Raw genomic sequence first — 269,437 nt, 5'->3', positions numbered from 1 at the left:
CTGTGCACCCTCCTTGCCACCCTGAAACTCTACCATTTCATGGTTACTGCAGCCAAGGCTACCTTTGGGATTCACATTCCCCACCATCCCCTCCTTGTGGATGAGGACAAGGTCCAGCTTTGCACCTCTCCTTGTTGGTTCTTCTATGTCTTGGAGAAGGAAGTAATCAACAGTGCATTCTGGGAACTTCCTGGATTGCCTGTCCCCCCTGTGTTGTCCCTCTAACAGGTATTGGGGTGGTTGAAGTCTGCCACAAGGACAAGGACTTGTGAACATGTGGCTCTTCGTATCTGTCTGTAGAGCATGTTATCAGCTCAATCTTCCTGTTTGGGCAGTCTGAGGCAGACCCCTACTATAATGTCACCAGTCCCTGTCCTCCCTTTAATCCTGACCCATAAACTCTCAGCCACTGTGATAATCTGGACCATCAGCACTGTCTTCTTAAACCATGCAGAAGTTGCTTCATCCAGAAAGGTCTCCAGCACAGGGTGTCTGCAGTCACTGTGACCTGGAGCACCTACCGCCAAGAGCTGAAGGGTGCTGCCTACTGATGTGTCTGAACAAGAATTTGAGACTGTGCTAATGCCATAGCTACCTGTGCGATTTTTCAGGTGAAAGGCCAGAGATCTTAAAAATTAGATCTTGCCTCACTGCAAAGGAGGAAAAAGTGCAGTGGTTTCTGCTGGTTGTATGTGGGAAGCAGTATTGGTTCAGCATGTTTGTTTTCCATTCTCTGTGGAAGGCTTTGAGTCTTAATTTTAGTGGAGATGAATGGAAAACAAATAAATAGAAACAGTGGGCGGAAGACCAAGCCCATTCAGATGCAGCTGATACATGGAAATTAATAACTGGATGGCTGCCAGGAGGAAGAGCTGTGGTTATGTAAACTTTTTTTTCACAGAGCTGTGATTTGGAATGCACTGAATTGGCTCACAATTCCTTTCTTGGACAGTTAACTGATGGAACAATCCATTAAGTATTTGCTAGGGCACTTGCAGGTGTCTGTTGAGTTACATATTATTCTGTCCAGCTCTGCAGTGTTGGTTTTGAGCCATGCCCATAACAAAACAGGTACCCTACAACTACAAGAGCACAGGGTCTGGGGGCAGTCACCAAGTGCTCCAGGGGATGGAAGCTGTCCCTCAGCAGCCAAGCTCTGGCACTGGAAATGGCCCAGAATCTCCAGATGAACTTCAGCAAGCCAGGTTTTCCCTTCTAAATACCTAACTCCTCTGTGCACATCATCAACCCCATGGCCATGCAGCCTCTGGCCCAAACTATTTTGATGCAGAAACCTCTGTTCTTATGTTTATTCCTAATCACCCTTATTCCAACAACTCCTTAGTGCAGGGAGATGGTCACAAAAGGGTTTTTGCTGAATGTATCTTACATAAAGAGCTGAGCCCCCATGGCCAGTGTTAAATACCAGGTGAATTAGAGAGCCATCTTCCCAAAATGCCATTTATTGTAATGGCCTGTGCCACTCACTGCCAGTGGAGTGGATAATGAACTCCCCCTTTGGAATATGCAATTTGCTAAATCATGGGGGTTTTCAAGTGAACAGAGAACCTAGTGGAAGATGCTGTTTTGCTGGAGGAATTCAAGTTGCTGGTCCAGCAGCACAAATTCCTCTGCCCTACCACAGCCCTGATAAAAATGCTTTGTTTTACTTTGTGCTTGTCACCAGGAGATCAGAGTCATGTCCATTTTATAGGTCAGGGAAACTGAGGGAAGAGAGCCATGAGGGAACATGCCTGTGGCTGTATATAGCTGTATAACCTGTCACTTGTTCCTGTTACTGTCCCAGGCAGAGCAAGCCAGAAAGGGGCCACATGCTGGGGTGGAGCTGGGTGATGTTCTTAAAAGCCAGTTTGCTGTGGCCAGTTCAGAGCCTGGGCCCAGTAAAAGAAATTCCCAACCTCCTCTGATGCCCTGCTTGGCTCACAGTGGGAGGGATTTGGCGTAGTTTGACTCATCTTTTCAAGTCGTCCTGCACCACGTGCAGGACATGTTGCTGGCATTTTATTCCACTGCAGCTCCTTCTGGAATAAAATACTCTGCCTTAATAATGGGAACAGATATAGACAGCTGAACAGAAGCCACCTCCAGCTTGCTACCAAGTGAACAGTCCTGTCTGCATTATACAATTACCCAAAAAAAGAATGTAGGAGAGGCCATGAACTGTGATGGTCCAGTCCTACTCCTGCTTTCCTGTTTGGCACAGACCACAGGCATGCCCAGAAAGCCTGGAGCTGTTCCATGGGCATAAACCTGCCTAAGGTGTTTACATGGGTGGTCCAGCCAGGCAGGAAAGAGGGGCAGAGTTTGGTTATACCCAGCAGGTCTGGACTGTGCCCCTTTGGGTAGCAAGCAGGCTTGACTTGGCAGGCTGAAGACAGACCCTGCTCACCCAGAGGAATTCTAGGGATGCTCTCCACAGTGGTGGGGTGACATTCCTGGAGGGTACCTGCGACAAGGCGAGGGGCAGAGGTGGAGCCCAGGCTGTGAAGGCAGTGACTCTCAGGTCATTAAATATTGATGCTGTCTAAGCCGGCCTGTGGGGGCGATTGAGCTGAATTGCAGGTTTCTGTTGCTGTGATAAATTGGACCAATTTGTCATGTGGTTTTGTTTCTTCCCTCCCTTAAGTAAAGCTATACAGGAGCATTATTGCTTATGGCTTCAGCAGCAGCACACAATCTGGAAAACAAAATCCTCTGGTGGATATGGATAAAATGGAAGCAATGGCAACCGTTCTTCTGCCAAAGGCACCACCAAAGTCATGGAGCTGGATGAAGGCAGCAAAAAGAACAAAACAAACAAACAAAACATTACTCAGCCCTTTCAGAGACAGAGACAAAGCAGTGTCCTCTGCTGGCTCCTGCAATTGAGGAAAATTCCTGTTTATGCAGACAGATACTTTTTTTTTTTTTTTTAGCTTCAGCTTTAGCTGTAACTGGACTCTGCAAACAACAGGATGTTCATCTCCAGCAGAGACACAGGCATACACTCGAGACTGTGGTGCTAAATCCAAGGGCGTCTCCTGGCCTTTCAGACTGGCTGTAACAGGAGCTCTGAGCAAAGGACAAGAGATAACCCTGATGCTATTTCACCCCTCGCCTCTGAGTCTTCTACTGCCCATTTCCATGGGAGCAGAATCTGGTACAAACATCTGCTCTCCACTGCAGAGTATGACATATATCAAGTACAAGGAAAGACAGAAGCTTTCTCCAAGTAGTGGAATCAGGTCTATTTATAAATTACCACGCATTGGAAAAGGAGGCAGCTTGTTGCAGGGGCAGCTGCAAAGACCATCCCAATAGGTCTCCCAAGTTCTCCTTATCATCCTTCTTTACAGCACAGTAACACCAGGTGATCCCCCAACCGTCCTTGTATCCAGTGAGAAACCCTTTAAGAACAAGATCGTTTACTGACATGAGCAATATATGGGCCCAGACTGACCAAGGGGAACTAAAGGACAGCTGCCTCCTGTCCCCTCTCCCCTCCTCTCCCTGAAGGCAGAGCTGGGTTTACCCTCCATGCCTTCTTGGAACAGAATGGCAAAGTCTGGCAGATGAAGACCAAGGAAAGGACACCACAGCTCTGGCAGTTTTTCCCAGTTGTGCCAGAGAACATCTCTGTAGCCTTGAGCACATTCTGTCTTTTCCTTTGACACATGAGGCTTACTGAAGAGGTTTCATATGGGGTTCTTTTTGTAATTTAAGAGCCTTCAGTGGAGGATGCCATGACCCCAGTGCCACTGAAATCCCGTTCTACTAAAGTTAAATAGGAGTTTGACGGACCCTAGAAAGAAAAGACATCGTTGTATAATCAGGTGTTGTACACACGGAGTTCAAGGTTGCTGTGCTATCTATTCCTCTCCACAATCAACTCTTCTCAGCAGAATTTAGTTCTTCTCTAATGCCTTCAAACAGAAACAATGCCTTTACTTAGCCTGGATCACTTAAAAAAACACATGAATATGAGCAATTCTGATCAGGGACCCTCCTTTTAACATGTCTCCCCAGTCCAGAACCTCCCTGTTCAGAACGAGATGAACACACGCACACAGGTATAAGTGGTAACAAGACCCAGCTCAATCTAGCATTACATGATAGAGCCAATGAGCTGCGGCACTTAATCCTAGAAACAATCAGCATAACTATTCATTTGCCAAGTGCTTACTGACTGAAAGGGAAGAGGTTCAAGCTGCCATGGTTATCCCTAAAATGAATGGTCAATTAAAATAGTTGTAAATGCAGGATACAATTCGTTCCTGTGCTCAGAATAGGGATACATGGAGGCGTTACCACTGCCTTGGCTTTATTCTCACAGCAGCTCCCCTCTTTCCAGAGAGACTGCCCGTCACGTGTAAGAGCCTGTGGAGGCTGATGCAGGAAGATAGTCAGGAGAGTCACCAGAGCCGTGCTTGCTGTAGGACAAAAGAACGTGGCGATCTGTGACCGGAGATAGGGACTCCCGAGGTGGCCGGTCTAAAGAAAAGCTACCGGATATGGAAAATGAGGGATCCCAAGCAGCGTAAGAGGAAGCCGAGGGCTAATCGAAGCCCCGCTCGGCACGGCACTCTGGGGAAGGAGGGGCGCAGGGCTGGGGAGAAGGGGGGGCGCCGAGAGACGAACGCCCTAAAGCCGAGGCTGCGGGGCCGCCTCCTCCCGGCCCCGCGGGGACCCCCCGCCCTGTCCCCTCAGCACCGCCCGCCGCCGGCCCCGCGGGGACGCCCCGCTCTCTCCCCTCAGCACCGCTCGGGGCGGGGCCCTCCGGGGACCCCCCGCTCTGTCCCCTCAGGACCGCCCGCGCTGTCCCCTCAGCCCGCTCGGGGCGGGGCCCTGAGGCCGGTACCTCGCCCGAGCCGCGCCCGCCGTTGCCGTGGCGACGGGCTAAGCCGGGCCTGCGAGCGGCGGGCGCCGAGGGGTCGGGCCGGAGCCGACCCGCGGCTCGGCGCTGCCGGGCGGGCATGCACAACAAAGGCGGCGGGCGACGCGTCCCGGGCGGGCTCCGCAGGTAGGTAGGTGCGGGCGGGTCCCTCTCGGCAGCCAGTCCCGCAGGACGTGTCCCCACCGCCCTGCTGTGAGGGGAGAGCGACCGGGGAGCGAGCTCCGTCTTCATCCTCAGCCCCGGCCCCGCCGCACCTTGCGGGCGCGGGGCTGCAACAAAGGCAAATGGCTGCGCGGCGGGGAGGGCTGCGGGACCGCTCATGGAGCGCTTTATGATTTATCTGTGCGCTGGGTCTCGTTCCCCGGCTCCAGCGGAGCCCCTCGGGTCCTACCGGCAGCTCGGCGCCCAGCGCGGAGAACGGGAGCGGGGGGATACACGCGCTTCCCAAGCCCTTCCACAGCTGCCCCGGCTGCCACCTGCTCGCTGCCGGGGTCCCGCATGTGCCCGCGCCCCGCACTCGCCCGCTCCTCGCCGGCAGCGGGGGCTCCGCTGGCGCAGCGCGGGCCGGAGCGCTCTGCCCGTGCGCTGCTCCGGGCGAGCCCGGCCGCTGCTCTCGGCTCCTAAAACTGCACCCGCAGGGACAGAGAGCTTTGCAGTCGGCAGGATAGAGCCTTGGAGATGCCCGGGTGCTTTTGGTCCTGTGCAAGGTGGGATATCGTGTGCTGGTACGGTATTAGCCTGAGTTCAGTCGTTGGAAAAGGGTGGCTGGGCAGCACTTGGCTCTTTAAATCTGCGAGGTCCCAGTGAGTCATTTCTTGATTAATTTTCATGTGATTTCAACTCCAAGACGCATTCTCCCAAATTCATAATAGGTTTTGATACCGGCGGTGCTAGCAAGGGCGTCTCTTTGAATCCATAGAGGTAGAAGTTTTACTGCATTATTGAAAACAGAATTCCCTGGAGGAAAATCTGTAAAATCTGCTCCTACCATTTACATTTACACTGCAGCAAAGCAGCACTGGGTGCATCTACACTTTAGCCTTTCCTCATTTCCTAGTCATTGTTGCACTGAAAAGCATTATAAACAAATCAACTTGTTTGTTGGTATTATAGTAAGGCCTGAGGGCTTGGTAATGGTTTCTTTCACTTGTGGCTCTCAACATGCTTCACAGACATCAATTAAGACTGGGAGCACTGCTGCAAATCTGGGGAGGTTTTATTGATCCCATTTTACAGATGAAGGAGCAGATAGAGACCTAGAAAGATTTAAGTCAAATCCAGAACCTGAGCACAGATTGCAAATCCCCTATTTAAGGTGCTCTTCCCCACCTTACTTTAAAAAATTTTCTCTTAATTTCATTGGCTGCTCCATGAGATGTTTTGGGTGCTGTCAGCCACAGACACTCTGGGATGTTGAGATACTGTTCTTGCATATTGCCAAAAGTGATGTGCCTTTAGTGCCATACTGTTGAGAATAGTGGTTTCTGAGTAAAACAAGTCTCTCTTATTTGGTTTGTACTGAGCTAGAACCCAAGAGCTCTATCGTGAACAAGGAAGTGTTAGGCAAGACATTGTGCAGCCAGACAGCAAAGCATGCACAGGGCTGATGAGCCAAATACCGGAAAGCCTGGGTGTTTGCTGTGGTTTCTTTGGTAGCCTCCCTCAAAAAGAGATGTGGTCTCTCTTCACTATGGGTATATTTCCAAAAGCAAAATAAGTCATTCCTATTGTGACTGCAACTGTGAAGACTCCAGATCCTAGCCTGGTTTTTGAGTCTGTCCACTTGCTTTCATGGCCCAGACAGGAGATGGACTGTGTTTGAAACCTGGTTCACATCCTTATGCATTGCTTATATTGATCTCCTTTAAGGCCTTTAACCAGAGAACCCCAGCTGCAGTCTCAGATTTAAGGCTTGCCTCTGTCTGTGGAGCACTGTACAAGATAACAACAGTAGCCCCAAAGCATTTGTAAAGTTTTAAGCTCCTTAAGCTTCATCTGTGTAAGAAAAGCCTACTGCAGACTAGGTGATGATGCACAGCTCCCAGTAGTCACAGAGGAAAGTGAAAAGAATCCTTTTATGGATTTTCTGAGTTTATTATCCATTGCATGCTTGCTGAGTCTGATTTAGTCTAACAAGATAGTCTGGAAATCCCAGTTTCTTAATATTTGAGTTTGTAGGAGATCAAGTTCCACTTCAAATACAGCTCCCCCAGCCAAAAAAATTACCCCCAACTTTAAAGACCTCAGTGCTGCAGGTGCAAGAAGCATTGCTGATTGATGGCAGGCAAAATATGACATCACAGTTGGTTTCCTTGCCAGTGTTTCAGAGGACAGTTCTTTTAGAGGAGAGACAGCAAGCATAGCTCCAGGGCCTTCATAGCTGGGCATCAGCCAATTACTGTCATATCAGATTAGCTCTATGGCACATCAGCACACGTTTGTGTTAATACAAATGCAACATGACTGTTCCATAGTATTGATGGAATTGTTGTGTTTACAGCCCTATAACATGACTAATTGAAAGGGGGGTTCTGATTACAAAACCATGGACTTTGAAGGTGATTTCTTCTGCAGCTTTTAAATGGGCCAGTTTGGAACTAAGAAAATAACTACTAGAGGACATAACCCAGTTTTTATTTTCCATTGATGCAGTTACCCTTTTGGTTTGGCAGGTGTTTTGGAAGAAAAATCCTGTTTCACAAAAGAAACAGGAAGATTTTAACAGGTTTTTTTCCACCTTGCCATGATCCTCTTCTAATACCGTCTGTGCTGCTGTAACTGCTTCTTGGCCTATGACAAAAGCTTTAACCTGCCCGTGCTCTGCAAGGATGTAGCCCTTGGAACCAGCCTGGAGATTTCCTCAGCTGCCACTGCAGTGAGCACGTTCTCCTTGTCCAGAGCAGCTTGGTAGCAGCAGTCGTGGGTGTTAGTGAGATGAAGAGGCATCACATGCAGCACTCCATAGCCAGGACTGGAAAGATGTCCACAGCTCGATGAGTTTCCTGTTCCCGTGTCACCTGCCAGCATTCAAAATATGCACCCATTTGTCTCTGGGAATCAACTGGGCACCTCTGGCCAGCATGTCCACAAGTTTTGCAGTCCTTACTTCATAATTAGCCCAGTCTCAGCTTCCATCTGTTTTTTAGTTCACAGCAGCTATCACAGCTGGTTCCTGGCAGCCATTATCACCTTCTAGCACAGGAACAGCTTTAACTCTGAGTCTTGGGAGGATGGACAGGTCTGGCAGGATCAGTGAGATAAGGAAAAATAACAAAGACGTAGAAAACAGGTACATGAGCACAGAGGGGGAAGGTGGACTGAGAATGTATGTGACAATGAGTGAAAAATGAAGTGACAGGTGGGAGGCACCACAAATCCTGAGTCTTTGTGGGAGTCACAGACAATGTAGGATGTGGAGGGAGTCAGGGAGCTCTGCAGCATGTAGAAACAGGGTGAGAGATCTCTGCTGCCAGGGACAGATTGCATTACAGCTGCCAGGCCACTGCCCAAGCTTCAGAGCTGTTCAGCCAGCCTGAGCCACTGCACAGGGCTGTGCAGCATTTGTTATTTTCCAGACATCCTCCTGTAAGCTACAGCAACAAAGGGTGAGTATCTCCAGGAACTGTGTGGGAGTGCAGAGGTCAGTAACCTTGCCCACAGTGCCGTCCCTGCTAGGGAAGGGCCCTGGGAAAACTGGTGGCACCACAGCAGGCACCAGCATCAGCTACATGAGGAGGACTGATTTGCTGCTCAAGGACAGAAAGGACAGTGGAAAGTCTGTGATTTCAGGAATTAGTTATGGAAAGCTGGGATCCTCAGGCTGAGGTAATAAGAATAGATGGAGAATTAGGCAATTCCCATATTCATGAGCTGACAGACTGCAGTCCCTTTGCCAAGGCTGTATTAAAATACACCAAGGGGCAGAGGAGTTTTCTGGCTTTGCTAACAGCTGCTTCAAGGTGAAGCACAAGGGGAAGAAAAAATCTCCACTGTCTGCTGATACTCACTTTGCCATGTAACTTCTCATGGCCTATAACAACACAGGGTCCTTTGCAGACCTTTTGGAATCTGTGTTTGAACAGTATCTTCACATTCTAGAAATGAATTGTTTAGGAACTCAATGGTACTTGTCCTAAGGATTTCTCTCCAGAAAGGGGCTAAAGGTTCTAAAGCTTTTGAAAGAAGCCCTGTCCTAGATGGGAAGTCAAGAAGCAGCCGTAATTTTTTTTCTTATAAAGAAAAAACATGGCTTTGTGGTTTTAGCTAGAGAGGGTGTCTACGCCCTTGCCTTCCCTGCTGTTGAAATGCTTAAAGATACGTGTAAGCAAAAATCCATTTTCCCTTTGGGATATGAAGCTTCAGCAGATGGTAGTGGGAGTTTGCAGGCTCGTTTCTTTGTCAGTGCTTGCAGAAGCAGCCTGACATTGCACTAGCTGTGGATGCAATGCTAGAGCTGCTCCAGTCAGACACTGTGCAGCCCATCCTGTGGCTTCCCTGGCGTCTGGGAGCAATGCTGGCAGTCTCCTGTCAAAAGTACCACACAGCAATCCTACTGTTTCTGTAGGCATGTTTAGGAAGCCAGTTAGCAACTGAACGATGACAGTGGCTTTGACCACAATCAAGTGATTCACAAGACTCAGACTACACACAGCTGAACTTTTCATGCAAGGTTCTTCCCTGAGGAAAAAGGGAATTCAAGACCCTCAGACACTGAGCAGAGACAGCTCCATTCAGACCTAGCACAGAAGTGATGCACATTAGTTTCTAGTGTCATAGCCTGTTGGAGCTGTTGTGTCAGGTTTATTTGCTGGCTTCTTAGTTTGTTGAATGGACAACTTGCCTACCATTCCCTCTACTCAAGACCTTGCTTATCTTAAGGATTTTTACATCTCCAGCATCTTTCTCAATAAATACACCTTGTAGAGAGGTCTAGAGGCAGAGCAGTGGGTCAGAGTTTGGCTGGAGCGGAATTAGCACTAGCCATGGCTGGTACTGGTTTGAAGCTGAGCCCCTTTGACCAACAACATATCAGTGCCTGGAGATATCAGTCAGCTCTGTGCTGAAATCCTGCTGTCATTCGTGGTGGTGTGGCTGATCCTTCCAGCCTGCTTCTGGGAGTAGACAGAAGCAACCCCTTCCAATAGGAGGTCTGTCTTGAAAGACCTTTTCCAAGAAAGTGCCTTGTAAGAACCAGGGAGGTAACTGCTTCTCATGAATGATCGATAGAGTTTCACTGCTAATCTGTGCTATGGTAGTTTAACCTGAAAAAAACCCTTCAGGCCTGAACTGAGACCTCTCAGTTACAAGCAGATGAGAGCACTCCCTCAGGAGTCCTGGTTTGCGGTACTTAACTGTTTTGCACTGATGTGCCCCATTTTTTACCACAGCTGTTGCAACAGCTCTGTTCTCTGTGGACAATCAGGGCTCAGGTTTCCACAACACAAGATAACCTGTCAGTAAGCCCCAGTGTGGCACTTCTCCTCCTATTTAAGGGCTAGATACAGCTTTGGAAATTGGCTCTTTATGATTGAAGAAACCATACCTGCAGTGGGGTGACCTCACAACACAGTACTTCAGCTTTCCTAAAAGCTCCGTATCACTGAAAACAAGCATCAGCCAAAGTCACAGGAGAAAAGAAGAACAAAAAAGAAAATCTGTTTTTGAAGGAGTAATGGGTAGGCCATGGACTCCTTTTTACTGATAAGCAGCCTCTGAGCTGATCAGCTTTTAAAGATTAAGGTGCATAGCTTGATTGTTTGATCTGTCACTGGAGTTTCAGAGCACCTTCCAACACATACAGGAAGAATCAATGTCTCATTCCTGGCTCTGAGAACCAGGTCTGCTAACTCAACAGCCAGTCCTGTCTCTCAGTGATGATCTGCCCTTTATTCTGGGTTCTCTTCTTACCTGGGTACCACAGAGCCATGTTCCTAAGGGAGACAGTCATTGCTTGTCTACAGAGTGCTGCGTGTAGTCTGGTCATATGCAGACAGTGGAGCAATAACTCTGCAACACTTTTTATTCTGGCTCTCAGCACACTCCTCAGGCTTTTCTTCATTACAGCAGTAGCATGACGTAAATCCATAAAACAGAGCTAACCCAGCCAGAAGCAGCTGCAGGCCCTAGCATAGCCCACAACCACATCAGCAATCCTGTTCATGCTTACAGCAGTGCAGCATGCATTAGTGCATACCTTAGATATGTTTTTTAATAGGATGGCTTTTGACCTCCATAGGAAGGTGATCCCTACTCCCCCTGGCCTGTCCAGAGGGATGAGTGTCAGAAACTTTATTTCCTCTTTGCCTAAAAGCCATTTTTCTACCTGTATCTCACCTCCTATAAAGGCCATCAGAGCACAGTCACTTTTGAGTGAAGTAATATTCAGAGCAAAACTCCAGTTATACCTCAAACTAACACTACCTTAAAGAGCAATCTCTTCGAAGAATCAACAAATCAACTCAAAGTTGTTGTAATTGGAAAGGCAGATGAGATTGCTGTATCTGGAGAGAAGGTCTGCTGTTTTCAGATGGAAATTAGAAAAACGAGGGAGGTTGGCCACTAGATAGGTTCTTATTAAGGGGCAGATTTCCATTTTCCAGCGTTTCCTTGCTGGATTGTTTTGAAAGATGTGAGCACCTGTTTTTGGTGAAATGTTGAAGCACATTCTGTGATAACATGACTGTGACTTTCAGGGTGCTGAAGACTTTGGAGAATGAGGCTTTTGTGATGTTCATTGGTGAATCTGAACATGGTTACAGATGTGGATATGTGTTAATAAAGTTGTTGAACTTTTGAAAGGTATACTGAGGCAAGGCCAGGTCAAGTGAGACCTCCACTTTTCCAGACAGTGAACAAGATCATGGTGTATCTGGTAAAACAACTCTTAGTCCCTGGTTCCGCCTGCAGGACTATAGTACGCCAATTTGTAAAACAGCATTAACAATTCACTTTGCATTATCTCTGTATATTGCCATATGTATTATATGGTAAACATGTCCATGTGGAAGAGCCCTCAGCAGCACTATATGTGTGCAGACTGGTGTTTGCCACATGTGGTATTTAGTAGCTGTGTCATCCTGCTGACATTGGCATAGCTTCTGTGGGTGGAAACCATGCACAGGATGGGGTGACAGGAGATAAGAGATTCATAAAGGTGAAAGCTGGACAAGCATGCTGAGATGAAATCCTTTGCTACACACCATCTATAGGACTTGCCCAGACTGATTTGTTCCATCCAATACCTCCCTCTGTTAATGGCAGTTTCCAGCTCCTAAGCCCTGTGAGCCAAACTTTGCATTTGCAGCCCCATGCCACTGGCTGTCACCATCAGTTGCCTCTCTGGGTGCCAGTGTGGCAGCTGCACTGCTGCCTCATGCTGCAGTGCTGGGTCGCTGGACACAGTGCTGTGTGCAGTGATGAGGAATGTCCTTCACACATCTCCTTCAACTCAATGGAAATGAGGTGCTCAACTGAGTCACGACAGCACCTTGGCTGTGGGGCAGTAGGGCCTTGCACAGGGTCAAGGTACTGAAGTTTGGGCAGTGAATTCTGCTTCAAGTTGAATTCCTTCCTTATAGCACAGCTCCAGCTCATAATTAACACAGGACTGGAGCAGAGCTGTAATGTGAGTGCAAGTGGCTGTGGCTTTGGGGCACGTAATAGTCCTCCTTCAGCTTCTTCATCAGGGATGTGTGTGGGTCAAAGGATAAGGAGTTTATAGGAAAGCACAGAAAGATGGGTTGAGAGTCTTACCAGGCAACAGGATAGCAGAAGGTGCTCTGTGGCAGGAAAAGGCATTTCTTTAGCACCTAAGAGAGTGTGTAGCAGGGGCAGCTGTGCTTAGGCATGGGGAGGAGAGAGGAGTGCACACAAAGGCAGCAGGACAGTGCAGGCGAGCAGAGAACAGGCAGGATGAGGTGATGGCCAGAGCAGATGAATGGCAGTTGTGTATTGACTTGGGAAGTCTTTGAGTGGGAGCCCCATATACAAATGCCTGGAGCTTTTGAAAGTCAGCACTTCACCAAGCACCAAAGCAGCAGGTGTGCAGTATGACTCCACATGAGGAAGAGCAAGCAGCAGAATGCCTGGCTCCTAAAGTGGTTCTGCTCTTACCCTGTCCTGTCCTCTCTGCCCATTTTGCCATTCCTGCTGCTGTTGGAAATACATAGCATCTGGAAAAAGCAATGCCCTTGTACAGTGCTTTTGGCTTCAGGAGAGTTCCTACAGCGTTGAATTCGCCCCATAGATTTTAATTACTCTCCACTGTGATAGTAATGAGAGCCAGTGGAATTGTACTGATTTTATTTCCTTTTAATTTGTTATGATGCTCTGGATGCAGATTAACTTTCCCAGCTCGATACATATTATTGATTCATCCTGCCTCATGTTGTGGTAAATGGCTTGAAGAGGGATGGGCTGATTTCACTGTCGCTTCTCCTGGTAGCTCTTTTCCCCATGCAGTGTCCTCTTCACACTGGCAGCAGCCAAAATCAGGTATCCTTGCTTGCTTTCTGAGCAGGTTGTTTACATGCATGTAAATGAGGGTAAACACTAGCCTATGGTACTGCTTCTCTGTATGCAATAGTCCAGGTCTCTCAGCTGCCTTTCTGTTTGGTGTGAGGACAGATTGGTGGTCATTTAGTGCAGATGAGCCTACTCCTAGGCCCAGCACACAGGGATGGTCCTCACCAACGGGAACTGTCCTGCAAGGAGAGGAGAGCTGCAGTTAGAGATGTCTTCCAGCAGTGCTCCTTCAAGCACACAGGTGTCCAGGAAGCCTTTGTCAGGGGGCAGTTTCCTGTCCCCATGCCAGCATCCCTGATGAACATGGGTGATGGCCACAAGGCAGTTGTGGGAGCATGGAGCAGCAGGAAGATGCTTATCCTCATAGCCTTCCTCCCAGTGAGGGAACCTGACAGCAAAGCTGCTTGTGTGGGACTGCACCCTACTGAGGGATCCTCCTCCACTTTATTTGGAAAAAAACCCCAGCACTCCTTGATGAAGAGTATTTAATGTCTTTTTTCTTCCTCTCTTATGTCACTGAAGTTATAATGGACGAGAAACGAGCCTGTGTTCTCTTAATACAAAACTCTAACAGAGGTTGAGATCAGAAGGCTGAGACAGTGTCTTGCTGCTTGTGACAGGGATGACTGCAAGATGATCTGCAATCCCATTAGCAGGAATTTGCTCCCCAGGCTCAGTGACGCCCCTGGCTCAGTGGAGCCAGGCTGGGTGTGCCAGTGCATTGGTGCAAGTGTGTGACCGGCCCCAGCCAGGAACCTCCTGCTATCTCTGCCCCACACAACCTGCTGCTCCCAGCTGCTGGTGGTTTTCTGGGCCTGGCTGCAGACCTGGTGCTCCACCGATTTGAGTCAGCTCACACGGCAGTGCAGTGCTTAATAGCAGTAGTGTCTTCTGTCACCCATGGTGTTCCTATCCTACATCACCTTGGATAGGAGAGATTCAAAGCAGAAAGACAGAAGTTGGACTCAGCAGTCCTGCATCCCTCTGTGTGCCAGCCCATTGGCACAGACTGCAGCAGGAAGCCTGGTGTTCCAAGGCTTATCTTAGAAAGCTTCTTCATCCTCAGCCATGTTCAAAAACATTACTGTGTGGTATTCTAACTCTGTGTGTCCTTAGACCATGAGACCTCTGTGCCCCTCAGCAAGTCCAGAGGGGCACTGACTGCATTGCATGAGTGTCACATCACTAATCAGAGGCCTTTGGGTGTCCAAATGCAGTCATGGCACTGCCAATGAGTAGTGCATAGATCAGTGATTATTGTCTGGTTGCTGGTGATGGTTATCAGTGCCTTGGAGCAGAAAGTAAACCTAGGCCAGAGTGGCTTTGCCTGAAATTTAAGTCTGAACAGTCCCTTCAGTTGTGAAATGTTACTTGCTTCTCTTGCAAAACAATCCACCAGTTCTGTGGACAACTCTAATGCACAGGAACATTTAGCACTGACCCTGGATCACTGAGCAAGATAAAGCAGTGAAGAGGTAAATATCAGTTGGTTGTGTCACACAGCTGACTTCAGGATTTATAAGCCTATATTCAGTTAAAGCAACCAGGCAATTAACATCAAAACAGTTGAGTCTGGTCTTAACGTAGTGCATATCAACATGGCTGTTGTAGCTGCAAAGGGAGCCTTAAATTTATCTGAGTGGGTTTGCCTCTTATTTCCATCTTGCAGAAGATGCATTTCCAAACTTTTCTGTGTGTAATTTGTCCATAGAAGCATGGTGGCAGCAATCTTCTTTTTTCCTTGATCTCCAGAGATATTCTGTGCACCTACCTGCCAACATCCTGCTTATGTGGGCCCCTGAGCAGTGAGGAGCTTCTCTCACCAGCTTCATGGAAGATACTGGGCAAGATATTTGGAAAATGCTTTGTAGAAGATCAGAAAATAGCATTAAACAGAAAAACTGAGGTGAATTGGGGCACAGTGAAAAGTCAGATACAGAGGATTAGATTCCAAATGTTATCATCCTAGGGAGGTTGGGGCAGAATCCTGCAGACCCTCAGCTATGGACACCTATCATGCATTAGCCCAGCAGTGTCACCATGTCCTTGTACCTGGTAGCATTTCTCCAGGATGCTTGGCATTTATTTCAGAGGAGCAAAAGCTTCGGGGCCTAGTGATTCACCAGAGAAGGTGCTTATGCTGCCTTAGGCAGAGCAGTACAAATACACATTTTTGGCTTAGTTCCACCATATCCTTAGAGAAAATAAAAAAGCATTTAACTTTTTCTTTTCTATAACTTTTTTTTCACTGTTCAGACTGGGAAATGAACTCTAGCCCAGCTAAAATCAGGTGTATGTTTGAATAGGCTTCAGCTTCTACCCTTCCCCAAAAGGGTTTGCATTGAAATGGTCTTTTAATATCTTTCTGAAAAAATGGGATTGTATTGGAATGAGTAAAAATCTTGCTTCCCTACTTCTCTTGCAGTCCCTACCTCACAGAATCACTTGAAAGGAAACAGCATTTCCTTTTGTGGTTTTCGTTGTTGGTTTGGGTTTTTTTAATAATAAAATCCTTTACTCTCACCTCCCATTGGGAATTCCCTGAAGTACTTCTACCTGAGTGTACCTCAGGGATGATGCCTTGCTTAGAGAAAATGCTAAAAATACCAGCTGGTCTCCTGCAGGAACAAAGCAAAGCAAGCTACTTAGCAACTGCTGTTGTCTGGCAGGTCAGAGGGGCACCATGCCTCCTAAACCAGCTCCCAAGGCAATTGTGCATCATCACTAGTCAGGTACCCTTTTGAAGAAGAGAACAGATGACTGTTAAAAAAAAATGCAAGAAAGAAGAAAAAGAAAACGAGGATGAAAGATCAAAAGCAAAGACAGAACCACACGCACAGTAATGCTGGTGGTGGGTAAAGAGAGGCCTGTATGGGTCATGGACTGGTCTTCTGAAGCCATAGTCCTGTCCTTCCCCACGTACCTGCATTTCCTTGCCACTTCAGAGGGGAAGGCACAGTGTCCCTCAGGGCACATGTCCCTAGGCCATGCCAGCTTGTGCTCAGACAGTGGCTTGGAGCTCTTACTTGAGCACAGGTCTCAGAATTAAGTTAATTTCAGATAATTACACTTCAGTTTTAGGAAACCTTACGTGACTTTTCTAGGTTCTCAGAAACCACCAGGAGAGTTTTTGCAGATGCTGGAAGGTAGTTTTACTTTGACCTCTTACAGGTAATAGAGCTGAAACACAGGAATTGGAGGGTCTTGTCTTGGGAGATCAGGGACCAGACATCAGTCTCATACATTACCAAGTTACAGTTTGTTCACAGCATCTCCCACTCTGCAGCTGTGAGAGTTACAGTATTTGCTTCATTCACACACTTCAGGGTGAGAAGTCACAACTTCAGTTTGTGGCTTCTCCAAGTGATCTTAACATATGTCCACAAAAAGCTCAGGAGTGTAAATCAGTGTCCTGTGACCTCCTGCAGAAAGGCTGCTAACAGAAAGCAGGAAGAGAAAGTGCTGCCTTCATTTCAAGGCAAGAGCAAGTTGGCTTTAATTTTTAAAACACTTTCATGAGTGATTGATGCAGCAGTATTTTTGGAGAAGGGAGGAAACCGACAGTCTTGTGGTGCTATGTCAAAAGTCTCATGATACATCAGAGTACATTTACCAACATACTTCAGACACATGAGGCCTGGCTAAAATCATCTGCTCTGTCTGAAGCAAGAATGGCATCTGGAAGTAAAAACTGAAATCAACAAGGCATCACAATCTGTATTCATTAGGATCTTAAGTCAAAGGCTGTCTTGTGTCCAACTCTCTTAATGACCTAGAGGTGCTGTAGCATCAGCACCTCACAGATTCCTAGGTAGCTGGTGGGGGACAAAGGAAGGCAGTGCAAACCAAAGCTGGAGCTGAGAAAAGTACTGGCTGTGAGGCCAGTTTCCATCATCACCAGCTGGAAAGAGAGAAAGCAATGGACTTCAGGGAGGGTCTATAGCTGTGGATAGTGGAGACCCCATACCAGCAGCTGGGAAGCAGGAGTATGTTCATTACATTAATTGGTTTTTCCTCTTTGTTTATTAACTATGATTTCTCTGACCTCTGCAGGAGGACATAAAGGAAGAGGACTATCAGCCATCTTATTACAGTGCCTTATTTTGCTGCTGCTTTGCATGTTTATCAAAGGTTTTACCTTTGACATCAGTGGAGTTGAAAAAGAGCTCTTGGTTCATCAAGTGGCACCAGATTAAGTTAGCAGGATTCTGTTCCAGGGCTTCTGACATGCTTCCAAAATCCAACCCAGCCACTGCCCAGGCTCTGGGTAATTTGATTCTGCCAGTGCTGACAAAAGCCCTGGGCAGCAGCAGAGATTGTGCCTCGAGATCCATGTACTCAAATAGTAGTGCCTACTTCTTAGCGTACCAGGCTGATTTATTTTCAAGCATAATGATCAGAAAAGCAAGCCAACACCCTCAGACATCTCTAGCTTGTGGTGAATATTGAAAACTAAACCCGATTCCAGTAAGAATTGTGAAAAATGGAGCCATTATGTTCTGCAGAAGTTGATGGCTGAGGCAGAATGTTTCATGCCCTGGCAAATATCAGTGACATCAGCAGGCTGGCTTCCATTTGACAGACGTGGGTGATTTTCGCAGCTGGATGGCCTCAGCACCAGAAATCAGGGCTTCTCACTTCACATGGAGAAAGCCCTTCAATCTTTAGCTACCCAGTCTTTGGCTTCATCTTATTTAAAGATTTTAGGCACTGTGCAGTGCTAAAGAGGATCTTGCTGAGCTCCTATTACCTCAGCAGCAGCTGATATGTAATGAATTATTCAAGACTAGCCAGTTCCTTCATCAATTTTAATAAATCAAGTTTTCCACCATGTTCTCAGCAGTGCTGCCAGCTGGTATATGATGAGGTAAGCCCATTATTTCTTGGGGCCTTTTTCATTTGGTCCAGGTTTAAATACCTGTGGGCCTTGATAATAACCAAGGGATTAGCAGCAGACAGTGCTAACTTGGGGTAGATCTACAGTGAGCAGAAGAGACAACAGAACTGCCCCATCTCTCAGGAGATCACAAAGCTCTGTCTTTGCACAGGGAAGATGGCTTTACCTCTACAGAAACAGACTCAGCTGCTACATGCTGACCCCCAAAGCAGAGTGTAGCCCTTCAGGCAGATGGCCTGGACACCACATTAGCTGAGAGGCACTTCCCATTTTTCACACAGACTCACTCTCATGTAATTGTTCCTACATCTCTAATATTTCTCCAGAGCAGGCACACTGTGATGTTATCAATCCCATTTAGGAAGAACCTATGTGGATCAGCCATCAGTGTAACACATGCACACATTGCCCCACACAACTATTAATGAATGTAGAACTATTAATGTAAACACAAGTAGCATCTCTCCTACACTGCAGGCATCCCATCCAGGCTGCAGATAAACTTCTTCAGAGCAATGGTTCCCACAGCCAACACTGAGCTGAGCTGGTGACTGTTGTTGTCTTTCTCTGAGCTTCTGCTCAAACTCAAAAACAGAAAATGCTTCCTGACACTGAAGAGCTTGTAGCACTTTCTTGTACATCTCTTGAATAGACAGGAACACACTTTTCTCTGTTATCAACCTCAAAATTGCTCACTCTGATTTTTGCTTTTCTCCTGGCCACATAAGAACCAATTTCATAATGGAGTCAAAGGCAAAAAAGTTGCTCTTTGTCCCCTATAGAATTTATTTTTATTACATTGTGATGCACTGCATAAAGAGGTGAGAAAGTAGGAAATGGGTCTTTCTTTTATCATCTGTAAACTGCAGGTCACCCAGGGTAGGGTGTTTCTCCAGCCCAGGTCTAGTAGAGGATTTAGCACTTACGGTCCTTATCCCTCCTGTACACAAGACATGCAGTTTTTACTGCAGAGAATCAGAGCATTCAGCTCAAAGCCATTTCTACTGTGGTTGCATCCAGCTCTGAGTCTTCCTGTATTCAAAGAACTTGCACTGTCATAAGGACATGATCAGATAGCTGCACTTTACAGCACATGCAAGGAAGGCAGAAATCTCCACAGGTGCATTTATTATGTATTCTAGGAGGGGGAAGATGAACTGCTGAGGAGGAGAGAGGCTGGACACAAGCAATGCTAAGAATGAATTGTTTACAGTCCTAGTGATAAATTCAGTGCGTGGATTAGTCCATGAGTATCTTACCTGCAGCAGCTCTGTGGTGCATCCTCTCATGAATGTGTTGCTGGTGAGGCATCCAAGCACAGCAGTTTATCCACAGAGCTGGCACCAAAGTTCAGTTTGATTGATAGATGAAGGCAGACCTTGCTAAAGGAAGGTCACAATTATGAGAGATTTATTCATTTTCTCTTTGGGGATGGACCATAAAAAAATAGCATCTAATTGTGAGAAGCATGAGGTGGCTCCACACAGTGTATTAAATAGCAATAGCCATATATCTATGTTTTGAGAAGTGGGAGGGATGTCTGCAGATCCTGCAACCATTGTACCTGCTGGCTCTTCAAGTCTGCCTCACACAGACATAGGGTTGTTTCCCATGGCTAAGCCATTCCCCCTGATCATCACACCCCGACTTCATTTCTGGAGTTACACCGTGCTGGTTTTTGGACCCAAAGTAATTCAGCTCCTTTATACCGTCATTAATTCTGAAGCTCTTTAATTCTCCCTATGACTTTTTCCCCCCAATCAGTTTTGTGCAATTCTTACCTTGTCATTTTTATTTACAACTTTCTACTTTCCCAGTGTTGACACACATAACATGCTTGTTTTCACTTTCCTAATAAACAAGAGCCCTATTTTTTTCCAAACCAATGTATTTACTTTCCTCAGCCACAGGATTGTGACTTTTTGAACATTTAGTGGGGGGGGGAAGTTCCCAATTATAATTTGAATTTTTCTACTCAAATTTCCCTTTATTACCTGGCTCCGTTGTTTTCAGCTCACTGAAGCTGACATTTTAGAGTTGTAATGAGGGGTAATTGGTTTGCACTGGGCTCTGTTTGCACACAGCAAATGTAACTGTGTAGTGATCATTGGTAACTAAGCAACCAGTTATGTTTTATTTCTGTGATCAATTCCTTGCTATCTATCAAGATTAAGTCTAACACAGCATGTGTCCACAAGGGATGTAATTTGTGGAGTTAAGAACCCATCATCTAAAAGACTAAGAGCAACAGCAGCACAAGGCCCCTGTCTTACTTCTCTGCAGTCTCTTAGAGACATGGAACCTTTTCCTTTCAGTGCATGGGAAAGTTTAATGGTCTTAAAGTCTTGATGGTTGAAGTAGAAGAAGTTAATTGGCTGCCACATTTTATTCCTGCGATTCAGGCAGTGACAGCCAACCTGTATTTACCCTTTATATGTTACAGCAAATTGTTAACATTCAGGTGCTCTCTTCTCTAGTCAGAAGACCAAGTGTGACAGACTTGAGTTGCTTTGCTCCTACATCCTGGAAGGTCACCTGGCAGTGGTCACTGCAGGGGAGCTTCAAAAACTCTTGATTTTCTACTCATTCATTCCATGGGAACATTAATTTCTTCTATTTCATGTGGATAATAAAAGTGACATATTTCTGCCCTTAGCAACTCCTTTGCAGTGTGTGCTTAGAGAACTGCTGCCAGGAGAAGATGGGGCTGGATTTGTTGCGCAAGTAGGGATATTTCAAGGGCTAAGAAAACTCCTTGTCAGGAAGCAAGTAAGGATGGACATCTCCCAGAAGGAAGGTGAGGTAGAAGCTAGACTACAGGGCAGCTTGTGACAGGAACCTTGGAAAAGGGGCACAGTCCCACTGCACCTAAACAGGAAGCGGGGAGTGGGTCCCATGATTGGATCTTTTTTCATCCAACAGGCCTCAGAGAAACCTGTAGTTCCAACACAGCTCTCATGTCACGCAAGAAGTAAAGCTAAGCAGGTCAGAACAAGCACACACACAGTAAAAGCCAAGTAAGGGCCAGGGTAAAGGGCTTAAATGCAGCTCCCAGGCCAGTGGCTGGCAGGAGCAAGGATGGAAGTCCCAGATGAGGGTGGTCAAGGTAATTAGAGGCAGCTGTTCAACAATTCTCAGCCTAAGCTTAGATCTGCTCTGCTACCTAAATTTTGTTTCAGAGGGATCACTAAGAGATATTTCATAGAAAAGTAATCCATGTTAGCTTCATGCAGGAAACATTTTCTTTCCCATCTGGAGCGGGTTGTAACAACTCTTCCACCACTGTTTATCTACAGCAAATGTTGCATGGTGCTTAGAAAGAAATCTTTAGAAGCTCCATCTCCAGACTCAGTTTGCAACATATCCTTGGTGCTGCTTGCTGAATGGAGCCATATGGATTTTGTACTGAACGTTGCGTAAATGCTAATATGCAAGTATATTTAGAGGTGGCATATGGGCAATAGTAAATGGAAATGAGTGGGGTTTTTGGTTCAGATTACACAGGCAAGTTCAGTGAAGCAGATGCGCCAGTGCATTAATCAGGAAGCTTCACTATCTGGAGTCCCAGGTTCAGATCTTGATTGGGGTTTTTTCTGCACTTGCTTGTGCTGGCTGACTTTGTCAACAGTACTAATGTTTGCCAGTACATGTAGAAAATCTTGAAGACTTCAGCCATTGTTAAAAAAAAAAAGCCCACAGTCTGATCCGGGTTATACTGTAGACCAATCAGGGAAGCAGCCTTTATTCTTTGGGGTCCTGTAGGTACAAAGGTAGATGTCAGAGTTATTTGGATCAGTTTAGAAAAGTTATGTCGTGGTCTAGTAGCTGACAGAACAGCCTGCTATAGTTAGTAGATGTAGGAGATTGTTTTACTTTATTTGAATCCTTGCAGAAAACCAGAAAGTCCTGGGTATTTGGGAGTTTTGTGGGCGTCAGTGTCCTCGGTCAAGGAGGGTGACACAGTTCGTACTGGCACAGTGTGTCACAGTTCCTCCTGTTGTGCCTGCCACAATCAGGGAGCAGGAACTTCCCCTGTGCTCAGGCAACAGGTATTTGAGCTGGATCTGGAAGTTCTGGACTGAGTCCCATCTGGCAACAGATGAGCTGATATCTGCATAGTAACTGGCTGTGTTAAACCATCTCCTACTTTACTCTTTTTTATTTTTCAGTGTTTGGGGAATTTACTCATAGAGCCTCAAGCAGAAAAAAAAATTCAAGTTTAGCAGGGATGGAAATTTTTCATGAAGCTGTAGATAAGGCATCGCCTTTGATGATAATTCCACAATTTTATCTGCTCTGATTAAAAGGTTAATTAGTTTTAGACCTCTTATGTACAAAGAAAAAATGACAGCATCCTGTCAGATTTTTACAACTTGCTCAGAGGTTATCTTACAGCTAATCCACTGTGGTCACTACAGTCCCCTCTTCTGTCACAGCCTGATGCCTCTTTTTTAAAGCCTCACCTGCACATTAAACAGCAGCCATAAAGCATTTTGCCTCTGGTCCTGCCAGATGATGAGTCCTTTTTAAAGCCTACTTATTGCATCGCGTGCATTTCTCTTTGCATAGGGGAGTAGTTAGCTTTGAATGTCACCCAGTCCTATAGAGGCAAGTGGGAAGATGGATTATGTTGGCAGCAATCCATCCATCTGTTCATCTGCCAACACTAATGTTTAACTTTCCAAGCTCCCAGTTGTCTTAAATAATGCTGACCTACAGGGTCTGGGGTGGGAAATGTCACATAGCTCGTTTAGTCTTCCATTTCTTGAGTGGTAATTAAACTTTCTGAGGTGTAATAGATACATGGAGGAATTGTTGATGGACAGTACTTTTGAGGTTAAATTCTTTTCTGAGATGGTGTGTTGCATGAAACTCTTACCACAATGTTGGCTGCAGCATCTCCACTGTATCTTCTCAGAGTACTCCTTAAAAAAGGTGTTTACTGTTTCCCATGAGGGATTAGATCTATGCATGGACAATGTTTCCTCTCTTTTGATAGGTATTATGAAGTTGTATCAATAGTGTGTTATTAAAAAAGAATCTGGCTGGTTGCCTGCAGCTCTGCATGGATGTTCTTGGTTCAATATTCAGCACTACTTTGGTAAAATAAATGTGCATGCAAGAACTCCCATCAACTACTATGATCTGTGTCTTATTTTTTCCCAGTTGTGAAAAAAATGAAAGTTAACAAGAATGTAATGACCTTCATTAGGTTCTTGGAATATTTTGCAAAATGGCATGGAAGTAATGATACCTAACTCAGGCTGTGAGAACCCAGAGCTGGTTGGAACTACCAGCCTCAGACCCTGCAGCAAGTTACTGGCATAAGAAATGATATGGAGTGTCTTGTGATTCTGGATCCAGGGTGGGTCTTCATCACACTTAATGTCATGGAGTCTGTATGATGTAGCCAGTATTCAACACCAGCAGCATCAGTGGAGAAAGAATCTGATTTGCTATCCTTCTCCCTCACTCTTTCAGGAAGAGCTGCAAAATTGCTGCATTTATTATCACCATGTTACACGTGCAGTTGCAAACCTGCACTGCATGAAAGTGTGGCTTGCACAAAGTATCCAGTACATCTGAACAAACAAAAACATTTTCTTACAGCTACCTTTAAACAAAGGGGCATGTCCTGCCTCCTCTTCCATCACCTTTCACTATAGTGTAGGGTGTGGCAGAAAGCCAAAAAGAAAGAGTCCCATGGCAGTGTTGGTAAGTTAGAATATATAGATGTGGTTAGGAACATCCCAAGAGTATATGCGTTGGTATTAATCAGTCATAGAATTTGTTTCTTAATGGTGACTTTAAAACATCTCCAGTAAACCATGTGTGGCATGATGTGTCTAGGGGAGACTTGTGTGTGGTGAGAAATCCCATGGATCTGTACTGCCTCCAGTCTGATCTCTCCAAATCCTGTTCCTGTGAGGTCACCTGGGTGTTAATGCCCAGCTGGTGTCAAATACAGGCCAGAGTGATTCTCCTGTCTTGAACGTACCTGATGTGTTTTTAAGTCTTGATATTGTGATCTGAGAAACCTTTGGTGACCAGCTGTTTAGGGCACAAATCACACTTGGAAAGCTGCCCTGTGGAATGTGTGCTTCTCCCAATGTGCTGGGTTTTGTGCCTAAAGACACTTATCCATGCACCTCCAAGTGGAGGGACCCAGAGCTCCAGCCCAGTACAAATGCCGTTTCTGCTCAGCCCTCAGCTGCTCTGGGCAATTCACTGCCTGTTGTGTCTCTGCAGTCACAGAATTGTTTGCAGAACAGTAATAGCTGCAAATGCAGCAGAACAGCACTTCCTCACAGGCAGAGATCCTATTTCAAGAAGCTTTTACATTCCTATCACCTTCTGTCTCCCAGTGCAGTAAACCAGTTCCTGTCCTCATCTGTCCCTACTGGTTTGTGGTGGTACCTCCTTTCTTCCATCCGTAGCACTCACAGCCCTCCATCCCCTTGCTCCTAGCTGGGGAAAAGGCAGGATACTGCAGCTGGGTCTGTGCTCACCATCCTGGCCAGCAGTAGGTCAAGCAGAGCACTTAGATGTGCTAATTGCAAGTCACAACATTTCCTACAGGGAAGACATCAACTGGAGTTTTCTCCAGCCATCAGTGTTCACAGAGCCTCTCATGTAGACAGGCAGGCAAGAGGAGATAGAAAAAGAAAATCCAAGTAATTTCCATAGCTAATTGAAATGGAGGGGAAGGGAAGAGGTGCAAATACAACTTGAAAGGGCAGCCTTTGCCTTTGATAATCAACTGGGAAAAATAACTTACTGGAGCACTGAAGAATATGAAACAAAAGCAAATAAATGATGCTGACTGTCTGATCAAAGGGTTTCTATACAAGAGAGACCCTCTGTCAGTGCTGGACCAGCCTCCATGTGCTTAGGAGCTTTGCCCAGTAAATTTGATGAACAGCTACATGTAATGTACAGAAAGGAACCGAATTTTTCTCTTGGGATCTGTTCCTGATGTAAAGTGCTTTCAGACTCTGTAGGCCATTAGAACTAGGGATATCAAAAGATGCAAAAGAGAGGGGCAGGGTAGTTTTGTTTCAGTTCCTAAGTTCACATGGAGGCAAAGGATCTGAACATACAAATAGAGAGAAAAGCTGACACATCCATTGGATCTGATCTGCCCTGGGGCATTTACTGGTAAAACTATCCATGTAATGGTATTGCTATAGATAATGTTCCCCAGTGGATATTCTTCTGTAATAACTGATCCAAACTAATAAAAACTTTCTGGATTAAGAGTGCCCATCAGATGATGGAGTGATACATGCCTAGAGTGACACTACTGTTAGGAATGAAAGGTTCCTTAGTGAATTTGTATGTACTCCTAGACATAAAGCAGAAAAGATAAGAGTCTTTGCTAAGACAAAAAGCATACTCTGGAATTTGCTAATCATACTAAAATCTCCTCCAAAACAAGGCATCTTGCAGTTTGTGAGCTTAGATAAATAGCATCTGTAGAGAAAGAGGCAGTTCCACTGGAGTTTTATCACTTCTTCATTGATGTGCCACCAACATGAATTAGGAATGATTTTTCCAGAGAAAGCAAGGTCAGAGAGAAATGTTATTTTGGGAAGATGGCTCCTGTGCCCAAACCTCAAGAACACTTGTACAAAGTGAAAATTGTGACTGGAGCCCAGCCTGTCATTTCCAGTGGTCACTCGGTTGGGATGAAAGGTTGCTCTAAACTGCACATTGCAAAGTAGGAAGCTGAGAGAGAGCCCATGACACCACCTTCAAAGAGAGCACAGCACTGAGCCTCAGCGAAATAGAGCAAAAAACTGCAACAGTGGCTTTTCCATCCTTGCAACAGCTCTGGAGAGGCAGGGGGTTCCCAGTGGCTATTGAGGCAACTGAATGAAATTGTCACTTGTGATAAGGCATCCTGAGAGCTGGGGGAAATCCTGGCTCTCTGCCCACTGGCACAGGTCCAAGTGATTTCACTGGAGCCAAGATTTTTACTCTGTGAAATGAATTGCCAGGGTGAAGCTGCAAAAGTAATGCCTAGTAATGAAATCCATTTGCAGCACTGCACCACTGCACCAGAGCCGTGCTGTGAGCAGGTTTGCCCTGGCTCTGGAGAACACCGTGCTCTTCTTGTGGGAGGCAAGAGGTGTGAAGTGCCACTGAATTCATCGAGTATGTCACATAACTGCCCATTTGTGGGCAAACTCACATTTTGTTGACCCACTTTTTTTTTTTTTTTTTTTGCTAGCTTTCCCAGGATTCCCACCAACACCAAGGACTATCCATCAATATCACCATAGCAACAAGAAGTCATTAATGGTATCCTGCCTATTGACAGTCAGAATCTACAGGGTGCTGATCTGGATGGCAAGCCATCGCCATCAGTTTCAATGAGAAAGGAAAGAGCCCAGGGTCTCTGTGGAATCAATCCTTTCATTCTCTATCCTTTGCATCTCCCCAGAGGAGTCCTGCATTGTGTAATGGCAATAAGGGACATATTTCTGCCCTTAGCAAGTCCTGTGCAGTGTGTGCTTAGGGAACTGCTGCCAGGAAAAGATGGGGCTGGATTTGTTGCGCAAGTAGGGATAAATGTGCCTCTCTTGGGTTTGTTTGCACAGGGATGTGATTCTGAGAGACACTTTACATTGCAAATAAGCAACTTATCCTGTAAACCTCCAGGGAGTTCAGAGCAAAGTGGGAGGCTTGGGGGCCATGGGAGGGGAATGGCAGGCTAAACTGTGAAGAGAGATAAAAGACGTGTCATATAATTCTGCTAAATGGTGAAGGAAGGGAAATTCTCAGCAGGTGTAAATTAGCATTGACAAGCAATACTGTTTTACACACAGCTCATGGTCTGGTCCACAGTTTAATCAGCTGAAAAGCATCAGCATCTTAAAGGGAGGGGATTGTTTAGAGAGACCCGTGGGAGGAGTTGAAAATCTGCAAAAAAGAAGAAAATAAATTCTCTTTGGTGGGTAAGGAAGAGCTTGTGATGTTCCTTGGGACTGATGTAGAGGTGGAGCCTGGCCAGCTGCACCAGCTCCATGTCAGGACTCCCACTGCCTTGTAGTGGGTAACATGCAGTGCTGGACCTTCTGAGGATACATCTCTCAACTGAGACAGGTGACAGGCACAGTTCTGCCTGGTTTTCTATAAAAGCCTTGCTGAGTGCCTCCAGAGCCAAAAGAACAAGAAGTGTTACCGCCCGTGGCCATCCACACCCGGCCAGGACTACTGGTGCTGCTGTCATCCACATTTCCTCATGGCAAACCTGCCTCTGCTAGCAGTATGACACAGTGCCTGACAGCTTTGGGATGTAACCAAGAAAGGTGTAGGACAAGATCATATGTCTCCCTCACTGTCCTCAACACCCCCTTCCTACTCCAGATCTCTTTCCAATCTCACGTGTTGCTGGCATGGAAGAGCTCTGCTCATCCACCTACCCTAAGCTTTGGGTAGTGCTGGAATGTCTTCCAGTGCTAAGTTAATGAACTGAGATCAACAGAATTAAGCTGTGGGGCTTCTTTCCCCACTAGTGAGATGGGAGGCAAGGTTCATATTGCCTGGTTGGAAAGACTGATGCAGTAAGCCACTAGTGCAGTCAAAGTTTTTCATTTGTAGCTGTGCTACAAAAAACCATTTTCCTAGTACAAGAAGGGAGTAGGAACCTTCAACGTACAGCTTATTGTTAGAATTAGGGTGTGATTTCTTTCCTGTGCCCTATGCATTTTAAGGATTAGGCTGAGATTCTCAGGACAATCTTAGAACAAGGAAGAAGGAATACCTTCGGCCACCCTGAGGGAGCCAACTGCATAGGACTCTGGTTTTCTGTTGTCCTTCTGGGGCTGGTGGAAGCAATGTAACGGGGCATGGGAAGTGCTATGTTTTGGTGTGCCCTGATGGTCATGTATTGCTAGTTCAGCCAGGGGTGTATCCACCCTGAAAGAAATACAGCATCATTACTCAGGCCCTGCGAAACATGAGATTAAATCATGAGTTAAATGATGATATTAGAAAAGGACTTGATTTTATTTTTCCCATTAAGTGTGACTTGGCATTTTACCTCTTTCTTGCCAGAAAGTGAATGAAAAGGATGAGTTGAAAAGCCAGTCTTCAGTGCACAAAAGATGACAACACTCAGCTTATGTGAAGCTCTGTTGATCTTCCTCACATGCTGCAAGGGGAAGGGAGCAGCCAGCCTTTTCCTGCTACGACTGGCTTGATTTACTTTTCCCTGTCAGTTCTCATATTCAACTGACCCATTGTGCCCTGCTTTTTCTGCACTGTCCCTTCTGCCTTCCTCAAACACATGCAGAGAGGATCAAGACAGGTTTAGATGATCTGAGGTGTTGTTCCCCACCTCATCATTTTTCAGCTGCAGACATGCTCCATCTGTGTTGCTCTTTCCAAAATGATGTGCTGCTGACCACAGCTGGAGGCAGGGCACTGGGCTGGCAGTACTGGGCTGCCTCACAAAGGTGTGTGAGTTATTGGCTGAGCGTAGCAGTGCTGAGCCGGGGCACACCTTTGGTAGGGCGCCAGAGGAGAATGGTCTGGAGCTGGCACTGTGAAGTCATAACTGATGTTGGACCCTTTGCTGGGACTCAGCTTCAAGTCACAGCCTTAACCTTTTCTTCTCCCCACTTCCCAAGAAATAACAAATTCACTTGTAGCCATATTGGAACCATTTCTACAGTTAGTGCTGGCATTATACCTATGCAGCAGAGAGGGGGTTTGAAGGAGAAGTGGAGGTGCCAGGTTGTAAAGTGAGCTGACATATGGCTTTTTAATTCCCAGATCTCACGGGGGGATGGGTAGATTTTCCTGGCTCAGGCTTGCCTCTGAGAACTGCCTGTGTCTTTGCCAGGTATGGAGCAAGGTCAGAGCCTGTGCTCAGATGATGTCTGTTCCTCGTAAGGCCAGTAGTGAGTTCTGTGTGTGTATGCCAGGACCAAGGTGGGTGGTGGGCAAGATCTGCTCTGCATGACCCAAAGCCTGGGAATGCTTGCCTGTGTCTACACAGGTCAGGGGAAACCACCTGGGTCCTGAATATCAGCTAACTCAAGCCTGAGCATTGTCTGCTTGGTTATAACCCTGTGGACTCCTTCTCCAGCTGTAAGAGAGGAGCAGAGTAGCTCCAGAGTGTTACAGACAAGGGCAGCATCTGTCAATCAGATGTACCCTGCAGGGTCATAGGTGCTGTGGGTGATCTGTCCCATGAGGGGACTTCATTGCAAATGGAACTTGCTTCCTCCTGAGAGGGAGTCATCTAAAGGAGCTTTGTGGTCAGCCAGGGTGTTGAGTCCCTGAAAGCTTGGCAGATGGTGGGTTCTGCCATCTCTTGGGATGCTTCACAGCTGATGGTGACAAACAGCTCCAGCTGGGACACTTGATGGAGGTGTCACACTGGTGTCTCCAGGAGCAGTTGTTACAAAATCAACCTACTCAGCCTTCCTTTGCTGCAAGATGAATGTTAATCCTCTGAAGCTCCAGTCCCTCTGCTGCATCATCAGTAGGACTGTTGGAGCAGTATTGTCCAAGAGATTGAGTGGTGCATTGGTGAGACAAAAGGAGGTACCCTTTCCCAAAGCAAGGACTCAAGAGGGAACACAAGTCACCTTGCAAGTATGCTACCTGAAATCAGTATGCTGGAATGCCTGCCCTTGGAGGTAGGCTGGAAGCATCATCTCATCACAGCCTTTTTGAAAGAGGAACACAAGGGGAAAACCATGCTGGGACTCAAGAAGGAGAAGCTGCTCAGACTAAGAGAGCAGCCAGCAAAATTCATCGAAGGCACTGCTGCCAAGTGCACAGGTGTGTGGAGCAATAGGGCTTCTCAGATGAAACCTTTTATGTCAATAAAAATAGTTCCCAAACAGCTTAAAAATCCTACAGAAAAGGAGCCAAGAATACTTAAGTGAGTCGATAAAATTTTGAGAGTAGATTTTCCACTGCCTTGAGACTATTTCAGAGGCAATCTGGCCCAAATAGAAACTCACATGAAGTTATGGTGATTCCTACACTCTCCCTGTTGGAACTGTGCTGATCCTTAGCAGGATGTTCCTATGGTGATCAACAGATACTGTGGACAGATTCTTCTATGACACATCTGGCTGGCACACATGTACCCTTTGGGCTGCTCTGACCAGCCAGCCCTGACTGTGGCCAAGACCAGTTTTTCTGGACAAGTTGTTAACAACAAGTTACTGTGTTGTGTTGTGTTGAATGCAGTGGGATGGAGGAAGACTTGGAGAAGCAGGACAAAAAATCACAAAAAGGATTAGGAAAAGAGATGTGAAAGGAGGAAAATGGCTAGACAATATCACATGGTGAAGCAAGCAGCTCATAACACAGCAGAATTTAATGCCAATGCCCGTGCTCTCCGCAACCTCTTGACCCTGGGCTGTACTGTTTCTTCAGGGGTTCCCCATGCCAAGGTGGCGCTGAGATTTTGTGGTTCTTGCCTATGCTTAAGGTGAGAACACAGACTATAAATCATTGAGCAGACTATAAAGGTTATTGTTTTCACTTTATTACCTGGTTTTGAAATCAATCTGGCAGTTGTTCCTCTTGTTAGCAGTCCTGATTTATGCCATGCAGAGGACAATGAAAGCAGTGATAATACTGTAAACTCCGGGAAAGTTATGATTAGCTGTTTACCCTAGGAAGGAGAAAGAAACCCAGGAAACTTTACTGGTTTAGAGAACTACTGTGGCCATACCTTGCTGCTGCAATTAACAGACACTGTATAAGCTGTGTTCCTGTTTCAGCTGCTACAACAGACCAAAAAAAAATCCAAGAAATTTAACTAGTCACCTTTTCTTCATCACCCAGTTTCTGCAGCACTGTGCTGGTTAAGAAAACAGCTAAGAAGGCAAATACAGCCAAGGCACCTTTCTTTTTCTTCTTAACCTTTAATATGAAAAAAATAAAACATCTGGCATTATTTCCCTTGAGACTTCTGGTGTTCCGCTAAGCAGCTGAAGTGATGTGCATGACGTGGCAGTAAGCAGATCCTGCTGTGACCGTGAGGTTTGCTGTATCAAATAGCACAAAACTCACAGCAGTGAAATAGCCTGCTAAAATCCTTTGTATAGCTCTTTGAAATGTGCTGTTCACATCCCTCTAGCTGGCTGGACCTCTTTAATAAAAGGGAGATTGTAGTCCAGAATAAACTAACCTCAGTTCAGTGCTGCAATTTGCAAAACCTAATGCAGAGACATTAGAATAAAATCTGAAGGTTAGTGTCATCTCTTATTTCAAGATGGAGTAAGGATCTGCAGTTATTCCCCTCCCTTGGAAGCAGGAGTTGGGTGTGATGGCCATGACTCGGAAGCTCATTTGCTTGTGACTGAAATGTTGTAAATGTGGAAAGTGGAAAATGTACCAGTCTCACTTGATGTCTCTGATCAAGCACGAGATGCCAGACAATAGCAAGCTGCTCTCCGCCATTTCATGGAACAAATGTCCTTGTTTGATAAGTCTATAGAGTAAATCTTGCTGCAGGAAACTCTGCAAAGCAGCACCAGTAAACCTACTCAGCCCTGCCAGATTTAGGGGCCTCTTTTCCTGAGGCCTTGTGAGGCTCTGTGATCCCTTGTCCTGATATTCCTGGAGTCCTTGAACATGTCTGGTCTTCTCCACAGTTTTTTTCATCAGCAATGAGCTACTTATCCTGTGCCTGCCTGCTTCATCCTCCTGACACTTTATCTCGTGCTTTGCTGGGAAGGTCAGCCAGGCAGAACGGTTCTGATGTGTTTGGGAAGAAGGAATTTATCCTTCAAGCTTTAATCCTTGAGAAATAAGGTTTTGGGGGGGATTTTACAGGAAAATTAAGGTTCGTGGCAAGTCTCCAAGCAGGCACTTATCAGAGTAGTGAAGAAGTTGATTAAACAGAATCACATGGTAGAAAATAAGCTGAGCACACTTTGCCTTTAGTCTTATGCTCACTTAAGGCATGAGGCTCATAACCACTAGAAGCTTTTCAGTCCCTGAGTCAGGGAACAGGCAAATGTTTCACAGATAATGTGTTGAGGAGCAACGATATGCTGCAGTAGCAGCCAATACTAAACTCTGCTTTGCTATTTGGCCTGGAAGAAGTGACCATTGGCCTGGAGAGCTGCTGGTCTAGAATAAAGCCTGAGCTTTGGGTAAGTGTGGACAGCACTGCCTGGAAGTACCCAGGTGGGTAAATGAAGGAGCGTAGCATCAGTCCAGAATTCTCACACACACTGACTGGGGAATGACGAAGAATGGGCAACTCAGTGCTTGGTGTAACTGGAGGAAAGCAGAGGATACATTAGGGCTGCTGTGTACCTTTAGGAGAGGGTAAATTAGGACCCAGAGTTGGGTCACCATGTAAGAAATGAGCATTTCCTTCCTTCCTTCCTTCCTTCCTTCCTTCCTTCCTTCCTTCCTTCCTTCCTTCCTTCCTTCCTTCCTTCCTTCCTTCCTTCCTTCCTTCCTTCCTTCCTTCCTTCCTTCCTTCCTTCCTTCCTTCCTTCCTTCCTTCCTTCCTTCCTTCCTTCATCCCTCCCTCCTTCCCTTCCTTTGCCTCACACTTCATTGACCTTTGCTAGTCAATACCTGGAATCATCTGCTGTAGCTGTAGCATGTACTTACAGCTCTGAGGTGGTGGGAAGACAAACTTTTAAATTGCTGTGATTCCCAATGTTTCTTTGTTGGTGACCATATAAGACTGCACGTAAATACCATGGGCCTGCAAATATGTGCTCAGAGGTCATCTCTAGCTTATCAACCAGAAGCATATTAACTTGTTTTGGTTTTTTTTTTTCTGTCTCCATCTTGTGCTCTTCTTCAGCAGACTGCCTAAAACAGGCTTGTGCCCATGTTACTTGGGAGCTGAGTGTGTAGGCACATTTTATATCATGGGGTGTCAATGCCTGACAAATGCAGGCATCTGAGCTGAAACTATGATGCAGTTGCTGTGTGCCATGGAGCACAAGAACAGGGGAAGGAGGGGGAAACACTCTGTTTCCTGGTTACAAACCAGGGACAAATTACCTGGTGTTTTGGAGACACCACTGCTTTTCTCCTGCTCCAGGCATCCCTGAGCTGTGGGGGAAGGAGGCTGTGTCTCAGCCAGTCCCCTGTCCTGGTCATGACTCGGGCAGCAGCTGCCTAGGGTGCTCAGTGAAATTAAGCTTAGCTGCCTGACATGCTGTGCACAGCCCTCAGGGTGGTGACGTGGGGGAATGGGCAAGATCACAAGAGTTCAGCTGGAAAGAGATGGTCCTTCCAAGAGTGGAGTGGCAGGGAAGAAAGGTGCTGCTGCCTGAGCTAGCTGTTACCAGATCTCCACAGCTGCCCTGCAGGTGTTTGGGGGAACAGAACTCACTGATTTCTGAGGTTCCCCATCACTCCAGCCAGAGCACCAGACCCCTTGCACACCCACCTATGAGCTACAACCATGTCCACCTTTGTCCTGAGCTCTCCTCAAAGTATCAGAGGGACTTCCTGTGTCAGAAGTGTTTAAACAAAAAAAAAATCGCTGTTCAGAGAAAAAATTCACCCCTGATGGGTGACAAATATTAAAATAAATTATTTTGAAACAAAATTCCCATCTTTCTGCACTTAATCCAGTAAATTTTGGTTCTTGCCTACATGTCAGCAAACTTTGCTCAGCCTCCTCTGGAAAGTCTCTGTCCCCTGCTGTCTCACAGCCGGCTCTGGTTGTTCTCTGTCTTCTCTGGCTCCTCTGCTCTGCAAACCTGCCTCTGGCTCTTGCTCTCTGTCCCTCATTCTGCCTGCCCCACTGTGCCCACAGGAGGTTTTATTCCAGCTGCTCCTTCCCTGAAAGTGACTTTTGCCATCTCATGCACATTTTCTGGAAAATCCTGCCCAGACAAAGCAGCAGCAGGTCCCTGCTGCCTGGCAGTGCTTGCGAGCACTGGCACCTTCCACGGCTGCTGGAGGAATGGGCCTGTGCTGTTTTGCAGTGCAGAGGGGGTACCCTCACCTGCTGGAGGGTTTGAGGCATTCCCCTGAAAAATGGAGGGGTGTAACCCCCCCTGCATGTGCTGTGCACTTGAGCAGGCAGGGACAGAGTGGCCCCTGACCTCCCATGCCTGGCATCACCGTAGCTGACCTGCAGACCATAGAAGGGTCAGGTCTATGAGCCCTGACAGTGAACTTCCACCTGAAGAGAATCATGAAGGCAAAAATCAATTGTCTTCTCAGTGCTGCCCATCTCTTGGTGAATGGTGCACCCACAGAGAGATCCCACCCTGTTGTTTCTGTGCCTGTTTCCTTGCTCTTCTCCTGACTGCTTCTGCCCTGCCTGTGCACTTTCTTCTCTGGCTCCCTTGGTGTCACACGCAGACATGCAGAGCTTGCCAAGCCAATGTCCAGCCCAGGATCCTGCCTCACATGGGCCTTGCTTTCTCTTTAGGCCTTACTCTGTGTAACTCCCTGCCTTGGGCAAGGGCAGCTTTATTCTCTGCTCTCACTGGAGCAAGGGCTGTTTTCTCTTTCTTCTTGTTCTGAAAGCATAGTGCCAAAAGTACGTGGTGGCTTTTAGTCCTGTGGCTGTGACCTGATCGCAGACCAACCAGCCAGGGCATGGCATCCTTTATTAACAGCACTTTCTCACAGGAGCCCTTCAGCACTACCAGGAGCCATGCTCTCTGCTCAGTGACTGGCTTTCACATCATATGATTCTCTCTTTCTTGACAGATTATGTTATAACCTCTGAGCACAGAAAGTCCTGATCCTCACGTTTCTCTGCTGTCACCTGTGGGCTCCTCCAGAGCCGTGAAGAAGGGGGAACTCCAGCCCCACCATGAGAAGACCGGGTGAGAAGTGCCTGTGACATCTTGGGGGACAGCCACATTTTGCGAGCTAGTTTTAGTTTTTATTTTTAGCAGTTATGAAGGATGGAAATTATGTTCTTCATTCAGTGGTGAACCACAGGAGCAGTTCTGCCTTCCTTCTCTGGGATGAGATTAGACATAGTTTCATTAATGCGGGGAAAATATGCTAATTTGAGCCACTCTAAGCAGGGAATGAATCAAGCTCACAGTGTGTTAGCAAGGTTGGCTTCCAGGCAATACTGTACCTCAGACTTCCCCTCAGATAGATGTTTGTTGGTGCATCACATGGCTAGGTGCCTGTGGTGTCTTAGCCTTCGGGGAGTAACAAACCTCTTCATTCCCCTCCTGATCAAGGTGGGTGTGCTCCCTGAATAGTTTGCCATGTGTGGGGAATCCAGCTGCATTACAGGACAAACAGTCTAGGCTGTAACTGGTTCTGTCTTGCTTTACCGAGACCTCTTCCTGTGTGTTCGACCTGGTTGGTTCTTGCCTGGCTTATTATTAAAGAACCGTGCCCCACCATCCCAGCTCTATCTTGCCCTTATGAATCTTAGGCTAACCCCACATCCCCTGCCCAGTCTTACTCTCCTTTACAAATGGCACTCACTCATTCCCTTTGCTTCTGATTGCCAAGGAAGGGACTGGACTAGGCTGTAGCAGACACTGATGTTTTATGTGACTGCTGGCAAGCCCATGAGGCCTAAACCCCTGAAAGAAATCTAGAGTCTCTTCATTCAGTGTAAGTAGGCTCCATCCACTTCCAGCAAGGACTTAGCCACTTAGTCTTCATCCTGCTGGCCCAAACTGGAGTTTAGAGGCATAATTCTCCACTCTGAATATGTGATTTAGTCACTTAGATTCCCTGGGCCTTACAGTGCTGAACACAGCTCATAGGAGGAGCCTTGAAAAGCACAGCTTTCTCTTTTGGGGCCTCCACTGAACTGTCTTGGGAGGATGATCATTTGAACCTGTGGCTAAGGAGTCAGGAGGGTGCATTTGTGGAAGACTGTAAGCTACCTTTGTCTCTGTACTGGAAAGGCCTTGGCAATGCTTGGCTACCATATGCAGTCAATAAACCATATGTATCTTCCTCGTGAAGGGTGAATCAGAGCAATAAGGGGCTGCAATATGACTCTTAGGCAGAAAACCACCACCTGTCAGCCTTCTTTTTCCTGCTTGCTGCTTGAGTCTTCAAGGAGACCACAGTTATGTCATCCTTTCCCAGGCCCAGCATCCCCCTTAACTCATACACTCTTGTCTGCACCCCATTTGAGGGAAAGAACCTCACTATCTCTTGTAAACCTGCCATTTCCTCAGTGCTGCTATGTAAGTAAGCTGAGGCTGCAGCAAGCACTTCTGAACATTTGTCGCTAGAGTTGAGCAATGTTATTGTGAGGGAATTGCTGAGGGTAGGTAGGATGAGCTTCTCCAAATTCAGACAGGTAGTGTAAGGCCATTGTTGGCTTGGCTGGAGAAGAAAAAGCTTTCCTGCCCCAAGCCCCACAGCTCATCGCCCAGCTATGCTGCTCTGTTCCTACACAAGCTGTTGGTGTTGGATTCTGCGTACCCTGGAAGCAGACCTGCTGCTGCATCCTGCAAGTCAGCACCAGGCTGCTTCAGTAACTCATCTTTCCTTCCATTCACAGGTCTTCTACGCATGGCGACTCCACCCATGTGAGAGCTCTCTTATGTGTGTGCCCAGCAGCACACTTTGCTGTCCGTGGTCTGTGGACATTGACTGGCATCTAAGCGACACCCCAGCTCCCTCCTCTCCCCCTAGACGCCACTGTCCTAGAGCCTCCATGTGCATTTGCTATGACATACATCAGTGTTGATGAGAGACAGGAACACTGCCGGGTGATCTCGAGCTGCCAAAATAATCAGCTCTGTGCACAACATGGCTTAAAGGATTTTTCAGTTAGCAGCATGCATCCACTAAAGAACCTAGACACTCATATTTTTTCCGGGGACTTCCACACTCTCGCCTGCCACACAGGCAAGGCACCTTTGGCCAGTCCTGTGGAAAACCGGATGTATCGGAGTGTGGAAAACCTACACTGGGCAACAGTTGCTGACTGTGGGCTGTACTCCCACTGCCGGAGCCTGGATAACGAGATCATCTTTCGCTATAGAAGCACCAATCAGTGGACAGAAGGCTGTGTGGATGTGGCCCCAGTACAGAGCACATCAGACTCTCTGAGAAACCTTTCTCTCCGTGCTAAACAGACATCGCGATCTGCACAGAATGTGCTCCTCCCTCCTTTTCCCAAAGTGCCTCAGTGGCTCTTCCCTTCCACAGAGGAAAGATCCCTACATGGGAATGCCAGAAAAGAGCTGAAGGAGAAGCTGAGGCTGCACAGCAGTAAGGGGACAGAGCCCTGTAAGCCTGTGCGCCCACAGGTGGCCCTGCCTGACCTGATGGCCCAGGAGTGCTTTGAATGCCAGGTGTGCCAGCAGTGCAAGAACAGCTGTGCTGTGAACTGCTGCACAGTTCTGGTGAAACACACTGCTCTCAGGCACAGCCTCACAGCAGGGCAGGGGCTGTCCTTTGCACACACCATCATCAGTCCAGAGGACATCAAGCAGGAGGCTCAAAGGAGGCTTCAGCTCCGAAGGCAGAATAGCTCCCCCAATTTGTCCCTTCAGCATGCTGGGGAAAGCCATGAGATGAGCAAATCCAGAACAGCAGAGACCGTAGAACAGTACAGTGGGGAAACAGATGGCAAAGTCACGTTGGGACAGAGCAAGAAAGGCTGCTGCAAAGGGAAGCTCTACATACCGACCTTTGAGGAGTTCAAGCAAATGAGAAGTAAGGAGGGAAATTCATCTGGCAGCAGCAGTGGGCCAGCAGATTGCTTGAAAAAGGGTCTGCCTGCAAACGAGACACTGGAGGAGGAAAACAGTAAGAATGTTTGTCCAGAGGCTTTAGAGACCAAAGCTGTGAATGAATCTGCTGTCACAGTGGAGGAGGATGATGATGTATTTCATGAAAACCACACCTCTGCTGGCTTTTCCCAAAACCCAGCCACATGGGAAGGTTTCAAGATGAGCAGTCCTGAGGTGAAGGACAGAACCTTCCAGACCTCCATCCCAGTTGCATCACGAGTCCCTATTTGCTCCAGTCCTATTCCACGATCACCTCTACAGGCAGGAGCAATACACAGTGCTGGGCAGGAGATCTTCAGTGATGAGCAGCAGAAAGGAGAGACAAGACAATTAAACGATGTCCTCCACCTTGCAGGGCCGTCACTGCCTTCTGAAGCCCAGTCCTCTTGCTGTTCATCGCTGCTGTTAGAAGCCACAGACTTATCCAGCTATGGAGCTAAGCTACAAAAAATGAAGGATGAATTCATAGGTTCAGCCTTGGAACTTATTAAGAAAAGGTAACATGCTCCGTGGGGTCACCTGAAAGCAGTTTCCTTGTTAATGATCTGGTCTTTCTCCTGATATGTACATTTAATTCCTGTAACATAAATGTGCTGTTGACAGAGCCTTTCATCTTGGAGTCTCTGATAGCCTCTGATAGCCACAACACATCTTTAAAGCTGTCCAGCTTAAATTCCACCTTGGGGGGGATTAAACATCAAAAGGCATTTTCATCTAGGCTTTGCCTTTTTGTGCACCTTAATCCTGTAAAGACAACAGTCATTAGTAGTTCGGGCACCCAGTTTCCCACTCATTTTATTTCTGTATTAAATTGTCAAAATGTCTTTTTTTTTCTTTTTTTTTTTTTTTTTTTCTTTTTTTTTTTTTTTAGCATCTGTTAAAAGTAGAAGACAGCCAAAGGATACAAAGTACTGATGTGATTCCTTTGAAGAAAGATGTAGAGTCTGTCCCACCAGTACAGGACATGGTTTTAGATAGTGTGAGATGCAGCAGCAAGTGCTTTCACTGGCTGGCTGTATATAGTGAACAGGCACACAAGGGCAAGACGGCTGCTCTGACTTTTTAACCCTGTCTTGGAGACCTGCACAGGCAGTGAGTGAAAGTACTTGCAAATACTGTCCTTCTGCCATCTCCCTTTAGGCAGCCAGAGAAAATACTTCTGTAAAGCCTTCCTCCTTCTCCATCCAGGGTTTTTCCCCTTCTCTGGGTAAGATGTTCACAACAACTGCTTTCTCTATCCTGGTTTTGGACACTGCAGTCCTGTTACCTCCCTCCTGCCAAAGAAATGGGGGTCCCTTTCTATGCTGGGTGACACAGTACGGATCAGCAAAGTTCTAGAAGCTAAGAATTTGGAGAAGTTATCACTGTCTTATCACGAGATGAGGCTGATGGGAAAAGGAGGAGTAAGTGTTGGTGGAGTGGTTTGTTTCCATGCACTTGGCTTTCATGGTTGGATTTGCCAAGAATTGCATTAGATTTGGTTCCTGGCTGCTTCTGCAATCCACAGATGGATGTGTGAAATGCCAGGGCATCAACTTTGTATGCTGGCTTTTTATTTCTGGAATACACGGGCTGAGACTGGACTCTGGTTTTAGAGGAGATAATAGTGACTTCTGCATGGGAGTGAGAGTTGTCTGAAAGAACTCAAGTGGGGCTGAAGCCACAGTGACATAAGAAATACTTCTTATAACTTTATAATCCAAAGGAAAGTAGGTGGTGTCAGAGCCCTCAGTGCTTCCCTCAGCTGTCCAGCCCAGCCTTTGTGCTTTTCTTCTACAGTATGAAAACCCAGTGAAGAGGTAGATGAGAATGTTATGGGATGCAACCATTTTAATAGATTAGGCTATTTTTGTCATGAATGTGAAATGAAATAACAGAATGGCACAAGCAGTAAGGATGTAAGAACAGCTGTCTCTTTGCAGATCAATGATTTCACTGGCATCTGGAGCCCAAGCTGCATGCAGAGCAAAGTACAGGAAATGAGGAGTGCATATGATCTTCCTCCCCACTTTTCTCCCAGCCTCCAAACACTTCCTGCCCAGGGCCTTTGTGTGTAGCTTCTGTGCTTTTAATATCCACAGTGGGTTTTGTTTCTGTGAATGTGTTCAGTCTCACTAGTTGGCTGTGTTAAAATCTATGAAGCAATTTTTATTAACACCAAAATGGGAGTTGATCTAAAAATGTGAATGACAATGGTTCCAGTATTAGAGAGGTCGTTTTATATGTGAAGTTTTATACACTGGCCTTATTATTTTTCAGAGTAATAACAATTAATGGTAATTGTTATTGCCAAAGCACTGGTTATTGGGAAACTCCAGTTTCCTTTGTTTAGAAATTTACCATTTTTCCATCATTTTCACCTGAGACTGTAATGTCCGTAAATATTCACTACTCCAGCTGATTTTCACTGCAGAGGTGGGAGATTTTTGTCTGCATTTTGAGTGCTAAATTATGATAGCTGGCATCCAGGCCACATTCTTTCTAAGTCTCAAATGAGATTAGCTGAAAGCTGGGGATTTGGTCCCATTTCCACAGATATTCAGCTCAGCAAACCTCTGATAGAGATGTTGTGATGAAGCATCACAGAGTAAAATAGCTAAAATTGTCTTCTCTTTCTAGTGCTTCTGTGTGTCAGTTTTACAAAGCAGTTTTGTCTGTAAATTAGCAGTCTCCATAGTAATTCATTGTTAATTAGTCAAGATTTATTCAATTGACTTAATATTTTGTCAGTGAAGATTTGATTGTCAGTTTCATAATTATGGTGGCTTTAGCCCCCTTGTGGGTCACTGGATACCTTTAACTTAGGTTGTAGTCCTGGCTGGGAAGGGGTGTTGCTATCTAGGTGAAAATCCTGTAAGCTTTTCAGTATATAGTCCACTTTCTGAAATTGCTTAAGGGGAGAATTTTAAGGATAAGGACATGCAAATACCTCAGGTTTGTGTCTATGAAACTAGGAACATGGTGACAACAGAAGGCTGCACGATTTGGCCAAGGAAAGAAGGCTTCCTGAGAAGAGTGATGAGCTGTATGTGGGGTGACAAGAGGATGGTGGGTGCAATGTGCAATACCAGCTTTCCCTAGCAGAGGACTCCAAGTCAGGAAGGCAGGTGACAGCAGGGAAGGCATGCACAAAAATGTTTCCATTAGTCAAAAAAGAGTCAAGAACATGTGGGAAGGGCTGAGAACTGCTGGCTTAGACAATCATAAAACCATGAAGAGGCCCATAGAGACAGTGAAGGAAAGCAGGTGCATTTCCAGTTGTACACCATCCCCAGTACCTCCACTTCCATGAAATTCAGAGTTGATGGCCAGAGGTTTAAAAACACATTCAAAAAGAACTGGTCCTCCCTGTGTTGGCTCAAGTGCATCACCTCTATTGGGGCGAACAGGAAAAACTGTCACCAACCCCAGGCACAAACTCCTGTCCCAAGAAGTGATTTAATCTGACAGAAGGAAAGATTCTGGAGTCCCCCCTTCTGCCCGGCTCTGTGAGGACAGAGGGGACTTGACTTGCTTGAGCAGGTGGTGGTGTGAACCTGTTGGCAGCACAGATCTCTGCCAGGAGGAGGGCACTAGAGAAGGGGCAATATCCTGTTTTCTTGGCAATGTCCCCTATTCCTCCTAAGCCAGAGGCAAAGGTTAAAGGAGTAGCCCGAAGATGTAGTTCCACAAAACTGCTTGTATCCTCCCTGTTCTGGCCACATCCCCCTGATCACACTCTGATCTAGCGGTGTGTGGAGCAGCACTTGCCCCAAGACCACATGGCCAGTACATCAAGCAGGAGGGATCTAATCATAGCAAGAAGCAGAGCAGTCAAACCAGGGGTGAAGAAATCTCTTTTCACACAATGTGGGTTCTGCATCATTGCTTTTCTTACCTCCAGCTGGCCAGCCATGGAGTGGGTTGAATTTCTCAATCTTCAGTCATCTTTTCTTAGCTAAGCTCTCTGGGTAGTGTTGGCTCTTATTCCCACTGCAGATCACGTCTGGAGATTTTTTTTTAAATATCCCTTTTGGGCTATAGAAACCACAATAAGTGGTGGCATCTGGTCTGTAGACCCTATCAGCAGAGAGCTGCTGTCAGCTTCACTTAGAGGAGCAGCAATACTCTGGAGTGCTTCCCATATTTAAGCAGATGATCTTGAAGCACTGTGAAAATGACAAATGAAAGCTCAGCATCTCTCTTGAGAGTATGTTCTGTGTAGTGGGAGATGGTGTGATCAAGAAGATAATATTCCAATTATGAGCTCTGCTACTAACCTTGGATGCATCCCATTGCCTCTCTGTGCCCCAGCATAGTCCCTTTTCTGTGTTATTTAACCAGGAGCTGTTTGAGCAGGAGCAGCTTTTGGAAATGGTGGTTGTTGGCAGTGGCACATCCTTTTCAAGAGTTTTCTTGCTCCTTAACCTGTGCCTTCCCTCCCATGGGATTGCCCAGCTGATCTGTTCATACTTTACACAGCTCAATGAAACATAGATGAAATTATCTGAGAATAGATGGGGGGGGACTTTTTAAACCCATATAATTTCAAGACTGATTTTAGGTCATAGCTACACAGATAGTTACACACACTTAAGGGGTGGTACCCCAAGCATGGCTGGGGACAGCAGGGAGGAAGGAGACAGGAGCCTCTCAAGCCAGACCAGGGCAGGCCAGCACCGTGGTGGGACTGCAGCCTTGCTGTGTGCCTGTGCTGCTCTTACTGTCGCCTTGTAAGTGCTACAGACTGCTCTGTGCCAGCAGTGATGTTGGTGTCCCCCTTCTACATGCTGGGGAGTGGAGACCTGAAGGGGGACAGCAAAAAGCAAATGCCAGGAGCCTGCTGTTGGCACTGTTGCTGTTGCTGCGTAGTCACGGCTAAACTCTTTTTAACTGGCTGTGTCAGCGGGGAGCTGGAAACATAAATGGCGGAAGATGAAAAAGCATCAGCTGGAGAGATGCAAACCAACTTTTCTGGCCTGACAACAGAGCCAGTTTGTGTTCTGGGAGACTTGTTCCCTCTTCAGTGATTTTAGTATTGGCTGATGGTTTGTTATTGGAGCCAACTGTCATTCACTGCAAGGAGAATGCCCATCTGTCTCATGTGTTTGCTTGTAGCTGACACTGTTGGAATTGCACATTAGCAGTGTGACCTACCAGCATAAGTTCACAAGTGAAGCCTTTAAGAAGAAGCAGATTTTTCTCATAGGAGATTTTTTGTTAAGCATAAAATACATGCAGAACCTGAAATATGTTCCAGACACTGGCTTCCTGTATAGACAAGCATCTATATTCAGTCCTCACAACTTTTCTTTTTAAAGGAATCCAAGTCCATAAAAATTAAGTAAACCGAAAATAATTTAAAAAATAATATTCTTCCTGACAGGCTTAATTATGCATGGAAATAAGATGTCTTAGAGAGTCTGTTAAAAAAAAAATGTATCACAAATAATATCACAAATGACAGCCTGTCAACTACTCTGTCAAGTCAGTGGTTTTGCACCAGACTGTGTCTGTCTGGAGAGTGATGCTGTCTACAGAGAGGGGAACGTGGTGTTGGACAGGCTGCCTGTATCAGCCCGGCCAGGCCCTTGTTAGCACCGGACAGCCGTGAATGAGGACATCCCAGAACTGCCAAGTGAGAGCAACAGACACTGCCAGTCTTTTCAGGTCTCGAGTGCACCAAAAGGCCTGATCCTGAGTTCACTGAAAACAGATAGTATCTTTCCAGTGATTTCAGTGGGTTTGGGATGAAATGAGATGAAAAACAGAGGGAAAACTCCTTTAATCCTCTAATCCCTTCAAAGTATTATGGTTTATAGCAGGTGATTTTCTTCCAGATGAGCCATATAGTTTCTGTGTTGGCACCATCTCCTTAAATAGCAGCAAATATGGATGTGGCCTACTTAGAAAGGAGTGTTTCTGGTCCCTGTGGAGCACCTCATGTTTTATGGACACGTAAATGCCCTGCGAGCAGCCGACACTTGATAACCTAAACTGCTGTTGGCATGAGTGCAGTTACCCAGTTTGCACTGTCTTAACTGAGCAGTGCTTAGAACCCCTGAAACACAAGCACAGTCGTCCATGCTGACCAGTCATGATCCCTGCTGCACTTTCCCTGAACTGTTGCAGATCGTTGTTTGAACCTGGGCATGTTGCTCAGTCTCATCTGTGTCAGGAACAGCAGGAGAACTGCATCTGTGATGTTCAATGGAGTTTGCTTCTTCCCTTGCAGCTGCAATGCTGAGACTGCTGCCAAATCCCCCTCCAAGGGGCGGTGTGATCTGAGGGAAGCTGATCTCCCACCTCTGGAGGACAGCCAGCAGCCCACAGCGATGTCCATGGCAACAGAGACCTGGGAGGACAAGCCAAGCAATGAGACATCCAGTGACACTCCACCTGCAGGGAATGTAAGGGAGAGGAATTCCCCTCTCATGCATGTGTTTAGGATTTTTTCTTTGTTAGAAGCTCTGAAGGAGCCCTTCATTGTAGGAACTGGGCAGGCTGGGAGATGGAAATCTGGTACCAACTCCCATGCTTGATTAAAATCTGTAAGAAACATCATAAGCTTTTTAATTACACTCATAAAACAGGAGTGAGTTTTTTGCTCCTGCCTATGTGCTGCTGCATTTCATGCTGGGGGTTCAGCAGTAACCCCTTCATGGCTTCCAGTGTGTCTGAGGTTCAGACAGATTCCCTCTTAGTGCCCCCTTGGGCAAGCTGCTGGTGCAGGTGGGGCACAGAGGCTGGACTTCCTGACCCTGCAGTGCTGAAACTTTCACAGAGCAGCTGCAAGCAAGCTCAGGTCCCTGAGCACAGACCCATAAGCCAGGGCTGTGCTGTTGACTTCTTCATGGTTATTTGACAGCCGTGATCCAACCACCTCAGAGCTGCTGTACTCAAATCTATACAACAGCAAAGGGAGCGGGGTCCTTACTTGTTAGGGCTGAGCAAGACAGAGGGACTCACGGGGACAGATTTCTTAACCATCATGTATCAGAGCTACATTTACAATCTCATTGCTGATGAGTTTCCTTTTTTCTCCTTTGGCAACTGAAGTCCAGTGTCTGTAAAACCAGGTGCTGCTTTGACCTCAGCCTTGCTCCAGACCCTTTCTTGCCTTTCTTGCAGACCCCCAGTCCTGCCTGTCGCCGATCCAGCTCCGACATTGTCCATGAGAGCACGGATGGTGCCAAGGCCCAGCGGGAGTGCCGGCTGCGGCCGCACTTCAGTGACCCGATGCCAACAGACTCGGTGAAGAGGAAGCAGCTGGAGCTGAAGATCGCGGCTGCAGCACGGCAGCATGCACAGAAGCGCCGGCAGGAGCGAGACTATGGTACACACACTGCACACTCGGGGGCTCATGGGCCAGATGCTGGGCCCTGCTGTGCTGCTGAAAATGTGGAGTAACTCTACAAACCAGGGGAGGGAAGCATCCTGGGTTGTACCCAGGTGTGCAGGAAATCAGGATCTACTCTGCTCTGTCCCTGAGTGGTAGATGGCAGGAGAAGTGGCAGCCCAAATGAGTTCACAGGTAAGGGCAGTGCAGAGATGACAGATCCCAGACTTCACCTGGGAGCCGTTCGCTTCTGACTTGCACCAGTCTCAGCAGCAAAACAGGGTGGGGAGGCAGCTCACAGCCCTGCTTCACCAGAACCAGCCTGTCCCCCCAGGGTTCCTGCCATTCATGGCTGTGCCAGCACGAGTTCCTTGGGTGAGCTCTGTGCAGCTGGCAGTGCCTGTAACGGTTTGTGTCTGTTCTCAGGTCCAGTGGTAGCAAAAGCCAACCTTGGCCATGGTGGCAGCTTTGATGAGACCCGACGCACCCCACGGGGCTCCCTCCGCTCCAGACATCACTGGAGCAACGTCAGCAGTCTGAGCACGGACAGCGGGATTGTTGGGGTGAATGATGCCCGGGATGACCTGGATCCCACTGAGGCCACCCGGACCAAGTCAGCAGATGTGGAGAGGGCAGACAGTGGCATTGGCCAGATGCCAGCCAGGAAGTGGAGGAATAGGGCATCTGAAACGCTGAGCTCCCTGCAGGCCTGGGAAGCTCACCGTCCCTGCACTGACTGTGGAGAAAGGGACCTTCCGGTGGAGACAGATGTGCAGAACTGCAACCAGAGGCGGGCTGATCTCTGCGAGAAGTGCCGCAAACGCAGGACAGAGCGCAAGGAGTCTGTGCTGGAGTTTGTCAACACAGAGGCCAGCTATGGAGAGGACCTGCGCATCATCAAAGAGGAGTTCTACCTCCCCATGCAGGTAGCTGGGCTGCTGAGCCAGGAGCAGCTCCAGGGCATCTTCAGCAACATCCAAGAGCTCATTGACCTCAATGAGAGCTTCCTGGAGATACTTCAAGAAGAGATTGATCAGGCCTTTGACCAGGTATGATGCTGCCTCTGCCCTCTAAAGGAGCTGGACCAGGCAGACTGGAATAGGTTTTGCGTTAGGCAGGCAGCGTAGGTGGAGCAGAGGAACAGGAGGTAGGACTCCCAGGTTATGGTCAGCTATCAGCTATCTAGTCCCTTGCTCTCTCAGCTATTCTGATTTCAGTAGCTCTGTGCCAGGTCACAGGTATTGTACTCACTGTGCTGTGGTGATGCCACTGACATCAGCAGTCTTGCTCATTTATCCCATTATCAGGTCTTAATGGTCCCATTATCAAAGTTAGTTTTAGGCCAGTTGACTTGGTTGCTGGTAAGAATGTGACCATGGAGGCACAGAGATCAGCTTGCTCTGTCTCTCAGGCTGTGCTCTTGCAGCCCTGAGCTGGCTGGCTTCATGCTGGCTTGGCTGTGTTTGCCTTGGCTTGCAGTTTACTGCAGCTTGGCTCTAGGCTGTCTGTGGGGCCAGGCAGTGTAGGCTGCTTCCTGCTCTACAGCTGTGTATGGCTGCTTCTACTGACTCACCATGCCTTTCACAAGGAGCTTTCCTGCCCCACCAGCATGGCGGTCAGAGGGCAGAGAAATAGAAATAAGACTGTGAGGACATAATACACCCTGTTGACTAAGAGGCTCATGCTGGCCTTCAAGCCCTTGCTCTGATGAGCTGGCTGAGCCCACAGGAGGAGAGCAGACAGCTCCTTGAATGTGGAAAAGCAAGCAGTTAGGCCAGCTTTCCTTCCCCTTCCCAGGCACTGATTCCCCCCAGACCTGCAGGAGCTGCCTTTTGACCAGGCAGGATGAGCCCAGCTCCACCTTTGGTCTGGTGCTCAGCAGATGCTGCAGCAGTTCATGCTGATATGACTGAAGGCAGGCCCTGTGGCTGTGCCCCTCCTGAGCTAACTGACCAGGGCTCTATTGCATACTTGCAGGGGGACGATGACCTGATGACTGTGTGCATCGGAGAAATATTCCTGGAATTCGTAAACATGCTGCCAGCCTTTCAGACATACTGTCTTCAGCAGTCCTCCTCTGTGAATATGCTCAACGCTCTGGAGAAGGAGAAGGAGTTGCTCAGGTGAGAAAGGGGATAAATATATTCATCCAGGCTTGGGGACAGAAAGGCAGCAGGCTGATGGTGTAGCCTTTGCCAGCCCATCAAGATCAAAGTTTGATGCTAATGTTCTTCAGTTATCACTGCTCCCTCTTGGTGTGACAACAGTCATTTATTCTCAAAAAATACTCAGTCCTTGGCAACTAAGGCAACCAGTTGATCCGCAGCTGTATTCTGTATTTTGTGCTAGCAGTATCTGCCCAGTGACCAGTGCACTGAACTGTCACCAAATGATAGCTGAAATCAGCTCTCAGTCCTCGTGCTGGAGCCCAGGTTAGATTTCCACTGCAGAAAACCACTTTGTGGCACACATGACTTGAACTTGGTTCCCATTACTAGCCTTGGTCTATTGGGCAATGTCAGGCAAGTAATTTCTCTTTCCACTGCTCAGCCAAATTCTTGTTTAATATGCTTTGTAATCTAATGATGAAAGCTATTACAAGTTAATGCAATCTGATACAAACTGATGTATCTGCCTCATGTTTACGTCAGTGGGTACCAGAGAAAGATCACACCCCAGCTATTTTATGATTTAATAGAAGACTGTTAGGATGTTATGTGCGAGTGTCCCAGGCACCTCATTAGGATTCTGCAGCTGAGCACAGCTGCAGAAATGGTTGTTAGTCTTTAATAAGATGGAATTCACAAGGTTGCTAAAAATGGGGGGGGCTGCAGTGCCCAGCAGCTGTCAGCACCACGCTGTTCATTTGCATTTAGGATTGCAGTATCTGCCGGCAGAACAACCACTGTTTCATCCTGTCTTCTTAAATCCCTGCAGAATATTCCTCAATGTCTCCCAGAATGACAACACAGCACTGCGGCGGATGAACTTGAGGTCGTTCCTGATGGCCCCTTTGCAAAGGGTCACCAAGTACCCCCTGCTGCTCAGCAGAATCATCAAGGCCACCACCGAGTACCACCCAGACCATGGCAGCCTGCGGGAGGCCAAGAGCCGCATCGAGTCCCACCTGGAGCACATCAACATGAAAACCAAGCAGGAGGGGAACACATGGACCCTCCGATCCTTTCGCCAGGACAGCAAGAAGAAGAGGGAAGTCATCAACATCGAGATGAGAGAAACTGCCCTCAAAACTGTCGGTTGGCTGCGGGAGGAAACGCGGTTTGTGATGGAGGGGTCTCTGCAGCTGGCCCAGCCCCCCGATGGCCAGTGGGTGAAGAAAGGCAGCAAGACCCTGAAGTTCCAGAACATGCAGGTCCTTCTGCTGGTGAACATGAAGCGTGTGTCCGAGTCCAGCCTGGATTCAGCTGAGCCAGGGCCTGTGAAGGACGCAGTGCTGGTACTCATCAGGGACAAAAACAACGGGAAGTTCCATTTGCTCAGGGAGCCCTTGAGGCTGAGTAATTGCATCGTCTCCACTGATCCCGACTGCGATGACACCTTCGAACTCATTGAGATCAGGCGGGAGGCGTTTGTGTTCCGGGACAGCGACCGGGCACGGACTCACCACTGGTTCAGGCAGATCAGGCGCTATTCCAGGGAGCTGGGCTCCTGGAAGAAGCGGCGGAATGCGCTGCCCAACATCATGATCAGCACTCCTCACACCAGGCCCTGAGTCCTGCCCGGGCAGGCTTGGCTTGATCAGTGCCACAAGCAAAGACCATCAAGAGCCCCAGTGGCCTGAGCTTGCTCCATGGACAGCACAGGGAGGAGCCTGGTCCCCAAAGACTCTTGGGGACTAGCACTGGAAGCGAACACCATGGCCTGGTGCTGGTCTCCAGCCTCTGGACTCACAATAGTTTGTGGCCCATATACATACAGAGATGGGCTCCTCTTGAGGAGATCACTGAAGGATAATAATTTAACTTGGTAATGTTGCACTGCAGGATAATGATGTATGATGCTTGCCATTGCATGGATCGTGTTGAAAGCCAGTCTTGACAATGAGAGAGAGGTTTCCACTATTGACTATATTTCATCAGCATTAGGTAAAGTCTGGGTACTCAGCAAAATTAGGTGCAGTATTATGCAACAGAGGATAAAAGCTGGAAAAAATTATGTTTTCCACCACTACTAAGGACTGTGTTTCATTATTCACCTCTGTCTATTTAGTCAAAACACTTGTTTAAAAAGAAAGGCCTTTCATCTTTAATCCAAATCAAGTAGGTATCAATTTGCTCAGATTCAGCTGCATGCACACAGAAAAAAAAAAAAAAAAGTAAAAAAAAGAGCAAACACATAAACCCCACATATGTGTAGAACCTGTGGAAGAGCAGCACATCCCCAGTGAGAGTCTGTTATTTAACTGACTTAGGGACTGGAACATAATGCTGCCTCTGAAATATCTCAGAAATATATGTAAATACAACTCTGCTACCACTGATAGTGAATTTAAGAGTTTGCAATTATTTAAATGATGTAATCTAGTGTATTTCAAAATTTAATTGAAAGGAACAATTTACATTGTACTGTAGAGTAACATAAAATGTTTTAATAATTATGTTTCAATTACTTTAGATGGGCATTTTTTTAGTATTTGTATTCTGGAGTATGTATTTCATTTAATATGGGTGGTATTCAGATGAGCTATGTGCCTACATCTGCCCTGTGGATCCCCTGAACAGAATTCAGGGCTGAGAATGAGACTGGGTGAATGGTACAAACCTGCTGCTCGAATTCTCACTAGACAACAACAGACTGGCACAAACCCTCTTGCTCTGGAGCCAAAACTGAGGCCACAAATAACTGCCCCATAAGGTCCAGCCTCTCTCAGTTGCTCAGCAGGGAAATGACTCGAAGTTGAACAATGGTAAAAAGGCAAACAGGGTTTAACCTTTTCAGCCTGACATTAACACTGACTGCTGCTTTGCAGAATGTCACACTGTGACTTACACAGCAAAGGCCAGATTTCAACCTGGAGGCTGAATTAAAGGAGCCTAAATTTTGGCCCATGGATCTGGGAGGACAGCCTGTAAATGTTCTTTCAGGCCCACAGGGTAAAGTCACAGCCAATCAGTATTATTCACTACCAACAAAATATTTTTGTTACAGGCATTTATTTCACATGAGGATTCACACAAACACATTTATGTATTTCTCCAGAGATCAACCAGCATCAAAGGTCACCAATGAAGGCAGACAGAAGCCATCTTCACAAAGGTAGCCCTAGTTCTGTAAAGTCACCACTGACTCAGCATCTGAGCACGTCTCAAACTGTGCCCAGTGCTTTGACCTCTGGCCACAGCTGCCAGGGCTTGTTGCACTGCTCCGGGCACTGCGGCAGACACCACTGACATGTGCCCACTGGCTGTATTTTCTCTTATACCATCCAGCATTTAGTGCTTCATCTTGTCCTTGAGGAAATGGGAAGATTTGCATCATGTGGAGGGTACCCAAGACATGAGCGTGCCCACACACAGCTGAGCTCTGTAGCAAGCAATAGTTGTCTGAGTGATTGCCAGGGTAGCAGCCTGGCTGCCTCAGGTGAGCGGGAATTCCCTCCAGCTCTTTCTAATCACTAGACTATAAACTGTTCCCTCAAAATATGCGCTGAGCAGCCAGTGAAGAGCACGAGGCATTGCTTTTAGTTTGCCATTTGTTTTTCACAGAGACAGATGCCTGAGCAGAGCGCTGCTGGAGGAAGGTTTCTCTTACGCTATCATGGCAGATCTCATCTATGAGCCCTCAAGCCCCATTCACCTCACATGCAAAAAGTAACAGCTTGTAGCACCTTTTGTCTTCTTTCCCAAGATCACAATGGCACAGCCACCTTCTCTTCATTTCTCTGGGGCACCTCTGACAAGAGAAGGCATAAGTACAATAACAGCCCAATTTATCCAAACAGCAAGTGGCTTTCACAGCCACAAAAAGCTGCTACTTGCTGGAAAGTTTTCAATTACTTTCCAGCACAGTGATTTTCTCCACATCAATTCATGCTCAAAACCACCAGTGGACCGTTTGTACAGTCATATCTTTAAATCAAGATACCTTCAGCCAGCCTGGCTGTTCAAAAAGGTTAGAGAACAATAAGTGTACGTAAAAGGTCTAATATTTAGCATCAATCTTATGTTTGGCTGATTGTTCAATTTGTCAGACTCAGGGATTTTCTAGGTATCACAGGAAGCACCTGCCTGCCAGGCTCCTGTAATCATGGCCTATTTCCTGTGAACCAAACTCTCCCCAGAAGAAGGTCCATGAATAATCACCGGGTATTGAGTATATGAGCAGGATGTGTACTTGGTGCTGTAGCCCTGTTTTAAAAAACCTGTGGCCAAGGAACAGTAACTACAAGCCCTTTGATCTGGGACAGCTATGAGAAGCGACAGTGGGATTGGTGAACCTGTCAGACTGGACAGAGGTTGTGCTTCATACACACTCTCCTTTAATGTACCCTGTGTGTGCAGCTGCTCATTTGCCTGTAAATGACAGGTGTTGAAAGGGGACACAAGCAGGGAACAATCCCTGTGGCCCCGTGAGTGCCTGTGCTGTGGGGTGAAGCAGCACAGGAAGGGCAAGAGTGTCAGTACACTGACAAGGCAGTAGATTTCCATAATCCTCAGGCACCCTTCTGAACTAGATGATCCCTCTCCTGGGAAGTTCCAGGTCTTTCAGTATCACATGTACACATCTCACTTAGCGGCCATGGAGATTAGTTGTTCTGTATTTTTCCATTTCTGATTAACAAACTGACAAAATGCTATTATAACCCAGGGTACTTGGAATGGGGTTGTCTGCAAGCCAAGAAAGCAATTATTTGTTCCATGCCGGCCATCCTAGGTCTCTGTAATATTTTTATGCCTCTCACTGTCACAACTGACAATACTAAGATTACTTGTCAAGACTCCTGCCCACTGAACTTACCCAGGTAGTACAAGCAGACCTTTCTGGAAGTACCCCTTATCAGGGGAAAAAAGAGAAAGTTGGTTGATCCCTTGATTATCAGAACTCATAAATGACCTTTAAGAAGAATTTAGTATAAGCCTAACTGGTCATTTATCAGGAAAACAACAAAAGACAGTCTTTATTTTTAGAGTCCATACAGTTTTGAGCTCTGAAGGCAGACACAAAAGATGACAAAACACTGGATTTAGAGCCCTCTATGAGCTCAGGTCCCGAGGAAAGAAGGAATAGCTCCTTTACAAGTCACGAGGCTGGGTGGGAAAGCCTGAAGAAAACACATGGAGATGAAAAGCAAATAACTCAGCTTTAGTCAATAGAGAGCCTCTCCTTCATGGTGTCCTTGTACTTTCCTGGTTGTCCTTACCAGAAGTGCAGATGGGGAAGGGGTGTTCAGTGTGAGTCTCCACTATTTGATCAAGAACACATCTGAGAAGGAGAACCAGCTTTGGTCTGGCAGCAAGCAGTTGTCATTGGAGACTGAGATTGATTTCCGCATACCCCAAATCCTGAAAAAAGCCCCAAGATCACCTCAGATCTCCTGACTTTTGTTACATGTGAATTTATAATGCAGCAGAAGTCCCAAAAATATATATTTTTTTTTCCCCAGCAGGAAATTCTGGTGAATCTTGCACTGTCTTGCTTGCCCCTGACTTGTTCAGAGGGAAAAGTTTAAATTTTCTAGCACCATGTCAAAGATCCCTTCAGGGCTCATGGATGAGGCACCTGTAGTAACGCTCATTTTGTGATGTCTCCTCTTACGTGCATGCTGGGGAACTGGGTGAGATTTAGCTAGAACTAGGCTGACATTCTCTGACTTGAAACTCGAAAAACCTGGAACTGAAAGCAACTGAGGAAACTGTCCTCCCAGAGACAGATAAATATTCAAAGCTCTCACTGTCATTATTGAGTGACCTGTCCCTACAGTGGAGTATGAAGAAGCAAAATGTCCTACTGATCAGGCAGACGAAGGAACTATCTTATTTCTCACATGCTGCTGCTGCGGAGCAATCTGACCAGACACAGGTACAAGCAGTGAATAAAAAGGAAGTTTTTACAGTAACACTGTACAGTCGAAGAACTCCAGGCAAGCCCTAAGGGCGCTCGTTAGAAAAGAATACACTTCCCCTGGGAAGCTGAAGGTGATCCCCTAAGGGAAACCTTCACGATGGAAAGGTTGAATGATAGGAAGAGAGTTCCTGTTTTTCAGCAGAGATGAAATCCACTGCATCCAGTGACAGTTCTTGAACAAGAGAAGATGGACTGCGGATGTGTGACGGGTCACGATCCACATACAGACCCCCAGCATCATCCACATTCACTTTCTGCTCCCTTTAAATTGCCTTGGTGTGCAGTGACATTGCTGGCTGAAAAACCTGGGTGAGACTCTGTAGCTCACTCCCTTTGCAGTGAAATGAAGGCATATTATTTATTCAGAGAGAAAATCCTTGGCAATTCTCTGAAAACGGGAAGCAGTTAAATTACTGCAAGAAAATATCAAACCATTTACAGTGTTACAGCTCAGAGAATACTGAGAGCTGGCACCGCGGGGAGAGGAAAAGTCTCCCTCCAACACACTGGCACAGCATGGAGGGGAGACTGTGTGATGCACCAGGTCAGGAGCAAACACTGCTGAAAAATAAAGTTCCTTTGATCCAGCCCACTGCACAAAGACGTTTGCTGGCACCAGGAAAGGGCAGTCTGAAGGTGATAACGTGTCCTCTAACAAGTGCCAGTGTAAAGAGGTGGCAGGGCTGGCTGCAGTTAATCAATTCCAGCAGGCAGAGCGCAGTTCAAGAGCCAGCCCCAAGGTCTATTGAGCGTCCTGCTCACCCCCGCTTCCCGAACTGTTTCAGGTCAGCACTTTCATTGAGCTGCTGGGCTTCAACAGGCAGGGCTATAAATAAAGAGCCATTAATCAACTATTTAAGTACTCGTTTTTACTGAAATAAAGAAAACCCACAGAAATTACATCAAGATGAGAAAAATCCAAACAAACAAGTTAGTGAATACAAAGACGGTTCAAGAGAGCACTCCCAGGAGCACACTTGAGGCTGAGGAGGCTCAGGGAACAGCCGTGCTGGGTGTTGAGTCAGACTCTCCAGTGCTCCTGCGCTGACTCACTCCCCTCCCCGATGCCAGCACACGCTGCACAGGCCATTCAGCACCAACACGAGTCACTTGTTCAGAGTTCAAGTGCATCTGATTCACCATGAACCATCAAGATTCTGCAGTCCACTGCCATTCCCTGCTCCCCCGTCCCTGCTGAAGTCCTTCTGGGTTTTCCCTTCTTCCCTCTACTCCAAGCTCTGGGACAGGAACACAACTTATCATTTAGGATCAAAGTAATGTGCAGATTCCTTGTCAGAAGGTCCTACAGGCTACTGCAGTGCAGAGAAAGCTAAAAAAGCATCCCCATCTTCCCCTGCTGCTGCCTAGGGAGAAAGTGGTTTTGTTTCCCTTCTCCAGACCCAGGCTGGGAATGAGCTGTGTAGCCTGGCTCTTGAAAACAGAGGCTCTTGCTTTTCCAGAGGACGATGCTAGGCTCTCCTAAAACCTAGAAGAGGAAAGAATGAGGTGTTTGCTAAACGTCCTTCAAGAACACAACACTAACCGTCTCTTTCTTGGGCACCTGCTCTTCACAGAGCCTTAGGCAGAAGGATCCCACACTTTGCACCTCTGTATGCCCTAAGTAAGAGCCTTGCTCTTCCAGTTGTCCCTCCCATGGTACCTGCACCTGTGGCTCAGCACTGCTTCATCTCCACCAGCTCGCAGAAGCCACCAGCAAGAGCTGGCAGATGTGGATCTAGTGAATGGCTGCATTGGCACACAGGATCCCGTGTCAGGAAGCAGACCTTCTGCATGACCAAATGCAACTGGAGCACCTGGGACACAAGTCAGCACAAAGCCTTAACCAGCAGCTGCCCTGCCGCATGGCCTCACACGCCAGGAGTCCTCTAACCTATGACACACCAAACTGATGCTCAGGAAACCCTTCTATATTCCCCTGCTCCCACGAATTTCCTGTGTGACCTTAAAGTGCACAGCTGTGTCTGCACAGCCTTAGGGTGTTGGTTTACCACCCCCCCCCCCCCCCCCCCCCCAATCTCTGGTCTGGGCAGTAAAACTGGCTTAAGCTCCTTCCTTCCTCTCACTGCCACAGCATTAAGTCGAGAAATGAGCAAACACTGGCACAGGGCAAGAACAAAGAAATACTTTGAAAGCTGCTACATTGCCATGGGGCTCAGGAAGTTACACCCTCATTTTCTTCAGCTGTGAAAGGGGGATGTTCCCATCTCCCTGTGTTAAGTGCTAAGATACAAAGGTTGAGGACAAACATGAAAGATTATGAGATGCTGTTAATCTGGCCACTTCTTGGATTGGTAAGGATAAACTCCATAGCTCTCCTATTTTACTTGGTGAAATCGCTTGAAATTAAAAAAAAATATTTTAAAAAACCCAATGAAATCTGTTTGCAGCTTGACTTTGCACTTGGCAGTGTTTAGAAGTGCGCCACTGAACAACTACAGCCAAGGGGAGGAACTCCATTATTGTCCAAGGACAGCTGAAGGTTGAACTGAAATGTTGGTGTTCCAAAACAGGCTCCCAGCAAGGGAAGCAAATAACAGCAGATGATCAGACAACAGGCAGAGGTACCAAGTGGCTTTTATTGGCCAAAAAACCAAGAAACCATTTTTTTTCCAATAAACAAAACAACCCCCTAAGAAACCGAAACACTAACAAACCCCACAGAAACTTCACCGTTCCCATTTATCCTCTGAAGTATTCCTTGTCCTCCTAAATTAGCTGTTCTCCATAACCCTCCTGCATCACCAAAAGCAGGAGAATGGCAAAACTCAAAGTCATTTAGGACAAGAGAACAAGCACATGGGGAGGCATGAGTCTGTCCACTTAGAGACATGAAAGAGGCTGTTGGTGTTTGCAAACATCTTACATACTTACCTGAAAGCAGTAACTTCCCCATTTCTGGAAATACAAACATTTTACTACACAAACTATAGTTTTGTGGTGTTTTGGTTCTTTTTAATCCCAGGACACAGGTACAGTTGTGGCCTGTACAGGTTGTCACAACTCAGACACCACCTGCAGTTTATCAGTTTACATTTCTCCATTCAGAAAAGTTAGAGAAGTTAAAAAAAACCATAAAAATTGGTTACACTGAGTTCTCAAGGCAAATTATCATTTAAAACTCTGCATTTACTCATGCCAGTAAAACAAATACCACACAGAGAAAGCAGGTGTCTAAGAAAACCCTGCTCTCCCTGGTAACTGAAATCTTGGTGGAAAATAAAAAAAAATGAGAGAGAGAGAGAGAGAGAGAGAAAGAGAGAGAGAGAGAGATGCTGGGGTGCAAGACACTAGTTCCAATAGAAGAATTCTCAGGAGTATTTTCACTAATTTCTTAATTACAGGGGGTACATTAACAGAAACCATTAAAAAAGAGATCTGGTTCATAAACAGTTATGCAAATCTGTTCAACTTACATAGGTGAAAATTTAAGAAACAAAAAGGGAAAAAAAAAAGTGTCGTAAAAATAAGTTGGTATTTACACACTGTGTTTCTTAAAAGATCCCATGTGTCTGCACTGAGCTGTGTGCTGTGCACACACTTCTGAGGGTGTGTGAGCAGAGACAGCCACAGCACTTCTCTGACAGAGCAGGAAAGCAACACTACAGAACTAATGGGAATCTCAGCTCATGGAAGTTACTACTATTGCTGCTGTGCAGAGAACGGCACCGTATGTTTGACAGCGGAATTCCACTGCAAACAGAGTCTACTGTCCTAATCTAGACATGATTTTACAAAACATCTAACACCTGTACTACACCTTTTGTAAGAAAATAGAGAGCAGCTTTGAGCTGCAGTTCTTCTAAACTACTGTAGGAAGGCTTCTCTAGGTACTTCCTAAATTGGCAACCATCTGAGGTAAACGATGATGCTGTTCAAACGAGCATCCTTCACTTCTCCCCGCCTGCACCAACTGTTGCCTCCTTATTGAGTCCTCTGATGGACAAGTCGTAAACCACCTCCTCGATTTTCTTGACATCGTATTTCAGGCCATCGTAGCGTTTCCTCAGGGAGTCGTTCTTCAGGTTGAGGAGGCGGAAGCCGGAATCCAGCTCATTGATAAAGGTTGAGATGCGGAGAGGGCGAGAATAGTCCCCAGCTGTGACACTGTTCACTGCCAGCCTGGCCTGCCAGAGGAGACACCAGAGAATGTCAGCATAGCACTCACCCACATCACATCACTTCACAGTCCCCATCAGTTACAATGCCAAGTGAAGCACTTACGTTCCAGGCAGTCAGATTACTTGTACTAAGATCTACCTTACTGCCGACCATAGCTCTGGATTTTCAATCAAATGACTACTTTGAATCTTATAAGTATCACTGAGGAACATGCAGAGAAGCATCTTGCTACAAGTTCAGATCAAGGTGGTGTGTATCATAACCTCCAGGAACAACTTGGGAAAGCTAAAAAATGCATTACTTCTGTTTTCAAGGTCAGTTTCAAACCAAATACATGCATGAATATCTTTCTTACCAGCTCACTGGCCAGAGTTAATACACCAGAAAGATAATCTTCAATGTCCAGGTGAAAGCCCCGTTCTCGATCAGCTTCAACTGAGACAAAAACAAAGCAGGGATGAGGTGGTGCTGAGCATGAGCAAACCCAGCCACCTTAAATTGCATCTGTTTACTGGTGCTAATTTGAAATATCAAATTTATGAAATATTATTACAAACTAAAAGTCAGCCTTTTCCTGTATGTGATGATGTAATTAAAGCCTCTCAGTTCTTGATTCAGCATCTTGTACATTCAACAGGATAACTGGATTTACAGCTATATACAGGATCCGTTTTTCTTACTTTTTTCCAAATCTTTTGCTCTGTGAAGATACAATTCTTTTATGGCAAATAATTTAATCTCTTTTACACACTTTTTAAATACCAAAAGCAAGAAATTAAAGAAACAAGCTCTCATCTTTGTGCTTTTTTTTTGGTGCATTTACACACTTTGAATGAATGACCTTCATTAATGAAGAACTTATTAATGAATAAATACTTCTGTCAACACTAGGTTTGCCATTTCCATCTTCTGAGAATTTGTTGTTTATATAAGGAAATCAAATACCAGGAACTGATTTCTCAGGAAGAAATGAAGTTCTGCCATTTCCCTGTACCTCTGGGACCTACAGTGTCTAAAGTCACAAGCTTTTTCTCTTCAGTTACAATATTAACTTACTCCCAAGTATTTCTGCAACAGCTTCTCGGGTCACTAATGTTTCTGACTCCAGGTAGACTACGAATGCTGCCAGGAACACCAGCCGCTGCAGCACAAACCTCCAGTGCTCATGAAACCTGCAGAAGAAACACCAGGTCAAGGTATCAATAATTAATGTTTATCACTGGAGCGTTAGGCAAGAACCACACATTACGTGTGTGTTGTATTTCTGCCTTAACACATGCACTTTGCAGTATTCTTGGTTTATCAAAATGACACCAGCTAAGAGACATCTCCGTGGTACTCCAGAACTCCACACCCAGGCTCCCACACTGGACACTGACATTGCTTGCCCCTCCCACACTTTTCCAGGCTGTGCTGCCCGCAGACAGCCAGGGCTTTCCCTCCCACTCTCCCTCAGCAGATCTGAGCTGACAAGATTCTTGTTCTTTGAAATGTTCTTGCCAGGCACTGTCCCCTTCTGGCAGCAACAGAACACAAAGGTGACAACTTCATTTAGTGTCTGCAAAACCAAACAGCCATTTCATGACAGATTTAGAGCTCTGCTTCCAGAAATGCCCCAAACCAAACAACTAAACTGAAATTAATGGAGCAGCAAATGCCCTGCTCCCAGATACAAGGGCAGCTCCAGCAGAACACCAACTTCTTAACATTCCCTTTTCCTTTTTTCAGAAAGTTTCTAGAGAAATAATTCTATACTGAGTATTTTTTGTGAAAAATTATAGTGTTTGGGAAAAGGCATTTTTTATCTGTGTTGATAAAAACCTCACATTTTTCTACCATGATTCACTTTTCAAAGAGAAAGAAGCATTCAGCCCATAAATCTTCACATCATTATTCCAAAGCAATGATGCCAAATGCCCAAGCAATTCCCATATATATCTGTGTCTGGCTGTGTATGATCCTGCACACCTGTAATACTGATCAGCAGGAAACTTGGCTTTCAGAGACTCCATCTGTGTCCTCACTGTACCAAAGTGCTCACGAGCCTTCTGACACTTCTTTGGAACTGAAAAAGAAACAGCACAGCATTCAGGGAATGAATACACTCAGGAAATGGATATTTGACAGGCAACAGAAGTTTGTAAACAGAGTTTCCAGTGTAGACACCGCTGTTTACAATTCTGTCTTGTCTGAGATAGGCTACTGACACTCGGAATCAATCTGAGAAGTATTCCTGGTGATACCATGAGCCACAAAGGTAAAGCAGAAAGACTCTGGAATTCCAGGCTGTCTGATCTGCTCTGGGCCTTTGAACTTGAGCCAAGATGTCCCAGCAACAGCCAGATCCCAAGCAATGGAACAGCACTGCACACAGTAGCTGACCCCAAAGGAAGCACACACTCACCAGGCACTGCTGCCAGACAACTCTCACAGTCAAAGGAAAAGCAACTTTTCTTTCTCCATATTAAAATATTGTCCTATTTTTTTTTCTAATCCATCAGAATTTGGTTACATGAGGTGCAACATCCCTTCAGGAAACTGCATTTCCTGCTTTTTACGATGTATTTGAAGATTCTGGGTTCCAGCCTGTCCAGCGTGCGTTACAGCTCTGCAGAGGAACGATCTCCTCTTTCCGCAGCAGCCACTGCCACCTCCCGTCTGCCGACGGAGTTACAGCCCCGCCGCGCCTGCAGCTCCCGCGACCGACCCAAGGGCTCCAACCACAACCTCCCTGCAGCCCTCCCTCCCACACATCCCGGTCACCGGCCAAAAAACGCCGAAGATCAACCCGACAGCCCCTCCTGCATCCTCACGTACAGAAGCCAGGATTATTCACGGAAGCTAAATGTGAAAGCTGTGATGGTTTTTACCAAACAACACCTACTAGGAGTCATGTAAGTGTGATAAAACTTTGGTTAAAAACACATAATTTCTGCTTAAAAAAAAAAAAAGAAAGGGAGGGAGAATGACATGCAAAAAAATCAAAACTTCAGGAGGCAGAACATGGGAGTGCTCCATGTGGCAGCCAGGATGAAAGAACTGTGTGAAGCTCACTGAGAGCTACAGGGTTGCCTCAGCTGTGTGAGCATCACGCGGCTGGGGGAACAGAGTAAGGAACACATTCACATTTGGATTGTGACAAAAATAAACAATCCTTACTGCAAAGGCTCAGACAATGTCCAGTGACACACACACAACCCCCAACTAGCCGTGCACCTCCTCAGGTGTCACCCTGACTGCTACCAGACAACAGCAGCATGCAGCACACACTGCCCTGCCCGGCCTGTGCAAGGTGACATTTCAAAAGCCACTGGTTGTTCAGGAAGCTGTCCTCCATCAAACTCCCAACTATCCCATGGTTTTACTAACAGAGCTGAATTCGATGACAAATTCACAGGTCTGTTACCATGAGTTAACTCTTGATCTATTAAGCATGAACTCATTATTTCTGCAAAAATTGTAAGATGAGGCTTTGGATTTTTTGTCTGATTGATTTCTTGTTTGTTTGTGTTTTTTTGGTTTGGGTGTTGGTTTTTGTTGTTGTTTTGCATTTTTTAGTTGGTTTTGTTGGGGTTTTTTTCTTTAACTATTCCAAATCTCTCCTCAGACTCAAGTTCCAGGACAAGCTCTCTCTAGGAGTTAAAAATCAAGTGAGAATACACTGAATTGAACATGTAGATGTTCTACAACTAAATGCTAGAAAATGACTCTGAAGTTGTTACCCACACAATGACCATGGATTTTCCCATGTTAGAGAACTGAGCATCTGCTTGTGCAAATAACCACTCAGCAGCTCTGATTTCCAGCCCTGCTGGGTTTCCCAGCAGGTGGAACTTGCAGTTGCCTGCACAGGTCAAACCTGAGGTGCTGCTCACTGCTGAACACAGACCCGCTCCGAGGCCAGGGGAACCCCAGTGTGCTGGAGAACCTCACCAGGCTGAAAACAACCAGTCAGCTCTGTAAGGGAGTAAAACAGCACCTGGGGAGACTGGTTCTCTTTCCCTCCATAGGGTGGCTTGCACAAATTCCTCTCAAGAGTTTCCAGTGAAGTCAGAATGGTTGTTCCTTCTCACAAAGTATTAATTGACTGGAAAAACACACAGCTCTTAAGGGACATAGTTAAGTTTATCCCAGTAGTTTCACCAGTAAGCTGAGAAATGAGGGGGCAGAAAGAGCAGATTTGACTCCTGGGCCTGCAGAGCTGCTCTCATGGCCTGGAGGAAATGGGCCAGAAACATTCTGTCCAACACCTCCTCGGCCAGGATCCAGGCTGACAACAACCCAAACCTCCCTCCCAAGCTGCAGAACTATTCCTGCTGTCACTCAGACATCAAGGGCAGGTTCTGCTGTTTCAGACTTTGCAGATTCATTTTACATTTTGCTGCGTTAAGCAGGTTTTATACACACACAGAGAATTTGTACGAACAAGCTTAAGTGCGTTCCCCACAATCCCAGTCCATCCTGAATACCCCCTCAGCGCTCAGGACCACAGCTTTTTGGGGTGTGGGGTCAAGAGATGGGACAGGGACCCTGATAGAAAGGCCCAGCAAGTGAACATCTGGAAAAGAACACACTGCTCTGCACCGAGACAGAAAAGCAGCACGCTAGGGAGAGGAGAAAGGGACAGAACGCTGTTCCACAGTGCTGAACGGCAGCTTTATTACTTGTCTGGCTTGAAACCTCCCAGCTGCGCCCTCCTCTTCCCAGCAACCTCCGGGAAACCCGGAGGCTGAAGGCCCCGGGAGAGGCTGGAACCTGGAAAAGGTGCCCGGTCCAGGGCACCCGCGTGCCCCGAGGGGCGGCGGCGCGGGACTCACTGTGCTGGAAGCCGGGCCCCTGGTGCACGCCCTGCAGCAGCGTCAGGATCTCCCGCGCCGTCTGCTCCAGCGCCTGCACCTCCTTCCGGATCTCCTGCGGGCACAGCGCGCCGTCAGCCGCGGCACCGCCCCGTCCCGTCCCGTCCCCTCCCGTGCCCGTCCCGCCCGCCCCGGCACCTCTCGGATGTCCTGGTCCTGGCCGAGCGCTCCCTGCAGCGCCGCGAACATCTCGCTCACCGACATGGTGCCGCCGCCTCCCGCCCCCGGGCCTTCCGCGCCGCCGGCGCCAGGCTGCCGCAGCAGCGCCTGACCGCGCCGCGCCGGGCTGCCCGCGCTCCGCCTGAGCGGCCGGAGCAGGCAGGAGTGGCGGGAAGGGCGGCTGGGAGGGTGCCCAGAGAGTGCCGATCGCCCGGGGTGCGGCGGGCGGTCTCTCCCGGGGCGGGAGTTTGTCGCCCCGGCGGTGTCCGTGTCTCGGGCCGCCCGCCCGGCGCGGTGGGGCCGGGCCCGGTGGGGCCGCGCGAGGGCCCGTCCGCCCGTTGCTGGGAGACGGCGTCTGGCCGCGCGGCGCCGCCGCGAGCGCAGTGACGCGTTTCCGGCGGCCGCGCGGAGGCGGCATGGCGGCGGCGGAGGCGGCCATGGCGGCCGAGGCGCCCGCGTCTGCTGCGGCCGTGGCGGCGGAGGCGCCCGCGTCTGCTGCGGCCGTGAGGGCGGCGCCGCTCCTGGCGCTGGAGCCGCGCCTGCAGCGCCAGTTCCAGCAGAAGGTGCAGCGGGCCCGCACCAAGCGGACGGCCCAGGTGAGCGGGGCGGCCCCGCGGGACGGGGGGGGGGGGCCCGGCGAGTCCCGGCCCGGGCTGAGGCGGTCTGTGTGTGCCCGCAGGAGGAGCTGACGCCGGGCGTGGTGTTCGTGGGGCATCTCCCGCGGGGCCTCTGCGAGCCGCAGCTCCGCGAGTACTTCGGGCAGTTCGGGACGGTGACGCGGCTGCGGCTCTCCAGGAGTAAGAAGGTGAGGAGCGGCCGCGGGCCGGGCAGGGCCGCGGTGTGGCCGAGCGCCCGCAGGCGGTGCCCGGGGCCGGGCCGGGCCGGGCCGGGCGGTCTCCGTGGCCGCTGGGGCTCCCCCCGGCCCCGCAAGGCCCACCCTGGGAACGCGCAGCGGCCGCAGCGCCCTGAGGGCCGGCGGAGCCCCACGTGGGGCGCGGCGGGGCCGTGCCCGGGGCTGTCTCCGACTGCGGGGCGGCCGGGCCACGGCTCTTGTGGTCCTTTTTTTCCTAAGTAAATTTGCTGCCGTGGGAAGTGCCGGAGTGCACCAGTTCAAGGTACACCTGAAGTGCCACCAGCCTGTTTTAACTTAATTGTTCTTTCGTGTTGAGTAAATCTAATTTCTTCTCATTTGTGGGTTTGCTGTCACATTACAAGACTGTTGTATAAATATGGAACAACAGGGCAGCAGCAATGCAGGGCAGCTTTGGTTTTTTTAGCAAGTAGATGCATCTGAGCAGTTTGTTTTGTGTGCAAATATATATTTTACAAATAATGTACCAATTTAGGACTAAATCTCATGTTTTTCACAATTTCAATGAACTTAGTGAAATCAGTTATGGTTGGCTGAGAATGGGCTATGACTTTGGATGAATAAAATAATTTTAATAGAACCCTTCAGGTACCAAAGCATTGTTTCATGTTTCTCTCTTGTCACTCACAGACTGGAGGCAGCAAAGGCTATGCATTTATGGAGTTTGAGTCTGATGATGTGGCCAAGATTGTTGCAGACACAATGAACAACTATCTGTTTTCTGAGAGACTGCTGAAGTGTAAGTATGAGCTGCAGTGTAAGTCCTCTAGCATGAAAGGGAAACTGGTAGTTATTTCAGTTATCCTGACTGACTGTGCATAGAATCTTAGGGTTTTGTTAGTGAAGTTTTATCCAAAAATATTTTCTGTGGGGATGAGCTTTTCATCATGTGTAAAGAACATGCTCAGCAGGCTTTTGGTCAGTCGTGCTGTTTTTTTTCCTCTGGACTGGTACTGCTCTCAGTGATTGTGTAAAATCTGAGGGTAAGGTTGGGTTTGCTGTAGAGATAGTTCCTTTCACATGGGAACTCCTTGGCTTTTGTAACTGCTGCAGTTGTTGTCTGTAAGGCTTGACATAAGGGGGCTTTTTTGAGTAAAAGACTGATGAAATCACTGAATTTCTCAGTCACTGTAAAAGTAAAACTTTGTAAAGGATTATGAGTTACGTGCTGTTGAAAAACAATTTTGTCTGATCTTTCTGGATGAAACAGTTAAAGTGTTCCATCCATCCATCCATCCATCCATCCATCTATCCATCCATTTCTCTTACTGTCTGAGGACCCAGTGACCTTTCCTGTGTTCCCCAGTCGCTGCCCCAGCGCGGTGTTGTAGCCGTGAGCTGCGCTGTGTGGGTGCCCTTGGCAGGCAGGGGGGCTGTGCTGTCACCCCGTGCCCTGTGCTTGGTGCAGGTCAGTTCCTGCCTCCTGAGAAGGTCCATGAGAACCTCTTCAAGGACTGTGAGAGGATCTTCCGGAAGCCGTCGCAGCCGGCGGTGCGGCGCTACAACAGGGTCCGCTCCCTGCTGGAGAAGGCGCGGATGACCAAGCGCCTGCTGCGGAAGGAGAGGCTGCTGCGGAAGAAGCTGGCTGAAAAGGGGCTCCAGTATGACTTCCCGGGATTTGTAAGTCTGCCATTGTTTCCATCAGTGTGTTAAGCAAGATGTGTTTGTAGGGTTGTGCTGAATGCATGGAAGTGGTGTTTTGTGTGGGACTGGCAGAGGAGCTGGAGCCCCAGGGAGGCTCACGTGTGTTAGGAGCTGTATAGAAGCTCGAGGAATTCAGTGTGGTGCTGTTTCTGGGCTGCACTCTGTGTGCCTGTGTGTTTGCTTGTAGAGAAGTGAACAGGTAACAGGTTCCTTTTCTTGTGTTGGTACAAGCAGTTGGATATTCTGTGGTTTAATACTGGAGTGCAGATCACCAGAGAGCAGAGGGGCTTTGCTGAGCCCTGTGGGAGGGTGGGGGTTTGAAGGTGAGTCCCGAGACCATGACTTGCATCCACAGCCACTGCATGTTCTTCCTCTGCAGAGTGCTTGGGTCAAGTACTTGACTTGTAAGCAATTAATGCTGTTAAACAGGGAACGTTTTAAACTGCACAGGAGCACCTTTTCTTGTGTTGCTTTGGGTGTTCTTGTTCAAACCAGATCACCTTTGTCAGTCGATTTATTATTTTACACATATTTGCTGTAGCAAAAATTTTGTAGATAAGAAACAAAGAAATCTCTGAACAGTTAAGTGGCTGCATCTTCACACAAGTGTGTAGTGATCCACCTGATCTGTCTTTCTTCTTAGGCTGCACAGCCACTTTCCAAAAAGAGAAAAAAAGTTAAAACATCCAAGAAATCAAAACTGAACGTTTCTTTGAGCAGCCAGGTAAGATGGACCAGTCCAGTACCACGTTCATACTGGGGTGGGTGTTTGAAGTCTTCACATGGCACCTTTATACTGATTTCAACACACAAAAACCTTGACACTGTCCGCTTGAGAGATGTTTGTGCCAGAAGTAGCCACTTTGAGATGCATTGACACTCTTGATCGGGGGAGGGTGATTGAATCCTCGTGGTTCCCTCTCATGTGAGAGTATTCAGCAGCAAAGGCTTCTGCTCAGCACGCTGTACCCATCAGTGCCTGTCCCTCACTGTGTCTGCTGTCAGCCTCCGCTGGTCAGCACTCACTAGAGGCTGTGGTAGTGCAGGTGCTGGGGCCAGGCACCTGTACACCCCCTGCACCCTGCTTTACACTGGGATGACACGATCTCCTTGATGGAATCCTTCTGTTGGACCATGTTTCAATGCCAGCCTGTTCTGATAAAAAGGGAGTTGAAGTGTTCATACAGTCTAGTGCTGTCTGTCCCCATTTCCATACTGTACTGTTCCTCCTACCACATGCTCTCCAGGCATGGCATTTGGTGTTTTGGAAACAAATGCCAGGTAAAGTAGCAGTAGGATGAAAGGGAAGTTCATGTCATCAGGACTGAGATTTGGGATATTGACGGTCTAAACAATCTGTAAGGCATTAACATTTCTGTTCTGTTTCATCATTGTTGTGAGTTGGGGGGTGTATGCGTTTGGGGATTTTTATTATTACTGGGTTTACTTGTGATTGGGGCAGGGCTGGTTGTGAGGAGGACAGGATAACTAATACATTCTGTCAACTGAGTTCTGAGGGCTTCTGAGGTAACAAAGCTGGGATGTCTCAGCTCTGCTGTCAACTTCAATGTGGCATTTCTGTATGCCAGTCTCAAATATACTCCTTCACCCCCCACCCTGTTGCCCTGATTCTCTTCCACTTGACTTTCATGATGCTTGGAGTCAGGAAATACAAAGTTTAGAAAGCAAATGTGCATAACAACACGATAGAAAATGTGAATTAATTTCCATTTGCCTTTCACATACACTTCTTTGAAGGTGACACTTCTGTCCAAAGAAATAATGTCTACAAAAGTAGCTAGTTACAAAACAAAAACAGTTTTCTGAAGGAGAGCTGGGCTGAGGTGTGTTGTGGTACCACAGGGGCAGTGACACCTATTTCTGGCAGATGGCTTTGCAGTGAATGCTGTTTTTCTGATCTCTTCAGGATCCTACTCCAGTCTGTACTCCAGCAGTGCTTGAGCGCCGGAAAGCTGCTCAGATGGATGATGACACAGAGGACAATGAAATAACTCTCAGGCTTCCTTCTGCCAGTGTTAAGAACGCCGTGCAGAGACCAAAGAAGCAGCCAAGGCAAAGACCAAGCCTGAAGAAACAGAAACAGACATAAAATTTTTGTGGCTGTAGCCATATTTTTCTCAAAAACTTGAGGTGGAGTTTCTACTGTGTCTGTTGCCCTGGCTTGGTTCATCCTGCCTAGACTGTTTCAGTTTTTCGTAGGCAAGGACTGTTCACAAGTCCTGTCCCTCTGGTCTAGCCATCAAGGGACCTATGGTCTTCTCTGCCTGTGAAGATATTCTTGACTTTGTCTCACAAGTGCCCGTGCTGTGACACAGCTACAGTAGTCCAAAATCTTCAGTTAATTTTGTAACTCATGTCTAGCGCTCACTGTTTGGAAAGAAAATGTGAGCCTGTCCATTCAGAGCTTGCTAATGCAAGCAACTGTATCCTAAATTTATAATTAATGACAGGTTATTAAAAAATACCATTTTTCAACTTTCTTGGCTCTTGGTGATGGTTCTTGTGTTTAACTGAATGTCTGTGTTTTGTGTAAGTTCTCATATATTTGCATTGATTGTGGCTCTCGAGAAGATGCTCCAATAATCAGAGCAGTCTTGAGTTCTGCTGGCAGTTCTGTTGTCCTTTGTCACTGCATTTTACTTTCACTGCTTGCATGAAACAAGGGTATCTTCTGCTCCAGGGGGTGATAAGCACATTGAAATATTGTAGTAACCAGGAGTGCAAAGGCAGGGTTTTGTCAGCAGTAGTATGAGTTCAGAGAATTAAGTGTAGCCTTTTGTAATGCATTGAGATTCATTCTTGTTCCAATTAGCTTGTCATTGCAGATGGCAGGCATCCAGTCCTTGAACAGGCAGTTTGACTGCGTAGCCAGAATTTGGATTTTAATGCAAGTCTGAGTTCTGTGGAAATCCCAGTTTGGGTTCTGTGCACATACTTAGCCTTCATCTTTTGTTGTCTTAAATACTCTAATGCTGTTGGCTGCTGGTCCGGCTTGGCAGAAAATTTTAGAGGAAAGCCCAGGTGATAATAACTGGCTCGCTAGGTGCCTGGCACTAATTCCTTGGCTATTTTAAGAGTTGAAGTCCTGGCGGAGAAAAATTAATCTAAACTATTGGTCTTGCTGATTCTGAGCTATCTGACCTGATCACTGGAATGATCGTAGGGTCATAATCACATTGCCTAGGTGACTCAAATTAGATCATTCTTTGTTGAGGAAGCCACTTGGATGAGTTCATCTTCATAAATGCTTGTCACCCTGGGCAGGCCAGGGGAATCTCTTCACCAACCCACTGGTCACGGACAGTCTGTGCCTTTTACTGGACATGCTGCTCTGTACATCTGCAGGCTTTCTTCCCTGTGTGTTGTTTGATGAGAAACAGGCAGTGCTTGCACCCCAAACCCGTGGGAAATACATGCTCAGTTGAGGTTTGAGATACTCATGACCACAAGTGTTGGCAGAAATTGCTTATCTGTTCATATCTGATGTGCAGCTCTTGAACAACTACCTTGACATCATACCGCAGAGAGCAGCAGAAAAGAAGCAAAATGCACATGCCCAAAATAGACAGTTTTCTTTTGAAGTCCATGTTCCTGACTTTGTGTTGGGCACATAAAGATGGCTGTTGGGTCAGGATGAACTAGAAATGTGGCTGCATTTCTCCTGGTGGGAGCTGAATCTCCTGACACCGGGGGGCAGCACGACTCAGCTGTGTGGCCGTGCCGCACCACAAGAGTTCCTGGGAAACGACGCCTTGTGAGAAAAGTGTTTGGGAGGAAAGCGTCTCTCCAGGCAGTGAGGAGTTGAGTGGCTGCGCCGGTGTGACTCACGCGTCTCTAACACGGCTTGAGAACACCTGAGAAACCTGATGCTGATCTTAGCCAAAAATGCCCATTTCTGTGGTGCTGCCACAAGTGCTCCTTCCTAAGCTGCCGAGTTAAAGCTGCTCTTCAGAAAACTTAATCTATCCAAAGTAACTTCTCTGGCGTAGCTCTACCTTCCCCAAAGCCTGAGCATCTCCATTCCTGTGCTTCCCATTCCAATGCCTTGGCCTGCATTTTGAACCTGGAGTTGCTTACTTGCCACTCTGCTTCTGTTGCTGTGCTCCTCTCTGTGCCCAGTGTTCTGCCCCTGCCTGTGTCCACTTGCTGCTTTCTTCTGTGTTTGACTCGATGGCTTCTCATGCTGCTCGCAATGCTGGGGCCATTCTGTCTGGCTGCATGAGCTCCTGCATGTCCCCTGCATGAGGCACTTTGGCTTCTGGAGGTCTCTTGGAAAGATTTGTGTCCTTAAGGTAAACCCCTGGCTGCTGCTGGCTTTCCAGAGTCACACAGCCGTGTGAGCCTTGATGGGAAGACGTTCAAGAAAAGTGCTTACAATAAGAGTTGCTTCCTGCTATAATTTTCCTTTCCCTTCCTTTTGTTTGTTCATCTTCCTCCAATTGAGATCAGCTTAGATGGCAACTCTGAAAAGCAAGGAAGCAAAATTCTGTGTTGTTTGAGGAAAGCACAACAATACCCAGGCTACAGCAGGGAACTCTCGGCAGAAGGGCAGCTTTTCTTGGTGATAGTTTCTGTTTTTAGGCTGCCTGTGTTATTAATATACTGCTGTCCAGGGAGATGTACGTAAGCAGAAATTCAGACACCTGATACTTGCCACACATAGTTTCCATAGCAAGTGGACAGATGTGCTGTGTCATGAGTTATGCCCCAGTCCCTGCACTGATTTTTATTTCTCATTCTCCAGTAATTTGTTCGTCTTGCACAAACACAAACCTCCTGGCCACTGATTTTAGGGCAGACTCCAAGTTGTTTTTACTGGGATGCTAGGAGTGTTGGGGCTGTGGTTTCAAGGCATGACTTGCAAGTGCTCTGCCTTTCAGTTATGAATGATGTTGTGGAGCTGTTCTGCTGAACACTCACAAACGTATTACTGTTTTCAAGCTTGACAAACTTAGGTGCTAGCCAAGCCTGCTAATTTACACTCATTCATTACAATTTCTCTGTTTTGCAGGAGGGAGCAGGGTTTAAGAGCATTCACCATTTCCTGGCACATGAAATACTGGAAGTAAAAGAAGAATGGGGGGTAGGGAGGGTGGGGGAGAAAAGCAGAATTTGCTGCAAGATAAAACAGGAGAAAGGAGTGATGAAGCCAGTGCTCACCTCTCAAGACAAAGATACTGGTGAATGTGGCAGGGTTAGACTGCTCAAAATTAAAGATGCAGTTTTATATTTTCCTACTTGTTTTGCCTGTTGGATGTGCTGTGCAATGCCCAGGCTGCACAGAGCATAAGGAGTGTGCTGCCATCACGGCCCAAATGCTGGTGCTTGCTCATGAGCCAGGTGAAGGAGGAGAGCAGGCTGGGCAAGTGACGCTTGCTCCTGCCAGTACCAAGCCTGTTTGCTTGCATACCTGGCTTTGGAAATGGCTGCAGCTCCAGGGAGCAAGGCTAAAACCTGTCTGCAAATGGCTCATGGTGCAAGGGATGGCTCTGAGGGGTGACATGCTCTCCTCTCCAACTAACCAGTGAGGAAGAGGGGAGCTCCAGCAAATACCCCTCTCCCCGCTTTCCCTTCAGAGTGCTGGGGCATTTGGCTCTCACTTTGCAGTGTGATGCAGCTAGCTGGGGTGGGCTGTGCTATGTGAGGAGCTGTGCACATCCCTGCCCTGGGCAGGGTGCTGCAGGTGAAAGCTGGGCAAGCAGGTAACAGGAGTACAGTGAAAGTGATCTGCATTACGTGTTTTCCAGGAATATCCACAAATCCTCTTGGACCAGACTCCTCCGTTGTCCAAGATGCTGTTCAAACACATGCTTTTTTTCCTGAGTTTTCCATCTAAACCCCAGATTCTTGAAATGTCTAACTCTAGGCAGCAATAATCTGCACTTCTTAGCCAGAGATGTGCTGGGGACCACTCCAGGGTGCTGCTGGGATGGTGGGGAGGCCATTCTGTGTGTCAGGCTGCTGCTGGCACTGCTGATGCAGGCACATCCCTCCCTGCCTAAGAGCAGCAGCTGTCAGGGCAAGCTGAGGAAATGGTTAACTGTGTGAGTGAGAATTCCTAAAGTGAAACACTTTCTTCTATGCAGGGTGCAGCACGGCCTCTCATCACTTCTGACACCCAGCAATAATTAAACATATGGCACGAACAGAGATCTTGGCTGTCCTGGGAGGCTTGGAGTAGTTACACACCTGTGTGTCCATGGCCAGTAACCATGTGGTTTTCCTGTGCTGGGAAAGGAAAAGCTACAGAGAAGCTCTTCCACAAGTCTTGGCTCTGATCAGGAAAGAAAAGGCTGGTTTATGATAGTCCTCAAATGTGTTGTTGAAGAGAGGCAGAACTGCGAGGACTAACTGCAGAAGTTTGAGACAGTGAGGTGGGGTCTGCAGTGAGCCACAGGCACTGTGGCTGTCCGTTTGATAAATCATGTGGAGACTGGGGCTTGGCCTAGATTTGAAACTTGTTGTTTTAAAGAACAGGAAGGAAAGGAAGAAATCTCGTTTTGATGATAGTGATTTTGGAAAACCCTGTTCTTTTCTGTGTGTTTTTCCAGTGCTGACTGAGAGGAGCCTTGGTGAGCAGGTGCAGACGTGGAAATTGTGGAAATCAGGCTGCTTGCTCTGCAGTGAGGCACTGCTGCCAGTTTCCCACATAGGTTTGCACAAACTCCCAGTTTGCTTGTGTATTGTTTTTTTTTTAAAACAAGCAGGGAAGGAGTTACTTCTGCCATGGTGGCTTCCTAAGGCTGAGAACATTGCAGCATTTTGAGGGTGAAGGCGGGACTTGCCTCTGCTGTGCTTGCTCAGTTACTGTTTCTCACACAAGGCAGCCATGCAGTGGGGAGTGAGCAGCGTCTCTACCAGCTGTGCAGCAGCAACAGCAGCAGCAAAGCTGCTTTGTCACCTGCAGTATTTTTATTTCTGTTGATGTGAGAGCTGGAAGGGCTCTGGTGTGATTTTCTAGTACTGGGGTACATTTGCAGGTCTGTCTGCTAGAAGAGGGCTGGATTCATCTGCCCAGAAGTGAGGAAATATAAGACCAATCTATAAAGTTTTCCTTCAGCGATCTCACACAAAGACATGCTGTTTGTGGTTTATTAACAGGGCAATGCTTAACGTGTGTTCTACTGGATTGTATCCTTAAAAACTAATTCCAGGTTTGGACCTGCTGGAGCTTTGTGACTGGTCTGGCAAGGAGCTATGCAAGTGCGAAGGACTAGTTCCAGAGGCAGTATGGATCCTCCTAAGGCAAATGTGTCTGTTGGTGTAATGTCATTGCAGCCCCATCACATGAATCACAGCCTAAGTTTTTATCCTGGGAACAACTATCCTCATCTTTTTTCCCCCATCAGCTCATAATTTTACAGGATGAAATCCTGCCTGTTAATATATAGTACAGAATCAACCAGTTGGTAGTTAAGACGCATTTGGGGTCGGTGATTTGGACACTTGGGTTTGGGTGGGCTGCCAGTGTATATTTGCTGTGTTGTCATTCAATGTCAGCCCTCCCATTGCATTCTGTAAGAGCTTCTATTAATTTCAGTGGAAATCTGCATTTGGGGTGAAGGGTGACCTAATCTTTAAAAAGGATCTTAATCCACTTAGCCTCTATTGCAAAGCTCAGCATTTTTTCCTTGTCAGGAGCAGACTGCATTCCTAACCTTGATGTGTCACTTTCCAGTTGGCTTAATATTTGAGTGAGGATAAAAGGAAATGTTTTTCAAATATTGAAAGAACCCATGCTGGTAAGCTATGTGCACGTGCGATGTGGAAGTATATTAAAAAAAAAAAAAAAAGGAGATATGAGCATAATTGTGTTTGGATGGTGGAAAAAAGATAAAATAATATCAGCAGATGACTGCAGAGAACAAGCACAGGAAGAGGTAAATCCATTTGAAACAGTGTAAATGGGAAACAATGAGGGAAGTGGAAATGGGGATGAAATGCTGTTAAAAGTAAATTTAAGTGCAAGACAGAATAGAACTCTTGTAAGTTTGACCTGTAAATGTGTCTTCCCAGAGGCCTGAGGGCAGTCAGGAAGAATAGTCTCTGATGCAAATATAAGACCTGGTGCCCATGCCTTGGTAAGACCAGAGCTGATCTTCCAGGCTGCTGCATTAAATCTAGCATAGCTCAGAAAGCATGGGAAACTGTTGCCAGTAGCCTGTGTTGAGTTTTGGAGGGGTTCAGCTCAGGCTCTGGTCACAAAACAAAGGATGCCACAATTAACACTAATTGGTACCTTCCTTGATGTTTGGTCAGGGAGAATGAACCATTCCCTGCCTTCCTGGAGGCAGTCACTCCAGGTCAGGGGAAGAAGCCTGTGGGGATGTCGCATGGCTCACAGGACCTTCCTGCCAACGGGAAATCTCGAATCCAACCCAATTCACACTGCCTGAGGACTACCTGCTTTGTACAGGATGTTTCTCCTTGGGTGGCCAAATGTCTTCAAGGAGTGAACACACGCAGACGAGCCCGTGTGCACAGGATGGGCCTTGAAGCCATTTGCTCATTTCCCTTTAATCAAAACCGTCTGCTCTTGTGTTTTCTTTTCTGTTTGGTGACTGAAGCGAAGCTTCATGTGCCTTCACGTGGGAGTTAAGTGGGTCAGTGGGATGCTTTGTTCGTGGCAGCTCTCACGTGGAAAAAGTCCGATGCAAAACGCTGAAGCTTGGCAGAAAAGTGCCAATTAAAGATAGCGGTGCCGGAGCACATTGTGTGAGCTAAAAGTGCTCAAATCTGGGGCTGTGACAACTGTCATGTGCAAAGTAAAGAACGAGGAATTATTAAACTTCACGTTGATCTGAAGTACTTGTGCTTTTCCTGTCTCAAGTGTTGTTCTCATGAAGTATGGACGAGGAGTTTATTCCGTTTCCCAGGTAAGTGAGGGGTAGAAGAGGTGAGTCACAGGTGAGGGGACCTGTGCCAGAGTGGGATCAGCAGCACTCAGAAGTTGGGTACTTGGACTTCACCTCATGTTGGCCTATGGTATCTGTGCCAGCAGCAGTCCAGCCTTCTCCTCAGTACGGCACAAGGCTGTGCAGGTGTTGTGTGCAGGAGATGTGCCTCCCAGGAGATGGCAGAGGGAGATCCATTGCTACATTGAGTCAAGTGAAGTTGTCCTCCCCCTTAGTCATGCAAGTAGTCAAGTTGGGGCAGCATGTAAAGGAAATGTGGCTAAGTCTGCATAGCAGTGTGTTCAACTTTAGGAAAGCAACTCAGGGACAGCCAGGCTTTGACACTGCTGTCCTCTGCTGTTACGGGCAGCTGCATCATCATACTGTCATTCATAAATAAAAACATTTCTTCTTGAAGCACCAGGCTTTCAGATTCCTGAGCAGATATTGTGCAAAAGTGCCCTGAAGGAGAGGGGAAGAGCAGGTCATTCAGGTATAGTCAGTGTTTCTGCTGAGATAGAGCCAGTCCATCCATCTGCTTCCCACTAGTTTTATTGATGTGTTTTGATTTGAAAGAACAGTGCTTGTAATTGAAAGCCTGACTATCCTTATGTTTCTTTATTTTAAAAAGCTTTCTGACTTTCCTTTGCCCTTACTTGGAGCTTTCTGTGTCCTTGCTGCAGATGTCCATAAGTTCGTCTCTTTTTTCACCTTGCAGATGGGCTGTGCTTTGTTTTGCACGTGTATAAGCACACAGCTCCTTGTGTCCAACCAGACCTTTCTCAACAAGCAGGGAACAGTGTACTTTGCAGGTGGACTGATTAGAGAGATACCTGCAGCTTCACTGGGAACAGTATCCTCCTCTCAGGAGACTTTTCCGCTTCACTGCTCTCTTGTTTTGGAGACAGGTAAGTTAATGGAGATCTTTCAGAAATGAGAGCATACTAGAAAGTACCCTTTTTTTAAGGTATGTTATGCATAGGGATACTGCTAAACGCCTGCTGCTGAGCCACTGATAGTGAAGGCCTGGTCAAGCAGTCTCATGTGATGGTAGCAACTCCTCCAGTGGTTACTTGAATTTCCTCCATTTAGAGAGTCCTCCCTGCACCCCAGGATGAACCCCCAAGGACTCCTTAGCAATAGCACAGTTGTTACCTAACCATAACTTTGGAGAAGCGAGTTATCCCTGCAAGCTGGATTCCATCCAGAAGCTTAGATCTGGTTGCCCTTGGGCTATCCTGCCGTGCCTTCACGGTGGGATTCCATTGGGAACTGTCACAGACGATGGATGTGCAGGTCTGTCACAGGTGTGCCAGAACTAATGCAGAGTGATGGCCCTGGGAAAGCTGAAGGGCTGTGCCGTGGAATCAAGAGCAGAATTAAAGAATACTGAGATTAATATTAGGAAATCTAAAGGGTGAGAATCAGACCAGTGCTTTCACCTCCTGCTTTTAAAAAGTTGGAAGAAAACCTGCAGGCTACAATGTATTTTGGACTTCTTTTCCTAATGAAAACGAGGCTTATGTGACCAGTCTGTCTATCTGTTTCTATTCAGCTGTCAGGCTAACCCCCTGCTTTCTCTTTCTCACTGTTTAGGGGGCAGGAAACAATCTCAAGTTTCATGAGACATGGAGGAGAGAAATAATCATTGCTGGCCTCAGGGGAAGGCAGGAGGGAGCTCGGGCGTGGTGTGATCCCTTGTGATGGAAGGCTGCCCTTCCATCTGCACGGGGATACAGCCCTGGACTAACCCCACCGTGCGCCGTGTCCCCTTGGAGGGGAGTGGCACAGGACACACAAAGGGAGGTAGGGCTGCTGAGAGAGCAGGGCGGATTAGAAGGACAAAGAACACAGACCTGTGCGAAACCAGGCATCATTAGTGCTGCTGCTCATGGAACAACTTGGTTGTCGTGAATATAGGCATAAGCTGTTCTAAAAGTCTCTGCAGGGAGCAAGGAAACAGTCATGCAGTAACAGCAAAAACAAATTCCAAACATTAGAGCTGATTATGTGACAAATTTGTTTCTGTGCAGACTTTACCTGCTTTAAAATAAAACTGAAGAAAACACATAAAGACCGTGTCCACAATCTGTCAGTTGCACAACGAGGAAGCTTCTAAGTTTTTTGCAGTTGTTGTCCCCTGAAGTCCTGCAACAAAAGAGAATAAAAGCCATATTTTCTGTCCAAGTTTTACCTAGGAGGGGAGAAAAAAAAATACTTTAACCTATGCCAGCTGCATTTCTCAGCATTTCTTTACAAAGCTTTAGGCTGCCAAACAGTGAATGTAGAATCACCAGAAGTAAGAATCTGTGAAAAAAGGGCAAACATATTATATCAGAAGGCAGTTTTGGGACATTTCCAAAGTAAATGCCTCTTTGTTGTAATGTGGAAGAGAATAAATTCACAGCAAATGTGTGAAACACAATAAATAATAAATGTATGATACAAAATTATTGATTTCTTACTAACACTAAACAAAATACTGCTTATCATAATTCACTTAACTTACTACTATTCAGTTTTAATCTCATTTTCTTGCTCAAAATGAGCAAGGTATTTTGTGAAGGTATTTTGAGAACAGAGAGGGAACTATCTAGACTCCCTGAGAGAACTTTGCCTGTAGTTCTAGCATACCCAGATGAAGTAGAATGATTGGTCCTTTATTAAGGTACCCATGATCTCTGTCCTCAGCTGCTATTGGGAGACTGCAAAACAGGAGAAGGGCAAACCACCGGAGGAGTCCTGCTTGCAGAACTGCCCAACCAGGGAAGGAAAACACTCGCACATGGCCTGTGCTGAAGCAGGGCTGTTGTGTCTCTACTGTGGGTAGTGCTTAGCCACTTAGGGCTCTCAGGAGATTAGCTACTGCCTGGGGGTGAGAACCATGGTAATTTCTAAAGCTGGTTTGTAATCACCTGCTTTCAGTTTACTCAGAGCTGGCATCCTTTTAAGCACTAATATCCCCAGCTTTCTCTTGACATCTGTGCAGCCTGTTTCAGACTACACTCGGCCTATGCTGATGGCTTCACCCAAAGCAGCAGTTAGGTATTGCTCTGCAACCTGATGGCAAAAGAGAACAAACTGGAAAATCTAGGATTATTTGGAGGGGGCTTGCCAAAAGTCATTGCTGTGCCAGAGCTGTGAGCCAAGGAGAAGGGCGTTATTATTTCACGAAGTTATGAATGAAAATCAATCATCTGTTCCACATGCAGCTCTCCCATGTTTGATGGCTCAGACTGGGTGCTTGTTGGGAACTGCAGTGTTACGGAGGTCAGCTGCCTTCTGCAGTGCAGAGGATGAGAACAGTCGTGGTTTGAGGGGACACGGAAGTTCATTCCCCACAACCAACAGGAGAAAAGCAGTCATGAGCCCAGGGAACAAGATGGTCAAATTCATCTTGGTAAAATCTTCTGCACACAGCATTTTATCTCCCCATCTCTCCCAGTACAGAGTGGGAGCACTGCAATTTTTTCCACGAAGGAGAAAGAATTAGTTGCTTTTAAATGCAGCTTTTTAATTAAGGCTGCACAAACCAGACATGGAGTGGGTCTAGGGGAGGGCAACAAAGATGATTGAGAGACTAGAGCATCTCTGGCATGAGAGAATTGGGGCTTCGGCCTTGAGATGACAGAGGGGACCTCATCCATGTGCATAAATATCTAAAGGGGGATGTCAAGAGGATGGATCCAAGCTCTGCTCAGTGGTGCCCAGCAACAGAACAGGCAATGGGCAGAAACTGATGCACAGGAATTCCCGCCTGAACATGAGGAAGAACTTTTTTACTGCGCGGTGACCGCGCACTGGAACAGCTTGTCCAGAGACAATGTGGAGTTTCCCTCACTCCAGTGCTGTGCCATGTCCTCTGGGATGGCCCTGCTGGAGGAGGGAGCTTGGGCCGTTCCTGCCTGACGCACTCCGGGTCTCTGTGGAGCAGTTCCTCCCTGGGGACTCCCCGAAGGAGGGCAGTGCGCGGTCACAGCCGCACGGCAGCACTGAGCCCTCACGCTCTCCGCGCCAAGCCTGGGGGATTCCTCTCAAAGCGTTTCGGCCTGTCCCCGGCCGGAGCAGCAGCCGGGGGCGCGGCAGTAACTGGAGGCCGGTCAGCGGGGACGGGGCCGTGGCATTCCCGGGAGCACGAGCAGCATTCCCAGGAACACGCGTGCCCGCGCTCCCCGGCCCCGCTCCCGGCGGGCGGGGTCGCCATGGCGACGGGGCGCGCGGTAACGGCCCCCGCGCATGCGCACGGCGCGCGCTGACCTCACCGCAGTACCAGCGGCCGCAGGGCGGCGCCGCGCCGGCGCGCGGGGCGGGGCGGGGCGGGCGCGGGCGGCGCGTGCGCGCTGGGTCCCCCATTCTTCCCGTGGTCAGCGGGGCGCGCGCGCGGCCATGGAGCGGAGCGGGCGCCGCCGCCGCCGGCACTGAGGGAGGGAGAGAGAGGCGAGAGGGAGAAGGGAGCGCGTCCGCCCGGCCCCCGCCCCGCAGGTACCGCCCGCGCCCGCGCCGCGGGGGGGCCGCGGCGAGAAGCGCGGCCGGGGGGCTTTGTGTGCCGTGCCGCCGCCGCCGGGTGACCGCGGGGAGCGCGGTTCGGGGCGGGGCCGACCCGCCCGCGGCACCGGCCGGGAGGAGCGCGGTGCCGGCTCTCCCGGCGGCGCGGCTCGGAGAAGGGCAGCGGAGGGCGGTCCGGCGGGCCCGGGGGTGCGGGGGCTGCCCGGGCCTGGCGCGGGGCCGCCCCTCGGCCCCCCGCCCTGGGGCCGCCGAGCAGCGGCCGTGCCGGGGCCGTGTCGGAGCAGCGGGTCCCGGGGAAGGTCCCCGCTGGAACAAACAGCTCGGCGGACGGAGGGAGGGAGGGAGGGAGGGAGGGAGGTGCGGCCGTGCGGCGCTCAGCGAGCGGCGCCGGGCTTTGCTAACGCCTGAGGCTGCTGTGCTCCCGAAAGCATCGTGTGGTTTGGGTGGGTTCAGCCCTTGTGCTTGGCCCCTTTGTGCACGTGCCGTGCTCTGCTTCGTTCATTCCTGGCAGCATTTTTAATGGAAGTTGGGCCAGAACTGTGAGTTTGTGCAAAGGGATGGGTTGGTCATCGGACAAATCCTGCAGAAATGCTTCAGAGAGATACTTGGTCTGAGTAAATAAAATGTAACTGTGCGTGTTACAGGCCTGTGTGGGCTCTGCTTAAGGTATTTTTAATGTTATATGTCTAAAGATATATGGTGAGGAAGGGACAGGCTGCCTCCTTCCCCGATACGCTGCACAGCCGCCTGAGAAGGTTGGGGGAAACTGAGGTGGGATAACAGGCTCAGGGTTGTCTGGGAACACGCTCTGGGTTGTGGTGGAGTAGCACAGAGGCTCCCCAGGTTTGTGGGTTGTTCTGACCAATAGATCTCTCTGCCCCATGTGGACTTTCCTCGTAAGTCAGTGTTTAGTAAAGGAGACTGAGGTTGAGTAAAGCAGCATGTGCCAAGCCAGGGCTAATAGAGCAGGGATGTGGTCTCCAGCCCAGCACTTGTGCCAGCATCAGAGACAAATACGCCTTAATCCAGTTTGCTGCTGAGCAGTGTAGCCCATTTCTCTGCATCTTTTGAGCAGTTGCATCTCTGTTCTGTGCTCCTCTTGATGCTCCCTGGGCACTGCTGAAGACAAATCCAAGTATTGTCGTTTGATACCTGGAGACACAGACCTGACATTTAGATCAGTAGTGCTTAGATAGTTCTCAGAAAGGTGTTGGAAGTGCAAGTATTTGCTTCCGTGTGAGATTCTGAGTTGGATTTAAGAGGTTTGCAGCCGGAGAAGGAATATGTTTGAGAACTTGCAATACGAGTCAGCTTTCTCTCGATTAAAGGACTACACCCAAGTGCAGAATGAAACTGCAGTACTGTCATATTCAGGGTCTTCCTTGTCGTGGCAACACAGCTTGCTGTGTGGAGCAAGCCTTTGTGCTGCATTCCTGAGCTTGGCAAAGCCAAGCCTTTGCTTGTTTTCTCTGTTGAACCCTGTCAGTGGGAATGAATCCTGGAAGTTACGAGAGGGACAGAGGAATGACATGTCACCATGGGTGATTCTCTCTGTATTTCATAGTCTCACTTGCTTAATTTTTTTTTATTTGTTGCCAGCATATATGGATTTTTTTCATACTGATGTCTTCAGCATTCCTGTGAAGTCCTTAGAATTTGTCAAGCAGCTTCAAAACTTTGTTTCAAGAAGAGAAATGCCATGGCGTTATACACTTCAGCCTTGCTTCACTTAGCTGATAACAAGTGGTATTGAAAGTGATAGGACAGCAAATTTTGGAGGTGGAAATGTTTCTCTACTAGAGATGTTCCCCAGAAGTACAGCTGGAGAGAGTGCCTATGATTGAATGAGTTGGTCCTCCAGGCATCTTTGAACTTCTATAGGAATCTTGAATCTATGCTACAACTTAGGTATTAAGAAAACCATGTATTTAAACAGCAGAAATCAAACTGAAATGATTTTTCTGTGTTTCTCCCGTATTAATCAATCTTTCTCTATCCACCAGGCAATTTGGTCAGGGCTGTTGGATGTTAAGAGGATGAGAGCTGACAGCAGGTCTGGCCACTCCTGTAGTGATTTACACCATCACAGAGGAGGATGGGGGCAAGATGTCCTCTACAGAGGAGCCCTCAAAACCTTTGTGTCAGGGGCAGGTCAGGAGACATTTCAAGAGTCTGGACACAAAATGTTCAGATGGATGAAGTGGTTCCCTGGATGTACCTCACAATTTCAACATGCACGTGTATTTCTGTGGGAGCAGCGTGGCTTTGAAGCTTGTGGACTACCAAAACAGGTCCCTTCTGGCCTCAGATGACTTTGGCTCAGGCTCATGTGTCACCCAGAGTGTCTCATTATCTCAGGCCTTGCCTAGGCTAGGGCTGGAGATCTTGTTGGTGTGCCTGGATGGGGCTTGCTGCTGTTCATGCCTCCTTGGCTGGCAGTTGTAATTGAAGCTTCTCCTGGATTCTGACAGCGCCAGCACACCTTGGAGCAGTGGCTGCCAGTGCAGTGGGGAAAATGCTGGCAAGTGTAGAAAGGTCTGTCTCCTGAGCAAATAAAATCCACTGTCCGTGTCTATTAATTCCTTCAGACTGCGACCTGAGTAAATTCTGAGCAGTCTGACTGTGAGGGAAGGGGTTTGCTTCTTTCCTTGATGAAGGTTGATGTGACAGTGATGTGCAGCTTTAGCTTTACCTTGCTGTTTGATGTTGTGCTTTGCTCAGTTACTCCATTTCCATCACCCTGTACAGTGCTGAAGCTTGCATTACGTGTTTCTTTAGAGCTCATTCAGTGGTTGGGATCTTTTCCATTGGATCAACCTGTTACCAGTTCTCAAAGCTGTGTGAAAGCATGATGTGAGCTGGTTATGAGCTTTGCACTGTGGGGTACTGAGGAGCTGAGCACATACATGTTCCTTGGCATTCCGCACTGCACTGGTGTCTGGCTCTGTCATACATGGGAGAGTTCACTTTCTCCTCTCTTAGGCAGCATTAGCACTCTTACACCTGGAAAAAAAGCTGCACTACAAAACCCAAATGAGCTGGATGTTGTTGTAACTGTTCATGTTGTAGAAGGGCAACAAATGGGTTTTGTCCGAGAGGTTGCAGGTGCTCCCCGAGAGATTTGATCTCAGTTCATGGTTAGTGTTTGAGTTCATCTGGCTTCCTGTTCTGCCCCTTAATCAAATCTCTGCATATTTGGCTCTGCAAGGAGGAAGATGTCCATTCTGTATCCAGAAACAAGTATGCCAAGCAGCAGCCACAAAATTAATTATTAGAGAAGCGTCATCATCATTAGTTTATTGTGAGTGGGAAGATGTAAAAATGTCTAATTTGTTTCCACCGCCAGCAGGATAACAGACTAAACAGCCGAACCAGGCCAGTCCCTGATGCAGCATTTCAGTATTTCAGGCTTTGCCCGTGGCCCTTTCTTTACATTTTGCGTGTAGATACTTTAGATTCCGAGATATTTCAGAAAGCCAAATTGAACCAACAGTAATTTGCCGAGGCGGAGAGCTGATCAAAATAAAGTCAAATTTTGACAAGCGTTTCAAAGTGCTGCTGAGCAGAAGGGAGGAATTGCAGGTGTGTCTCTGCCTGTTAAATGCAGGTGGTTTCATAGGCCAGAAGTTTCTTAACTGTTACTAGGGTTCTGCCCAATTCGTGGTACTGTCAAATAAAACCTCCTCCTGCTCCTCCTTGTCCTGTGTGTCCTCCATCCACTGTTTTATATACCTTATAGTGTCGTGGTGGCTTTCTGCACTCCCCTGCAGCCTGTGCTGAGGGATTTCTTTGGCTGTCCACTTCTGAGCAGTTTCAGGTGCCAGGCTGAGTAGAATCTGCTTATTCCTGAGTGTAGAGGGTAACCCTCCTTTCCCTCCCTGGAGCTGAACTGATTCTAGGTGCTGGCTTCTACACCCCCCTGCTGCCCATCAGCAGTTGAAATCCTGCTGCTGCTGAGTTCTCCTCTCCTTGGCCAGGAGTTTCCATGGCAGCCCAGGAGAACAGGGGTAGGCAAAGACCCCTGTTTTGCCATGCAAAAAACTTGTGCTTAGAATCATGGAAGAGAGATGGGTATTAGCTGGGAAGCCTGAAGAGAGACCAAGAAAACAACCTTTTTCTAAACCTGTTGACCTGCTAACTGCTGCTGTTGTATCCCACAGCCAGTGACCCTTGAGGGCTTGCACCCAAGGTTTGATCTTCTGTATTACTTTCCTGTTCCAACCTGTCATTTTACTATGAGCACTTGTCTCTCAAGTATTTCCTTCTGGGGTAGTTCTGGCTTGGACTTCTACACAAAAATTGTCTTCTGTGTCACTAGCCAGTTATATATCAATAGGAATAGCAAGGTCGTGGAGGACTGGAGTGAGAAATTTATGTCAAACCCCCTGCTCTTTTTAAAATTCAGTTACTTGGATCTTACACCAGCATGTGATGGTGTCGGTGTTACGTCACCCTCAGTTACCACTGCTGCTGGAGACTTGCTTTAGATTGACTCTGGGGAAGGCACTGAATTCCTACCCTACACCTGCCTGGAAGGTGGTATTATACTACTTCTTTCTTCAAGTGATGTACACAAAGGAGATGCTTTCCTTCTTCAGGACTGCCTAAATTAGTAATCTTAACCCGAGGGACTTCATCAATCACAATGCAAAGAGAGGTTACAGGATTCAGATGTTCTGTGGAGCCACTTGTCCTGCCAGGAAACTGCAAGTGATGATGGGTCACTGCTCTAATTCTCAGTGTTCTACTTCCAAACCTTGCTAAGCATTTTACCCACAAGGCTGCAGGTGAAAGTCTATTCTTCCTTTGTTTTTTTCCAGATGATCCAATATTGCTGCTGGATTGTGGCGGAGAGGGTTTGGATGTGACTGGGAAATTTTGTCCTGCTCTCCTAGTTGCTGTAGAGAGGGGGCTGATGCCACCACTGCTCCTTGTGCACCCTTGGCTGAGTCACATTGCAGAGCCAGGCTGGAAATTTTAGAGCCACTGCTGTATGGTTTGTGTGCCAGGGTCCACAGTGTCAGAGCTGCAGTCTGCAGGCTCTGAGATAAGGTTAGATCTCTAGAGGGAGGGACAGGGAGGATATTTTCATACACATAAACCCAAAACTCAAGTACTGTTCACAGAATTAAGTGTCATGATGATTGTCATGTGTCCCTTCCTCCCCACTGGTCCCGTAGGCCCCTAATGAGTTGCTTGCAGTACATTTCCTTGGAACCATGAAATGAGATGTCTACAAGAGGGAGTCTGTACAGAGCAGCTCCTGCCTTTGTGGGATTTTGAGCTGCATCTTGGAACTTAAACTGTTAAAAAGGAAGGAGACCTTGAAAGCTCATTCTAGACTTGTCCTTGGTCTCAGACAAAGTTAAAACCAAACTAATTTCAGAGAGGGGTTGTATTAGGAAAACAAAAGGTGTTAAAGCTCATCACATTTTCCACCCTACTCTGGAAGGGTTATTCCCACTCTGCCAAGTGGTTTCATTAGTGTAGGGTATTGGAGTCACATTGAGGTGATCTGTGAGTTGCCTTGATTTGCTGCAGCTTCATTACTGTGGAGATTTTTTTGAAGATTGTTGCATTGCTGAAATTGGTAGCTCTTTGTGAGGTGTTCAGTTACCCGGGCAGCAATGTAAACCTTTAGTGCAGGCATAAGAATTTCTGTTATCTGAAGCTTATCTCTCATCTTACCCAGGCTAGGTAATGCAACTTTCACGGTCAGCATCTGGCCAAGAAGGATTGTGTATGAGGGAGAAGGCCATAGTTAGGTTAAGCCCTGAAAATCTTACCGCTGCCTTCATTCTAGAAATCTGCTTCAGTTTTCCTGATGGCAGTGCAGTTGTGCCCTGCTGTAGGTTGGTTACTGTTTGTACTTGTGAGGATGAACCTCTTAACAGACTCCGGGCAGGTTTGAAGACCAGCCAGTATTTAGCAGAATCCTAGGAAGCTTTCAGCCAGACCTGGCTTTTCTGAGGATGAAGTGCTTGCAGCAGTAGTTTTACACTGCTTTAGTGTAGCCAGCGCTGTGGAAAGACAAAGAAACCCTCCTTTGAAAACCTTTGAAAGGAAACTGCATCCACCTAGGCAGTGCTTTGCTTATCAGCAAGGTTGGACTGAGAAGTGGTGGCACTGGCACTGTCTGAGGACAGTTAAAAGTTACTGGATGGGGTGTGGAAGGAGTGCCCCAAGTGCCCCAGAGACACTTGGTACAGGAAGATAAGCTGGGGCTGTCCCGCCAGCTAATTCGAAAAGCATGAGTTGTCAGTCTGGAAATCTAAGATACCATCTTTGGATTAGGGGGAGGCTCAAGTACAGGGCAGCACTAATTACTGATTTAAAACAATCACAGTGGTTGTGTAATATTCCCTGGCACTAAAGAAGCATTATTGCCTACTTATGGATACAGGTGAACAATGGAGAGAGCCCATCTGTCAGTTGCGTGGTGGGTGTTTCTTACAAATTCCTTTTGGCTCCAGAAAAACGTTGCTTTCTTCTTCAAGTAGGACACTTGATGTTATACTTGCCACCTCCTTCTCTCAGAGTTCGAACGAGTATGAACACTTTGAGCTGATTTGTTCACCCTTCCACACCCAAGGAAAGAGTAGGTTTGATTGATTGCTTGGTGATTGTAATACTTTGTAGAGGCCTGACACCAGTCCCCTCTGGGGAGGATATAACTGTACTGGTGGGAAGCAAAAATAGAGAAGGGAACAGAGGGCTGAGAGCTTCCACCCTGCAGAGCTGCAATTTGACACTACATTGCTGATGAGATCTCCACTTAGTCTTTGCAGCACATGGTTTCCAGGGGCTGTTCTAATAGCTCTGAATTTCTTGTCCGAGGGGGCTTGGCTGGCAACCCAAGTTAGTTATGTGTTTATACTGCCCACCTTGCAGGAGTGGTGAACTGCTGCAGGTTGGATGCCTGGTTGTTTTTATATTTGAAAAAATTGCTCTATTTGACTAGGGTGGAGATCTGCTGAAGGACCTGAGTTCTGTTGTTGACAGAGGTCTGTCGAATATACCTTGAACTAATTTTAAGCAGAAGTGACTGTGCAGTTAGGTCCTGGAGACTTGCAAAGAAGGAGACTTGCAGGTACAATTGTGCAGCTGCGTTACTTCTACAGTTGTTGGGCTACAGCTAACCACATAAAAAAAAAAAAGGCACCAAAGGAGTGTGGTCATGTTTACAAGGTGGTTACTAATTAAGCTCACTGGCTGGATGTTGAGAGATACCTTCAGGAATATGACTGGAAAGAACTGGTTATTGAGTGGTGCTGCTCTTGCCTCCAGTGATGGTGACTGGCAGCAGGAGGCTTGTCTCTGCATGCTTGTGTCTGGAGCAGTTGTCTGGGGAGGTTGGGGGCTGCACTGACTTTTCTGGCAAATGAAGATGACAGTGAAATATGACAGAGGTGGTAACCTGATGTCTAGAGCAGAAGAGAGTGGAACATCATTTTAAAAGTCAAATAGTTATATTGAAAGAACTCCCAAGGAAAGGGGGACACCAGGACAGTAATAGTGCATTCTTGTGTGCTTCAGATTCTCTTCCTTGCAAGAGGAAGAGGATTCAAAATTTCCTGTGAAGTTATCCTAAGATAAAGTCTTACTAGAGAATTGCAAATCATGCACTTTCACTTAGCCTGGGGTCAGTGATGCTCTCCTAAGTGCTGAAAAAAATTCATTGACTTAGGTACCTGGTTTAATATTGCCACAGCATCTTAGGTAACAAGTATTTTCTTATTACTGTTTGGATTAATTTATTCTATGTGTTGAGCCAGTTGCTTTACTGTGAATTGTATCAGCTTTTATGCTGTTATGATGGTAGTATCTAAGCTGGGTAACTTTGGGCCGTTTGGTCTTTGTCAGCTTTCCCCTTTAAATTCATCATTTTGAGCTCCAAGGTGGCATTAAACATAAACCTTTGTACAGTGGCTTTCTGCTGGATGGCTGTTGACTGAAAATTTGGGTGTTATGCAGCACATAGTTTGGATGGCTTATTAGTGAAACAAAGAACTTTTTTTCAATGACAGAATTGGGGTAGCTTTTTCTCTTGGATTATTTTGTCTACATGTTGAGCCCAGCCTGTCTCTTCGAGGGCAGACTACGAGGTTGGGAGGAGGACTGGAGGAAACCCTTGCTCTGGAGCTTATACTGGCAACCCTTCTCAAAACTTGGAGGGGGTCCAAACATAGGACCTGTGCCACTGAGTTATTAATTCTGAGTTCTGCATGACTGTTCTTCTGTGGGAGGAGGATGTACTCAATATCCCCATCCAAAGTTTTTTATATCTGGTAACACTGGCTACCCAAAAAGTCTGGGAATAGAAGTAGACCACTGGGGCTGAGACTGTGGATGCTTCTTTGTCTAGCAGGTTCGGTTTTTTTGTCAGCTTAGGTCTTGTTTTTCTCAGGTGGTGTTTTTTCCACTTCCTCCTTTTGGGAAGAGGGGAGTCAACAGACTTCCTAACATGTGTAGGATAGCTTTTTTTTTTTTTTTTTTTTTTTTTTTTTTTTTTTTTTTTTAAGAAAAGTGCTTCTTTAACACCTGTTAGCTGGTAGATGCAAGCCACATTGAGCTTTTCCTTTTGGCTTCCTATTACTGTTTCCCCCAGGATTCAAAGATGTTTCTGGCTCTTCTTCCCTGTATATATTTGATAGCAGTGCCATAATGTATAGTGTTCTTTAGACTACAGTCATCAAGGCTGTGTCACAAGTTTGTCCTTCTGTAGTGCACCATGATTCTTATTCTATGCCTTCCTTCATGTGTTTAAAAAGCAAGGAGAGTGGAGAGAAATTTGTTAGTTTGTTTTAAAGATTGTTTCTGTGCTTGTAGGCAGAGACTTACAAACTCTTTAATGAAAACCGCAGAGAAGACAGACCTGAAACTTTGAATGCTTGTTTTTCATGGCAGTATGGCCAGCTAATGGTTTCTGGATGTGTTGGGACTTGCCTCTGTGTGATGTTAATAAAAAGTGGCTATTCTGTGGTAAGTAGCACTCATTCACACCCTTCTGTAATGTGAATTTTCAAGTTTAAGCAAGTTCTGCATTTCCATTTTAAAAGCAGTTAGACTTTCTTCACTATCTATCCAGTTTAACAGAAAAGTCCCCTTTTGAACATGTGTGCGGCTTCTGGAGTCCAGAAACAAACTGCTCAGCTAATTTGAAGGCTTTCAGCTAGAATGTGGTGGCAGTTTAATGCCAGTTCCCTGTCCCTTCTCCAGTAGCTCCATGCTAGGGAGGTGTCCAGGGAAATGATTCCCTACTGTGTGACAATCCTTGCACTGGCTATTCAGACACTGCTATGTGTAAGGCTGTCTCCCTTAAGTGGAATGTCTGTAGCAAAGAGCAAGACGAGCCTGTGCTAGAGGGCAGGGCAGGGGCCAGTATTCAAAGCTGCAGACAGGGAGACCTGGATGAAAGCTTCTGCTGTGCTTGTGCAGTTGTGGAAGTGGCTCTGGTTTTGTGCCTGTGCTGCCATGGCAGTGAGTGCCGTGTCATGAACCATTTTGGTTGAGGGTGGGAAAGCTCAGAGTGATTCTTTCAGGTTTGGTGCTAAATTGACCAACTGAGAAACTGTAGCATCAATAGAAACTGCATTAAAAACGGCAATGCTTCCTTCTAGTTTGGAACTTTCTTTTAGAAAGAAAAAGGATGGTAAGAGTACTGACTGGAGGGTGTGTTGGCAATTTTAGAATTTAAAATCAAATCCTTCCTGAGGTGACTTGAAATAATGGGAGTTTTGTGTGTCCTTGAGATGGTTTAGATTGGGGTAGGGATCACAAGCAGTAATCTGTCACAGGGCTAACTTATATCTTGAGGTGCTGTGTGTTCAATAGCAGCCAAGGCTTCCTTGCTGCTCTGGGGATGAGGTTTTGCTGTCAAGGAGGTAGCTTAGTGTACAAACATGAGCAATCCCTTCTGGCTGAGGGTAGGATTCGCCTGGCAGTTGGTTGAGGTGAGACCATTGGTTTACAGAACCAGTTTTGATCCCCATCAGCCAGCAGTGATTTGAACTGGCTGCCTGGAATGGAGGGAGCTGCGCTCTGGTGACTCCTGCGCAACCAGTGTGGGAAGCTGGGACACGTGTGGCAGTGCTTGTAGGGTTAGGGAAGCTTAAGCCCTCCCAGCTGAATCTAGATGCTGTGCTTGGTGGTGGTGAGGTGTGGCCAAGGAAGATGGGGGTGAGGTAATGAACTGAATAGTCTGCTGTGCACAGGGTGCTTTTGTTTCCAGGCTGGGGTTCTTGTGTGCATCTCATCTGCTGTCAGGTCCACTTTGCTTTATTAAGACCTTTGTGAAGGCATTATTTGCTCAAACAGAAGGTATTTAGATTTGCTGGCCCAGTGCTTCCAATTAGCAAACTTGTGCCTCCAGCTTCCTTCCAGCTGTTTATTGAACTAGGTGTCTGCTGCACAACCTCTTCCCTTACTCTGAGTTTGACCTGCTTTCCTCATGTTGGTGGAAAAAGTAGGGCAGATTTCTAGCTTTGGGTATTGTTAGCCAGGAAACAAAAAGACACCCTGGGTTTTTATCACCCACTTCCTAAAAGAGCTAACCTGTGATGAGGGAGTGCTTCAGGAAGCTCTGTGGTGATGCCAGGAGCCCTGGTCTGTGGGAAGGTGGAGGACAGGCCCTTAGTCTGTTCCCTGGATGCTTGGAGGGATTAGTTTGGCTGCAGATGGAGGGACAAAAAAAGTCCCTAATGAAGGGACAAGAGAGTTCCTAGGGTTCAAGGACATAACCAGAGACCAAACATACAGGTTTTTTTGTTTGGGTTTTTGTTTTGTTGGTTGTTCTTTTTTTGCATAAGCCAAAAGCTTCTGAGGTGATGCTGTGCCTCTGAGTGGCAGCAAAGTCTGGCCTGACCTTCCTTGTGTGTGGCCTTGGTTGTCAGAAATGCATTTAGAGTGTGCCAGTGAGTGCTGCTTCCTGGACATGTGTAGTTGGGATGTAACAGAATTAATCGTGGAAACAGCCTGAGCACCTAGTTTTTGAAAACCGATCATTTTACATTCCTGGAGGCCTGTGTTACTGCTTTATCTTGCTGACCAGCTGATGACATTGAATGCTGAAGGCCAACAGTCAAAACAGGATCCAGACCTCTTCCTGCTTTCACTTAAAGTAGATAGGTTTTCCTGGTGACCTGCTTAAGGATTTTGTCCCCACCTTTTCGGGTGGATGGTGGCAGTTGCAATAATACTGATTATTAATCAACTGTTACTTTAAGCCACACATTTCCTGTCTGTCATTAAAACTTGCCAGGAACCAATGGATAACTGCTATTGTAAAGAATAAGGTTTTTGTCCTGACCTACCTTGTTTGATTCCTTAAAATAGACCAATGCTGCTCGTATCTGACTTACACAGCTTTGCAGCTGTATGTGAATAACCTATTTTGTGACATGCTTTCAATCTTTTATTTTTTTCCCTCCAGTCTTAATTTAACCTATAATACTGTTCTTTTTCATTTCTTTCAGAATGGACTGCTGAATTGGGATTTATTGCAGACTCAACTGTACAGCGCTGCTCGTTGCTTCATCTATTACTAGTTATTTAAATTGGACTTTTAATATCCTGCCAGCTGCTGTCCACACACACATGGTGCATTGTTGCCATTCTCAGAATTGCATCTTTGAAACCCAGGCCCTCAGTAACCTTCATCGAAGAAAGAGGCGACCTCCTGTGTCCATTTGTAGAGGGAGTTTTTGGCCCTGCTGCCCTCTGGCTTTCTAGCTGGTGCTGTATTTCTGAGACACTATGGAGCCCAGTATGGAGTACTGCTTAGCCCAGGTGCTGCAGAAGGACGTTGGGAAAAGACTTCAGGTTGGCCAGGAATTGATAGATTATTTCTCAGATAAACAGAAGTCAGCTGATCTTGAACATGATCAGACTATGCTGGATAAAATGGTTGATGGACTGGCCACTTCTTGGGTAAATTCCAGCAATTATAAGGTAAGACTTTGTCATGTGGAATGTGATTACTGTCAGAAGTTTTGATGTCAGGTGCTACTTGATGAAAGCTGTGTAGTAGACATTCTATTATACTGTTCTGTAAGCTGGTAATTACACTGAATCAGTGATTGTTGTTCCATATCTTGGTAGGTGATAGCTGCTATGATATTGAGGACTCAAGGCAGTAAGAATTCAGCGAATGGTGTTTTAAGCACAAGTGTGTTTACATTTGGTGTTCATAGTTTGTGTTATCCTGGTTTCTTTGTGTACTTTGTTAGCTGGTGGCACGCTTTGATCGTCCCAAAAGTTTAGCAATGTTCATGATTTCCTGCCATACTAAAGGGTTTATCAAACTGGAAAAAACATCTATAAACTGTGTTTGTTTTCACTGTCACTAAGCCTTGCTAGACTTCTTTTGCTGTTTTCTGTGGGCAACACAGCATATCAATTATACTTAGCTCAAAAAAGATAATGTGTGTATGTGTCTTCTGTTGAATTCGATAGCATTGAGATGAGTTGGTAGGACATGGAACTCCACTGCCTTGTTATCCCTGTCATGTTACTTCATTTCCCTTCAGGGTTAATGAGGAAGTCCTGCCACAGCCAGGTACCGTGGGAGTGGGGAGGAATTCTCAGCTGTGACTTGGAAAACTCCTGTCCTGGTCTGTTCATGAGGCTCTCTGAAGAGTCTAAAAGAGTACTGAAGCTATTGTATGGGATGTAATAATGTTCCTTTTTGATAAGTGCTGGGGAATTTCAGAGTGAAAGTTCCTACAGAGCTGAGCCTAAAGATGTTTAACTGGGGGTTGTACTAGAGTTCACACCTGTAGAAGTAAAGGAGGGACTGGCTGTATAGGTTTTAAGTGCTCTGGAGCTCAGCATACTCAATTAAAATTATTTTTAACAGAAATTTTGATTGAAAAGTGGTTGTGACATTGCAGAGTGTTTTGCACAACTGCATTTCTTTCTTTTCATTTTTGTCAACAAGCAACTGTTGTAGAAGGTGTTTGGCATGTAGGGAAAAAAAACAAAACCAAAACACAAACACTAAAAACACTTATACCAGACCACCAAAGCTAATATGGTGTCAGTAGAGGATCCGTTCTGGTGGAACACATGAAGAAATTTTTAGCTTGCTGTTGTGAACAAGCAGTGTACATAAAATTTTCTGAGAGTATTATATATTATTATTGCCCCTTTTTTTGCTAAGTGGCTTTCTCTTACAAACTTCCATGATTCTCAGTGGAAGAGTAACCCAAGCGCAGTAAAATTTAAATTGTTACAAAATGTGCTATTTGCATGGATTTCATAGAGTGCTGTGGATCACAGAGCTGTGCAGTGCTTTGCAATCCCAATATCACACTTTGCAGAATTTCTATTCAGATAACTTGCTCATCTTCCCAGTCTTTTGTCTGTTGAACTACACGCTTACAATGATCTCTGTGGTATTCATTTTCCAGTTACAAACTGGTGGCACTTCGGCACTGCAGTGACACTGTTCCAGAACTCATGCTGCTGAGCTGGCTGTTCATTAATGTGTGTGTTCTATAGATAGCATTTGCTGTGATTAATAAGTTCTAGTAAGCATAACAGAGACATGTCTCAGATGTCTGGAGGGTGTTTTCTCAGTGAATGAGTATAATAGGAGATGTGAAGCCTTTGAGTGGGGCAAGCTGGCTGTGTGAAGGCCAGTGATGTGGTGGAGTCTGCTTCAGGATCCAGCCAGGGCTTAGTGCACCCTCTTATGCAAATCTGTTTCTTTTGTTTTAATGCCTGCATCTGCATTATCCTTGCCTTTTTTCCTGTCTGCTTGTGGAGTAGGCGTTTGGAAGTTCAGCTTTGTCTGGTGAGAGAGAGCACAGGGGAGTTGGTGTCATCTGATGCAGTTCATGGATTAGCGTATCAACTTTAGGAGTGAAAGGGCAAGCAAGCATCCCTGCCCTAGGATAGTCATCTGGAGAGCTAAACTGCAATGGTCTGGTCACAGAAGAAGCTGAAATGTTTGTAGTATGTTTCTCTTCTCACCTCAGTCTCTTCATTTGAAAAAGTATCAGCTTAAAACAAAGACTGAGATCATCTGCATGATTTGAAATTTTCTATATCTTCAGCAGTAAAGTGTGTTCTCAGAATACGAGTGAGTGTGGATAACAAGACCCATTATAATGGGACAGCATCCAGTTGATTCATGACTCCTGCCTATCTAGGACTCCTCTAACTAAACACTTGTGCTTATCACCAAGGAAACATCAGTGAACCAGAGAACGGGCATCTCGAAGGCAAACCAGTGTAGTGTGGGTTAAAAGGAGCTTGAACTGATGATGAAATTGCGCCTTTACAGGAAGGGCTCAAGCTATCTCCCACGTTGGCATAGTCTGATCTGTGTATGTCATGGCCATCATTGACCTTTTTAGGCTTTGCTGTTTTTCTGTACATTGTTTCAATTTTTTCATGTCCTTGCTCTCAGCACCATGACTACAGACAATGGAGTCTTCTTTTTCAAGAGATTCAGGAAAAAAAAGAATGATGGAGGGCAGAAATGCTTTTCTTTGGTTGGTGCTGTCTCAAGTCTGTTAAAAACAGCATGTGTAAGACACAGTGATGCCTAACATACTTCTGATAGCACTCAGTACTCTAAAACTCGTCTAACAAATCATCTTGTGACCTGATCACTGGATCCTGCTTTGTAACAGACAGATGCCTTAGGTGCAGAAGGCACTTGGATAGTTCAGGATGATTTTCAAGTCATGTAAACATGAAGGTGATTGTGTGAAACAAGGCTCTGAAGTCCAGTGCAAAGCCATTTGCATGGCTGGCCATTTGTGCCTGAACTGCACCCAACAGCCATTGCAGACTTGAGTTTTCTCAGCAGGACTTACAGGCATGTAGAAGACATAAGGATGGCGCAGAATGAAAAGATGAATTCTCTTTGAGAGCTCTTACTCCTCTTTGGAGCACAGTTGCTTAGAGCAGCCATCCTGTGTTTGTGTGGGCACTAGGAGTTGTGGATTACGCCAGTGAGGCTGGGGAAGGTATCGCAGGATGCTTTAGACCAAACAAGAATTCTGCCTCTGGTCTGTTTCTTCATTTTGTGCTTTGTTTGCTTGGTCTATACTGTTTCAGGATGGTGGTTCTGCTTGACTCCTTTTCTTCCCCTGCTAAGCATAAACGAGAGTTATTTTGCTGAGCTTTGAATCTCTGAACAATAACTAAGGCCTGCGCAGTGCTGTCTCTCTTAAACCATGAGGCCAGATAGCACAGCAGTGCCAGAGGCTTCAGCATGTCCTCTCAGGTTCACAATCCCATGGTAAGGGGAGAGAGCTGAAATCATCAGTAATCCCTTGGTGAGCCATCTCACTTTGAGCTGTTCTGCAGTATTTAGTAATGCTGATGTTAAGTGTACAGGATCTCCTGGCTCATCTGTGGCTGATGAGCCTTTTTAAGTACCCAAACCGTGACAGAAATTAAGGTGTAATGTAAAGTAATATGTTCCGGATCTTGAAGTAGTTTTCAACCAACCTGCTATTCCAGGAGGTGAACTGAGTGTTTGGCAATGACCTGATTGCCTGATTCTCCTCAACAGTATTGGGAGATGAGGTCTGCTGCACCTTTCTTTTCCCTAGGATGTGTTGCCTGTGCTGGTGAAGTTGAGGTTTCCAGTGGAAAAAGCCCTTGTTATTGCAGGGTTTTTAGACAAACATCCAAGAAGGAGCTTGAAGATTGGTTGTGACAGAACCTTCAAGCAGGTCAGGGTCCAACATACTGAAGAGTGATTCTATTCAGAATTTTCACGTGTTGCAGAGTGTAGGAGAGGCCAGTTTGAAGTGAAACTGGATGGAAGTTTGCAGTAAGGAATTGGATGAATTCCTTTGTATTTTTTCATGCACTTTGGCAAGTAGTGATTTTTTGGCACTGCACTGTTCTCACTGGACAGGGTTTGCTTTCCAAGGAGAGTATCTCACCTTGCATGGAATGGTCCCTTTGTCCTGGTGCAGCCAGGTCTGTGTGAGGCTCTGTGCCCAGCAGCCTGCAGGACTGGGTTTTGCCTCTGAGAGGCGAGTTAGGAGCTGACACGGTTAACAGACCCCGGGGTCTGAGGACACATCCACAGCCTCCTGCTGTGCTGGTAGGCTCGATCTGTCAGGGCAGGGCTGTGTCCTGAGCTTTGTTAGTGTTCATGTATGCAGCACTTCAGATTTGATTTGTTTAGTTCCCAGCTGATTTTGGTGCTGAGAGAGACATCGTGCTCTTTAAAGTAAAATGTAGGATGTTAACGAGAATTTTTTTGATACGGTGAAATACTGCGTGGATATTTTATTTCCCTTGACAAAATTCCTAATAGCATTAGAGAAAGCAACCTTCCATTCTGATCTGTTTCTGGATATCAAGCATTACAAGAGAATGTTTCGCTGAGCTGAAAAGAAATAAAACTTACATAAATTAGCTGGCTTCTTAAACTGGGTATTGAATAATTTTTTTTTTGCTTGCTAATTGAGGGGTAGAACAGATGGTGCAGGCTTAGTTTAAAGTGACATCCATTAGAGTTACTTAAGCTGATGAATGGTTGTTCACTATAAGCATACATTTGTTCTCTATCCCATGTTTATTTTGGTTGAAATTCGGTAGAAGAAATCCTGATTTAAGACATAATTATCATGCATGGTTATGGGTTGATATGATAATTTTGTGAGTGTGTTTTGTTGAGTATTTAATGCACAGAGGGAAAGGACTTTACCATCTGTGGAAGAAAAAGAGACTTGTGGAGGGTTTCTAAGCAGCTGCTGTTGGCTGCTGAGTTTTGAGCTGCTGGGGGTGCATGGAGATCAGTAATGTATACATTCATCTAACACTTTCATCCCTCTTTACCATGAAGCTGAAATTGCTAATAAAATGAATTAAATAAGTTTTGATGCACAAAAGGTATGAGAAAGGAACTATGGAGGAAAAGTGATCTTGAGATCTGGACTTGAGAGTAGAGTCCACTCCTTGCAAATGGTACTGTGGGCAGAAACTGCTGTTGATGACTTCCCTTCTGGGGAAAGGAGTTACCTTAGGAAGGGCTAAAGACTCATTTGGTTTGAACTGCATTTGTGGAGTGTGCCCAGTCCTTACTTTCAGGCTTCTGTGCTGACACATGTTTCTAATAGGTGGGTTTTCCTGCCTTAAACATATGGAAGAGCAGAGTTTTGGCTCCAGGATATCCAGTTTCCTGTAGGCATTGATGTTAATTCCCAGTCCAGCTGATCAGTTGTTTTTCTCTGGGTCTAGTAGCTGGACCTGCCTTCCCAACACTCAACTGCTCTGTGTGGTGATTAGATTGGATTATGGTGCAGCTCTTACCTCTGTGGCAGCAGTGTGGAGAGTGCCACAGAGGGTACAGTGCAGAATAGAAGATTGTAGCAGCTGGAATAGATCAAATTGAGTGCTAGTTTCAGACCATTGGATTCAGGGCAAGGGAAAAATCACCTGCTCTAGCATTTAGAATTTCCCTGTGACTTTTTCTTATACTTAAAAGGTAATAATGCCTGGTGTAGCAGGGAGGATTGTCCTTTTCTGGCTGCAGTGGGAAGAACTCCAGTGGAGCATTAATACTTTCTTGTTGTTTTATGCACAAAGTGGATGTGCTACTGCTTGCATAAAAGGTTTGTGAGCCTGAGTGTACCAAAGAACAGTATCTCTCAGCTGTTTACCGAAGTATTACCAAATCAAATACAAACAATGAGAACCTACAGGATCCCAAGGGAGCATGCAGAATGGAGAGAGAGTGTTGAAATAACTGGGACAGAAGTTTGTTTCTACAGTGGCACATTCAAGGTCTAACCTCTTTTTCACTGGCTTTAGAGCTCAATATCCAAAGCTCATTCATGATGTGGAAGGGAAAATAACCCCATTCCTGAGAAAAAAAAAGGTGTCTTTAGCAAACCAAAGTGTATTTCCTTTGGGTCACTTGTTTCAGAAGCAGTTGAAGCCTGACGTGGAGTCCTCAGGTGTCCCAGAAGTGTCTGCAAAACAGCAGTCTTACAAACCCTAATGAGATGCTTTAAACCAACCAAGACCTTGACATTCAGTAAAACCCCTCCAACCGTTTTCATCTCTCTTGTTTTCACCGAAGCAGCCTGAGTCTAGTTGCAACACTTACATGGTGTTTTAATTAAACTGCAGCTTGATATCCTGTCTCTTGGTGGTCCATAGGGGATGGTGAGAAATAACTGGAGATATGGGATACAAAGTAAAAGTCTTCATTGCGTATCTCCCTGACCTGTAGAGATTTGTTTCCTTGGTTTTGTTTGCTGACCAAATTCAGTTCCCCAAGGATTTTAGTGCTGGGACTAACAAAAGCTGTCTGGGGCTGGTTTTTTTTCCTGTTTGTTGCTGTGTTGTTTTTGTTTTGTTTTTTTGAATTTTTGTGTGCATATGGTTTTGGTTTTGTTGTAGGTTTTTTTGGTGTGTGTTTTTTGGGGGAGGTTTTTTTTGTGTGTGCTTGTTTGGGTGTTTTTGTTTCATTTTTTGTTTTGTTAGATATGTTTTCTCTTGCGTATTTGGTAGAGTGATTGCCGCAGCATTTGCGAGGCCAGGAGGCTCTCGTTTAGGACTGAGAGTCTGGGTCAACACACAACAGACTGAACCATTGTGGTTACTAAATTGAGAGGATAAAGCTATTCCTTTAATGCTGGTGTAGTGTTTCATTTGCAGCACTTCAGTGCTTGTCACCAGGGTTTATTAGAGGTCTAACAGAGTTAGCCAGCTCTCAGAAAACCTTGGTGTGTATTGCTTCACTGCAGGCTAAGGGTCACAGCTGATGCTTTGGTGGAAAAGGCAGATTATTGGGGATTTATTTTCATGGGATAAGGGTGTACTAATGCTATTGTAGAGTGCCTTATTGGGCCCTTCTGTGGCATGTGTTGCACAGTTCTAGTTGCCTGTCTGCAAGGAAGGAATTCAGGCTGGAACAGGTGCAGGGAAGGGCTAGTGGGGTGTTCAGGGTATTGGAGAGCCTGCCTAACCAGAGGAGACGAAGAGGTTTGGCTTGTTTAGTTTACAGTATGAAGGCTGACAGGGAATATGACTGCTGTCTATAAATACATCAGAGGGGTGACCGTCGGGGAGGGGAAAGAACTCTTAGATTTAAAGGGCAAGGTTAGCACAAGAACGAATGGGTATAAACTGGCTGTGAGTAAATTTAGGCTGCATGTCAGATGAAAGTTGCCTGCAAAAAGAACATTGGAAAACTCCTGGGGATTAATAGATATGGACAAGATATTTGGTTTTAGGATAGATCCTGTGATGATTTTGAATGGTTTATGTACAGTGTAGAGTAACAGGATTATGCACAGTGATATGGCAATTTTGTTTCAGTCCTTTATGTGGTAGAACAGATATGCTACTGTGCCTTAAACTGCTTGAACACTTTACATAAAATATTTTAAACAGTGTACTGGTTTTGATCGCCAGAAATCCCACAGTGACTTACAGAGACTGTTCATATTGTGCTTGTTACCTCTCTCTGTAGTAAAATTAGCAGTCATTGATATGTGTGTGGGATCCATCTCCCTTCATGTTTAGTAGGTAGCAGGCTGAGTAGGAGTGAATCCTCACTTTCCCTGACATGACCTGAATGGAAAGTTAGTGTCTGTGCTGGATTTACCAGCACCTTGATTTTTTTGCTAGTCTCTGAATTGTTCAGTGGAGTTTTGTTGTCCTTTTGAATCCTCTTGATTCTGAAAGAAATATTCATCAGCCCCCAGGGTCCTCCCACCAGCACCAACCTGTTAGCTTCTCCATTGAAAGTATGCACATCCTTCCACGTCTTCTTTGTGGGATATTCCTTGAAGTTGTCTTAAAAGCTGTCCTTGTCTCACCCTTTGAACTTGCACATGAAAAAAATTGTCTTCTGAAAGTCCCACTGTCAGTGGGCTCTAGTTGCCTCTGGCTTGGTCTAGTTTTAATTAAGTAATTTTGTAAGCAGGGAAGTTGTATGAAGCCTCATTGCCTTTTTCTTTGTAGATTTGCTAGTATCTCATGCTTTGGTTTTCATCATGATAAGATCTGTGTTTTAGGGGAATCTCTTTTGGTTACTGTATTTGTAAGTGCATTTAATCTTTGGTGTCCCTATTTTCCCTACCGTATTAGGTTGAAGGTTGCTAAAATTGGCTAAAGAATTCAGAAGTTGGGGTGAAAAAAGAATAGATGAATGTTAGAACCAAAAATTAATGATCTCTTCCTTAAAAATAGGACTGAAAAATACCTGATAATGATTTTTTTAAACATTCCAGTGTGCTCTTAGTATTAAGTGCACCTATGGGTTTTTTTTTGGAAGACCAGCTCATGGGACTAGGTAGTCTGCTGCAGGGTTATCTTTGTGTTTCAGATATGCAATTTCTGGCTCTGGCAGCCCTCCTTTTTCAGCAGGTGCATTTTGGAACAGAAAGGAAGCATTGGCTATATGGCAGTTGGATCAGCCCTTAGGATCACGGCGTAATTCAGGTTGCAGGGGGCTCTGGACTCACCATCTAGGTTCATCCCCCATATCACTGTATACTGTCAAGGCGCTAAAACTTGTTTCTTGTTTTTTAGTCGAATTTATTAGCTGGTAAGGGCTAAGTGTCCCAGTGTCAGAGGTGCCTACATGAAGTGACTCCTGTGTAAATATTTTTGGGATGCCAGTGATGCCAGCAGTTTTGTGTGGTGATTCTGAGTCTCCCAGGGTACCAGTAACAGCTTAACTGAGGCTGAGCACAGTCAGCTTGCCTTGCTCAGAGCTGATGGCTGGAATAGTGCTTTTTGTGAGTCTGTATGAAGCTGCCTCATGTAATTGCATCCCGAGTGTTGTCTGGTCTGTGGCCATATCATTAAATGCAGGAGGGAACACAGTGGAGACGTGTAGTCTCAATTTCTCCAAATGAATGTTGCCTCCCACAAATCATTCATTACTTCCTTTCTAGATGAGGTCTCTTTTTTTTTTTTTTTTTTTTTTTTTTTTAAAAAACTAGGCAAAGCCTACTGAGTTCTTCATTTGTGCTAAACATGGAACTTTAAAACAAAGCAACATTTGAGTATTCAAGAATCGGAGTAAAGACTCGTAGTTATCAGACCGTGGAGAGCCTGATAATTTTTTTATAGTGTGGCTGGGATTTTGGCCAGAGGAAGGAATGTATAGGATTGAATCTTCATTAAGTGTGAGAAAATTTTTGTGGCTACTAATGCTTTTTCATCTCCAAAAGTAACGTCCTGGAGAGAAGTTTGTGGAAATGATGACAAATTGCACAGTAGAGCCCCATTCTGAGGTAGAACCACATGATGGCTCAAGGGACCTTAAACATCATCTGGTTCCAGCCCCTCTTCCACTAGACCAGGGTGCTCAAGGCCTCATCCAGCCTGGCCATGCCCTTTGTGTGGCAGCTCTGCACCTACAGGCAGGACAAGCACAAAGGCTGGCAAGGTTTCTTTGGGGTGTGGAAGCATTATGAGGTGAATTGTAGTGGTACCACCTTGCCAGTGTTAAGAGTGTTTGTGCCAGTTAGCTGATAGTTGAGAACCTGGTAGTAACAAGAGGGAAATGAAGTTGCTTCAATTCAGTGTGCTATGAAATTATATTGGCTGAGTAATAAGCTGTATTTACTGTGAAATGTATATTAGGAATCAGCTCTTTGTGCTAATTTTCTTTGTGTCTGTTAGAACTTCCATTAAAAGACAGCGAGTTTGCCTTGTATTGCCATGACTCTCCATTTGACTAATGTCAACTGACACAGTCGTGTTGGGTCTAATTGGAAATCCTGCTGCAAATGGAGGCGTCAGCGCTTGTGCAGTGACATGGAACAAATGTCTGCTTTTAACAGTTTGGGAGGACTTTGAGTCTCACTGTTGGGAGCTTAAACAATGGGTCGCCACTGGTTCAGTGTGGTACAGAGCTGGACATTACAGGCTTTTACTGCTGAACACCCATCACCTGTTGGAGCCAGACCTGTTAATACTTCAATTTCTCTAATAGTTCTGTAAATAGACACAGCTTTAGCTTTTCTATTGGACTAAAAAGTGCATCTGAGTTTTGGAGGGAATTCTGTTTGCTTGTAGCTGATGGGGTCCATCCTCATGAACCACATTGTTTAATCCAACACTCCTCAATAAACTTCGTGTTTGTGTGTGCTCTCATCTGTTTGGAGTGCTGAGCACGTACTTGCAGTACACTCCTACTTTTGTAAATTAACCCCTTAGAGAAGGCAGTTGTGTAGCCTGATTAACTCTGAGGTCCTGGGAGGGGCACTGCAGTGTTGTATCCTGAGGCATGAAGGGCCATCGCTGTGCTGCTGGTGTGTTCATGGCTGAGCTGCTTGACCTCCAAAAGGAATTTCTCACACAGCGATTGGATGTGGCATGGAAGGCTGAAACTGCACACGGGCTTTAGGAGGTGCATGCTCTTACAGATTGGAATTTTTTGTCTTTCTGGCTAGAGCTTTTCTGCCAGGCCTGTATGGGTGGCCTTCCTGGTTTTCTGGTCTGCCCTTTCTACTTTCTTTCCCTTTAGGTCTTTGGGAAGTTGTTACCTGCATAATGTTGCTGGAATAAGTTATGTGAATAAGTTATGTGAGTAGGTCTGCTTGTGAAAGACTAGTAGCTTCAATCCCCATCAAGATCTGAACTTTCTTGTTGCCTTCAAAGAGCTCTGCTTCTTTCTTCATGTTGGTCAGGTCCCATTCTTCCCTTGCAGTTTCATCTGTTTCCTGCTGGAATTTCCTGTTCTATAAGCCTCCTAAAAGTTAATGAGAAGGTTTCCTAAGCAGGAGGGCATGTGTGGAGAAAAGTGCTGTGAAAAGTTGCACCTAGAGGTGGTGTGATGGGAACTGGTACTGCAGATGCATAGGAGGGCAGGAGTTGACATCTTGGACCAAATGACAGTGCTTTGAAGGTGGAGATCTGAAACTTCAATTTGCAGAACAGCTAGAGAGAGATAGTGGTGTGAAAAGAAGGATCATCTATTAAAAAAGGTATCTGTAAGATAATTCCCTTACAGGAGCAGTGATACAAATGGGGCATATATTTGGGAAAGGTGGAAGGGAAAGGGTATGTAATAGCAGAAGGGTGAGCTGCTGAGAGCCATGTGAGAACTTCAAGCTGTTTAATACAGGTGGGAGGGATGGGCTGTATTTTAGGTCTGCATGAAATACTCCAAGTTTAGAGACTTAGTGAACTCTAAAAGTATCTTTCAGGTTTCTGTCAGGGAGAGATCTTAATTGAGTACTAGGTACTAACATGGTCCTTTCTCAGCTGTTGATCCTTCATTGTGCTATCACTGAGGTGTCTGGGGTTCTGCTAATTGATGGCTCTCTGATAGGCATTTCTCAATTTTCTGGTGGCCATTTTCAGAAGGAAGTAGTGCATGAGAATTGTAGCAGAGTTCTGACGCTGGACTAACACTTAAGAATGAGAGTTGGTGACTTTTCTAGGTGGTAGCTCTGTTACAAAACTAGTTCATGTGAAAGCCGGTGTGAGGGTGGCTTGCTGGCTTTTTGGTCTGTGGAAAGCAGGTTTCTCGTGACGTAGTAGTGAAGTTGTCTAGGTCACATGGGTCCCATGGGTTCCCCAGTTCTTTCGGCTAACGTAAAGGAGGGAAATAAGGTGAAGGGAAAGTTGATTTAGACAGGAGAGCCGGGATGAATTGCTGGAATATGTACTTTATACTCTGTCTGGGTCCTCCAGACTTCCATGCGGTGTTTTCTGTGTTTTAACTAGAATCCATATTTATCACAATTGCTTTGCAGGAGTGTGTTTTATGATGATTCCAAGATCACTGGTCAAACATCAGTATTAGTCCATTGGCACACAGGGTGGCTTGGGTCCTGCTGTTTTCATGTTTGCAGTCAAAGTGCTTTGGATGGCTGAGACAGAGAGTGAGAAAGAGTGGGGAGCTGTGCAAGTGTCCGTGTCTCAAAGAACCACTTGTTGTGCAGACAGCTTAATGCCATTAGTTCAGAAGGCTTGGATAAAGCCCTCTGGGGAATCTGAAGGTGTGCATGAGCCAGGAGCTTGGAGGAGAAAGGAGCTGCTGTGGGGAAAGATGAGGGTGGGATAGACTCTGCTATCCTTGTAGAAAGATATCTAATGGTGATTCTCATGTGGCAGTCTGAGAGGAAGAGAGCAGGAGGAGAGATTCTGTTGTGTCTTTGTAAACTGGGGTAAGGGAGGCACAGGCAAAGAGGAGAGGCCAAAGGCAGGACTTTTAGATGGTGTTTATCAAGGATGGGAGTTGAGCCAGGAAAAATTTCTGGGACGTCAAGAAGATGCCCCGAGCCTGTTTATCTTCCTTCTGGTTACTTCATGGCTATTGCCATTGAAGTCTGGCATCTTCAGACTGGGAGGATGGAAACGAAATGTGCTACTGAGGGGTTGTTTTCCAGGGATCAGAGGGGCACTTACGATAAATGAGAGCAGCAGTTCTGATAAGTGGACGTGTGCTAGAAAATGGCTCTACAGCTAAACTTGGCTGAGGAACAATTAAAAGAAAAATGCTCTAAAACCTGCCTTTTTTTAGTCAGGAAAGGTGTGGTAGGGTTGGGACAATAAGAAGTCTGAAACTTAATTAAGAGCCAGATCCTGCTGCCACTGAAGCTGGAGAAACTCAAATTGACCCCAACTGCTGAAGTGTGCCATGTGCAGGCTCTCCAGAGATGGGACATAATTTTGGATGAACATCACATCTAATGTGGGGAAGATCTGTCTATTTTTAGCTCTTCAAATGCTGTTAATAACATGCCTGTGTTATTTGTGTGCATGTTAATAAGGATTAATTTAGAATTGAATTTTGTTTCTTATGGAGATTTTTTTCTGGGAGACATTCCTTTGAGGCTTACCTTTAATAATGGGAAAGGGGGGGGTAACTAATCTTGTTTAGTCTTTTGTTACGGAAGTCAGAGTTTGTGTTTGAAATTTATGATTTTCCACTCCCACTATTTGAAGCTTTTGAAGCTGTATTTCCACGTGATAGCTTCAGTGATTTTAAAGTAACACATTGATAGTTCTTTTTTTAGTCAATTATATGTGAATTTATATCAGAAATTTTGGCTTCTGTGCTAGTTACTTCAGTATTGTGTGAATGTGGCATCTTCTAAATGTGCTATTTTGTATAAAGCTTACACAATAGAAAATGGGGGAAAAAATCTTGGGCTATTACAATTTTTTTGTACTGCCCTAGGAGTGAATATGGGAACAACTCCAGCCCTCTCTGCTTCTTTGCACTATGCAAAAGTGCACCAGTTTTGAAGCTGTGCGCTCTCAGCCATGCGGAACTTGGCTTATTGTTCAGGGAGCTATAAAGGATAACTCAAAGGAAGTGAGGCTGTTGTCTGTGGCCTTCCATTTGCTCTGCAGGGATCTACATCCTTATTAGAAAGTATGTAGATCACTGTATATTTCACAAGGCTGAAAACTACTGCTTGTGAATTGGGGGTGGGGAGTCCTTTTTTGGCCGTTGACAAAAATGCTTATGTTTTTCTGCATTTTACCGTGGTGTATGCAATGTCCGTATCTGTAACAAAAAAAAATTGTTAGTCAGAATTCTTAGTCCTGATTTTCTTCCTTTATTTGATTTGAAGATCTTAAATCAGGTTAAACCCTAATACTGTTTCAGAAGAAATACTTCATAGAAAATAATTGGTTTCAGTGCAGAAGGAACTGTTTGGGATTTCATGGACTGTGGTACATGTGATGTCACATTAACTGATCTAATGAGGCCCTTCTGCCTCTGAAAATCTGTTACTGGTGCAAATAATGTAGGATAAAGGGCACATAGCTTTTGCTGCCTGTATTCTTTAAAATAATGTAGCTTGATGCTAGACAGATATTGCTGTTTTCAATAACTTTTCTTCTCTTGTTCTTGCTGTTTCCTTTGCACTTCCTAGATCAGTGGTGTGGGAAGGATGGTTCCTTCTGCTTCCAGACAGTGTTTGTTTTGACATTATGGGATCTGCTCTTGGTTATTTTGGGGGAGATCTGCGACCTCATTTGACTTGAATAGAATCATTCTAGGTATAAGTGTCTGAGGGGAGCAGCTGACTAAGCAAGATTACAAGCTGGATTGCAATTTTGGAATTAAGGTTTCAGTCAGAAGAGCTGTCCTTGTCCAGAACATTGGTTGCTTGGGTTCATGCTGAGTGCTCAGCGTGGGGTTGTGTTGAAAGATTACTGTTCTGTAGCAAATGTGGAGAGTGAGGTATTTGGAAAAGCTGATCAGCAGATACTTGGTTGTCCCAGGATCTATGGTGGTGTCCACATTCTTGCAAGAACTTGAGGGTGCATCCTCCTCTGAGGCCTGGCAGGGGGGGAGATAAAGATTGAACCCACAAAGAGCTGAAAGAGGTTCTTTGCCACAAGCATTCTCACTGACAGGTTCAGTGTTTGTGGATGACATGCTTAACCTGCATATGGATATTGTTTTCATCTTTGTGCCTGTTTTGAATCTCTGCTGTTCAGTGCTCGTTTTTGGAACAGTTGCATACCTGTAAGATGAATCTTGTTTTTTCCCTTTTATCCAGCATCAAAAGATTAAAAGGAAACTTGAAAAGAAGCATACGTGCTTTTATTTGACTTGCACAGCTAATTTTCTCCTTAATGCTATGAGCTTCAGCTTGCTGCTGGAAGCAAGTTTGCGCACATGCACCAGGAGTCTGCAAAAGGGGAGAATCACAGGGAGATAAATGTTCAGATCCTGGGGAGCTGTAGATTCCTTGTTTCCTTATGCTCTTTTGTTAGTGGTGAGCAGTCAGTGATCTGTCTGCAGTGTGGATAGTTGAGCCTCGTGCCAGTCTTTGGCGTTTTCTAGGCCTGGTGGGTCTCAGGCTGTGGTGGTGGCCCATGCTTTGTGTGGTGCCGTCTTTCAGCGGGGGCTGTGTTTGTCCAGAGTGTTTGGGTTGGAGCATGGACTCCTTCAGTAGAGATAATGCTATTTGATGCCTGATGTCTAAAGCTTTCACTAGAACTAATCTGTGTAGAACTTCCTGAAAGTCCTGCTTGTTATGAGGAACCTCCCTGCTTCTCCCTGATCTTGCAAGATCTGATTTAGAAATATTCAGTGCATGTTTTTTGCTACATATACTGTAAATAGTTGGTTTGGAAGTTCACTGCTTTTCTGATTGGCATAGTTCATGATATACATATCCTGAAAATCTTTGATGCTGGATCAAAAGAAAATAAAATGATTTTGGAAGAATGAGATTAATATAAATGTTTAAATTCTGTAGTGCATTTCATCTGAAAGTATCTGGAATTACTTTTCAGACTAACAAAATGGCTAAATCTGTCACTGAAGCCTGCTGCTCCTACCTGCCTGAACAACAGACATGGCATAAATGTGTTGCTTTCTGTCAAGGGAATTTGACTGGTTTAAATATTGATGCTATGTTCTTTAGTCACCAGGCATGAAGGCAGAGATTGTATTTGGTGCCTAGTTCACAGATAAAGTAGTGAGGCAATAGGACAGGGAAAATTTGGCAATGGGCTTGCCGTGCCTCCCTTCTTCCCACTGAATGGGAAGGAAACTGCTCTGAAGATTTAAGTGTATTTACTGCAACACTGGTAGAGATTCGTGTGGAGCTGTTTCCCCTCCCCGGTTTTCTGTACCAGCAGGTGCATTAGGTAGCTTGGCCCTGGGGGCGCGTTGGTGCTCTGCCCACCACAGCTCTGGCAGTCTGAGGCTTTTGCTTACCAGACTGCTCTGGAGCCTCCTTGGCCTGCTGTGGTGTGACTGAGCACAGAGCCTGGTGTGCAGCACTGTCACAGGGAGAGAGAGATACAGAGCCAGTGTTAGCAATTCGCGTGTACCAGGCGTGGTGGGAGGGAGACCTCCTCTGACTGCATGACTGAAATAGGCTGGCAGGCAAGGTGACTCCACAGTGAAGAGGAAATCCCTGGATATTTTTCACGCTCTTCATTTTCTGGCTTATGTTTCTATGAAGCTGTACGTCACTCCCCAAAGCATGGAGGCTGCTCCACAAATTCCTGTTGAGGATTCCTCACTGTGTGGAAGAGAATCTAGCTGAGTTGCTTGCCAGCTTTGGCCCCTTCCATGTAAAAACATGACTGAACTACTGCAGGTGGGTTTTGTGTGTGTCAGAAGATTACAATTACAAGTTAAAGACCATCTGTCTGGGTTGGTGAATGGTGATGAACTGAGTGGGAACTGTGTTTCTGCTGGTGTAAAGGTTTGCTGGGAAAGCAGGTGCCCTTGCAGGGATTAGCTCCAGGGGAAAAGGTGTTTTCTCTCTTGCTGCTCTGTGCAGGTGTTCTAGCTAATGCCACATGCAGATGCCTCTCGTTCCAGATTAATGATGCTTTCTTCCCCCAGGTCTCAAGGAGGTTGTTTAAAGGAGAGAGAAGTGTATTGACAGGATTCAGTTGCTGAGTCTGGTCTGTTTGCCCAGTTCCTCAAACCACCACAGTGAATTCACTTGGGAGCTATGGGAAGGGCTTAGTTGCTGCTGAGCTGGCAGCTCCTCCAGCAGGTAATTGCAATTGTGCCTCCGGTATTTTCAGCTCTTGGGAAATGACTGGAGGGCAGAACCTTGCCATTCTCCCCTTCCCAAGCATATTGTATAGTCCAGGTTTGAAAGAAGAGAACTTCTCTTGCAGATCCTTGTCAACCAACCTCTGCTGCTCCTAATCTGACCATTGAAGGAGCTGTGTGGATTTTGTTTGGTGTCAGGAAGAGGAGAGTGATTAATAATGAAGAGGCTGCTATTGACTCCACTTGCAGCAAACCCTTCTCCCTCCACTGGGTGCTAAGGCTGTAAAGGGTGGTAGTGATAAAAGGCAGGTTTGCAACCCACAGGTCTGCTCCACAACCAAGCTCTTCTGTGTAGGGAGTCGGAACAGCAGTCCAGTGTATTTGCTGGTGGCTCACAAGATGACGCTTTAGATACCTTGCAGATGCCACCAGAGTTTTTGGCCTTCTTTCTGTCCTGCTTGCAAGTGTTTCCAGTCAGCAAGGAGATGCATCCCCTGCCTGTAGGAGGTTGTCCTCTGCTTAAAGGCTGCAAGAGAAGTGCAGCAGCAGTGCAGAGTGCCCCACTTGGAAGCTGACTGCCTATTTTGTTCATCTGTGTTCAGGGGAAAGCTCTGGAGAAAATTTGTTTAAGAGTTTCAGAGGCTGAATATGAATTTTTAGGAAACCCTAACTGCAAGCTAGGTCATATTTTCCTTGTGGTTTTAGGCTGATTAAGCACTCCAATAATGTGCTATGAGTTTTACACATTAATGTGTAAGACTAGACTGTAGTAACTAATGTGTTTTCGTGGTCTCTGCCTTCATGGTATTCACGCTACCCACAGAAGGAAAAAAAAAAATCTCCTGAGCTAAGGTTTTAAAATAAAGTTTATATTTCCAGGTAACCTGGTCCGTTTAATCTCCTCTCTTGTATGAAGAGCAGTGAGTCTGTTTGCAGGGCCTGGGAGCACAAGTTGTGAACCTCACAGCTGGAGTCAGTGGAGGGGCAGGGCTTGTGCTTCACGCAGGAACTGGGCTCTTCTGGACTTGGATTCAGTATAATCCAAGTTTGTAAAGTCTTCCCTTCTTCCAGAGTCTCTTGTCCGTTCTTTAGGGAAAATGTTTGTTCTTATTAAATTGAGGATACTGTCCTGTTATAGTGATTGGAAAATGGGGGTGGTGTCAAGACACCTGAGGTTAGGGGAGGATGTCTAACGTAAGATCAGCTTGTTTCTTGCCCCTTCCAGAGCCAACAGCTAAAGATGATGTGGTGGTTTTTCACTATATGGTGGTAAGACCATTTCCATATGGTCTGGGAAATGGTGCAAATTTCTTTTTTGACACAGTTTCATGCAATTTAGTTTAAACTTCTCCTTAATAAGTAAAATGCTGCAAGCCTAAAGTAAATTTTCTATTGCTTTGAGTGGCCTGGAGACTTTTTTACAAGGTTTAACTCACTTAGTGTGGCATAAATGAGTTTGATTTAATTGGGAAAGGGCAGGTCTGTGTGTTATTCTGGCATTGGTAGCAGGTCTTGAAAAGCAGCACAACTGAGTCATACTGATATGGAACCCAAGACAGAGCATGCTGAATATGCTAAGGTTGTTTCCTTTTCATGCAGAGTCCAGCATGTGTGTTTTGCCAAGTTAAGTATATGAGTGATTAGAAAGTTGTTCTGAAGAGCCAGAAGTTTAAGACCTATTGATTGCTGTTGAATAGTGAATGCCCCAAATATGAGGAGTTTCACTGGGTCTTGGAGGAGCTCAGCATGATAGAATCCAAATGTTTCCTTGTATCTTACTTGCAGTGAGGAGGAAGCTCTTTCATGTTCTCTTAGTGAGCCCTTCTCTAATATATTATTCCAAGAAATCTCATTATGTACATGGTCCATGTTTCTCAAAGCTTGGCTCAAAGTAAGTTTTGTCAAGAAGAAAATTGTATTTCTGTATACTTTTAAGTTGGCATCATTGGTGTAGAATTTTCTAAGGATCCTGCAGGGGGAAGAAAAGATGGATATAGTTTGAATTTCAGACATAGGAGAAGGAGCCTAAGGTTCAGCACAGCCTTTCTGTACTTCATGACTGATTGTACATTAATCTTGATTTAAGCCAGTATTGGAGAGTTTTATTAACCAGGGTGTCAACCTCACCCTGGGGAATAACTTTTATTAGCCAGTGTCGTGTATTTCTACAGAGGATTGCTAGTAAGAGTCTATCACTCTGCCTTTTATTGTTCATAAAGGATGCATACTAACTAATAATTTACATTGCTGATAATGTGTTTCTAATGGCAAGGAGGAATTTTTGAGGCTCTGTAAGTATTGTAATATCAGGGACTTCAGGAAATAGTCAAATCCAGTTTATTGTTCACAGAAGACAAATGAATGTGCCCGGATGTCTTCTGTCAGATATTTATCCAACCTATGCTTAAAATACATCCTTTGAAGATTTCACAGTCTCCCGAATTAGTCTGCTCCAGTGCCCCTCTGCTCTGCATGTTTAATTTTCTTTGTAGCTAATCTAAAAGGATTTCTCTTTATCCTTCTCCTGGAGGATATGGGAAAAGATGATCACCACCTTTGTTCAAGTCCATGCAAGCAAAATCTCTTCAGTGTGGTTTTTCACTACAATTGTTAACGTGTGCCAAATGAGGCTGGTGGTTTGTGCCTTGTTCTGCAGTGTATTGGCAGGGCTTTGTCTGTGCTGCTGGATCTGGTGGGATTCTGGGAGGAGAGCACACCACCAGAAAGGTGCTAAATAATTGAAGGGTAGAGAACAGCACTTCTCTGCCTGTAAGTAGGTGTGCTCAAAGGTAAAGGCCTTGCTTTCGCCTCCCTTTCATTGAGGGGTCATGTGTCCTTGGAAGTGTAACATCTTCATTATTTAATGCAGATCTAAAGGAAATCTTTAGCTATTTTATGGTAGCTGCTCTGGTTTCCAGCTCCAGTTCTGTAGTAGTGTCATTAACAAAGAGCTGAGGGGAGATGTGGGCTGAAGCTTTAAAGGAATTGTGGTGGGCAGAGATAGTTTTTGTAATCTCTGGGAAGGCACAGCATGTGGCAGGGAAAAGAGCACGCTGGCAGATGGGGTGAGTGCAGCTACAGTCATACCAAGAAGAGACTGTTGTGAGGCTTTCTTGCTGTGGCAGACAAGTGGGTCACAATGTTGATGTGTCACTCTGACTAGGAACTTCAGCTGTGATCAAAAATGTGATGATATGAATTAAGGGCATTTCTGGGAAGGGGACCTGTAGAAAAGGTAGTATTGATCTTTGTGCATGGAGAATTTTGCCCGTGGAGACAGAGGGTTCAGGTCAGTCTCCTGGATGAACTCGCGTGTACAGCCTGAAAAGCAACAGCAGAGAAGAGAAACTGTGTTGGAGGCTGCAGCAGAAATGTCCTGTACCAGTCAGCTGGGCTGTAGTTTCCCTTGGTGGTCACCATGCTTACAGAGTGTCTTACAGTCATCTGATGTACATGGCAGAAGTGATGTGTGGTGTTAATGGTGCTTTAGTTTGTGACTGTGTCTGTTTAATGCTCGTAGTCTTTCCTGTCCATTCCTTGGTGGAGCTCCCTGGTTAGCTCTTCAGCCTGAGGAAGAGTATGCCTTTCACATGCACTGTGCCTGCGCTGCAGTGTGCTGCTCTAGTGAGGGCTTGCAAAAAGCAAGCAATGGCTTTTCGGCTTGCCTCAGAAGAAGTTCTTGAGCTGCTATTTTTGTGAGCAGAAAACTGGTTTGACTTGTGCTGCTCTTTTCTAACTCGGTGAGGAGGGACAGCTATGTCTGTCAGCTCCATGCTGAGCACGGCTGGAGTGGGGCTTGCCCTTTGCTCAGTGTGGCAGGGAGGCAGCTGTGGCCAGACCCACATCACCTGTGTGGGGGAAGAGGCCCTGACCAAAGGCTTTGGAGGGCAGACTTGGGAGACCCATCCTGCCTCTGCTGCAGCTCTGTTTTGTGGTGCCTAGAGTCAACTGGGAGCGCACCAGTTCCTTTCTGTAAAGTCAGAGAATTTCTCTGAGTTCTTGCAGAGACGGTGTAGGCTGGAAGGGTGCTGTTTGCCTGCATGCTGCTTTGTACAGGTGAAAGGAATGAGAAAACCAGTGATGGTGTTGATTGGTGTTACATGCCTTCTCAAACCCTCCTAAGGAGGAGTTTGGCATTGCTTTCCATGGGTATTTTTCCTAGGACCTTGTATTTCTTGCTGGAGAGAAGTGATAAAAGGGAAGTGTTAATGCTGCCGTATCTTGACTCCTAGTCCTAATTATCAAGTGATCAAGAAGAATTTTATGGAAAAGTAATGTAACTACATTAACCTGTCTTGCAAAATAAAGTTTTCACTATCTTGGATTATTTAATGAGTCACTTAAAGAAACCATCAAAGCCCATGTAAGGTCAGCACATAATTGGGTAACTCTTTAAAGAGCATGTGATCTCCCTAGTAGACCGAAGTAGCTTAGTAGCTAAAAATCTGTTTCTGGAATTGTTTTCTTCCCTACCTAATAGAATTTGGGTGACTCTGAATTAAGTCATCAAAAGGAGAGGAATTTTCAGTGATGGCTGATTTCCCTGCCCTTTTTCTGGAGAGAATGTGAATGCAGACAGCTGGCTCAAGGTTCTGGTTCTGTGCTAGTCTTGATGGGTCAGAATCTGGCCTGTAGCAGCTAATCCAAATTCCTCACTTTTGGGTGATGAAAATGTCAAGATGCAGCAGAAACCACTGCAGGGGCTGCATATCTCTTGAAGTTTTCTTTTTGTTGTTGTTTTTGTGGAGTTTTTTGTTTGGTTGGTTGGTTTTTTTAAGAAAGCGTTAGTAAAGAATCTGTGCTTTGTCTCAGTGTTGCTTTGTGGTTGTGGCATCTTTTTTGATGTGTGAATTTGGAGATGAGGAACAGAATGTACATGTGCACACTCAAATCCCCAATCGTTTGAAAGATGGAGGAGAAATCTCTTTAAATGGTGATGTCAGTATATGAGTAGGTCTGCATGGATATCTTTTTCCTGCATCAATAGATCTTAGACTGAACTACATTTGTTACTGGACTGCATGCTGGCACAGTCCCAACACTGCAGGCAGATGTGTATGAAGAAGCCAAATAATACTTCTTTCCAACATACAGTACTGCTAGAGCTCAGTGTGACAGGTTTATGATAGTAATAATGCTCTGTAGTTCCAGAGGAGGATATGAAAACTCATGAAAAACACTACCTTGTATTTCCTGTCTTGCTCTAGTGCAGGAAAGTGCTATTAACCTACAGGAGGAAAAGGATGAAGGACAAGAAGAGGCATAACTGTAGCTGCATCTGCTTCTGAATCAGTTTGTGGTGTTGATTTTGTGGAAGACTTAGCAACTTATCTGCTTGACTTCTCTTACAATGTCTGTTCTTAAGAAAAAGCAGCCACTTGATCTCTAACCTGTACTACAAGCAGTGTTATCTGGAAAGCATATTATGTTTCTTCGTGTTATCCTTGGGCATTGTTGTATTTTAAATCCTCTAAATTATGTTCTCCAGCCTGACATAGTTACTATCTGTGAAACTCAATCTCTAATTCAGCTGAAATAGCCTCTGTGCCATAGACTGCAAGAGACTTGCCAGCAGCAATCCCTCCTCCTTCCTGAATCACTTTGCCACTGACAGACTGATAGCGAAATAGTAATTGAAGCCTATTTCTGTGTGACTTTGAAGTTTTTATACTTTTATCAGATGATGTCAAGTTAAGACCTCCTAGAAAAATGAACCAAAAGCCCAATGCCATTTCTTTGCTGAAAAGAATAACTGGATTCCTGTTATGACTGGCAGTATTTGAACTTGATGTGTGTGTATGTGTCTTGCTCTCTGATCCATATTGCAGATCCTTTATTGGTATGCATGAAACACTGTTGAAGTCCGAGATTGTCATGGTCCAGTCATATAGCAAGAGTCTTTGGGGGCTACAAATTGTTGCCTGGCTTATACTACTGTACATAGAAAAGGATTTAAAAAAATAAAGTAAATTTTTCTGTTTCACAGTCTGTCAGCAGGGTCTTACAGGTGGTGACACAGAAGCTCATTAAACCTGTTTTTGGATTGGCAGGCTGCCTCTAACTAGAATATAGAAAAGTGTCGCAGGTTTTAATGAACAGTTTAAGTCAGTTGCAGCTGAAGACCTATATGTTAAGAATCAAGTAAAACAAAACGCTTTATCTAGAAATGTGGCCTGACTGATGTAATTTGAGCACTGGGGTGGAGATGGTGTTGAACTAATCGTCCTTCAGAAATAACTTCTCACCTGAATTTATTGGTTAAGCTCATTCTTATGCTAAAAGTAAAGAGTTACTGTTTCATTTTACTCTGTTTGGCATGTGCAGTAAGGCTGACTGGGATGGGAGGAAGAAGTCTGGCATCCTTTTCATGTCAGGTTAACAATGGCACTCCGTCACATCCAGCATTCTGTCTGTCTTGTTTCAGAATTCACAAGACATCAGGTTTTGGAGTTCTAAGAGTGACCATGCTTTCCCATCTCTGTGAAAGTTGTTGCTTTATTTAAAACAAAAAATAAAAGTAATGGGACATTTCAGTTTGGAATATGTGTCTCAAAGGAAATAAATCACTTTTGAAGTTACAGGAGCAGTAGGGCTTACATCACTTCCAACCTGTATGAATAAAAAGAGATGAGATGGTGTAGAGTGAAGGGTTTTCAAAGGCTTGGAGGGCACATTTTTAGAGGTGTACTTCTCTCTGGCTGATGCATATTTCAGTTAGGGCTGGCATCTAATTTGTGCTTTAGAATCCCTTAAAAATCTCTTGGAGACAAAAATAAGTAAGTAAATCCACCTTTGAATGTATGTGTGATGACCACAGGGGACAGGTGAGTCTTGACAAACTGCAATTATTTCAGTGTTTCTTCCATAAAACCTGTTTTATGGAAACATCTAGAAAATTGTTGTTCCCTTTCTTCTCTGAGGTGAAGTGTGACTCGAATTCTGCAGGCTACATTTACTCTTCTTCAAAATTTCTTTTCAGTGTTGCTTCAAGGTTTTGTGATGTTTGGGCACAAAATCTCCTTCCTCCCACTGAAATATGGCACAATATCTTTTACTTAGTTATATTAAATTAAGTTTCTGCATTTTATAGAGATACGCTGTGCAATTAACTGCTTGCATGATTATATAGTTGATCCTGTTCAGCAGAAACAAGAAGGCTGGTCTGGTTAGCAAGTGTCCAGTGAGAACAAACCTCTGGGAAAATAACATAATGACAAAACAAGGCATCAGTCTTCTAAAATCATGATAAAAATGGTTATTTAAGCACTCGATCCAGCTTAGCCATTGTTACGTTGAAAATAACGATAAGAGTTGTGAAGGAGAAAAATGTAGTAAAGGCGTTGTGAAAGGTGAGTAGAGCCTGCCCAGGAGGTGCCGCCCTGGTCTGGCTGAGCTCCCCCGGGGTGTCAGCTCTTTGTGTACCTGTGCTGAACCCTGCGTGGCTTCTTTTGTTACACTTACAGCTTCTGTTCCTCTGATCTATTTCATTCCTAAAGGCTTCTGTTTAAGATAATTAATCCAAGAACTAATGATTTAGTTGAACACTTAATTAATACCTTCTTTTATTAATTCACAAGTATTTGTGGAAACCTCTTAACGTGAGGGATGCTTGTTTGTGTAGCTGCGGCACTAGAGCATTGATAGGAGCTATTTGTCTGACTTGTTTAAATGTGTTTCTAGAGCTGGATATAGAAGCCAAAATATATGTGGTTTGTCCCTATAATTTTCCAATTGGTTTTCCACTTGTGCTGTCAGCTGCCTTGTTCTTTTCCCTTAGCAAAATGTTGGCTCCCTCAAGCAGTGCACGATGCAGAATTCCCTTCTCTTCCCTTGTTTGTGGTCGATTTTTTTTTTTTTTTGTGCGTGTGTTTGTTTTGGTTTGGCTGAGGGTTTTTTTTTCTCTGTTTTTGATTTGTTGGGGGGTGGAGGTTTGGTTGTTTGTTTCTTTGGTTTAGGGGGTTTTTTTGGTCTGTAAAATGCTTGCAGTTGAACACGTCTGGAGACTGGGTTGCTTCAGCCACAGGAACAGACATGGAACAGGCACTGCTTGAGCTGTCTTACCAGTGTCAGGCCATCCATGTGAATTTCAAGCTGAATTTTGAACCAGTGACTGCCAGGTTGTTCACCTCGCTCTGCTGTGGCTGGGCTTCCCCAGGTGCCACTTGCAGGAGTTTTTCATAGCAGTAAGTTTCTAACACAACTACAGTGGCCAGTAAAATCTCTCCAGACAGGTTTTGTTGAAGAGTTGTCCCATGGTGACTACTATCACCTCTTTCAGATCTGGAATGTCAGATGAGTTGGTTGATGAGGAGTGGTTTTTGTATGGAATTAGGTTTTCCAGACAGCTTATTAGAAAAGCCACAAGTACACAGCTGAGCCGCAGTGGGACTGCACAGCGCTTGGTGCGTGTGCTGTTTGCTCCAGAGCAGTTCTGCAGACATTGCCAAGGCAAGAAAACTATCCTTGATGTGTGCAGGTGTCCCAGACCCTGGGTACTTGTGGAGAGATAGCCTGCCTGAGATTGCAAAGCCTTTTTGGGTTCCTGACCACATGCCAGGCACCCATGTGGCCCAAGGGTGTGCCCTGATTTAGATGCATTGTGCTTCGCTATGCTGTCATATAATTGAGTATCTGTTGGACACAACTAAAAAGGCGTCTGTTTTCAGTCTGAGGGAGGAAAACAGATGTTTTATTCTCTTGTGAGAGCTCACAGTGATGCATCAGCTGTTGCTCCAGATCTCAATGATGACAGCCAAAAAGGCAAAGGGAAAGACACACAGGTCAAAAGGAGTTAAGGGGATCAACATTAAATAATTTCTCTTTCCTTTGTGTTAAGTGACATGTGTGGTTTGGTTCTGAAGCATGTGGAAAGCATTACCCTCTAAGCTAGAATTAGCTTTTAAATGGGCAGGGACAGAATCTTTTTTCATTGGTTTCCTAGACCAGGTAGATCAAAGTCTTGGGAGAGATTTAACTGCCAAAAGTCAAAAGATATTAAAAATGATGCCTGACTTGATCAAGAACTGTACTAAGAGGTGGATTTAAGACATAGTTGCAAGAGGCATGCATGGGCTGCAGAGTGGTCGAAGCTGCTGAGCCAAAAGCTGTGTACGAAGGTCTGCAGAGTGCTAGGCCTTGGCCAGTGGTGTCACTTCACTCAAATGTCCCTGTCCCTTGCAGGGTCACACAGCAGCTCAAGCAGAGGGTGTATGCTGGCAGCTGCCCAGCTTGCAGATGTGCACTGGTACATATCTGCTGATGTGAGGTCTGGTTCCACCTGCATGGGCACACTCAGGTGAGCCAGGTCAGCACTGGGACTGTCCCCTTTGGTTCTTCTTGTGGCGCTGTTTTTTCTGGGGTCCTGGTTTTAGCTGGAGTATAGCACTGATGGTAAGCCTCTGAAAGTTTTCCCTTTAAGTTTTTTGACATGAATTGAAAACCAGCTGTTCAGAGCAGCTTGGAGAGGGAGTAAGAGAGAATGGCAAAAGAAGAAACCGGTGCAGTCAACAGCTTAGACCGTAGCTCTCAGTCTTCACTGACCTTATTGAACAGTAAGCTGTGGGAAGCATCACGCTGTATGGGCTGTGCTAGATCTTGTGGCTGCTGTAGATGCTGGGTTAGATGTAGCACAGCTGCACCCCTCACTGGTGTAGGAGAGACTGGAAAGTGTTTTAACCTGTGCCTTTAAAGGTCATTCTCTGGGCTTTCTCCGGAATGGGTCAGAAGAGTATGAGTAGGATTCTGGCTGTGGTGTCTCCCTCTGTGGAATTCCTTTTTCCCACTTCTCACCCCTTTCTCTACCTAGCACCCATCTCTTCACTTTCCTGGGCTGTTGTGTCTTTCTGTGGCTAACAAAGGCATTTTAAACCTTTCTTTTTTTCTCAATGGAGTTCTTCCCTGTTGTACCATTAAGCTGTTGCTGGTTGTGTCTGGAGACACTTTTCAAAGGTGTAGGACTGTGTGGTACATGCTGAGCAGGCAGTCTGTCTGTGTAGGGTGGGAAGTGCTGTGAAAAGCTCTGGGTCTTAGGGTGTTTCCAGAGTGTTACAAAGACTGTGGCTACTGAAAATGCTATTGCATTTTTAATTGCATGTATTCCTTTCTTCCCAAACAAGGCAAGAACAAAGCTTCATTAACTGTGATCTAGCAAGAGCTGTCATCATTGAGTAAGTCTCCTACTCAATTCGGCTGCTGCTTACTCCTCACTACAGTGGCTGCTCTGCCTCCCTGATTGATCCCCAGCTTTTTTTCACATTCCCAACAGCTGGTGGGACTTTGGTGTGTCTGCACCTCTTTGGTGCCCTCCTCACGAGGCTGTCCATGCATCCTGTCATCATTGCATTGCAGTATTGCTGTTCCTCATAAAAGCTGGTGTTGAATGGTGTAATCTGGAAGTGCAGATGTTCAGAAGCTTGGGAACTGGTGATCAAGGCGAGTATCTGGATATTTGAACATCCTCACAGTTGTTACTACAATTTGTGAGCCCTAAGGGAGCAGAAGATTGTCGGTGATTATCTGCTAGGTTGTGTGCTTGCCTTGTTTTTTTCCAGATGCTGTCCAATCTCTCAGAAACACTTCTGTTCCAATTTTAAAATGTGCTGACCTTTTCTATTCCTGTAGTGTTAGAGATGGAGTTGGGGTCAGTGCTTCTGTGCTAGGAGCTTTTGAGGTGCTCCAGCTAATACGGTTCTGCCTGCAGGCAGGTTCCCAGTGTGATTTCTCACTTGCTCTGTGCACTGTAGCAGCCTTTTGCTGCTAATGGAGGGGAAGGCAATGGTATTAGGCAAAGCAGCCTGGTCTGTTAATAAGGCACATTGCTGTGCTGGCAATTGATTAGTTGCCATAATAAAGGGTTTCCGTTTTCCTACAAAAAAACGAAACAGCACAATGCAATGGTCTTTTTATTTTCCTTGCTATATTCTTTTTGCTTTTCTGTAATAGACCTCATTGTATGAAGCTTCATTGTGCCTTGAGCTCTGAGATGCAACTAGTTGCCAAAGCTACAAAGAAGTAGTGGTCCTGATCCCAAGGTGATCCCAGGGCAAGTTCTCATCAGTGCTCAGTTATAATAATTTTTCCTTCCTGGCTGAGAAGCTGTCTGTAAGTGTAAATGCTCAGCTGGGGGCAATGGAAATGTAGGAATAGTGGCAGTGTTTGTGACTAAGATATTTAACTGCTTTGTGGTGAGGAACCAAAGGCAACAGCAGTTGGTAGTGCAGGTGTTTTGTTTGGGTGTTGTTTCATGTGAAGACACTAGGCATTGAGCGCTGCCATGCAGGTATCCATAGCTGTGAGGTGCTGCATAAGCAGGACCACCTTTCTGAAACAATGGTGCTGCTGCTGTTTTTCCAGCGTTTGGGTAATTGAGATGTGAAGTAAGTGGTAACTCTGCTTTCAACTGCAAAATCTCCTGTTGTATTACCATGAGTGCTGCTTCCCTGGACACTTAGGAGACTGTAGTTTGGGTCAGTGGTGATTTACCTGCTGTGCTGTCTGGAGCTTTGACCTTGCTCAGGGTAGAAAAGCCTCCTGTACTGTACAGCAGTGACTCTGCAACTTGTGCTTCCCTCCGTCCTTTGGAGAGAGTCCAGTGGCTGCTCCTCTTCTCATCATACACAACCACTCAAGGACCAGTTTAGAATCTTTGCAAAACAGGGTGAATTACATTCCTTGGAACTTCCCCCTTCGCTTCCCCTGAGCAGAAGCTGGGTAGGGAGCAGCGTGATTGAGGGCTGACTTGGTCCAGCTCTTTCACTGGGGACATACTTGTCAGCTCTTCTGCAAGCAGATGTCTGCATTTCAGGGTGCTCATGTTCTTTTAAGCATCACCCTGTTTGTCTTTGTGGAGTTTTTGTAGTGGTAACTTTTTGCTCTGTGGTGCATTTCCTTAAATTGCTTAGAATTTTTCATGGGTTCTACCAAATCTCTGGCTTTTAGATCAAGAGACAACTGAGGGGCTTTTGTTGGCTTTTTTTACTGGATCCAGAAGATATTGGAATTTTTTTGCTTTTGCACAGGAAAGGTGCCCTTTTGTCCTAACAGTAGTGATCAAAATACATCTCTGTAGTGATCATTTCTGACAACCTTTTCTTAATGTCTCCCAACATTTAAATGACCTTAGTTCCCCTGGACTTTATTTCACTCTAGAACTAAGCAATTTAAATTGAGTTGTTCGTGTGTTTCCAGGCTTGTAAATGAAGAAGAACTTTTCAATAACCAGGTTTTTGCTTATTTTACAAATTCTTGTGGTTTCATTGGTGTTTTGGTTCACCTAATTCCATCAGGGAATTTGAGGATTTTAAAGATAATGTCTGTGACAGAATGGATGGTATCTCATCAATCTAGAGAAAGAACCCAAGAATATATATTTAAAGTTTTCCCCCATTCAGCTCTTTGACCATAGCTTGTATTCATGCCAGTAAAAACAGCTACTCTTGCTGCCTTTTTGTTTGCTGGTGTTGGTTTTGCAAATTGATGTACAAAAAAACACCTTAGCGTCTGTGTGAGGATTGTTGGGCTGAGGAGATGGACTCATCTTCCAGTGCAGATGTGATGCTGCCTTGGAAAATGAAATGTTAACTCTTGGAATGGCAGGAGGAGATTGACTATTCCAGGGTGGATGTGGTTATAGTTGTAAGCAGGTGGGATAGGGCAGTCAGCATTTCAGAAGCTGATTCCATGTTTCTCTGACAGGATTTTGGTTACTGCTGTGCTGACTCAAAATACCTGACTTCAAAACTAAATTTGCCAATATCATCCAACTTCAGCTTGGTCTTACGTGCCCAGTTCAGTTGTGAGGGATGTTTCATGTCACAAGGAATTAGGACTGCTCTCTCTCTGACTGATCAGCACTGATCAGACTGGCAGTGATGTGAGCCATCAGTCCTTGCCTTGGACATCTCAGTATGTAATCTGAAGTGTTCTTCTTTTGTTCAAAAGTATATTAAATTTATTCAGAGTATGCAAGCACTTCTCCATGTTTTTGCTTATGAATCCAAAAGATTATCTAAGCAACTGTTCAAAAAAATCCTGGTTGAATACTTAACAATTCTTTTTTTTTCATATTGAGATTTAGAAGTCTTGTCTTCCATTTCCCATCCCTTCTCCAAAAAAACCCTCTCAGACAGACTTCAAAGTGAAATAGCTAAGCTGTGTCACCAGTGGTGGCAATCAGCATGTTGAAGCAGCATGAAGCAAGCTGCTGTCACAGCTGCTGTAGAAGATCTCTCCAGCATTCCCATTTAGGTCCCAAGCTGCCAGGCATGGAAGGTTCAGCAGGAGGCCAGCAGTGTGCAAGGACTTTGTGGGGATGCACTGCTCAGCCCACTGCTGTTTCCCTGCAGAGGGGAGATGAAGGTTCCTGCAGCCACCACCACGTCCCTGCCGTGGCATGGTGCAGTGAATGGAGGGAAGGGCTTGTCACTCTTCTCCCCACCCAGTTTGTCCAGGCCATCAGGGTAGCCTGAGGCTGATTCTCTCTGGTCACTTCGTGCTCAATCAGCTGTTGCTAGATTGTGCAGCTTCTTTACCCTTTTAGGGAAGTGTGTTTAGGTGTGTCTTGTTTTAAACCTGGATGGATTTGTCCGCCATGCTTGGTGACCATGTACTGCTGGAGCAGATGATGGTGGGCTGTCTGCTCTCTGATATGGGGAGCTGCCTGCAAGTCTTTCAACACCACCCAGATATTAAAGGACAGATGCTTTGAGTTGTTTTTTGTTGACCTCTGAAAAAAAGTATTGTCTGTATTGGGAAAGGCTGTGTTACATCCTGGGAGACAGAACAAGAGACTTCTTTACTGGGAGAGATGACCTGGCAGTTGGAGAGGGGCAGTAGAAGGTTTGCTGACAGCCCTTGGCACCTACAGACAGTAGTCTGAGACAAGACAAAGCAGCAGCAGATGCCAAATGAGGTGAATACTGCGTGGCACAACTTGCTTTATTGACTGTCTTGGGGAACCTCAGGAGTCAAATGAACGAAGAGGCAGACCCTCAGGCTGAGGGCTGTCACTGCTTCTGAGATTACTCTTTTGGGGGCCTGTGTAAATAGGAGTCTAAAAGAGGTCTGGAATAGCTCTGTAGTTATCAGCATTGCAGCATTATCTGGAATTTCGGATGGAGAGCTGCCCTTCCTGTGCCTTGGTGTGGAACTGTGCCCGCCAGCTTAGATTCCCTGGGGAGAGGCCTGTGTTGGGATCACAGCAGTGGGGTGGCTGCTGACAGGGCCCATCACCGCCCCCGAGGTTCCTCCTGGACCTTGGTGTCTGTTAATTCCGGCAGAGCTTCAGGAACTTTTCCAGCAGTGAACGGGTGGGCTCTTCAGTGCAGTCAGTCCAATGCAGCCAGGGCTGGAATTCAATTAATTCTTTGTTCATTTGCCAGCCATGCCCTCGGTTGTCTGTTATCTGTCTGTAGCCGATCTGTTGACTCTGTCAATCCATACATGATTTCTACTTTCTGCCTCTGACCTTCTGAGGCAGGTGTCACATTGGGGTTGATAAATAAATCCAGCATAGTCGAGAATAACATCTACTCACCCCAGTTGCTGTTTCCTCAATAGCTGTCCAAGTACCACTGTAATCATTGTGCTAATTTATAAGGACAACAGCAAAAAGTCGTGCAAGGTTTAGCTCATCCTCCTGGCCATATCCTGGGGGTGAACTGCAGGGTATGTTTGCACTGTGCATGTGTTTCCTTTCATGTTTGAGTGATGAGTTCCCCTCACTCTTCCTGGCTTGAGGGCAGTTTGAAGAAGAGATGGATTCCTTCCTCTCCCGGGATCGAATTTATCCCTGGGGCACATCTCTGTAATTGCAGGCAGCACACTTATCTCTGTGCAGGATGCTGCCGTGATGGGACTCTGATCAGACAACTGTGAATGGCGACTGGCACTCAGAGTCCCATTGACTTTCCCTAAAAGCATCTCTCCACAGATGAGGATCTGGAGCCCACCCTCTTGCTGGGGCTCTGCTCCCGGACCCCAGCCGGGAGGCTCCCAGTGAGCCGGCTGACAGAGGCAGCGATAGCGCTTAGGGTAGCTGGAGGAGCATTTGTCAATGGTAGATTAAATCCAGTGTGCGTGATGAATGTGAAAACGAAACACAGCTTAATAAAAGCACGGGGAAAATTCTCCTTCAGTGTATGAATAAATTATGTTGAATTAAAAATTGACGGTGTTGAAGGGTCTGTTGCTGAAAGGGGAGAAGAGTGCAAGGAGCTCTTTGGAGAAGGTGAAGTTGTATGTTGAGAGAAGTTAGGATCCATGGGTTCCTATCTAGGAAGGTTTTTTCACAGGAGATTTGGCATGGAGTAGTCGGCTGTTTCCCCTGCCACACCACGCATAGTTCCCTGTGTGTTACGTAGCCCAATTTGGAGTGAATCCATGTGACGAGGTGAGGGTTTGTGGGCTGACCGCTGGTGCGCGAGTAACGTAATGTGAGGGGCTCAGCGCAGAGCGGCCCCGCGGGTGCCCCGTTCGGGCTCTGCGGGGAGCAGCGCTGTTGATGGAGGGGGGAGGGACAATGGCAGCGGTACCGGGCAGCGGTGCCGGGAGGCTGCAGGAGCGGTACCAAGAGGTCGCAGCACCGCGAAGATCCCACAAGGCGCCGTGGGGTGCCCGGTCGGGCTCGGGGCGAGTGTTGTTGAGGACGCGCCGCGCACACGCCGCGGTGCGAGGTTCCAAAAATTGCGCCGCGCACGGAGCGGGCGCTGCTGTGTTGCTTAAGGCGTTAGCAGGGCTGCTCTCGCCATACGCTCATTGAGCAGCCGCGCAACCCCCAGATAAGGACGGTTGATGGTGGCTGCGGCGCGCCGCCCGTAGCGGAACGCGAACCCCGCCGAGGTCCCGGCGAGGGGCGGCGCGCCCCCGGCCCGCCCGCTGCCCGACGCCCGGCTCGGGGGCGCGCACCGCGCGGGGCCCGGCGCGCCCGGGCGGCTCCGGCCCAGGTTCGAGCCCTTCGGCGGCGCTGCTACCCAGAGTGCTCCGCGCCGGGCTGGCGCAGATTTGCATAGAGGGCGGGGCCGCCTCGCAGCGGCAGCGGCGACGGAGCGCGCCCTCTGCCGAGCGGCCGCGGCACTGCAGAGCACGGCTCCGGTGAGCGCGCAGGTGACGCGTGTCTGCGGGATAGCTGTGCTCCCTGTCCGTGGAACAGGGAGTGCAGACAGGGCTTTGTACAGACAGCTGTGTGTGTGTACAGCGAGTATAGCTATATACATGTGTGCATACACACTTGTGTGAATGTACAGGGACTATAAATACATGTATGCATGACAGTATCATAGAATATCCTGAGCTGGAAGTGACTCCCAAGGATCACAAACTGTGATTCCTGGCTCTTGCATTGGAAAACCCCAACAATCCCATATGTGTATGAGAGCCGTGTCCAAACACTCCTTGGGCTCTGGCAGGCTTGGGGCCATAACCACTGCCTTGGTTCTTTGTGTATATATGTACACTTGTGTGTATGTAGAGGGAGTATTGATGTGCCTATATATGTACATCTGTGTGTGAATACGGGGAGCTGGGCTGCGTTGGAACAGCCCTGGTGGCACCACCTCAGAAGCCTGGGTATCCCTAACACTTCTGGGCGTGATTAACCTCGGTGCTTATCCAAAAACTTTAGGAGAAATGTCTTGCACCAGCACGATCATGATCTGTAGTGTTCTGCAAAGTCTTTCACGTAGAGGCTACACAGTATATTCAGTATGTGACGTACCTTTTTCTGATAAGTAAGCATAGTTAATCAGAGCAGGTTTTCTGATCTGCAGCCTGTCACAAAGCTTCTCTCAAACTAGATGTCTTTCTTTGAATTCCAGTTATGTCATAGAAGTGTTTTGGTTTAATTTCTGCCAGTAAATAATTAAGCAACTTTAGTGCATGCAATTTTCTAATTATAATTGTAATAATTGCCATTAATTAGGAATGCTAGTTACAGCAAATACTGACATGGTTTATGCACATGGTTCATGTACCTTGCACATCTATACATATGAATTTAGCCCTGAGCAGCAATCACAGTTGCCGTGCACTCTTAATTTATTGCCTGTTCTGTGCTTGCAGGTGGTTCTCTTGGGGATTGACATCATCTCTGCACTGGTGTCCCGCTTGCAAGATCGCTTCAAGGCCCAGATTGGCACAGGTGAGGGGTCTCTGTGTGAGTGTCACCGTGATTGTGTCAGCACCTGCACTGGCTGCTGGACTCAGAGCTGTCTTCCCAGGAGAGCACTTGGGAGGCTCCTGGTGGTTTTCAGACTCTGCTGAAGGGGCAACAGGGCCGGTGCCTCCATTGGGCTTTGGTGGGGGAGAGCAGAGGGGCTCTGCCGCTGTTACAGTCTTTTCCTGAGGGAATTGAATGTTCCCTTTTTCTCTCCTTAGTGCTGCCAAGTTTACTTGATAGGCTGGGAGATTCTAAGGACTCAGTGAGGGAGCAGGATCAGACCTTGCTGCTGAAAATCATGGAACAAGCTGCAAACCCTCAGGTATGTTGAACAGCCCTCCACAGCATGAGTGACTGACTATGTAAAAAAAGGAAACCTTTTTTTCTGTCAGAAGGTTTTCTCTGCCATTTTTCTGTCTGAAATGGCTTCATCTCCCTACACCTTGTTATAAGATGTTTGCTTCACTTAGGAAGGCTAGTGTCTGATAGAATACACATGGGAAAATGTCAGTGGATTTCCCAAGGATGGGATGGGTATATGTGAAGAGTTATTGTTCCAGGTTTTTGGAAGGTACTTGCTTTCTATAAGTATGAGTATTGTTTTAGGTAGTGGGGAGTTACTGTGAAGTCAGCCCAAAGCAAAGAATTAGTCAGATCTAAAACTCTGTCTTGCTCCTTTTTTGTCCTATTTTGCTTGGATGGGTGTAAAGTTTATATTTGAGCTCCAGAGATGGTGTGGTGTTTGTCTGCTGGAAGACAGAACCTGTTCTTACCCCATCTCATTTTTTCTCTTTCCTGTCTGCAGTACGTGTGGGACAGAATGCTGGGAGGATTCAAACACAAAAATTTTCGGACAAGAGAAGGGATTTGCCTCTGCCTTATTGCAACACTCAATGCGTAAGTCAGAACCTTCTGCAAACCTGTGTTGTGTACATGAGCTTGCTCTGTGATTCATAATGGTACTTTTTGTTCTTTATTCCCAGATCTGGAGCTCAGAGTTTAACACTGAGTAAGATAGTGCCACATATATGTAACTTACTTGGAGATCCAAACAGCCAGGTGAGCTTTTGCTGTGAGTCACATCTAAAGGTTGTGCCAGTTGCCTTGTTGGTAAATGAGCTAATCGTGCTGCTGGTGGTGAGGTCTGCGCAATGCTCTGCACACAGAACCCTTAGCTGGTTTTGGAGAGTTTTGATTTGAAGTATGTCCAAACCAGCCTATCAGTTACTCCAAGGGCTCAGCAGAACACCAGAATGAATCTGCAGGTGAGATGAACAAAAGAGGGAAACCTTTGTGGGAAGGGAACTCCTGTGCCTTGGAGCCTGAATACAGGGGAGGCTGCAGGGATCCCTCTGGGCTCAGTGCAGCACCCCTCACCTTCAGAGAGAAACCAGTCTGGGCAGGGAGGGCAAATGGGGCCAGTCAGCCTGACCATGTGCACTGTCAGGAGTTGTACAGGCAGTTTCTGAATGGGGGGTGAGGACAATCTGTACCAGGACCTTTAATCAGCGATGCAACACAAATGAAAATATAAGTGGAATAAAATCTGTTGCTCCTAAGTGCTTTTTGCCTTGTTTGGAATTAGGTGCAAGTAGGTGGGGTTAATGAGAAGAGGGAGGTGGGGAAATAGTGTCCAAACTCATTGTGTAATGTGTACTAGCAGTTTTTGAATGATGCTGTTGGTTGTTCTGCCAGCATAGGTGACACATCTATGATCCAGATCTGGAGAGGGTGTCCAGCTGGAAGGAGGTGTGGGGTGTCCAGCTGGAGAATGGGTTTACGTCTGTCTGCTCTGGTGTTGGCCATATTTCTGTGGCTGTCAGGGCCTCCTCTTGCTAAGAGGAAGACTGAAAGTGAAGCAGCCTTCCCTTGCTGCTTGTGCCGGTGCAGGATGGTAAACTCATTACTCCAAGAAATTTAATGTTTAGAGTCCTCTGTAGTTCTGAGCTGGCCCTAAGCAAGCTGTTACTCTCCAAGGAAATCCTGGGTTTAGGATTGGACTTGTTAAACACACAAGTGCCTTGGTCCTGCCATAGGTGAACTGTTGAATGAATTGGAAAGTTGGTGAGAGCACTGAGACATTTTCCCTCTGTGCTGCCTCTTCCTTGTGCCTGGCACATCACATTGTCCTGTAGCCAACTGCAGGGGGAAACAAAGCTGAGCTCTTTCCCTTTCTCCCGGGTCTGGTTCCTCATCCCCAGAAAGCCCGTGCCTGAATTGGTCAGACAAAAATCGCTGTGACAGTGGCCCGTGAAACAGTGCCTGCCCTGGGGCAGGGGCTGCTCCTGGGCTCCCCCGGAGCTGCTGTTGTGCTGCTGGTGCCTCCTGAGTGCTGGGAGACTTGCTGGCCTCGGTCACTGCTGCCCTCTCTTGGAGAGAGGATCGAGAAACAGTTCCAGGTCAAGTCCAGATTTTTTTCTTTTGTTGTGGATGTGGAAGCTGCTCCATCAGAGCCCTTCTCAGAAATAGTCCTTTTGTTGTTTTCAGCTGATGCAATTGAGTAACCCAGTGTGCATCTGGTGTGACAACAATACTCAAACTCTCCTCGTTTTCTCAAAAATAAAATCACTGAAGCTTTGTTATTGCTGTGGTAGACTAAACCAAGTAGGATGGTGGAGTCTTCTTGCCTTGCTCCTTGGGATTTACACAGTCCTGCAGCTGTACCTCTGCTTAATTGTACACACAGAGGCAATCCTTGCTCTGCACAGGCTGGGTTGGGGTCTGCGTGCCCAGAAACTGGGGGCACCAAAGAAGCCCCACAGACTGCCGTGCCCAGCAGCATTGGTACCATGTGGGGCAGATGCACAGGATGAGAGGCAAGAGCTCTGAGTAAGGGCTGGCATGAGTGGGCGGGGTGTTTGGAGGCTGGCAGTGGCCTGGATGGGAAGGCTGCAGAGCAGGAGAATGGGGTGAGGTGGGTGTGAGTCGGGCGTCAGGGTTTTCTTTGGCTAGGAGGCAGGGTATGTGTTTTGACTGCCCTTTGACTCCCACCTGTAGGTGGTTCTAGCTCATCCTAGTGTTCTCAGGATATTGCATGTCTACTTCTGGTGGGAGGCGTGTGGGTAGCTGCTGGGGCATCTTCTGAGAAGCAGAAGTGCACAGCTCTGTAGGTGTTTTTGTAGGCAGAGCAGATAGTTTGTTTACCTTCTCTGCATGCTGCTTTTAGTGGAGGAAGGGTTTAAGTACAGAAAGGTGACACTTTAATCATATTTATGTCTCTTCTGTTGGCTGGAGGGAAGGATGTGCTCAGCAATTTCTTGCAAATCAGTTTGGGAAATATGCAAAATTCTTGGTGACTCAGGTGCTTGATAACTCCTCCCTTCCTCCCTGTTTTGCTGTCAACATAGAAGCATAAATTTCTAAGATAGCATTAAAAATCAGTTTATTTTGTAATATGGCGGTAAAGTCTGTGTTTCTATCCTTTTTTCATCCAGTAAATGTATCCATTGTACACAATGGGAGGAGTTTAGCAAAGGCAGCCAAGCTCCTTCTGCATGAAACCTTTCATCCTACACCTTCACTGCCTTTTCAATTCAATTACCCACTGATGCTGTTAACATGTGAAAGGCAGGGTTGAAAGCTTCTTCATGAGCTGCCTGGTAACATGTTAGTGGCAACTGTTGTTGCTGAGAAATACACGAATTTAATTCTTTAAGGTCAGACTTATTAGGGATTTATTAATTTAAATTCTAAAGATGATTGATTTCTCTCATCTCTCACGTCCAGGTTCGAGATGCAGCAATAAACAGCCTTGTGGAAATTTACAGACATGTTGGTGAACGTGTAAGGGCTGATCTCAGTAAAAAAGGATTACCCCAGTCTCGGTAAGTTGAGAATGTCCTTAGGTCTTCACTATTTTTGGGCTGCTTTTTATTCCCTTCCTACAGAAGACTTCAGGACCCTCATGATTGAACCTTTTTCTGGGATCATTGCTTCATTTTTTATTTTTATTTTTTAATCTGATAAACACTCAGATTTACTTAATGCAGATCCTGTACTTTTGCCCAAGTATACTACAGTATCTTTGGAAAACCACAGAAGTTATTACAGATGTTTAGTTAACTGATTTAAGGTTAACGAAATTAATATTTTTCCTGTATGTTCTGCATATGTAGAGAGGAGACACTTCAGAATAGCTTGTGTTTATGCAACTTAGGCTGTCATAAACAACAAAAACCCATGAACAAAATAATCAATTTTAAGATTCGATTTAGAACAAAAGCAGCTTCCCTTCCCTGCCCCCCTCCCTCCCAAAAACCCCCACCCAAACCTCAAACAAAAAGCAACCAAACCTACGTCAAACACAAAGCCACGTCCCTCTGCTTCTGCCATTTCAGGTGTGTTAGAGAGCTGCTCTGACTCTTGCCTCCAGTGCTCAGGGCAGAGGAGTGGAAGATGGAGTGGAGTAGATGGCAGCTTGTCAGTGCTCAGAGGGAAGAGGTGGTTTTAGAGTTGGGATACATGCAGGTGGAGGCAGCACTGTTGCCCCTTTTTCTCCAGAGGAAACATCTGCTCCCACAATGTGCCTTAAAGTAGTAAACTGGCTGGGAAGGAATGATGTGATGTGATAAGGATCTTCTGCTCTGCTAGACCTGTGACATAAATGGGAAGGTGTCAGGGCCAAAGACAAATGTTGTGTCAAGTTGGTTTTTAGGGGTGTGTTTTGTGGTATTTCTGCAAATAGATAAGATAGACAAAGTGGTGATGAACTGAAAGTGCATCTACAATTAGCCAGATCACATCTTCAGGATTGAAGGTATTTTCAGTTATATCTCAGGTTTTCCTTTCAACTGTGTTGATGTTGGTTTTTTTAACTTTAAAGTAACTTCATTGCATTGAAATTTTCGGCTGACATTTTTTACTGTGCTCCCAATGACCTGAGTGAAGCCAAATCTGTTTTATAACATCGTAAGATGTTAGAATTTGGTTGACCAGGGAAGTGGTGGAATCACCATCCCTGGAAGTGTTTAAAAGCCCATGTGGATGTGGCATTTGAGGACATGGTTTAGTAGTAAACATGGCGGTGCTGGGTTAAAGGTTGAACTCGATGGTCTTAGAGGTCTTTTCCAACCCTAGTGACTTTATGATTCTAATATTCATAAAATTGAAATTCAGTTGTTCATTGTGTATTTCTTTAACTTTCAAACAGCTTGAATGTAATTTTTACAAAATTTGATGAGGTCCAAAAATCTGGAAACATGGTCCAGACTTCAGTTGGTGAGTAGAAGTACTTGTATTCTCTTTTTGGTGCTTTTAGCAATTTTCAATTGGTGAGACATTCAACTGGGTATACAGCAGGCATTCTGTTAGGGGAACAAGTATGGTGATTGTTCATAAATATACACAGTGCTTTTGCAACAAATAAAATGGACATTTAGTTTTCTGTCTTTTTGTAGTATCAGAAGGAGAAGGAAGCCTAAGTTTTGAGAAGAGAAGGTGGTGCTATAGCTGTCTTCTTTTCCTCTTGAGTTACACTAGGGAAATACATCTATTCTCAAGTCCATGTGCATGAAAATTGTCCATAAGGTAAATTAAATAGTAATTTCAGAGAAGAATTGCCTTTTCAGTTTAATGCCCTAAAAGGCACAAAGAGGGTACACAATAATGCAGCAGTGTTCTGTTTAAAGCTCATGTTGTTTGTATTTTGGAATTCCTAAGTGTCCTGGGGTTTCCTCCCAAATCTGTCCCAAACCAGGACACTAATTTTGCATGTTTTGTACATTTAGGACTGATAGCCAAAGACCCTTATCAGAGCCTCAATTCTGTCTGTCTTTTCTGAGACTAGTATTTTGCTTACTGTAATAACAAGTGTTTATTACTGTATTTACAGAGAAGCTTACCAGCTAGGAAGTAATTTTAATAGGTATTACTCCTTGTTTAACAATAGATTTTTGTGAGAATTCTTGGTGGGGAAATGCATGCTTCTGCTGACAGTTGAGTAGAGCAGATGAAACTGAGTTCAGCACTGTGAGTTCCTATCAAGCTTACAGCCTCTGCAATGCCAGGAGCAGGGGAGATGATATCCTAGTCATTCCCACCATGCTCTTGGAAGTCAAGAGAGTGGAGAGGTGTTTCCTTTTTTAAACAGGGAAAAAAAAAAACCTTTTTCACTTCTGGACACCATTCTTCTTGCCATAACCATTTTACAGCACAGTAAACTTCATCCCTGCAGAAACAATAAAATTAACTGATTTGAAAATCTTGAAATTATAGTTTGGATTATTCAGAAATGTGATGTATTATCTTGTATGTTTGGGAATGATGAAAACCTGGTACAGGTTCCTCTGTGATGGAACGGGTTAAAATGACACTTTTCCATAATATGGGAGTATTTTGTCTGTACAGGTGGACGAGGCTTACAGGCCTAAAAAAGTGCAGCTGAGAAAAAAAAAGTCCTTGTTCTTTTTTTAACAGGTGGGAGGGGAAGTAAATATTTAATCCCTTAGCAAACTTGTTTAGGTTCCCAACCTCCAGGTGATTTCTCTGAAACCCTTACTCAAACTGAAACAGATTTACCGCTGATTCAACTTCCTTGCTTTCTGCTTGGCTAGGCTAAGGTGGAATTTTTGTCTTGCTAGCAGTGGAATAGAATGGGCTTTCAAAAAAAGATAAAGCAATTTGATGCATCATTGTACTATGTAGATTGCTTTTGTTTGGTGTTTCTAGGAGGCAGACTTGTGATCTGAGATGCATTGCTATGCCTAAAGCATCGGTGTGCATCAGATCGTCTACTTTTAGGCTTTGTTGGAAATTATTTTTCTTTTATACCCTTTTGTCACTTTTTCAGTGAAAGATTTACCCTCTTTGTGCATAGAGATCCTGAGACCTCATGATCATGATCTTCTGTCCTTGACTCCATGGACAGGCTTTCAGTACTTCCCAATGCAAGTACTCCTGTACTCTTCACGGTGTTTAACCTGATCTTCTGATGTCTCGTTGTTCTTGCTTGTGCTGTGGCAGGATGCAGTCCCTGGAGTCTGTGTGTGTGGTAGGATTTCTCCTCAGTAGAATCTCCTCTATGAACATTGAGACAAAAAAGTAGCCTGAGGGAAAAAGGGAGGGTGAAGGAGTGTTAAGGGTCAAAGAGAGCAAAGCATAGGATCTCCTACCGTTCTGCCAGAACCTTTTCATCTTCCCTAGAAATGAAAGTCTACAGTTGCAGAATTCAAGTAGTTCTCATTTGTGAAGTTAGTAATGATGACATTACTTATTAACATCTTTTGTGTGTGTTCGAGGGGAGGGCTCCGTTTCCCTTAGTGCCATAGGCTTGTTTGTTGCTTCTCCCTTGCCCTCTAAGCACAGCACAAATACAGTGTTACATGGTCGTCCTATCTCGTAAGTCAACACCTCTGTGCAACTTTCAGTTTATCTTTTTGAGATTGTGTAAGCCAGCAAAAGGAGGCTTATCTTCACCCACGGTCACAAGTTTATTGTGGCCTAAAGACAAGCTAAGTTTGTCAGGTTTCTTGTGTCCCTGACACTTTCTGAACAAAGGTGACACTTTCAGCAGTTGTCAGAGTCACCAGGGAGGATAGTGATAGATACTGCTCATGCAAAAGATTTGCCTTTCTCAGGAAATAGTAGAAATACCTCAGTCTTGTTAACCCTTTGAATCTGGCAGAGTGGTTGGATGGGTGACTATGAGAATGTGCTTCTCTTGTGGGTAACCAAGTGCAGGCTGTTGGCTGAAAGGTCACTCATAACTGAGCACCAGAGTTTTGCTAATTACAGCGAGACTTCAAAGTGATTGTCAGACCTCTGTTATCACAGAACACAGTGGTACTGGGCAGTTGGGACAGCACCTGGGGCTTCTAGAATGGTGGAACACAGTAAAAACTGGTCTCTTGGCTCTGAGACTACTGTTTGGGATAACTGTTTCCTCTACCAGCTCACTGAGGATCCAAGTAGAAGGAAGGAATTGCAGCAGCACTATTTGTGTGTCAGGAGTTCTTTGGAGATTAGTGAGTTGTTCTAACTTGCTAAAGGTTTCATATCTAGTGGTTCCCAAGACACAAATGAACAGTAATCTTACACAGACTACTAGAAAAGTTGTTTAAAATAATAGGGCATTTTCTTAATCCAGAGAAGAAATCTAATGAATCAATTATGATCAGACTGTGAATTTCAGGTCTCTGAAAATAATTCATGTTTTGTTTTTGCTTATCTTTCTATATTGTAGTTCATTAGTGCTTGTTAGAGTTTATCTTGAATTGTTTGATTGGGGTTTTTTGGCTGGGCTTTGTTTTTATCATTTAGTAACACAAGAATCAAATGCATAGTGGGGTGGGGGAGGTTTGCATAGTAATCTGAGGTGTTTCATTAAGTCGGGGGAGGTTTTGGCATGCCCAAGTATGCTGCTTGTTGCTAGGCTACCAGCAGCCCTTATAGCTAGAATAGAAAGTTAAAATCCATGCTGGTTTTCTCGATGATTCTCAGTGCATCTCTGTTTTGTTATTTGGCATATAATTAGTCAGCCTCTTGAAGCAAAAATTATAGTTTTTCCCCCTTTGGGCTTTCAGCAAGCTAATTATTTTCTGTGTAACTGCTTTTGCTAATTATGCAGATGCCTTATTCCCCTGGGACAAATACATTTTCAGCATGAAAGAGCCAGTAATTGCCAGCTAGTCAGCTGTTGTCTTTGAGTGGCATTGTGTGATGATCTTTAGTTGGATGTGATACAGAAAGGCTATTGGACAGAGATTCCAAGAAATTCAGGCTGTATGATTTTCCTTGGTATTATCTGGAAGGATCTTAACATAAACTCTGCCGATTTTCTATGGATTTCAGTTGACTTTGAATCAGACTTGGACTCCAGAAGAGTTTATAATCAAGTTTCAGTGCAGATTAAGAATAAAATAAATTATCTACTGAAAAATACAGACTGATAGGAATCAATGACCCAAACCAAAGCTATAAGTGACCAAAATGTTTCAGTGTGTTTTTTATGCTTTTGATCATTGTGATATCCTAATGTGATATTCTTTGATATGAACCTTCATTTTTTTTATGTAGGTCACAAAATTTTTGGGAGATGCATTTATATTTGTGCATGAAGGCATAATGTGTGTGTAATGTGGTGGTATTTCTGTGGGGCAAGGAGGGCATTGAACTTTCTTGTTGATGTTGAATTTTGGCTCAGAAGAACAAGATTTAGGGATGGTGGAGGTGGTAGTCTTCTTGGGCTGGAGGGAAAGCAGAGCAGGAGATCTTAAAGCCGGAATTCTGGAGCTGAGATCTCACCCCCACGGATACTTGCGTGGAGTAAGGTGAGGGGAGGATGCAATTTTGGTAGCTGACTGCTTGAGTGTGTGTTCTAAGAGTAAGCAAGTTAATTAAAACAGTGCTAAAATAAAAGATGTGATAATTTCAGTTACTGAAAACCTATGAAGAAGGAGCAATGCTACTTTTCAGTTGATCTACTTATATATTTGGAAGGGTGTATAAGATAAATACGCTATTTACTAAATGAATTCTGTCTGTGAAGTTGAGAACTTGGAGTTAAATAGATGAAAACTGGAACTATTTTAGATCGCTGTGTTTTGCTGGTAATGAAGCTGAGTCATTGGAAGCTATTTTGATATTTATTATATGAAAGAAAAGCACCCACATTTGCCAAGGGATGCCGTGCATGTGAGGGTGGAACATTATTTGTTTGTCAACACACATGCAAGCACCAGAATTGCAGACGGGAAGGAGGGACAACTGTCCAGGATAACAGATATTTTGAACCAGTAAATGCTGCACTCTGCTTTTTTTTGCATTCATACCTCCTTTTGCAATTAAATTTCCATTATGGCTTGCTCTCTATTAATGCAGTTCTCAAGTTGAAATACGAAGTGAAATAGAAGATTGATTTAATTGACTCAGCATTTTTAGGGCACGAAAAACCAAATAAATACCTCTTCACTTGTATGAGAGCTGAGAGAGCAGTAATGTCTGAGTGATATTTGAATGAACACCATTAACTGATAGTACATCCTTGTGGAAGGTATAAATGGACAAGAGGAGCTCCACTCCCTTTCTGACAGCTTTGTAAATAAGCATATTGCTGAAATTCTCAAATGTAGAAGGGGAGGGGTGTGAGCAAGCAGGCACAGGGAGCACATGGAGCTCAGCTGCATGCTGAACAGGCTTTTATTTTGGAGGAGAGGTGGCAATCGCCTGCTAGGTCACACAGCAAAGTGGTGTAGGAGGGTGGCGAGTTTGCTGGCGATTAAGTTGCTGAGAAACATGTACTGAGAGACGTGTACTGTGGGGCTGCTCCCGAGCACAGTGCCCTTCCCCAGCAGCTCCCCAGCACTGCAGAGAATGACTACAGGCAAAGGTAGGTGCTAATGAATGTACCACAGGGATGGATGGGTTCATTTGTTAATGTCTGAGTATTCGACTGCCTTTCTTTTTAACGGTGTGAAGAGACTGAAGCAATCTTGCAGTAAAAGTGGAACTTAAAAAAAAATACCCCGCGAGCATCTGTAGCCTGGTGTCATCAAGCTCAGTTTAAGATTCTATAAAATACGATAAATGATCTGTTTGATGGGGTGAGGAAAGAGGATGTGTGCCTATATAAGGGACCCGAACAGGCTGAGAGAGGTGAAGGACATGAATTTTCAAAAACCCTACTGGTCTGTTGTTTTTGAGTGATCCTTGAGACTTCCAATTCCTCACTGTTTTATTTTGCAGCATCAGTTGGGAAGATTATTTAAATTGGTTATGAGTACTTTTGAATTAGCATTGAATCACAGTTCCGAGAATGTGCCAGAGACCTCATTTTTTAAAAAAACATGTATTTTTGTGTTTTTGCTGAGTTTCTGTAACAGGATATCTGTGGCAGTCGGTGAGGCTGGATTGGGACTAGGTGAAATGGGAAGGCAGAGAAGCTCTGTATCTGTTCACCTGTGAAGAATTAATTTACGTGAGGGAAGCATATATTGGATTTATTTTTCGTACATAAGAAGCCTGTGCTTTTCGTCTGAGCTTTCAGAGGAGATGATTTCTGTTAGCCATCTTTGCAAAAGCTGTGTTTTCTTTCTTCCCCCTTTTCTGTCGATTCAGTGTACCTGTTGTCTTTTTGAAATCCTTGCTATACTGTGGATGTAGTAGACTAATTTTAGGAAGTCTGAGTCGGTCAGTATCCAAATTTTATAGACCTTGGGTTTGTATTGATATTTACTGTCTTGAGGTGTGAGTCAATTGGCAGCTTTTTTTGTAACAGAACGTGGAAATCTGGGCAAACTGAAAGCTGTGCAATGAATACTGCATGCTAGAGTATGTGCCATTTCTGTGGACAGATCTTCATCTTATCCTGTTGGAACATTGTTTTCCAAGGCAATTACTGCATGTATTTTCAGAGGAAGCAGTGGATGTATGTGTGTGGTGTTCCTTGTTCACCATCATTAAATGCTTCCCAGTGCCAGGAAATTAATACAGAAACCTGTCTGGGCTGGTTCTCCTCCTCCTCATCAACTGCATCACCTGTCAGTGGATAGTGTGACCACCTGCAGCTGAGAGACCTCTGCACTCTGGCTCCTTCTGTCCAGGTCAAAAGAGGTGCTGAGAATAATCTATGATTTTTCCAAAGTTGGAATTGTGAATAATTTATGTACTTCATTGTTTATTACAGAAAACAAGCATGTATTTGTTGTTGTCAATGAAGCATGATAATTTCATCATGCTGGGAACTTCTCAGCTTAAAAGATGGGCTGGTGAAATGAAGAGCCTGGGGCAGTGGTCCAGCTGATCTTACCAGCTGGGAAATGTCTGACCTCCAGGTCACTGTTGGTTGTCTGAACTGTAGTAGTAGCAAATGTCAGAAGAAAAGTAAGTGTGTAAGTCGTTAGTGTATTGTGAATTCTGGATTGACTCCAGAGTACCTTGATCCAGGATTTCCTTGCAAAGAAGACCAGAATTACTCTGGTTGTTTCATCACTTCCCCTAAGCCTGATGGTTTTATATAAACACACAAATGCTCTTGCAAAGCTTTGGTGTAATTAAGCCAGAACCACTCTACTACCAACATCGCTAACAGACGTGCATAAAATGCACGCTGAAGGAGAGGGCAGTTAAAGGGTAAGATGCTGCTGTTTAGTGTGGGCTTCATGAGTAAAAGATTAACGTGCACCATTCCATTATTACTGATGGAAGTTAAGTGCATGAGTGTCCTGCACATCTGGAGACAAATTTCTTCATGCAGGGCCTGTTCTCTTCTTCCCTGTTGGTCAAGTACCACGTGTATATGCGCAACCTCAGTGGTTGCCTCAGAGAACACACACAACTTAGAACACATGGCAAGGATGAATTTACAGTCCAGTGTTCATAAAGAATTAGAATGAAAAAATCCTACACCCTTTCCTCCCATGGAAACTGCAGTAACATCGGGTACAGCTGCAGAGGTGATCACAGTTCAGGGATGTTAGGTAGTTTGCTGTTTATCTGCTATGGTCTTTTCTGTCCAATTCTTTCATGCGTTTTGGTGTCAGGTTGATTTCACCTCTAAAACAAAGCCTTAAATTTGCAGTGGTCATTGTCTTTGAAATCTTTGCACCAGTTTGTTGATATCTTATGTGCTCTTTTTCCCAGCTGGCTCTCTTTTGTAGATGTTCTGTCAGAAAGAGCTTGTGGCCAAAGCTGGAGCAATATTAACTCCAGTGTCATTTTTACATGAAAGGACTAACTAAATCTTACAGTTTTGATTGCTTAGCTTTGTCATTTATGGTTCATAGAATCTTCCAGGGGCAAGGTTATCAGTAGGATGGTTCATGCATACGCCCGTGCCCACCCAAACTGTTCACTGTGAACATAGCAATGATTTTAGGTCAGCCTTTTAATTCTCAGCAATAAGAGATGGGAGTACAAGTTATTCAAATATTGTATGGCACACTAAAGGGCAATCTGGTGAGAGTAAAAAGTATCCTATAGTTGTACACCGTGCAGATTCGTGAAGTTTATTTGAATTGTGTTTGTGTTTCACACGTACTGACTTCAACACTTGTTAGGGGTACGCAGTAGAATACTTCAGTGAGCACAAGTGAAGGTATCACAAACTTTCTGCTCCTATGAAAATAATTACGAAATTGTTCTTAACATAGAAGTCTTTGCCTGAGACTCACAAATAGTTCTGTTTCCAAGAAAGTGGTGGAGGAGTAGGTGTCTTTCTTTCCCCTTCCTGTATGCTGGCTGGGTGCTGGAGAGTAGTCTCCTAATAACTACTTTTAAATGAATGCTCTGGGCTGTTTTTATATAGAATCACTGTCCCAGTTAGAATTCAGTTGCTGTCCCTAATCAGCTGCCTCGGTGGTGGCCAAAGACTGCTTGGGGAAGAGATGAAATTTCTCGCACCTCTTGTGGAGCACTTTGATGAATTCTGTGCTGCTGCTCTCATTTATTTGATGAGATTTGCTTTAAGGTTGAGCGTGTAACAAGTGGACTGAGTTCAGCTGCTGTAATTAGCAGCCTCTGAGGACGGCAGTCACTCTGTGGTGATTGGTGAAATACAAAATAGGCTTTTATGGGCAACAGAAGTACATGAAACATGTGTTTCTCCTACCAGCAACAAATAACACGCCTGTCCTTGTATATTGTAACTACAGTAGCTGCAGCTTCCATAACTGTGAAGTTTTATTAGTGTCTAGACTGAAGAGCACCTGATTGATTTCTAAAGAACTTGAGACCAAATGCTTGGAGGCTTGAAGGTCTTCTTGTACCTAGTGACTTTTTCATATCATTGACTTTAGGCTGGATGAGATTAGACTGCTGAGCCCATTTCTGAGGAAGACTTACTAATACAGATGGTATGTGCAGTTTTAACATGCAGTGGTAGAACAAAACCTGGCGTTACAGCCGTGTGAGTTGGGGGCATGAAGAGGAGCTTTTTTCAAAATGCAGGAGTGGACAAGTGCTGGTTTGTTACTTCAGAGGAAAGTACAGGGAAAGCATTGTCTGTACTCAGCCCTGGCATTACACTGCCTTCTTCCTCTGTTACGTTTGGCTCAAGTATTTTGTTTGTAGCACAGATATAGTGATGTGAAATAGAACAAAACTGAGCTATAAAAAGTAAATGCATCCTATTTTTGTGGTATTAACACAGCAAATACTGCATAATGACTGGGCTTCTTCTGCCTGCTGAAGGAATTAATTCTGCCCTGCTGCTTTGTCAAAAGAATCCTTTTGTTGCATTGTGCAAAGCAGTTTGAGTCTCTCTCTCTTTTTTTGTTTATTCCCCTGAAGCCCCGAAGCTGCAGACAGCCCTGAATAATCTTGGCTAGGTTTTTACACCCCACGTGTAGCCTGCAGGGATCTCACTGCAGACATACCTTCATGAGGAAAGCTGCTAATGGCTGCTGCTTTGCAGTTGGCCTTCAGAGTCAAGCCAGGTGAATTTTATCACAAACAATGCACTATAGAGGAAGAGAGAAATACCTTCATTCACTGTAAAGTGTTGCCTGAACGGCTTTTTTCAAGAATGGCAAAACCTATTTCCAGAACTGTTCCCTTTCCTGTGGCATACCTAACCTGCCTTCCCTCAGAGCTTGTCAGTGCACTGCAAAATCCTTTAGATGCTTTACATGGACGTTTCTGGTATGAAATGCAGATGGTGATGTCTCAGGAATATGAGACATATCTGGGCTTCATTGAAGATGAATGCTTGAATGCAGAGGTAGAAGAGAGGAATTTACACTATTTTTTTACTCCAGATCTGCTCCCTTTGATACTAATGGACTCTTTCTAATGATATCCATAGGAAATGCACAGGCCCCTATGTAAATTGCTGGTAGACCATGTAAAAAGCCTTGTTATGAGTATTTTAGGCATGACTGCTCCTAGCCTTCCAGAGGGAAGGGGGAGATAGAATTTTAGGTATGAAACAGTGTTGGTGCTGCTTCTGCTGGTGTTTATGCAGTTGGCGGCATTGGTGCTGCCTTCCCCATGTAGTGAGACTGTTCCCATTGGCTGTGGTGTGGGTAGAGGAAAGATGTGTACATCTTTAAGAAATGCATGTCTTCCACGTACGTCTCTCCTGAGTAATGGGACTCCTGTCTAGTGGAGCGCTGGCTCATAACGAGACCTGACATTTCTAATTAGGGCCGCCTTATGAAGAATGTGTCTAACTCTGTTCTCCATCGTCTGTGTTTCTTCCCCTGAACTCCCCCCAGCTCCTGCTGGGATCAGGAGCAATCCTGGAGGCAGCCCTGGAGAGGCAGGGCTGGGCACACTTCTTCCTGCTGCAGCTCTGCCAGTGTACTTCACCTCTGATTTATGCTCCTGCTGTTTGAGCTCTGTGCTGGGCAGGAGCTGAATCTGCAGAGGGTTCTAATCACATGGAGCTTCTGTGATGTGGAGGGACAATCACGCTCCTTTTCACTGGAGACTTAAATAAGATCTGATCCCAAGCTTCTACAGGCAAAATATTTATGCACCAGCACACTGAAACTTATTCTCTGCTCCCTCCCCCTTAAGAAGCTCCATACTTGTCTCTAGTGCTTTCCTTAGAAGTCTTTTTTTTGTTGTTTTTCTTTTCTTTTTGATGTGTGTGCTGGATTTTGTCTCACTGCAGTGGGATTTCTCCAAAGACTCTGTATGGGGTCTTTGTATGCACATTGTGCTCTGTGCTTGCTGCTTCCCTCCGTGGCACTCCCTGAAGCCTATTTATTATCATGGGCTCTAAAGCAGTCTTGTCTCTATTTTTGTCCTAACTATTTCTTGTTTGTAGCAGCACGTTAAAAGGAGCTCTGTTCACTCTGCCTGAAAGTGTGGGAGATGTGGCAGAATACTGGGGCGCTGGGAGCTTTGTGACAGAGCTGGACTGTGCCAGGTCCTGTGTCTTTTCTATAAACCAGGCCAGGCGCTCCATCAGCTGCAGCAGAATGTTCCCTTCAGGGCCTCCAGTGTGAGCCTGTTACATTTCCACAGCTCCTTCCCAGAAAAGCTAGATCACAGAGCCATCTGAAATACCATGTTTTGCGTGCCCCAAAGATGGTAAATACTTCCAGTTAGAGGAGAGAATGTACCTGAACTGTGATGGTGCTGTGCACCCTTGGCCAGCAATGGTCTGACCAGTATTTGAAAGCAGGTGATCTCTGCTCCCTCATGGCATGGAAGGGATTTCTGTGAAACTACACACAGGACAAATGCCAATAAAAAGCTGTGATGAGCAGCTCTTTTTATAAATTTTGGGCTGGAATCTTGACTTTCCTGTACCTATAATGCATTGACCACTAGTTCTGGAAAGCCTATGAATTACAAGTAAGATCTTTTTCATCGAGAGGTTTTCAGTTGGTTTTATGCAAGTTCCAGTAGTCCACATACTTGAGGGACTGAGAGGACATCTTGGAGGTTTTTCCCATGACACTATATTTTTTGTCACTTTGAAGACAGTGAGTGAAGCACTGGAAGAGGTTGCCCAGAGGATCTTCATCCAAGGAGGTTTTTAAAATGAGTCTGGATGTGGCCTTGAGCAGTACAACTTTGTCAGCCCTGGTTTTGGAAGGAGATCGGGTCACTTAACCTTCAGAGGTCCCTTTTAACATAAATTATGCCATTATTTCATTTTTCCTCCTGTAGGATGCAGTAGTTATGGAAGATCTTCAAATTGATTCAGTGGTTTTTTACTCAGTACTTTCTAGCTGTGTGTGTCAGTAAGCTGAAGGGAAGGTTTGCCAGTGTCATTTGAGATTGTGTCTGTTACTCAGCTCTTCAGTTTATCAAGAGTGGTAACTGAGCTAAAGGCAGAAGAGAATGTGACCTCAGCTAACAACGCAACCTGATGTCAGCAGGAAAAGGCTGCAAGTCACAACAGAGGCACTTCTATAAATGGCAGCCTCTATCGTTTAATGCACTTCCTCTGCTGATTTGGTGTTATGCTAGAATGGGTGATAATGCTTCACTTCAGTTTTATTGGTCTGTCATCAGTGTGGCTGTCAAGTTGCACATGGGTATTTTCAGTGAAGCATTAAGATGCAGATTGCTCTTTGATTTTAATATTAAGAATTTAAAGCTTGATATTTAAATGTGGCTATATTCTAATCGCTTATGTGAAGTGCAGCTGGCTACAAATTAGTTGGTGAGCTGTATTTTGTTCCATTTAATCTGCATGCCATTCTTCAAAATACTATTATTAGGAGTCCTCTGAAACTTGTAGTGGTTAACTTTATTTTGCAGACAGACCTCTGTGTTCCTCTTCCCTATGTAGACAACCGAAATATTTCTCGTAACTCAGCATGTCTGAATTAATTTTCTTGATCTCAATAAGGTTTTTTACCTTCTTTCCTTGTAATACTTGGAAAAGGAAGCTATGTAAGCCTGGTTTAAATGTAATCTAGATTACTAACCTAGATCAACTCAACAAATGCACCCCTATTCCAGGCAGGAATTATCAGTGGTTGTGTCAGTGGGAGAGGCTTTCCAGATGAATTAGAAAGACCCTGTTTCAAATATTTAAAAAGTAAACACGAAATTATTATTAAAAAAGAGGGACTGGAAGTTCTCCAGCAGATCTTCTGGGTTCTGCTTTTCAGTGAGGACTTCATCAATTTAGTCTCCAGGTTGTAAAGAGGAGGGTGTGTGTAGTGGGGACCCTTGAAGCTTTGCATGGGTGAAGAGGCGGGGCAAACACTGGGAGTTTATGCTAATTGAAACATTGACTTCTTATGGATATCCTTATGTAAAGGTTTTACTGAAATTCATGCCTCCCAGTTAAAAAAACTGATCTTACTTGCTTTCAATCTCTGAGCAAAACTAAAAGTGAATATATAGTTGTCTGTCATGTGCTGTGCTTCACATGTGCCAGTTCCTCTGTTTGCTAATTTTTCTTGAAGTGAAGGCAAGCACAGATGGTTGCTAAAGAGACCCAGATGATTCTCCAGCATGGTGGTGTGTTTGCAGGAGTGGGACTTGGACAGGCCTAAGGCTGATTTGTTGTCAATGCTTTGAGTTTGAAATTTTCATTTAGGAAGTTGAAATTCCTAGTTTGGACACCATCTTTAGTTTGTGGTGTGGTTCATTTATGGATTTTTAATTCTAGCAAGTTGTGTGTTGACCTTTCAGTCATTTGTTGTTAAGAGGCCATGTATGTTACCTGTTGAGCCTAAATGAGAATGGGACATGAATCAGATGTGAACGGAGAAGTTCATGTAGGACATGCATTAATTCCGTAAGAGATGTAGGGATTCTTCTCTCCACAGTGCTAGAAGGCAAAGCCGTTCTCATCCCTTCACAGACTCTTCTGACTAAATCATGCCAAGAGACTGTCACCAGAGGGACAGCGTGAGTGTAATTTCATCTTTTTAGCCCAACTGACATAGTGTAGCTGGACTGAAAGGCCCCTGGGTGCTGGTTAATATGCAGGCTAATGGTTCACAGCTTGCTTCCCTGGCTGGCTTGTGGCTTCTAAGCAAGGATTCAGTGTTTGACCACATCTGGGCAGCTGATGGGATGTGCACTATATCCAGTGAACCAGGATGCTGCTGGTCACTGATTGCTGCAGGCTGCCACAGCAGTACAAATAGTGAAGAGCAGTTGTGTAACTGAGCCATTCAGTTCCAGTCAGGACAAAATAATAATTCTTGCTACTTGCAATTAAGGTAAGTGATCTTTAATGGAGGTGAGCAATTCAGGTGGCACAGGCTGGTGCATGGTGGAAGCTTCAGATGCACCAAGCTGATCCTACTCTCATTTTGGGAGGCCTCAAATATTTTTCCTCTCTGAATAAACTGATACCTGGTAAAGCAGTTGGCCACATATGAAGAATAATCATGTCTAGACAGAGATCTCTTATTTCTGTAGTACCTGCAAATATACAGGACTTGCAGCACTCCCGCTTGTGAAAGGAATGAAGTGGTCAAGCTGTGACTGGTACTTGCCTTCTCCAGAAATGCTGAGGGTTTATGTATGTTTGAGCATAAAATTTGGGTTTAGGGATTTGATAAGACATTATTTTCCCCTACACTTTATTCGTATTTCTTCTGAATTTTGTTTGCATCTGGAGGCGGGGTGCTGCGAACTGCTCATTTGCCCCCTGTGTTTGGTTTTCAGTAACAGCTGCTGACAGATGGCAGTGCCCTGTGAGCATTCCCTGTTATTTGTGTTAAACAGGAAGGCAGCAGCAGCCTATATTGTCTGCCAAAAATTACTGAAGTGGGTGGAGAAAGATTTATGTGGCTTTTTCTTCTGCAACTTGGTCTGCTTGACATTTTCTGATGTGCAGCTATTGATACACTTCTTTGTTTTCTTCGTGTTATAGTCAACTGTTCTTGCAATTTTTTTTAATGTTCATATTGGTTCTTCAGATAGTCTAAGCAATGCCTGGAAGCACCTAATAATAAAAACTTGCTAATTTGGTGCTCATATCTGGCTCTGATTTCGCACGTCCTCTGTGCTATTACCACTTCCATACCTGATAGTGTTTAAGTCATGGAGTTTGTGAGCATTTTTCAGTGTGTCAGCATATAGCAACCCTGCCTGTCAAAGTGAGCATTAACACTTTGTTACATGGAGTGTAATGCATGGTCTCTCCTGCTTCTGATTTGTGAAAATGTAAAGCAAATGCATAAGAGTCTGGAATCTGACTGATGATCGTAAGCAGTATTACAATTTTAAAAGAATTTACGTGTGCGTCAAGATAAATTACTTGTGAATGAATAAATGGAAATAATGAGTCTTAGCCCTCAAACAGTTTTTAAAACTGGTTCAAGTGTGCTTTGGGACAAATGTATTTGCACCCCTGTCAGTCACTGTGAAAGCCCCAAAGTTGAAGGTTCAGAAATGAAACTCTCAGATAAAGTCTGTCACTGGTTGTCGTCATTTGAAGATTGGTTTCGGTGTCTCTTCCAGCTGGTAGAAGGAAGGTCTTGGTTTCACCTGGAATCCTGATGTTGCTACACAATTAATAAATACAAATCATCAGATGTATTTTATTTGTATATAATACAAATGTATTTTGCTTTGCATATGTGAGTGGGAAGCTGTTGTGAAATGAATGATGTGTAAGAACCATTGTTTTCCTTGTTAGATTTTACTCCGTAACCCACATTTCATTTTTAACAACTTAGTCCCATTTTAAAAATTTTCTCCATTCCTGTGCCTGAAATGGAATGTATTTAAAATAAAACATTGAAATTCTTTGACATGTGTTATTTTCTTTTGTTCCTGCTCTGGAATGTAAATTCTCTGCGTGTCTGCCCACCTTACAGCCCATGAGAGACAAAGTACCTTTAATAACCTGAACTTAGACTTTTTTTTGTCACGCTGTACACAGATGTATTACAGAGCATTGTAATTTGAGTGAGGACTGGCAGGAGGGGGTTCACTGGATGAGCTCACTCTTACAAAGAAAAATCATCCATTTTGCCTCTTGTGAAAGAGAAATGGTGCTCTTCTGCACCTCCTCTGAGTCATGCCTTTTCTCCTTTATAAGTATGTGGAGTGAGTGGAAGATGACAACAAAGTGATCTAAAAATAAAGACTTAATAAAATGGTAAAATGGAGATATAAGAAATCATGCAAATGTGAGGCTGCCTTGTACTCTTGATTACAAAGGTGTGTCAAAGAGCTTTCCTTCTCTCAGCTCTTGCCACTTCTGTGACCTGATGGCTACAGATAGTTATCTTGGCATCAGTATCTTCAGAGCAAACTTAGAAAACAGATTTCTTCTTCCCAGTCATCACTTATGGTAAACCTGGGTTCAGGGAAAGTTTTAATCAGTGCTACTGCACTGTAAAAGGCCTAGTAAGTACTTGACAATCATTGTCTCAACCTGGGAACCTGTTGCAGAGTTTCCAAAATAGAAATGTCTCAGACTTCATCCCTATTTTATTTCATTGACAACCTTGAAAGAAGCCTCTTTAGGATTAAAGCAATCTATTAGTTTCTGTTGTTACTCCTGATTAAGATTTATACTCAAACGTTGTGCTATTTGGTTTTGCAGTTGGTTGCCCATAAGTTCTCTTCTATTCCTGACTGGTAGACTATTACAATGATACAAATCCATTGAATCTTGATTTGTCTGTCTGTTCTCCCACACCCCCCAAATACAGAAGTTTCTGTCCTGTAAGTCCCAGAGAGCAGGTGGATCTAAAAGTCTTCTTGCATTACAGTACATGCCATAACATGCCTGAACAGGAGGAAGGTCTAAATTGGTCACCCTTGAACCACCCTAGATAGTTATGCTAGGCTTTGAACTTGTGTCTAGCAGCTTAGAAAGTACCACCCAAGAAGTGATTTTTAGTGGGAATATCAGACATTTAAATTATCTCTTGGGCTAATACTGTTTTAGTAATATTTTATTTTGACATCAAACTGTGGAGAGTGACTTTATAATAATAGGGAATAAGGAATCATGGCTTCAGTCACTAGGAAGTATTTAATTGAATTGCTGGACTGAAAGGGATGCCCGACTCTTGCTTGTTGAGCATGATATGAGTTGATCTGACAAGTAAGAAGATGCATATGCACCAGTTCCTGGGATGGCTCACAAAGCACACTGTGTGTTAATTCCTGTTATGATTGTTTTTTTCAGAATTTCTGTATTCCCTTCTCAACTGACTATCTGTCCTTCCCTGTGTGTTCTAGAAATTTAATCTCTGCTTCTCCTCTGTACTTTGCAGAGCCTGTTTCCATCTTCCCAAACTTTAACTTGGGCAGTGTACATCAAGTATCATACTAGGTACTCTGGTTACCTAGATTTTGTCTCTGTTGGGTAATCTGTGTAGTGAAAATCCCCGTAAATTTTAAGATTATTGAGTTTAAGCTCAATATGTAACTGTATATCCTAGAACTGGAATAACGGTAGGAACTGTTCATCTCAACAGGTATATTTATGCTTATCTTTACATTTTAACAAAGCAGAAACACAGTGTAGCGGGGCCTGTGGTTCTCCTGGTGACTTCTGTGTTTATATCATAAGCAGCCTGCTGAAAAGGGGACAGCTTGCTTCTAGGAGCTGAGCCTTTTCAAGGACTGCACTTCACAGCTTGCAGTTTAGGACTAAAGTGTAAATGTCATATATGAAGGGACGTAGCTCTCTACAGCACAGACAAATCAGTGCAATGGGGAAGAAGCTGCTATCTAATTTGTCCATTTGAATTATCATTTCAGTGATCTTTCAGGGTCACAGATGTACAAAGTCGCTGTGCCAGCCAGATTTGCCTTAGGGAAAAGAGAGAGCTCAAGCTGCTTAGAAAATGGTTCTTTGTATTCATAAAGTGTTGTTTTCTTTTTAGTTTTGACTTGTTGACTTCTTCAAGTCTTGCATGGAGGCAGCAATGTGTCTGTCTGAAGCCAGGAATCTATGTAGATGGAAATCAGCTGGGTTTCAGTGTCCTGTGATGAAAATGGTTTCAGGAACTTTTCTGAATGAGAAAGGACTTACGCCAGCAGTGCTCACCATGTTGTCTCAATCTTATTCCACATCAGCTTCTCTAAGCTGGCAGAATCACCTCTCAGAAGATGTCAGTGCTAAGGAAAGATGGGTGATTTTGACTTCTTTTTTTCCTTAGTAGTGGTGAAAATGGCTGTGCCAGGCTTTTTCTGCAGTGTTCCCAGCTTTTGCATGGGAACCTCTTTGGTTTTTAATGTCTCCAATTCCATTTAGGTCAGTATTTGTTTTGTGAAGTCTTTAATGAGTAGATCCAGAGTAAGATGTTTAGCTGGGTTGTGGTTAGTGTTTGTATTCTTTGTGGTAAATGTGAATGATTCTGCTTGGCTTAATTTTCTTTCTTTAGGGATAAGTTAAATTATGCTACCTTACACTTGTCATAATTCAGTAGCATCTCAAGGGCTGTTACTTTGACTCAGCTGGTGTCTTATAACTTGTTAAGCAGCAATAATTTGATGGCACGTCTGAGTCCTGAGGCAAATTCATCCTCCGTTTTCACTTGACAGACTTTGCCTTTGAACCAGAGGAAATCTTCTGCTTGCTTGTAAATTGAATGTTTATTCAGAGCTTCCACCACCTCTTACCAAGTTTTGAACTTGATTAAAATGAAGAGATTAAGGTCAAAACTAGTTTGCCTTTACTCCCTTTGTTTAGTTCTGCTTGTGGATGAGATGGTCTCAGAGTTAGAGTCAAGTGGGACAGCAGATGCAGCAGGGAAACTGGTAGAGTTCAGATCAGATGAATCGAGATTTTACTCATCTGCTACAACACTTTTTTTCAATTTGAATTTCCTACTTGATCCTGACACATTGTTATTTGATGCAGTGTGTGGCTTTAAATGGGAAAACTGATTTCTTCCATCATTCTTTCTTGGATAGAACAGCTGTTTAAGTCTTCTACCGTGCACACAGTGGGAAGAAAACAGGACGGTTACGAAGAAGTCAGATGGCCAGCTGTGATCAGAATTAATTATTAAGTCCAGATGGTTTAGGATGGCTGGACGACAGGCTTAAGTTATACCTAGGTGCAGGGACCTGAGGATGGTTGGAAAAGGGTGCTGAGCCATGGGGAGAAAGTGAGCAGCAGCACTGAATGAGACCAAATAAAAATGGGTTGGGCAGGATTATGTTAGACTAATTAGGACACAACTACTTGCATTTCTTTAACTCCCCTTTTTTGTGCTTATTTTTTTATAAAGTCTGAATAATAGTAATTATTTTTATCTGTGGCATGACTGCATTATTTATATTGCAGGCACTTCAGGAAAGATGCTTTCTTCTTTGTACCACATTAAAGTTCCCCTGCTTGCATGTTGCTTCTGAAATATGAATATCAAATTTAGTAGGCTGAAGCAATTAATGACGGATGGAATAAAAGTTTCAACAATGTCTTACCTCCACCTTTTTATCTGCTTTTCTCCCTCTGAGTATGACTGCTCTGTTTGCTGTACCTAATGATGATTCTTTATGGGGAAGAATGTGGATGAAGGAACCTAGGTCTGCCTTTTGTTTTAAAGATGTTGGGGAGTGGACGAAACAAGCTTCAGGAAAAAGAAGCCTTGTTGACTGTTAATATTTTATAAGTTGTGACACATTTTTTGGTTTTGTTTTTTTTTCCCATGACTTTTTTTCCTTGAGCCCATGGTTTTTTTACATTGAAGCTTTGATGGACAGGTGAAGAAGGCCCAAGAAATAGATGTACCTCAGGAACTGGAGCTTTCCACCTGTAAATCAGGCATTCAGACTGTGCTTATAGTTGAAGCTGCATTCAGTGTCAGTCTGATTTTTTTAGGTTCTGTTAGACAACCACATGGAAACCATATGCTGTCCTGAAGTATCTATCAAGTCAGCTACTAATTGGTGTACTAAAATGTCTCCATGCTCGTTTTAAAACCATACAGAATAAAATCTGAGGTAATAGCAACTTAAAAAAAATCCTGCAAAGCTCTGCATGTTCTTGGATTCACCTCCATCCAAAATGTATAGAGCTGGAAACAGAATTTAGCCTAATGTGATGGTGGTTAAATAAAGGAAACCCTATGCTCAGGTACATCTTCTGGCATGTGCTCTAATTCTGACTTTTCTGCATGACCTGGAGTCAGCTTCCTCATGTGTACTTGGGCTTTGTTTCCACTGTGTCAAAAAAGTGGAACTGATCGTATCTAGATCATACACAAATGTGGGCAGGAGTAGTATTATAAGTTATTGCCAGTGAACATCCATTCTAAAAATTACCGAACAAGCATTTTTTCACCAAAAGTAGAACCTATCTTATATTATCTGCTGCTTCCTGCCTATATTTCTTAAAAAACCCTAACATTTTCAATGCTACCATTGTAGTCTCTGGTCCTGAGTGATCATAATTAATACAGCAAGATTTTTCTACAATGATCCTGAGAGAAGTGAAATGCTAGCTTTTCATTTGCTGTGTTTATTCTCTTTGAGACACTGGGGATAAAAACCAAATGGGCTTGATTGTCAGGAAGCCATTGCTTCCCTCTGCCAGTGTTTGCCAGAATGAGTGTGATGTGTGTAGGGATTGGGTATTTCCCACCAGCTCTTAGGAGCTGCTGCTCTAAGCTCTGGTTGTAGTCGAATGTGCTCATGTAGACATTGCAAAAGCTGGCATGGGCTGCAAACTCTGGCACTTGTGTACTAGTGCTGAAGCCTGGTTTGTAAGGTCTTGTGTGCATGCAGCTTCTCAAAGGCTCTGCTTGCCCTCCGGGAGCTGAATTGAAGTGATGGGGAGACAAGAAAGTTCCTAAATCCTTTTATTAGTTAGGAGTTGACAGAAACCTGTGCTTTTTAATGCATCAGGAGAGTGCTGTGGCAGGCAGGCTGTGCTGCTGAGTACTCCAGAGGAGCGTAAGCATCAAGTCTGCTTCCCCATCCCTTTCCTTTGCTGACAGCTACAGTGGATGCTCTGGAGATCACACAGCCAACTCTTTAACATAGTAGCCATTGTGACAGGATCTCAGAGGCATCTCAGACCACTGGTTGGTAACCATTTCTGGCTATAGAGCATAGTCTGGATTATACATTTCAGCTTTGAATTATTCTTAAATAAATGAAACTTGTCTGTAAACTTTGCTTATGTGTGTGTCTGTAGTATATGTGTGTCAGTTACAGTCTGTAGTAATATGCATCTTTGTAAAGATGAAGCCTTTATTTATGGTAGAAATTTCTGGTTACCATGCTGGTCATGCCTGCTTTACTAGTTGATAATCTTTCTCAAAAGGCATGTAGGCGGGGAAGTAGTTGCTTCCTAGTTTTCCTTCTGTGGTTTTTCTTTTGTCTCAACCACCTTCAGTCTAAGAATTCTGATCTCATAATTATTTCCCACTGAACATTTGACAGTGTTTTAAATGGTCATCTAATTAAAGTATATTAATTATGCATCAGACCAGGCATTCTGGATGGGAGTCACTGATGTGTGATGTATGTAACTCTGTACAGTTCTTGCCAGTGTAGTACCCATGTTCTTACATTAGCCTTTAACCAGACGGATAATGCCTTGGGACAGAAGGCTCCTGTTTTCTGTGGCTGCACAGGCTGTAGGCTGACTGCCTTGTTTTTTCCTTTATTGTTCTGGGATAACTGCACCTATTTTGTTCCTTGGCTCAGAGGCAGCTGCTTGGAACATTTAGGATGCCCCAGCATCTCACAGGAGGGGCAATATATGATGTTCTGGGCAATATGTCCCTGTCGATGATTGTAAATAAACCTAAATGAAGGTATTGGGAAGGGCTGGTTCTGCAGCTTCCCCAGGTCCTTCCAGCAAAGCTTACTGGCTTAACTTAACCGACCCAGCCATCCTCTGAGGCTTAACCCAAAAGGAAACAAGGCTGCAGCTCGGCAGTTTTATCTCCTTGTAGATATCTCTAGAAAGCTTTCTGTTGCAGGACTTGTGTGCATTAGCAGGCTTTGCAGGATGTTCCGTGGTGCTGGAAGTGCGATCTGCAGCATTTCTGCCCCCCTCAGTGTGCTCTGTGTAACTGGAGGCAATAAGGTGCCTTTGCCTTTTTTTGTGACAGCGCTTAGTCCTAAAAGCGCCAGGATGCTCTTTCCTTCTGAGCACAGCTCTTCGTGCTCGTTGTCAGTGCTTTACACCTCAGTGTGCTGTGTGTGTAAAGAATGAGCATCCCTTCGAGAAGTGGTAAGTGATAACAGCAGAAACTGCAATTTCCTTGTGTTGGCAATGATGGGTGTTGGGGCAGTCAGCAATGAGGTGAGCTGCACTGGTCATAATTGCCCGAGGAGGCAGAAGGATCTGTGCAGGGAATGCCAGTTGGGGAGTGCAGGCTGGAGAAGTGCCTCATCCTATGATGTCATGGCAGCAGATGGTGCAAATGGCTGGAAATCTGGACCTGGGCTGTGGGGCTGGGGTCACCTGCCCTGTCTGCACGTAGGGCTCCTGCCCTTTGTTGGTCCATTTCAAGGCTTCAGATTGTTGGTATGCCTGCTATTTAAGCTAAAAAGGGTATAGGCAGTCCAGGTAAGACAAAGTATCACCTATCGATTCCACAGGTATCTCCTTGTTCCTTCGGGTTTTGGCAAGTAAGCCCCAGACTGCCGCCAGCAGGTGTCTCCCTGGGAGCTTGGTTTAATCTTGTTTGTTGTTTTCCTGCAGCCCCAACCCTGGGAAATAAAGAGAATTCAATTTCAGGTGTGGCTAAGCTTCAAGCAATTGTCAAGAAAAACTAAATTAAAATTATTTTTCTTCTAATATGTTGTGATTTGATTTCTACTTTCCCCAAGCCATTTGCAAATGTTCCTTTTTGAACATGCGTAGAGCACTTTTGAAGATAAAATTGGGAAAATAAGAAAACGTTTGTGGCACTATTTGCATCTTTAGTACGAGGAAGAGAAAGGGATTAGTACAAAAAAACTGTTCAGGAATGGAACCTAATATATCTGGAAATGCCCTGAAGCCTTCACACCCTTGAGAATGTTCCTCAGCTCTGTTTCAGTTTACTCACACATTAAGAACAAATACTTTCTGCTCTTGTTGAATGGCTCTGCCTTGTAGTCACATTTATATAACTTTTAAAGCGAATAATCTGCAAAGCTGACCACAGACGTGGCAAAGGAGGCTGTTGCCTGGGGTGCTGGGTGTAGTGTGGGTGACCAGCAGCTGGGTGATGCTGATGCCCGCTTTGTCTGCTGCCTGAATCCTGACGTTTGCTTGCTGCAAACGCAGGGAGTCCAGGCTGTTGCCCTAAGTTTTCCAGCAAATGCAGAGATGGAGGTGAGAGCAAGGAGGGGAAAGGTTCATTGATTGCTCTTTAACCTGGTACATCCCTGCTATGTGTGCATATGAAAGTGGTGCCTGAGGGAGTTCCTGTGCCTCTGCAGAATGGAATTTTTCTGTCTTGTGAATGAAGGCAGAAGAATTATCTTTCTTTTATATAATTATTTGCATAAATAATTTAACTTCACTAAGGCTGAGGCAAAATCTTAACATTGCCGCTGCAGTGCAGCACAGAGGATTAATATTAAAGTGAGAAGTCATGTGTTTTATCTGCAGTTCGGGTATGACCGGATGCTGCAACAAGGCTGAAGCCCGTAGTTCTGTCAAAAGGTATTTTCTGACTCTAAAAGATCCTGAGCCATCCTGCATCAACAGCCTTTCTCATTGTTTGGTATCTCTAGGGCTCAGGGACCCACTTTGTGTCTTTTATCTCTGAAGATTATGCTAATGAGAGCACAGTGAAGAGAGAGTAATAAGGCAGTGCAATATAAAGGGTATTTGCAAGGGTCCAGGACAAAACTGGGGCAGCACCCCCAAGCACAGTCAACACGGAAAGCCACGGCAGTGAAACACAGAAGCAGCACCCTGGTGTGGAGTCTCTTACCGGCTCTGAAATAGCTGGGCTGTTTGTGAAGGCTGGGGAGATGTATGGACGGGCTGGCAGTGCATGGAGGGTGGGTGTCCCACAAGGCATAATGAGGAGCCTCTGGGCAGCCACAGGGGTAAGTGCAGGGCAGGGAAAAGCTGCTTTTGCTCATTAAATTGAAACTTTATGTAAATGCATGGGCCTTTGGGGTGGGTGTGATTTTCCAAGGTATGCACTGTGGATTTCCTGGCGCTCTTGAGGTCTGGAGGAAGGCTATGTGGCTGGCCGGAAAAAGCACTGTGGGAATATTGTATTTCCAAGGATTACTTTGAGGAAAGTAAATCCTTATCTCTATTTTTCTCCACTTTGATTTTGTCTTATGTACACGTCGGCGTCTGTCTCTCAATTATTTAATCTTTTTAAAATCAGTACGGGGTAAAGGCTGTGCCTGTGCAGCTCCTTGCACAAGGGTGTTTGATTCTTGTTTAGGTCTCTGTGTGAACCGTAGTAAAGTAATTGATGAAACTTACAAATCCTAGCTCTTAATTAATTTATTTCAGTTGTTGATGCTTTTCTGAATTCTTCTGGCTGTTTGAGCTGGTGCTCTTTCACTCAGTATCATAGTTATTATGTTGTCTCCTATTTAATTTAATAAAGCCTGTAGGAATGTAACATTTGTACCGCCTCTTCTCTAAATCTGCTTAAAGCTGATGGAAACTTTCATAGGGCTGAAAACTGTCTAAGTGACAGTTTCACTAACTCTTAAAAACTCCCATTTCCAGGTGTGTTTGTTTCAGGTACAGAAATTTCTTAAAGCTTCAGTTTACTGTGTTCTTAGTTGTGTTAATGGTCATAGATGCTGTTAGAGGGGGCATGCTGTGACTTGTTGACGTGGTGGCATTAATACTGTCAACATTATGGTTGAAGAAGTTGTGTTTTGAAGTAAACACATTAAATCCTTTTTATTTGTCTCTTGTTTTCAAGTCTTTAAAGCTCTTGTTCTCAATCATCCCTGCTGTATCTTAAATTGGAGTTATCTGGTTCTAGGATTGAAAATTTTAACGTCTCTCAGAAGAGTAACTTAAATCATCATAAGTTGCACGATTTCAGATCAGTCTTCTGCAGGATGATTTTGTTTGATTTACCAGGCCAGTCCCTGAGAGCAGATTTTGAATGTTGCCAGGACTGTTGCTTATTCTGGCAGATTGAAGTTGGAATTTACTTTGCGTATGGTTATTGTGTCTGCCTAGTTTGGTGTTGGATGTGGTCAGGTCAAAGTGTACAACAATTTCCTCATACCAGTTTGGTAAAGTTAATTTTATCATACTGGTGTGGGTTTAATAAATATAGGATTCCTCACTAACAGAAATGCACTTCTAAAATGATTTCTACTGTTTAAATGTTCTGCTTATGGAAGGATGGCAGGCATGAATACTCTGAACTTGCTGTAGTTACGTGCTTGAGTCTAAGGAAGGAAAACTGAAGCATTTGAGATTAAAGAAAGCACGTGGTGTTATAAGAATTATTAAAGGAAAAAGCATTTTGCACCTACCTGGCCTGACATTCTTGGCCTGGGTCTCTAAGCACCACCTTACCTGTCACTGATGGCAACCATGTTGTTTATTGTATTTATTATGGCCACAAATACATTGACTAGATTTGCATTTGTTGAAACCTTATTCAGACAAACTCCCACCCATAGTGATGCAGATTCTAGTTCAAATAGGGTGATACACGTGAGATAAGAGAAAAAAAAAGCCAAGGTATTGGACAATAGGTATGTCCTTGTCACTGTTCAGCCCTTAGAGCAGTTCGTGCTGAAGTCAGGTTGTTGGGACTCCACTCCAAAGCCAGTTGTGGAGGAGATGAGGTGGTTCAGCACATGGTGCCAGAAGGCAGCAGCAGGGGAGGGCTGGGACTGGGGCTGGTGACTGGGTCAACCTGGGCTAACTGGATATGTTTGAAGAGAGAGGGGGAGGTGGCATTGGGGGGCTGACCAAGGTCACTGAGCCCAAGTGGGTGGCATTTTAAAGGCTCAAAACACTGCCTGGTGTGGAGGGTGGAAAGGAGGAGCTATGTCTGGGGCTGGGGAGAGCAGCTGGGACACTGGGAGATGGCCAAACAGGAAACTTTAATGACGCCCTGATGCCCTGTGCCCATGTACTTCTGCTTATAGCTGTGACTCCTTTGTTTTTTAACACTTAATGCTGTTGAGGAGCATATCCATGTTCCTTTATCTTTATTGGGTTACAAACTCTTTTTCCTGGAGAAACCTCTACAATACCTATGTTGGAGTTGGACAGGATTGCAGCTAAGCCATACATGGATTTTGTGTGTGCTAATGGGAAGAGGCATCTAACCTCAGCTGAAGCTGTCTCTGTTGGACACCCACAGAGGGTGACAGCAGAAGTCACAGCTGGAGATGGAGGTGCCAGATGCTGCCCTGGGGGGAGGGTATAAGCTGAGATGTCAAAGGGGTGTCTGTCTCAAAAATGTGGTCCAGTGCTCATGGACTTGTGTGTGGCAGAAAGGAGTAAAGAGGAACACACCCTGTTTTCTTTGGCATTGCTAGTTTTTCTGGTGTGTGTTCTTGGCTTGTAAAGGGCCCTCAGATCTTCAGGGAGCTAGGATTTGCCCACCTAGTAGGGGTTGAGCATGGAATTTGGAAGTGCTGTAATGTTTGTCGGCTTTAACAGCTACCTGTCTGCTCCTGGTGGAGCATGTCATAGGAATGGTGGAGTGGCAAGTTCCTCTGGTGTCATCTACTTTCATCTGCACCCAAAAGGGGGATTTTTCTGGGGGTGATGCAGGTGATTCATGCAAGGGGTACCCATCTTACTGTTGCAGCTGCTCTGATGCTTGGAAATGGAACAGATGATGAATGGGCACAGTGGGCCCAGGACAAGTTCAGTCCTTTACAGAGTCGCATCTGAAGACCATAGTGGGGCATCTTTGTTAGGAACAGGTATGTTGGAAAGCTCTCTTCCCCGTCTGTCATCACTACAGCATAGCTGTCTTCTCTAAAGCTTACAGACAAATAACTAAAAGATTTGAATCTGACATCATAAAGTTTTTAAAAGCCGGAAAGCATCTTTTTTCATTGGAAAGGACATTTGAGAAGCTGCTTTAAAAGGTCCCAGGTGGTGCAGGCAAGGGAGGTGCTGGCCCTTGTTTACCATAGTTCCTGAATAGCTAGTGCAGCCTCTTCTCCCCACTTTTCACCTTGCCCAGACCTGAAGGGGTTACATTTTAAAATGAATAATGACTAAATTTATTCGTCATGGACAAATGATGACAGCTGTTGAGATGCTCCTGTTAGCGCTTCCCAGGGGATAAAGTCAGGCTGGTTCCTAGTGCAAGGCAGCCGAGCCAGGCAGACTCAGTTCATCGTCATCCCGGATTATTTGTCCTGGGTTCCCCTCGCAAGTAAGGAATTTCCTCCCTGGAAGTGAACTGAAGTTTCCCGGTCTGAAGTGGGTGTTGATAAGAATCGTGCAGATCTGCAGCTGTAGAGAGAGGATAGAGGCCATGGCTGTTTAAATCCACGTGTGAGGACAGCATGCTTAATGAATCCGAGGGGCAATGATTGATTATGTTCTGGACTGAAAGCCGTGGCGCTCCGTGAAGCACTCTTACATCTGAGCACGCTATGGAAAATATGAAGGAATGTTGAGGAAGCTTATTTGCAGAAGGATATGTACTTGTAAGTAATTTTCTCTTCTTCTTGAATAATGTAAAGGAATTGAAAAACGTAAAGCAGATTGTTTTCTCTCTGTCTCTGAGACAGCAGAGTGGCGGGCAGACAAAGGCCTCTCTTAGAAGGGCATGTCTTGGACAGAGAGTCCTGTAAGGTCCTTATAAATGAGCACTGGGGGTGTCTTGTGATGGGAGAATGTCAATGGTTATTTAATGTTAGAACGGGGCACTGATTCTGCTTCAGTGCACCTCAGCTGGTGTCCTGAGAATTGCACCCATGCTGAATTTGCCATTTGCAGATATGCTGAAAAACATCCCAGTTCAAATGATTATTATGAGCAGGAATCAATGGGTGGCAAAAAAAAAAGGTTTTTTTTAACAGTGATGTATAGTAGCTTGGTTTTCTGTTCTTTTCTGTACTCTCACGTGCAGGTTGCTTTCTGTTCTTTGTTTCTCTTTCTGTTCTGCACACGTGCTGCTGGCAGACTTGATGTGCAGTTCTGAATGTGGTGCTGTCATTCTGCACTGCTCGGATGAGAAAATGTTGGGTTATTGAAGGGATATTCCGATTTGATAAATATGTAGTGCTTAGTTTGCAGACTTAATAAACAGGAAGATGTGATTGTAATCCAGTCATCCCCAGAACTGTGGGCGGGCTGGTTTGATTTTTGGGGTGTTGTATTTTTGCTAATGCTCAGAAAAGCCTGTTTTAGAAAGAAATTATAGTCTGTTTAGTTGGTAAAACGCTACAGGAGTGGAATGCTTTAATATCTAGAATTTTTTTATTAGTTTTGATTTATTACATGAAATAGCAAACCACACCCTCTTCTCCTTTCAGAGGGCTGAGGCTTTAAAAATGCATATAGAAGAGGAAATGAGTTAACTAAGGCTGCATCTAGATAGCCTGAAATGCAGCTGATGGAGAATTTTATTACCTGATGAAAGAGGTTATGAACTAGTAAAAGTATCTTTTGTTTCAAATATGACTGACTTTCTCCTGGCTGTTAATATACATATGTCAAATAATAGTTTGCTAAATATTTATGTAGGAGCTTTTGAAATAAGTGCAACTGGGATGAGTTTTGCTTTGAAGTTTTTGGATTGAATGGCTATCCAGGTCTTTCTGAATCACTTAAACCTCATCCTAGAGGCTTCAGAGATTATACATTTTAAAGCCTATTTTGTTCTGCCCTGACCTTGATGCAACTCACACCAAACAGTGTTTTTGAAATAATTCCTGTTCCAACTAGACTGTGTCTTTTGGAAAAAGAGAAAATCAATTTTGCTTTTGTAAGAACTACCTGTGGTAGAATTCACTGGGTGATGCCCTCCTAGACTCACAGAGGGTCAGCCCTGTGATTGTTGCAAAAAATAGAGGAGGGAGCAGGAAGGAAGGGAGGGAAAAAAAGGCAACTCAGATTTTAATTTGTTTTTAACCTCCAGCCAGTTGCCTTGTTGTATAATTTTTTGTTACGTGATAAACAATATTAATAAATCACGTTGGAAAACTGTGTTAATAAATCTTCAGTAGCTGTGTTAACGCAGAATATAATCAAGCAACTTATTAGGAATCTGGCTAGACTAAACAATCTCTTGCAGAGAATTTTCACTTAATTGAATTAAAAGCATATTTTCTAATCCTTTAATCATTCTCATGATTGTTCCCTGAGCTCTTTTCAAATTATTTTTGAATTACATATGTCAGAGCAAGAGTGGTGTCAGTAAGGAGATAGCACGGTCTCCATGGCTGCCTTCAGGCGCCGTGTTAAAGAGAGAGCCCACATTCTAATTGTGGCTTATATTCTCTTTAGCTGTGTGACCTGAAATTTATCCAGGTTTAAGTTCTTATGTTCACTTTTTCCTGAGCAACAGTACAAGTACCTTTCCTTTAGAGTTGCTTTTTTCCCTAGCCCTTTCACATATTCTAAGACATCTTGAACGTCAGAATTAATAGGAGAGATGTCCTTATCTGCCTTTTTTAACTTTTTGGATGCTTTTGTGTACCTGCCATGTCAGTATTGAGTTGTGTTGGAGTATGGCATCATGTGCACTGCTGCATATCAAAAATGGGGTGTGTAGGTTTTCGGATTGTTTGTGATAGTCCTCCTGTGTCCAGCTGCTAATAAACCAGTGCCACTTAGGGCAGAGAAAACTGAAGGTGGTTGAGCTGAGAACAAAACAGGCTTTTCTTCCCAGTCTTTTGCCTTCCATAGAATATGCCTATACTGTTATCAAGTTATTTTTTTTTTTTACTTTCAGAAAGCTCAGCCTGTATTGAATTTCACTCATTAGTGTCTAGCTAGGAGCTTGTATTTGTTACTAGATGTTCCCAGATGCTTTCCTGAGCAGGGATGGATTAAAGCCCCTGCTTGACTTTTTGCCAAGTGAAAATTGTGAAGGAAGTGTTCCTAATCTGGTGGAGATTGGGTGTGTACATTGGGCTGTTAGAGAGGGACAGACATGAAGCAGTTCTCAAATCGTGAATGAAGTGTTCATGTGGAGAAGCTGAGTGATTAGGGCTGAGCTGGCCTTCTGGCCTCGATAATTACATGTTCCATCTATATCAGCTGCTCAACTGCTTTGTCACCTTTCAACCTAAGGCTGTTTTTTCAAGTGAATTAGCTAATCTGTGTAAAACTGCAATATAAGCAGTCCTTTGGAATTGAAGTAACCTTGACTGAGAATCAAAGCAGCTGTAATTCATTTGTAGTTAATTTATGTTCACATTTTGTGGCAGAGGCTTCTTGGATGCACACAGAAGGTTCCATAAGGTTGCATGCACCTTATATTTATGTTTTTATGAATTTGAGGAAACTTTTTGTATTTCCTTGTAAGGAATCTCTGGTGTTGATTTAAAGAGTTAAATGGGATTTGTAGCTCCAGATGGGTCTGTGATTAATGGTCTTTGGCTCATCAACAACATGGATGTTGCCACGTGAACTTCCCTGGGTGATGCTGTTTATCCTTGGTCTGGTGCAGGCAGTTGGCAGGCGGGACAGGGCAGCCTCTGCTGCTGGTGCCCTCCACACTTGGATCTTGGATTTGCTTGTGATCTTAGTTTCACTACTGTCCATGTCAAAGGAGCTCTTGGAGGCATAAATGTAAGAGATGCAGGCTGTCAAAAACCCAGGTATTATCTGGGGCTTGCATCTTTCTGCTGTAGATTTGAAGTTCATTCTTTTCATCTGAATGCATTCATTGAAAGGGTTTATAACACAGTGCCTGCAATAGTGAAGGATTGGGTTCAGTGAGCTGGTGCTATTCCACGACTAACTGCATTTCTAGCATGAGGACGCTGCTGAGATGAGGGCTGGCAGAGCCGGCTGGAAACATGTAGCATGTTTGCCATAACACGGGCATGTTCCTCGGAACATCCCTTTGCTTCATTGGGCTTACAGCTGAGTGTGGTTTTTTTGGCAGATAAAATTTTTGATGATGAAGACTCCGTGGATGGGAACAGACCTTCCTCAGCCAGCTCCTCTACGTCTTCAAAGGCCCCTGCAAACTCACGCAGAGTTGGGATGGGCACTACCCGCAGACTTGGCTCTGCAGCTCTGGGCTCCAAGTCTTCAAGTAAGCCAATAGCCTGTATGAATTGGTGTGTCTGTGAAGTATTTACAGTGTTCATACTGAGCTTCTTGCAGGCACTTCCAGGCTGGCCCCCAGAATCCAGTAACAAATTTTTCCTGATGCAGTCATTATGTCTGCGTTCTCTGCATTCCGCAGCCAGAGTCTGGTAGGATGAATCTCCAAGCAATCCCCACATCCCCGTAATTTATTTTGCATTCTGTGAGAGGTTGCACCTGTGTGGTTGTGCACTGAGGGCTATGAGTAAATCACGTTGGTGCTCCAGTGTGTAGATTTTTGCCTTTGTAGTTCCAGCTCTGTCTGACCTGAGACTGCCTATAGCTACATGCCAAACTTCAGCCCTTGCAGTCTAAACCTGATACACTGGTTTTCTTATAAGACCTTTGGGCATTGCTGGTAATGAAGGTGCAGAAAGAAAACTGAGCAGTCATTCTGAATGTTAGCAATAATTCTGCATGTAGCTCTAATTCTATATGTGTCCTAGGGAAAGGGAGAAAGTTCCCTATATCAGGCAGTCTCTAATCTGATTAGTATTCCAGAGACTGTTTATCTTCCTTATCATTCATCTGTTTGTGCACCTGTCAGATCTCCACCTTCATCTATTATAGATGGGATTAAATCCTTTAAAATAAAGTCTCCCATATAATTAAAGTAAGTATTCCCTTTCATCTTTCAGACTGTGTCCCCTAACTGTTGAGTGACTACTGTAATGATTCCCTAATGTGCCCTCTGTGCCTATGAGTTGAAGGATGCCACGAATGTCTCGCCAGTGCCCGGCATTGAATTTCCCTGCCTCTGCTTTCATTACATCTGCAGCACTCCCAGGCTGCATGGGTAGTGAACTTTCTCCTGATTAAGTGCCTTGATAGCTGGTGGTTTCTTAATTGATTCTCTTGTTGATAACAAGATTGAAAAGGCTTTTTCATTTGTGTGTCAGCAGCCAAAGAGGGAGCAGGTGCTGTGGATGAAGAAGACTTCATTAAGGCATTTGAAGATGTCCCAACAGTTCAGGTAAGTAGAATTACCTTTAAACCATGCTGTATTAAAAGCAGAAGGTGGGTATAGGATCTCATGCTAATCACTGACAAATTGTGCTTCATTGTGGTGTGGGCAAATCTTTAAGAGGGGAAGCAGGTTAGAAGTTGAAGGGAGGCAAGTTTTAACTGGTGGGGGTGTGCCAGTAGTTTATGTGAAACCCTCTGGGAACTGAAAGCGATAAAGGTGACTTGTGTCTCAGGGATTGCTGCTGTTGTGAGTGTGACAACTGGACCATGAACATTTGCTGAGATGCATCACGTATCCCCTCTCCTTCACTGGATCTTCATATTTGGGCCAGCTGAACAGCACATGTGTCCACTCATGATCTTCTGTAGGTTTTGACTAATATAGCCACCAGTAGCTGCAGGAATGCTGTTTAGAATTGTGAAACTATAGTAAAATAATGAAATACGATCCTTTAATCATCTTGTGATAATGTTAAATTTTTTGGTTGCAGGCAAGTGGGTGTAAATTCTGTGCATTATGCAAAGCCAGTTGTGTCCAAGGCTAGCACATTATATTTAAGCATTGAGGAGCAAAGGACATAAGAATGTAATTGGGAAGTGATCTGATTTTATGGAGTAAATCCTGCATTGTGGTGCTACTTTGTATTTCAATTTGTAGATTTATTCCAGCCGGGATCTTGAGGAATCCATAAACAAGATCAGAGAGATACTATCAGATGATAAACATGACTGGGAACAGAGAGTTTCTGCGGTAAGTAGTGAATTTAGATAGGATCTCTATTAATACAAGCTTTTTCTACACTGAGCTTAATCCCACTGAGGGTACTGGGAGAACCTCAGAATAAGGCTGGAATGTAGTTTTAGTGGTGAGCACCTGTTATGTTCCCCTAAACCTGTGGGAAATGTTTCCTTGTGAGACTGAATTTAAGCCACATTTGTGAGGGAAATTGCTATTTGATATACAAGAGTCTGTTGAGACAGCATCAGGTTGAACTGGAAGTTCAAAACAAAATTTGCTAGTAGGTGCTTAAAATGAAAATGTCAAGTCTTATTCAGTATATCTTAAAACTAATTTGATGAGGCAGAAAATTACTTTGCTTACAGAGAACTTATTTATACTTCTGCAAAAGGGAGGTGTAAAATAATTCAGCAAGAATGTACACACTTAAGTTTTAAATAAATAAATATGACTTCAGGAAGTGTGGAAGTGGAGAATTGGATGTTATATGCATGTCAAGACTGAGTATTACTTACTGAGGTGAGCTGTGTTTTCATGATACAGATACATGGTCTTGTCTACACAGTAGACTTTCATCACTGGTGCAGCAGCTTTGCCATGTCTGTCAAACCCTGTATCACAGCTCTGAGTGGCAGACTGGGCTGACTCAGCTTACTTCTGTTTAATTTTATTTCTGTAGTGAGTGACGGGGAGCTGAAATCGAGGCCATGTGCAGATGCATTGGTGCACGGGAGGGGCTGTGAAGGTGTCAGAGGATTGTCTGTAGGATGAGATGGTGGTCACTGTAATATTAATAGGAAATTTCCCATTTTTATGGGGTCAGGGTTCCACTTCTGCTAGAGCCAGGTAACTGTTTTAATGAAGTCAATGGACACATTCTGGATGTATGTCAGTATTACCCAGGCCTGAATGTGAACCTTGCCCTTTAAGTCTAGATATCTTTTTAACACAAGAGTCAGCTGTGGGATTACTTAAACATTAGAAGCTGCTATAAATAGGGGAACAAAGGGGAATGTTTAAGATACCTTTTGGTTTAAAAAATACTGTGTTTGGGTTATTAACTATTCGATTTGAGTAGCTGTATGCAACACTTCTGGATTTCTGTAAGTTACCAAGGGTGTTTAGCTTATTGTACTTAGTATGTTAACTAACCATGGGTTGAATGTAAGGTAGGAAGTAATCAAATTACTTAGACATCAAGAATCAACTTCCTCACTGCATGTTGATGAATTACTGCACAAGAAACCTGGAACCATGTATAGGTGCTGAACATAACTGTCCTTATATTTGCTGCTCATTAACAGTCTCTGATTTCTTTTATGCTCCTAACAGTTGAAAAAGATCCGCTCCTTACTTTTGGCTGGAGCTGCAGAATATGATAACTTCTTCCAACACTTAAGACTTTTGGATGGAGCATTTAAATTATCTGCTAAAGACCTGCGGTCTCAAGTTGTACGAGAGGCTTGTATCACGTTGGGGTAAGTTTATTTTTATTAATTGTGTATTTGAAATGTGATGTAGAAGAAAAAGAACAAGCACTGGTTAAAACACAATTAGGATGCAGCTTGTGCTGCTAGTGCTATATAGTTAAAGGTAGAACATGATTTTTCTGCATCTGTTTCAAACTCCATCATGTAGGCCACTAATTGTAATACTGCCAGGCTGTGTTCCTGAGTACTAAACAATGCTGATATGGGATACACAGAATGAATGAGCGAGCCATGCCTTCATGCACAAGTATGGAGGCATTGAACAATAAGGCAGAAAATGTTGATGTCTTATTCTGGTTTGGATTGAGCTAGTTTTTATTTCTGGTAGTCTATCCTTTGTGAAATACTTCAAGAAAAAGGGTGCTGCAGTGTTTCTGACATGCATTATTACCATTTGTTTGATAATAAATTTTTAGCTGTGCTAGTTACTTTATTTTATGCTGACCTTACTATTTCTCAGGGTTCAGATGAATATAGGACACAAGTTCGAAAAGAAAGGAAAGGAACTGTTTTTTGAAACATGGCGTTATCTGTCCTTTGGAGTTGGAGAGGACGTGACAGTTGCAAAGATTGAGATGTCAGATGTGCTTATGTCAGATGTTCTGTACAAGTCTGACTCGCTTTATCTTCAGCTCACTTACCAGCATGACTTCATTCTGTTTTTCAGACATTTGTCATCAGTTCTGGGAAACAAGTTTGACCATGGGGCAGAAGCCATCATGCCAACAATTTTTAATCTAATTCCAAATAGTGCCAAAGTCATGGCCACTTCTGGTGTAGTAGCAGTTAGATTAATCATTCGAGTAAGTATGCATCAAAAGAGAACAGTGTTATAATTTCCAAACACTGCAGCGTTTCTGATGAAATATGAATGCTGCTGCAATGAAAATAAGATTAGGTGCCTAATCTACTTTTCTGACAGTGCTGGGCTTGATTGTCTTAGATGTTGTACAGCCTTGTGCAGATGACGCTTGTTAAGCTCTGCCAAAATAGTGGGGGAAATGGTTCTTTTTGCAGGGCAAGATATTTCCATCCCTCTAAGAGCTGAGCAAACATTTTTCTTTGAAAGAGTTTTAGACCAGCCTTGCAGCAGACTCATCCTCTTAATTATGCTCTAAAATACCTCACAGACTGTCCATGTTTCTCAAAACTGTTAGTTCACAGTGGTGACTTCTGCCTAGTGATTCATTGTGTAAGCTGTAGGTAGCCTGATGTCTCTCAAGTTGTCGCCACTGGCAGTTTAGATCCTCCTGCAGTGACTTCAGCTCCTTGGCTCACTAGAGAGTGTCATTACAGAGGAAAATCAAGTATCTGTTAAAGGTATTTTAGCTGAAAGATTGTAAAATATTTTTAATATTAAAAATCTGTCCATATCTGTTAGTGTTCCTTTTTCTAGAGGTTCTGTTTTTAAGAACTGAGCAACAATAAGGATCTGAATACTGAGCTCAGGAGGCTGAAGGAGATGGTCTTTCATTCTCTGGAACTGTTGTGTAAAGATTTCTTCCTGTTGTTGTTTGTTTTCTTCCAGCACACGCACATCCCTCGGTTAATACCCATCATAACCAGTAATTGTACCTCCAAGTCCGTTGCAGTTAGAAGGTGAGAATTCAATTTGCATTTACTGGTTTTTTACTAGTATGTGTTTTCTGAAAATGTGAATGTATTTATTGCTGTTTGTGAAAAGGGTTGAAAACACACTTATTATAACATGAATCTCATTCTTCTCCATGATTTGAGTTTTTATACAGCTAACCTGTATAAACTGCATCACTGCAGAGAGGAAAAGGTATTTTTCCACAAGGAGAAATGTTTTTTAGACTAATTGTTGTCCTTATATGTTGTTATAACAACGTATTATTTTGGCATTTTTACAGGCACGTTCCTATTCCCCACTGCTGGCTGTTACAGTGACTTGTTTTCTTTGAACCAGTAAATCAGTCTTACATGAAAGTATCATCTGGAAGGGAAGTTGGTCTGAATGGTCTAATGGTCCTGTCTGCACTTAAAATCCAAGTGCTTCAGTCCACCACCTCACTGGGAGACTCTTGCCTCCTCCATATACATTAACTGATTCTCTTCGAGTTAGACCAAAAGAAGGGCTTTGTGGTTGTGTATTTAGTGACAAACCTTGAACACGTCAGCACACTTGTGCCCTAAGATTCTTAAAATGAGGAAGGGAGATTAAAGTTGGAAAGGTCTGTCCCCACATGAGGCTAACTGTGAGGTTTCTGTGTGAAGCCTGGACTATCAGGTACAGAGTATCAGTGTCAATCTCCTGTATCTTGTTTAATGAAAAAAGAAGCTTCCAGGATTGTTTTATGGCAATCCCTCTCTTCAGGCTTCTCTATAACAGGCTGCCACTAATTAATACTTCAGACTGTTCATTAATGGCTTTTTTACAGATGTTTATTTGGGTCAGCACTAAATTTTGATGTCCCAAAAAGCTTCCTAAGCAAAGGTGTTGTTCAGAGTCAGGTATGGCAAAGTCAGTTAACTTAAACTCAGCATTTCTTCTCTCTCCTCTCAGGCGCTGCTTTGAGTTTTTAGACTTGCTGTTGCAGGAGTGGCAAACGCACTCCTTAGAAAGGTAAGTTCTGAGTACAAGTGAATTTGTTCTCTCCTACTTATCTGGGGAGAAGGAGATAATTTTCTGGATCATTTTGGAGAAAGGATCATTTAGGAGAGTCTATATTAGGTAGCTGTAGTAGAGATGTTTTTGCCCCCCAAAAGAAGCATGTGTGCACATGCAGCATTTGTTCTGTAGTTCTGTCAGAGTTTGGTGAGTATGTCTCCTTTGCCAGCCTTGGAAAACCTGGCTGAGCAAATCCCTGGACGCAATAACTTTTGTTTAACAATTTGTTTTTCCTTTTTGCACCCTGAAGTGAGATGATGAGGTGAAGTCTGCTGCATGTCTTATCAGGAGCTTCTGAGGCTTCTACATTACCTCAAAGTAGTGACCAGTTGAAGTAATTGTGCGGGGAGAGACTGGGACACAATTTCCTTAGCCCTAGACTGCATAAGACTATTTAGGGCTTAGGAGACTGTTCTTGAATTCAGGCAGTTTGGATAGCTAAGTAAAGGTCTCTGAAGAATGCTGCTTGCTGTTTCCTAGACAACAGTATGGATGAAATAAAACTGACTTGTAAGAATAAATTACTAAGATCCTTGATGGAAATAAAAGGATGTGGTGAACTGTTTGTTCTCAGAAACCAAGGCAAAATCAAATTAGTCATTTGTTTATAACTGTGGCACATCTTTCTGAACTGCTGGATAATATTTTCTTTATTTCAGACACATATCAGTGTTAGCTGAAACGATAAAGAAGGGAATTCATGATGCAGACTCTGAAGCCAGGATAGAGGCAAGAAAGTAAGTGGCAGCTGTTGTTGGTGTCTCTTCTTGCTCCCCTTCTTTGCCCCTGTTTTGTCAGTCAGTGATATTGCATGGTTGAGATAAAAATCCAGACAAGATACATTTTCCTGAGTTCCCATTTGGTGGAAAAAAGAGGGGCTGCGTGGTGACCATTCTGCACAGTTTCCTGAGGAGGGGAAACAGAGAGGGAGGTGCTGATCCTTTCTTCCTGCGATCTGGTGACGGACACCTGGGAATGCTTTAAAACTCTGCTAGGGGAAGTTCTGGCTGGACATCAGGGAGCACTTCTCTATCAAGAGAGGGGTCAAACACTTGAACAGGCTTCCTAGAGAGGTGGTCAAGGCCCCAAACCTCTTTTGGGGCACTTGGACAGTGTCCTTAACAACAGACTTTAACTTTCGGTCAGCTCTGAATTGGTCAGGCAGCTGGACTAGATGTTTCTTGTAGGTCCCATGCCACTGAAGTAGCCTACACTACTGTTATTTGCTACTCTTGAAATTAAAGTCCTTGTGCTAGTACACTGCTAAATGGTATCCTAAATTAAGGTAGTATTTTATGACATTGAAATTTCTTGTGTATATTTATAGGAAATTTTACTATTTGCAATTAATTTTATTCTTTTGAAGCACATCCTATTCTTTACGCATTTCCATTAATATGATCATACTCATGCTAGTATGCTGGTGTACCAGGACCATGCTCTTCTGAACAGAACACTACAGGAACATTTTTCTGCAGAAAGAGGATGGTGTGAAATATGAAAACAATGAACAATAATTTTTTTTAATCTAAATACTGTGTTTTAAGCAGTGGTGTTTCACAATAGGACTACTTAAATCCTTTTGAAAGGCAGCATGTCCATCACTGAAAATTACAGTAGTCACTGAGACTTCACAGCAGGTGACTAGTTAAGCTGAATAGACAGCAAGGAGAATGGCAGGGGACTTCAGAGAGCATGTTTAATTCTCTCTTCCCATGTTTATTAAATAGCAGTGTGGCTGATTGTGAGACAGAAATTTGTTTTCTTCTTGTGATGTGAGAATGCATGTGGCTTCTCTGAGGACTGGCTGTCACACACAAACAATTCTTGATTAATTTGAGCTAATGATCTTACTCTTAAACTGCCCATGAGTTGTCCCCTGAAAAGTACTGAGAATCTTCATCTCCTTTGTGCATCAAGAGTGAATGGTATTAACCATCAGCCAGGAGGTTTGGACTATATAGGAATTCTTCCCTCATCTTAAAATGCTCTTCTGTTTTCAGCATGGCACTGATTTGAAGTCTATGTGAACATCTCTTTACTTTTCCTTGTTATTTGTTTTTTTGTTTGGTTGGTTTTGGGTTGTGGTTTTTTTTTTTCCCAAAAAGACAAGCAGCAGCCTCAACTAAGTACAGAGACAAGTCTCTGCAGCATTCTTGGAGAGCTGTTGCTAAACTGGAGGAAGAAAACAGCAGCTGGTGCTTTCCTGAATCGGGCCCATTTATGTGTATTTTGCCTTGAGCATATTTTTGAAGTAGCTACTGCACACCCAGTCCCAAACTGTTATCAGTTTGGTGGGCCTTCAGTCTCCCGTGATTAGTACAGCTGGAGGGATGAGGGTTTCTTCCCTAATACAGCTCTGTTGGCTACTCCAGTTTTTACAGCAAATGCACCAGTTGATTCTTTCCTTGGTTTGTCTTTTGTGCAGCTGTTTGAGCAATACAATGGTTGAAAAAGCTGTTTGTCTTAAATGTGTCAGGGCAGTAGGTGCTTAAAATGGCTGGGCTAATGAGCCCACTAATGGGAATAGCCAGAAGGGCTCTGGCTGTGCCTTTGCTGTCACAGCCCCCTAAAACATGCCAAGGGGGTGTTCACAGTGCTGTGTGTCATTTCCAGGTGCTACTGGGGTTTCCACAGTCACTTCAGCCGAGAGGCAGAGCACTTGTACCACACCTTGGAGTCTTCCTACCAGAAGGCCCTGCAGTCACATTTGAAGAACTCTGACAGCATCGTGTCCTTGCCACAGTCGGATCGCTCCTCCTCCAGCTCCCAGGAGAGTCTCAAGTAAGGCTTTCTGGGTCACTTCCTCTGCATTTAAACAATTGCTGATGGACAGCTCCATTGAATTGAAGGGAGCCATCGCATTGCTTTGTCTCATCTCATCATTATTTGGACTCTACACTTGGTTACTCCATAATAGATTTATTTATTTATTATTTTTGCCTAACACTGTAAGAACAACAAAACCCTGTACTGGCTCTAAAATATAATCGTTACCTTGACTCCATAAATAATTTTCTAGGAAGCCATTTGTGCTCAGCAGGTACTGTTAGTTATTCCTTTCAGGTGCTTAAAACAGTGCTTTAAGTTCTGCCTTTAGCATTAATCCTAAAGGTGTAAGTCTCTCTCTTTCCAGACAAAAGAAAAATAATTACTAAATTAAACTTGGGTTGTAACTGCAGAGTCAATGTGTAACTTTTACGTTGAGTATTTTAGCTACTCTCAGATATACAGTCAACTTAGGCTCCAAATGTTTGTGATTTAAGTGTAAGATGTGTATGAAAAATACCCGTAACTTACTGGTGTAACTTTTTAAATCTACGAAAAGTGTTCTTAAAAAAATCTTTTTGCACAAATAATATGAATACTAATTTATTTATTAATGCTTTTATAAAAAATTCCATAGTGGTGCTGTATTTATTCCTAGACAACCGGCTTTGGTAGTTGATTCCTGCATATAAATGATTTCCTGTTAACTTAATTTTGTACTGAGGGAACAGAATTGTACTGCTCTTGATGACTGAAATATAAGTTTTGTTTTAATAAGAGTTTATATTAACTTCCAGCCGTCCACTGTCTGCCAAAAGAAGTCCTACTGGAAGTACAACATCAAGAGGTGAGAACAGGAGCTGAAAAACGTGCTCAGGTGTTGTTGAGGAAGTGTGACATTGTGATATGCAAAAACTAACTTTGATTGCTGTTTACTACTCCCTAAAATGGCAGCTCAGGATGTAGAAATTTTAATTACTTTTGGATTTTACACCATATTCTCTGCATCAGCTGCTGATAAAATAGTGCTTTAAAAAAAAGTTATTAAATCAATAATTCCTTACACCTCAAGGGAAGCCTGAAAAGCCTTGAAAATTGTAGCCAAGGCATGTTTAGCTTTGTAATAGCTTGAATAAACTGCTGGTGATGCTAAGACATGCAGCTACATAGTCTAATAGTGCCTTCAGTTTTACAATTTTTGTTTTTTATTCTCTGTGGTTTCAGCACTTACTGGAGGTGTCTGCACAGAACTCCTACATTGTTAAATTCCATCTCATTGCTAATCTGTTTGTCTTGTCAGATGGAATATTTAGGTACAGCTTTTCTGTCCTAAGTAAATGCATGCAAGAATTTAAAAATTTCAATTTAATATAGAATATAATAAACCAGACTTTGTTGGTCAAAGATAAGCTGCCTTTTACACCTGACCAAGGCTGGGTTCTGGCTGGTTTGTCTGTAACTGCACCCTACTGAGACCTTTGATTCAAGGAGATGTTGTTGTGTAACCTACTTGACTGTGCACACAAATGCATGTTTGCTTGCAGCTGAGTAGTCAAGCTTCATGCTTAAGAGGGTGAGCATCTACAAGTGATGGGAACAACGATCCTCATGAGAAGATGAGGTGTTGGGAAGGAAGTTATTAGAACCTGGACTGAAGGACCTGCAGGTCTGTTTTGGCCAGCAACTCTCACACGTCAGTGATGGGTACTGTGGTTGAACTTTCCCATCTAGACTCTGTTAGAAATTTCTTTTTACTGGCCTGGCAGCCTTTTTGATCTTATCATTTAGGCTTTTAGAACTTGATAAAGTTCTTAGAGGTAGCATCAGGGCAGCATTGATGAAGTATCTTTGCAGGCAGCGTGGGGAAGCCCACATTGCCCTGATAAAGGATTCTTAGTTGAGGTATTTCAGTGCCAGCAGGGAGTGTTAAAAATAGTACTTTAAACTGCTTGTCAGGCTCTTTGAAGCATAGAGCTCAAAAAATTAATCTTCTTTATTCTGGATCTCCCACTCCCATCTGCAGCATCTACAGTAAGTACAAAATCTGTGTCAACACCAGGATCTCTGCAGCGATCCCGCAGTGACGTCGATGTGAATGCAGCAGCTAGTGCCAAGTCAAAAGTGACGTCTTCTGGAGCATCCACCCCCTTCAGTTCTGCTGCAGCCTTGCCCCCAGGGTCATACGCATCACTAGGTAAATCTACATGTTCTACTCTTGCAGTTAGCGTTCTTTAGTAGCAGAAGGTGCCTTGCAGTTTTATTGGAATAAACTCTGACTAGAAGAACCTCTGAGATAGTTACCAGCTCTCCCGGATCAGTGTGTGATCTCTTGCCCTTTGGGATTAAGGAAAAAAAAAATACAACGGAACTGACTTGAAGCAACAGTTTTGAATTGTGTAATAATCTGTGTCACTCTTCTTTCTGGGGAAAAGCAGAACATACTACGGTTCTGGGATGTTGCTGAGGGCAATGCTACTCAATTCGTTTTGACATGTTCCCCTGTCTCTTTTCCTTCTTTTCCTTCCCTCCTTTCCTGAAACTGGTTTTCTCTTAATTGTTTTATGCTTTGACTAGTACATCTTGAGTTTGCTCCCTTTCTGTTTCACAAAGAAGAAAGATAGAGAAGCAAAGTGGAGGTCAGTCTTGCCATATCAGACAGGATATCAGCCATATCTGTTCCTTATGCTGACTCTTTGGATTATAGCCACATGTCACATCATTCCCTCGGAGCATTATATATCACCTTCAGGTGTCTCAGGGTTTCTTAAAACAAACTTTGCATTGGATCTTCCTCTCCTGGAGTTGTCGTCGAAGGAGTCACGGAGGAGGAAATGCAAGGCAGTGATTGACACCATATTTGCTGAGCTTCATCTCAGTTGTGAGCAGATCTGATAATCTGAGCTCATTTCTCATTCTGGTGGTTTCACACTAATCTAATGCTAGACTTGTCATCAATTTACCTTTACGACAGGGAAGAAACTCAGGGGTCTGTGCTCTTGATTTAAGCTGTGTACATTGTCTTCACTTTGTCGGTTGGGGAGTTTCCTTTAATGTAGGGCATTTGCTCTTTAATCTGTTAAAAAGTAAGTGATGGACTGTATTGGGATTTTGTCTATGGATTCCTTTTTCAGACAGGTTTCTTTCGTATCTGAAATGTTTTACCTTGGCTTAGATGCGTTGGTTGTAATCAGTTCAGAAGTTGAATTCTTACTCTGATTTAAATTGTTCATACTTGGTTCAAGATGCAGATACATTGCAGTGGAAGCATAATTACGGAATGTGAAGTTGATCGCATGATGGTGGGCTTACAGATGCAGCCACTTTTGAGTTGTGCTGCACTCTGGCTTCGGTGGCTAAGTTGGCTTCAAACAGTCATGTCATGAAGAAGAATGAAGAGGGAGGAAGTATTTACGTAAAGCTGACTTGGTCCTTGAAGCTTGGAGACTGGATCCAGTATCAGTCTTGTTCTTTAACCAGGCTATAGTAGAAAAGTAGCAAATTCACTCTTAAGTGATGTAAACATGGCTGCTCCTGAAGGATCCTGCTTTCTTTTTAGATAGTAGGGACATTTATCACCTGCACCTTCCCATGAGAGAAATGATGAGGCAAACAATGAAAATGGACTTGGGCAAAGGTTGGTTGTTGCAGGAGGGAAAACCTGCAAGTGTTTTCTTCTGATACATCAAGGTTTGATTTGCTGCTTGGTCCAACTTCTTTAATTTCTTTAATTGTATTAATTTATTTTTTTTTTCATATTTATGTGGCTAATATATAGTGCCCTCTTCTGTTGATGATACTGATTTTTCCCTATTAACCCTGTCCTTACTTTTCTTTGATTTGCCTAAAGATGGTACTACCAGTAAAACCGAGGGTAAGCAGTCTCTCTGTGTAACTGAGGTGTGTCCACAGTCGTACTACCCTACCTGGTCTCTGTTCTCACAGTGTTACCTGGTTCTCATCCATGTTCACTGGTGACCTGCATGAAGTGTTGCATGGTTGTCCTGCTCATTTTGATGCCATGGGGTATTCTTCACTTTCTCTTGGAGCTCCTCCCTGCTAATAACATAAGTCTGCTTTTGTGGCTCTGGTCACTGAGTTGTTATGTGGGTTTCTCTATTTAAAGCACTGCTTTTGGTTGAAGGTGACCTGTGTAGAGACTAAAAAAAACCCAACAAAACCCAAAAAAACTCCCAAACAACACAAGGCTTGTGATTTCTTTTCTCCTTGATGTGTAATGGTTTGCTGTGTTTTTCCATCCAAAGCTCAGGTCACAACTGCCAAATGCTTTCGGGAAGAGACTGGGTAGTGAGAGAATTGAATGAGATGATCACATGGCAGAAAAATGAGGACAGTAAACAATGATCTCTAGGGAAGGAATATTTAGTTCAACCTCTTTAAACCTGACCTTCTCTTTTTGTTGTTAACTGTCTGAGTGAGATGGCTTACACCAAAGACAGTTGGAGGAAAGGCTTTTTTTACTGTACCACTGAGCCTGCTAGTTTGGGAAGGATCCCAGTCTGTTTTTTGGGCTCGTTGTCAAAACTTGTCCTTCATTTCTTATTTCTTCAGCAAAAAAAGATCACTGGGAAATCACTTTTTCTGAGGTAGACAGGAGTTGAAAACAAGAATGTTTTCTACACAGAATGAAGATACCACGCTCTCAAGCAAAGCTTTTTTTTCCCAGTGAGAATCTCTTTTCAAGGGATCTATTACTGTCTTGTGGGACTGTGCTTGTTTCTTTGATGGCTGCTTGTATTTGAATGTGGTGGTCTGAGAAGTGCCACTGTGCTGTTGTGACATCTGGGTTATTTTCCTTACTATTAGTGATTTATTGATTTATTATTTGGAAGAGAAGGTCTGTACCATTTTTGGAAATGGTACTTAGTGTTGAGAGATGAGCTAACCTCTGCATCTTGAGCAGGAAGTATTTGTGCTTTGTGGTCTGTCAGTGATAAGGAATATGAAGGTGGCCTGAGACCTGTATTTCTAAATTGGTCATGAGTTAGATGAAAATTCCAGGTTGTTATAATAACTGATCTTTTTTCTTCTTCTACTTCTTTTTTTAATTGTTGGCCCTGTTTTCTTCTTTCTTTCATCTTAGTTCTCAAACCTATCTATATTTGGCCTACATTTGAAATGTTGAAGGTTTAATGTTTTATATGAGATACCATATGAAGCTTTCAATCCTCTTTTTGGCTATAATAAGGTTTGCAGAGGCCTGTTGAAGCAGCTGTCCTGTGGAATAATACCTCTATTTTAGTTTATTAAATACTCTATTGTCATGATGCAGAAGGGTGGGGGTTTTATTTGGTTACTGTATTCCATTCAGTTACATTAGGAGCAGATTTGATTTGGTAAAAATCTGTTATAGAAACCAACAAGTTGCTTGGGGCAGGGAAGATTGAGATGAACTTTCAGAAACTGAGTTTGCTATCCCCTAAGTTTTAAATGCCGAGTCTTATACCTTCTTTTTGCTGTAGGATTCTCTCTTTTTTTTAGGAGGAGGATCAGGGAGAATTAAAACTACAAAGTACACTGTAGCCAGAGTCTTCAAGAATGAGTTTAATCACTGTTTGAAACTTCATCTTTTTCCTTTGAAATAGTTCAGGGAAAAAAACCCCTTTATTCAGGATTGTGTCCTTCACTGAATAATGAAGCTGAGTAAGGTCTTCTGCCAAGTCTGTGATCTTGCAGATTGAGTCAGGAACTACAGGGAAGATAAAACTTTGTATTCTTGACATGAATGTAAAAACTAAGAGGGTGGAGGTAGAGAAAAACATCCTCTTGCTCTGGAAGCAGAAGGAAATGAACATAGAGCAGAAATGTCATCTGCAGTCCTGCTCCTGCGGTTTGTTTTGGTTTTTTGCAGGTCACCAGTAAGTAATTTAAGAAAAAAATCCTGTGTCTTTTTGTGTGGTTCAGCTTGACATTAAATCTGCAGTCTGGTTCCCATCCTGGCTTTCTGTAGCTACATTGTAAAATTCTGCTCATTCCCCTCAGCTGGGAGCCAGCATTGTGTGGACTTGGCAGATCCCATCTGCTTTGCCCTTGGTTCTCCTCATGGTTTGGTTTGGTGTCAGGCAGCTCAAACAAAGGAGCAAGATAGAGTAGGTGGTGCTGGTGGCAAGAATGCCAACTAAGAGCTGAGTATCAGTCCTTTGGTTTTAAGTTGTGACGTCCCTACAACTGGCAAGTGCTGTAGAAGTGCACTTTCTTATGGGAAGGTAGGTGAGTCTGTATGCCAGTGAGGTTTGTGTGGGTCTTCTGCGCAGTGCACTGTTCACTGAGCCCTCTGCTTTGGAGGAAGATCTCATGTAAAACCCAGAGGCAGCACAGCCTGATGATTTCCAGTAAGGATCAAGTGCCTCTCAGGGAAAATCATGCTGCAGAGTCAGCACTTTCTAACGTTGGAGGAGTGCATGGAAACCATTCTGATGGTGGTTGTAAAAAGTTTTTAAAATACTATCTATAAAGCATATTTTAAGTTGATCTCTGTGTGTCTCCCATGTCCATGTGTTATTTAGCAGTGATGCAGCTAGGGCTAGAGGCTCTTTCACGAATGTTTTTCTCCAAGTGGGGCAAAAATCCCAGTGCTGGGTAGCCTAAATGCATTAACCTGGTCCCTGGAGAGACCACCATCATCCCAGTGTGTATAAGTTGTGTGGTTGTAGGTGTCCCTCTTCATACCATGGAATTGATTTAAGTGATTTGTGGATGGTTACATACCATTTGTAGACTATTAGAAAACCATTTTCTTCTGTGTGGTGTAAACTGAAGATAACTCAGACTGAGTGTCATAAAGCCTGTGACTGTTCTGAGCACTGAGGAATGGGATGCTGCAGTATCCACCCAGAGGACTTAACCTGCCAGGTGAAGCCTCTTACAAAGCACAGATGTTATCATAGAATCTTCCTTAATTTGTTCCTTTTGTGGGAAAAAAAAAAAAAACAACAACCAAAAAACCCCAAACCACGCAAACAAACAAAGCAGTCTTTCAAGGTTTAGGCGTTTGTTAGACATTTCAGGGTTGATTATGAACCATTGTTGTAAAAATGACAACTTCAAAAAATAAGACCAAAACCTCCTAAAAATCCAGAAACGGTTTCTTAACACAACGCCTTTATATGGAGTCTTTCAAAATCTTTTCTGTACCAATAACAGTGTGTCACATGTCAAATTTAGATCAAGGGCTTTTTTATGGAAATGCTGTAATAGTTTTTGGAAACTAGTTGGGGCAGTCTTTATCTCTTCCTTTGCTGTGTTGTTGTAAGGATACAGCAATGCTTTTAAAAGCATCAGAAAAATAATGGTTATGAAATATGGATTGCTACATCTGTAGTTTGAACTAGATATGGAGGCAAACCCACTTGAAAGCAAAGAAGTTTTGGGAGGGGAGATGTTTGCTTGAATTAAAGAGCAGCAAAAAAGTCTAAATAACTTATTTGATATTTTATTTCCAGTCCTGCTTGGAATTAGTTTTTCTGTCTGGGTTAGAATGATAAAGCCACACACATAGTCCTATGTGCAAATAACTCTTGGATGTTACTGCAGATTCTTGTTTGCAAATTAAATTCCTGGGGGAATGTAAAAGACACATTTGTATTGTATGGATTAACTAGTACATATGCATGCTGTGCTTGGTGTAATATATGTTAAAAATCCTTTGCATAGTGCACGTCCAGTGCAGTGTTAGTTCAAATGCTTGTCAGCATTTTTTAAAGGATGAGAAAAAAATGTATCAGTGTTGGGACTCTCTTCCTCCTGTGGGAGAAAAACTTCTCTCACACTCTTCTCTCTGACACCCAATAGGCCTAAATCAGTGTGCAAATGTACCAGTCCAAAAGTAATCAGAATTTTGTTCCTGAGCAGTCATTCAGAAACTTCTGAAATTCGTAGGAATCTGTCCACCAGCCCTCAGGGGTTTCAAAACAGGGCTGAGTTCTCTTCTTCCAATCCTGCTGATAATCACATGTTAATTAAGTTTGCATTAGATTTGTTTTATTTTTTAAAGCCTCTAGAATTGGTTTCAGAGGCTAATCTCAGTTTCACTTTATATATAATTTTAGGCTTTTTATTTCTTAAGTTGGAAAAGCCACACATCTTATCCCAGTTTTCCTGTTCTTAGTCACCTACCGATGAAGTTGCAAGAAAGAAAAAAGCTTTTGTAGGTGCGGAAAAATCCTGGAAATTTTGAGGATCTTAAGTGGCCTTTGTTTAAGAGGAGGAGACGTTAGTCCCTTCTAACCCATTCTTGGCCCATGCACATCACTAAATGTGTCTTCCAGTACTGCCTGTTACTGTGTGTAGTGTTGAATTTCAGCTTGATTTCCCCCTAGGACTTTCTGCTATGCCAAGGCCTCCCATTGGCCTTCTGGAAGGATGTAAATGAATTCCATTACTGGTTCCTAAGACTAGTCAGGCTTAAATTCTTGTCTTACTGTGATGTCTTCCTGATAGAAATGAAAGGAAGCCTTGAGGCTTCTGAGAGGAGCACGATGTCTGCCTGCCTCCTTCCCCGTGCCCGCCTGCCTTGGAGCCTGTCCTGGGCTTTGGGTCCATACCTCATTAACAAGTGACAGAGTGGCTCTGCTCACCTGTGTGTAGCTGTGCCAAACTGGCATGGGGTAGGATCTGGCTGGCAGAGAGCTCTAGAGCTGCAGTGCATCAGGCTGACCCAGTGTAAGGGGCAAGAATGCCCTAGAGCAGAGGAATCTGCAGCCTTGCTGGTGGTAAAGAAGACATCAGCAGCCAGTTTTATGGCTGTTGGACCCACATGAGTGTGCTCAGAGCTTGTTCAGTTAGTTAAAAAAGTTTTGTTTGTGTTTTCCCAGTTTTATGCTGATGATTGCTTCCATGTCTTGTCTGTAAACAGTTGTTTGAATGTACATACCTGTACTTTGCCTACTGAGCTGTTTTAAAGCTAGGTGCTGGTAGAGAGGCTTGAAGTAGAGCTGTCTTGTAGGCTTTTTCCCTTGTAAACAAATTTGCCCTTTCTTCTCAAAGTTAGGCATCTCCTTGTCACTTTGTGTCTAGCAGAAGCTTTCAGACAGTGTTATGAATATTTTGAGAGCTCAGAGAAGGAACACAGCTCCCAGTGGCTCTGTCTGGGCTGCTTGCCATTGTCTTGTCCTGCATGTGTGCCTTATGTGAAGTGGGTTTTTTTGGGTGGGAAGTGTGTGTCTCCCTGTTCACATTTCTCTGTATGCTTATGGTGGAGACAGAGGGCCGGAGATAAGTATCTGTAACCAGTGGGTGCAGTTGTCTAGACTTCTCTCACCTGCTGTGGGTTTTTTCCTTTCATTATTGTGCCTGAAACTCGAAGTCATCCTCTGAATGCAGGATAGCACTGGCATGAGTCCTGAGAAAAAAACTTGAGATTTGGCTAAGACCTGACCTGTTGAAAAGTATTGATGGAGACTTTCTTTGTGTTACTCTTAATTATCATTTCTTTCCCATTAACTGGAGACAGATAATTGAAGCTTAGCACTGGAAAGAACATTCTGTAGGAAACAACGCTGCCCTAGGAAGGGAATGAGCTGATGACCCTGTAAGCTTTCCTAGCTCAAATTTCTGTGGCTTTTCTATGAGGAAAGGACAGAACAAGAAGTGAGAACATTTTGAGACTTTATATCCATTCTCTGCTTAAATAAAGGGAAAGCACACAGAATCTGTTTTCCTCAAAACTGATGATGTTAAGTAGGACTCTCCATTACAAGTAAAGTTGCACTGATCTCTGGATAAATATGAGGGACCTGTAAACAGCAGGGAAAATCCAATGAGCCTGACATGAAAGTGTGGTCAGACTGCATTGACAGACTGTCACAGGAGTGCATGCCAGCCTGTGCAGGTGGAGCAGGAAATAAAGCACCAGACAGCTCATTGGAAATTCAAGCGATGGAATTTGGGAAGGCATCTGTCACACCTGTCTCTGAAAGGGTGATCACCTTGTCAGAAAGTAATAATTTGATATAGGAAGCTGCATGTAGGAGACTTGTAATTTTTTGTTGCTGATACTTTGTAAAAAAGCTACTATAGAACAGGAGCAAAGACTATAGAGGTAATATTTTTTAATTAAACTGGCTGATAGCTTTACAGAAAGCAAAGAAGTTTTTGGACTATGGACTGTGGCTGTTTCCACTCCCTCCCCTGTATCTCAGCCAGCCTAATAAAAGGTGTTGCCTCTCCCCATAAATTTCTTTTGTACCCTGGGTAATTGTGTGTATAGTGTGTTAGACGCTGCTGCTGCCTTTGTAAGAAACTTGTTAACAGTCTAATTGTCTTTGCAATCCTCCAGGTCGGATTCGCACCAGGAGACAGAGCTCTGGCAGTGCCACAAGTGTCACCTCCACGCCTGCTGATACTCGAGGCCGCAGCCGGGCTAAAGTAGTTTCCCAGTCCCAGCGTAAGAATTGCTTTGCTTTATTCCTGAGAGCAGAACAAAGAGTTTTTAATGTGTTTCTCTTGAATTGAGCCATCAGGAATTGGGCTCACTTTGGACATGTAATAAAACGGATCCGCACCTAGCCAGTGTGTGCTCCTGCTGACTAACAGGGCCCCAAATCCGGGTGCTCAGTTGTGGCCTTTTTATACCAGTTGTGCAGCAGAATTTCATGTCACTGTGATGTGTAGCGCTAAGTAACTGGCACTGTGTCTTGCTGAGACACCCCCTGTGCCTGTAGCTGACTGCTTGCCCTGCCAAGCCTCTCCTGCTTATGTGACTCTATTTCTGTATGTGTGAACACGTGAGCTGTCTAAAATTAATGGGGTTTGGCATCAGTTGAAAATAGGACATTACCTATTTTGTGTAGATAGGGGAAAAAGGGTTCTGCTTTGATTCACATGACACATCTGTGCTCTCTGGCTTCCTGGCAAGGCATGGTTTTCTCCTAGGAGCCACACATATGGTGCTGCTGCATATTTGTCATGTGTATCTGAGGAGATTTTTGTTACTCAGATTTTAAAAAGGAACTGGGGGGAGGGAGAAACTCCCTGTTACGAGGACCTTCAGCCTTGTGAATAGGAGATTGGGTTTGTGGAAGGACCTGTCTGTTCTGAGGACTTGTCTTGCTTTGTACCCCTATTTGAAAGCCCTTCTCTGTTCATTCTTTCATTGCTTTGCTCTGTCATGCTGGAGGGATGAAAAAGCAGTTTATAGTCTTGTGTTAGGCTGGGAGAACTGCAGAAAGACATAGTATACTGAGCATGGACTCATATGGAAATCTTTACATTGAGGTTATAAGGATACATTTGGGCTTTGAGATGCTGATGTAAATTGATTTATTAAGTGTTGATCCAAAGCCAGAAATATCTGGCAAAACTTAGTTCGGTGAAAAATAGTCAGACCAGATGAGGCAAGTCTCAGAAGTATTTTTTTTTAAAAAATGTTGCTCTTTAAAGGTTTCAAAGATTACCTAATTTTTCTATAGAATGCCTTATGAAGGTTTAGGATGGTCATATCTGGACCTGCTGCCTTGGTCTAGTTTGCTGAGTTTCCAGCCTAGCCCAACCAGATGTGATCTTTATTCTTAAACCGAATGTTGCATGGAATAATTTACACATTGAAATATAATGAGTCAGCCACAGGACCAAATTCTCCATGCCCACACGGTGGATAACCATGTTATAATTTCACAGACTGGGTTGGGGTGCAGTTAAAGCAGAACTTGGGTTTTGGTGTCTTGGTTGACATTTTGCTGAGAAAGTCAGTCAACCTTGGGAGGTTTAGTTGCCATCTGCACATAACTCACTTGCATTCTGCAGAGGCTTTAGGAGTGACATGTTTGTAAATAAAGCTGTCTGTATTGTGTATAGCACAAACCGCATGCTGAACGCTGTATTTGTCTTGCTGTCTTTTAATCCACTTTTTGCCTGTCCCTTGGTCTGCCCTCATAATCAAGGATCCAGATCAGCTAATCCTGCTGGTGGTAAGAAACGTTTTCCCTTTCTTGCTTTTTCATGTTATTTCCTTCACATTTTTTAACTGCTAAGCTTTTAGCTTTCCTCATTCCCTCCTAACTGTAAGACTTTAAAAGCATTTTGTTGAAGTCACAAATCAAAATGTGTTTGGCAGGTGATTTTGCTTTCTCCCACTAATCAGGCATGGTAAGTGTACGTTCTGATGTCAAAGCTGGCTCACTGCTGCAGCTCAAACCCCAGGGGCTGAATTCTTCCCTCAGTTCCTTCGGTACATCCCTGCTGACACCAGTGAGATGGCTTTTAGGTCGTGGTGCTGTGTGGAAGACTGGCACCTGTCACTTTGGGGTGGGGAGAATGGAGCCAGCACCATGTACAGTATTGGAGTATATTTGATTGGTTTGGAGTGGCTCTGGCCAAGAAATTGGAGGGGGCAAGTAAGTTTATATATGTGTTATGGTATTGTTCATGAGACTAATAAGAGTTGTGTATCTTGTTAAATTAAGACAGAAGAACAGCCTTCAACTCTTACTAGTTGTAATAGGATCTGGAAATGAAATTTTTGTGAGATGTGTAGATGCATTTCAGAAAGAAATCAGTATGAATATTGGTTCAAAATGTAAGCTTGCCTGAGTATGATCTTGCAACCCTTTCAAATATACTTTTCTTTGCTGTTCCAGCACATAAATTTAATGTCAGAAATAGTAGTGGCAGTAGCAGATTTTCAGAGACTCACATACTCATTTCTTAGAAGAAATGTAAAGTTGACATGGACTATTCAAACACACAAGGAAAAATAAAACAGGCCAACTATTCAACTTGCTAAAAATTCTCATAATCTGAAAAGTAAGTACTTTGGTTTAGCCAGCCAGACCTAAGTAAGCCAGCATCTCTATGAGCGTGAGGCTCATGGGATTTACCCATTTTTGTGCTGATCTGTTCAGATGTGATGAGTTTTTTATTTTCCTTCACAGAATCATTGCAGTATAGCAATGCCACCACTGCAGTGTAGCACGAAGCTGCCTGAGCTGCTTTGCAGCAGGTGACCTGTGCCAGAAGCCAGGCCACTGCAGCACAGCTCTGCACACAGCCTGGTTGGTGTTGCTTTATGAGGAGGTGAGGCAGCCTGGAAATCCCTTGCTACTGCAGCAAAGCTGCCCCAGCACCTCCACAAGCTCTCCTAAAGCTAACTTGGGTGTTCATACACTGAAGTGTCTGCTTTGGGCTTGATCTCCATGGGCAGCAGAGGGTTGCTGATGTCAGCGTTCATTGTCCACAGGCTTTCCTCAGTCTTCTTGAAAGCTTGTAGGGAACACTTCCATTAGATTTCTGAGGGATTTGGATTAAATTCTTAAATAGAGCTGATTATGTTCCAATTTTGCTGTCAGCATGTTTAAAATCTCGGAGGATTTTAATTGTTTTTTTCCTTATTTCTGGTTCTCTTCTAGCTGGTAGCCGGTCTAGTTCTCCGGGTAAGCTCTTAGGAAGCTCCTATGGTGGCCTGAGCAGTGGAACATCCAGAGTCCAGCCAGTGCCATCATCCTCAGAGAAGCGCAGCAAGATTCCTCGGAGCCAGGGATGCAGTCGGGAGACGAGTCCCAACAGAATAGGCCTAGGTAAGAGCAGTCACTGCAGTGGTGGGCTGGCCGGCGTGCTTGAAGGAGGGGCTTGCCTGTTGACTAGGAAACTGTTCATGTTACTGTTATTCTTCCGGCTTTTTCAGCTGACAAGTTAATGTGATTGTGGTTTATAGGAGAGTAATTTCAATTTTCCAGGTTGAGCTTATGGTTTCGAAGTAAGCCTAAAGATGTCACAATGTGTTTTCTGTTTGAAATTCAACACGAGCAATATTATTAGATCAGGAAGCAAGAACAATTGCGAATAACCATCACAGCAAAAATACCTCATTTAAGCTTAGTCCTAAAATGAGTTGAGCAGTCTTTACAGTCACATGGAATCACGGGCAAAAAGCACATCTTGGATTATTTTAGAAATTTTGCATCTTAAATGGTTTGCTTCTTTCATCCTTAATATCCTGGAGCTATGTTTTTAGAACATGTTTTAGACTTACAGATTAATTGTTCTGGTTTTGATAACTCTCATCTCAGTGACTGTTATGTAAATATTCTGTAATAGTTTCTTATTTCAAATTTATAAGCAGACTTTTTTTTAACGAAGGTGAGTAAATATCAAAAATATAAAACTTTGGGTATCTTTGAGTTGAAGTGAAAAAGTATTCAGCGTGCTGTCTGAACATTTTCATTTTTTAATAGAAATTATTTTATAAGTTTGAAGCTAATGTAGAAGACCATTTTAAATTATATTGATACTAAATTATTTTTTATCTCCAAAGACTTTGCTAGTAGATAGAAATTGGTTGAAATTGTAGCCTTATGGTTGGCAATTAAATTTTATTTATAGCTATTGCCTTAGCAATAGTTATATACTTTACATTTGAGGTGCATTTTTATTGAGAGGAGGTTGTTAATGAAGAAGTGTTTTATTTATTCTTTCCAGTTTATTGAAATGAGTTTAAAGCACCTGTTTATGCCATTATGATTCATAAAAAATATTGCATATTCATTGTGACTGCTTTTCCAAATTCAGTGTTATTCTCTTGTCTGGTCTTTGTTATGGGCTCTGTATATAAATACATTGTGCTTTTCTGTCATTGCTTTTAAAATGTAAAGTGCCTCCCAAATACTAGAGGCAATTGTTCTGCTATCACTGTGTAGAAGAGCATTGTTTTTTAGGAGGAAGCAAAGAATGGTGGATGGTGCATCACACATGCATAAGCTGATCATCATACTATGTGGTCTGATTTGAAACAGTCTTGAGCACCTGAAGGGAAATTGCCTTGTGTAAAAACCTCACTCTTGGGTTGCCTGCTTTCAGGTATATTACAAGAGCCTTGAATTCTTTTGACAGAGTAATTTGTATCTCATTTCTCTGATGAACGTTTCCCTGAGAACGTAATCAGTGCTTGTTCTTTGAGAGTGGGAGAGAGCTCTGACATGTATCAGATGTGTGGTTTTCACCTTTCCCCCCAGGTGGATGGACACAGCCTGGTTTGAGCTGTTATTGGGAACAGGAGTGTCTGACACCTTACTGTTCAGTTGCAGAAATTCTGTTTATTGGATTTTGAAAGTTGTGTCCCAGATGGAGATAGCTTTTGAGCTGTCAGCTATTTACTATTATTCCATTGTACTTATTACTTCATAACATAGTAGCTAACAGTATTTTATGCTTCCTTATTGTGTTGCTTCAGTATTATATTTCCTTGATATTTTATTTTGTTTGTTCATTTCATTAAATAGACTCCCACTCACCTTGATTCCAAATACAGAAACCATCCCCTGGAGTTTTTGAGGCCCTCCTGGGGCAGTAGCAATAATAGAGCCTTCAGCCTGTTAGCATCAATACCTTTCTGCTAGCTTTGATATCCATGATGACAACAGGTATCCATGAAGTAGATTCCTTCTGTGTACTGGGAACCTTGAAGAAGGTTTTGTTTCCCCAGAGGCTGCACAACGAGGCACGTTCAGTGTGCTGAGATCCTGTGTGGTCACCTATATGGCTCTGCTTGTGACACTTCACTTTTAAGCTTGCCTCTGCTGCCTGCTCAGTGAGTTTTACTAGTGATGATATCCTCTTGGGGAAGGAGGAGTGCAGTCCACTTAATCTTGAGTGTTTCTTTGGGCCCCTTGAAGGAGATCATCTGCTCAAACAGGTGATGTCCATTTCCCATGGATTGAAAATGCTCAGCCTGAGGTTAATTCTGTTGGATGCTCTGCAGATTGTGTGGCACAGCTGGATCTGAAAGAAGTGAGAGATTCAAGACAACCATTCTCCAAAAAGTGGAGCAAGCACAGCTGCCTATGAGTTTCATGAAGCAGTGCTTTTTCTGTCGGGGTTATGCTGTGTATGTTTATTGGAAATCTGCAGGCAGTTCTTGACTTGCCTTGACTGGGTGTTCCCCACTGCAGAGCTTTCCTTTGGCTGTTTGGCAGAATTTCAGACTCTTTAAAATGCTGATATTGATGTAAGAAAGCATCTGCTGATTTTTAGTCTCCACTTAAAAATCATTAAAATTCACACCCTAATGAAATCCCAGTTTCTTCCAAGGGGTAGATTGGTAAACAGAGGCACTTTCATGTTCTGCTGGTGATATTTGCATCTGTTGGGTTCCACTGGCATAAGACTGCCTAATAGTGTGTTTCAATAATGGTGTGAGCCTTGTCTAAGTGGTCTGACTTTCCAGATGAAATTGGTAAAACTTAGATGTACAGTACACATTAGAAAGTTGAAATATTATTGAAAACAACCCATCCTTGTCCTGTCCTAGACTTTCTCACAGCAGAACCGGCTGCGGGCACACTGTCTGCTTTCATGCTGCCTACTCCTCTTAATCCATTTTGCTACTCCTTCACTTGATTTCTGTCCAGCTTTTGGGGGTTGAAAATTCTCAGATTGAGACTTGGTCTGTCTTCTTTGCTTTTGCTCCCTGCACTGCAGAGACAGCCTCTTACAGTATGAGAGACTTAGCTAAATGACAACACTGCTGGCCTTTACTGCTGGCAGTGTCAAAAGGAAATAGACTGAGTAGCTGATACAAAATCCTTTCTACACAACATGATGGTGAAAATGTGAGGCAGGTGCCTGGGAGTCCACAGCAGACTCATCCTTCAGTTCTTTTCAATCCATTTATTTTTCTTGCTTTTCTTTTTTATCCGGTAACATGCAACCCTTTTATTTGACCATTAATCCTGAAGTACTCAGTGTTTGGCTTTGAGTGTTCTGTTTGTGCAGTCAGTATTATGCTTCATCTGTAGCACTGTCCTACTAGTGTAGGACAATGCAGTTAAAGTGCATTTTTTTTCATACTTCATGCTGCTGCTGTTAGCTGGTATGGAAGGAGAATCTATTGTGTGCATCCAGTGATTTTTTTAATCATTCACATCTCTCCCTCTCTAAAGAGCCTTTACTGTTCTTAGTACAGTTGTATTATAGAAAAGATGGGCAGATGTTCTCTGTTTAAGAGAAATGACTGCTTGTGGAAACTTGATGTGAAGGCTGCCATTATTTACATCTAAGCATGAGACCCAAGAATGAGAAGTTTGCTTCTAGAGAATCTGCAATTTCAAACCAAGTATTTGTGTGGAGAACTTTAGTGTGACTTTTACCTGTAGTTCACCTGTCAGCTTTTTCCCTTGTACATCTGAGATGGGATTATTGTACTCATGGACCCTAATTTCATCCAGTTCTTATAATTTAGTCTGTTTTATTTATTTCAAGACCATCTAACTCAGTACCATTAGACATTATGGTGATCTGATCCTCTTGGTGGATAGCTCATCTTGCATTGTCTGACATCAGAGGTCAACCATCAGAACCATTAAGTCATCAGAGAGATGTGAACTGGGTTTTGCAAAACTGGGAGGGATTTGACAAACCAAGAATCTGGCAGAAGTCTCTATTTGAATTTTAAAGGCTAAATATGAAGGTTTCTATTTTGTTCTGTACTGTTTTGCTTGAAGGATGCTGATATATCCAATGTATGTGAGAGCACTGAAGCACTGTAGAGGAACTTCGGCTTGAGTCTAGGCATTTAAGTTCTGTATACAAACCAATAGAGATTTATAAGAATATATATATATATTCTGAAGCATGCAGAGGACATTATTTTTATAAAAATGAGGATACAAAGTATTAGCATGTTCATGTTATGCATATGTACCTCTGCTGTGGTGTCATCAAAGTTGGTAGATTAGGTTTTACTTTGTGCCTGAGAAAATTCCTCGACGGCGATTCCTAAACACTTGAAATATGCTACTGCCTTTTCAAAACAGCCAGGGAAATCCCTCTTGTCATTAAATTCTCCTGACAATCGACTGCTGGTTTTGCCCTAAGAAAATATTGTATTCTTTATCAGGCATAAAGCTTACTAAATAACTTTCTGCAAAGTTTGAAACATGCAGGATTGCAAACATCTGCAAGCATGTAGGGTTTTGTCCAAGTAAAGAAAATAGTTTAAAGCTCCCCTGAAGTGTGCATATGTTTTAAACTGTGTGCATAAAACCATACAGATAAGCTTCTAGAAGTGTCTGAGGAGCAGAAATTAGCTTCTCTTAAATATCTGAAGCTACTGCTCTTTTTAAATTCAAATCACTTTTTAACCTGTCTTTCAGGTATTCAGGTTCTAAATGTTTTTTTTCCCAGTATCTTTCATTGGAGAAAGATATCTCTGCAAGTCTGTGCAGTACACCTTTTTTTTCCTTAGGATATTTGTTCAAAAAACTCTCCTTGTGAAAGGCAGATCTATGTAAAAATATCATATTGGTATTGTGATTACTTAAAGAAATTTTTGTCTGCTATTTTGTTCCAGAAGAGCGTTTATTTTAGCATTAAGGAGGAAATATTCCGGAAGGGTTTCTTTCAGCCTCATCTGTTTTGCAACAGTAGAGCTTCCCTAAATGATTGAGGATTCCTGCTCTACTTGAATAATAAAACTTGAATTGCTTAAGAAAAAAGCAGACTGTCAGCCAGACATTAATGCTGCTGAAATTTCACATCACAAACACAGCTCAGCATGTAAGGTAGTTGGTTTGTAAAGAGTCTGAGCAGGCTGCTGCAAATTGTAATTACTAATGTACTGATTACCATAACTAACAGAACTGTGACTTGACTTTGAGCTTTCTGTCCTCATTAAACTTGTTCACCTTCTCTGAAACTCTCCATGCTGCATGCTAGCACGGAGCAGTCGTATCCCCCGACCCAGCATGAGTCAGGGGTGCAGTCGTGATACCAGCCGTGAGAGCAGTCGAGATACAAGCCCTGCTCGGGGCTTCCCTCCGCTTGGTGAGTACATGTAGGCATTGGAGCTTTAAGGATCAATTTTTTTTTTTTTTACTTTTTCCCTTGTTGTGATTGCCCTTTCAAGACACTGCTAGGTGGAATGAGCTCTTTTCTGTCCTCTGGATTCCTGACACTCCCTGTTTCCAGCCCTGTTTTTTTTTCCCCTTCTGTTTTCTTCTGCATGCTTCAATTCTGGTTCTCAGCATTTCACTGTTAGCAGGGAAATAGCTTAGTTTGATCTTCTGCAATTTTTAGTTTTCTTTGAATCAGCTTGTATTGGGCTGCTGTGCTTCGCTTAATAACACTCATGGAAATCTATGGGAGGGCAAGCCTGGATTTTCTAGGTCACAGTGAAGTAGTTCTGTAGCATCGTAGCCTGTTGTTGAGTGACTCAATTATTCATGATTCGATTTTCTTACAGCTAGGTACAGTTACAGTATAAAATTTCTATCCTGAATCCTTCAGTGCAGATACCAGCTCTCTTTTTGTAGAGGTTTTACAGGACAGTCAATGATCAATTAAGTTGCACATGTTTTGTAGGAAACTTTATCAGGCAACATAAAACCAGGGAAAGACTTGAGACTTTAAAGGAGCATCATTAAACTGCAGTTAAAGTGTACAGTACAAATAGAAAATCTCATTACACTTACCATATGCAGTTTTTCTGCACAATGCTGAATACAGCAAGATAGTTAATGTTTCTGATCAAATACCATATCATATATTCAACCAAATACATTACTTCTTGTATCAAAACTTGCCATTTCAGACATGAAATACAGTTGATCTCCAGGTCCTCTTCCTTTATGTAATAATTCAGTGAAGAATGGTGCTACAGTATCTGTTTTGCACATAGTAACAAAATACAGTTTTATGATATAGTGTGTAAATGGAAGGTGACACAAGTTTTAATATTGGAGAAGCTTTTGGGTTCAATGACTTCATTATGTTGAGTTATAAAATAATCTGTTTGCATTAATATCTCAGCTTCTGGTGAAAAATGGAAGGAGTTCAACTTTGATTCGTAACTTGGTTCATAGCTGTTTAAGACAAATAGATAAACTTTTTACTGATTAAATGAAGCTGATTTAACACCAGACCTAGAAAAAGGACAGTAGATCCACAACTGTAGCTTATTTTTATAATTTACCTGCCTAGCTTCAATTTTGGACGAAGCTTTTTTCCTCCAGCCAAAATGTATAAGTAGGCTGGATTTCATTGTTAACTCATCAATGTTCTGTGTCACTGTGCTGTGCTTTTTTTTTGTTTGTTTGTTTTTGTTTTGTTTTGTTTTGTTTTTTGAAAATACAGTAGTTGAAGTACTGTCTTGAACCTTGTTCTGAAAAGCAAATGCAGTGTATCAGAACTATGGTTGGTGTGAGCTTTGTGCACTTCCACCAGAGCTGAGTCTGACTCTTGCTATAAAATCTCAGTTACAGATGTGTGTTACACTTTCATTGTGAGGAAAGAGTAACCTCATTTTAGCTCCTGATTTTTAATTACCTGAAGAGTAATGCATTTCTAGAAATGCATCATTACTAGGTCATAAAGGTTACATGGGGAGGAAATACCAATGTAACAACAGTAACCCAATGTAGTTGTTACCCTATTAACTTTTTCTTGTGTTTTCATTGAAATGCTTTAAGATCAAATATGTTCATGAACTTGTTAATTATGTGATGTGTAATTAATCTCAAAGAAATTTATATATGTCAGTTTAAGCCAAAACAATGTGGTCCTCTTACAGTATTTTTAGAACCCAGTTAATCTTGCAATAATGCAAAGGTAATATAATCCTGCTGCGCATGGTCTGGTTTTGCTTATAAAGATTAACTTGTATATTTGTGTATTATGCTCAGAGTTACTAAATGTAAATGACAAGATTCTTGCATTTAATGGTATTATGGTCAGTGTCAGCACTGACATCCTATTGTTTTGCAGCTTGTTTTGGGGCTGCAGTGCAGGTATGCATGTCTGTGTATCATGAGTCCTGCTTCCTAAGTTAGTAAAAACAGTCAAGAGTGAATGCGTACTCAACCTCCTTGCAGAGATGTGGGCTTTAAAATTTTTTGTACTCTTTTTTTCTCCCTGGGCCTTGATCTTGCAGTGGGGTCCACAGGGGCACAGAGGATGGCTTGGGAGAAAGCAATTGTGACCTACGAACCTTAATTGTGAGGTTCAGTCCATAATCCTGCACTGATCATGTAAATCTTTCATGAGTTTACTCACAATGTCACTGGAAATGTTCTCTTGAATAAATGCATGTGTTCTCAATGGCCAAAGACCACATTGCATATAGCTTTTAGTGAAGCTCTCAAAGTCGAAAAACCACAAAATTTTCTTTTTCTCATGTTGCTGATTCCTATTTTATTATGCTAGTATTTGTGTTTATTAATGCTTTGACTTTACAGAAGACTTAGAATTTTTCTGCTGCACACTTAGGTGCATAATTGACAAAGCCTATTTGTATTGTAAGGTTATTCTGCTTTATTTTTTCAGTTTCTTGACTGTACTAGTTATGATGTTAAAGCAACAAGGCCTTCAGTGAGTCTGTGGTGATGAATTGCTTAAATGAACAATCGGTTTCTTGGGTCAGTTGCTTTGAGCTGGTGAGCATGTCATTGCTAGACCTAGGGAAAACTTCTTTAGAAAGACAAAATTTCTGTAATTTGGGAATGACTGGGCCCATTTTTCATTTGCTTTCATAAAGAACTCACTTGTATGCTGAATCCAAGAACTGAAAACCTCTCCAAAGGCATTTTGTGATTGATGTGCTGCTAACAACTGGGAGTTGAAGTGGGAGCTATATTTGGCTTAGGCTCCTCTGCTACTGTGTGCACTCCATTGCTTTTAACAATTTGTATACATGTGTCATTTTAGATGGGTGTGTGATGTGCATATTCTCATTAGCTCTGCATGTACATACTGAGGTTCAAGAAACATGTATGCAAGATTTGTTAAAAGCAAGAGACCTTTGGAAGTAGCAACACCTGAATATGTGTGTACGTGTGTTTACTTGGAAAAGAAACCAACCTGAGGACCTCTACAGTGGTTGGTGACCTCCCTGAATGACTCTTTCTACTTATGTGGTTATGCATTCTCTTTGTTAACGTTGGTTTTATTATGCATAGGCCAGAGTGTTGTGGAAAAATACCTGCAAGCACAATTCGTAACCATTCCTCATGGCTTCACTTTGGGGTTTAGATCAGACACATCTAAACCCTTCTCTGTAGTTATGTGCTCCACGTTCTTGTGACAGCCGCCTGCCAGACCTGCAGGTCTGGAACGTGACTGATGTGCATCAGGGTGTTTTTGCTGAGCTGCACCCAGTTTGGGATTGTTCCAAATGAGTTTTGTCATGCATTGTGTTAATGGTCACGAGGGGAAGGGGGGAAGCCACAGGCGGAGGCGTCGCTGTGGGGCTTGCACTTTACCTGTTACGCATCCACATAAGCGCCATTCCCTGTCACTATGAAACACCTCTGCCGGTAGCGGTCACACGCATCCCCTTTGGATTGTGGCATTTTCTGTCTCGGGTTCAATGTGTGTTAATCCTGTGGGTGTTGCCATTCCTTCTACTTGCAGCTTCTCGACGTCATTCCAGGTCCACTAGTGCTCTCTCCACTGCTGATTCTGTTGGGCAGTCAGGTGAACAAGCGCTAACTGCATGAATCCGCTTCTTATACGTAGTCTTGTTTTACACCATCTTAACATTTGCCATCGTGTGCATCAGCCAGCACTTGGCATGTGCTTCTCACCACTGCGGGGCTTTCTGTTCTGGTTTTGTTCAACGTGGCTTTTTGTTTTGAGTTTCATTTAGTGGATGTTTTTAATTTTGTGTATTTTAGGAACATCGTGAACAGTGTTTAAACAAAGGGTGATCCAGGGCTTACTCAATTCTCTTATAAAATTGGATCAGTTGTGCAGCATGGGCTAAATCCTGACTGATGCAGAGTACTTGCAAATTCTGCTTACTCTTTAGCAATGTAGCACTTTCCAGAGCCTAGGACAGGATCCCAATGGGTTTCATCCCATTTATTACTAAATATTGTGGACTCCTGTCTGTTAATAAAAGTTCTTTGTGGGATCTTCTTCAAAATACACAAGAGCAGCAAAAATTAAGCACCTGATGAGCTTTCAAAATGAACTTTGGAGCATAACACATGCTGATCCATCCTTCATGTAATTCTGAAGGCCTTGTCCAAAGTACAGGGAAGTTTCTGAAAGAAAAAAAATCCCTTAATTTCACTGGGCTTTGCATAAGGTGACAGTTCCATGTAATGAGAAGAATCTGCAGATTCCAGTTGCTTTTGTCCCACCCCTGTACTGGATTTGCAGTTACAGAGAAGACATAATTCCTTTTGAAATAAGGATATTTTACTGGGAATCTTAAAAAGAATTGAATGAGGGCTATTAGCTTTGGGACAACAGAGACTTAATTGTGGGGACAAAAATAATGTAGAAGATGAGGACTTCAGTGTTTCCTTGGAGGCTAAAATCATATAAGGAATTTGTTATACTGAAAGTTATTTAATTTACACCCTTCAAATAGGGAGTGAAAAATGCTCTGTTGCTCATGAGTCTGGTTAAATGGCTATCACTTAAATAAAACTCTCAAAACATTTCCCTTATCATGTTACTCAACAGAAATGATGCAAGCCGATTTGACTGGCATTTTTCAGATAACAATTTGAATTTGTATTTAACCAAAATAATTAAAAATATTTAAAATAGCTCAGTTGTAATACAGATTTAAGCTTTTTGCTTTTTGCTTCCTGTGATAGTCACTTCATGTTTGGCTCCTGTGGTTTGTTACAAAGCATAATCAAATTTTGTATGGTTACCTGTGTACTACAGAAGGCCAAAATCTTCTGAGAAATGGCAAAATAGGATTAATACTGGTGGTTGCAAATTTTCACCAAGTTTGTAGCAAGTATAGTGGATTAATCTAGCCAGGGAGACAAGGGATGTGGCCAGAGCATAATCTGCAGATTTCCTGCCCAGTAACACCAGGCTTGGCTGTAGTGGTTATTTCTGGAGCCCGGTGTGTTCCCAGCCCTACATCAGAGATACATTGAGGTCTCTCCTGTGGTCTTATTTCTGCACTCAAGTATGGCAACAGTGTCTTGGGGAAAAGCCCAGAGTAACTTGAGTGTCGCAAATTTAAAAATCACTGAACAAAGTAGTTCAGAAGATTCCTGATAGCTATGGAGATAGAAGCCAGCATGCCACACTGTACTTAATGTGTTAAAAAAGCTCAATTTTGTTTCTTTATGCTGGGTATTTAAACTGATCTGCAATTGAATTACTTTGTCATTTTGTTCTTCATTTTAAAAAAACCCCGAAACAACTATCTTCCCTTTTCTAATGTACTACTAAATTTATTTGAAAACAAATGACAGTGATATTTTTCATGCTATGTAGTTTCAAAAGTTAAAGCCAAATTCTGATCTCAGTAACACTTGATTAATGTAATTGAGTTGGTTTTAAATATAAAACCACATCCAGAACTTACCTCAACATTTACAGCCCTTGTACTCTACCAGATCTCGTTTACACTTATGAAAATCTTTGTCTTCTGTGCAGCTTTATAGTGTATGTATCTCTGTAGTGGTCACTTTAGTTTCAATCACACCTAATGCATTATCATCTCTGTGCTTTGGTTAAGAGTGCACAGATTTTTCCATTTTAGGAATAAAGCACTATTCCATCTTCATATTTGAAGTGGTTCTTCAACCCAAGTGCATTATAAAAGGGGATAGTAATAACACATACAACTTTTATTTCTTTGTGAAGTGTCATGATTTGATTACTTTTTGGCAGTAGTTCTGAGAAGTTTGTTTATTTTTTTCCCTTGTAATGTGTTTTGTAGAAAATGTGCTTTTGTTGTAAATCAAAAATGTCTTGTCTGGTTACATAAATCTAAGAAACAGTAAATTTTGATAGATAACTCTTCTGTTTGAAATACATATTAGTCTGCAGGGGTTTTTTTCTTTTCAAAATACTTTGGATTTTAAAAATCTTCCTTATTTCCCCACAGTAGCTTAATCTTGAATAAAGCTTTGTAATTAGGACAGTAGAACTGGCCAGCTTCACTCTCTGATTGAAATTTTGCATGTCAGTGTGAGCTAATCCCTAAAAGATAGTGCAGTAGGTTCATAAAGGAAAAAACAGTGAAATTTTGTGATACGCAGTATTTTCCTCAAAAACACATTAAGCTGCTGAATACCATATTTGGCCTCAGTTTTGAGCAAATCCACAATCTGGTTCAGCAATTTGATAAGCAGTATTTTTCCACTGTTAAATTAAACATAGATGAACTATTAAAAGACCTGTGTGACTTGACCCCTCTCACCTGCTGCTTGATGTGGATCAGCTGAAGGTTTCCGAAGTGGGTTCGTGCAGCTTGATGTGTGCACCACTGAATTTGCTGGCAAAACTCCTGTTGGCATGTGTGTGTACAGGGACAGAGGTGTAATATCTGTTCCAGGAGGGATATTCTAAGTCCTCCATGAGCAAACACAAGCCCACACTGAAAAAAACACTTGAAATGTCATAACCAGTCTTTCCGCTTATGGACCAGAGCCAGGGTCCCAATATCTGCTCTCTGATCTGCCCCATCTAGAAGGACTCGGCTGCCAGAATCTGGCCTGTGACACTTAAGTTACTGATTCTGTCATAGCTCTGCTAGTGGACCTTTCTGAATTTGGCTTTGCTAAGGAAACTAACTTCAGTAACTTTTTTGGTAGACTGGGCAAATGATAAAGTAAAGTAATTAATGTTAGGAGTGTAAATGGCATTTTAGACTCAGTGCCATTGTTTGCATGCCATTGAGAGCTTTGCCATCAAATTCAAAGGGGGGGAAAAAAAAAGATGATATTGTCTGCTCAAAACCAGTTTTGATATAGAGCTCTGGAATTTAAACTTCTCAAGAGAACCAGAAATTGGAGTCACTTCACAAGTGAGTTATTAAGTTAATTTCTATACTGTGAAGGTGTAGGGGTATATTCTACTGGTTAATCAAGCCTTGAGACATCAGATAGACTGATCTGGTGCTGCTAGTCTCACATCCTTGCCTGAGAGAAAAGGCTGCAGGATAGATGAGTGCTCAAGTATTTACATGTTCTGACATTGGGCATAGTTCTGTCTCTCTGAAGTTAATGAGAACCTCTCTTGATTTCTGAGAGTGCCAGATTGGGATGGGCATGTCTGCCTCCGACATTAAAATAAAACTTTGAGACAACTGAGTGTAAAGAAACAGAAATTAGATACCCTCCTTCCTAGCTTAAAATAAATAAATCAAAAGTTGCCCTGAGGATCCAAAATTGCCTCCAACGCCCAACAAACAATAGTTTATTTCTTACCCTAATGGCAGACTCTCTGGAGCTCTGGGTAAAAGGGTGTTTATTGGAAAAGCACTGTGAGTTCCCAGAGTCCGTGGGGAGAACTGCTGGGGCACCTGATTAGGATTCCAAATGAATGTGAATTCATTTAACAATCCCTTTCACTGTTGTCTTTTGTGCAGACCGGTTTGGACTCGGACAGCCAGGCAGGATGCCTGCTTCTGTGAATGCCATGCGAGTCCTGAGCACCAGCACAGATCTGGAGGCTGCTGTGGCTGATGCACTGGTAAGAGGAAAATTACAAAATGCTTCCAACACCGGAAAGTGGCTTAAAGTTACCTGTACGTATGTTCTCCTCTTTCTAAATAGCTTTATTCTGGTCGTGCCAGTGTCTGATGCTGTAGAGTTACCTTTTGCTCTTTTGACTTTGGGTATACTGGCATCAGTATGCTTTTCCTTATTCCATGTCAGTTCTCTGCAGCTGCTCTTAGGGTGCTGTGACTTGATGCTGGAGCTGCAGGATGGGTTGTATCAGCTGTTTGCCTTTCACTTGGCCGTCAGAGGATGTGCCCAGCACTGTAACGGTGCTCGGCACTCATGGGGTTGGAGATTTTCATCAGTCCTATTACCTGCATGAACATTTTGTCAGAAAAACAGTGTTCTCTGTTAGTGTCAATTCCTGATCAGATTTCAGCAAGAACAAGTTTCTGCCCTGTGTTAATTGCACCTGGGTAGACACTCAGAGAGCACGTAACTTGGCTTGCATGGAATCTGTACCATCTCATGCATTTACGGTGTAAGTTGAATTTGTCCAGTTTGCTGCTTATACTTTCAAACATTCACTGCTATTCCTAGTAAATTTTACGTCATTTTAAAAAATGTTACTGTCCTGTATAATCTTATTGTATAATGGTATATCTTGGTTAGAACCCAGAAAGTGTCTTCTGCTTTTAAGAAGGCACATGCTAAGCCTTTGTATGTACCTCTTATATTTGGAGGAGAGACGATGTGTAGAGACAGGAGAAATTATTGTACAGTGCTAGCTGGGTACCCTTGGGTCTTCTCCAGCCCTGGAACTGAACGAGGGAAGGTTTTCCTGATGTATCTTGAGACAGATCAGTCAGAATCAGTCTCAGAATCAGTCAGAATCAGTCTCAGATGCACTTTAAGGAGGCGACACACCCTGTCGCCAGTATTTGTGGTAGATGGCCTTTCTCCATTTCCTGCTTCACTTTCCCCAGGGATGGCTAACATTTTTCTTTTTATGTCTGATTATCACCCAGATCATGGCGCCTGTTAGAGTAGTTCTAGAAAAATGGCCCTTTTTACAAAATTTACCTTTCAAAACAAAGAAAGTGTGAGCAAAGAAAGGTAGAGCCGTGTGTAATGGATGGCACTGTTGGATTTAGTGGGCTGAATCACTAGTGAGCATTTTCATTACCGAATGTACCAGCTTATGAGCCAGTTTCTGCTCACAGGACCTCAAATTTGCTATCAGAGCAGTTCAGGACATAATTACAGACGACAGTTTGCCTGTGTAAATGAAATTAGGTTTTATCCCTACATGTGAGCAGCTGCTGAATACAGGTTTCTTAAGGGAGGAGAGTGTCACAATGTTTCAAATGACTGCTGAGCCCTGAGATTTCTTTGGGTGTGACTTAATCTTCAACTAGATTCACAGAGTGCTCTCTTAAATATTCCAGCTTTGAAGTTATGTAACATTAAACTGAAATGTTAAAAATTTGAAGGGTTGAGCTCTTAAAAGGGAAATACTTAAGTCTAGCTGGAAATTAGGTGGTGCTGCTGACTTGGTTGATCAGTCTGAATTTGTACGACTTCAGGAGATGCACCACAATCTTGTTGATCCCTTTTTTCCCACCACCCCAGATTTCTCTTCTTTGCCTTCTGACAACAGGCAATTTACATAGCCTGTGCAGGCTCCTTTTGAGAGAGTGTTGTGATGCCAGCTTTTATCCACTAACCTTGTTTTCAGAGAGTTGTCTTTTCTATGTAGTAAGAAATGAAAAGCAGTTTTCCAAAGATGGCTTCAGCCAAATCCTCAATTGAAACAAAACATAGCGGGTCATTCTGTGACCTCTGCTCCCTCTGTACAATTCCAGCTGGATCCACTGCTTCTGTTTGAGCTGGACTTGACCTAAACTCACAATGTCTATACTGCGAATCAGTGCTTGGGTTTGTCAGAAGAGCTAAAAGGGTGATGGAAACTTTGCTGTTAAGTGAGGTCTTTAAGCCAGTGGTGCCAACCAGGGGGTCTTAAAAGAAGCTAATCTTCAAAACAGTGTGGTGTAAGAACTGTGGGTTGAAAGAGAACTTGGCAAGTGAAGTTGATTAAATGTGCTGTGTTGTAGATAGTGGCTTCCTCACATCAGAATTTCTTTGCAAGACTCTAAAATGAAACACGGCTAGTAATGTGTGGGGAAAGAGAAATCACTACCAAAATCTCTGGTATCTTTCATTGCAGGTTTCTGAAAAGTAAGCAAAGAGGTGCTGAATGTCAATCTGTTCCTAAAAAAGTTTTAAACAGATATTCTCACTTCCAAGCTCCCTAAGGGAAATTGTAACCGGTATGAGTAGTGCAACAGTTAGGAGATAAAGTCAGGCATTATTATACCCACTTTTATTTTGCAAAAATTGTATTTTTTTTTTAATTTGCTAAGACACATTTGCTATACGTTTTTGTTGCAAAAACAAACCCTACATAAGCTTCTGACATAATTCTCTATGCTTTTTCCCACCCTTCAATATTTTCCTGCCTACAGCTGTTAGGAGACTCCAGGAGCAAGGTACTAGTGCTTTCTTGACTTTTTATTTCTACTTTCCAACTCTCCCCACCCTGTTGCTAACACCCATGATACTGCACGTGAGTTAATTTCTATGCTTCAATCCTCCAGTCCTAGTGGAAGCAAAACTGCTGGCTTCACAAGTCCAAGACCTGCAGGACTGGACACTGGAAGGGATTCTGTAGCAAACGCTTCAGAATATAGATGATTTTGTTTTGACACATTATCTTGTCAATCCTGTTCTTTTAAGGTTTATTTAAGAGGGGTTTTTTTGCTGCCATAATTATGCTATTATTCTTTCTGTAAGGAACAAGGCTGTCAAAGATGTACCTAAGGGAATTAGGTCCTCTACTGCCATGCTATGGAAATGAGTCGGATATGAGTACTCAGCTCCCTTAGCTGCCTCTGGAAAGAATCCTAGCCCAAACTAACAGAGAAATTGCCATCTCCTGTATCCAGTGTATTTCTAGAGTCACTTCAGTATCAATACCAAAGTGACTGGGCATGACAGCACAGATTCTGTCATCTATTTCTTCCTTATCCTTCTTTTTTTTTAAAGTAGAAGTTGTATCATCATAGTATCTATAACAATGGGACTGACCATTATTGCCAATACAACATTTATTGTATTTCTTTTCATTACCAGTAACTTAATTCTACTGGGCATAAATAAATCATTTTCATGCTGGGGAAGGCAGATCCTCTTCCTCCGAGTCACTCAGTCTCATTGAAATCAGTAGGGTCTGTCTTGCTCTGCTGTGAGAGGTAAGCAAGCAATGCATGGTGACGTCTTTAAAACACTTCAGTCACTATAACAGTAGCACTAATCTTCCTTTTAGTGATTGCAAATAGAACGTTTTTCTTTTGGCACCGATGTAACTGTATATAACTTGTTAAGTCCGAGTTTGCCCTTTTCCAGAAAAAGCCAGTGAGAAGAAGATACGAGCCCTATGGGATGTACTCTGATGACGACGCCAACAGCGACGCATCCAGCGCCTGCTCGGAGCGCTCCTACGGCTCCAGGAACGGGGGCATCCCACACTACCTGCGGCAGACTGAGGATGTGGCCGAGGTGCTGAACCACTGTGCCAGCTCCAACTGGTCCGAGAGGAAAGAAGGGCTCATAGGTCTTCAGAATTTACTGAAAAGCCAACGGACACTGAGGTGACTTCTTAGTTTTCTGGTGTCAATAATTCATTAGGGATGGCTACAGCCAGAAGGCAGTATTATGTACCTGCCTTACGGAGACAGGTGGTGTCTTCCATGGCTGTGAAGGCTTTGTCTCCACGATGTGGGTTTGCAGTTAACTTTGGGATGGTTTCTGCTGTGTCATCAGTAAAATTTGTGGCAGTAATGTAGAACTGGCTGTCTTCTCTTGGCCTTCATCTGTCTCATGAAGACCTCCAGTGGTCAGTGCTTATTGCAGCACAGTGATATTACCCACAGTGGTGCTGTTGTAAATGTACTCAAGGAGTGGTACCATTTTTATATTAATTAGTCTGTTTGAACCTTCAGTATTTTTTCCCACAGCAGTTTAGTTGGTGAAGCAAACATTGCATTTACTCTAAAATGACTCGAGGTGTGTTTTTCGAAGCTGAGATCAGATAGTGCTGGCATTGGCTGTACTTTGACTCTTTGTGAAGGCTGTGTTAGGTGTAATTTTACATCCTGTCTGTAAGTCTTGAAAGACTTTATATCAGAAACTTGTGTCCTGTAAGTGGTGTAGTGTGTAATGTAAAGGGAAGTTTCTGAAGGCAGTGAAGTATGTTTACCAACTCTGAAACTTCATGTGGTAGGAGAGGGAGACCTTTTTCCCTTGCTGAGAACCACAACACCCCTTCAAACACCTTTGGCACATCACACCTTAAAAGATGCTTTAGAATTATCCAGTAGGTCTCAGAATTATCCAGTAGTCATGTGGAAACTCCCTATGGCCACAGGTCAGGTTAACTAGACAACTGGCTCTCAGGCCATAGACATTTCACCCTTAGTTTATGGAGAAAGTGCTTGAAACAAGCTGTTTATCTCTTGGCTCCTTTGAAGGTAACATTTACAAATAGCTGTGACAATTTTATTTTTCTGTTATGAATTGTACTTACTTAAATTATAGCCAAGTTTATAAGTGGTTGTTTAGAGATTCCTTACTTGGGTTTGTGCAATTGTTTCCATTTTAAAAGGGCTTCACACTGGCTGAAAACAATTTGATGGTTCATGTTAACAGTCTGAATGAAAGTGTACTGAGGGCAGGCCTGAAAAAGTTGGTTTCTTGCCATCATAAAAATATTCTGGCACTTCACATGATGTGATTCAGGCCTTAAATGGGAAGTACTACAGGTTTTTAAAATGGGTAGTTAGAGTCTCTGGATCAGAGATGCTTTTTGATGTGGTCTATTTCTGAGTCTCTTAAAAGATACTTCCACCACGTATGCTGTCTTTTTTCTTTCTCTTTAACAAACTGGAAAAACTGTGGCACCTCATTACTTGTTTGAAAAAGTTGGGTGAGATTTTGATTTTGCCACAAAAGTGTGTGAGGATTATAAGCAAGGTTGGGAATGGTGCTGGGGATAGTTGCAAGGGAGGAAGTGCTGAGAAGTTTTGGTGATGGGCTGTTTATCTGGGTCAGTAGATCTTAGCAGAAATACTGGTGGAATTAAACTCTTAATTTCAACCCTGCTGGTTGTAGTGTTTGAACTATGTTGTCACCAGTCCCTCAAGCTAGCAGGTTGTATTAGCTTTGATTCTGAATAATTTTTAAATCTGTCCCAGAAACTACACCTCTGCGCAGTTGTTTTTTTGTTGTTGTTGTTTTTTTAAAATTTGTTACTGTGTTTAGTTCTCCGTGTTTCATTTTGGTTTCCTTTTGATCTGCTTCCTCCTTGGTTCAGAGTTGATCTGGTGCCTGTTCTAATGATTAGATTTTATCATCCTGCTTGTTCCCACGGCATCTTGAGAACATCATCAAGGTCATTAGTCCAAGGGGCAAGTCTGTCTCCTAATTAAACCTGATACTTTCTGTTGTGGTGTAACACTTTAATAAGAGGCAGTGATGTGGCTGGGTTTTCTTTAGTATTCTGAACTGAAAGATGGCTGATCCTGTATTAGCTGGGTTTTGCATATCCAGAGACGTGCATGCAAAGTGGAATGGCACTTACCCATCCTCTTTTGTTTCATGAAGCTTCATGTGGCCTACTTTTTTAAGGGCTCCCCATAAGGTCTTCTAAATAAAACAAGGCAAAAGAGTCCCTTAAGGAAACGTTCTTCCAGTGCCTGTTGCAGTTTAGTACTTGCATTGTTACTTTGGGTCTGTGAGCTTTTAGAAACAGACGCACATATATGTGCTGACTTTATATAACCTTTGTCCAGAAAGAAAATTCATTAGAGTAATAAATAGGGGTTCATTCAGGGAGCTGCAATCTGCATGATGTCAGGAGAGTGTTACAGTCATTTTGAGCCTGTGCAGCCTCACCCTGAATTAAGATGACAGCTTACTGTGATGTTGTTACAAAGACTTTTCCCTCCCTACCAGACTCTTAAACCCATTGGTTTTGTGCCCTTTTAAAACTTAATCAGCCTTTCATGCATAGATTTATTGGGAAAAAAAAAAGTCCTGTGTTACTTAGAAACAATCTAACATAAAATATCTGTCGACTACTGCCGTATTCTGGTCTGTTTGAAGATTATTTTTAGAAAGAGAGAAGTTGGTGGATTGTAGAATTAATGCTGGTCTAGAAATACGTTCCCTGTAGTCAAAATCTTCAATAACTCTTGAACTCTGAGCAGTGTTCATTTCTCTAGTTGCTCTGGTTTTATAGTAATTGTGAAAAATGTCTATTTGCATTGGTAGTATGCAGGAAATGTAACTTAACTGCCTTGCTCTGTTTTTGTTTGCACCATAAACAAGAAGAGCTGCTGTGTTTTTTGCCAGTTTGTCTTGCAGGAAAGCTAAGACTTTTCAATACACTGCAGATAAGAGCTTTGGCAACAAAGAGTTCTGCTTTTGACTCCAATTCAGTATCTCATGCATCATTCTTTTTTCGCTCTGCCGTAAAAAGAGCACTACTGAGCACCTAATAATCTCGTACTAATAGGAACTTAGATTGTTCCTTGATGTAATTATATTCTGATTTAATAGGTTGCTGTTTGTTAATGCCTCTTCCATTTCTATATGTTTGGCTGCTCAATATGCCTGCCTGCTGTCAGACTTCGGAGTCAGTTCTGATCTGTTAATGGTCTCTGATTCTAGACTGATACTGCTGAAGCAACGGGGAATGTAAACCAAGAGATTTGATCAGTATATAACCAGGAAGTTCTGATTTTACTTGAAAATTTGAAATTCTTGACACAAAGGAGACTTGAAAAACCTATTCTTACGGTGAAAAAAATGCATGATTCAGTGATTCAGCGACCTTGACCCAGACAGAAACTTAAGTGCATTGTAAACGTGCACATTTATGTTGTTTTCTGGAATCCAGGATATAGAAGAAAATAAAAGCACCAGAAAATACAATTGTCTGGTTAAAGATTTTAAAAAATAATTTTCTTTTAAATTAGATCCTTAATGTAAAACTGGTGATCCCAGCAGTTAAACTGAAGTGCCAGTAAAGGGTTTGCCTAGATACACAAAGTTTTCAGAAGTGTGTCTGAAGTAACATTTAAATAAAGAAGGTTAGATCTTTCAGGTGTGCAGCCTCACTCTGAATTAAGCTGACCGCTTACTGTGATTTATTAGCTGCTTTTTTTTTCTTCTGCAACTAAAACTTTGGCATTAATGTCATGTTTTATTTCTGTATTTTAGCCGAGTCGAGTTAAAAAGGCTGTGTGAAATATTTACTCGCATGTTTGCTGACCCACACAGCAAGGTAAGATCACAAAGCCTTGGCTCGCTCTCCTATGTTACTGTCTGTGCTCATTTGACACTTTTCCAAGATGAGTGGTTTGTATTTCTACCCCTGCCATCTGCTGGGGAAAACTGGCATTTAAAAATCTCCTTGGTTTTCGTTTTACAAGGATGGGATGTGTCTCAGTCTCTTACATTGCCAGAAATTGGTTACTTCTTGCTTCCTTGAGGAGCAGCCTAATGCCTGTCAGAGGTCACCTCCTGGAGGCAGAAGTTCAGTTTGATTTGTGCTTCTCTGGCGTGTATTTTTGGTGATACACAGGGAGGAGTGGTTCATGGGCGGTCATGAGCATCACAGCCACTGGAGTTTGTGTGTTGTGTACACCTGGGAGCAGGTGTCTCACCAAGATACTGTTCCGAATCTCATAATCAAGGTCTTTATATAGCTGCTCTGCCTTCCTTAAAACACTGACCTTTGAAGTTAAAGGATGTGGCTTGAATTTACAGACATGTCTTAAGAAGAAGTGGGCCACAGAATGGGGAGTATGGCCCATAGGCATGTTCAGAACTATAGATTTCTATGGGCAGCTAAGGGGAAGCAGTGAGAAAGGAGTAGGGAATTTCATGCCCTTTTCTGAGTTTCACCAGCTGAGGAAAACCAGTAATGGCTGTGTAAAAACATCAGCAGTTGGGTTGAATGCAGTTTGAGAAAGAATAAGTCGTATAAATTTTTGTGCTTCAAGACCTCTTGGTAAACCAGTTTTAATAAATGATTGCTGGGTGGAAATTCCATGGGCAGGCAGAGTAGCGTGTCACAGGTCTTGCTCAAAAAGTGCATTTTTGGCCTTAATTATACTGTGGACCAGCTGTGCCACAGGTCTCACCAAGCTTGTAGTACCTATCTGTAAGTTCTTAATGCTTCGGTTCCCCAAGGTATGTGTCATAAAAAGGGTGGAGGTGTAATTATTTGTTTGCAAAATATTTTCAATTTCTGAGTAAGGTGGGAGTTTATTGCACACTGGGCTCAAGTATGTCTTTTGTGGCTGCAGTGATCTGTCATCTTCACTGCTTTTATAGAATTACTGATACAAACTCATTAGTTGTGGTGTTAAACACACGTAGCTTTGTTTATATAACTGTATATAAACATGTACAGTTACTTCCTTGACTGAGGAGACTGAATCTGATCCAAGGTATATAATGTTTTAAGTAACTCCACTGAGAAGAGATTGTGTTTTAAGAAAATGTAAACTTTCAATGAATGTGTCTTTTATCTGTTGAGAAACTGCATCCTTGATCACTCTGTGTGCTAACGAGTGGTTTGTTTTGTTGCATGGCCTGCTTTGCCGTGGAATTCACAACAGAGAGTAAGTGTTTTCTACCCCCTTCCTTCATTTGTTACATGTGGTATTTTAATACAATGCATTTTAGACATGTCTTGTCTGATTTTTTTTCCTGAGCAATGTAGTCACTAAAATCATTCATTCATGAAACTGTTATAACAAAATCATCCTGAAACTCAGACTGTAAACCCCCTTTCCCTTTGAATATTTTTATTTTAAGAACTGTATTTCTTTTTCTGACACTTGTTTTGTTTTTAGGTCTTCAGCATGTTTCTGGAAACCCTGGTTGATTTCATCATCATTCATAAAGATGACTTGCAGGATTGGCTTTTTGTTCTCCTGACTCAGTTGCTAAAGAAAATGGGAGCAGATTTGTTGGGCTCTGTGCAAGCAAAAGTTCAAAAAGCTCTGGATGTCACCAGGTAGAGTACTCAGATGGCAAATGTTGTAAAGGTTTTTTTTGGGATTACAGGAAGGTGTGATTTTAGAAATCCAGCAGTGCTGTGTATTTTGAGGGCTCAGTCTTGATGAATGTAAGAATAAAGGAGAACTAAGTTATGTCACAGTATTTCAGGTATTGAATTAAAAAGGCCCGTCTCTCTTCTAAATAAATACCTTTAAAGCATAAATTTAAAAATGTATAACTGATTAATTTTAGGGTTTTGTGGGGTGTGTGCTCAGATATCAGGGTTTTTTGATTGACAGATACCCCAAAAATTGGAGTATTCAGAATACGAGAGGTGCTTTACCACAAAGTTCAGCATCTCTTTCATGTTGTTCAGACACAAATAACAATCAGGTCAGGATGTTACCTTGAATGCTACTGCAGTGCTCCCACCAATTCTGTACTCCATGTCCTTTTCAAAGGATGTCCAGCACAGGACACTGTTACAATAAAATTCATCTCATTCTAGAAATAGGATAATTAAAAAAGAAAAGAAAAAGTAGTAATAATCTAGGAGAAAATAGTGGGGGAAAAAAGAGGAGAGAGATCAAAACCAGGTATGAACCCTAAGAACAAGATAAACCAAGGTGCTGCTAGAGATAAGGGAAGAAAGCAGAGTCTGAAATGAAATGGACAGGCATGTGAAAAATGTACAGACGGTAGAGTAACAGTGTGTAAAGATACTGATTTAGCAGTTTTCTCCAATATTGTGTCAGTAACTAGCTAATCCTTAAGCTTTGAGTTTCTCTTACTGATGGTCAAGTTGCCAAGAAGAAAAGCGTGTTGAAATCTGTTATGTCACCTTTGAGGTATTGAGTTAATTTAGTTTATATTCCATTACATTTTTGCTTTTGTTTCCTTTGGACAGGGATTCTTTCCCATTTGATCAGCAATTTAACATTTTGATGAGGTTTATTGTAGATCAGACCCAGACACCAAACCTGAAGGTCAGTATCAAAAGCTATTTCACTAAAGCATCAACATGCTTGTTTTAGCTTTCATGTCAGGCATACCATAAAGTGTAGAACTCATGAGAAGGTAACTGTATTATGTGCATGATATAGAAATTATATTGGCAACTTGGAGACATGTCCCAGGGATGCTTCCTCGTCACCATGTGATGTAAGTCTTGTCAATCTATAGTGGCATTTGTTCTTATGAAGAAAATGCATCTTTGCCAACGCCTGAGCTTCGCAAATCCCTTTTTATTTCTCAGGTCAAAGTTGCTATCCTGAAGTATATTGAGTCCTTGGCAAGACAAATGGATCCAACAGACTTTGTGAACTCCAGTGAGACAAGACTTGCTGTATCTAGAATTATAACTTGGACTACGGAACCAAAGAGCTCAGATGTGAGAAAGGTAAGCCAGGACGATGAAGTATTTGCACTAATTATTGCTCTTCAGGAAGGGGAAAAAACCAAATAAACTTGTCATACAGGTAATGAAAAGTTCAGTGATCAGTGTGTAACTTAAACCGTGATTTTATATACCTCACTGTCCGAACAAAACTGTTAATTCAGTCCACACACAATTCTGAAGCACGTCTTCATATTTTTTTTCCTAGTAAGTACTTGTGTGACTTTAACTACTATTACCATACAAAAAGAGGTCATGGTTTGAAAATGGGCTTTTTCTTGAGCCTTCTGGAAATATATCTAGGTTCGTATTTTGTTTAAATGAAGGCTTTGTGCTTTGTAGACTGAAAGCTAGCACAGCTTCAGTGTTATAATGTTAAAAGAAAGTAAACAAATCAGTAAGCTGCCAGGGACTCTCAACCCTTCTCTTTTAAGTGCTGTGTGTTTATCTCTACCTGGAAAAACTGACACAATTAGGTCAGGCCTGGGTAATAGTTACCTTGTTCTTTATCTTGCTCTCCGTGCAAGTGTCAGGCAAGCTAAAATGGGACAGGTACTGATACTCATCTCTCCCAAGAGAAAAGCAAGACTTAGTTTTATGTAGTCACATACATAAAACTGTATCTGTAACACAATTTAAAATTACCTTCTATTTCCAGTAAAAGTCAAGGCTTTGAGATGTAGTTGGATTTAAAAAAAAACCAGCCAAATTTTAATAATTCCAGAATGTAAAAATTGTATGTGAATTTAACACTATATGCACATAAAATGTTGACTTAATACTAGAATTACATGCAATTTTATAACTTTGGAAATAATAAAATTAATTTTATTTGATTCTGATGAAAAGATTGCTGGGTATCAAATGTGCTGCCACACACGTGTGCAGCATTATCCATCAGCTGAAGGAAGGCTTCAAAGAAGCTGTTTGGGCATGTGCTGTTTGCTTGCTCACATACAGTGATTGGTTCTGAGGGAAAAAGGAACATCCTCTCTTCTGAAGACTTCCTGCAGGGTCTGTTCACAGCACTGTAACTGAAACTTGCTTCTGTAAGATAGTCTCCCTCAGGAAAAAAAGCGGTACTTTAAATTCTGGACTTAGATGTAGAATATGGATTTGCATTTTAATGTTTCTGTGTCCAAAGTCAGAAATAATGGATCAGGCAAGGCAACTGCTGCTGTGTTACAGTTCAGGTGAATCTCAAGCAGTTTCCTTTGCTGCTGGGCTGTGAGGGGAAGTTGTAATTATTGTAAGTAGAAAGATGCATTGTAAAGCAAAATCTCTTCATATTGCTCAGCAGGAGAAACATTCCACCATTAGGGGTCATCATTGCTGCGTGCAAAGGGAAGCAGAGTATCTGCTGCAGCTGAAAAATTGGATGTTTGCTGTTCCCTGTGGTCTGTGGGGGGCAGGTGCTCACTGTGTGGTGTCCATCCTTCTGTCTGTTCCAATGGCTTGCACAGCTCTGGCAGAACTTCCAGCAAACTCTGCCTGAGTAGTACTTGGGCAAGTGCCTTGGAGCTGACAAGAGATTGCTGAATCAAAATTCATTTTATTAGACCTGCATGTGACTTGGATTTGCCTTTGGGGCCAGTAGTTTTCAGATAAATTATTACAGTTAAGCTAATTTAGACTACTAAAAACAAATGCACAGGTGCTCTTTATTTCATCATACCATTGCTGTACTATGATGTTATTACGAGCATAGTACAAGCCAGAGGCTTTAGAAGAAACAGTGCAGCAAAGGATTTATAACGCCATTATCTCTCAGGACTGTAGTTAACAGACTTCTAAATTGATTATGCAATAGTGAATTGGATTATCAAAAGCCAATCTAGGCAAGTGAAATATTCTGAAGAACACAAATATTGCTGTAGTGTTTTGGCAATATAGCTTGGGGGGAAAAAAAAAAAGTACCTTTTTAATACCAAGATGATTCATTTTAGCATCAGAAGATTCTGCTCTTGTGGAAGGTATTTTGGGGGCCTTCAAGATCTGTGATTTTCTAAACGCAAAGCAGACCATGCCCTGTAAATACTGTGACAACCTGAAAATGGAGACAGCAGTGGAGATTATTGGGGAGAAGAAGAATCCTTTTTCTCTTCAGGTGGTTGAAATACCACAAGAGGCCTGTAAAAAGTGTAAAAATAGGTAGTTTTTCAATAAAGTCTGGTCTTAAGACTACCAGTGCAATGAACTCAGCTCCTGCAAGTGACAAATGCACATCATTCATGGTACTGAGGGCTCCTGGGTGGTGCAGTCCAGTTTACAGGTATGACTGTGGCTGAGTTGGTGGAACAGTGATGCTGCTGCTCAGGAACTAGTGGAGGCTGGGACTCCTTCCCCCAGGAACTGGAGTCCCACAGCCAATATCCTCTTCACCCAAGTCTGAGTTACTGAATTCTACCATAATGCAAGTAACATCTGTGTGTGGTGGCCGTGCTGTTCTGTCTGGGGTTTACCTTTGAGCAGAGGCAGATAAAGCAAACTTCCTCACATTGGTGGTATCTATCAGTGAGGAAGACATGTGGCTGCTGTGTGCATGTGACAATTAGTCATGCAAATCTGTTCCTGTAATGGCAGTCAAGGCATCTGTTCAGGAAATTGATTATGTTTTCAGTCTATACTGAGATTATCCTTTTGTTAGTGATAGTCTATCCATTACTACTGCTTACTGTGTGTGATGGTCATGAAGGTCTCAGCCACAAAGTGTTAAGGCACTAGGAAAAAATAGAACAAAAAATTTCATTTAGCTCAAAAACCTTTTCAAACTAAATGCTACAGCTTTATTAATGACTTTATTTATTCTTGTGACAACATTTAAACACACTTAATGAGCACACTTAAACAATCTGACACAAATTGAACTACAGCTCATGAGATGAGAAAAAGTCAAAAGAAATGCTGTTTTTCATAAAACAGTTTGTGGTCCTGTATGGAATGACATGTAGTTAAACATAAGCTCTGTTATCATAAGGAAAAAATGATGTCCTGTGAGGAACATGCAATTGATACTAAAGTGTGCTTTGACAAAACGTTGTGATTCCCTCTAAAGACAGAAACAATTTAAACTGCTGATAGTAGCCATGAACTGTGTACAGTTAAAATTATTGTCAAGCTTTAGGTTTAAAATAAGGTGATATGCAGTGTGTCATGGGTAAATATTTGTCTTATTTTAAAGATTGTTAGTACTTGTGAGTGTTTACCCTGCGTTCAGCTAAGGTTTACTTCCTGCAAACAGTGCTGGAAGAAGGGTGAATACATTTGCCCTCCATGCTGTGCAGAAGCCACAGGGTAGGAGCAGGTCCTGCAGTGCTGTGTGGAGACCTGGATGGGATGTGGTTCCAGTGTGAGGAGAGCACCTGTTGGTGATTCCTGCACATGCAGCCAGCTCATGGCTTTTTCCCCCAAGAAGAGTTTATCACTGGGCAGGGCACAGATCAGGATTTCAGATAACTGAGCTGTAATTCTGACTGCAGTACCATCTAACCTCGTGTGAGGTACTTGACTTCCCTCTGCACTGATTAATTTCCTGCTGTAGCAGGGTGTTAATTCTGATTTTCCTCTGGAAATTGTTTAAGATTTGATGAAATAGTTTTACAAAAGCCAGTTAATTAACACACAGAAAAGGAACACAGTGGGAATGCCAATACTCTGATGATTGGTCTATGAGGACATTATAAGTCAATAACTTCCCCATTTTATTTGTAATATTGCCAGCAAAGTTGTTGTGCAATCCTTACGTAGGTAAAGGGCTGATTGAATTTGGATGACAGGCATGGGCTCTGTGTGGGAAAATACTTTGATGCTGGAAAAGAGCCATCAGTTTGAGAATGGAAATTAGAATAAGGCTTCTCATTGACTTTGGCCAAAGCCTACAGAAACCTCGTGTCCAAGGCTTGTCTGAATGGAAACTTTTATTTAGCATGAGTGCCCAGAATTTGTGGGTGTGGAATCAGCTGTGAGGGCACACAGGATTTTTGTGTTCAGGAGGACCTTGTACAGGCTGAAGGGGAATGAGGCCTCCTGAGGTGAAGGGCCAGTGACAATTCTTACCATCTTGTCAGTCAGCCCAGCTCTGGCCTTAACCGTAAACAACAAGATCTGATAAATAACAAGATAAATTATCAAGATGATTGGTATTTGGAGTACTAATCTTAAGGCAGAAGAAATTTTTTCCTTTGTTCCAGATATCCTGACTGGCTTCTCTGTTGATCAAACATTCCTATGGTGGTTTTATTTTACAAGCCTGAAGGCATTTTACATGTTATGGGCAGCCTTGTGTCACGTGTACATCACGTTCTGCCTTCCACTTACGTAACTGGGAAAACTTTTTCTTTCAACTGTCCTGCTTGTCACTGCAAGCTGCCCTTGAAGACAGACAGTTTGATGGGCTTTGGAAAGAAACTGGAACTGTTGCACTGAATCAAAAAGCCCAGGAGGGTGCTTGTGTTGCTCTAATTTTCATGAAGATGAAGACCTCCTGAGAGTACCTTGGGGAAGGCCCTCCTTGGATTGCTGCCACTGGTTTGCAAGTGAAGTCGAGGGTTATCCAGAGAAAATGAGTTTGGGGTCGGATTTTTTTTCACTGAAACTGATTGCAAAACAGTTTCTGAATTATGAAGAAGATGAGGAAGATTTCAGAGAGAAAACTGCAGGCCAACAGACACTTCATAAACGGAAGCAGGCAATGAAGATGTATTTACATCTTTAACTAGTAATCCTCAAGGTCATTCCTTGAGAAATACTGATATTGTCACTTTGATAAGCAAAACCTATCTGTCATTAAAGCCTAGATTGAGCAACTTTAGATAAAATATTGCTGTGATATCTGTAGGAGGACCAGTGAGTGACAGGAGAGCAAACAGTTTTAAGGAAAGGAAATTAGGCTCCTTTGCATGGTGATGCCATGAGACCTCTAAAAACTCTTGGAAGTTTTAATCATCCATCTAGCATCAGTCTGATTTCAGCTGTCCTGGGACAGATGTGTTACTCTAAGAGCACTCTTAGAGCCTCGTAGTGAGCTGAAATGGCATTGCTTATTTTTACTGGTGTTGAGCAATAAACACAGTTGGTCATGGCCTGTTAGAGTAGCAGTGGTGAAGAGAACATTTGCAGAAATACATTTGAATGGCAAAATATTTTAGTACTCTCCAGCCACAGGCCCTTGCCTTTCTGGGTCAGAGGTTTCTCTAGCATTCTTGCAGTATTCCTACACCAGATTTGTGCATCTCATGGACTCCGTGATGAGCCAAGTTACCAGAGCACTGGGCATTAGGATTTCATTTTAAGCTTATGGAATCTTAAATAGGACTATATCCATATTGCTGAGGTCAGCCTTTTAGCCAAAGAATATTCCGAAAAAAGTCAAACTCAGTGTAAATGCCCAGAGGAACTTTTATCAGGCATTTAAAACATAGTCAGTGTTAGGGAAAATAGTGTAATATGTGAAAAATGGCAGCTGGTGGATTGTAGTGTTTACTTGATTCAAAGCTAACAAAAAGGATCTCTATGTCCTAGCTTTGTTTCCAAAATAGTATTCCTCATTTTCTGTTTGTTTTGAATTTGATGCTACAGAGCTATGAGAGCTGAAATGTTTTTAGTGTACGCAGTGTAAGGAAAATGGCTTTCACCCAATGTTAGTGGCTAGAAAATCATGATGTGCTTGTTAGAAACATAGTGCTGGGGTGGGTTTCCTTAAACGGAGTCCCTCCACTTTATACAGCCTTCTGGGATACTCTGAGCTGAAAGCAGTTTGAATATAAGCACATACTCTGTTTGCTAGAAGAGCTAGGGCTTGGTAATACGAGAGAAGAAATGGCTTCACAGAATGTGTATATTCACACTTATATTATGTGTCTGTGCACAATATGTTTGTGTGTATGTGCCATTTATACAAACACTCACACACCTACACAGGTATAGGTGATGTTTCTATTTTGAAAATCAGGTGTAGAGGTGATGTTTACATGATGGATTGCAGAGTTGTTTCCGATGTGACAGATAATTCTGCCATACTTTCTCTAGCACTTCAAAAATCCATGCAGAATAAAGTGCATGTTTTCACTACAAAACATAGGACTTCAGTACCTCCTTTTCTTTCTTCGTTTATGTGTGGAAATTTTGCCTGAGAATTCAGACTTCTATTATGCCAGGTTTTTAAGTTAAGTTTCTCAGTTGTTAATGAAAGGTAACCTATGTTTCTAGTCCTGTAACCTGTTTTTGCAGCAACTGCCATTTTATTTTGAGCAAAGTTGCTCAGGATAGCCTTAATCAAATTTGATTTCTGGGGTAATGTCTGGTTGTCAAGAAATAATGAACATTTTTGCCATGGTCCTTTCTGTGCCCAGGTCACAAAACAACGGCACATGAGTCATAATCTGTTATAGAACAGTATTCCAAACATGTGGTGGTTTGGTGTTGCGTATTTTTTGCCATCACTTTTCTGAGATGCCTTTGGCACTTGTAATGCAACCATCTCTGACTTGTAAAATCCGTTTGTGATGCATAAAGTATGTGCTGTGTAAAACAGAATAGCAATATGGATTTAATCTGTTTCTGTATTTAAATCTTTTAAACAAATTCTTCCTTTTCAGGATGTGGATATGAGCAGCGTATGCTAATGCAAGTGTTTTGAGTAAACTGTGTGTTTAAAACTTGTACTCAAGTTAATGTGCTTGGATAATGTATAAACTGCTAAAGCCATTGTGCTTTACATTGTCATGTCTGTAATGTGGATGTCCTTGCTTATCTGATTCTAGGCCTGAAAAAGGATCACGGTTTGGTTTGCTAGACAGTTTTTTCGTTCATTGCCAGCAAATACTTAATTGTCTGCTGGAAAGTACACTGAAATAACACTTGTTTAGAGCTTGCAAACTCTCAGTAGATGTGAATAACTCACTTAACACCAGCTACTCACTGGAGAATTGAAGCCATGTGCCAGTGCGTGCTAATGCAAGCTTCCTAATGTGCAAGTTCTGCCCCTTGATCTCAGTGGATCTCTATTTGATCTGCAGTTTAGTATAATTCAAAGTGACATGAGAGAGAGCTTCTCTGTTCCATTGTGCCGTAAGTTATTAAAGACCACATTTTTCTTAGGCTGATTGGTGAAGTGTGTGATGCATTCAGAATATGATTATGTTTGTCAAAAGTGAGTAGATGTTAGTGACGCTCTTCTCCAGACTGATCACATGATAAAAGGTATTTATAGGCAGCGTTGGTCCATCAGACTGATGTCCAGAACTGGAGACAGGAGTTTGCAAGTTTTTAACTGTAACTTCCTCTGAACTTAGAGATATCTGTGGGGGCAGGTGCAGGGAGATGCACCTATTCCCCTATTCCTGGCTGGCCTGATGCAAGTGCCGTCATTTCAGCACTGCCTAGGCTCTGCACGTCAGCAGAGGTTTTCAGGTGGTTGTGGAGGCCACCATGAGGTTGCCAAAGCAAAGCCTTGTAGAAGAACTAAGGGTTGATCTGTAAGCCTGAGAGCTGTTGCCAGATTTAATTTTGAATTTAATTTCAGCTGCCCTCTGCCGAAAGGAATGTTCTTCTGATGACATCAAATAATGCTTTTTTGGTTTCCGTTACTTGAAATTAAGCAAGAAATTGATCAGAATTCTTCTGCAAAAAGATAGCATGTGTATTGTTCAGGTGATTGAGTTGAAATCTATGTTTTCTTTGAATAATGCCAACTTTCCTGTTTGTCAAACCCAGACGATGCATAGTTGGGTGGGTGAGGATTTGCCAGCTAGGACAACTACAGCCTCCTCAGGGCCTGGTGAAGGAAACATGGAAGAGAAATGTAAACAGGTAGACTAAAAGCCTTGTGCACTAATCACACTAATTGTGTTTGCAGTCTCAACTCAACTGTCTAGCTGTGTAAAGAGATCTGGACTGGGAGCCTGAAAAAAGTGTGTCTGTCTGAAGTAATTTTTGGCTTTGATGTATTTTTGTGTTAACTCTCTTGTTGTAGTTCCTCATAAAGGATCAGGGTACAAAGTCCCCTTCTTTTATGGAGCTGCCAGTGTTGGGAGCCCATCACCAATAGATGTTTGACTAATTTGGAAACTGCCTTCATGGAGCTCAAGCAACTATCTGCTTATTCTGCTTGGTCCACTGGAGCAGCAGCAACAGCAGTCATAAGGCACTTTTATTAACCTTAGGTCGCTGAACACATTTCCTTTCTAAAATTAATGGATTTTTCTACCTAGCCTTGATATGTTAGCCTAATAAGCCCAAAAGATTTCAAAGACACTTTATTATAATTCATCCAAGTTGAAAAAGTTACAGATTTTGATAAATCTGATTATCATCCACTGTCTAGGTAAAAACAAAAACCAGATATTACTGAAGCATTTGTGTCTCTTTAGCAGTTGACAGTGTTGGGCAACAGGAATTGCAGTGACCTAAGTGTGAAACTTTTGGAGCTGCTACTGGCTTGTGGAATCTGATCTCTCACTGCATTGTGATAAGGAAAATAATAAAGTTACATAAGCAGTCCTTTGGAAATGATTGAAGAACCTGACACTGAGCCAGACCCCCTCTCTAGCATAGTCAGGCTCTGAAGTGACTGGAGTTTCTCCAGCTGAAGCCAGCAGAGAATGGCTTCATTAAGATTAGATATTCTGTAGGGTCTACGTTATATGTCACTGAAGGAGATGGATTAGTGTTCTGTACTAATGGTACAGGGACACAAAGGCAAGGGAAAATTCAGATACGACTTTCTTCAGACTAAATATCATCAAGCATGAGTGTTGCATGGAGAATGTTTGTACATTGTGTACAGAAATAAGGTTTTTTTTGCTTGTCATATTTATTTACTCTGACAGTAATCTAATGAAGCAAGATTTTCAGAAGATGTCCAGAAATTCAGAGATTATGAAAATGTCTTTGGTTTTTCACAAGCTGAAAATCCACAGATTTAAAATTCTTAGAAACATTATCTGCAAAAGATGTCATTTGATTAGGTAAAAATATGCTAGATAAGTGAAGCTTACAGGATTATCAAGTGTGTCCAGATCTAACTGTTACAACAGATGTGGAAATGCTGCTCCTGATGCTCTTCATTACTGAAATAAAATTACTTGTATTAGAAGCATTGCAGGAGTGAGAGCATGTTGCAAATGTGATTTCAAGCTAGCATGGAGGTTCCAGCTTTTCAGGCCATAAAGTAGCAATGTTGACCTTATGGTGGTATGGACCAAGACCTTTGTGTATTAAATATTAAGTAGGAAATTATGGGCGCACTTTCAAATAATGACTTTTGCCTGAAATAAACCTAGAAGTGCTGTTGCATGTCTGAGGACAATTTAGAAAGAACACAGACAGGGTTTTACCCATATAACTCCAGTGATGCCTTTGAGACCTTTACTGGAGCACCACTCAGGATGTAGTAGTACTTGGCTTTATTTCAAAAGACGTAAACTCTATGTCTGTTTTCTTTGAGGCCACAGAAGATTGTGAGCATTGGGAGCTACTGTTAAGCACTTAATTCAAAGCCCAGTGACTATTTGCAGGTGACAGGAAAGCTGCTGAAGAGCACTGAGTAAACAGAATTCTGGCAGACACTCCTAAAAACAAGCTGTATTTTGTGCAAAGAGAGAGAGCAGACGTAATTCTGTTTTATTGAAGCCAAAATGCAAAAGTGGAACAAAACTGTAGTAACCTCTGAGACCTGAAACTTCTCTCAGCTACTCCTTTAAGACAGTATCTGTGTTATTAGTGTTTGTGGTGGAGCTTTGCTGAAGCTTTCTCTCAGATCTCTGAGATGCATCTCGAACATCTCTGTTGGGCAGCTCCTGACTTACCAGTTGATAATTCCAGATATCCTAGTCTCTAAGCAATCTCTCAATCTGTGAACCTTGTTGATCAGTTTTGTGGGTTTTGGGTTGTTTGGTTTTGTTTTGTTTTGGTTTTTTTTTTTTGGTTTTTTAATCAATGAATGTGAGACCTGCTTGTTCTGACACAGAGGATCTGCATGTCCACTCTTAACTATCGAGGATATGCATGCCGTTCACCAGTGAGAATGTACGTTGGCATGACTTGTCACTTTGCATTCACTTCAACTTGCTGTTCCTTGTTCTGAGGTCTCTTGTGTACAGTAATATTTTTATTACAGAAAATACTGTGCTGGTGAAAGATTAAAAGTTCTTGGATCAAAATGGACAGAAATACACTTCCTTGTTGGATACCAGGCAGGCTTCATGGCAGAGTTGTCCAAAACTTCAGGTCAGAGGAGGGTAGACGCCGGAGTTGAGAAAGCCATGGGGAAAACTATCTCCCCATTTCTTTCATCCTTAGATCTCTAGAATGAGTGAATAATCACATACTGTGTTTCTGTTCAAGTCAGTGAGAGTTTTGGCAGGAGAGGCAGCATGATCCATCTGGAATGAAGTCTGAAGACCTGTTGTTTGCTGCAGTCCTTGGAAGCCTGATGAGTGTTGTGGGCCTTGGTTCCTTTGTTGGTGATATGAAGGGGATGATACTTAACCAAACTCTCATGGATGGAAAATGTTTTTATATGTAAAGCTGTGCTAGTTGCTGCTGATGGCAGAAGAAACAGTATAGCTTGAATTGCAGTTTGCACACTGAGGCAATGAGGTACTGTGATTCCCCTCCACTGTGAAGGGTGCTTGTGTATCCAAGTTCATCATCTGTGAAGAATTCCACTCCACAGGGAATTGTAGATACAATTAATTATGGCAACCTTGGAAGCACATTACTTACTAAAAAATGCTTCTTTAAAGTGTTGAGAACAGTGAATGTACATTTATCCCCACAGCAGTGAATTACCCTTTCCAAAGTTATTTTTCATTTTCAGATTTTAGAAAGTTGCTGAAAGGTTCAAACCCAAATGTCTGCTCTTCCTAAGCATATGTGTATGCTTTTCCAAGATAAGAGTATGTGTAGCTTTGCTCCTTAACTCTGTGAGCCCAAGCCACCCACTGCTTTGTGTCCAGATATGTATTCTGGAAGTTGATGTGTCAGTGGCTACACCCCCCCTTGGAGAAGGTGCTGCTGCAAACTGTCAGAGGTCCTTCATCATTGCTTCATTTTTATTGTTCTTTTTTATCAGTGTTTGTATACTTTCAAAGTAAAGTCAGGGAAAAAGCCCACAGAATTGATGCATCCACGCAAGTTGGATGCTGTTGGGGAGGTCTAGTTAAGAACATGTGATGTTAATTACTTTTTCAGGTCTACACACTGTGATTTATTCTGCTTCCATTCCCATTTGATTCCATTGTCTTAGTTCAGGATCTGCGGAGTTGTGTGTTTGCTAATGGATATGGGGAGATCCTGTTCCTGGCAGGAGTTCTCTGAGGCACATAAAGCAAACCCTGCCCAGTAAAATTAATGGTAGAATTATCAATTGTTTCAGTGGTACCTTGATTTCACTTACTCTCCTAAATTTCAGAAATCTGGTTTAGCCTGTCCATGGTTGAGAGAATGGTGGTTGTCACCATCCTCCTAAATCTTCCACTTCACATGGAGTTTTTTATTGCTGAAACAGCCTGAGTGGATATTAACAAGGAGAGGTGGATTATCTGATAAAACAAACTTGAGATCTCTAGGAAGAGAAGAGGTTGGGTGGGAAGAGAACTCATCCCATTCACACATAAAATAAAAAAAGCACGGGAATGACAAAATTGCAGTCCTAGAGTCTTCATACTTGTTTGAACTTCTAGTTTTATTTGTTTTCAGTAAATCTTTGCAGTAACTTGTTCAGCTTAAATATGTGCTGGACAGGACAATGGTAAGAGTCTCTCACTAACTGTGAATAGCTGTGCACTACACATATGGGAAAATAATGATATAAATGCAGAAATATATTTAAGCTTTAAGAACGAAAACTAACTTCTGCTGTTAGTAATTCGTTATGGTCTATCACAGAGAGCATTTCAAAGATTTGTCTGGTAGAGGAGTCTTCTTTTTGAATGAATCACACATCATTTACTGTAAGGATCACTAGCAAGAGAATGCATGCCCTTTTCAAAGAGCAAAAACTGATGGTTTCTTTTTTCTTCTTCTTTTCAGGCAGCGCAAATAGTCCTGATTTCTCTCTTTGAATTGAACACTCCTGAGTTTACCATGTTACTTGGTGCCTTGCCAAAAACATTCCAGGATGGTGCTACCAAGCTCCTTCACAACCACCTCAAGAACTCCAGTAACACCAGTGTGGTGAGAGGCCCTTGTCCTTGCAAACAGCAGAGCCCCAAAGACATCAGCTCATTGATAAGCTGTTGCAGATGTTCAGTTTGAATTATCTGTAACTGTTGTCTTGAAGCAATATGGCAAGAGAGGCTTTTGTTTGATGTTGCTTTTAATAGGGACCATTAAAATTAAAAAAAACTCAGTTATTTTAAAATTTATTATAGTCCTAACCAGAAGAGATTAAAAAATGCCTGAGAAGTGCATTAAAATTGGTGGGGTTTGTGCTTTCAAGTTGGTGGTGCTTTTGAAAGTCCTGCCAGTAATGATTTTTTGGCTAAAACAGATCCTGATAGCACAGATTTTCTGGGCCTATAACTATTCTTGAGATCAGTTTAATAGCAGTTATACTGTCTGTTAAGAAGCTTGCAGGGTCTTTAATGTGACCTATAAGGTCACCTCAGTCTATGCCTATTACCTTATGTTTTGCTTTTATATGAAGCTCTTACATATTTTTATTTCACTGAAGGAATATGTTAGTAGATTTAAATAGGAAATTTCTTTCCCTTCCGAGAGCAGCAAGGATTAGGGAATTTTTTGTCTTTTTAATGTGGAAATCTTGTGAACTTGCTGGAATTTGAACCCTCCTATCTTTGCACTTCCACAGGGCTAAGTAGAATTTAGTGTAAGCTAAAACTGCAGCATTAGGCTTCCAGGCAAATGGTCTGGATTCTGTAATACTTTTGACTCTATGTGAAAAGTGTCAGAATTGAGAGCAATTTCTATTCATTTTACTGTGGTATAAAAGATTGTGCAGGCCAGTGGAAAAATGGTAAGTTAGACTACTTACTTATGCTCCTAACAAGCATAATCAGAATGCTTTAGACAATGTGGAAAATAGCTGTGTAATTAGAATACTAAATTGCCAGGATAATGGTGAGCATATTTTGGAGCCTTGCAAATCTTGTTTGAGAGTCTGAATTGATGAACCATTTCTCTGGCAATATTTGCGGGCCATACATGTTGTGTGTTTAAATTTCAGGTACTGTGGGTTGTAGAGAAGTGCACACACACTTTCTTTATCCGCAGAGTCATATCTTCAGGAGCATATTAATGACTACGTGAACTGTGGCTGCAGATTTTAAGGTCAAGAGGCATAATCAAAACAGCACTAAGCTTGTCTAGAGCAAACAGAGGCACTGTTTGGACCTGTTGTTGTACTCCTGCCTGTGCATTGCAACACGTTGCTAATCCCTGTCTTCCTGCTTCTGTGTCAGGGTTCCCCCAGCAATACCCTTGGTCGGACTCCTTCCCGGCACTCCAGCAGCAGAACCAGCCCCTTAACTTCACCTACCAACTGTTCCCATGGTGGACTGTCTCCAAGGTAATGTGGCAGGCTAATTAAACCCCTTGCAAAATGCTAAAGGATTTCAACACGGAGTGTGCGTTTGCAGAGTATGACTCACTTTGAAAGCAAAAACAAGACAATAAGTTTACAGTTCTGCGAAGAAGCAGTGTTTGAACAGGATAATATGTGGCTGGTGATGGACTTCAGTGTTCCAGTCCTCATGCTGTCTGTGTAATCTTAATGTCTTTTCTTATCATATTAGTTTTCTTTCGTGGCCTTCTTCAGAATTACATTTGTGGGTAATAAAGGTAATATTAATTGGCAGCATTAGAAATAAGATCCTGTTGAGATTGCATATGTCATTGCATAAAGTGTGTGATGACTATCAGAACAAGAGTTTCAGATTGTGACTGTTTTTTAGGTGTGGACTTGTAATCAGTAATTCTTCTGACTATAGTACAGGGTTTGTGCTGCTGAGAGAAGTGCTGTATCTGCTGTTCCCTCATATTTTTTGTGAGGATGCAGGACAAGCAGAGGTGGTGACTGTGTTTCAGTGCTGAATACCTCCAAGATTTCTCACCTGGCTCCTCACCAGCAGAGCAGTGGCCTGATCTTTCAGGCAGCAGGTCTTTTGCAACCAGGTGTTCTGCTGAAGCTGCAGGTGCTTCCCTAGAATATATTGATCCACTCCAAAATCTTGCATTCAGCCAACATGGACTCTTGGCTGCTGGAAATGTGGATGTTTTGCAGCACTAAAACTTAGAGCAGGAGAGATGACATTGTAAACAGTATGTTCTGGGACCACAGAAATATTGGAGGAAAGTAGCAAGCTGCTACCTGGACAAGCTCTGGTTCATGCTGGAAAAATTTAAATTCTGCTGCCCTTGTCTGCCTGTCCTCTTCATGGCAAGTTGTCGAAGAAACATAAGGAACCATGTTGGGTGAGGACTGCAGTTCATAGTGCAGTATAGTAGTTTACATTGGAATCTGTTCATCTACCCTTGTTACCTGCAAAACTTTCTCTGAAGGGATGCTTAGACTGCAAATTCCAGTAAGGAAAAGTACAGGCCTTTATCATTTAATGAATAATTATACTAATTCCAGCAGCATAGAAATCATTGGGGTTTCCTGAGAAAATTTTGGATATCTAAATACGTATTTGTGACTTCTAAATCTGCTGTAATTCAAAACTAAACCAAGAGTTTGCAAGCCAAAGCTGAGTTGCCTCTTATGAGCTTTTTCCACAAAGGTTTCATTAAGAAATTAAGTGGTAGAGTTTCAGGGGAACGGTTCCAACGATGTTGCTTCCTTTTTGACTAGCTTAAGCATTGTTGCCCTGCTGATTTCTGTCATGGGAAATTATTAACTGTGTCTCTCTGTGGTTACGTTGTGGTTTTGTTGCCATGTTTGCATGTGGCACTTATTTTATAATTCCACAACCTTTTACCATGCTTTTTGGGTTTTGCCATTGGGACACAATTGTTATTGCCATTTCACTCACTGTTTTCTATTTGTCTTTGCTTTCTTCTCACCTCTTGATGTCAGGAGACAAATATCAAAGTATTGATTAAAGCATCCAGTGTACATTGTTGCTGTTGCTTTCTACCATAGTAGGTTTAGAAACTGAAGGGTTGGGGTTTTTTTTTTCCATATGTGATTTGTTCTCAAGGACTAATATGAGAGGGCATATAATTCCAGAGCATTCTGCCATGGATGCAGTTGGCCAGGAATTTCCTTTAGAAAGCAATCATTCCTTCCATTTTCTATAGAGTTTTTCGAGGTGTTTAATCAAAAATTTAGATGTCTTTTCGAGAAGTGCGTCCTGCTTCCTTGCTGGATTTAGTTATTCAAGAGTGACGTTTAAAAGTTACGCTTCAGTGATGGGTAAAGGTGGAAGCTGCTATGAAAGCCCTTGAAAATATTTGGAAGGGAGAAGCTGTACTTTTCTGTGGTGAGTGCCGTCTGAGATGTAACAGTATCTGCAGATTTTTGCCATTTGTAGAAAAGGCAGTGGCAAGTGCTGCAAATCAGGGACAGTAGCTTCTGATGCTCTACTGGACTGCATCCTTCTTGAAAATGTCTTGTGTAGCACAGTTTGGGAATGGTCCTGACTTAAGGGAGAATTTAGCTCTGGTTGTCCTTCTTTCTGAGAAGAGGCTTTGAAAGATGTGCGGACAGATTGTTTTAAGTAGGGTATGCTGTAGCATTGCATTCTTTGCTATAGGTGCCTCAGTGTCATGTTTACATTTCAAATGCTTGTTGTTTGCTGTTCAGCACTGCTGTGAAATGTTGCTTTTCTCTCTACAAACTTGGAACATAAGCATGCCCAAGTCATTTTGGTAGCAGTGTAAAAGGGAAAAGATTCCCAGTTTCTTTGTGTAGCTCTCCTCCAAAAGTGGGCTTGGCTTTACATTTTCATGGGGCCTGCCGCCATAGGTTTGTAGTCAGGTTGTGTACTCCCATTGCCTCCTGGGGTGCTGTTTGTGCAGGCCCTGCTTACCTTGTCCCTGCCCATGTCTTGTACAGGCAGCCTGAGTGTAGTCAGTGGAAGGATTATCTGCAGTTCTTAATGCCAGCTTTGGTTTTGAAGGTTATGCTTTCCTTGTATTTTTTTTTTCTTGGTTCACAGATTGGAGTCCAATCCAGAGGTATATGGACCTCCATGTCTTTGGAGCTGGGATGTGTGTAGAAAGGATGTTTGGGTCCTGTAGGTATATGAAAATGCTGCTAAGCATAGCTGCTCTCCCATATTACTAATGGTTTGTGGGCAATATCCTCAATATCAGTCAGCAAAGTTTCATTGATACAGATTTACTGTATTATGTATGTATTCCAGATGACTGATTTTTTGGGAGTTGTATGTGTATTTATGTGTACGTGTATTTGGGCTCTCAGGATAGGTTTTGAATGTTTTGGTGGACTATGCAAACAGCTGATTTGCCTGTCCAGATGCTAACATCTGCTTAAGTATCCCCTGAAGTCTTCAGGGGGTAGCATGCTTTCAGGGTCATGGACAGAGTCCTTTCTCCTGCCTTCATTTCTTCCCTCCAGTTCTGCTTCATGGTCACTGTAACATATCCACTACCTCTCTGAGTTACTTCTGCATTTGTATCAGCTTTTTTTTTTTTTCCTTAACAGTTTTAGTTTTTGGTGAGAGGAGTTACGGAAGAAAGATGTGCTTTCTGAAAAAGAAAACAGGGAAGGGCACTTGGGAAGACTGAAAATAATAGGAAAAAACCCCCAGACTTCAGACTGAAAGAGAAGAATGTCTCCTAAGCAAAGCACAGATAAATGGCTTGAATTTGTGTTGGACAGAGAAAATCGGAGATTTAATAAATTATGTTGTAGTACAAAAAGGAAAATGCTAAGTTGTGAAGTCCTTTGGTGTTAGAATACTGTTCTGAATGGTAAATCGACTTCTGCAAACTTAAATGTTACATTCAGGTTAGAAATTTTCACCTAAAATTTTGTAGGAGTAATTAAAGGAATATCTAATGAAAATTTGGAATGAGTTTCTGCCATTATTAGTAGCCCAGAAGCCTGTGCTTAGTTCTGATTATTAAAAACAAATTAACAAAAATCAGGCAAAATTTAAAAAAACCCAAACAATTTAGTCTTTCAAAGATCTTTAGAGGATATGCATCAGAATAAAAGGCTACAGTTCTGTCTGGCTGTGGAAGTTTATATGCTTGCTGTTTCACTGATAATAAAAAATACCGTTAAAACCAAAATTTGACACTTTAGTGTTAAGTTGAGCAAGAGAAGGCATGGAAACAGAATTAAAATAAGCCACCCACTTTATACAGCAAGGACAAGCCTGCATTGTTTGGTGGCCCATGTTCAGGTAGGTGTGACCTGAGCTGTGAGACTTCTGATCAGCAGTCTGGGAGTCTGGGGTATTTCCTTGATAATACTGGCATGTAATAGCAGTGGGATTTGATTGCTGGTTAATGAGTCAAATTCTTGACACTGCTCTTCAGAGGAGTTTTTTTCACTGGCTTTGCTGCTGTTTGCACTGGAGCAATTCTTGATTTGTTTGTCACTTCTCATGTGAAAGTATCTTTCACTTGCATATATACAAATACAACTATCCAAGACAACGTGCTGAAATGTAATAGAAACAAAGTGGTGTTGTGAATACTCCACCAGCTCAAGCATCTGTTCTCATTCAGAAGGTGATTTTGAAAATCCATGTTCCATAATGGGAAAAGGACAAAAGCAGAGGTTAGACAAATTGACACAGGAATGGATATCATGACCCAAAGGCACAGGGTCATACAGTAACTTAAAGAGGCCTGTGAAAATTTAAGGAGCGATCTGAATCAACTCGGAGTTGATTTCACCCAGTCTTTCCAGCTTGGTCTGCTGAGACCTGGGCTGAGTCCCTGTGATACATTTACACTCTAGACTGCCTTTCACTTGCTGCATATTTGGGTTCAATGAAACAGGATCAGATCTTAAGCCCTGCAAAGGTTTTCTGATTGTGTAGGGCTTGACTTCAGGCTTTTATAGAGGCACCAGGAGACAAACTTTACAAGGTACTTTCAGGTGTCTAATAAAAAAATAAATTCCAATTTTCCTTTCTTCCAGAGAAATCCCATTGCTTAGAAATACCTGCTTAGAGTTTGAATACATGTGTGGCCAGGGATTGTTTGCATAGAACATTATAAATGGAGTTGTTTATAGAGGCTGTATCCATTTGTGATATCTGCTGGTTAGTACAAGCAGGGACTGGATTTTTTTTTTAATCATATTATGTTAGGAATAAAAATGGAAATGGATAATAAAGGCCAAAACAAAGTCTTGTGAGGCTCAATGGAGTATTCTTGTTTAATTTTGTTTCTATTAATTTTTTTCTCTCTCCAAGGCAGCATGACAGCACTAAGCCACTCAGATTATAGTTTCTTTTTTTTTTCCTCCCTCTCCTTTCTCTGTTTTTTCTCTCTTTTATTTCTCCTCTGGTCACGGCAGTCGGCTCTGGGGTTGGAGTGCAGATGGGCTGTCGAAGCACCCCCCTCCCCTTTCTCAGCCTAACTCCATCCCCACTGCTCCTTCCCACAAGACTTTCAGACGCTCTTACTCTCCCAGGTAACAAGCTACCTGTTAAACCAACTTGTCTGAGGTGTCACAGTATTATTTACCTTCCACACATAGGATTTGTTCAAATGTGGGACTTGCAGAGGCTTTGATTGGAAACGGAAAAGAGAGGATGATAGCTTTCAGTGAGAGGGGTGACGGGCAGCCGCTTGCTCACTGAGGAAGATGCAGCATGCAAATGGGATAAAAAAACCTGAGTTTTTCAGACTCTTGCACCCATTCAAGAAGATGGCAGGGAAGATGCTTCACAGTCAGTTTCCAATGCAGAACACAGTTGCTGAGCACTTTTGGCAGGCACTGGTTGCATTACAATACCAGAGGCAGGATCTTTCAATTTGGCTGCAGCATGCACGTAACACTTGAGTACCTCCAGATGGACACAAACAGCTCAGCATTGTCTTCACACAGAACTTTCTTTGTATAATGTGATTGTGGAACATCTTGGAAATTTGTAGTATTGAAATTAAAATTGTCCTTACCGTAAGATTTTGAGTTTATCAATTGCAGTTTCAACATCTGTTCCTCCTCCTGCGCCCTCACATTTTGTTCCAGTCTGCATACAGCTCTTGGATCAATATACTGGACTAAAGCTGCATGCTGGTTTAAATTTAATTTGTCAGATCTCTGTTAAATTCCTTGGATTTTTTTTTAAAGTTTACACCCTGACAACAGATCATTTGTAAATGTGGTTTCTCCTGACTTAGATATGTCTGTTGCATGAGGAGGGACTGTATATAGTCTTTCCTTAAAACAAAAGGTCCTAATGAAAGACTATTGAAAGAAAAGCAAAGAAATTTTTCTTTGAGGGTTCAAAATTTGAGAATCTGTGACATCTGAGAGAGAAAGTAGAATGCAGTAGTAGGTACCTCTGTGAATACCTGCAGAATTAAAAGCTTTAAATTAACGTTCTGACTCTGCTAGGACACTGTGGAGATATCCATGAAGGAGATCCCTGTTGATTTTTGGGATAAAACTAGTTGAGTGTGTTTTTTATGTCTTCTTTTATCTGACACCAGATGATAAGGTTTGAAATAATGTAACATATATTCCAGCCCAGAGCCTGAAAGTGCAAGGACATGAGTTACTGTGTACTGCTTGAAGACAGTAAACTGTGGATTACTTACCCATAGTTTGGATTGGAAACTGAATAACAATTTATGGAAGTAAAATGTATTTCATGCCAGACTGGAAAACTGCCAAATTTTATCTTGATAAACTTATAGACAGCTGCATTGGTTTTGTGCAGCAGATGGAAAATAATGTTGTGACATCCCTAAACACTGCTCATCTCTACTCACTTCTTATTCATCCTGTGCCTTTCCTCTAGTTTTCTGCATGGGTCATAATTTTTTTCTCTTTTGTGCCTTTTTTTTTTTTTCCTGAAAGGTGAGTGTAGTTCCATTTTACTTTTATTCCCTTCATTGTGTTGTCTGTGAAGTATTCCAGCACACATACTGTCAGTAGAGACATGTTCACATTGTAGAATTTTCATTCATGTAGAGCACAGCCATAATGTGACCTCCTACACAGGCTTACTCCTGACATATGAAATCACTGGATTCTTTACATTTTTATTAAAATGTGGGTTTGAGCTTTGGCAAATGCATCAGATTGTTGCCTCTGAGAAATTGCCGTAGTCCTTTAGCAGTGAAGAGTCTGTATTCTGATTGTTCTTTGCTAACAGTGTAGGGCAAAATTCATCCCTGAGGAAAGAAGTGACGAGTTCAGCAGATTTAGTGTCAGTATTACATTTGTGATGATTTCTTGGTTTTTCTGCCATGGATTTAATTGTGTGACCTTTGGTAAGTCATGTCATCTCTTGGTGTGAGTCCACAGGTACAGTCACATGTGTACCTTTTGAAATGGTGGTTTCATTGCCCACTTAAAAGTTGTAAGAAAAACCCTTTTAAGATCTGTGAATTAAACGTGCTTGAGCTCTAAACATGTATTTTTGAGATTGTATGAAGCAAAAGATTTTCCTGTTCCTGACTGGTACTTCTAAAGAACCTAAGAACTGCCTTGCCTTCTGTCTGGAAAGCCATCACAGTGCATTGCTGTTGTTCAGCTGTCTGAAAAACCTTAAATACTTCGACTTCTGTAGGTTTATGAACAGCTTTTGTTTCCTGATCTTGGCCTGTTAAGGGATTTCTCATTCTCCCTGGCCTGCCAGACAGTGTTTGGGGGAGTTGTTCTTTGGTTTCTTTACCAAAATATATGGTGCTGATGCTTGTGTGAGTGTAGTGCGAACACGTTGCTTGGGAGCCAGGGATTATGGCTATTTTCAGGGTGTTAATCCCAAAGGAATTGGGCAGCCGATCTTATCCTCTGTCTGAAGTTCCCAAGTTCCTTCCAGAAAAAAACCTGTGGTTCTAGATATTTAATATCCTACTTTTGGTTCCATTGAAAATAACAGTTGTATACCCAAAATTCAGAAGGGATTTTCTTATTTGTTTGTTTGGGTTTTTCCCCCACCCATCTCATAGGGAATCTTTCTTTTATGGAAAAGGAACATGACTCAATTCAGCCATCTGCCTCCAAGCCCATCCTGTCATTCTTCCCAAATTGTTATGAAATAGTAATTCACCACTGTAGGGAGCCACTTCTTGTCATTTATTGACAAACAACTTGATGTAAATGTCCAATTCAGTCTATTTGCTTCTGGCTCTACTGAGATCTAAGACTCTGCCAGAAATTGTTCTCTCTTGCTGGATCTATTAATTTAGTGATTGTCATGCAAACTCAACTTCTCCTAGATAGAGCAAGGCCCTGCCAATAATGCTTTTTTATTTCCTTGAAGGTTGTAGGAACTTCTCTTTTGCCACATCTTTTAATATCATCTCCCCTTGCATGCAAGGCATTTTATCATGGGACTGAATTTTTGCATAGCTCCTCAAGGAATCCCATAACTTTTGAGGATTTATGTTGCTGGGAAATTTCTGAGGAACAGATGGACTGCAAGAAAGTGTCAGATTTGAGTGAGAGAATTCCCAAACCTAGGCCAAATACTGAAATGCTTCTTTTATCAAGGCGCTGTGCAAGTGAGTTAGGTTTTAATGCTTTATAAATTAAAATGGGCCGTGTTAGACTAAGGTTAATGTCAAGTTACATTTTCCTTTCCATTTAAATCTGTCATAGTTTCATATATTATTAAACTTAAATTTCACTGATTTCATTTCCACCAGCTGTCACAACCCTTTGAGTTCTCATAGTGATTGATATTATTTTCCTTTTTAAATTACACCACTGCCACACTGGGGATAGGGTTTTTTGGTTTACAGAAGGTAGCTCTTACAGCTCTTATGGCTCTTACACACTTACTGAGTGTAAGAAACAGTGGATCTGTTTCCCTTCACTTACAGCAATGTGTTCTCCTCGTTTTAGCCCCATTTGAGGGGAAACTCAGACCTGAACTCTGCTTTGATTCCATCCATGTTGTGTTACAAGTCACTGTTAGAAAGGTTACTCCAAACCGTCTGTCTCCAGGTTGTTTTTGTTAACAGTCAGAAGCGGATTCCAATTTCATTTGTAACATTTCATATACGTTTGGTCTTTAGTATGCTGGATTATGACACGGAGAACCTAAACTCTGATGAAATCTACAGCTCTCTTCGTGGAGTCACAGAAGCGATTGAGAAGTTTAGTTTCCGTAGTCAAGAGGACCTGAATGAGCCAATCAAACGTGATGGAAAGAAAGACTGTGACATTGTGAGTATTCCATTGATTAATGTTCTCAGATGAAATTTTAAAACATTGTGATCAAACCTGTCTGTAGATTGCTAGTGTACAAAATCCAGTTACTCCTGCTGTATTCTTACAGGCATCTTCTGCTTATTGGTTGTTAACTTCTTATACCTTAATTATGGGGTTTCTCTGTTTCCCTTGGTTCCCTTTGAACTCTGGCCTCCTGTGAAATGTGCTCATTGGGGCTTCTGTGTGAGTGCCATGAAGAATGGAAGCGGTGCTAGTGTTCCTCAGGCTCAGCACGGCTCAGTGAAGGCTTTTGCCATGGAATGTGTTTAGTCAGGTCTGTAATGGGAAATGTTAGTTCTTAAAACACATGGATGGTTTCCCTCACAGGCTTAGGACCTGTGATCACTCCGAGTACACAGCTTATATGATATCTTACGCTGCAAGAGTGGTTAGAGGAACTTTGATCATGAGATATTTTTGAGGAGGTGTAGTTATGTGAAAGAAAGAGGTAGTAATCGAAGTTTTACTAAAGTATTATAAATCATACATGTAAATAATTCTGTGCCTTTTCATACTGGTGCGTGAACTCCAAAAATGCTACAGTTTCCGTGGAATTTTGAACATACCTTTTTTTTCTCTGTTTGATTACCCCAGGTGTCTCGAGATGGTGGCCTTGCTCTACCTAGTGGTGATGTCCGTGGAAGCAGTGACATTGTGGAAGGCGGAAGGATGGCTCTGGATAACAAAACCTCCCTCCTGAACACCCAGCCTCCCCGCGCCTTTTCAGGGCCCCGTGCTCGGGAATACAACCCCTATCCTTACGCTGACACCATTAACACTTACGACAAGACTGCCCTGAAGGAAGCAGTGTTCGATGACGACATGGATCAGCTCCGGGATGGTTTGTATCAGCTCACCTCGTGATTCTGCAGGCAGCTCGCTGCCTTTCTGGTGCATTTGTGTATGGGTAGTGCCCTCAGATACGTGCCTGCCTGTGCATGTGTTGTGTATTACCTTGCATCTGAGTCGGGGCTTGGTATGAAATACCCTTTGTTCTCATGTCCCAGCAGCACCTCATCTGTGGCTATTGAGGAAAAAATAATATACTGTGGTTTTGATTCTTGTTTGCCTGGGGTTTCCTGCAAACTACTCCCTTAAGCATCCACGTGCATCTGTAGGGACACTGCTTTGGGACCTTCCCCTCTCCATGGCTGAAACGCCTCACTCAGCAGCTTGTTGTTATTGAGTGTTTGACTTCATTTAATTGCAGCTACGCATCATCTTTATTCTTTTGCAGTACACTGATGAGTCACTGTACTTTAATCTAAAGGTCATACATGTGACCGCTGGTTTTGGGTGTGTATGTCTGGGAAAAACCACGGCAATTCTCATCTTGTAGGAGTATTTGTTGGAACTGGAAGAAATCCAATTGTCATCTCTTCCTGGTTCGTTAGAACCCATGTGCAGATGCATGAGCCGTGCTGTGAACTCAGTTTAAATTATGGGCTAGTCAGATTCTGTTGCCTGCTTGACTGAGGCCACCTGGAATTTGATGCTTTTTTCGGGGGCCCCTTGGTACATGAACCTTACTCTGTAGAGGGTGAGCAATCTTGGCACCTTTGATCTTTTCCCCATTTCTCCAAATGATTTGCTGCCATTTGTCCTAGAAGTACCCATTGACCATTCGGATTTGGTGGCTGATCTTCTGAAAGAGCTCTCCAACCACAACGAGCGGGTGGAGGAGCGGAAAGGAGCTCTCCTGGAATTGCTAAAGATCACAAGGGAAGATAATCTTGGAGTTTGGGAGGAACATTTCAAAACCATTCTGCTCTTGCTGCTGGAAACGCTTGGAGACAAAGATGTGAGATGTAGATTTTGTCTTAACTCTCCTGTACATTGCTTTATCTTGGGTAAAAATTCCTACACACCAGTTTAAATGAAACCTGCCACTCATCAGTGATACTGCACTGCTCATTTTTTCTTTTGAAGGTTGACAACTCTACTTTAGTTTTCACTCTGTTCAGTGATGAGTTTTAAGTTACTCCAAAATGTTCCAGTTTTTCCTCCTCCCTCCAGTGTTACTAATAAATAGCTAGTAAATTACTAGAATCAGAAAAGTTCTAGTCTAGCATTACTAATAAATAGCCAGGTAATTACTAGAATCAGAAAAGAAGTTCTAGTCTAGTAAAAAACTGTCAAGACTTCAGTTATTCTCTTTGGAGTTAGGATGGAGTTACAGACTCTTAGGTATAACATAGCTAAGTGTTTATTCCCAGTAAGGAGAATAAAGGCATTCTAGAATAAATTAGTTTTTTTTTTTTCCCTGTGTAGTATAAAGACCCAGGGTATTAGATCTCATGGCATGGGTCTCTGTCTCTTGTAGAAATGTTGTCAAGAACAAGCTGCTTTATAGGGGATCTTGTTTTGAAATGTTAAAAAAAACCCTGTGTTATTATCCCAGCTTTATGTTTAGTAGTTGATTAAAGTGGTAATTTGCAGGCTAGGCTTTTTTCTATTTGGGGATATTTGTTCAGCTTGCAGCATAATGATATTTGGTAAAGGCGCAACAGCCCACTGCACCTTCACATCAGAGCCACGCTTCATCTGAGCAACATCTACAGTATTGAGGCTTCAAAGCACTCACTGTTCTTTTTCTTTGTTTCATCTGATTCAAAAAACTATTGTATTTCTTATACTTCTTGTCAAATATATCTCATGCTCTCAGAAATGTTAATTCTGGAGGAGGGTAGGTGGCTGACATTTTCGCAGTTGTTCTTAGTTTAAGCATGAACTGCTCTAGGTTCTACATGTTTAAGGATAGCACCATCAACACAAGTATCTGGAGGTCTGGCGACTTTGTCTTAAGTACATGTGAATTGTGCTACTGTGTGAATTTTGCAGATGAGTAGCAACGCACACATCTTAAAGGCAGAGGATGGAGTAAAGTATGTATTCCTCTCCTGAAATAATGAAATCTATTTGGAGTGGCCACAGGTCAAAAATTTAATGTAAGTTATGAAATTGAAACAGATGTTATAAATCCCTTCATGATCTTTTGATATGAAGGATGAAGTGATAGTCAGTGTTGACTACAGTAACTTAAGTCCTTGCAAGTAATTTCCATAGGAGTTATAGGAGGAGTCAGTTTTACTGCTTTGGTACATGAGAAACAGCTTTGTGGCGTGGATGGAGCCCAGTTTGATATCTGCCAAGATGAGCAAAAGAGGAAAGGCAAAACATACATGATTTGCCCTTCTTTGTAGATTCATGTAATGCAGATGTCCTCTTGTGAGTACAGATTTGTACTTCGTTGCCAAAAGAATATGGAATTTAGGAAAGTAGTCATTCTGATTCTTGTATATGTGGGAACAGTCATTTTATGTGGCTTTTTGTACAAGAGCAAGCAAGGAGCCCAATTCTGAGTTTTGTTATGTTGGTCCCACTGCTCACTCCACTGGAGCTGGTGGCGTAGGGAGCCATGTGAATTTCTGGTGAGCCATGAGAATTCACTTCAAACTAAGATTTTGAGAAGCAACTTTTTCTAATCTTTTTCTAATGTCTGTTTTTCTCAACACAGCATTCAATAAGAGCCCTGGCGCTGCGAGTCCTGAGGGAGATCCTACGGAACCAGCCGGCGAGGTTTAAGAATTACGCGGAGTTGACTATCATGAAAACGCTGGAAGCCCATAAGGATTCCCACAAGGAGGTGAGTGAGCCTCTCAGCTACTGGGAAAGCAATATGGACCTGCTGAAGAAATGTAGGACCTGTGGGACTTAACAGGCAAACATGTTGAGCCATCTTGACTGTGGAACTAATCAGTATTTAGTCTCGCAAGTATGAAGAGACAAGATTTTTACATGATGAAATAGTGGGGGAGAAAGTGGAGACTGTCGGAGCTATTTATGTGGATTTGGAGCTGTCTGGAGTGGTATGCCACTGTTTGTTAATTTCCCTGCTTATTCTGGGAGAGGTTGAGACGCGGTAGGAAAAAAGTGCACGTTTAATTACTTTTTAGAGCATGCTGGGGGCACCGTGCTGCCTCTGTGTGTACAGGTAAGAATACAAAATGTCCTGGAGAACACAAAGGCCATGTTCAAGCAGAATTGTGTGTGAAAACTGAATGGTGAAATGAGGCCGTGCTGGAAAATTGGGAACTGGTGAGTAATAGGAGAAAGTGGACAAAAGAGGCTATGCTGCAGTGGCAGAGGAAGAAGCAAAGGGAAGGGTGAATTGCATTTTCCTTCTTGTGAGAGAACTCATATACAAAACTGAAACTATTCTGAAGTAACACAAGAATAAAGGGACATGATAACATTTTAAGTAGATTAATTCAAATTACATTTCAAGTTAATCTTTGTAGATTGGTTTCCAAGTTGGATCTTTTAATCTACCTTGTGCATGTTGAAAGTTTGAACTAAACCTTCTGGAAAGTGCTACCAGAATTTCCCTTTCAGTCTGTGATGATTTTGTTACCAAAGTTTGAAATCTAAGGCATTTATTCTTCTCAATAACAGGATTGTTCTAAATTAGCAGTTCTAGGCATCTCTGAAGGTGTTTGGGCTTGAAAAGATTATTAAAATAGACCAGACTCCTCCAGAGCATTGGGTGACTGGCACAAGGTTATTTTAACTGTGGGTAGCAGAAACTGTTCTGTTTGAAAATCAAAACAGCAAAACAAAAAACACTCTCAGGGAAAGAAAATAACAGTCTGGATTTCTCAAAAATGCAAAAGTTGAAAATGTTTAATATTTTAGTGAATGAGGGCCACCCTACTCTGCCTGCCTTCCTCTCCTTGATTTAGAGCCTTTGCACCCCTGTCATTTTCAGTTCAGTGTAGTAAGAAGCAGTTGTAAATTGATTTTCTGATAAAGCAGTCAGACAAAACATTATGTTCTGAAGGAGTGCCTTTTATTGGCAAGTTTTCCTGCTTGCATGCTTCTCAGCTCACCTTGACTCAGTGCCCTTTGTATTTTTTGGCTGAGAATCCTCCATAACTAATGTTTCTAGCAGGACCTTTCCAGATTGTCCCTGGCACTGTTTTAATGCCCCTCAGAATTCACTGTCCTTGTAGGACTGGTGGGTTTTACAGAAACCAAGACTGATATTGAAAACATCATGCTTTATGCCTCTGTATTCTTGTGGTGTAGAAAAGTTCTTTAGGATTTGCATGAGAGGCCTCCCAGGGCAAAGCAGAGAAAGATAAGCTCAAACCAGGAATGAGAGGTGGGAGTTCTGGCACTTACTTATAGAATAATTGAGCTGGACTGTGCTCTGCAAGTTGCTGCTGTGCTGCACATAGTGTGGCTTTGATTTGCCACGGTTTTGCACAGCATCTTCATAATGAGACATCATCTGCTGCAGTGGGACCTTTGGGTGACAGCTGTCACAGCCGGACACTGCAGGTGTATTCCTGTTTTGCCATCTGTTGCATGTGCACAGCTGTATTAAGTGGGAGCCCTGGTTCTGGATTTTTTCATTCTGTGTATGGGTATTTTCTGATCCCTGTGTAAATTAGGCTCTCAGAACTATGATGCAGCCCAGGAAAGACATCATCTGTCTGTCAGTAGTTTGAGGGTATCAACATTCCTGAAGTTAAGAAAGGTACCTGGCACCTGAGTATCCACATGAGCTAGGCTAAATACATACCTGGGAATATGCTCAAAGTAGTTTTACCTGTAGCTGGGTCTTGCTGATTCAGTTAAGTCTGTGAAAAATTAACTGAGAGATCATTTGGGCATGGCTCAGCTGGTCAAACTCATAGCCCAGAGCCAGAAGGTCACAAATTCCCTTCCCATGGTGGTCCTCCAGCTTGCTCCCACTGCTGACTTTGCAGCACTGCTCTCTCCAGGAGGGGAGGAGGAGCTGCCCTATGACTGGATCCCACCGAGCAGGAGATTAAATGAGGATTCACCAGTTTGTGAGTGAAGGGCACTTTCAAAGGATTGCTGAAGAGGGAACGGAAGTTCTGAGCAGTCTGTTGTACAGCTTTCTTTCTCACTATATCAGAGCAGTATTAAAGGGAGTGGTGCACTGTCCTTAAACCACCTAAAATCAAATCTTCCTCTAGACTGTCAGAAGTATTTTAAGAAAAGCTGGTATGTAATTTAGTTGGGAAAGGGTTAATCTTTGTGTCAGTGATGTCTGATAAGGTGTCACTCCAGTTTGTCCTGTTTCTGGGCTGCTTCTGCCTTGTAGCACAAGACAGAAGTGATCCTTGGTTATGATTTGATAATTTGGTGTCCAGCAGTCTGTATAAGAAGAAAATGTCTGTTTTGAGTAAGCTGTATATGTTTCAGTCTTTCTTACCTGAATTTCCCCTTCACATAGGGGGGAAATTAGCACAGGGACTACTAATTGCTCCCAGCTACTGCTCACATTTTCAATTATATGTGACCCACAGAGGCTCAGTCTAAAGTGACCAAGGAAAGGGAATTTTAAGAGAACTGTTAAGGGTACTGTGTCCAAGAAGTCATAGTAAGAAGGTTTGTTTGCCTACGCAAATTCCAACATTGCTGTTGTTCAGCATGGCCAGAAGACATAAAATGACAAAAACAACATATTCACCAACCAACAAATATCACCCCCTCTCCAGCTGAGTACTGATATCTAGTTAAAATTTCTTTTTTATTTTAAACAAGAAAAGGTCTATGATTTTATTCCAGATTACATATTTGGAAGTATCAAAGCAGTGGTAGCATAGTTAGATATTTTGGGTTGCCTGGATAATTGGCTGTTTTTCCAAGTCCAAGCAGAAGTATTTAGACAGTTGGGTCTTTGCCATGGCTAAAAATCTGCCTTCTGTTGCTGAAAGCAAGGTCTGGGATCAGCAGAGCAGCACAGCTGAGAGCATCACATTTCACCCCAGGGATATGGGAGAGGAGAAGTTGGTACATGGAGTTGGAGCTGAGTCACACCTTGTTGTGAGTGCAAATGCAGGAGATTGGCAAAGCACAGACCTCAATAGCAGGTCGAAATTAATGTAACCCTAGGCTACAGACTAGATGGCTCTGGGTTGGGATTCATGTTTAGTTTGCATTTTTTAACTTTGACCTGTTTTTATACTGTTTGTAGCACAACAGTCTGTTCAGTGCTCTTGATTTAATGGGGTGATGTGAAGAGTCAAGCCTGCTTCAGTCATAACTGGAAACATGTAGGGGGGCTGACATGTAAATACCTTTCACTTACTTTTAGAGCATTAGAACATAATTGAAGTTGTGGATGATATTAAATCTTGTTGATTTTTATCAGTCTTTGTTTGGAGTTATTTGGAAGAGAACCATCTTTCTGTCGCCAATTAGTTAATATTAACTCTTTTGTTCCAGTGTAGTTACTCACCCATAACTAAGGAGAGATGCTGCTTGCTGACCCAATACCACTGATATGACATTGCTTCAGATTCATGCCAGCAAAATGAGGATAATTTCTTATTATTGAGTATTTTAAAACAGAAATAGTTTAATATCTTGGAAATCAGCAGCAGAGTGAAAAATAGCTTAGCTAATCTCCTGCTTCTGTCTCTGGCTCAATACTTACAGACTTAACTGATGTATGTTTTCTGTGTGTAAGGAAAGGATCCTGTGCCATATCTTAGATACCTAATTTTTGTATGTTATGGTATAGAGGGTCCATAAGTATAATTGGGATGCTTATTGTACATTATTGTACATTCTTTGTTCTAACCCTCTGAAAGAGGGAGAAGAAGAAGAAATCAGTTATGTGTTACCTGTAGATGATTTTTATTATCTTGCTGAGGTGCTTTTAGATTGGCCTCTGACATTTATATAACTATCTTCTGATGATGTTACAATCTGTGTAGGTTTCCAAAAAAAGAAAATCACTAAATGATCATAGTTTTGAAGATTAATTGTTACCTAGTCCATGCTGGAAGCTACCAAGTCCTGCAACTGGGTGGCCATTGATGTTTCATAATGTACGTTTATGTGCTTTTTCTGTTTCCCAATACATTTCAAATGTTTAGTGCCCAGGAGAAGCAGTCTAATCTACTTCATCTCTGAATCCTTATAACAATCACACTGCTTTTTCATCTGCTTAACACTCCCCATTGCTGAGTCCACTTCCTCCTTTGAAACCAAGTCCATAATTGTTTGTTCCTGTCTGGATCAGACTGTAAAGCCTTCAGGGATGGGAATTAAACCTCCATCCCCTCCAGCTTAGATTATACAGAGTTCAAGTAACCACCTCTAGAGGGCAAAAATTGGCTCAAAAGCACAGCCACATGCCTCGTAAGCCTGAAAGCAAAACCTTGTTCTTCTGCTTAATAAACTTCTCTGGTGCTCTGCGTGTTTCACTATGATGTACAAAGCCTCTAAACTTTCAGGGGTTTTGCCTGCACTGCCTCATCCTCTACGACCTTCTGCAGAGACACTGTAACTAGCAGTCATGGCAAAGTACTCCAGCTTAAGCTTCTCTGGGAAGCTCTCATCCAGGTGCCACAGGTGCTGCTTTGCTGAGATCCCTGCATGTTACACTTGTGCCCTGTGTAGCCTATGAACCTGGCATGTTCTGCCCTAGGGGAGTCAGGACATTTTTCTTTCCTTATTTGCCAGTACTTTGTGTCTCTTTAAAGCAGAAATGAAACTAAGAAAACTAATAAGCTGGTTGCTGCAGCCGTCAGGCAGCATGCAACATGTTAATGAGCAGAAGAAATTGGGTGGAAGAGATGGAGTCTGAGTTCTGGCTATCTTAAGTGAACAGGATCCTGTGGCTGCAGTGAGCTGTGAACCAGGTAAACCAGTGGGAATTGTCATCCAAACTTTGTCCAGCAAATTTTGTAGAACTTTGATGATTCCAATGTGCTTTTCTATTAGAAGGCAAGGATCTGTCACAGGTCACCGTCTTGATCACACTAATACTGAATGTCAGCATATCCCCTCACACTGTAATTGGGAAGCAATTGCCATGCATATTCCTGGGACTGCCTGACATGTTACTTTGAAGTTTACTCCTTGGTGGCATTAAGGAAGACATTGCTAGAGGTGAACAGCTTTCTGTGTGCTACACCTTGCTGGCTTTGTGTGTGAATATGGCTCCTTCCCTAAAGCAAACTGGGTGGAAGTATAAAAACTTCTCTTTTGTGAGACTCACTAGAAAGGTCTTAAAGCATCACAGATGTCTTTCAAGGGACCCACCAGCACACAGAGCTTGTTATGCCAGCAAAAGTCAGGCTGAATCTAGTCTCCAGTGTGTAGAGCATAAGGTAAGACTTTAGAAAGGAGAAAAACCTGCTGCTTTAAGGCCAAGTGCTATCTCTTAGATCTGCATTCCAGGGCTACATGCCTTGTGTTGAATGATGTCAAACTATCCAGTTCAAGCCATGGTTTTCTCTAAGCTTTTACTGGGAGGTAAAATCATGTTTGTGACATACCTTACACACAGCTTAATGTCTGTGCTTTTAAAGAGCTGCAGGCTCTCTGTAGCACATCTTGCTTCATAGCCACCCTTTTGAACCTGCTGCTTCCAGGTGCCATCATCATTTGGTGTCTTTTCTACTTTTCTTTTGTATATCTGATACTGCTAAGAATAATTACATTTGGTCAGAGAAAAATCTTGCTTCACTTAATACCCTACCTGACTGACTAGCAAGAAGCAAGCATACAGTGATGCTTCCCTGTGGATATTCTTCCCCCTTCCAGCTGTCTTAAAACCTTTCCGTGTGAATGGTTCTGCCTGCCTCCCTGTGCGTGTTGGCTTTTTTTTCCTTTGGTTAGCTTGTCTAACTTCTAATCCTCTTGTGACAGCAAGCTTCCCAGTCTGAGCACGTAGCAAACAGCACCCTTTCATTTTCATGGGCTTAAAGGATAGATTACATAGACACTTCTTACTGTGGTGTCACTGCTACTACGAGCCTTTCCTGTCACTTCCCGATGCATACCTGTTGATCTTGCCTTCAAAGGTGGGAGGAGGACCTGTTCCTTGATCCTGCTTATTCATTTCTCCCACTCCTTTTAAGGTTGTTTCACTCTGCTGGTCAGGTTAAAGCCCCGATTAAAAGATATTTGATTTTTTGATATTGTAAGGTATGTACAATTTGCAAGGCACAAGCGTTGTGCCTCATGGCAAGATGTCTTTGCTAAACTCTATTACAATTGCATGTTCTTGTTGCCAAATGACCTGGCAGGTTGTATCTTTTGATAATGCACTTCCCTCTGTTTGGAAATGCTGCTGATTTCTCTGGCAGTGCCGGGTGAGCGGGACTCTGAGCCAGTTGGGTAAACACTGAGACACTGAGAGCCCCTCGTGGGATGCAGAGTCTGTCTGGGTGGCTGGACGTTTTGTTTTGCCAAAGCCAGGAGGAACGACAGGGCTGGTACTTGCATTGCGAAATGGTGGCATTTGGCTTCCTGTGCCAGCAGGGATGAATTTTTCTCTTTGGCTCAATGTCAACTGGTATTGCCCTACCCCTTCCTACGCCCTGTCACCTGCCTGTGCTTCCCCAGGGAGCCAGGAGCTGGTTACCTGCAGAGGCTCTCATCCAAACAAACATGTAAGCGCATGCTGGAATCCTGTTGATGTCAGTGAGACTTGAGCATGTTATTAAAGTTAATCACACACACAGGGGGTTTGCTGAAGTGTGGCTGAGATGCAGGCGTTGTCCTCCAGATGTGCTCCTGCGAGGCTTGGAAGTCTCCCTGGTGTTGCCACATTTACCAGCTCCTGTCATGCTGGGCATGTGTAATGCGTCCTCCTGTGTTCAGGGGGAAGGCACTGCAGGGAGAAGGGATTTGAAATAGCCAGCCACTTCCTAAATGTAGCCACATCTGTGCTAGAACTGAGCATCAGTGCTGAAAGCAGCACTGTCAGGGGCATAAATCTTCACAACATTCCATGCTCACTTTTTGATGGGCAAAATATGTGTGACCTTTGTTGCTGTTGAACCCTCGTTACTTTGTGAAACATTATCACTGTATGTTAATGCTCCTTGTGCATGGAATTGGTTAATAGGCTTTTTGTCTCATGCACTTGTTTCATGCCTTCGACTTAATAGGCATAGTAAACTGTGTGCAAACAGTATATGGAGCTGAAACCCAGATAGAATATTCATTACATTTTTTGTCTACTGGGTTTTTTTTGGATTTTTTTTTATATGGTCGTGTGTTTGAGATCAGAGTTTAGCTGTAGGTTTATACTAAAACATTGTTGCTTTTTTTATCAAGTAGGATACCAAGAGGATATAAGGTTTAACTTTTTTTTTTTTTTTTTTTTTTTTTTTTTTTTTTTTTTTTTTTTTTTACAATTTTCTTTTAGTGTGTTGTGATATATGTGCAAGCTTTTCTTTCTGAGAGTGTCTGAAAACACTTCCCAACAGTGTTTGGTGTTGCTGCAGAACAAAATCCCAAGTGGCCTGTGTTCAAATAGTAATATTTGGGGGGGGGGGGGGGGGGTTTAACTAGTAGTTTGCTAGTGAATAGTTAAATTGATGGTAAAATTCAGGGCCCTTGGTAAGTTTTGTAAGTTCGTGCTTTCCATCATTTGTGGAAAGCAAACATGAGAAGCTCTAGTACCAGGAAGTGGATTCCTTTAGAGACCTTTGGGAGCTCCTGACTTAATCCACTCCAGCAATTCCACTCTGTGCTATCAAAGCCTGGCATTAGGTTTCCCTTGAGTACTTGGGTGTTTCTCTTCTTTCCCAACAAAATCACACCGTGCTGGTTCCTAAGCTAGTACTAACTTACATGGAAAAATATTAAATTTCATGCTTCTCATTGAAGAGAAATTAGCAAAGAAATAGCTGGAAGAGGGAAAACTTGCTGGGAAAGCAAGCATTCTGTTCTGCATGGCCACTCCTTCACAGATCTTTCAGGAAGAATTTGTTTTTAATATTGGCCACATTGTGGATTTCCATTCATTTTGGAATATATTTTAATGTTATAATTAAATGCTGAGAAAGGCCTGAAGGAAATGGAGCACTTGGGCAGCATTAGTTCTGTAAATAGGGCACTGGTACAGAAGCAGTCCAAAATCTGAGGTTTCTTCAGCATCCTGCCCATATCTTGCCTGAATACAATATTTGTGCTGTGTGAAGTGTCTGAGATCACATTCACTGTTGGATCTGCCTTAGAAAATGCCAAAAGCCAAGTGGATGAGTTCTGCTGTTTCCTGGGAATACAAGTGTCTTGTGCCATTCCTGTTTCAGGAAGGTAGCTGTCAGCATGAGTGGAAGATAAATATTAGCAGCATAGCTTTGATGCTGACTGTGGGTGAAGCAGGCTCTGTAGGTGGAGATGATCCCTCTGTTTTGTGTTTTGTAGTACATGGACTAAGATAAGCTTCCAACTACTCCTTGTTTCATACATTATCCACAGTAGTTGCTTAAAAATAATGAAAGCTCACCTTCTTTTGAGACTTTGGTAGAGCTACATCTGTCCATAGGTTGCCTTATTCAAATAGAAATCCCTGAGTTTGATGCCCTCACAGTATGTGGGGGAGGACAGCAAGGTGAATTCAGCAGCCATGGCTTCAGACTAAGTGACAGGAGACCTGTGGTTTGATTGATTTGCTGTTTTGCCGATTGCCTGGGACAGATTTCCTAGTGCTGGATTCAAAGTATTGACTTCAGACAACCCCAGGTAGTTCAGTTTAGAAGGAGGTAGAGAACTGGTGCTGGGCACCTGAGCCTCCCACAGAACCAGGAAAGAGAGGTGCTTTAGTGTTCCTGGGCTCAGTTAGGGTCTTCCTGGGACTAGCTGGAAGATCCCAAACATGCGGATTTGTAAATGCTTCTTTCTTCTTAAAGCTGAGGTGTTGGATTTAAGTCTGCCCATGGGAGCATCTCTGTCCACTCAGGATTTACCTGCCCTTTAAAGTAAGCCCTGGGAAGAGGGAAGTGAGAGAAGATGGGGAAAAACATCCTCCATCTTTTGTGTAGTAACAAGAACATGAAGAGCAAAGAGTGTGTTATTTGTGGCCAGGAAGAGTGCAGCCAAGAGAAAGCTTCATTTTGTTGCCTGGCAATTAGCACAGACACTTGAAAAAAGAAAACCTGCCTTCCCATCCTGTTCTTTTTTATCCAATTACTGCAGAATGTAAAATTAATAAATTCTCTTGGGAGGAGAGACCAGATTTGGGTCTTTCTTCTTTGAACTAGCTGTCCTACCTCCTGGGGAAGAGTGAAAGTTGTGAATCTGCTTTCTCTCAGGGTAGAGTTGAATTTAGCATCATCCTCGCTTTGAGTGACTGCTTTACAGTGTGGGCTTATTGCAAGGAGTGGGTGCTGCTGCTGTTTCCACTTGTTCTTCCTCCCATTTTGTACGGTGATCCAGGTGCTGCCTTGATGGGTTAGATGTCCTGTGAGCAGAGCTGCCTGGTCAGGGGCTCCCTAAAGCCTGTTTGTGTCTGTAGCCTGGGTTTGACTGCAGCATAGTTCAGCTGGGAAGGGGCAGGACACAGCTGCCACAGTGTCTCAGCATGGGCAGGGGGCTCTCAGCACTGAGGTGCACACTGAGAGCTGCAGCAGGGCCATTGGTGGTCGTGGTTAAGGAGATACATTTTGTCTAAGTTGAAGCTGGTGGGTTTGGGTTTTTTGACAGTGACTGGAGAGATGTCATCCTCTTGCTTCTCCTGGGATGGAAGTGCCTGTCTGTCTTGGGTGACAGATCATTTTTTCAAACTACCCACAACTCTGACACAGTTACGTTAGGCAGGACGGACTTCTTGCCACTGACTGGAACAAAGATGTCCCTGGAGACAGAGGATATGAATTCTCAGAGTCATTGCCCCTTGACAGAGCCTCCTGCAGATCTGTTAATGAACATCCCCAAGCATTTCCTGGCAGTCATTCCTAGCACACACCAGCGGTGTTGGCTGTCAAGTGTGACCTCATTAACATAGGGGTTTGCTCTACTTTCATTTCAGGTCGTCAGAGCTGCTGAAGAAGCTGCTTCCACCCTGGCAAGTTCCATCCACCCCGAGCAGTGCATCAAGGTGCTTTGCCCCATCATTCAGACTGCAGATTATCCAATTAACTTAGCTGCCATCAAAATGCAAACGAAAGTCATCGAGAGGATTTCCAAGGAATCGTTGCATCAGCTCCTACCCGATATAATTCCTGGGTTGTTACAGGTACAGAATGCCATGTCACTGCTCCTGAGCACAAGCCACCATTAATTTGTGAGATCTGTGCCCTAAGGGAGAATGATGGATCCTCTGGGGCCAGATTTTGGTAAATCAAACCATTTAATTTTTGGTAAAATAAATTTTTTATATATGAGTTTCTGATCCTTTTAGTGTTAAGGAAAGGAAAACTCAGGTTCTTATGTGTATGTTCTACAACTGGATGCCTTTTTCTGACTCCTAAATAAGCCAGTAGCAGCCTTGTAATATTTTGAGGGTAGGAGTTAGCCACATTTTATAATGTCTCTGTACATCTTGTAGTCCCCTTTAATTTCCCTTTAATTCTGCTGAGCTGTTCTGTGCTTTGATGGTACTTCGCACTTGAATTTGAATCCAGCAGGCAGGTTGCTCCTTTCCCCTTTTCTCTCTGAAATGAGGACCAAACTACTTGCTGACTTCATGCAGCCTCTTTCATAACCTTCTCTAGCTGGGTGAGGAGCTGTGTTTTTGCCAGTGCTAAGGCTCAGTTGTACACTGTGGTTTTAGCTTTGAGCACTGGCTGTAACAGTGTTGTCTTTTGGTCCCCTGCACAAGCAGCTGGCAGTGCTGGGATGGGGCTGTAAACAAGAAGGAAGTAGGTGAAGTAGCAGTGAAATAGGAGAGAAAATGTGTGTGTTTACTGGGGGGAGACTGTGACAGGAACAGATCTGACAGAGTGAAAGGAGATGTGTTTGGGTGGGTAAGACTTCCATGGAGAACTGGGATAAAGAGGCCTCATTGTGAGCATAAAATGTTGGAAGGACAAGAGCAAAGTCAGACATTCCCCTTATGCATCCTAGCATTCATCCCAACTTTGTCATGTCAACTCTTACAATTCTTAAATCTCAGCTTCTGGGAATTGGACAATTCTGTATTGATCTAAACTTTTGTTGTAAAATGGTTTTAGTCATCATTGGAGACAGCAATCTGAACAGCAACGCTTTGATGCATTGGAACTCTGAGAGCAGCATGCCTTCAGAAAGGCAGTTTTATTTGTCTTCTTTAATTACTTCCATGTCTTTAAATGGTTCTTATTTCAGAGCCGAGTTTGCCTGAGATATTTCCTTACCTTAGAAACTCAGTGATTGAAGGAATTTACTCCTTACATTTGGGAAGAATTTTGGGATCCTGGCTGAAGGACTGTGTGTGGAGGGAATCACCTTTGTGCTTGTTTTACCATGCTGAGGGTCCTGGCAGAGTGGTGAAGAGGCGAGGAGTGTCAGCAGCAGTGTGAGCACAAGTGTGCAGCTGAACAGCCTGGGGCAGGCTCTCCATGAACAGATGGGGCATGGCAGAACAGGGCTTGGCAGGGGAGAGTTGTGGTGCTTGCCCTGGTCCTGGATGAGGAGGCTCAGCCTTTTCTCCACCTTGATGCTCAATAGCTTGGTGTTTCTCTGAGCTCACTGAGGTCTCCTGCTTTCCTAGCTCAGTGCTTTGTGGGATTGCAGACGGTCATTTTGGGCTGTACTTCAGCCCTGCAGCTGGAACAGCCTCAGCTGTGCTGCATCCCTCCTCTGGCTTTCCTGGCAGAGGTCACCCTGCATCTGGAGGAGCCAGCATTCCGCAAGCTGAAGTGGTGTCTGCCTTTCTCATGGGATGGGATGGGATGGGATGGCTGCTGGGTGAAGCATCTCTGCCTCAGTTTGGGACTGGTGTCCATAGCTGCTGAGTGACCTGGTGGCTAGTTTGAAGTCTGCCCAAGCTGCCAGAGATCAGCACATGTACAGGGGTCTTTCAGCATGTTCTTTTCCTGTGGTATTTCCTACTTGATAGGTAAGCTGCCCTCCAAAGAGTCCTGACTGTTCAGGATAGTTCATGGTCATCTGAACTGGACACGGAAGTGTGTGTATCTGATAGGGTCCTGAGCTCGTGTTAGGAAACCGTGTGTTGTTATCTGATGCTATAAATAACTGGATATTAATAACTTACAACATGACAGTAATAAGTAATTGTTATTAAGGAACAGATAGGGTGATTGCATTCTCCTGCTCTTCTGAGTATTCAGGTTGCAAGCTGTCATGTTAAGCAGAGAGTTTTGTAATTGATCTTTTAGATCAACCACATTTGCAAAATGTACATCAGCTCTGTAGTTTATTGCTCAGGAAGGGTGTTGAGGAGTGCTGTTTGTCTTCTGACCTTTTTCTCTCATTTCCAGGGTTATGATAACACGGAGAGCAGTGTCCGAAAAGCCAGTGTATTTTGCCTAGTGGCTATTTATTCAGTAATTGGAGAAGAACTGAAACCTCATCTCGCACAACTCACAGGAAGCAAGGTACAAGAGTAATGTGTCTCTGGTGTTTTGGTAGTGCAAGCCATTCTGCTGGCTATAAGGGTAGCAAGACCAGTGGCTTCACTGTAGCTCTGGGTCAAGTTCCCTATTAAATCCTGTCTCACCCTGACAAATGCCACTGGAGCAGCACTGCACTTGATCAGCAGTGTGAGCATTTGAAATCCCACTTGGAAAATTTCAGTGGTGTTCAGAGATACATTTTGTGATGCATTTGATCTTCTGTAACTACAGCTGCCTCTGAGCAGGTCCTTCTCCAGCCACATTTGCCTTGCTCCCTTGGCATTACATGCAGAGGTGATTGTGCAGTGAGCTGGATCAGCTGGCTTCTCTGGCTGAAAACCAGATTTGCAATACAAATTAAATAGCTTTCAGTCTGCTCTGTGGCCACACAGGCATCCTTCTGCAGAGAGCGATGGGGATGGTGGGAGAGCAGGTCCTCTCAGCAGCAAGTTGTGATTAGGGCTGGTAGAAATGCAGATAAAGCTTCACTCTTAATAGCAGGGCACATGTGTCCCTTTCCTTCTGGGACAACAGCAAGCTCAAATGACCCTTCAAAGGACTTCATACCCTGAAGTCAGACTAGCTGCAAAACTCGAATTCTGACCTCATGCTGCAAGTGAAATGAAGCCCTTAATTCATCTCCATCCTTCAGACAAGAATTTTCTGTTGGTGTTTGATAGCTTTTCAGAGCTGCTCAACAAGCCAGCACAATTTTTTTTCTGCTCTTTCAAGTCTTCATACCCAAGATTTCTGTGCAATTTTAAGATGAATTCTGCAGGTTTTGTTTCTGAAACGGATCTGTGCATGTGAATAGCTACTTAGTTCAGAGGGCTTCATTCTGTCATTTTGAAGCCATAATTTCTTTCATGGGTAAGGAAGTGTGGTATAGGCCAAAACAATCTGAGACTAAAGACACTTGAATTTTATTTCTGTCTTGTCTTGTCACTAAACAAATTACAATTGTGCTTCCAAATTCCTCTGCAAAGAGACAGCTACATGTGCTGAGGTTTACCTCTTTGTATTTGGGATGTTAGGAAATCCCCCTATAAAATGTTGTTGAGGCTTTATTATCCCAGTATCCTTAGTGCCACAAACATACTCCACCATGTCACTTACTAGAAACACGTGAGTAGTTCTTCTGGGTTTATTCAGACTGCCTGCCTGTTTAAAGTTAAATGTAAACATCAGTCATTATAGGATCTGGAGTTAAGGTGGCAAGGAGGTAAAAGAAAACAAATCCATGCAAGGGAAGTATTTAGTCATAACAACTGCAGGTGTACTAGATGTACCATGTTAGTGAAGACAAAATGTCATTGAAAAAGAGCGATCTATAAAGCAGGGAAAGTTCAGGGTGTTTCCTAGGAGGGGGACCCATGGCTCTTGGATCACCAGTGTGCCTGCAGCCCTACTGACCTCTGTGGGAATCCTGCTTGATCTGACCTGGCTGCAGGATTGAGGTCTGTGAACTGATGGCCAATGCTGTGAAATTCTAAAGGCTTTCTTAAATCCCATTAGGTCTGTCTGTAACTTCAGGGGGACTGGGCATAACCTCTTGTCTCTGTTCTGAAATATGGTCAGTTTTCTTGCTTGTCCTCCAGAGTGCCCAGTGTCAGCCCACCCCAAAATGAGCTCACCACAGAATGTGAGTTTTTACATTGGCAGTCAGCTTTTCCCCTGCTGATTTTTTTCTGGCATCTTCTCCTGATGTTTCTTTCTTTCTTTCAGATGAAGCTACTAAACTTGTATATAAAGAGGGCACAGACCACCAACAGCAACAGCAGCTCCTCTTCAGATGTTTCAACGCACAGTTAATGGAGATCTGTGGACATGTGTAGACTTAGAAGCAATCAACGGTGCCTCTCAGAGACCTTTCTGCTACTCTTCACTGGCGCGCTCCATCAGCTTAAGGAGGCCATGCAGATATTTATTGCAATCAGTATTTTAGTCCCTTAAAAGCTTTTATGTAGAATCTTACTGGTATTGAATGTAAAGGAAGCAAGGTCTGTGTCGCAGTTTTGATTAAAAGTGAACATCAGAAAGCCATACTTAAACATATTTGTATAGCCTGCTGAAATCTCAGAAATATGTTTAGGTTAGCATTCTAACACTGAGTCCAAGAACCTGGACACATGTAAAAGTCAAACAAATCTTGTTGGTTTAGTTCATACCCAGTTTTGGTTTCTGTGTGCTAGTTACCTGCTCCCTCCCCCTACCCATTCTGGCTGGATCCTTCTTTCAAGTCTTGTGTTCCTGTTTTGTACTCCCTGTTGCAGCTTGCCTAACTTGCAGGGCTCTCCATGGAGAGATCTTTGCAGGTGTGGCTGTGATTCCAGCCTCAGATGCTTTAATACTGAGAGATACCAAGTGAGTAATGAAAATGTAGGTTCTTTTTAAACATCTGAGTTTTGTACATAGTTCTGACAGACCCCGGATGAGCTAATCTCTGTAATTGCTCTCCAGCCAGCTGTGCTGTGCATAACAGCTCGGCTCTTGCCCTTTTCATTGACTTTGTAAATACTTCTCCCCTCTCAACCCATTTGGCTCTTTCATATGTTCAAAAGACTCTCCAGGTTACCTTTTACTCCCCAAAGGGATCCCGAGACCCAGTTCTGGGACCGATGTCTGCAAATAGGATAGTGGTGTTAGGTGGGTGGGATTGGGTTGGGCTCTGAGTGTGTCACTGGGTGGGCAGTGGGAGCTGGCAGAGCTGTATTTCAGAGCTAGCTGTTTTTCTTGAAATCTGTAGCATCAAAGGGCTGATCTGCTGCTCTGGCTGACCCACTGATGCTGGATGGCTTTGTCCCCACAACTCCTTTGCACTTTGGGCAAAATGTTCATCCCAGAGGACAGAAAGGGTGTCTGAATCTGAACAGAACTACCACATGGAAGCACCTCTGAGCCAGGTGGGACAGTGCTGGTTGCCTGCCACAGCTCCTCCTGTTCCTGAAGACTCTGCAGTGCTGTTAACTACCTTTAGAAGCCTCCTTTGTGGCCGTCTCCGTGCACACGCTTGGTGAGTGTGCTGCATTTCAGAAGAGACAGACAGGGTCCCTCGCTGAGCACTGCTGACAGGGTGCTCTGGGTGAGGGTGCAGCAGAGAAAGTCCTTTTGCAGCCTAATGACACAGACCAGGTCAGAGGCAAACCAGCAGCAATCAAATACCCAGAGCACTGCCCTTCGCTGAACAGAGACCCCTCTGTTTGCAAAGGGGGAGCTCCCCCTGCCTCTGCCTGTAACCAGGGAAGGCAGCAGGTTGCTAATTAACACGCCGTGTTTGGCCCTGGGCTGGATCCTGGCTGATGGGCATGCCCACCCCAAACCTGCCATGGATCACAGCTGGGGTTTTGCCCCCAGTGCCAGTGACACAAGAGGATGGTGGGCCTGCAGCTTATGACTGCAGCTGTGGTGATGGATGTGTGTTCCCTCGCTGCTCTCAGTGCCCTGGAGTCTCTCCAGCTTTCTCCATCTCCCCTTTAGGGAGCTGAAGGGTCACCTTGGCAGCATACTGAGAGCATGAGACTCCATTACTGTAGCAAGGGAAGGTAAATTCCCTTTCATCAATTATCCCTGTGTGTTTCAGCCCCATCCCTAAGAAGCTAAGCTGGGAGCTGACACCTGGTGCCAGCTTTTCTCCCAATCCTCATCTCTGGAGGGATTTGGGCTAGTGGGGGGAGTATGTGGCACTGGGCTGCAAAGTTTGTTGGTCCCTTTCCCTGCTCACCTGAGAGCAGGGGAGGTTGGGTACCCTGCTCCTGGTACATACGTGTGCAGGCTTTTGCTGGCTACAGGGCTAGTTCCCCCATCTTTCCCAACCCAGTAATGCTGTGGCAGGAGAAACCATGTGCTTTCCTGGGGTGTGAGATTCCCCCAGAGTCTTTGCACAGGCTCAGAAAAGCCATCCTCACTTGAAGGGGGGATTGGCTGCTCTGTGGTTCGTGTCTGCCTTTCTGTGGACCATTTCTTCTCCACATCTTTCTGTATGTTTTTTAGAATGCTCTTTTTAAATTTTTTTGAATGCTTCAAATTTGATTTTAACACGAATTCATTTTTCCTTTTGAGGAAATACTCAGTTGACTTGTTGGCAGCAGTTATGCTGTCCTGTTTGAATTTTTAGTAGCGGGCTAGGGTTTTTTTGGGGTGTTGTTTTTTTGTTTTTAAATTGTGCTCTTAGCTGCTTAGTATTTATGCCTTTCTTTCTCCCCATCTCAGCTCAGCATCTTCTGTTCCAGTTCTGGCATTCAGAAGGTCAGCATAGCTGACCAGGTGGTGTTAGTCCCTCCCAGCTGTGATGGAGCTTGGTCTATCATCATTTGCTGTTTGTTGATTTTGATTTTTTTTTTCTCTTTCCATTAAATGGCACACTGTAGCAAATCTCTGGGAATTGAATTCCTTCTCAAACGATTTTATATGTTTTATAAAATCCTGTTGGTATGCACTGAGAGTGAAGGCACTGTACCATCCCTGACACCTCAGTCGGGGTCAAAGCTCGTCCTTGAAAAGGCGCCTGCGGCCAGCCTGCGCTTCCCGAGGCCACTGGCACAGCCGGGGCTGCAAAGGGTGGAATCAGGCCTTACTTCCTGAATCAGATTCAGTTCTGTTTGTCAACAGATGCTCATTAATGTGCTACTTAATTTCATTGCGTGAGTCGAGGACTGTCCATCCTTTGAGTACTCTAGGATATGTTCTACCTGTACACAGTAGGATCATTCTGCTTAGGTATTTATAAATCATTGCAGATAATGTACATAGTAGGGTTGTTTAGTATGTTGAACATGACCCAGTTTTTGTGTTTCCTTTGAAGTACTCAAAGGGCTAGCTCTGAATGTCACCTCTCTGATCTCCACTTTTGACTTCAACAAGCTGTACAATCATCTTGTTTTCTCTTCAGCAAGCATAAAGGTCTCTCTGGCTACAAATCACAGTGTCCACGCACGCTTGCAGAGGAAGGTCTGCATGCTTGCAGTGCCTCACTGCTCCGGTGAAGCTTGTGTTCACCTTCTCCTGGCAGTAGCCACCTACTGCAGCTGCCTTTTTTTTTCTTGCTGCCCATTATGCAGGGCTTCAATTTTTCGTACCTTAAAAAAAAAAAAAAAAAAGGAGAAAAAAAAAAAAGGAAAAAAAAAGAAAAAAAAAGTGTATTTTCTTTGCCCACCATGCTTTAAAAATCTGAATGGGAGAAAACTCTCAGCAGACAGCAGCTCTTGGCTGCAAGGTTGCCGAAATCTCAGATGTGGATGTTTTTTCTGCCATTGGCTGCACCAGTGCTCCGTGGGCATGGGCAAATCCCGGCTCCATCTGCCCCACAGGTCTACGTACTGTAGTTCTCATGTAGTTCAGAAATACCAAGGCATGTGGCTTTCTTAAGGTACACTATGTGTGCTTGCCTGGATTACAATACAATACGAGACTGTCTTTTTAATTGCTTATTACTAGCTTACCAATAACCTGTATAAGTAATGTAACTTGCATCTTTGTCATCAGAACCTTTTCTCCCCACCCCTTTATTTATCAAGCATAATATTACATATTAAGGGACAGAAAAATAGACCTTTGTAGTACACAGCAGGACGTTGCTAACAATGTTTTAAATGGGAAGTAAAAAACGCTCTGAAAAATGCCAGCCATGAGAAATGACTTTGTTGGCACCGTGTTCATGCGCATGTATTTTTTTTCTATTTTTTCCGCTTTTGTCATGTTACATCCATATCTGTATTTATATCTTATTTGTTTCACTTTTGAGTGTATCATGGCAATTGTACAGATGTTTTTTGTTAACATTTACGTGATAGAATTTGCTAAAAAAAAAAATTAAAATAAAACCTTTTGAGTTTGCCCTAGAATAAGTGGACGTTGGGTTTCTTCTTGGGGGAGAAACATCAAAGTAATTCACTGTCCAACACAGCTCCTTACTCCAACCTGTGCTTGTAAATGATTTGGTCTTATTTGACACAATTGTGTTTGAAAGCTGATGGTTGTGCTAAGTGAAAATGTAACTCAAGGAGGAAGGGCTTCAAAGATGCCTGTATTCTGAGGCTTTGGGGAGAATTACAGAGGTTTTAAAATACATGGCTGTAGAAATTTGGGTGATGAAGCATTTGGGGAAAGTGAAGGAGTGCTAGGAACTGCACAGGTCTGGTTCCAAATGACAAAGAACTTGAATTGTCTGGGCAGCCTGAGCTCTCAAGCACTTGTGTGTTTTCCTGTGGGAATAATAGCTTGTCACAGTTTAAAAACCTGTAGTGAAGCTGTGCTCTACACTCAGGAAATGAGTCCCCTAAGGTATGGTTTTTACCTTGATGATCAAGGCAAAAACTCCTCAAGTACTTTGTGCTGGGAGCAAGGAAACCAGGAGTGCTCAAGAGGTTCAGATTTTGTAGGGGAGGCTTTTGGTGTGAATATGCCTAGACAGAAGAATATATGGAGAGCGTCACTGAACATGAACACCAGCACTGACACTCCTTGCTTTCACCAAGCCCTGCCCCATGTCAGCCCAGGGACCCTCCTGGATCAAGATTCTGGGGCTGGGAGCAAGGGACAGTGATGGCTCTCCCTGCTGCAGAACTTGCCCCTGTAGTGACAGGATCTTTTTTGACTCTGCTGTGTGTCAGAACAGTAGGAGGTAAAGTCCATTCTTACCCAGTGACCGTGGCTTCTTCCCAGAGCACTTTCCGTGTGGTTTTGCAGGGACAAAATTAGAGGGGCTGAATCCCAGCTAGAACTTAATCTGGCTACTGCTGTAAAAGACAATAAGCAATTAACAGCCAGAGGGAGAATCCCCATCCTTTATTGGATGCACAGGAAACATCGTGACAAAGGATGAGGGAAAGGCTGAGCTACTTAATGCATGAAGCAGATCCTCCTGAGTGCCATCACAAGGCATGCACAGGACAGTGAGGGGACCAGACCCAGCCAACACTGGTTGTGAAAGGCAGGTCCTGTTTGACTGACCTCACCCGTGACAAGGGGACCCACAGAGTGGATGAGAGGAGTGCTGTGGATGTTTTCTACCTGAACTTCAGTAAAGCCTTTGACACAATTTCCCACAGCACTTCCTGGGGGAACTGGCTGCTCATGGCTTGGACAGGTGTATTCTTTGCTGGTTTAAAACTGGATGGCAGCCAGGCCCAGAGAATTATGGCAAATGGAGTTAAATCCAATTGGCAGCTGGTCACTAGTGGTGTTCCTCGGTGTTGGGGGCCAGTTCTGTTTCATGTCTTTATCAGTGCTCTGGATGAAGGGATCAAACGCACCCTCAGTCAGTTTACAGACAATGCCAAATTGGGCAGGAGTGTTGCTGCTGGATGGCAGGAAGGCTCGGCACATGGATCTGGACAGGCTGGATTGATGGTGTGAGGACAATTGTATGAGGTTCAGTAAGGTGAAGTGTCAAATCCTGCCCTTGGATCACAAAACCCCAGGCAGTGCCACAGGCTGGGGCAGGGTGGCTGGAAAGGTGCCCAGCAGAAAAGAACCCAGGGCTGCTGGTGTCAGTGACTAAACATGAGCCAGCTGTGCCCAGGTGGCCAAAGGAGGCCCATGGCACCTGGCCTGGATCAGCAGTAGTGTGGCCAGCAGGACCAGGGCAGTGATTGTCCCTCTGTACTGGGCACTGGCAAGGCTGCACCTCAAATGCTGTGGTTTGGGCCCCTCCCTACAGGAAGGACATTGAGGTGCTGGACCGTGTCCAAAGAAGGGAAATAGAGCTGTGGAAGGGTGTGGAGCATAAATACTGCAAGGAGTGGTGGAGGAAGCTGGAGGTGCTTACTTTGGAGAAAAAGGCTCAGGGGACACCTTACAGCTCTCTACAACCAGCTGAAAGAGGCTGTAGTGAGGTGTTCTCTCCTCCCAAGTAACAAATGATAGGAAAAGGGCCTCAAGTTTCACCAGGGAAGGTTTAGAGTAGATATTAGGAAAAAAAAAAATCATGGAAAGGGTTGTCAGGCATTGGAACAGGCTGTGCAGGGAAGTGGCTGAGTCACCATCGATGGAGGTATTTAAAAGATGGAGATGTGTCACTTATGGACATGGTTTCATGGTGGACTTGACAGTGCTGGTTAACAGCTGGGCTTGGTGACATTTGGGGTACTTTCCAACCTAAATGATTCTATGGATTTTCATGTGTTCTTTGGGATGAAACAGCATTGACAGAAGAGAGTTTGTTTATTGGACCACCTGAAAGTATCTGTCCCTTGTATCCCCTTTGTGGTTAATTTCCTAGTCCTCAGCCACATGGCTGCTTCACGGATGGGGAATGAGAAGTGGCTGTAATCCTTGGTTTAGAGGGTTTTGCTGAGCTCACCCCTATGGAGGAGGACTGGAGTTGCTGCCAGACATTGAAAATAGGTAGCAGATTCCTGGCAAGTGTAAAGATTTGCTGGAAGCATTTACAGCCCATTCTCAATTCATTTCCCTGTCCTGAAGAGTCTGAGCTGCTGCTTCTTCTTCCTTTTGCATTCCCCCTCAAATGATTTTGTGACCCCTTCCCTCCCAATAAGGGATGTGCCAAGGAGTGGCTCAGGACATGTCAGCAGAGTTGCACTCCTGGACTAGGTTGGTGTCTTACCTCAATTTTCTCCACTTAAAGAATAAGATGTTTTGGTTTAAACCCTCAGAGAAAGTGCAGCTCAGTTGATCAGTGGTAGCTTAAATAATTCCACTGCTCTGATTGGGCAACCCAACCTCTAACTTGTGCAACTCTCCTTTACCCTCTCCAAGCAAATATCGCACACACCTCTTCCTTTCACCAACCCAACCCATTTTTCCTGCTTTGCCTTTTTCATACACTTCCATGAAGTATGGAAAGGGCTCACCCCAGCAACCACACTCCAGCCCTGGCAAGGAGCCTGCTGGGAAGAGACTTAGGGCAGAAGTGGATGTAACAGTGATCTCAGGGAGGAGAGGGCAGACCATAAACCACCACCCCCTGCTCTGGGCAGAGGAAAAAGCCCTGCAAAGCTTTAGAGAAGCAGCAGGGGCATGGAAATCAACCCAAGCATGAGACTGGCGTGGAGGGGCTCTCTCAGAGATTGGATGGTTGGGTGCTTGTATAGGTCCAGAGAAAGACCATCTCTCATTGTGATGCCCAGTCATGGATCCATTTGTGGGCAACATGGGATTACAGCCAGTATGTGCCTGTAAAATGGGCTGGAGAAGGTTGGTCCAGTACTTGAGTGCCCGACGGAGCACGGCTTTCCTGCGCCAGAAGGGTGGGAGGGCAGTGACACCACTGCAGCCATTGTGCCCCCTGGACCACCGCAGCACAGGAGATGCTCACATTTCAGGTTCTCCCTGGGCATCTGACTGCAGCCAAAGTCTTGGGAAATACTAATCCCAAGGCCCTTACACAACATTACTCTGTTCTTCATGCTGCTTTGTCATAACTTGGCATGTGCTGAAACAGGCCCAGTAAAGACTCTGCTTTCCAAAACCCAACTATTTACACCCAGACTTGAGTGCCAGCCCATTAACCAGGAGCCAGGGACTGCTCTCTGCACAGCTCAGGGACAGAGGGAGTGGGTGCTTGTCTCTTGGGACAGGCAGGATGCACAGGGTGATGCTCAGGGGGTATAACCCTGAGGGATCTGGGGCCACAGGGCTGGGCAGAGACAGTGCTGGGCACAAGGAAAAGGCAGGAGCTGGTTTGGGAGTGGAGGAGAGCGGGCAGCGCCGGGGATGGTGAAGGCAGTGTAAACCAGACCGAGCTAACGTGGGGCTGGGGGGATTACAGGGTGCCAGGGAAGCTGCTCACAAACACATCAGGGACAAAGCAGCCCTCCAGAGCTGAGGGGTAATGAGTAATTAATGAAGAGAGGGATGAAATTCATAATGACTCAAAAATGTCCGAGATAATGAAGTCCTTTTCTTTAAATCCACCTTTAACAAGAAAGCTAAGGGAAAGGATTTAGATCAATTAAGAAGAAAAGCAATCTTGTAAAAATAACTATTGACACAAGCGAGTGGGGGAACAGCTGGAAAGTCTTGCTATGGCAGTAGATAAAACAACCGTGTATGGCATAAAGACACCCATAAGTGACAGCAGGAAGAGTGGAGGGAGCCAAGAGGGAGCTTCAGAATACATTTAACAAATCACTGCAAATGTGGCAGGGGGCTGGTGAAGCGTCTGAGCACTGGTGAGGAGCAGCAGGGAGCAGGGGTCACAGTGCACTCCTGAGGGGTGCCCCAGCCCTGTGGTGAGCACCAACAACCCCTCCCGGGCAAGGGATATGCAGTGGCCCTCAAAGGGATGGCCCCCATTACCTTCAAACTTACCAAAGCCCAGGGGAGACAAAAGAGGCTGGAAACATTGGAGCTGCTCCTAAAACATGTTCATTACCTCCCTCTTCGAGGAAAGAGTTTGGTCTCTCTGTCTGCCATGCAGCAGGATACTTGGGATATTCTTTTTCTTGTCCTGGTGACACAACCTCTTAACAATCATAACCCCACCTCTCTCCTCACTGCCTTGCTGAGGAATAACCCCTGTAAGCTCCATTGTGCCTGGACCCGTCCCCTGCCCTCTCGACAGGTGCCCTGGTGCAAGGTCCTTCTTCCCCTGTGCCAAAATGCTCCCTCATGGCACAGGCTGGGCGGGCTCAGCATCTCTGGGTGGGTTGGTGCTTGGGACCAGAAGAGTTAAATGGATGGCCCTGTCACAGGGGCAGTTTCTTGACTGCCGGTCTATAAATAGGAGCTGGGTTTCTAATCTGCTTGCCACTTGTTTCCACTCCCCGCCAGTTTTTTCCTGCTTTTTCCTGCAAGGAGGTATCTGCAACTGCTACAGTTTGCAGCCCTGCAGACACTGCTGGGAGAGGAAGAGGAGCAGCCGAGTCCTGCCCGATGGGACTCGTGTCAGTCCTACTCCAACCCATCCTCGGTAACACACACTCTAAACAAACACACAAACAAAGAGGATGTAAACCAAGCCCTGCCCTGCTCTGGGAGGGACTCCAGGATCCTGGTATGTCCTCAGAGTCCCCAGTCCACTTTGACTCCCCGCCTTGCCCCTCCAGAGCTGCCTCAGAGCCATCCCCTTTCGGGACAGGTGAAGCCCTGGTTCAAGTACTGCAAGCTGATGTGGTAGCTGTTTCAGCTCCCTGGGTGAAAAATTCTTCTTGGTGGAGAGGGAGCAGGGAGTGGGGGCTGACAGCATTTTAGTCTCTTTGCAAGGCTCCAATCTGCTGGCTACCCCCAGGCCTGCATCCCCTGCCCTATCTCCTCCATCTCTCCCACAACGAGAACAACTCCATCCCTGCTGAGAGACAGGCTGTAAATCCTTGTGAGGACTTGCTGGAAGAAGGGACTGGGGGTTTGCAGAGAAGGTCTGTGAAGAAAAGCTGGCTTCCCACTGGGGTGGAGAAGACATGGGCAGGTTGGAGGGAGGCCAGAGATTAGCAAGGACATGATGACTCCCAGCAAGCTTCGCCTGGGTTGGATTAACAGGCAACAGAAAGGGGCTCAGGGAGACATGAGAACAGCCCTCAAATATGCAAGAGGCAAATGCACAGGGGGGTTAATCTCTTCTCTAGATAGAACAAGACATTTTTGCCTTAGCAAGAAAAATTTAGATGAGGAAAACGTAACAGAGTAATAAATTTAACTTGCTTCCAGGCCTAATTTTGCAAAGAAATGATGTGATCAAGCATGTGAGGAACAGAATCCTTCTGTTGTTTTGACCTGTTGCATGTCAGCCCCCCTTAAACCTGAAAACTCAGCTTGCACAAGCTTCTCTGTTGATGGACAAGGAACAGACTGGAGGAGAATTGGCCAAAAAGTGGGGCAGTTCATTGCTTTCTCCTCCGGAGCTGTGTCTACACAGCTGGGTCAGGTGCTGTCCCAGGGGCCTTTCCCTGTGTGCCCACCTCGAGCTTCATTGCTACCAACAGACAGACACTTTCCAAGGCTGCTGACTCACTGAAATGGAAATGTTCTCCCAAAAAAAGCTGAGTTTGATAAAATTGCTACGGGATCCTGCTGGCTTCCCTAACCGTTTGGCTCTGTGCCCTGCGTTTGGAGTAGCTGCCAGGAGGGAGGTTAGTCTTGGCAGCCAAAGAAATGTGATGCTCAGGGCTCCCAGGGTGATGGCTCTGCTGAGGCTCTGGACAGGCTGTGCCAAGCCAGGGCACCCTGGTGACATCTTCAGCCTCATGCCCCCCCAGCACTCTGCCTGGCAGCTGCCCCTGGTGCTTCTTGGGCCATGGGGTGTCCTCCATGGAACATGTCTGGTTTCAGACACCAAACTAACCTTTTTTTTCCTCACACCCTACCTGCACCCCTTGCCCTGGGAAGATGGAGAACATCCACCCAGAGTGACAGTGGTAGTAATTTAGTCCCTGTCTTGCAAAAGACCAGCTCTTCTGGCCAACAGTAAGAAATAAATGGAGGTGGGTATTTGCCTTGTAGAGCCAGCCCAGGTAAGCAGAAAGCTCCAGTTGCTTTTGCATTCTATTGATGATGGAGAAGCACCTCCAGTCTGACCCAGCTGGGCTCCCAGCAGCACCAGCCCAAACTGTGCTCATTTGAACCCTTACAGACTCCCCAGAAGTGGGGTTGAAGGTTTGACCACCCTCTTCCTCACTCAGCTGTGCCCTCTTAGCACTGTAATGGGTGTTCCCCATGAAGCCCATAAAGGGCTCCTTTTGCTGGTCACCACTTCCCACCATCTCTCTGTTTTATACCTGGCTGCAGACAGTCCCTGTAAAGGACAGTGGTGGGATCTGTCTCTGAAAGTTTAATGCAGCTTTTAAGAAGTCCCTGAAGGTTTTCCTTTCCAATGAGCTTCTTCATCATGCTGGTAAGCCAAAACTGCTCCTGTCAGCTGGGGGCTGAGAGCCAGGAGGTGGTATCCTTAACCTCTGCTGCTGAGAGGAACCTGTGCCCTGCTCACCTGGGTGGCCAGCGATAGGCAATGGATCCAGAGTTTCCTCTGGGACAAACCCTTGCTAGTGGGACGTGGAGACAGGACAGCCCTTTTCATTCTGAGCTAGATGCCAAAATCCAGCCTGCTCCAAAATAACGCTTGGAGCGACTGGGAGTGCTGCAAAGGGAACCTTGAAAGGGATCTCAGCTAAATCTGTGATACCTCTGCAACCAGGGCAAAGGGCCTTGGCTCTCCAGGAAGTCCCTGGGAGCCACCAGGGTCACTGTGGGGAGGGGATGTAAGCTTCCTGGGAGTAGCCCAGCTCCCAGAGGCCCCTTGCATCCCTCTGGGACATGTCCGCAGCCTAGAGCACTCCCTGGAGGGCAGCGCTCCTAGGAATGTCCTCTCAGTAGCATTTTTCCCTGCAGTCATTACCAGCACACGTATTCTCACTCTGTTTTGGCTTTTGCCAATCACCCTTTTGGGCAAGCACTAAACATTAACTTAGATTTGTACTTAATAACTTGGTGGTGTGTTTGGAACTCAGTGCAGAGGGAGGGGACAGCCTCAACCCCCTTCTCCTGGCCTTGCCAAAGGTTTAGGGATGCCAAAGCAGGAGAGTCACTGAGTGCACACCATCACTCACTGAGCACACACCTGTGCTTGGCTGACGGCATAGTCAGATACCCACCAAGTCTTGTTTTCGTCCACCAAAAATCTTTGATTTCCACAATTATCATAACTAGGAGGACCTTACTGATTTAAAAGCAGAGTAAATAACCTTCTCAGCAGAAATCAAAGCCCCGGAGGGGACCGGTATGTACAGGAATGGCATTAACAACTAATCCCTTCTAATCCAAGATGACATCCTTATCACATGAGGGCATAAAATGTAATTAGACTTATATAGTGCTATCTCCAGAGCACTAAGCAAATATTAACTAATCCATCTTCCCAGTGCTCATGTGGTGACAGCCCAGTTGCCCTGGATGTGCAGGTGGGGAAACAGAGGCATGGGATGGTGCACCAACGGTCCCTTTCAGGAGAAGGCCTTGCAAACTGTGCATCCAGAAATAAAAATTAGCAAAAAAAAAATTTACAGTCACTGGAAGATCTTTTGGGGACATGGGGCATGTCTTCCTTCAGGGCTCCTGTTATCAGGGGGATGGTAAGTTTCTGCTTTTTTGCTGTTTCTCAGCATTTTCAGGATCCTTCCACAGCTATTACATATCCGCAGGGAGTTAAAACACATGTTCAGTCATGGGCTTCCTCTATTGTTGAAACACATTTAAATTTTACCCAACCATGCCTTCAGCTCTGTCTGTGTGCGGGTTTGTTTTCTAACCTTATGTCCCAGGTTCCCCCCATCTCGCGGATGCTGCAGAAGGCACCTTTGCCAGGGGCAGCCTTCCCTCCCCTTGGCCCTCCAAGGTTAACTGGCCTCGGGATGGGAAATGCAACTGATGGTCCCTGCCTGTGTGGGGTGGTGCCACTTCCCTTGGGACTAAAGCCAGCATGAAGCTTTGCAACCTGAACTGAGCACTGCCATCCTTTGGTGCCCAGGGTACCTGGCAGTGGGCAGGGAGCTCTGCCTCAGCCCTGCCTGCACAAGGCCTTTCAATGGGCTGTTTTTTCCTTTAGAGCCTGATTCCCTTGGAGCAGCAGGACCATTTGCAGCAGCGGGAGATGTGATCCTGTTATCGCTGTCGGTTTAGCCTTGGGTGCCCTTGACAAAGAGCTGCTTGTGATGGAAGAAGACACTTAAAAACAACCACCATGTTTCTCAAGGCCTTGGGATAAGATTGTATTTCTTGGGCTGGCAATGCTCTCTGCTTTAAAAGCAGTTGCAATTGAGTGTGAAGTACAAATTCCTCGACCAGTCTCTAAAATCAAAGGCACCCACAAAAAGGCCACTGGCATTTGAAGGACAGAAAATTGAATAGGCCCCTCTTTGGTGATGATGTTCCTTTGATTTGAGGACATCACCCTTGAAGCTCTGTCCCAACACACACTTACCAGAGGGCCTGGGAAGAGCTGTGTAGTGCAGGGTGAGGAGAGACAGTCTGTGTCCTTCAGGTACTCCCCAGCTCTGGGTCACCTCTCCCTGCTGAGAGCTGCTCCCACACCCTTCAGGAACCAGTCAGTGAATATTTTAGTGTTTTACTTTCCCTTGGGTTATTGGGACTGGATGAAACTAAACAGTGAAGGTTAGGACTCATGGGTTTGTTTGATTTATTAATAAGGGTCCAGATTTTCTGGAACAGAGAAGATGCTGTATGCAGAAAATGTCAGCAAACTTTGTCAGAAGGGAAGGAATGCCATCAAGGTAGGAAGATGTGGAAGTGGTTCATGGAAAGCTGTTTAGACACTGGTCTCTTTGGTGCTGAGGCTATGCTATATCCTCAGTTGTATTCATACCTCACTAGGCTGAGAGCAGAATCCATCCCCAGCCTTCCCTTGGCTTTTTCTCTCCCTGCTCACCACACTGTGCTGGCACCACCGCTCCGCTCTGGGACTCAGATCCAGGGACTGATCCATCTGAGAAGCTAACCGAAGACCAAAAAAGGCATTTTTTTCTCTCTTGAAGAAAGAACAATTCCCAGAGGGAGCTGCTCGCCTCCTGGCACTTCTGGTACAGGTGAGAGGAGCACTGCTGGTACAGTGTGTCTTGCAGTGGAAATGTCATGGGGAGGCAGTGCAGCCCTCAGGGCAGGGCTATGTCACCCCAGAACCCACCAGGGACACCTCAGTTGCTGAGAAGTGGATGCCACTGCAGGTTTCTGCCTGCTGAGGAGCTGCTGCTAACTCTGTTTAGGGCAGCCAAAAATCCCTCTGCCAAGAGGTTGCCTTTCAACCACGATGCAGTTAAAACCCACAAATGTCCAAATGTTAGCATGCTCCAGAGTAGGGAGCAATCTTTGCCCTTTAAGAAAGCTCACCTGACATTTCTTTTCTAACTTTATAGTGCTGCCAGTGAACTGCTGGAACACGCATGACTTGGCCAATGTGTCCTCTAAAAGCCATTGAAAATGTTCCCTTTCCTTGCCCGAGGGCCCCTGGCTCCAGAGTCGAAGGGTTTCCTCCCTCTGCTTCTGGAGCATGGGCTGCCCAGATTAAATCATGTATTGAAAAATTCCATAGCAGCTTCCGACCTCAATGAATAGCATATTCAAGGCCACTGGAAGGCTCTTGCATTTGTGTAGTTCAATGGTTTTCAACCATTATTTTTATTTCCAGTAGAGATGGGAATCCCCCAAAAGTCACATCTATGGCCAGCTGGGCTGTGAAGTACAATCACTTTCCACTGGAGAGGAAAGGACACCAGGAGCAACCTGGGCCCTTGCAGGGTCTCTGGGTCACTGGTTGAAGCCTGCAGCAGCATGACCCCTGCATCCAGGAGGAGCCATGGGATTGCATCTGCAGTTTGTGGCATCTAAATCCCCAAGGGTGAGGGGCTGCAGAGGAAAACTCCTCTGGTCACATTTATCCATGCCCAGCTGTGTTGGGCTGGACCTGGCAGAGATAGACTGTCAGGCTGGATCCAGCAAACACGGGATGACCTACAGCAGAGGACAGCCCACAGGCTGAAACAAAGCCTCAGACCATCACAGGGGCGACAGCAGGAGAAGAAATTACCTTTATTAAAAGCACATTTCTTTTCGCTGAAAGGTCACAGTCTGATTGTTCCCAGCTCCCTGCTGCTGAGCTGGGATAACACCTGGTATGCCACCCACAGCCTCCACCAAGAGATCTCCCCATATCATCATGTTACCTACTGTTTGATTCCTAGATCTGGGCACTTAGCAAGCTGCTCAAGGAGGCCATCCCTCCTCTTTTGTAAATATTATCACAATGTGGCTTTTTGTTCTGGAATTCCCCATGGATTCCAATTCATGCTGTACACTGGCACCAACGGCTTGGACAGTTCTTCAATGCAGTTTATGCTTGGATTGCTGGATTAAAAACTTGTAAGTTTGCTCACTGCTAAGGTTAGAACAGTCCAAACAAGAAACCCGTGGGAAGAAGAACTCCAGAATAATTTATTTTATGTTTTTGAAGATAAAAAGCACAGGAGGCAGGTACAATGATAAAATCAAAATGCTAGCCACTCAAATAAATGGAAACTATTGAAAAGCAGCTATGATGATTAGATATAAATCTGACTGCTTGACACTACTAAGTAGATGATGTCACTTTGGGTTTATTACATTTATCATAAAAAACCAGTGCTGTCTCACCATTAATAATCTCCATGACTGCTACTGCTCACACCAGATGTTATGAGCTAGATATTGCTGGATGAACTCAGTTTCCCCGTCAGTGTTACCACCTCACTTCTGTTTGTGTCAAGAAAAGACCCTTCCCAAGAGATGTTTATAAATTGTGACCACGTTTCTTAACCTTGTTTTGATAAATGAAAACAGATGTTTGGCAGGATTCATCTGATTCATCTTCAGTGTTTATAGCAATGGGATCTCACTGGCACAATCCAGGGAATTCAGCATGGTGTGAATCCTATACTAAACAAATATTTATATTAAGTCAAATAAGGAAGGCAGAGCTACACAGAAACTACTACAGCCTTCGCCTATTTCACACTAGTATTTATATTTTTTCATGTCTTTAGTCTATCTACAATAACCTGTCTGGAAGACCACAAGTTTCTTTTACAATGGGCAACATGTATCTACAGCACAAGGCTCTTGATTGAATTATTCTGTGGTAACACAGTTGTTTAGCTGATGCCTTATAAACAGACATATCAGGAGTGGTGATTCCATTCCCTGCTCAGGGTCAGCTAAAAGCAAATCCACATTGAATTTCAGTGTCAGAGGAACTCATGTCCTGAGATGATCCAGCAAAACTGTTGTATGAACAGAGTAAGATTGCATTTATGTGAACATATGCAGAGGTTGGGTAGTAGCTTTGTGTCATCCTGGTTCTAGAGCGGGGGATGAAAATGGTTTGTGTGTTAGACCTTTTAATCTCAGTTAATTGATTGCCAATTCATCTGAGGCAGTTAACGATTTGGAGAACCTGATGGGATGTCTGTCTCAGGCCATAATTACTTCTGTCATTCCTTCCTTGAGCTGAAACTAAATATTGGTGAATTGGCACTGATTGATTAAAGAAGAGCAATAGAAAAAACTTCCTCTGAAAGTCTGTGCTTGCCTTTGCTATGAAATACGGGAGTGCTTCTAGCCTGAGACAAAATCCTACTGAAGACAGCTGTTTCTGCACAGTACAGTGAGCTTTAATTATATCATTGGTATCTGTTGTCTCCTTAGTCCAACTGCTGTTCAACAGTCTGACCTAGAGGAGGCAAGAAATGGGTCATTTTTGCCATGCTGTAGCCAGCAGTACTGAATACTGTGCATCTGAACTGCAGCTGACCTCCCACAACTACATCATGGGAAAAGCTAAAATAATGGTCCCCAGGAGAGCTGTGCAGTGAGGTTAGTTATTGCACTATGAAAACAAACTGACAAGTCTTCTTTTGCAAGTGAAGATGTAGCAGTTTTGTGCTTTGGCCATTGGGATTGTCTTATTTGAGGTTACTGTTTGTGCCCTCAGATGCTATCCCATTCCTCTCTGGGAAGTCTTTATCCACAGCACCAGAGTACCTCAGTGGGCAGATGATTTGTGTATTAAACAGACTTGAAATTGGTGATTTGTCTTAAAAAATTTGGAAACAACAGTATCTTAAACCACTGCCTGATATTAGGGTATCAGGAAAAGGTTCTTCCCCCAGAGGGTGACAGGATACTGGAACAGGCTTCCCGGGGGAGTGGTCACAACACTGAGCCTGGTGGAGCTCAAGAAGTGTTTGGACAATGTCCTCAGGCACGTGGTGTGATTCTTGGGCTGTCCTCTGCAGGAACAGGACTGGACTCGATGATCCTTGTGTGTCCCTTCCAACCCAGGATATTCTGTGTTTCTGTGATTCTTCTTCCACTTGCACTTTTTTTGACATTCCTGTAACTTCACTACTTTTTGTCATGAAATTCTTAAGTCTATCCCTGGATGTGTAGGAAGAAAGTGAAATCACAGACTTCAGTACTGCATGTCCCACCTTGAAAGAGATTCTCCCTGGTCCTGCTGTATGGCTGCCAAGGACAGCTAGACTGGGACTCATCACCCTGGGACTTATTCACACATCCATCACTGTCTTGGTGATGTCAGCTCGCCCTTAGGTTTCCTGCAGTGTGAGATGACTTGCTCATTACCTAATGGTGATGGGATATTTGCACGTGTAAGGTGCATCCACGCTCTATGCCATCATATGAAGTTAATAGAAATGTATTAACTCATTGATACAAATGTGTTAACTTGCCCCACAGGACTTGCAGAGACTAGAGATGACACCTTGTATAAGCAGGAAATCTGGGATATCCTGGGGGAGAAGGGAATATTGAGGAAATAAACGCATTTGTAACTAGCAGTAGAGGTCACTCTCCACTCACCTTACCTTACCTTACCTTACCTTGCAGGGAACTTGGGAGGCTTCATTATTTGACTTGGGAATTGCTGTGCAAACGCAATAAAAAAGAGTCTTGGAATTTGTTTATAAAAATTAAGGGAATAGCATGTTACTAGAATAATTGTACAAATTACTGTCATTGCAAAATTGCTTTTATGTACAAATATTCCAGTTGGGAATAATTAGTCAGACTACATGTAGCTAATAAAAGAAAACCACACTCCCTTTTCCAGTCTATCTTCTTCTTAGTTATGAATTTGTTGTGTGAATCATCTAACTGGAGCATTTCTATAAGAAAAAAAATTGTTTGATGGAAGCTTTACGTTGAAGCAAAGAACAAATAATAATAATAATGATAATGGCCAATGTTTCCTTGTATTTTGAGTTTTTAAGCACAGTGTTTGTGAAGGACTATGATCCTGTAGCTATAAGCTGTTATTCTGCTGAGGTACTAAGCATTCTCTGAGGGACTATTGAAAGGTGCTTTGAGCACATGAAGGATACTGAATTGTTTTCCTCTCAAGGAATTTAAAATGTCTCTAAAGTGTTCCAGGGGAAATGAAAGACTGTAATGTATTTCATGCTTTATGCTGTCCTACAACAGATAAATGCCCTGGGGTGGAGCATTTGACTTCTTTCTACAGGCTCAACTGTGTCTAATAATTATCCTGGAATTATTTCATGTCTGAACAGTTTACATTGGAGAGGATGTGGCTACTTGACACTGTTACTTTGCCAGCTCCAGATTACGATAAAGCCTTTCCTCTAGAGTTAAAAATAACCACTTTTCAGCTGGCTTTTGCATAGAAGTCTCACTGGGGCAGGACAGCACGTGCAGTAGAGCAGCAAGCAGACATTTTTACCATGAGTCTCTTCAGGAAGTGGGAAGCTGTGGACATCCCACATGTGCTAGGGCATTACATGTGTGGCAAAGACCTGGACATTGCCTTGAGTAGGAAGGGGACTGTGGGGCATGCACCCAAAAACCTTGGTCAGGACCATAGTTCCCCTTGCAGGATTTCATAGACTTGTTAAAATGTTGGTGGGAAGTGACCTCTGAATGTCTCTAATCTAAACTCCACCTCAAAACAGGGCTGGAGCCTACACTGGATTGCATCAACCATGGCTCTACTGCTGTCATGTTGAACACCTTCAAGGATGGAGATGCCACAGCCTGCCTGGTAGCCTGTTCCAGTCCTCTGGTGAAGAAGTTTTTGTTAATGCTCAGTCTAAGCTCCAAGTGACAGCCTGTGGACCTTGCCTTGATCACTGCTGCTAATGAGAAGCGCTTGGCTTCATCACCTTTTTTAATGCCTTTACATAGTGGGCTGCTATTGGAACCTGTCTTGACCTCATCATCCTCAGACCCAGCAAGCCTAATGCCTTCAAGCTCTCCTCACAGAAGTGCTCTGTGCCCTGAGTGTTTCAGCAGTTCACCTGCTGGATCCTGTCCAAATTTTCCACCTTGAACAGGAGGCTCAGACAGGTACAGTTCCACCAGCACCAAGAAGAAGGGGCGATAGCTTTCCTTGATCTCATGCATTACAAGGAATGGTTTGTCTCATTTGTGGCAAGGGGGGACTGTTGTTTTGTTCTTCATCTTTCAAGATAACACTGGGGTCCTCCTCAGCAGGGCTGCTCTGCAGTCAGTTGGTTCCCAGCCTGAACTGATGCATGGGGTTATTCCAGCTTGGTGCAGTGCTTTGCATGGCCCTGCAAAACTCAGGGAGGTTTCTTGTGACCTCAAGTTTCCCAAGGTCCCGCTGATCAAAGCAGTAGTGCTCAGTATGACAATCACCCCACCCAGTTTGGTGGTGCCTGCAAATCTCCAGAGGGAGTTTTCTGCCTCTTGTTCAGGCTTTTAGGACTCCCTTTCCATGAGTAGAGAGGACACAGCCTTGGTCTGTGGGATCTATGGACAAGACATCTTCTGGCACCTCTTCTGCATTCCCACACCCACCCTTGGCAAAGCTGGCTGAAGCAGTCAGTTCCTGCTGCAGCCTGGCTCCAGACCTCTTTCCCTGCTCTCCCCTCACTGCAAGTGCTGACACCAGTGTTCGGGACAAGGTGGCAGACCAGGCTGGTGGGTGGATGTGGGATACACTCAGCCATCACAGATATTTTTGGCCCAGCTACTATTTTTCAGCTATGAAGCAGAGCTTCCTCAGGCAGCAGAGCTGTGAGCAGAGCTGGGCTGTTGTCAGCTCTGAGTGACGATGTTTCACCTCCCGCCACTGCTCCCCACAAAGCACCAGGCAGTGAAGGTCCCCCTGCTCTGCCACCCTGGTGTGTGTGAGGGTGTGATGTGTTCATGCCACTCCAGCCAGAACAGGAGCGCAGCACAGACGGTCACCTTGGGCAGAGGGACCATAACTAACCCATGTTCTGGGCACAGCTGTTTGCAGAGTCAGTGTCTGCTGCTGGCCAAAGAGTACATGATTTTTTTTTCTGCTGTTGTTCTTTTTTTTTTTTTTTTTTTTCTTTTTTTTTTTTTCTTTTTTTTTTCTTTTTTTTTTTTCCCAAGCCATGTGCTGCTTTCCTACTTGTGCTGTTGGCTCTGGAGGTCTCTCTTGCAGCAATGTAAACACGGCTACTGTGTGTCCCGACGATTGCAGCCTGTAGTTCACAATGAGACAGCCAATGCCAATAGATGTATAATGGGCGTTTAAAAAGCACTTATTTTGTCATCCAATCATCCATCTTCCTCATTGTGTAAATATTTTTTTGTTTCCACAACAAAATGACTTTAAAAGAAATGTTCACCAGGAAGAAAGAAAAATTTGATTCTGGTGATAAAATCAGGACAGTCAAAATGATTAATATGACATTGGGGAGAGCTTGCAAATGAGGCTTAATTTCTGTGGCAAAAAAACCTCGTGGATACATCAGTGCTATGTTGTGCCTGGAAATTTAGTGGCAGCTGGAAATTTGATGGTGACCTCTGATAAGTAAGAAAATGGTGAGGGTTTTAATGAATTACTTGAATAAGAAAATAAGCCTGTCTGTGCAGTATTCTTCCTGATATTTGTTTTGCTATTAAGTTCAGTTAATGTGGTTCTCATTGTGTCAGGATGATTGTGTTGACAGCACATCACGACATATGAGCATCGGGGCAGTTTGACTGTCAGGGAAGGGAACACATTGCTTCACACTCACGAGGTAGAGCACGGAGGTGACTTTAGTAAGATGGCATTTGGAAGCCTTCGGCAGGAGACGTCAGAGATTGTAAAGATAGAAAGAGTCTTGGTGAGCTTCTTTGCTCTCCTCTGTCAAACTGGCCACAGGACCTAAATGAATTCCTTTTTGTTCAACTCTTTTTTTCTTTTTTTTTGGGGTGTGTGTGTGTGCGCGTGTGTGTGTGTGTGGGTGTGTGTGTGAAAAAATTAGTCTGTAATTATATCTAGAAAACAGGGATGGAGAGAGCTGGCTGTAACCACAGAGTTTGGGAAAGTTACACTCATGGTTGATTACATTCAGTGCAGTCTGTTCTTAGCCTCACTTTATTAATTTGAAGTGTTTATTGTGTGGTTCTTGTATCTTTGTTGTGAGGTTTAGGAGCATTTTCTGTGAAATGTTGATTTTCCATGCGAGTATTTATAGACTATGTTTGAGTCACCTGTTAATCTTCCTCTCGTAAAACCAAAATAAGCTCCGTGTTTCTGTCAGTATAATGCACACTTTCAAGACCTTGTTCATTCTCAGTTTTTCCACTTCAGTGTCCTCCTTCCTGGCTGTAACACCATGACTACATTCATACTCCTGGTAGTAGCCACTGCCGAGATCTTCTGTTCAGTAGAGGGCAACGGGAACCCATCTAGGCTGATTTTCATCTGAAAAGTGGACCAGCATGGAATAGATGAGGAGACCTTGAGGGTCAGTGGGCTACCTGTGAAAGCCTGTACTTGCAGTAGGAAGCAGTCCCAAACCCTGTCAAAGGCAAAGCAATTTTTTATTTTTAATTTAGAGCAATAAGGGCTGTGTAAAAGCTGTTCCTTTCTACATTCATAATATTGCAGCTGATTAAAACCTCAGGTTTCCAGTGCTTTCTAGTTTCTGGTGTCTTCAGTGTTTTCCAGAGAAAGTTGAGCAAATTTAGCCAGTCACAGCCCAGTCACATTTCTTGGTTATCTTGCAGAGCCTCCTTCAATATAACTCCCCCAAGGATCCCCAAGTCGAAGGCTGGAAACCTGCAAGCTAAAGTACACAGAAAAGCAACACAAAGGCACATGCTGACTATTTTTCCTAAGAGCATATTCAGTGCTTGGGTGACCATCTCAGTAAGTCTCTGCAGCTCATTTCAGATCCCTGCAGTTCATCCACAGTCTATGGCCTGTGCATGAGGAGGGAGGTGGAGTAATCCCTGAATGACCTTGACTAATGCCATAATGAACTAATGGCAGCTCTTGGAAGCTCTTTGATACAGTATAATGTTCACCCTTGATCCTTTAAGTTTATCTGGGGCTTTGTGAACACAAAATTGCTGAACTGATATAGAACATCCTATTAGACTTCCCAGAATCACCTCAGATATTTATGATGGAAGTCACAAAGGTATAGAGATGTTCTGTTTCTTTTCACTTTCATGCAAGTGAGGCATTTCACTTCTTTTACAGATCTGTGGCCATCTCTACAGTGTTATAATTCTCACATCCATTTAGGCCCTCGGATAATGAGAACACTGCCCTTCCGGAGCAGAAAGGGAACTGAATATGTGACTGTATCTCAGTCACTTCACTGCAAATTCTAGCAGTTTGGTTACAGGTGCTGAAAAGCTAATCAAAACCTCTCGACTCTCCAGTGAAGCAGATGAGAGATGTTTCCCACTCAGTGCTTAGCTAAAGGGATTGCAACGAACAGTGAAGCAGTAGAATGAGCTTTTGGACTGAACTCACTGGCATACTACTTGGGTTTCCAGGTACAAACATCCACAGGAAAAGACACTTGTTTTTTAAATACCTTTTATACCTTTTTCCAACACAAAAAGTATCTCAAGGTCCCTTCATAGCATTATCTTAAGTAGAAAAATCCATCCAACATAATATTCAGTCAATCCCTTTTAATCATATCATCAAAGTATTTTACCATGGCAAATTGAACAAGCATCTATAATGGGAGATGAAAAGAAATCAGCACAGCAAAGAAATTACTTTGATCTGGGAGGAAGTAGGAGAGTAGAGGGAGGATTGGGTGAGAAAGCTGTCGTGGAGAAGACTTCTTCACTGAGGGGTTGTGTTAAAATTAGAGGAGGAGCAGATGCTGGGAGCCCCAGAGGGGAGCAGAGGATGATTTGGCCTATTTGATGTGGTGGGTTCGGAAGGCCAGTAGAAGGTATTTGATGCCGTGGTACAAACTTCTGCATTGGGGAAGAACAGTAGTTAGACCAGAAAATGGCTGAGATTTCTTTCAGGAGAAGTAGACAAGGAACAAAGAAGTCTTTTTCTTCATCAGATTTGGCTTAGAAAGGAATGGGAAAGACAGGAACATTTAGAAGACAGAGCTGCTGCCAGAGTCTCTGTAAAATTAATTAGTAGATTTCACCTTATTTTCTACATTCATCAACAGGCTAAGAGAGGAAATGAGTGAGATTATTTTAAAGTAATTTTCACTCCAACATATGTACTTTCTAGAAGGATAGTAAAAAAATATACCATGCCAGATTTGATAGGAATCCTTTGTTTCATCCAGTGTGGCAATTTATTTTTACACTGGACTTCATATTTCCCCCATCGGTGCAGCGAATTACTTAAACTGTGGAGGGATATTTACTATTTAGAGAAGCCCTTGGACAGCTCATCAAACTTTGCCTTGTTTCTCTGTCCAAGAGCTATTTATAGCCTTTGCTTAATCAAGGTCTCAGATGTTGTGTGAGCAGAGCTAAATATTTTCAAGAGTATAAAAAAACTAACTCCAGCCATTTTGCTTTGCTTGAACCAGTGCTTGTCTAACTGTGTAGTAACTGAGGATATCGTAAAGGCACATTGATTTGTGCTATTTCTTACTCTGAAATGAACAGAGACAAGCAGATAGAAACAGTGCATCCTTAAAAACTTTTAGACTCAAGTCTCTAAAGCTGCTTAGTTACCTTTCAGGCAGCCTTGTTCTTTTCCTCAAGATACAAAAAACCAATGCCTACAGGTAGATTGCATCTGACTCTCGTGGGCTTGACCTAGCTCTGATCTATAAATGCTATGACAATAGCAATATTCCATAATCATGGCAGGAGAAAATTCATTTGTCTGAAAAAACTCATCTGACGGTGAAATCTGACAGTGAATGCTGTCAAGTACCCTGAGTTTTCTCAGCTGA

At 43.8% G+C, this 269,437-nt stretch overlaps 4 protein-coding genes and 1 non-coding gene across 5 annotated transcripts; 3 read left to right on the top strand and 2 right to left on the bottom strand.

The window, feature by feature from the left end:
- Positions 1-37,664: 37,664 nt before the first annotated feature.
- LOC136293457 (uncharacterized) lies at positions 37,665-50,653 on the top strand. The gene is made up of 6 exons (XM_066190254.1): positions 37,665-38,514; positions 44,232-44,406; positions 45,128-45,332; positions 45,762-46,384; positions 47,313-47,458; positions 48,273-50,653. The coding sequence occupies exons 1-6, from the start codon at positions 37,799-37,801 to the stop codon at positions 49,066-49,068; spliced, it is 2,661 nt and encodes an 886-aa protein (XP_066046351.1). The 5' UTR covers positions 37,665-37,798; the 3' UTR covers positions 49,069-50,653.
- A 5,345-nt stretch (positions 50,654-55,998) lies between these two features.
- On the bottom strand, positions 55,999-62,661 carry TSN (translin). The gene is made up of 6 exons (XM_066190252.1): positions 62,555-62,661; positions 62,378-62,471; positions 59,529-59,625; positions 58,617-58,732; positions 57,916-57,995; positions 55,999-57,565 (listed from the first exon to the last, which is right to left on the bottom strand). Exons 1-6 carry the CDS (start codon positions 62,618-62,620, stop codon positions 57,329-57,331), a joined length of 690 nt encoding a protein of 229 aa, XP_066046349.1. The 5' UTR covers positions 62,621-62,661; the 3' UTR covers positions 55,999-57,328.
- Positions 62,662-62,992: 331 nt separating this feature from the next.
- NIFK (nucleolar protein interacting with the FHA domain of MKI67) lies at positions 62,993-67,590 on the top strand. The gene is given in 7 exon segments (XM_066190251.1): positions 62,993-63,171; positions 63,255-63,380; positions 64,077-64,185; positions 64,855-65,066; positions 65,734-65,814; positions 67,018-67,162; positions 67,165-67,590. Coding segments are annotated over 7 exon segments (885 nt in total). The 5' UTR covers positions 62,993-63,012; the 3' UTR covers positions 67,218-67,590.
- A 10,779-nt stretch (positions 67,591-78,369) lies between these two features.
- On the top strand, positions 78,370-249,634 carry CLASP1 (cytoplasmic linker associated protein 1). The gene is made up of 40 exons (XM_066190250.1): positions 78,370-78,487; positions 89,986-90,460; positions 124,005-124,083; positions 124,320-124,423; positions 124,907-124,998; positions 125,085-125,160; positions 127,828-127,925; positions 129,251-129,318; positions 159,420-159,572; positions 160,525-160,598; positions 161,250-161,342; positions 162,663-162,808; positions 163,488-163,623; positions 164,349-164,419; positions 165,348-165,407; positions 166,112-166,189; positions 168,069-168,236; positions 169,019-169,068; positions 170,245-170,415; positions 172,069-172,092; positions 178,516-178,623; positions 181,583-181,750; positions 186,885-186,992; positions 190,575-190,637; positions 194,515-194,618; positions 197,113-197,136; positions 198,053-198,297; positions 201,929-201,992; positions 203,572-203,735; positions 204,627-204,705; positions 204,975-205,118; positions 217,149-217,292; positions 218,540-218,646; positions 227,262-227,412; positions 228,052-228,298; positions 229,065-229,258; positions 230,975-231,103; positions 241,271-241,477; positions 243,663-243,779; positions 245,523-249,634. Exons 2-40 carry the CDS (start codon positions 90,266-90,268, stop codon positions 245,607-245,609), a joined length of 4,590 nt encoding a protein of 1,529 aa, XP_066046347.1. The 5' UTR covers positions 78,370-78,487; positions 89,986-90,265; the 3' UTR covers positions 245,610-249,634.
- LOC136293588 (U4atac minor spliceosomal RNA) lies at positions 122,620-122,736 on the bottom strand. Its single transcript, XR_010722192.1, has one exon. It is a non-coding gene; the product is annotated as a U4atac minor spliceosomal RNA (small nuclear RNA).
- Positions 249,635-269,437: the final 19,803 nt, after the last annotated feature.

This window comes from Chamaea fasciata, unplaced genomic scaffold, assembly GCF_029207755.1.
Source record: "Chamaea fasciata isolate MVZ Bird 193981 ecotype frontalis unplaced genomic scaffold, bChaFas1.0.hap1 SCAF_8, whole genome shotgun sequence".
NCBI lineage: Eukaryota > Metazoa > Chordata > Aves > Passeriformes > Sylviidae > Chamaea > Chamaea fasciata.
This window is presented reverse-complemented; position numbering and strand designations above follow the sequence as displayed.

What these genes read in the sequence shown, in the direction of transcription:
- TSN (XM_066190252.1), bottom strand. Translation starts at nt 62,620, where the DNA reads ATGTCGGTGAGCGAGATGTTCGCGGCGCTGCAGGGAGCGCTCGGCCAG. An exon ending in AGGACCAGGACATCCGAGAG is followed by an intron (nt 62,472 to 62,554) that starts GTGCCGGGGCGG and finishes CTGTGCCCGCAG; the next exon opens with GAGATCCGGAAGGAGGTGCA. An exon ending in TGTTGCAGAAATACTTGGGA is followed by an intron (nt 57,996 to 58,616) that starts GTAAGTTAATAT and finishes TTTTTGTCTCAG; the next exon opens with TTGAAGCTGATCGAGAACGG.
- LOC136293457 (XM_066190254.1), top strand. Translation starts at nt 37,799, where the DNA reads ATGAGCAAATCCAGAACAGCAGAGACCGTAGAACAGTACAGTGGGGAA. An exon ending in CCGGCAGGAGCGAGACTATG is followed by an intron (nt 45,333 to 45,761) that starts GTACACACACTG and finishes GTCTGTTCTCAG; the next exon opens with GTCCAGTGGTAGCAAAAGCC. An exon ending in AAGGAGAAGGAGTTGCTCAG is followed by an intron (nt 47,459 to 48,272) that starts GTGAGAAAGGGG and finishes AAATCCCTGCAG; the next exon opens with AATATTCCTCAATGTCTCCC.
- CLASP1 (XM_066190250.1), top strand. Translation starts at nt 90,266, where the DNA reads ATGGAGCCCAGTATGGAGTACTGCTTAGCCCAGGTGCTGCAGAAGGAC. An exon ending in TAGGAGACTCCAGGAGCAAG is followed by an intron (nt 197,137 to 198,052) that starts GTACTAGTGCTT and finishes GCCCTTTTCCAG; the next exon opens with AAAAAGCCAGTGAGAAGAAG. An exon ending in TTGCTGACCCACACAGCAAG is followed by an intron (nt 201,993 to 203,571) that starts GTAAGATCACAA and finishes TTTTGTTTTTAG; the next exon opens with GTCTTCAGCATGTTTCTGGA.